The sequence below is a fragment of the Diabrotica virgifera genome, chromosome 3, assembly GCF_917563875.1.
Source record: "Diabrotica virgifera virgifera chromosome 3, PGI_DIABVI_V3a".
NCBI classification, from domain to species: domain Eukaryota; kingdom Metazoa; phylum Arthropoda; class Insecta; order Coleoptera; family Chrysomelidae; genus Diabrotica; species Diabrotica virgifera.
Genome location: NC_065445.1, coordinates 606,837 through 895,194, shown reverse-complemented (window position 1 = coordinate 895,194; position 288,358 = coordinate 606,837). Strand labels below are relative to the sequence as shown.

At 32.3% G+C, this 288,358-nt stretch overlaps 5 protein-coding genes, 2 long non-coding RNA genes and 1 other non-coding gene across 9 annotated transcripts; 3 read left to right on the top strand and 5 right to left on the bottom strand.

Annotated features, from left to right (window-relative positions):
• Positions 1-12,552: 12,552 nt before the first annotated feature.
• Trnas-gga (transfer RNA serine (anticodon GGA)) lies at positions 12,553-12,624 on the bottom strand. Its single transcript has one exon. It is a non-coding gene; the product is annotated as a tRNA-Ser (tRNA).
• A 1,875-nt stretch (positions 12,625-14,499) lies between these two features.
• Positions 14,500-18,650, top strand: LOC114324426 (peroxisomal biogenesis factor 19). Its single transcript, XM_028272267.2, has 5 exons — positions 14,500-14,828; positions 14,881-15,123; positions 16,854-17,054; positions 17,150-17,391; positions 18,293-18,650. The coding sequence occupies exons 1-5, from the start codon at positions 14,762-14,764 to the stop codon at positions 18,422-18,424; spliced, it is 885 nt and encodes a 294-aa protein (XP_028128068.2). The 5' UTR covers positions 14,500-14,761; the 3' UTR covers positions 18,425-18,650.
• A 2,778-nt stretch (positions 18,651-21,428) lies between these two features.
• LOC114324425 (ATPase family AAA domain-containing protein 3A homolog) lies at positions 21,429-55,952 on the bottom strand. Its single transcript, XM_028272266.2, has 9 exons — positions 55,626-55,952; positions 54,633-54,846; positions 52,080-52,340; positions 47,213-47,370; positions 42,326-42,576; positions 38,318-38,441; positions 31,993-32,284; positions 30,218-30,416; positions 21,429-27,419 (listed from the first exon to the last, which is right to left on the bottom strand). Exons 1-9 carry the CDS (start codon positions 55,843-55,845, stop codon positions 27,171-27,173), a joined length of 1,968 nt encoding a protein of 655 aa, XP_028128067.2. The 5' UTR covers positions 55,846-55,952; the 3' UTR covers positions 21,429-27,170.
• An 892-nt stretch (positions 55,953-56,844) lies between these two features.
• Positions 56,845-87,440, top strand: LOC114324424 (T-cell activation inhibitor, mitochondrial). 2 transcript variants are annotated; one of them, XM_028272263.2, is made up of 10 exons: positions 56,845-56,966; positions 57,024-57,147; positions 57,206-57,323; positions 60,710-61,046; positions 67,611-67,768; positions 75,769-75,863; positions 75,919-76,019; positions 77,872-78,015; positions 81,560-81,691; positions 87,142-87,440. In XM_028272263.2, the coding sequence occupies exons 1-10, from the start codon at positions 56,944-56,946 to the stop codon at positions 87,374-87,376; spliced, it is 1,467 nt and encodes a 488-aa protein (XP_028128064.2). In that variant the 5' UTR covers positions 56,845-56,943; the 3' UTR covers positions 87,377-87,440. The 2 variants fall into 2 exon arrangements, with proteins under 2 accessions (XP_028128064.2, XP_028128065.2); XM_028272264.2 differs by lacking the exon at positions 67,611-67,768 and having other exon boundaries at positions 75,773-75,863.
• A 13,637-nt stretch (positions 87,441-101,077) lies between these two features.
• LOC114324423 (elongation of very long chain fatty acids protein AAEL008004-like) lies at positions 101,078-118,021 on the bottom strand. Its single transcript, XM_050647764.1, has 6 exons — positions 117,742-118,021; positions 112,670-112,866; positions 106,756-106,890; positions 106,282-106,524; positions 102,994-103,171; positions 101,078-101,206 (listed from the first exon to the last, which is right to left on the bottom strand). Exons 1-5 carry the CDS (start codon positions 117,800-117,802, stop codon positions 103,004-103,006), a joined length of 804 nt encoding a protein of 267 aa, XP_050503721.1. The 5' UTR covers positions 117,803-118,021; the 3' UTR covers positions 101,078-101,206; positions 102,994-103,003.
• A 12,530-nt stretch (positions 118,022-130,551) lies between these two features.
• On the top strand, positions 130,552-134,808 carry LOC126882769 (uncharacterized). Its single transcript, XR_007697377.1, has 5 exons — positions 130,552-130,739; positions 131,344-131,645; positions 132,250-132,551; positions 133,156-133,457; positions 134,062-134,808. It is a non-coding gene; the product is annotated as an uncharacterized LOC126882769 (long non-coding RNA).
• Positions 134,809-137,509: 2,701 nt separating this feature from the next.
• LOC114324422 (elongation of very long chain fatty acids protein-like) lies at positions 137,510-248,705 on the bottom strand. Its single transcript, XM_028272261.2, has 7 exons — positions 248,488-248,705; positions 188,704-188,780; positions 154,308-154,498; positions 152,806-152,880; positions 149,587-149,749; positions 148,792-148,928; positions 137,510-145,008 (listed from the first exon to the last, which is right to left on the bottom strand). Exons 2-7 carry the CDS (start codon positions 188,759-188,761, stop codon positions 144,730-144,732), a joined length of 903 nt encoding a protein of 300 aa, XP_028128062.1. The 5' UTR covers positions 188,762-188,780; positions 248,488-248,705; the 3' UTR covers positions 137,510-144,729.
• Positions 248,706-278,079: 29,374 nt separating this feature from the next.
• Positions 278,080-279,996, bottom strand: LOC114324420 (uncharacterized). Its single transcript, XR_007697376.1, has 2 exons — positions 279,822-279,996; positions 278,080-278,266 (listed from the first exon to the last, which is right to left on the bottom strand). It is a non-coding gene; the product is annotated as an uncharacterized LOC114324420 (long non-coding RNA).
• Between the last annotated feature and the right edge of the window lie 8,362 nt (positions 279,997-288,358).

The following is a 288,358-nucleotide window of genomic DNA, read 5'->3' as shown; positions in this document are numbered from 1 at the left end:
AAATTGATTTTAAATTTTAACAAAAAATATTTATAGAGGTAATACAGGGTAGAGCGTAATAATTTATAGAATAGAATAGAAATAAATATGCTTTATTGTCGTTGAAAATTGTACGATTTTATAGACAAAGCTTACAAACAGTCAGTTTTGTAGAAACAAAACAATAACAAAATACAATTTAACTAAAAATTACATAAATTTCAATATAAATAAAAAAGTAATGAAGCAAAACAAAAACAATCTATTGCAAAATTTAAATAAATTGCAAATAATCAACCTTAGGAACTAATAAATTTAATATGTTAATGCTACATTATGATACCGAAATTTAGATAAAAATACTAAGTACTTGTACTCAAGGATTACTGTAATTTTTTAGTTAGTTATTAATATTCAATCAATAAAATACAAGTTATTAAAGTAGAGCAAAAACAAAAACAATATGTTGCAAAATTTATATAAATTGCAAATTGAACATAAAACAAAATAAAATACAAACATCTATCTATTTATCTATTGCCCTTCATTTGTCCAAAGTTGAACGTAGGCCTCCCCCTTATTTTTCCACTCTTCTTGGTTCAGTGCTAATCCTGTTCATCTGGTCCCTGCGCATCTTTTTAGGTCATCCGATCCGACCATCTCATCTGTTGTCTACCCTTTCCTCTTTATGGTCCCAAGGTCTCCAGTGGGTTATCGCTGCATTCCATCTTCCGTCCCTTTGTCTGCTGTTGTGTCCTGAAAATTTTGTTTTCACCCAATTTTGAAAAAATTTGAAAACTTAAAATTATCCACGTCTGTCTGTCCGTCTGTCTGTCTGTAAACACAACTCCTCCGTCATTATACCACGTAGAATGACAAATGAGGCGTCAGATGAAAGCTTATAATCCAAGGATGGTACTAAAAGTGATAAATTTGACCTAGGCTGTCTGTCCGTCCGACCACGAATATAGCTCCTCTGTCATTATACCAGGTAGAAAGACGAATGAAAGCTTATAATCCAAGAATGGTACTTAAGGTAAGTAATTTGACCTAGGACTTCTGGTTTTAGAAAAGCAACCAGAAGTACTGTTTTAAAGTCACCCGAATAGTATAAGCGATATATAATTCGACGTACTTTAGCAAGATGAGAAAAAATGTAAAATTTTGGTTTTAATATCATTGCCGGTTAAAAAGTTCTAACCAGAAGTTCCATTATAGTCAAAATAGTGCAAGTAACACATCAATCAAAGCGTATTGAAAAGTTAAGTTTGAGTCTTTAGTTCTGGTTTTGAAATCATTTCTAAACAATGATGACCCAAAGTTTAGTAAAAATGACTCAAAATTAGTAAAATCGTTTATCAATCGGCGCAAAGTTACACGAAGCGTTTAAATATCGACTTCCAGTTCTACTTTCGATTACCTACTTTGGGTGAAAACCTAGGATTTACGAAGTCCAATTACTTGTCCATTTAAGAGTAGCTGCATGTTTGTTTACGTCTTTCACTTTGGTTTTATTTACTTGCTTGTTATATATTTACTTCTCCTATTTATATGTTTATCTTTTCTTCTTCTTCATTTTCTCCCATTACCATAACTGTTTTATTTTTATAAATTGTCATTCCATATTTTTTAATATATCATTCCATATTTCTATATTTATTTGTTTCTCATTTTCGGCTAATATGACAAGGTCATCGACGAATGCTCCTTGTGAAATGTCTACTCTTCTTAATTTTCTATAAACCACATGCATTTGTTTCACGTTTACGTTACATTCTTTAATTATCTCATCCATGTAAATTATAAATAGTGTTGGGCTTAATCCTCCTCCTTGAATAGGTGTCATTTCACGAATTTCATTGGGGTGGCAAAAGCTACCGGGGGGTTTGGGGGGCCCAAATTTTGCACCAAAATTTTGTAAATTTTGATGCAAAATAGAAGAGTTTAACGAAATTTATACACTTTGTTTATAACTATACACACTGGCAGTCAGTGGCGGCTCGTATAACTTTAGGAAGGTAGTGCCAGAATCCGGGCAGCTGCCTAAATTTTTTGTGGCGGTTTTACGATATGGTCAAAAAGGATATAAAATATAAATAGAGTATCACGATAAGCTGAATTTAATTGGGTTTTTATATTTAACTTACCAAGCATTGAAAAGCTAAAAACGTTATTCATGTGCACTTTAGATTTTTCATGGGATTTCAATTTCTCCCATATATGTACAAGATCATCGGTGCCTTTGTTTGACCAAGTCTCGTCACCTCCAAACAAAACGCATACAAAACAGAAGAGTTTATTAGTTTGTTCGCAACCACACAACCAGCTATTTTTATCATAAATAATTTTATTAAACTTACGACAGCAAAGTTTTTGTCCATTTCCACTTTGTTTTTCAATTTTTAAATCGGGTAAAGGCCGACCGAGTTCTTTAATTTGTAGTTTTTTTTTTCTAACGAAAAACCACCAAAAGAGTTTTTTAATATACTAATTTGATTCATTGTCAATAAATAAATTAAACGTAGAAAATAATCAAAATATTATTTTTATACCTACGACACCCACGATCACAACGCACTAACTAATAATTACAAATTAAAAAATATAGTAGAGTATAAACACAAATATACAATACAGTAGTAGACAATAAACACAATAGCGTCAAGCGAACGCGTAAAGAAACTAGAAATATGTAGATCTAAAACATTGTATCTTAAGATCCACTAACTTCCTTTTCGAGATTTCGAGCCTGGCACGGAGACTCCAATTTAAACGTATGTTAAAAGTGCAATACCGCTCTCTCTCTGTCACTTACACAGGATGCTCATACAATCTTTCTCTTTTCTCACGAGCCACTATGCCGTTCGGCACTGGGATTTTTATGATTTTCATCCTTTATCCGGTCAGCTGTGGGTGGCCACAGTCGGTAGATTTGCATTGCGCTACACAGTTGCCAGATTTGATATAATTTATAAAAATAAAGAGAAATATTCACAAAAAAAATAAACAGGCATTAAAATGTTTTTAAGATAAAAAATATGTTTCTGCATAGTTAGCAAGGTAGTGCCATGGCTCTATGGCACTACCTCACGGGCCGCCACTGCTGGCAGTACACATCCTTGTGTTGCCACTGTTTCGGTACAATCGGGTATATATCACGTCAATATTGTCTAATGTTGATTCTTTTAAAAACACATTTTTTACGTTAATTTTTTGAATAGGTGGCTCCTTGTCTCAGGCCCTCGTTTGTAGTAAAGGGTTATGATGTTCTGTTTTTACTCATGACATAATTCACATTGTTGTAAATGTTCTTAATTACCCTTATCATTTTGTTACTAATACTTCTCTTCCCTAATATTTCCCATAATGTTTGCCTATGTACCAAAAGCTTTTTCAAGGCATATGTACGCCATATAGGTACATCTGTTTTTCTCATAATATGATTATTGTACAATCAGCTTAAAATATTTTAGTACATACATAATGTATAACTCAATAGATTCAAATTATTATGTAAGATACGTATTTGATAAATGAAATAACAGTACCTACTCATATAAAAGTTTTATATACGTGATATTTACTTAAGCACTCCGAAAGGCCGAAAAATAAAGACGTTTTTATTGCGTCTGGTAGTCCAGGCTGTATGCCCATTAGGTAAATCATTCCAATTCGATTTTTTTGTACAAACTTACTCAAAAATAGGTCCTTATAACAGGCGGTACCGTGGTCGATAAATCATTTAAACAATTTCTTTTAAACAAATTCAAAAAATCAATTTTTTCATTTCAAACAATTTTTTAGAATCCTTGGGCCATTCTGAGCAAAAATAGGTAAATATCTTGTCATTTTTCTCTAAAATTGACTGTGTTGTCTAGTTTTATGGGATTTAAAATTTGAAAAACGCGAAAATAGTAATTTTCAAGACTTAATAACTCGGTTCAAAATTATTATTATGAAACTCATAAAGTCACCAAATCAAAATTTAAAGCCCTCCTCCCCCTACAAGATTCCGAAGAAATTTTCATCATTATTTGATTACGAAGCTGTTATCTTTAATAATAATTATTAACAATGAGCGGTAAGCGCGTATTGAGGCGGCCGTCAGTGAGAGAGATACACCATACGCGCTTAGCGCTTATTGTTAATAATTTAATAACAGCTTTATAATAAAATATTGACAAAAGTTTCTTTAGTATCTTGTAGGTGGGGCTTTAAACTTTGATTTGGTCATTTTCTGACTTTCATAATAATAATTTTTAACCGAGTTATTACGCCTTGAAAATTGTCATTTTTGCGTTTTTCAAATTTTAAATCGCGTATAACTCGACAACAATCAATTTTACAGAAATATCACAAGAGACCTTTTTTGCTTAGAATAACTCAAAGAATCTAAAAAAATTATCCAAAATGAAAAAATTTATTTTTTGAATTTGTTTTAAAAAAATTGTTTAAACAAATTTTTTTCCCTGGTTGATTTGTTATAAGGACCTATTTTTGAATATGTTTATGCAAAAAAACACAAATCGGAATAATTTACCTAACCGGGGTGAGCCTACAGCCTGGACTATGATGGTAGTACATTCAATTACGAGGAGGATGTTTTCGGTCTCATTATACGAGTACTTTGGTACTGTTAGGTCGTGGACAACGCTAGCGTTTTTTCACAACACAACATTCTTTGTGCTTTTGATGAGAATTTCATTCCACGTACAAACATTGAGGTCTATGTCAACGACAAGACAATACTGGAATATGTATAATATAACAACAATACGAGATGAGGTCACATAAAATTACTAAAAAGAAACTACATACTACATACTGATATAATAAAAATATAACTATGAATAAAGTATAATATTATATTCATTTTGATATAAAATATAAATCAAATAGATTAATATTGGAATGTAAAAATGACATCAGCGATTCACAATTTGGATTCCGTAAAGGCCTAGAAACAAGGGACACACTATTCGCACTTAACGTACTGTCGCAAAGATGTTTAGATACGAATCATAACTGTACGTGTGTTTTATAAACTATAAAAAGGCTTTTTATAGAGTTAGACATGGCCAACTGATTGAAGCATCAGAAAAAATAAGATTATACCTCAGAGGTATAAAAATAATTTATTTCAAACTTATATTATGGCTAAATAGCCAAAAAGTAGGTAATGAGAATAGAAGACATAACATCAGAAGAAATAGAAATACAAAGAGGTGTTCGACAATGGTGTATACATACTTTCACCAAAATTATTTAATATATACTCGGAAGACATATTAAGTAAGGCAATGGATGAACCAAACATAGGCATTAGAATGAATGGCATGATCATAATAACCTCAGATGCGTTGATGATACAATCCTTTTAGCCGAATCACATGAAGACCTACAGATCTACATATTCTTAATAAAGTGACCTCAGTCAAATAAGTGAAGAATATGGACTATCGTTCAACATAAGCAAGACGAAATATGTGATAATAACAAAGAGAACTCAGGACATTCTTGAGATACTATATGTACAGAATCAGCTTATTGAAAGAGTAAGAGAATTACAATACCTAGGTACAACCTCTAATGAAAACAATGACAGTTCTCAAGTAATACGAATCAGAATCGAACAGTGAAGAGGTTTCTCTGCTGTCGGGACTTAAACCTTGAGTTAAAATTACGATTGCTGATGCGCTATGTGCTATCCGTATTATACTATGGGATGGAAGCATGGACACTGAAGAAAATTGACGTGAAGAGACTGGAGGCATTCGGGATGTGGATGTACCGAAGAATATTGAAGATCTCATGGGTAGATAGAATAACCAACGTAGAGGTGATGAGACGTATGAAAAAGAAAATAGAAGTACTTCTAACAATTAAGAGAAGTAAACTGGGATATATGGATCACGTGATGAGAGGAGATAAATATTTAATACTCTAAATATCTAATAATAAAATGAAGGCTGAAGAACCTTAGGGAATGGTTTGGATGTAGTAACAACGAATTATTTAGAGCCGCGGTCTCAAAAGTAAAAATCGCTATAATGATTGCCAACCTTCGAAGCAGAGACGGCACCTAGAGAAGAAGAAGTAAATGACTCATTTATTTGTTAATATTGATACAATATTTTTGTATTATCATCATGCTTGTATATGCATCATTAGCTTCTATTCGTGGGATCACGAAAAAAATCTGGATACTTTATTTTTTTATTTATTCACAAAAATCATTGGGTGTTTAATACTCATGTGTACGGTTTATGTTTAAAAAATAGGTGTGGTCTTCCAGGGTTAAATATCTAAATAAAATTATAGCATATTATAGTGTATGGCCAACTATAGAGCAGAAAAAGGCAATTTCTCGATCTCCTATTCAATATATTGTACTAATTTCTATGCACCCTTTGGATTTCGTTTTAATCTTCGCTAATCTTTGTTTGAGAAAGGGGACAACAGCGACAGAAACGTGTGGATAAGTTGAAGGGACGTATAGTGACAGGCACAATTTGACAAGCGGTGTCTAATAAAGTGGATAGAAATAATTTAATTAATTTTATACGGAGCCAGGGGGTGGCAGATTCGGCATGGGATAGTTTCTCAGATTATAAAATTATACGGTAAATCTTTCTAATGGCGGCCTCTGTTTTGGAGTTACACATACTTCTTTAGCCGCGATTGGAAAAAATGTTGAGAAAGAATTATACGATGCACGCGAATACCGACAGAAAAAAGACAGTCTGAAGTTAGTTACTAAATCTTCCATAAGATACGTATCAGTGTAAATAAACAGTGTGAATAAATAATAAAAAAATATATTGGTGTTTTTGTTAATTTAATTATATACAGTGCGGTGGAATAAGTGTTGCCCCCCTCCTTGTTAATTTGTTTATTTTAAGAAAAAAAGCAAAACGCTCGGACAGGTCGATTTTTAAACTAACCATAGTATATTATAGCATAAACGTTTCGAACTTTACGCTATCCTTCTTCAGGTGACAGGCATAACTTTGATTTTTTTAAATGGTAAAGTACATCATGTGACACCTCATTTAACAGCTTTTAAAATACTGATTTCAAATATGTATAATACTTTAATCCTTTTTGAGATCGCAGGCCCAAAATTTCGGTCGAACTCTTTTTAAACGCATTTATTTTTTTCGAATTCTGAGAAAACTAATAAGTATTTTTGAAAAATTTAAACGCAGAATGAAATATTAGATTATGGGCTGATAGACCCTTAGAATAAACAAAAAGTTTCTTTTGAATGATATATTTGAAATTAAAAATCACACTAAATTTTCTTTTTTTTCCACCATTGTAACTTATTAAAATAAACATTATAGGAGTTCTCAGGGACTTTGGACCATCGAGAATACTGTAATATTTCATTCTGCGTTTAAATTTTTCAAAAATATGTGTTGGTTTTTTCAGGATTCGAAAAAAATTATTGCATTTAGAAAGAATTCGACCGAAATTTTTCGCCTACGTTTTCAAACAGGATTAAAGTGTTATACATTTTTGAACTCAGTATTTTAAGAGCTTTTAAATGAGGTGTCACATGATGTACTTTTTCATTTAAAAAAAATCAAAATTATGGCTGTCACCTGAAGAGGGATCGCGTAAAGCTCGAAACGTTGATGCTATAATATACTATGGTTAGTTTAAAAATCGACCTATCCGAGCGTTTTGCTTATATTCTTAAAATAAACAAGTTAACAGGGGGGGGGGCAACACTTATTCCACCGCACTGTAGATACATGACGGTGATAAATATATTTACTGATAATTGGTTTGTAAATATATTTATTTTGAATATTAGAGGTAAAAGTTGTTTTAATACATTCTTATAAGTCTTCTTCTTCTTCTTCTTCTTCTTCTTCTTCTTCTTCTTCAGCCTGTTTTGCCACTCCTGGACAATGGCTTTCCCATGAGTTCTCCATTCTTCTCTGTTTTGTGCTATTTGGTGCCAGTTTGGTTTTTAGTCATCGTTTTTGTGGCCTTTCTCTGCTACGACTGTGCTCACGTGGTCTCCAATGTACAATGTTTCTCGTCTACCTTTCGATGTTTTGTCGTGCCACGTGTTCTACCCAGTTCCATTTGATTTGCGTAATTCTTCCAATTACATCTTTCACCTTCGTTCTGCTTCGCACGTCTTCATTTCGTATATGTTCCCTCAGAGATGTTTCTAACATCTTTCAATCGCCCTCTGTGTCGTTCTCTGAGTCGCCCATAGGTCATAAGGTAGAATACAAATGTTGAATACACTTTTTTTTCAGATTGTTTGGTATGGTGCTTCTCAGAGGCTTTTTTCAGTGCGCCATAAGTGACAGAAAAAAAGGTACATCTGTGAATATACACATTTATAGCATTTATTCTAATTGTTGATATATGGCGCTGTAGTCGAAAAAAATTATTTATTATAATATGATTGCAATTTGGTAAAAAATTAAATGAATCGTGTTTATTGCATTCATAAAAAGGTATGTTCTTTGATTTGTATAGTCGTATAAATTGTACAAATTATAGTCGTATAGATAATACGTAAATCATCAATAATTTTCTTATTATAGCGCCATCTATCAACATTTAGAATAAATGTTATGAATGAGAATAATCATCGACGTACCTTTTTTCTGTCACTTCCAACTTACTGCGTTAGAAAGAAATCGAAAAACTGTGACGCACTGAAAAAAGCATCTAAGAAGCACCATATCTTTTTGTTTTTCAACACATCACTGAGTCTTCCTACTAATTTTATATACCTACCTGTTTATATTAACCTTAAATGCTTGGTTTGTAATCTGTTGGATGGAATGGTTCCAATTTTTTCCCTTGTCATAGAAGTTGCTTTTGTTTTCTTACTCGTATTAAACTCATGTTTATATTTGTTTGCTCCAACGCTTATTTTGTGAGATACTGCCATAGGCCTTTGTTAAGTCTACACTCAATAAATGTACTTCCTGGTTAATGGCAATTTTCTTTTCAATACTCTTTCTGGATCCCGCTTGTTCTTCGGCTTCTATATCTTTGTATTCAATTTCTATTCTATTTTATCTTTAATAGCTTTTCGCTTTTCTACCTGATAGATGTGAATAGAGAAGAAGAATTCCATTCTTCTAAGATTTTGTCACCGGTAATGCAACTTGCTCAAAATATTTTTGAGAATTTTTTTTAAAACCTCGCCAAACTTGTTTTTAATCCAATTTCTATACCTAACTTTTTCTATTGATTGTATATGTATACGGTTTTATTTATTTGCTTGCTTTTTTGATTCTATCCCGTAAGTTACATCATTAAATCAGGTCTTTGTTAAAATTTAATGTTTGCCGTTCTAAAATCTAACCTATTTTATATCGAGTTATAACATTAAATTGATCGAAGGGTAACCGAATTATACGCCTGATTTAACTACTATCAAGATTGATGAAAGCCAAAATGCGATATGATTTAGATTGATTATCAAACGAAATAGTGAACTGCCTTTCGTAAAATATTACCTACTCCATGTTATTTGTAGAAATGAGAGATTGCACTAATAATTGATGTATACAGGAATCAGGAATGGAAAGGCACTAAACAAGATATATACACTTAGATTTAATGTATTTGGATACTTAGACGTGGCCGTCCTGTGCAATATTAATGGACTTTTTTGATCATTCTTTTGAAAAAAAGTGGAGTAGAGTATTATTAATACCCAAAAAACCAAACAAATGATAATTAGCAAGGAGAATATAAACTGGGCTCATCTATATATTAATGGAACGCAGATACAGCGTGTAAAACAGTATTGGTACCTAGGAACTATTATAAATAAGTAGTGGACCAATGAACAGGAACTAAAGTGCCGCGTAGGAAATGCAAGAACGGTCCTTAACAAAATGAGCGTCATCTTCAAAAGCCACAACATATCCCTAGATACAAAAATGAGACATTTGAGATGTTATGTTTTCTCTATATTATTGTACGGAGCGGAGGCATGGACGCTTACAGACACCACTATTAAAACACTTGAAGCATTTGAGATGTGGCTTTATAGAAGAATGCTGAGAATATCATGGACAGCAAGGATCACGAACAAGGAAGTTCTACGAACAATGAAGAATGAACCGGATATTGTGTTTACCATCAAACGCATAAAATTACAGTATCTGAGACACGTTATGAGAAATCAGCACCGTGACTACCTGCTGCAGACCATATTGCAAAAGTTAACGGTAAGCGAGGACCCGGTTGAGGGAGAATTATCATGGCTGCGGAATTTGAGAACATGGTCACAGCATAATAAACGAAACCAGCAAGGACACTCCCTGATGCCGCCTTTGAAGTTGAAAAGTACAGGGTCGCCATTTTTCGCGTAGTACATCTCAGTGGTGATGTGATGTGTTGGTTCATCAGTGTTGCCGATGTCACCAACTTTATTACCCGTAAGAGATTCTTTTTGAATAATTTCTGGAATTTATGCAAAAGATTAACAATACAATCGCCATTCATCGTCAATATTTTGTGTTATGTCCCAATTATTGACATAATTCCCACAGGCATACGTAGATATAAAATTATGTTAAAAAATATGAATGTCATAAAAGTTGAGTAAATCTGATAATTATGTACAAATCGGCAACACTGTCGATTTTCTACATTGTCTGGTACTACGCACAAAATGGCCGACGATCTGCGCAGTAATAGTGCGCGAACTTTTCCCGCCTACTAGTGTGTCACTGCTGTTGCGTTTTCTATGCTGTGACATGGTTTAAGAAAAACTCAACGGAACAGTTTCGAGCAGCAGCGAGCAAGGTTATGATTGCCAAATGTGATTTCCAACATCCGAAACGTATAGGAACCAGAAGAAGAAGAGTATTTATTAGTATCAATATAAAAAACATGTAATTCACGAATTTTCGCAAAGATCTCCTGAGGTAAGACAGTAACGTACACGAAAAGAAAAAACATATGTCTGTAAAGACGGTGCTAAAAAAAAATTAAAATAAAGAGTTTTTAGCAACCTATAATTAAAAAAAAAAGAACACGCTTCATTTGTTTTTTAGAAAAAACGTGGATTTTTGATAAAGGTGTAATAAAACGAATTTGGTAGGACGAGAGTATAAAATTTATAAAACACACCGATACTTAGGGAGAGACACATTATACTGCACTGCATGCGCGTGAACCTTACTATTTTGTGTTGGTAGGTTAGTTTAGGAACATGTAAGGGTCTTCTACGATACAAATTTACCGCATTTAGTCTGCGTGTTATTGTTTACCATGAAATATTCAGTATTTGAAGCCTAGTAATTTCTCTGGATATACCGCCTGTAGATTCCAGACGATCTCTTCGAGCTATCAATGTTATCTGCCGGTCTTGTGCTTCTGTTGTACATCGACTTCTACCACTTCTGGGACGATCCTTCAAGTTATTTGTATCTTGGATTTTTTTTTTAATTTTTGATACAGCACTCTGAGTACCATCAACAATATTCGCGATATCACTTTGAATAAAGCCCTGTTGTAACTGTAACCATAGGTTGTAACAAAGCAATTAGTCTAGATCTGTCAAAATGAGATATCACGTTTCTAGGCATTTTTAAACGGCTCAATTCAAATTTAAACAAAGACTGAAATAATGTACGCTAATCAGTTGAATGTGACCAAAATGATACAAAATGATTCAAATTTTTTATCATTTTCATTTAAAAACGCTCTAGAATAAATATCAACAATAGTTTTGAAACCACCGTATGCTATATTATTTGTACGTATTCCAAACGTTTGGACATGTGATTAGGATAGGTGTTTTCTTGTAACATTGAAATTATTAATATAACTCTTTTTGTCTAATTAAAAGTTACTAAACTGTTCTTATAATTTTATTTACCGACTATAATTCACTTATTAGTCTAACTCATAAATAAACAAGCTTTATACATAACTTATTATAAGTATGTACTTACTTATATACCATCTTTCTTTTGCGTCCTTTTCTTTGACAAAATTTATAAATTTTGCAATCTACAGTAGTTGCCTGTACCTTTTTAATTACTTATTTTTAACTTACTTTAATTTTCTAGAATGATAGATACCTACCCTTGGGTAACTGTCTGATTATAGTTAATTAAATTATTTCCTGATTAATATCTTAATTAAATTGAGAGTTAATCCAGACGTTAAATTAGTAACAAATTGCAGGTGCTGTAGAGGCTTCGTAGCTGTACATAAAAATAGTCAATATGAAATCCAAATACATGTTTTGTGATAACGAAACCAAAAATAAGTAGAAGTGATGAGAAAATACTACAAGCCGAAAGAAATGCTACTCCGATAAACGTGTATGATCAATAAAATATAACAAGTAAGTTAAAGAAAAGGCATATAAATTAAACAAGAAAAAAAAAAGAACGTGTGTGTGTGTAATTTGTACGCACGTAAGAAGTTATACTTCTATTATATGATTTCAACGAAATAAATATACTTTTAACAGGTTATTTGTATTTTATTTAAAGATTAAACTAATTTTTACTTACTACTTTTAAAAAATGTTTATTAAAACAATACCAAAAATAAAAAAAAAATTGAAAACACACGGATTCGAACCGGGGACCTCTCGATCTCCAGTCGAACGCTCTACCACTGAGCTATACTCCCTTTGTTTTTACCGATTACAAGATTTCCAGACATAGTGACAAATAGAGCAAGTGAAGTAAAAAATGCTTTAAATATAACTTACTACCTTATTCCCGAGGAAGACAAATCCAAAGACACAGAAATTACAATAAATATATTTACTAAAAACACTAATATATTCCTTCGATGCCCTTTTTGGACTGATACATACATAACTTAAAAGATTTAACAACGAACTCCATACTCCATACTGTATGTGTGCGCATACGCGCAGAATAATAAAAATTCACTCCCAATCGCGCCTAAAGAAGTATAACTTCAAAAATATAACAATAAGAAGACACATTGGAGAAGCGAAACCAAAAGAAACAACAAATTGAGACTCTACACTCTACATCCAAACTATGATAGTCACAATGTATACAAAGGAAAGTTAAAGAACTCAGGACTAAACAGAAACATAGTAAAATATGGACGTGGAAAGAATACATAGAGAAACTGTTTGAAGATCAAAGAGATAACAGCAACAGCTTTGAGCTAGAAGAAGAGGTAAATGATGCACTAGGAATATTAGAGCAGGAAGTTTATTCTGCAATAACACATCTAAAGAGTGGCAAAGCAGCAGACTGACTGCGATAATATACAAGCAGAACTACTCAAACTAATCGACAACAGATCAATAGCAATAATCACAAAGATACTGAACAACATCTACATCTACAACTCTGGAGAAATACCAACAGAATGGCTGAAGTCTGAGTTTATACCGTACGAAAAGCCTCATGAGTCATCTCCTAAAATTGTTCCTAAAGATAATTCATAAGAGAATTTACAAGCTATGTGAAAGTCAAATTTCCCCCAACCAGTTCGGGTTCATAAATCCTGTTGGTACGAGAGGGGCTTTGCTTCAGTATATAAGCAAGTATAAGCCTAATTCCAGAGATGGAGAGACGTAAATTGCGACATATACCTACTTAAGCATGTCTGGTTGTTTATGAAAAAGCTTATAAATACTAAAAGAAGCGGGAATTAGGGAATTAACAACCAAAATCTGAAAATAATTAGAAATAAGGCCAACTCTACGTCAACCAAACACCAGTAGAAAGAGTGACGCATTACAATTACTTCGGACCATAACATATAAAAAATGAACCAACAACCAGGAAATAAGAGCGCTTCATCAGAAAAGAGGTCAACTTTCAAACGGATAAGGGGCTTCTTCAAGAGCCACAACTTCGCTCTTGGTATAAAAGTAAGAATACTGCAATGCTACGTCATCTTTGTCCTTTTTATGGTATTGAATCGTGAAACTTGAACGTAGATATTAAGATATGCAAAAGATTGGAAGCATTTGAGATGTGACTGTATCGGAGAATACTTAAAATCCCGTGGACTGACCGAATCACAAATGTCGAGGTCCTCAGAAGAATGAAGAAAGAACCTAAAGGTACTGATACTGCATGACTACCATCAAATCTCGAAAGCTACAATACTTTGAGTGCATTATGCCAAATGAATCGATATATGCCCTCCTACAAGAAAAAATATTTGCAAAGTGAGATCCACGTAGGGGAGTAACATCCTGGTTGAAGATCCTCAGAATCTGCTTTAAAACAACATCATGCTGCTGCAGATAAGATAAAGATTGCCACGATGGTCGCCAACATTCGTCACGGATAGGCACATCAAGAAGAACAAATTAAGTAATAAGCATACTTATAACAGAAAGAAAAGACAGAAATTATATAAAATTAAAAATAGAAAGCATCTACAAGACAAGAAATGCCTGTAATATAATATGCCTGAAATACAAGACTTGTAAGTCTGTCTAAATAAATATTGAAAAGAAGAGGAAAAGAAAAAGAAGAACTTGACATTGATTGACTTTGACGTTTAGATGACAGTGACACATTATCAGGTGGAAATGTGATTCTGAGAGAAATTAATGTTTTTTAATACTCTAATTATATTTTTGTAACTAGTTAATTGCATTTTATTAAGTACAAATTGATTATTCACTTACACACAGCAATATACGTAGGTGTTTAAAATTATAAGGTTTAGAAAAACCACTTCATTAATATCACATTAATTGATAAGGATATAAATTATTAATATATTATTAAAGTAGTGTCACCCCATTTCCTACGTAATCACAATGACCGACAAAAAGGAGGATGTACCAAAAACTAACGTAGATGAAGAACTATCGAATCTCTTAGACAGTACAGTTATTACATAATCAAAATGATACTTTACTAATATTTTTCTATTCAGGTGCATTGGAAGACTTCACAAAGATCGAAGCTACTCAAAAGGATGCCAAGACTGACACCTCCAGTAAAGAGGTTAGTACTTCAAATCAAAGTGCCAACATTGAGGGTCAAGAGTGGTCTAACGATTTCATACAACAGGCGGCGAATCAGTTCGAAGAAAATTTTGCTAATTTCCTAGCTGGAGCTGATCCAAATGCACAGGTCACACCCGAATTTATTCAACAAAAGTTACAGCAAATGGCTGGTAAGTACATTACTACTTTATCTTCTCTCGTTTAACACTAGATACGGTCATCTGGGTCAGTATATGAGGAGCATTCCACCTATATGTTGGACTTAGCGGATAGATTCAGTGACTGTGAGTCCTGTATTTGTGGTGACTACAACCTAATTGAGGCATCCTGGTATAATCTTAATAATGGAGTAACAGTTAAGTGTCCGCAACGCTATCCAACAAATATTATGTGTACTTGCTACAATTTTCTTAATATGTCACAAGTAAATACTTTGCCTAACATTAATAATATTTTTTTAGATCTAGTTTTCTGTACCCAGAGGGCAGTGGCGTGCTGGCCATATAAATGAATCGGTGCAATCACCGAGAGGCCGCTGCCTCTTGAGGCCGGTCAGATAAGTTATTTTCACAAAAAATTTTAGATGTAACAATTTTTTTTTTAATTTCTAATCGAATTAACAAAACATTCTAAAAATATTTTATTTCCATACATAGTGTTTGAGCCATTTGAATAATATTACATTAATTCCAGTTGTATGTTTTATACACACCCTGTATTTCAAACATAACAAAAAACACATTTTTTTGCTAAATCTTGTAGACTTACTATAGTTTTCTTCGAAGCAATTAAGGAAAAAATAATACTTACTCTAGACTTAGTAACAGTAAATGACGTTATCTTTGGAAGAAGTATGTATGTCTTACAAATTTAAATTTCTGTTATATTATGTATAAAAGGTTTTAAGGGATTTGACAGATCAAGCATAACAAAAAAAAGATTTTTTGCTAAATTTTGTAGAGGTATTATAGTTTTCATTGAAACAGTTACCGAAAAAATACTTATTCTAGACTAGACTTACTAGTAACAGATTTATTGAAGCAAAACAGTACTATTTAAAAAATTGCAATAAAAAACATTTCTATAGTTAATTAGAACCTAAAATTAGAGTCTAACTAAAGAAAACTATATGCTTTTCTCATGAGCATTTTTCAGTGCGTCACAGTTTTTCGATTTTTTTCTAACGCATTAAATTGTATATGACAGAAAAAAAGGCACGTTGGTGATTACATTGGTAATTATTCTAGTTCGGTGATTATTCTAGTTGTCGATAGATGGTGCTATAATAGAAAAAAATTTATTTACTAATTATACAATATATCTATGTATATAATCTGTACAATTTATAAGACTATACAAATCAAAGAAAATAGATTTGTTTTTATGCCCAATTGCAAATAAAATTTGACAACTGTCAGATTTAACTAAAATGTCATGTTAGAATAAATGTTATAAATGTATATTATCACGGACTTACCTTTTTTTCTATCATTTGTGACGCACTGAAAAATCCTCATGAAAAGAACCATAGTAAGTCAAAAAACTCAAACTTTGAATACCTTCCACTGTTTCTTGCAACTTACTATGGTTTTTGCTTGCAGGAGTGTGGGTCAGTAAACTTACTATACACATGCAAATGCTTTACTGGTTGCCTTAAAATTCATACCTGATTTACCATACTTTTCCACCAAATAAAGCTTAAAAAGAGTAATAATATGTACCATAATAGTAAGTCAAATGTAACGTTTTTTGAGTTACGATAGTCTTCGTTGCATGGGTCGAATTGGTTTAAATCATTGAACTTTCTAGTTTGGTTTTCACGAACCATGTTGGTAGTTATTGACCTCATTTTGAATATTTTTCATTGAATTAATTTATTTTAGTTAATTTTATATTTCAGATGCAGCTCAACAAGTTCTCGAAAACCCTACTCAGGCAGCTGATAATTCCGTGGACTTTGCATCATCTATAACCCAAGCCATACAATCTTTAAATGCTGGAGCTGAAGGACTTCAGGCCCCATTGAACGAGGAAGAACTAATGAAGATGTTCACTGGGGATAAAACTGGCCAAGAAAATGATCTTTTACCGTTTATGCAAGGTACGAAAATACGACTACATCTGAAATAAGTAGTTAGAATTTTGTTACAATATGCTCATTCATTAAACTTGTAATATTTATCATTTGTTTTTCAGGTATGATGCAAGGCCTACTGTCCAAAGAAGTATTAGGACCAAGCCTAGAAGATTTTGTACAGAGATTACCAGAATATATCGAAAAAAATAAAGATACTTTAGATAAAAAAGATATCGAGCGATATGAGAACCAGAAGAGACTCATGGAGGAAGTATTACAAGAGTTGAATAAAGAAACAGAAGAAGATAGTACTGAGATTAAGACAGAGAGGTTTAGTAAAGTTTTGGGGCTTATGCAAAAGGTAAGGTAATGCTTGTATTATAATAATAATGCCCACAGAGCTCTACTAAGTAGCCTAGAGGTGGATTAGAGGTAGCCTCCCTATGATCTTATTAAGACTGAATTGAAACCAGCTCCTTCTTATTCTTAGCCTTCTACCTTCCTCGTTGAACACATATTTTTTGGGGTATTTTGCGGTTCTTAAGTATCTAAGTTTGCCAAATCCTGACCATGCTTCTCTTGCTCTCCTAGTAATTTCCACACATTGGTTCTCTTTGTCAAGTTTCAGAATTTGGCTTAGGTACTTTTCTGGACTTTTTCTATCTCACTGCCATTTATAATTATATGTCTGGGGTCATCTGTGTTTGCTATTATCTTTGTTTTTCTCATATTCATTTTTAGGCCGACAGATTGGGAGCTGCCTGCAAGTTCCTCCATCATAATTTGCAGTTCCTCGAATGAGCTTGCTATAATCACAATGTCATCAGCGAATCTGAACTGGTTTAGCTTGTTGCCATTAACGCTAATGTCATAGGTTGACCAATTTGTAGTTTTGAAGACGTCTTCGAGGGCTAGGTTGAAAAGCTTTAGCAATATTACATCTCCTTCTCTCACTCCTCTCTTAACAGGGATGGGATTTGTGTGTTCGTCTAGAAAGCAAAAATACATCTTTGAAACCGGCTAGAGGACGATATTTTTTGGCTGAAAAAAAGGGGGCAAGAATTTGAAAATTAAACTTATCTGAATATAAGAAAATTTTGAAAGATCTCGCTTGTTAGCTTTATTTATAATTATTATCATCGAATAATGAACTCTGGGACTTGCTTTATCAATTTGAACTTATTGTGGGAATAGACCATAAGATTATCTTTAACATCGGTTCTATAAAATGTCGAATTAATACAAATTTAATTTTATTACAGCTTCAAGATTATGGACAACCCCCTGCTGAACTAGTAGGAGATTTAGAAACCCCATTTAGTTTTGATCCGCAAGGAAATCCTATGAATTTCCCCAATCCGGCTCAAGCTAACTCAGAATGTAATTTAATGTAGATATATATGATAGATGTTTTGTTTTTATTGTGTTAAAAATGGGATAATGGAAGATTTGTACTGGTTACCAATATGTTACTGTTTTTAGGTAATATGTATTCAAGGAATCCAATAAACAATCATAATACTTTACTCAAATTTTGTAATAGGACATAATATGTGACATAATATATGTTTGTTACTTTTTGATTACTTTTTTTGTTGAAATATATCTTCGTTTCTTTTATATTGTTTTTTCTCACACAATCTCTCGCAGATATTGAACAGTTCTATAGATATCTACAAGTTATAATAACAATAACAATGGGAAATAACAATGGAAGATCTTAGTGCAAAAGTGGGAAAGTAGAGTTGAAAAAACATCATTGGTGAAAATGGACTAAGACAATGAAAAGAAAGAGGCGATAAACTACTTCAGTTCTGTCAAGAACATAAAATAATTGGACATAGTTAAGCAGAAAACTATATATGTCTTTAGAGAAGAACGATATAAGAAAAATACTATAACACCTGACAAAGAGGAAAAAATAGGATATGAAGGTGAATCCAACATACGACACAGAACTAGAAATCACAAAAGAAAAATAACGAATAACATACGTAAATTAAAAAACACAAAAGCCCCAGGACCCGATGGGATACCAAATGAACTCCTAAAATACGGAGGAGAAACGTTAATTGAAAACATAGATTCCCGTTCAAGAAATAAATGTAGCCAGTGTGTACTAGACCAGTGGAGGATGAGTATAACAATACCAATACACAAGAGAGAAAACAGCAAAGACCCTACCAACTACAGTACCATCACCTTGCTGAGCACAACTTTTAACAAAAATACGGTCGGAAAAATTAAAGATTACCCATGAACGATCACATCAATCACTTATTTTGTATTTACTGTTTTTTCTATAACAATCGGTTGTTATTTATAGAAAAAGACAGAAAATACAAAATAAGTGATTGATATGATCGTTCATGGGTAATCTTTCATTTTTCCGACTTTACTTGCAATAAAATAATTGAAGAATACACAATTAGTGAGGAATAAAAAGGTTTTCGGAAAAATAGGCCCACAATAAACGCCATATTCATAGCCAGACAAATTGCTGAGAAAGCTCTGGAATATAATAAAGCTGCATTTATATGCTTTATATATCTGACTAAAGCATTCGATTGTGTAAGATTAGAATATGTGCTAATATTGCTAAAGTAGAAAAACCAGCCCAACAAGATGATAAGGATAATTAAATACATTAATACGAAGAACAAAACCAGAATAAAAGTCGAGAATGATCTAACATCGGAAGTCGAAATCAACTTGGGAATCAGACAAGGGGATAGCTTGAACCCATTGCTTTTTAATTTAGTAACGGACAAAATCATAGAAGACATTAAAAGTACAGGAAAAGGATATAAGATTGCAGAAAAACAAATAAAAATCCTGTTACGCTGAAGACGCAATCTTAGTACCTTTTCAAACCAAAACACCGGTTTTCAATTGCAGCAAAGCATGAGCCACTAAAATCGGCCAGACACTCGAAAATGGCTCGTCTGTAGTCATTCGTTTAAAACAACGCATTGCTGCACGGTGGCGGACAACGGTGTCAGACACCAGTGTCCCAGTTGAAAGGGTACTTAATTTCCGATAACGAGGATAATCTACAGCGAATGGCACAGACTTTCAATACAGTGGCGAAGAATTAGCGCATGAAAATATCAACAGCTAAGACCAAATCCCTGTGTACAGGAATTATATTAGCATTCCAAAATAAGAGCAATTCATATCCATTTAATTTTAAAGGTCTAAAAACAAACATTACTATTTGTGTTAAATAACCAGGTGACACAGATTTCCCAATATAATGCACTTGTTTCGAGAACGCTTTTGTCAGCTATTTTGATATGAATATTTCATGGTCGAATCGTGTCAGCAATCAAAATAAAAACAATCACAAGTTTATTTATAGATACGGAGAAAGTATTACAGAATCATTCGTTAATCAATCTTTATTCATTTAATATTGAGACATCAAGTTAGAGAGAAGATAGACGTTGCCCACCAACTCGTTACCGATATATTTAATAGTGATCAAATAGTGTTTTCAAGTTAATCAACCCCATCACCAGGGTAGTCCCCACCTTATTTCTTTATACCTGGTAGTGTCAAGGCAACCCATAAGATGCAAAATATTAGTTAACAATGAACTAATTGAACTCGAATAGATTAATAGACTAATAGATAGATTAATAAACTAATTAATAGACTAATTGAGTCTCGAATATCTGGGAGTCGAAATATGTAGTTATGGATATGCTAAAGCATGTTAAAGTCCGAAAGCAAGCAAATAAAGCCAATTACGCGTCAGGATGTCTGAGGGATGTCATCCGGAGAAATAAAGATATGAGGCTGGAAGGGAAAGTACGCATATACAAATCATGTGTGAGACCGATGACGTACGCGATAGAAACAAGATGTGACACAGCAGAAAGCAAGAGGACACTGAGAACATCAGAAATGAGAACTTTTAAGGTCAATAACTGTGAAAACACTGAAAGACAGAATACCGAACGACAGAATAAGAGATCTCTGTAACATACTACAAGATATAGTACGGCGGGGAAGACAGAGAAGACGAGAGTGGAATCAGCATGTGACGACAACGGACAGCGAGAGAATAGCCCGTATATCTAGAGATTTAAAAGGTAACAGACAAGAGACCAATAAAAAGGCCCTTTAAAAGGTGGCGAGATAGCTGGCAGTCAACATCACAGCTACGAATGCAAGCTTAAAATCGGTTAAGAACAGGTCAAGAGGCTATTATAAGAAGAAGAAGAATTTACAGCTCCACAATATGTATTTATATTATGCTAAGTTCAAATTGTGGTCGCCAAGAATGTCAGGTGACGACGCTAGGTGTGGCGTCAGTCATGCACGGGGCGAATATCTAGGAATATCCTAGATTCTAGGTGTTAAAGGGTAGTAAACAGTAAAAAAATAGTAAACTTTTTATTTTTATAAAAATTCTCTATTTCAACAATAGATAACAAAATATCATAATTATTCGAATGCAGAGAAAATGGTAAAATTTCCCTGAGATGCATTCAAAATATCACAATTTTACAGTTTTTTTAATAATAAAATTTACGAAAATAAATACAAAAACGTTCGAGAGCAGTCAAAATAGTGAAAAATAAATGCAACTCTTCGATAGGTATCCAGTTTGAAGACAATAGTGACTTATATCTAAACATTACTCTACCACAAGATGCGCCAGAATGAACAAGTTACATGGCTGACTGACCGACAAATTCTCGTTAAAAAGACTGCCAACAAATTACATCGAGTATTACATTACGTCAACAGTATCTTTGCAGATACAGCGCCGGCAAAAAATCTTTGGAAAAGACTGTAGGACTTGTACACACTTCTAAGTAGGTCAAAACGGCAAACAAGTGCATGTTCTCAAAAAAATTGATAGTGTATAAAAAAGTTTTATTATCAGCTAAGTACTTTTTGTTTTTAAAAGAATTGTGATAACTTATATACACGTTAACATTTCACTTCAACATTAATAATAGTAATTTTTTTTTAAATTTAACTTTAAAATTTAGTATCTTAACTTAAAATTCGTTTAACCTATACATGGCGTTTTAGTCATTTTCAATTTTGATTAATTTTTAATTATTATTTACGAATATAGAGGTCGTATAAGATTATGGTTCCTTCTTTATCATTTTAATGAATGAAAGTCCTCCTCAGCTGTTCACGTGGGCTCAAAATGGTTTGACTCAGCCATGTTGTCGTTTTAAAATAAAAAAGAAATTAGATGTGAATTTATTCATTTTAAGGGGTTGTTATACCCGATATCTGTGGCTTTTGCCCAGAATCTATGTTTTTTATTGTGTCGTTTAGCAGCTCTCTATGAAGGTTTTATAAGAGGACATAAGTTTTTCAATCTTTCTTTTTATAAAAAATCTTATCTTAAATGTCCTTTTAGGAAGCTCTGATGATGGCACGTTATGTGTTAAAAGTACTTAGCTGATAATAAAACTTTTTTACACACTGTCGATTTTTTTAGAACATACACTTGTTTGCCGTTTTGATCCAAAAAAATCTTTACATTTCAAAATAAATCACTAATTTAGAAGAAAAATTGCATGCGTTCTGTCTGAGCCTGTTTAGCGTTTGAGGGGAGAGATGATGACGTACTTGTGTCGGCAGGTTCCTGTAGTTTGCTGACCGCTTATTTTCTTTAGTTTATTCTGTGCATTTGTACTGTACATACAGTTAGCTTTATACAAGTAGTCAATGTGAAACTTCTTGAAAAATTTAAGTAAAAACCATGGGGCGAAAGAAACTCAGAAATGAAGAGAAAGTTCGTGCTTCAACGTTACTTGTTGAGAAAGGGGGATCTGTAATTACCATATCACGTGATATTGGTGTTTCAAGAGATTAAATTCATCAATTGAAACGGTCGAATGCGTCGTAGCCTCTAGACTGTTCCGGAAAGAAAACCTGGTTCTGGAGCCCCTAAAAAACATCATCTAAGACTGACACCATCATCAGGCATGTAGTTATGTTGAACCCTTCCATAACTGCCACAGAACCCAAAGTTAAATATGGTCATAAAGTATTATTTTTTTAAAATCAAAATAATAATTATCCTGATTTTTATGCGTTTCATTCACTTTGTAAAGATTCTTTTTCTGTCGACACTGTAAAATTTTTACAGTACTGAACCAAGGGGTGGTCCTTTAACATTATGGTTTAAATAATAAAAAAATGAATGTAAGTAGATAAGTTACAATCTCTTCTGTAACGTAATCGTTTGGTTCAATATTATCTGATAAGTTACTTTTCTACATATCACGCCTATCTTCTTTCAATTTTAATGAAATAGTTGTATACATATGATGACGACACAGTGCAGTTACATTCAAATTTAATTAAAAAGCTAGTTAGACCAGGGCGCATCTCTAAAAATATTAGTACATTTAGGGGTTGAGAGGTGACTCATATTTTTTTGTAGAAATTGCTTAAAAATATCTCAAATAATAATGTTTGAGTTATCCTTCCTCTCAAAAAGGTCCGGAACATTGTTTAAATAATCAAAATGTCAAAAAATTAACGAAAAATTCGATTTTTTTCTTCGTTTTTTGATTATACCTTTAAAAGTATTCATTTCCGAGAAAAGGTGTATGGACATAAAAGTTGCGTAATTAAATTTTCTACAACAGAGGATTAGTTAAATATTTTAAAAATTGTTACCCTTGTTGCAAAATAGCAATAATTGCGAAAAAAAACCATAAAAAAAACAAGTAGTCCCATTTTACGTTTTTCATCGACTTATGCTACACTTAGACCTTCATATTTTAGCCAGAAAAACTTATATAGTCAAACAACACTGTGAATTTCATTAAGATCGATTCAATAAATTATGCAATCCAGCTTTCGCAAAAAAATCATTTTTTCAAAATGTTGCAGGACTGAAAATAAAGCAGACAGCAAGTTGAATTTCTTTTTTACATATAGCAGAATACTGCTCCTTTCATTTGCAATTTGAAAAATTAAAATCGGTTAACCACCACGCGGCGTCAGGAATTTTTTTAAATAAACATTAATTTATAATCAACTATTTTCAATGGAAAATAAGCCACAATTTTATCAAAAAAATTATCTTATTAACGTTTTTACTGATTTTCTCTCGTGATTTACTATGGAATCTCTAGCGCGAGAATTTTATTGCCACCGTTGCATTTGGTTGTCTTTTTAAAGACAGATCACATGCTATGATTTTTTGTGGCGGATATTCTTGAATTGAGGTTGATTTCATGTAATCGAATGAACTATCTTTTAGTAAAGTCGTCTCAGTAACGCAACTCATCAATATTGGCAATATCATTTTAAAGTCTTCTACTTTAAAATGTATAATACATGTCTGCAGGACAGCAGACAGTTTGCTCTGATTGGGCATTCCAATGACCTTTGATAATGATTGATAAATTTTAATTTTTAGTATGTACATTTCGGTATAAATAAATAAATTTGTTTATTGAAAAATAAAAACACATACTCTGTCCTTTGATATAACACATTTTTTAGCAAAAATTGTCTTTGTTCGTATATTTTAACTTATAGAATAAAAGTTTATTATTGTTAAACATATGCAATTGTTTAAACAATATTTCACAAACAATAATAAAATTAGTTTAATTTTTGTGGAATTAAAATATTAAAATACAACAAAATATAGAGTAAGAAAATAATATATTAGATGAAGATTGGAAGAAATTTTGGTGGAAATCAATTTCATGTGAATCGAACACCGCTCTGTCCTGCGCGTAGCACCAAAAATTAATGTGTATTTAAAAACATTCGTGGCGCCGTGGTAGTTAATCGATTTCAATTTTACAAATTGCAAATGAAAGGTACAGTATTCTTCTATATGTAAAAGTATAAAGCTATCTGCTTTATTTTCAGTCCTGCAACATTTTGAAAAAATGATTTTTTTTGCGAAAACTGGATTGCAAAATTTATTTTGCAAAATATTTTGAACTGACCTTTATCAAATTTACAATGGTGTTTGACTGTATCATAAAGTTTTTTTGTGTAAAATATGGAGGTCCTAAGTAAGTGTAGCATAAGTGGACGAAAAACGTAAAATGCGACTGCTTGTTTTTTATGTTTTTTTTTCGCAATTATTGCTATTTTTCACAAGGGTGACAATGTTTAAAATTGTTAGCCAATCCTATATTATAGGAAATTTAATTACGCAACTTTTATGTCAGTACAACTTTTCTCGGAAGTGAGTACTTTTAAAGTTATAGTCAAAAAACGAAGAAAAAAATCGAATTTTTCCTTCATTTTTTGACATTTTGATTATTTAAACAATGTTCCGGACCATTTTGAGTGGGAGGATAACTCAATTATTATTACATGAGTTAATTCCAAGCAATTTCTGCAAAAAATATGAGTCACCTCTCAACGTCCATCTCAAAACAGATCCGTCCTGGACTAAGTTACCTTCCAGTAGTCACACACTGAGAGCTGAAGGAAGAAAACCGGAAACCTGACGGAAAATCAAAATATTTGTAATAAGTAAACAGAATATAAAACAGTCTATATATTATGTAAATAGTACCAAACTTGAGCAAGTTGATCAAACTGTTTACCTTGAACTTTGGATATCAGTTAAAGTGTAACGCAGGGAGGCACGGTGAAATCAAATCCAGAATTAAACAGGCCAGAACCGTTTTTAGATAGATGTAGAATTGTAAATATTTTACCTTATATTTTTAAGTCTACTGTATATATTTTTTCTAAATTATTATTACGAGCACGAAAAAGGGGTCTCACGCATACGAACAAATATGCCACATGTGCGAATCGTTTGGAATCGGAGTTTAAGATAAACAGTAGCCGCCTTGACTAATTTTATTGATTTTCGTTTATTGGAAAAAGTCGGTACATACTTTGATCAAATTTTAATAGGTTGGTTCTCAGGGGAAAACGGAAAAGGGAGATTAGATGTAAGAGAATTTGTTTTAGCGTAAGGGGTGCAAGAGTGAGTCGATTTTTAGATTCGAATGAAAGAGGCTGTATTTGGCGATAATCGAAAGGACACGAAGTTTAAGACGTACTAATATATTGAGAAGCCGGTCATATATTAAGTAGATAAACGCGATTATTTCAAAGACATTTTCTTTTGTGAGAACTCGTAAAATTTTAGTCGCAATTACACAAACACTTTTACATTTCGTCAATTTAATAGTATCTATAATTTAGTTATCTATTTCATTAATTAAAACTGTTAACAACACACGGACTTTTATTACGATTGTCTTTAACGAATCCTACATATATGTCAAAGGTATTATATAACAGAGACCTAAAATTGGCATTACGGATTCGTCTACTTCGCTGCTAAGAGTTCTTGGTCTTACTTTATGGTGTCGAGTCCTGGACTGTGAATAAAATCGATCTAAATCGCCTTGAGGCTTTCGAAACATGGTGTTATAGAAGAATTTTAAAAGTTTCTTAGATAGAGAAGATTCGAAACTCCATAATACTACAACGCCTTATCAAGATTACTGAGATTAAAAAACATATCAAGAAGAGAAATCGGGAGTACTAGGCAAACGCAGTCCAGGACGAAGAAAGACTTCATGGTTGAAGGACCTTCGAGATTGGTATGGTATTGATCCAACCATGCTATTTAGGGTGGCAGTGAATAAAATTAAGATAGCTATGATGGTAACCAACGTTCTGAAAGGTCATGGTACATGAATAAGAATAATTGTCAATAAATATCCGCCTCTGGGACCGATATACACGACTATTTATGTCCTGAAAATTTACTCAACTGGAAGATTAAGAAGTTATTGCAATTTTTGTAATTTAATTCCAATTGCAGTAAAATTGCAACAATACCATTTGGATATTTAATCGTTCCAATTTGTAGTGTCATTTTAATCACTACAAATTTTTTAATGTACTTACCAAGTGTTTTTTCACACAACAACCCTACTTTTATGCCGATACTGTATAGATAATACAAAAAAATATGTAATGAAATGATTTACGCTAATTTTTGTGTCTTAACTGAGCAGTCAGCCATACCCATATAATTTTAATTAGGAAAACATTCGGCTTATGGTGTTTTAGGTCCCATCAAACGAATAAACAATAAAGACAATCGTTTGATATTAGCCTAATGCACCATACAACAACTACTTATACAGTAACCTATCGGTCTGACTTAGTATTTTTATCGATATCTAATTTACTGTCTTTGTTTTCACTGGATGCTTTTTGGTTTGTACTTTCAATCTTAACTTTAATTGGATTTGGATCTACAGATGGATTGATTGGTTTGGTATCCTTGGAAGTCTTGTTTTCTATAGCTTTCAATCCGGCTGGAATATATGAATCTTCTTTTTCTGAGTGATATATACTCTTCGATTCTCTTCTTTCTTGTTCGGATTGCCATTCCACCTTAAAACCAGAAAATATTTATTAGATTACATATGCAATTACTAATTCGTGGTTTAGAGGAGAAGTGAAGAAAAATGTAAAGAAAAGAAGAAAGTCTTTTTACAATACAGAACACAACAAGCATACAACCACTATAAACGAATCAGAAATGAAACGAATAATTAAGTCTCAGACAAATAAAAAGGGAACACTGGCAGAGCTGCTCAAAAAAAAAGATGGACCACTACTTCTACGGAACACAAAAATAAATATCGAGAATGATCAGAGAACAAAGAAAAGAGATGAACGAACTAATAAAAAACGAAACAACTTGTACAGGATTATTAGCATCCAAAATAAGAGCAAAACAATATTAATTTAATTTTTAAATGTCCTACAAAACAAACGTCACGTTTGTTGTTAAATAATTAGGTGACACCGATTACTCAACACAAGTGTTGTCAACTAGTTTTCAATAACGCTTTGCCAGCTATTCAATATTATTCTTAATTCACGGCCAGCCCGTGTCAGCATTAAAAACATCAACACTTTTCTAGTTTATTTATAGTTACATCAAAGCATCGCGGATCATTCTATTTCATTCTTTTATCAATTCGTATTCGTGATTCAGATACATAATTAGATAGTTATACCTCAAGCCCACCAACTCGTTACAGATATATTTAGAAGTGATCAAGAAATATAGTATGAACAAATAGTGTTTTACCAAATCAACCCTCTCCTCAGGGTAACTACGACGTAACTAATGGAGTTCTATTACAACCTTCAGAATGAAACATGGACAGACTATTGTGGAACCCTATTTGCTAAAGGTGACGATAATATTGCACCAACAAAGGAATTGGCTACAAACGAAGAAATAAACATTGAGGAGGGAGAGGTAAAGAAAGCATTCTTCTTCAATGTGCCTTGTCCGTTGCGGACGTTGGCTATCATCATAGCAATTTTAATATTGTTTGCAGCGTTTCTGAATAACTCTATCGATGTTAGTCCAAACCACTGGCGTAAGTTTTGAAGCCATGGATGTCTTCTTCTTTCGGGTCTGTGTTGGCTCTCTATTTTACCCTGTATTATCAGTTGGAGTATATGACATTTATCATGTCTCATAATATGTTTCTTAATTGTGAAAGAAATTTCTTTTTGTTTTCCCATTCGGCACAATACTTCTATGTTGGTGGTGTGAGTCGTCCAGGATATTTTGAGGATATGTTGGTACACCCACATTTACAACGGATGAATATATTTCTCATGTTGTTAAATGTTGTTTTGGCCTTTTCAATTCTAGATCGTATTTCGATTGTTTGATTTCATTTCGAGTTGACGACTGTCCCAAGGCACATAATATACGAGTCAATATGTTGAATTAATTGGTTTTTTATTTTCAATTGTCTGGCAGTTTTTTGAGTTTTGCTGACCAGCATCCATTTTGTTTTATTGTGTTATATCTGTCCATACGATTCTGAAGTTCGTTGATACTACTGGCAAGTATGACTGTGTCGTCCGCATATCATATCGGATATGATTTGTCAATTATCCATTAATTTTTATGCCTTCGTTTGCTTCATCAACTGGTTTTTTTTAATTTGTTCGGAGTATATATTAAAAAGGAAAGGGGAGAGAACACATCCCTGTCGTACACCTTTTCTGATATCAATAAAGGAAGCATTAAGGAAATTAAAAAATAGAAAATTACCAGAAGAGAACAGAATTCTGAATGAACTCCTAAAGTACTGAGGACCCGATCTGACCAAACAAATCTTAAGTCTAATCCAAAAATAAAACAAAACCGAATTACACAAGAGCATAGTCCAAGCATCCTAATATTTCTCTTCAAAAGGAAGACAAATCGGACCTGGAGACTTACAGAGGAATTATTAATATACTATTATGGAACGACCAAAAAAGCCGAATGACGGAAAATGCAGTAGTGAATTAAATCACTATGTTGTATTGCCCTCCTGGTCCAAATTAATTAAAACTCAGTTAACGTTTAGATAACATTATATTTACATCGAGACAGTCGGTGATTCAACCATAACTTGTTTACAATATTAGCACAGACCTATAGCAATACATTTCGACACCTTAAGTATCTAACAACAAAATACTAAATTCCCTTACGCTGCATTTGGTCAATATTTTATACCCAACATCAGGGTACAGTAAGGGAAAAAACTCCTTACTGTATAATATAATATGTATCAAAAGATGTATATAATTTTAAATAATTTCAGTTGTTACAAAACATATTGTTTCTAAATATGCAAACAAAACGAAGGTTGATTAATGCAGTTTTGTTTGTGTAACCTCGTAGAGACTCACGTATAATTTTACTTTTCAAAGTCCAAATTATAAGGAGATATAAATAGCCCACAGAGGGATTGATAGATTATTATTATAGTATTGTTATTATTCAGATCGTTACTATGCTAGTGAGCCGTCCTGCGAGAAGGGTGTCCTAAAGGACCACCCCGCGAAACAACATCTTAGTAACCTTATGTTGATTGACGTTGTAAATCGTAAATAAAGTTATAAAGTTAGAGTCAGTGTTTCAACTCGACATTTCAACCCCGCAATATTATCATGGCAATCTACCAACGTAACAATACAGAGTGTCCTAATATTACTACAGTAGTAAAGACGGCGAGAGACGATTCCCCAATAGGTAGACGATCAGAGGGAAGACACGAAAATGATGGAACGACAACTTACTACAGGAACATTGAAAAAACAGAAAAAGTTATGTCCACATAAAAATAAGAAGCTAACGTTATCTTTAAAATAATAATGAATATTACCTTTTGCCTATGTTGTTTAGCATGATCCTCAACTTTATCCAATACCATTTTTTCGGTAAGCACTCCATCTTCAGATGAATATGCAGCTGCCTGCCACGAGACACCAAGTTTTGCTATTTCTCTACCTGACATGCCTTCCGTCATTCTTGCCATTCTGCTACACAATGCACTATAGTCGAAATTATCTACTTTTAATCTCCTGAAAAAGAAAAGGATGTAATAAATTCATTTATAAAGGGTCATTACAAAGAAAAACTTAAAATTTATACAATCATAAAGGTTATTTAGTTATGAGACTTTAAGAATACAAAACAAAGCATAAAAAAAACAAAGTTGGAGTACCACTCTCACGAGTACAATATACTTAATGTCCCGAAGCGAAAACAAAGAGGCATGGTTTGAAAAATTTTACGTGACTTTTTAAATGAAAGTATGTACATAACTTCAAGAACACTCTCTGAAAATCTCAGATTGATTGGAGCAAAATTACCGAAAGTATAGCATGTTGAACATCCCTATCTTCGACTCACTTTGCAGCAACTTCGCGCCAGCTCGCAAAGAAACGTTCAACAACTGTTCCCCATCTCTTTTGTAAATTACTCCGCGATTCAAAAACATATTCCGATATGCATCACTTTACGATTTGACAGTCAAAAATAAATTGAAAATAAAAGTTGTCAAAATTTTAAAGGCGTTTTTCTAAAACTGCTTTTTCAAAGGCGGTGGACATTGTAAGTCAAAAACTACTTGAACGATCCACCTGAAATTTTGCATATATTTTCTTTAGACATTTCGTGAGGTTGCTTAGCTTTTGTTAAACAATAATAAATATGTTGATTTTCACCGTTATTTTTCAAAAAATTTCGTTATTTTGACTTCCGAGTCAAAAGTCAAAAATCGTTAAAACTAAAAAACACGACACCGTTACCTCGAGAAACTCATAGTTAATAAAATCTTTTTGAATTTTTTGTTTCACATAAGCCAATGATGAGTTCTGGAATCCACTGCAAAATCCATTTTTTTGAGGTCTAAAAATTGGCCACTGTTAGTTTATTTTTTAATATTTTGCCTTGAAGTTTTTTTGAACATTCTTTGAATTGTACTGAATATGTATATTTAATTGAAAAGTAAAATAATTCTACTATAGTTTCAAAAAAAGTCACAAAAATGTGCTTGAAATGTTGATTTCAAACCATACCCCCCTTAAGGGTGCCCTAATGTCCACTAAAAATGCTACTGCAGGTCCAGACGGTAAACATTAATTTTTTCTGTTCAGGTGGTAGGTGCAAAATCTTGGTCCAATGCTACTTAAATGCATTACTTTTTTTTCGAATCTTGAGAAAACTAATAAATATTTTTGAAAAATTTAAAAGCAGCATCAAAGATTACATTACTACCGAGGCCGAAAGTCCCTTAAAATAAACAAAAAGTTTCTTTTGAATGAAATATTTGCAATTAAAAATGACACTAAATTTTCGCTTTTATTTTCACCCCTGTAACTTATTAAAATAAACATTATAGAAGTTTTCAGGGACTTTTGGCTCTCAATGTAATCTTTCATTCTGCGTTTAAATTAAAAAAAAAATACTTATTAGTTTTCTTAGGATTCGAATAAAATTAATATATTTAAATAGAATTGGACCAATATTTTGCCTCTACACCCTTAAATCCTACAGAAAGTGGAATGTCTTGGCTATTAAAATTATACAATTGTATTTGGACAAATCAGAGTTTTAACGACAGAACAAAAATAGGATCGTAACCCAAAAAATTACCTTATTCCTTCCGTAGCTGGTTCCAATACAAATTTCTGGAAATATAACCTAATGAGACGTTCTCTCTCCTCCAAACCGGGCAAGTCAAACTCAACCATCTCATCAAGACGATCATTAACAGCCCAATCAAACTGTTCAGGGGTATTTGATGCTAAGACCAACATGAATTTGGAATTTTGTTCACCTGTACGGTAGAGAAACGCGTTCAAGGTGGCTCTGAGGTCTTCTGAGATATTTTCTGATGATCGTTTTCGTAGGAATGCATCTGCTTCATCCACAAATAAGATTAGACCTAAAAAATCGGTAAGTAAACAAGGGTTCCGTATGAAAAACCCTCTTAAGTTGTTTCTTAAGAGAATGGGTACGAACTTTCGGCTTCAATGTTATTTAAATGTGATTCATTTTTTTTTTCGAATCTTGAGAAAACTAATAAGTATTTTTGAAAAATTTAAACGCAGAATGAAAGATTACGTTATTACCGAGGGCCAAAAGTTCCTGAAAACTTCTATAATGTTTATTTTAATAAATTACAGGGGAGAAAATTTAGTGTGATTTTTAATTTCAAATATCTCATTCAAAAGAAACTTTTTATTCATTCTAAGGGACTTTCGGCGCTCGGTAATAAAGTAATCTTTCATTCTGCGTTTAAATTTTTCAAAAATACTTATTAGTTTTCTCAGAATTCGAAAAAAATGATTACATTTAAAATACATTGAAAATTTTGACATGCGTCAAAATGTTCCTTTCCTCTTAACTATAATTAGAATCTCACTAAGTACACACAGCGGCAAAATTAACGGAACATCTTACAAATTGAACATGTCAGATGTCTCAAATTTCCTAATCCTATTGTCCGATCTGAGTGACTTTTTAGTATGTTATCGCCTGATTATAAGAAAATCGATGAAATAATACTGTTGCTAGACAGGTAAATGTCATTTTATACCGGGTGTAACAACCATACTGTGTTTTTCCTTAAAGAACACCCTGTGGAATGTTCTAGTACATATAAAATATTGAAAGTAAGACTTAATTGTAGCCCTAGGCTTTATTAATATTTTCTTTTTGATTCATTTGCTTATGTTGGATAATAAAAAAGTTGGGTACGTTAACAACTAGCCATGTTTTTCATCAATAAATCCTCATTTTCTGCTTAGTTTAATAGACAAGCCTAAAGTAGGCTAGGAAAAATTACTAATTTAATAGATGTCAAATTGTTAACAGTCAAAAAGTGTCTGGTTTGTTATGAAGATTAGTAGATTTATTATTTAAAGTTTCAATTATCTAAGTCCGTATTTTCTTTTTATTGTTTGGTGGAAATGGAACGCGCTACAAGGAATTTGACCCGCGATGAGTGTGTTCAAGCAGTGATCTTACATAGCGAAGGACTTAGCTACCATGGTATCGGCTCCTTATAGTCGAGGAAATGAAGCTGAAAAAATGGCAAAACCTCGCAATTTTTTCGTCCAGCATCGATTTGTACAAAAATTTGGGTTTAGGCTCATTACACCCTCTAGTTCACTTTCTATATTGAGCCGTTGTACGCTTTTGGTTTTTTAAGGGTGAAAACTACCCCTAATTGTAAAAAATTATAAAATAATATTTTAAACTTTATTATTGTCAACATTTGGTTCTTATTAGTTACATAATGATTGTTTTATGCTTTAAGATATACTATCATAATATTTCAACTCTTAAAACCACCCTTGTTGGAGCTATATATAAAAAATTTACTTATCCTAAAAGAATAATTTCGGCTTGCATCGAATTACATAAAAATTTGGGATTAGGATCATCTCACCTTGTACTTCATATTCTATATCATGCTTTAGGGCGTTGATTATTTTCAGGGGTGTAAACGACCCCTTATTGTCAAAAATTATATAAAAACATTGTAAACTTCATATGGGTAAAATTTGGTTTTGATTAGTTAAATAATGATTGTTTTATACTTTAGGATATAATATCATAATATTTCAACCCTTAAAAACCACCCTTAATGACATTACAGTTTTTATAAGTAGATATTTTAATGGATCTATACAGAAAAAAAGTAGAAATAAAGAATTACAAAAACATTTATTTACACAAAAATACGAATTTACAAATATGTACAAATACAAATACAAAAAGTTTTTTAGTCATCTTCCAGTATACGAACCGGTTCTGTGGTATTATACATACATTGAAAATTATTCATAAGCGGACTTTCCGAATTTTTCGAAAAATAAAATTCGTTTTATAAACATAGCTCCTTCATTTTTGGCGATAAAAAGTTTTTTCAAAAATGACTTTGTAGGACTTTTGAAGAGGTATAAGACTGTGTAAACTAAATTTCTTAAGATCCCTTAGTTTTTAATTAGGGTGGGTTTAAAGGGCTCGAATAAGGGGGTGTTTGCTCGTAAATAGAGGTTTTAAACACTTATATCTCGCTAACTCTTCACTATTCGCGGTGTGCAAGTACTTTGAAAGGGAAACGAGAAACGACCCTGCGCGAGTCGCGGAGAAATATTGCAACTATCTTAAATAATTCATATTGTCAATTGAAATTGTCAAATTGACGTATATTTCATACCTTCTGTCAATGAAGCAGAAAAATTATATATTGCTCCACAATATTGATATGATATGCAATTATTATATAAAGGTAAATTTAATTAATTGTATTTTGCTTGCAGTACTGCATTTTAATAACTAATTTTATTTACTACATACAATTGTTGATGTTTTCATAACATAACCTGAATCTTATTTTTTCTTCTTATTATTTTTTTAGACTATGGCCTTGACAATTATCCAGTAACCAGGACTAATATAATTGGCCAATATAATTAAAAGTGCGAATTTTAGTATAGAGCGTAGCAATAGGGGTCGCTTTGCCGAACTTGCACGGTCCCAATAATGAAAATCTATTCACAAGGGAACTTTAGTTTTTAAAAAAGCTACAATTTAGTACTTCATAATTTTTTTCGTATCTCCAGTATTTTCGGAGATATTTTGAAGTAAAAAGTAAAAAATGGGAAATTCCAAAAAATTAATTTTTTTAAACTCCAATTTTTCTAAAATTAGGCCATTTAAATAGGTCAAACTTCTTGGGTGTATTGATAATACAAATATAAAAGGAATTACAGAAACGTGAAGACCAATTTTTAATTAGGAGGTTAGTTAGGGGGTTGTTTTCACTGATTTTTTCATAGAGAAAAGCAGGTACTGACTTTTTTTGATCATAAGTCGCTTAATTTTCACGCTAGAAACTTTTTATTATTATTTTTTGAAAGGGCTAACTGTATACTTGAAAAAAGATTATTTAAGTTTTACTCGAAATATGCAAAGTTTTTCCGTTATTTTACTTTGAATATTTCAAATTATGCATTTGACGAAAAAAGCTAACTTTTAACATGCCGTATCTCGGTTTGTATTGGTCTTAAAGATATTATAGAAAAATAATTTGGTTTGTGTTAATAAAAGATACAATTTTGATATCTACAGTTTTTTTGATTAAATGCATATTTTTCAAGGTATTCTCAAAAAACCCTCTAAAAAAGTCGATTTTTTCATCGAAAAACTGTTACTTTCAAGCGCGAATAACTCGAAAAATATTAGTTTTACGAAGAAAATGTAAAGAATATTTTTTTCTTAGAATCACCTTTTACATCGATTTACATGGTTAAAATGTAATAAAAAATTCCCGCCCCCGTGATGGGGTGGCAACCACCCCCAAGGTTTTAGCGTACAGCGGCATGATATAGAAAATAATCCTTGGACTATTCCCTACCGTCTGTAAAAATTTCAAATAAATCCATGCTGTACGAAAAAATTGCGAGCCAAAATGCTTCATTTCCTCGACTATTACATTGGTAACAATTTTTTTCTAATGCACGATATTGTAAGACCTCACGTTCACAAACTGTAATCAAATATTTACAACAGGTAAATCTTCGGACTTTGAATTGGCCATCGCATAGTCCGGATCTTAACCCGATCGAACATTTGTGGTACATAATTGGCAGAAGACTACGATAGCGTTTGCCTACTCCGAGAACCCTACAAGAGGTAGAAACAGTAGCTCTCGATATTTGGAATGATATTGATCAAGATCAAATAGCATGCCTCATTTGTAATATAAAAGTACATATCGATGGCGGAAAGGCAGGAACTCGTAACTGAAAAATTTGTATAAAATGAGTTACTTCGGTATTCGCTTTAGAATAAGTGTATCGGCACCTATTAAACAGCGGTTACAGCTGGGAAAGCCTTCTGGAAGCCTTCCGGAAATATTCTCAGCTGTAACGGCTGTTTAATAGCGATAAAGCGAATACCGAAGTAACTCATTTTATACAAATTTTTCAGTTACGAGGTCCTACCTTTCCGCCATTGATATCTGTTTTATTATCGAACATAAGCAAATGAATTAAAAAACAAAATGTTAAGAAAGCCTAAGGCTTCTTCTTCTTAACGTGTCCTATCAAGTCCCCTTGACGTTGGCGATTAACATGGCGAAACTGTCTCTGTCTCGAGCTATTCTAAATGGGTGTTCTGCTTTCTTTATTCCTGTCTACTCCCGGATATTCTTCAACCAAGAGGCCTGCTTTCTACCAATTCCTCTGCGTCCTTCGATTTTACCCATCATAATAAGTTGAAGAATATTCTACCGGCCTCCCCTTACTACATGTCCAAAATAATAATCTTTCTATATTTAATGTTATCAAGCAGCTCGCGGGCAGCATTTGCTCTCTAGGGACTGCCACATTTGTCAACATAGCCGTCCATGGTATTTTCAGTATACGTCTGTGCAGCCACATTTCAAAGGCCTCCAAACGGTTATAGGTGGATATTTTTAATGTCCATGCTTCGACACCATACAAGAGAACACCTAAGGCTACAATTGAGTCTTAATTTCAATATTTTATATAGGGTGTCCCAAAAGTAGTGGAACGGTCGAATATTTCGCGAACTAAACATCGGATCGAAAAACTGAAAAATACGTGTTCAATCATTTTCAAAAATCTATCCAATGACACCAAACACCAACCCCCACTACACCCCGTGGAGGTGGGGTGGGGGGTAACTTTAAAATTTCAAATGGAAACCCCTAGTTTTTCTTGCAGATTTGGATTCGTTACGTAAAAGTAAGCAACTTTTATTCAAGACATTTTTTCGAACTGTGGATAGATGGCGCTATAATTGGGAAAAACGATTTATCCTGATACCATAGGTAAATTATAGAAACGGTCTAATATCTCGAGAAATACACTTCCAAATGAGAAACCAAAAAACAGGTTTTTAATATTTTTCGAAAACCTATCGATAAACACCAAAAATGACCCTCCAACCCACCCCCTGGAGACGGAGTGGGGGGTAAATTTAAAATCTTAAATAGCAACCCCCACTTTTTATTGCAGATTCGAATTCGTCATGAAAAATTAAGCAACATTTATTCGAAACATTTTTTAAAATTGGTGATAGATGGCGCTAATAAATCGTATTTTTCCAATTAAAGCGCCATCTATCAACAATTCTAAAAAATGTTTCGAATAAATGTTGCTTAATTTTTCATGACAAATCCAAATCTGTAATAAAAAGTGGGGGTTGCTATTTAAGATTTTAAAGTTACCCCCCACTCCACCTTCAGGGGGTGGGTTGGAGGGTCATGTTTAGTGTTATTCGATAGGTTTTCGAAAAGTATTAAAAACCTTTTTTTTGGTTTCTCATTTGGAAGTGTATTTCTCGAGATATTAGACCGTTTCTATAATTTACCTATGGTATCAGGATAAATCGTTTTTCTCAATTATAGCGCCATCTATCCACAGTTCGAAAAAATGTCTTGAATAAAAGTTGCTTATTTTTACGTAACGAATCCAAATCTGCAAGAAAAACTAGGGGTTTCCATTTGAAATTTTAAAGTTACCCTCCACCCCACCTCCAGGGGGTGTAGTGTTTGGTGTCATTGGATAGATTTTTGAAAATTATTGAACACGTATTTTTCAGTTTTTCGATCCGATGTTTAGTTCGCGAAATATTAGACCGTTCCACTACTTTTGGGACACCCTGTATATAATGCTAGAATATTCCACAGGGTATTCCGAACTTTAAGGAAAAAATACAGTATGATTGTAACACCCGGTATAAAATGACACTTACCTGTCTAGCAACAATATCATTACGTCGATTTTCTTAAATAATAAGGCTATAACATATAAAAAATTACTTAAATCAGACGACAGGACAGGTTTAGTAAATTCGAGACATCTAAATATGTCCCATTTTTAACGTGTTCCGTTAATTTTGCCGTTGTGTGTAGTATGTTAATATTCAATTAAAATACCTTTTCTTGTACTATTTGCCCAATCGAATACTTTATGAATAGCTGTAACACCGTCCCTTCCCATCGGGGCAATGTCACCTCCTGTTAATATGGCATAATCCATTCCTGAGTGTTTGGCGAGTTTCTAAAAGTAATTACAATAATAATAAAATAATAAAAACAAGCAATTTGACTCCGTAAGTCGTAGGTTTCCAATCAACGTGACCGGAAGAGAACCGGAAGTCAATATTTGAACTCTTCGTATAACTTTGTGTCGATTGATATACAATTTCATTAATTTTGAGCCATTTTTACAAACTTCCGGTCATAACTTTTGAAAAATAAGAAATCTCTAGCTTTAGACCAGGGCGCATCTGTAAAAATATTAGTACATTTGGACGTTGAGAGGTGACTCAAATTTTTTTGCAGAAATTGCTTGAAAATAAATCAAATAATAATATTTGAGTTATCCTCCCTCTCAAAAAGGTCAGGAACATTGTTTAAATAATCAAAATGTCAAAAAATTAAGGAAAAATTCGATTTTTTTCTTCGTTTTTTGATTATAACTTTAAAAGTATTCATTTCCGAGAAAAGTTGTACTGACATAAAAGTTGCGTAATTAAATTTCCTACCATATAGAATTGGTTAAAAATTTAAAAAATAGTCACCCTTGTTGCAAAATAGCAATAATTGTGAAATAAACATACAAAAACAAGTATTCGCATTTTACCTTTTTCAACCATTTATGCTACACTTAGGACCTTCATATTTCACCCTGAAAAACTTTATGATACAGTAAAACAATACTGTAAATTTCATTAAGATCGGTTCAATAGATTTTTCAAAATAAATTTTGCAATCCAGCTTTCGTAAAAAAATAAATTTTTTAAAAATGTTACAGGACTGAAAATAAAGCAGATAGCAAGTTGATTGATTTTTTTGTGTATAGAAGTGTACTGTACTTTTCATTTTCAATTTTGCAAAATTAAAATCGATTAACACCACGGCGTCAGGAATTTTTTTAAATAAATATTAATTATTGGTGCTACGCGCAGGACAGCGGAGAGTTTGCTCTGATTGGGCATTCCAGTGACCTTTGATAATGATTGATACATTTTAATTCTTATTACATTTCGATCTAAATAAATAAATTTGGTTATTGCAAAATAAAAACACATGCTCTATCCTTTGAAATAACACTTTTATTAGCAAAAACTTTCTGTGTTCATATATTTTAACTTAAATAATAAAAGTTTATTATTTTTAAACATATGCAATTGTTTAAACAATATTTCACAAACAATAATAAAATTAGTTTGTGAAAAAAAAAAAAAAAAAAAAAAAAAATTTTGATCATTGAGTGTGTTTCAAAGATCTACATCTTTTGTTTTTTCATAAACATTATCTTACTTACTCTAAAGTAATTAGGGAATTAAAACTTGAGACTGTCATTTTCAGGTTGGGCGTAGATTTACGCTCCTGTTATGTCTATGTCTCGGATGTTGTTTTTTGATGGAATGTGTCTAAAGATATTCAACCTCTCATCTTTACCGATGAGCCCACGAAGGTTGAAGAGGGCGAAACACATTTCTAAGAACTGGTGTTTGGATCTTTGATTCTATTCGAAAAATTTTTCCCAGCCAGAAATAGTGGATGTGTGAGTTATTCGTAAGGGGATTTTTCCACATTCTCTATTTCATTTGTTTAAAATTAGTTTGATTTTTGTGGAATTAAAATATTAAAATACAACAAAACATAGAGTAAGAAAATAATATATTAGATAAAGATTGGAAGAAATTTTGGTGGAAATCAACTTGTGTGAATCGAACACCGCTGTCCTGCGCGTAGCACCAAAAATTATTGTTAATTAATCGATTTTAATTTTGAAAATTGCAAATGAAAGGTACAGTACACTTCTATAAGCAAAAAAAATTCAACTTGCTATCTGCTTTATTTTCAGTCCTGTAATATTTTGAAAAAATGAATTTTTTTTGCGAAAGCTGGATTGCAAAATTTATTTTGCAAAATCTATTGAACCGATCTTAATGAAATTTACAGTATTGTTTAACTGTATCATAAAGTTTTTCTGGGTGAAATATGAAGGTCCTAAGTGTAGCATAATTGGTTGAAAAACGTAAAATTCGAATACTTGTTTTTGTATGGTTTTTTCGCAATTATTGCTATTTTGCAACTAGGGTGACTATTTTTTAAATTTTTAACGAATTCTATATTGTAGGAAATTTAATTACACAACCTTTATGACAGTACAACTTTTCTCGGAAATGAATACTTTTAAAGTTATAATCCAAAAACGAAGAAAAAAATCGAATTTTTCCTTCAATTTTTGACATTTTGATTATTTAAACAATGTTCCGGACCTTTTTGAGAGGGAGGATAACTCAAATATTATTATTTGATTTATTTTCAAGCAATTTCTGCAAAAAAATTTGAGTCACCTCTCAACGTCCATCTCAAAACAGATGCGCCCTGGACTACTTCCTGAATAGGAGAAATACATGGTCTCATATTACTTTATAAAATTATTAAAGACATGCTGTTTGATGATATAGAAAAGTAAAAAATATTGGGTAAATTCAGTAAAAACCACCAATAATCCCTGAAAACCTAGTTTTTCGTGCTTCCTTGTGGCCTGAAACGATTGATTCAGATTGTATGGATGTCAAAATGTATGATTACTCCAGTAGCTGTTTCTAAATGCGGTTGTCGCGTCCCAATATAAGGGGAGAAGTTAGTTTTGTAAACAAATATTTTTAGAGGACAAATAATACATATATAATGAACTAACGTAATGATGACAATACGATTGCACAGTTGATAGGATTTTAATAGGATTTTTCCATTCAACAAAGAAAACGTGCTTATTCTCAAGATCATCAATACGGCCATTAAATGTGTTAATATTTTGTGAACCGTTTAATGCACCATAACGGTGTATTAAGCAAATCAGGAATTGATGAATTTAAAAGTGTTTTCATTTTAAATCAACTTTAAAACGAATACAGTTCTCAGTACTCGAAAAAGTTCTCAATTTTTAAAACATCTCGATTACTGAGTTCTCGATTTTGCCTATCACTACTTTAAATTTAAACTGCATGCTTCCCAAATAAATGAACGGAAAGAATTGATGGGGTCAGGCGTAAAAGGGTTTAAGTGCAAATGGTTCTGAGATAATCAGCTTCAAAGTTATTTGAGTTTTATAAATTCTAGGAGTTATTAAACTAAAATATGTCTAGTGCACAATGTTCTATAAAATGATAAAAATATAAGGGTATATTATATACTCATTCCTTTGTTTCAAATTATTAAAACCATGCACTTGAATCGGTACATGGTGTTGATAAATGTTACTGGTAAAACGGTTCAAGTGCAGATGTTTTACTAATGCAACTATTACTAATCATTTTTATCCCAGCTGTTATCCACAGTGTAACTACAACTGGCACGTTGCATAATACTTAATTAGTCTTCAAAATTAGGCACACATCTAATATATATATATATTTAGCTGAAACTAATCCTGTATTAACATGTGTTTTTACTTCTTCTTCTTTTTCTGCGGCACTACAGCCCAAATTGAGCCTTGGCCTCCTCTATTTTTTGCCTCCACCCTTGCTTGCCTGTGGCTGCTGTTCTCCATACTCGGGCTCTTAAAAGGGCTTGTGCGTCGCTGTTTACTGTGTCTTCTCAGCGCTTTCTTGGCTTTCCAACCGGTCTCTTTCCCTGATGTGTTTTTACAGAATACTAAAAATAGTTTTGTGGTAAAAAGGTTCAAGCGCACATAAACCCGTTTACTACTAATGCAAAGTGCAATTTTTTTTATTAAATAAAAAAATGTAATGGCTATAGATGGTGACTGTAGGGCGAGATATGCTTGAATCCTTTTACCACCAAGTTATAATACCATTTAAGTATGTAAATCTGTACTTCGAGCATATTTTTAGAAAAGTGCACTTAAACCCTTTTACTTCTAACCCCCTCAATTATAATTAGAATTAAGCTAATTTTTACCTTGGCAAACATAGTTTTTCCTGTACCTGGTGGCCCATGCATCAAAATGTTTCGGTACAGTCCTTTGTTTTGTTTGGTATTTTTTGTTGCTATCGCTACATCTCTTAATCTTTCTTCTAATTTTGGAGCTAAAACTATACCAGACAGCGCATCTTCACCTTTGTTTTTAAAACTCTTTATAGTTTCTATGGGGTGTTTAAGGGATTCTAGTACGGAAAACCTGGATGTTTCTCTTACTAAAGATGGTTTACCTAAAAAAGAGGAGAAACATTGTAATGAAAGTGTTTAATGGTAGTTTATGATTTAGTCCATATTTTTTTTTTAATTTTGTAAAAAAATATGGACTAAAAATAAATATAAAGACTAACTACATGATAATAACAAAGAAAACAAATATATTTTTTTTTCTCTGATTTTGGCTTTGGTTTAGAACCTTTAGCCACGTAATTGTATAACTTATCACTAAGTCAGGGGAGTAATGTGTAGTGTGTGTGTTGAGTAAGTGTCTTGTTACTTTGCAAAGTCGACGTCATTGTCTTTGCAAAGAGACGCTAATTGTTTCCGAACGTCTGCGGTCCCTCCGGTGAGTACCGATCCCACAAGGACAGAAACTATTTTTCATTCACTAATTTATAATAAATGAAAAATTTCTGCCCCTGATAGGATTCGAACTCCCGACCTTTCGTTTCAAAGGTAGGCACTCTTACCACTGCACCACAGAGGGGGTTGAGAAAACAAATATAAAAACAAACAAACTTGGGAGATGTACCAATAGAAAGGGTTGATAAATACAAATGCCTGGGAACCTGGTTACAGAAAATAATGATCAAACAACAGAAGTAAGGACCAGGATAGAAATAGCAAGAAATGCGTTTGTAAAAATAAAAACAACTATCTGCAATAAAGACCTTAGATTAGAAATAAGATTAAGAGTTCTAAGATGTTACATATCGTTAATACTAAAATATGGACTTGAATGCTGGACACTGAAGCAAAAATACATAAATAAGCTACAGTCATTTGAAATGTGGTATTACAGAAGCACGCTTAGAATAGCATGGACACAGAAGAAAGCGAACACAGAAGTATTGCGAGAAATGGGAAAAGAATATGAAATAATAAACACAATCAAAATAAGAATGTTACAAAATCTGGGACATGTAATGAGGGGACAGTGATATGAAAGGCTAAGATTGATAACGCAGGGAAAGATAAAAGGAGGAAGGAGTATTTGAAGAAGGAGAGTGTCTTGATTAAACAATTTAAAGGAGTGGTTTAAATGCAGTTCAATAGAACTCTTCAGAGCAGTGGTAGATAAATAATTACACTTTTATAAAAAAGAACTTTTTTATAATAAAACCTTTTTATTATTTATAGGAAAGAATATAAAATAATTTAACGATAAACGTTTTAACGATAAAATGCTTAAAATTCCAAAAATTACACTCTAATAAAAATAGTTATTTATGAAACAGTTCGTGAAGTATGCTTTTTGAGAACGCACGCAATTTTTAGAGCACGAGCGACAACGGAGCTAGTGCTATAAATCGCGTAAGTTCGCAAAAAGTCCTTCACGCACAGTTCCATACAATATTTTATCTACCATAAACAAACATAAAGACTGTAACTCTACGTCACTGGAATTCATTTCTATTCTACAATTTTTAGAACTTTGACATTTACTACAAACTACTTTCAAACCACAAAACTGCCAAAAATTTTGTTGTAAGTCATTGCTCATATTGTCATCCCCACGACAACGCGAAAGTTAAGGATATTTGATTATATGAAAGTGTGCCAAAAAAAATCCATTGAAAGTGTGCGAAAAAGTTAATCCCATTTAAAATACATTGTTACTTCACGCACACTTTAAACTCTTCACGCACTGCTATCTATAGTGACAGTTTTCACAAACTAAAAACTTATACATAATATGACAGACTAGATAATAGTTATTTATGAAACAGTTCGTGAAGTATACTTTTTGCGACCGCACGCGAATTTTAGAGCACGAGCGACAACGGAGCGAGTTCGCAAAAGTACTTCACGCACAACTTCATACAATATTTTATCTACGATAAATAAATCAAAAAGCTGTAACTCTTCGTCACTGGAATTCATTTAACTTTGACATTTAAAAATTCTAACTATTTTCAAACCACAAAACTGTCAAAACTTTTGTTGTAATTCATTGCTCATATTGTCATTACCATGACAATGACAACGCGAAAGTTAAAAACAGTGCGAAAAAGTAAATCCCATTTAAAATACATTGTTACTTCACGCACACTTTAAATCCTTCACGCACTGCTATCTATAATGACAGTTTTCACAAACTAAAAATTTATACATAATATGACAGAGTAGAAAAAGTACTTTTGATAATGTCACGGTTTTGTTATTGTACATGTACATATGTAGGACACAACATATTTGGAAAGAATAATTAACTTATTAAATATGAATTTTTGGTATATGTATTAACTGTTATTTATAATTATGATTCCAAAAATTACACTGGTATAAAATAGTATTTTTTAAAATACCACTGTTGTTTAAAATGGTATATATAATTTTAAGTATATAAAGTTTTAATTATTTATTAAAACAATTAAAAAAAGATACGCAAAAGCCGGGTTCCAACTGGGGACCTCTCGATCTGCAGTCTAATGCCACCGAGGCACCATCAATTTGTAGATATCGATTTATTAACGTAATTTAAAATATCATTGCATTAGTCACATTTTTAAAATAGTTTGAAATAAAAAAAAATATCGATTTATCCATACAATGTGATTGGTCAGTGGGGTAAAGCTTTGTAGATCCGTTATAAGTAATAGATAGTACTAAAAGTTAATAACAAAAATTGTTCCAACTCTGATTACAGATTGATAATCAGTAATCGTAATTTGTAAGTTTTAGACAATTATTCAGTAATGGCTTACTTAAAATTTGGATAGATTTAGACCCGTAATTATTAATAATTTTGCTCTGAAAAATGAAAATATCTCGAAAACTAATAAATTTACACATAGGGAATGTTATACAAAAATTATAGTATGGTAATGGTACTTTTCGATAATGATATAAAATACAGGGTGTTCTATTTAAAATTACTGAGAAAATAATGTACTTGCGTTTTGACTCACCCTGTATTCAATATAAAAAACAATAAATAAAGAACAATAGCAAAACAAACATTTACGAAAATTTTGACAATAATTAAAAAAATATGACGTCAATAAACCATTGACTTTTTGCTTGCTTTTATTTATACAGGTAGTTAAACTTGTTACGATTTTCATATAAAATTGGTTATAACTTTGTAAATACCCCGTATAATATACCAAAACTTTATATTTTTGTAATCGAAAAGTTACGAAGATTTCGAATATAAAATAAAATACAGGGTGTTCTATTTAAAAAAACATAAGTTTGGTCTGCCACTATGTTATCGAACACCCTGTAACATTCTAACTAATTTTGTAATATAAAGCTCAAAGTTCGCTACAATTTCTGTTATTAAGTTTTATCGCTATACATTACTATAACGGATCTACGGAGCTTCACCCCACTAATAATTAATCGCCCTGTATAATAGCAGTTAAGTATTGCATTGTTAGCTAGTTCTAAGCTATCCTGAAAATTTCAGGTGTCTAGGCAGCCTAGAACTATTTTTAAAATGGATTACAAAATTTGCGGAGTCCGTGACACCAACCAAGCCAAGTATATAAAAAGATTTTAAAATACAGTAAAACCTCCGTTAGCCGAAATAATTGGGGGGAGGCCGTTTCGGATAATAAGAATTTCGGTTAAAAATAACATTGATTTTTGTATTTTTCTTATATCAAATTACCTAGTATTTTTGGGCACAGTTGGTATTAAAAAATACTATGAGGTGAATTCGTAATGTGTTGTATATTTAATTGCGTTCTTTAATTGTATGAAAGCAATGTTGACGATGTTGACAAATTAACATCGAATTCTTTCCGTTTTGGGATAAAAATATACTTTCTATTGTTGTTCTGAAGCTATTTTCTTGTGGCATTTTTATAATAAATTACTTTCTATTGATGAAATGAGCCGTTTCGGTTACACGATGTTTCGGTTAAAATGGTTTCGGTTAACGGAGGTTTTACTGTAGTGATGATGATATATATTATGGTGATATTTAACCCCTGATTTGGATACATCACTTAAAGAGGAAGAAGTTTAAGATTGAAATATGTGGAATAACAACAATATGGACTCAATATAAACGTAAAGAAGACAAAGCTTATGATTGTAAGCAAGAAAAAGATAACAGAAGGTCAACTCTACATCAACCAAATCTCTTTAGAAAGAGTGAGGCACTACAACTACCTCGGCACCATAATAAATGAAGATGGATCAACAACCAAGAGATAAGAGCGCGCATCGGAAAAGCTAGATCAACCTTCAACCCTTTTTCAAGAGCCACAACCTTTCTTTTGGTATAAAAGTAACTTGAGATACTATGTCTTCTCTGTCCATTTTTATGGTGTTGGATCCTTGAACGAAGATATGTGCCGAAAATTGGAAGCATTTGAGATGTGGCTATATCGGAGAATTCTTAAAATCCCATGGACTGATCGAGTCACAAATGATGAAGTCCTTAGAAGAATGGGGAAGAACTGAGAGGTACTAACCACCATCAAATCTCGAAAGTTGGAATACTTTGGACACATTATGCGAAATGAATCCAGACATGCCCTCCTGCAAGGAAAAATATTGGGAAAGCGAGGTCCAGGAAGAAGAAAATCCTGCAGCTTTTCCGCGTTGCTAAAGTGAAGATTGTCATGATGATCGCCAACATTCGTCACGGATAGGCACATCAAGGAGAAGATGTACAAAATGAAATCTATTTACCTAATCTAGACTCAATGTATCTGGCAGTGATGCTGGTGGCTCCCTTAGCTGAATATATACCAAGAGCGAGTAACGATAATCCTCCTGCGGCTGTAAGTACTTTATTCCAGTCTGTTAAAAGAGTTTGAGCTCCTGTACCTAGTACTGAACCAGCTGTCCTAAAAACAAACAAAATTGTATTGTTTTCATATATTTTAATTTTACGGGTTAGGATACATTTAAAATCTAAAGGGTTTTCTGCTACTGGTTTTTTTCTATCAGATACAAAAAAGTTGAAGGAAGTTATTAAATCAGCTGTTGTTAAAAGTGTTCCTTAGAATCCAGTGGTGTACAGTTTTGTTTTTGAATAGGGGGTCGCTGTTGCAAAAATGCCAAGCAAAGGAAAATGTGCAACATGTGATGTTGCTTTCAGCGAAAAGGAAAATTAGTTGTCTGTGATAGCTGTTTTGAATCTGTTCATTCTACAGAAACCTGTACTAAATTGGCGGCTTCTGAATATCGTGCAGTCATTATTCAAAACAGATCCCTGGCCTATTACTGTATGGAGTGTCGAGAGGCGATTAAAAGGGTTCCTAAACTTTTGATAGAAATGAGTAAGTTGAAGCAAGATCTTGAAAAGCTTACTAATGATATGAAAAATTTGTCGTCTGAAGTTGAGTTAGTAAAACAGGAAAATGTTGAATTAAAAAAGGAAATTCAATCGTTTAAATCAATCCAAACAAACTTAGTAAATCCAGAAAAAGAAGAGGATGTTATTTATGAAGTGATGGATCGACAAAATAGGACATCTAATATTATTGTCTTTAACATAAATGAATCGAATAAACCGACTCAAGCAGATCGTACTAAAGAAGACAGTGAAACAATAACAAACATTTTGAAGGACTTCCCAGTGGACTCAAATGATTTAAAATTGTTTAGGTTGGGTAAGTTTGATAACAAAAAAACTCGTCCCATCAAAGTTATCCTCCAATCAAGTGAAGATGCCCTAAAGGTATTAAAAAATAAAGCATCAATAAACATTCCTGGAATCAAGATTTTTGCTGATCAAACCAAAAGACAAAGAGATTATTATTTTACTGTAAAGAATCAACTTGATGAATTGATTAGAGCAGGTGACTCAACAAAAACTATTAAATATATTAACAATAGGCCTACCATTGTCCCTAAATTTATAAATAATAAACCAAATACTGTTAGCAATTCAACTTCAATTGATGAAAAAAACTAAATGCAGACCCTAATTTACTTTTTAATACCGATATTATATATTTAAATGCACAAAGCGTTTTAAAAAATATTTATCAAATAAGAACAAGCATTGCAAACTATAACCCAAAATTAATTTTGTTAAGTAAAGCAAGAACCACGCAAGATATATATGATAAAGAGATCATGATAGAAAATTATAAATGTATTAGATGTGATTCAAATAGTAGGTACACTGGTGGTGTATTGTTATATATTCAGAATAATTATGAATTTTCTTATGTTAAGTCATTTGTCTTACATGGTAATTACTGGTGTAGATTTATAAGGATAAATTTAATTTCTACCACTTGGATTGTTGGATGTCTTTACCACTCGCCGTCAAGTTCAGATGCGAAATTTTTGGAAGATTTTGAAGAAATATGCGATAGTGTATTGTCTAGGAATAATAAGTGTGTATTAGTAGGTGATTTTAATCTTGATTTTCTTAGTGATAGTTTTTATACTATAAAGTTTAAAAATCTAGTTTCAATATATGGCTTAAATCAGCTTGTAACAAAACCAACTCGCATTACCGAAACCAGTAAAACATTAGTCGACTTTGTTTTAACAAACCAAAATAATATTTCAGTAAATGTGCATGATTGTCCAAAAGTAACTGACCATTCTATTATTTCTCTCAATTTATTTAATACAACAGTTACTGACAGTATCATAAAAAAATATAGAAATATAAATGAAAACAATTTAAACACTATTAAAACTAACTTAATGATGGTTAATTGGAACTTAAATACAACAAATATTGACACTATCTTTCATGAAATTATAACTAATTGCGAAAAAGAAATTAATAATACTGCGCCTATTCAATCGTGTAAATATAAATCAAATATACCATGGTTTGATAATGAGGTGTTTAATCAAATTAGAATTCGTGATAAAACATATAAGGAGTTCAAAAATTGCCGGGAAAATGAGAAACAAAATAAATGGTCATTGTTTAAAACTCATAGAAACCATGTCGTTAATTTATTAAAAGCTAAAAAAGATAAGTATTATCTGGAGAAAATTGATAGGTTTAAAAATGATCCAAACAAAATGTGGAAAACATTAAAAAATTTAATTAATGTTAAAAACTTTGATATTCCTAGCTGTATATGTTTTGATATAGATGCGGAGCATAATGTATTAAGAGAACGTTTGGAGATTGCAGAAAATTTTAACAAATATTTTGTCAGGAGTATAACAAATATTGTCGAAAATATTGATTCAATAAATTTCTGGACCAATACCAATAATAATTTATATTTAAATTTGAGTGAATTTAAACCACTGTCAATGTTAGACTTACGTAAAATAGTTTATAGTATGGACAACAAGTTCTCCATGCATGAAATATTAAATTCAAGGATGGTGAGGGAAATTTTTGAATCGATTGGTCACGTTATACTGAATTTTATAAACACTTCTCTAATGACAGGTAGAATTCCTACACTTTTGAAAGTGAGTACAATTGTTCCTATTCAGAAGATTTTGAATACAAATAAAAATAGTGAATTTAGGCCCATTAACACATTACCCCCAATTGAAAAAATATTAGAGATAGCAGTTTATGACCAACTACTAGAACACGTAGGAAAAAATTCAATTTTAATAAATAATCAGTCCGGTTTTCGACAGAAACATTCATGTGAGTCAGCTTTACAATTGACTCTCTGTAAACTTAAAAACGATATTGATAAAAACCGATACATAGTAGGTGTTTTTCTTGATTTTAAAAGAGCCTTTGAAACCATTGATCGCCAAATACTCCTAACAAAACTACAAAATTATGGGTTTGTAGGTAAAGTACATAAATGGCTAAGTGATTATCTTAGTGATAGGAAGCAGATAGTACGTTTTGATGGGGCATTATCCTCTGAACATTATATCAATGTTGGGGTACCACAAGGCAGCGTATTGGGACCTCTCTTATTTATATTGTATCTAAATGACATAGACCTATATGTAGAAAGTGAATTTATTAATCTTTTTGCGGATGATACTTTTGTAGCTTGTAGTGATACTAACCTTGAAGTAGCGATTCAAAAAATGAATAATACATTAGAAAAAATGGCTAAATACTTGGCATCAAATAAATTAAAATTAAATATTTCCAAAACTAAAGCAATGATCTTTACAACAAAATACAAATATAGCCAATTAAATACGGATAACATTCTGCTACAAGTAAAAAATGAAAAGATTGATATTGTAAGATGTGTTAAATATTTGGGGTTTCAAATTGACAGTTGTTTGAATTTTGATCATCATTTTGATTATATTGTCCGTAAAATAATGAAAAAACTATATTTTTTTAGCCGAATATCACAAAATATATCGACTCAAGCTAAAATTACAGTTTTTAATTCAATTATTCAGCCACATTTTGAGTACTGCGCAACTATATTGTATATGTTTAATTTAAATAAACTCAATCAACTACAAAAACTACAAAATCGTGCCATGAGAATTATATTGAAAACAAATCGACTTACACCTGTATCATATATGCTACAGGCTTTAAGTTGGTTCACAATTGAAGAGAAACTGTATTATTATACAATGATTTTGGTTTATAAAATACTTAATAATGTAGCTCCAGATTACTTTAAGCAGTTTATAGTGTACAATAAAAATGTGCATGATTATTCTACAAGGAATATGGGGAATATTTACATAGCAAAAACAAATTATAGAATGACGATGAATTCATTAGTATTCAGGGGTTTTAATGAGTTTAACGCTCTACCAGGTGAATTAAAAAATACAATGTCACTAAAATCTTTTAAAACCAAACTTAAGCTGTATATTAGAAACAAGTGATGTAATACTTTATTATGTTAATTTTATGGGTGGGTATTGTATGGTATTATATGTTGTAAATTTATTTAAAGTTTGTTTAATTTCATTTGATGTTGCTTAGTTATATTTGATTTTTGTAAATTATTTGTAATATCTATTCTCTACATTTATTGTATATTAGGGTAACCTATTTAAATGAATAAATATCTATCTATCTACAATCCACGAAAACAGAACAAATCACTGTCCACGTGAAAATAATAAAAGTATAGGTAAAAAGAAATGAGGTGAATACGTTGGCGAATCTTATAAATTTCGAAAAATCAAAAATTGATTAGTATGATGGATTTGTAGTAAAGGTTTGCAATAATGTCCTAAAAGGAAAAGAAAAACATGTAAGTTATGCAGCTGGATGTTATCTCACAATATAATCGTTATATGATTGGTATTGACTTGACACTATAATTTTGAGCAAAAATGGTGGTGGCCAATACTTGTGAAGTCTTTGGAGAGTATTATTGCTGGAAAATTTATCACGAAGTTAACAAATCTTGAATATTATAATGTCTAGATGTTAACAGAAGCTAATTTACTCTGTTTGAATCAACGAATTGTATATAACACATCTATTTTCATTTATGAGGATATAATAAATGGGCTAGCTCCACAACATTTATTAGAAAACTGTAAATGTGTCAAAAACACATTTTTGAAAATATTTTTCTAATTATTAGAGTTACAGGTTAAATATGAGCTAACATGTAAATTTTACCTGATCTGACATAACGTAATCTTTTTAAAAACCCCTTACTTTATACTTTCCAAAACAGTGATCCTGTTTTGCTCTGCCTTTAGCCGGATTTGCTCCAATGTAATATCTCTATTTTCTCTGTCTATCTTTGCTTTGGCTTTTAACTCAGCTTCTACTTTCTTCATTTCATTTTGGTGTCTAAGGTCCATTTCATGTTCTATAGTAGCCTTTCTCATAGCTTCCTGTTTCGCAACAGATTCTTCTTGTCTTCTTAAATTTTCATCGTTCATTCTTTGCTGTTGTAGTAACTGATCATCATACCTTAAAAATATAGTATAAAAAAATTAACAATAAATAACATGTACACTAATTCAAAATAGAATAAATATACAGATAACCAAAGTAATAATCATCTACGGAATCAGAAACATCCAAAGAGGGATAAGAAACATGGCAGGTTACGAAATGGTCAGACAATTTTATTAGTTAGTTCAATGTTTACTATTTTTACTCTCCATTATTACTAACAGTGGATGATACGAAGACGAGATCTGTATGTCATCACAATGGCCAGATCAGCAACAGCCAAACTCACACAAATATGGAAGAACACTGACATTACAAAAAACACAAAATTACGCCTTGTTTGAGCATTAATATTTCTTATCTCCACATACGCTTCAGAAATTTGGACCATCAAGAAATCCAATCCGGAGGGTATAATTGCATTTTAAATGTTTGTCTACTGTAGAATGTAGCACATTCCAAGGACTGCACATCCCACAAATAATGCAATACTAGTAGAACTTAATGTTGTTCTGAAGCTATTTCCTTGTGGCATTTTTGTAATCAACTATTCTAAATGAGAAATAAGCCACAATTAACCTAAAAAAATGATTTTATTAACATTTCGATGTCCAAGTCGGATGTCGTTGTCAAAATATAAAATATTACTGATAAATTGTGGCTTATTTCCCATTTAGAATAGTTGATTAGCATAACTTAACATAAAAACTAGACTCACCACAACTATCTACCAAAATATATTGAGATATTTTAGACATTTAACTAGAAGAAGAGAAGGCATGGAACTAATGATAGTTGAAGGTAATAACGTAGCGGGCTAAAGATCCAGAGGAAGATATCCAATACGATGGTCGGACTAAATAAAGGACATGACTATAGTTTATTTTTTAACCAGGAGGAGTAAACTAAAAAGACAGATTCACACCCAAGAAAGTCACTAGAATAATAACCAAATACATCTTCTTTTTTGGTTGATCTAGTCGACCCTCAACGGTAATCCATAAATATTATATTAAATTAATATGTCATTAAAGAATTCCAAAAACAACTGCTTTTTATATAAAAGCAGACTGAAAATCTAAAAATTAAAGGAATAACACAGAAAACACAAAAATCGTCGATATAACTTATAACCTATGAAATGTCACTAGTGTCAAAATTTGATAAAAATGTCATTAGTGTCAAAATTTTATAACAGTGGAGTAAACTTGACTGCGGTTGGGCCAATTACAAACAAGCAATACAGCGCAGTAAATTTGAATTACTCCTCTTGGTTAAAAAACAAACCATAGTTACTCATTCTCTGCCACTACATCATTACGAAAGAGAAAAGATAGAGGAGGAGGATACTAATTCAATAACTGCCGTGATGGACAAGTAGTCAACGCTGATAGGGTACATCCTATGGATATATAGGACAGGTATGAATAAGGTGGAGAGGAAATAAACACCCATGAATCAACTGAGAGCATGGAATAGAAGATGCAACTATCTCATTACTGTAGATTTGTGTACTCTAGATGTGTGAGGTTGAACAAATCCCTTCAATCAGGGAGAATCAACTGATGGAGGCATGTAATAATAAAACTCTGGGCCTAGAAGGAATTCCAAACATTGATTTACAAGCAGCCATCAAAGTATCACCAACAATGTTTCTGGAGGTTTACAACAAATTCGTTCTTTTACTTTTCTGCACATATGGAGGCAACAAAGAATAGTGCTTCTCTAAAAGAGAATGGAAGAAACCACCATTCTGCCAGAAAGTATTACACCAAATGGTTCATCAAAGAATTAAAGCAGCCATTGAATCACTGCTCATCAGCAATCAATAAGGTTTTCAAAAAGAACACTAGATATGATTACAGTGGCCTTCCTTAGCTAAGGAAGCGATCACAGGAACTAGATGAAGAGGGGTATGAAAAAGTACTGTCTGGTGGCCACATTGGATATGAAAAAGGCTTTCAATTCTGCCAATTGGGTGCCAGCATAATTAAGGAGGATAGTAACTATCTACTTCACTGTATGACATCAAAGTATGACACAAAGTCTGGTCTTAAGGAGTATAAAATCACTGGAGGAGTACCACAGGGTTCTGTGCTTGGCCCTTTCTCGTGGAATATTATGTATGATGGGTTGCTAAAGCTAGAATTACCAAGGAATGCTAGACTAGTGATATACACTACAGCTATAAGAAATCTGCTTGTCGCTGTGACCTGATAAATACAAACGCCCCATATAAAACTATACTACTCTGTCATACACACTAGAAACAATGTGTTAAAAATAATTATGACAATACATGCATACCTTTTCCTTGCTAACTGATCTTGGTATTGGGCTCTATTTTGATGTTGTTTTGTTTCTTCTTGTAACATTTTCCTTTTTTCTTCTGCTTCAGCTCTCTTAGCTTCAATCTGCATTTGTGCTATATGAAGTTCATATTCTTTTATTTTAGTCTGGTGTTCTACTTGACGAGTTGTTTCTTGCAATTTGGACAGTTCTAGTGCTTCCTTGGCATGTTCTAAATAATGAGAAATGAAGAGGGTTATATATAGTACATAATGACTGAAAATTGTAACTTATCAATTAAACAAAGCTTTGATATTTAGAAATGAAATAACGTAAACACGAAACATGTTTTAAAAATATATTTTACACTTTTGGGGAAACAAAGACGTAAGTGCAAATTTGTTAATTGTTGAGAAAACACATTTTAAGGTTTTGAAAGTTAGTTAAGGCCAAAAATGAGATGCAAATTACAAGACAAAGTAGAAATTTATTGTCCACGGTTTTAGTTATTACTGCATACTATAATATTATAAAAACTTTTTTAGGATTGTTCTTAAACATCCCTCCTAAAGCTGCCTGAAAGGGGAAAAATTAGCAAATATGTCTTTGTTTCTCCAAAAAATAGCGAACATATCATTTTTTTTGTCCAAAAATTGGCAAATAATATGTCATTGTTTCTTCAAAAATTTCTCAACTGACAATGTATCACGCACAACTTCACAACTGTATCATGCACAACTGACAATCTGACTTTGTTGCACTAAGAGAGCAGGTAAAAACAGAAATTCAACAACGACATACATATCATTCAGCGAAATAGGGAAGAGTTACAATTAGGACTTTGTTTCCCCAGACAAATATGAGTATTAGGAATATTTTGATAAAATTTGCACTTGCATCAGTGTTCCCCCAAAGGCGCGATTTGACATAGGAACATCAATCTGGTTTCAACCATTAGTGGAAGATTTTTGAACCCCATTACATAACCTTGATAAAGAACTTAATACTTACTAGACTTTTCTAGTTCTCTTGCAGCTTGAGCAGCTCGTTCTAAAGCCGTGGAGTCAAATCTATAGGCTTCCATGGCCCTTCTTTCTGCTTTAGTTAAATTAGGAGGTTCCGAGTTGTCACCACCACCTGAACCCCCTGCACCTGCGGGAGCTCCTAGACCCATTTGGGATAGATCAGGGACAGGGTCCTTATTCTTACCGTAACCAAATATCCACGACATTTTAAAAACTATTTACAGAAAAGAAGCTCTTCGTCCTAGTGAAAATGTAAATTAAATTAGAGGTTAGCTATAAAATTTTAAGACATGTGTCGTGTCGCTCTTCTTCTTATTTATTAAGACAAGACAAGTGATGTGTACCGACTATATAGTCTATGAGCAAGGGCAGTTTCGTAGCCGATCAAAGTCCACGTAATTTCAGAATATATTCCCACAATGTGTGGGAATTGTGAAATTGGAAAAAGGCAAAGGCAAAAAAATTAAAACTACCATCTTTAAAGCGAAACGTTAATTATAGTATAAATATAATATTATAACAAATATTGTGCTATAAATAATATTTGTCATAGGTAATTAAGGTTTCGTTTTAAAGTTGGTAGTTTTTTCTTTAATTTGAGCTATTATAAAGTCATTTTACGCAAAATGTAGCAGAGTTACAAGCAAAAATTGTCTAAATACCTTAATTTTGTTGAATGTTGTGTACTAATTTTGTAATATTTTCGGTATTAATCGTCAGATCAAGTTTACCAAACATCATTTTGTAGGTTTTTTATATGAACAAATTGTATTTTTTAATAATTATATAATAGTTATATTTGTTAGGCTACGAATTATAATCATTTAGTAACAAATTCCCGTTATTTCCGACGCAAAACTAAGATTTAAATTCGAATTACTGCGAGTCAAAGACATAGATGTATATATTAACATAGAGTGAGCCTACCCTCCGCGCTTCCTGACGATCATGGACTGGTTTGCGGCATCTCTTTCTAAGCTTTACTATGTGTAAGAGTGAAACAGCACTAATCCAAATAAAAAAGATGGTGTCGTCACTTCGCTCTGAATGATACTCTCTCTATGCTAATATGTAACTCTATGGTCAAAGAATGGCTCTTTGATCGGCCACAAAACAGCTCTGACGCCTGGACTAACGAAAGTAAATAAGTTTGCTGCATATGCTATTTAATTAAAGACTACTGTTAAGAAAAGAGAAGAATAGAACACATGTCTGTCATGTCATATGTAGAATAATCTCATTCAAAAGTCAAAAAGTCAAAACAGTGTGCGAATTTATTTAAAGGACGTTCAAAAAATGAAAGAATGCTGCGCAATTTTTCCAGTTTGTAATTAAATTCAACATTTAATACTCACGGTATATTTAATTATACTCTATGTTCCAGGTTAACTAACAGACCAATCATCCTACATAATCGAAATTTTACTTCCATAGAAGTTTCTACTGCTTTGAGGCCCTTTTATTTTGCTGTTCATCCCGATTTATTTGGAAAGTATCCTAGCGAAAGGGTAAGTACATCTATCTTATATTTTAATCTATATCTTTCATTGTTATCCTTGTTTTTAGGCTACAAATGAATCATCATTACAGCAGTTGAGCTCCATTTTAGAGAAAATTCAAAAATCGAAATCTGTTCCTCCTGTCAGCTTAAGTTTCTATGTTAAAGACAAAGCAAAGAAAACAGGTATATACCAGAAAAATGTGAGCCTTTGAATTCATCACCAAAGTCTATAGCGGGATAAGATGGTAAAATCTGTACAGAGTTGGATTCTTATTTGGGATTGGGCACTCAAAAGTGCATATTTAAAACACCCATTAGCCAAATTTTTAGCGCTTTAGGTGGCCCCAGTGGTCTCCTATCACAAAAATGTCATTTAAAAAAAAAGAATTTTCCATGAGCGATCATTTGCTTTAAAAAACTGAAAAAATTCATGAATATACATTTTCATGCCTAAAAACACTGATTTTTTTAGATCAAAGTTGAGCTCAGGAAAAATATTTGTACTTATTTCTCAAAAAATTTTGAAATGATGGGGGATTTGAATTTGAGGTGTTTTAATCTGCAAATAGCCAATACAACCCTGTTATTAGAAAAAAAGAATGTGTGTGTACTTTGTACGCACGTAAGAAGTTATACTTCTACTACATATTATGTGATTTTTAAGACAATACCAAAAATTTAAAAAAATAAAAGAATAAAACGCACACAAACACATTGAAAAATGCCACAAAGAAAAAATGATTTCTGAACGATAATAATTTTTGGCAAAAATTTTAAATACGCATTTTCTGAAAAAAAAAATTATATAACAAATATACTTACAATCATAAAATGCATAAAAAAATAAAAACTTGCATCAGGAATCGAACCCGTGAATTTCGGGACGCTTTGATTCGTAATCGAAGCGTAGACTCACTCGTCCAATTCCACATTATTTGTCATGTGGAAAAATAGGGTAACTGAACGTTTTACTGTTTGACAGTTGTTTTGAATATAATTAAATTATGTAGTTTAAATTTTGTGGAAGAAAATATTAAAATATAACAAAACAGTAAGAAAACAATATATTAGATGAAGATTGGTAGAACTTTTGTTGGTAATCAAATTAAGTATTTAAATCAACGCATTACATACCTACTAGATAAATAAATCTACTCCAAAAAATCATAATTTAAAAATAAAAATCGGACCTAATTTGGGATTTCTTTCTAAAATCCCCATTCTTGAGAAAATAAATGTACATATTTCAACCTAATCTAAATGTATAATTACAATATGATTATAATAAAAACTACTTACCAAATTAGAATGAGTTTTCCTTGTCCAAAAATATAGGTATATGAAAACTATTTAAAAAGGCAGTATAACTATTAACTAACTTTTGTTTGTTGTTTTTTCACACAAATTTTAAAACGCAACAACCATAAATAATCTAACTACAGCTGTGCCACAGCCGCCATATTGAATAATTTTTGACATGTCATTTGAACATCCAATCAGAACAAAGTTATAATGCGCATGCGCCGGGATCATAGGTTTTAACATATAAAAATTCACCCTCATATCTCCGGTAAAGAAGTATAACTTCAAAAACAGATGAAAATCGTACTTCATTTATATGCAGTGGGTTATGTGCTAGAGACTTGGGACATAGACATATTATAATACCTAGACTGTGAGCTGTAATCTAAAACAGTTCCCAGTGCGAAAGAGAAAAGTGTTTGTAAACAGGGTAGGCATCTCTTTCTAATCAGCGAAGTTGACCTAATCGGTAGCAGTGGGAAAGTCACTTAGTCGATAAACCAAAGTTGATTAGGAGATGTAGGTATACCCTGTTTACAAACATTTTTCTCTGTCACACTGGGGGATAGTATTAGATTGCAATGTGCATTCTAGGTATTATAATATGTCTATTCATGGGAAAAAATATCAAAGAAAGACATTCAGTTCAGTTTATGTGCTAAAAACATGAGGGAAACACCAAAAAATGTATTTTTTTTCTTCGAATTTTTAGGATGATTTAGAAAGAAAAGGCATATTTAACACCCGTGGAAAAAAGTGCAAGAAAAGTACTATTTATTTAGAAGTTTGTCAAAAATTACCTACATAACCTAAATTTTTTTTGACATGAATTTTTTCAGATTTTTTTGTAGCAAAGGATAGTTCAGGAAATTTTTTTTAAAAAACACATTTTTTGTGTTCGATAACCCCTGGGACCATCCAGGGATTTAAAAATTTGGGTGGGTAAAGGGATTTCTAAATATTAGAAAGTACTTTCGAGTGCCTAATCCCAAATAAGAATCCGCCAAGTGGAGATTTTACCATCTTATCCCGCTATAGCCTTTGTATATTTCTGTGGTGCTAAGGCAAAACCCGATATGTCAAAAAACGTGATTTTGCAGCAGATGAGTTTAAAAGTTTGCAGTGTTGTTATAATAGTGGACATGTGTTTAGTCATGTGGATGTCTTTAGCCATGTAGGGTTTTGTCATCATATTCTTCATCACCCAATGTATATATTGGCATTAAAAACGAAAAATTGATAATTTTTGACATATTGGGTTTTGCCTTATATGTACTATTAAGGTGATACAGTAGCGATCAACAGGTGGCAACAAACGCGGTCCAATATTGCGAAAGTTCTGCGAACTTTAAAAAGTGAGGCAACAGTGCGTCGGTAATTCGATACTGACAGTGACGTTTATACTGTCAAAAACAATAATTTCTATACACATAGGCGCGAAATGTTGCCAAGTCAGTGACATTCGATTTCTTGTTATAAAAAAATCGATTTTTAGTAGTTCCAAAATTACACAAAATCTAGGCATCGGATAAAAAAGTTTATTTGAAGAAAGTGTATTTTTTTGTCTTTCTTAATGGCGGTACGGGCTCCTTTTTTCAATATTTTATTTAGTTGTAGAGTAATTTCCACATATTAATATATTTTTCAAATTGGGCTCTGTACCGCCATTCTTTATTATATTACGAATACGTGTGCCAAATATCTCGAAAAAATGTTCAAAATTAGAGCCGCAATCTTGGAACGCGTTTGTTGCTACCTGTTGATCGCTACTGTTTCCTCTTAAGAGTAAACAGTAGCTCGTCATCAATATTTTTGTTTTCCAAAAGTTCTGGGAACTTTTGGGAATAAGACAGTGACAGTGACATACTATAAAAAAACAATAATTATTTAATACTCATAGGCGAGCTAAATGTTGCCAAATCAGTCAAGTTCGATTTCTTGTTATGGAAAATCGATTTTTAGTAGTTCCAATGTGATACAAAATCTAGGCAGGGGATAAAAAAGTTTATTTGAAGAAAGTGTATTTTTTTTCTTAATGGCGGTACAGGCTGCTTTTTGTAATATTTTATTTAGTTATAGAGTAATTTCCACATACTAACATATTTTTCAAATTGGGCTCTGTACCGCCATTCTTTATTATATTACAAATATGTGTGCCAAATATCTTGACAAAATATTCAAAATTACAGCCACATTCTTGGACCGCGTTTTCTGCGTGCTGCTGTTGCCTCTTAAAATAAATTTTTGATGTGATTTTTCTGTTGTAGACAAATTTCGTTTCATTAACATCGACATACAGGGTAACGATATTCGAACAACATTGTGCACAATTCTAAAAAGCTGTGATTTACCAACTGATTATGTAGATAGTATTATCCCTCCACCACCACCATCCGCAGATAATAATCCCAACAGCCCAAATTTTAAATTCAGATACAAAAATGAGATTGATCTTACGAAAGTCAACCAAAATCATCCCATTTATGCACATATCAAGATGCAGATGGACATGAAAAGGGCACAAGAACTGTTAAGACTCAGAAACTATTTAAAGAAATATGCTCCGGAAGCTTTGAAGAAGTCTAGAAAGGGAGATATCCATAGGTAAAGTATTATTTTAAGGGGGTATGTAAACGCCACAGTCAAAATCGTTGGTGATCATAGGAACTAAACGTTTAACAATTCTTTCAGTAGATGGCAGCACGTATATATATTCGAACATTTTAATAACCACAAATTTTAATTCTATTAACGACGGCGTTGTTGCCACGTACTAAATAGAACTTATGATCGTTATCGATCGGTAGATCGATCGATCGGTACTGTTCGTCTTCAATCGTAATTGTATTGTATTTACAGTGATGAGGGTGTTTAATTATTTACCTGGAAATGGTAAATTCTTACTATTAATAGATAGCATTGTATAACTAGACAAATTTTTATCATTTTTTAAACAATGCTAATAGATACAAAACGTTTCATTTGGAAATATTTTATCACTTATTGTATTTAGATTATATTTGTAATAATGTGATTTGTAATTTTGTGACAATTATTAATTCTTTACCGGGTCAAAAATTTTTATTTTAAACTGATAAAGAAATTTGCAATTGTTTGAAATACAAGTACATATGTAGTAAATATATACATTGAATCACACTTTTTGCTCTAAATTTTAAATAATCGCTTGGATTAACATGAAACTTGGCATACAGATAGGTAACATGTCAAACAAGAAAAGTGATAGTGTGCCGATGTAAGATTTTGCCCTGAGGGTGAGTTTTATTCCATCTCGGGGGTGAAAAAATATACGTTCAAAATAAGTCTGAAAATGGATAAACTGACTAATTCTAAGCAACTTTTGTTCTATAGGATTTTTTCACTAAATTAATATTCGAGTTATTTGCGAGTAAAAAACACGTTTTTAGGCGGCTTTTACAAATAACTCAAAAAATAAGTATTTTATCCTAAACATTCTTGTAGCTTCTAAAAAAGTATAAAAAAATGGTGTATTAGACCTGGATCCCGCTTACCAAAAAAACTTGATTAATAGCAAGCTGAAAATTTGTTAATAGCTTAACGGAGTCTAGTCGGACAAACTTTGATGTACGGGAGGGAACACTGGAACAGGGGAACTTCGTAACAGGGGGTTACGAAAACGTCCCAGGTATTTTGTCGGACAGAACATCCAATTGATTTGTTACCGTTTCATTAAACTCTCATGCAAACATCAGACTGCTAAACAACCGACTTGATTACTGTCATTTGACATGTTCTTCGTGTTCCACTCATTAAAATACACAGTTGGTGATAAACACGAGTCTGATTTTTACATGAAAGTTTAATGAAATGCTAACAAATCAGTTGGAAGTTCTATCCGACAAAATACATGGAACGTTTTCGTAGTCTGACGTTCCAAATTTTTAAGCTGTTCCACAAATAAAACTTCCCCTGTTCCAGTGTTACCATACATCAAAGTTTGTCCGACTAGACACCGTTAAGCTATTAACAAATTTTCAGCTTGCTATTAATCAACTTTTTTTAGGTACGCGGGATCTAGGTCTATATATTATGAACTCTATGGACCCAGTTGAAACATAGTTGTAGCTAATAAAAAATAGTTTCATATCCGCCAAATTTCAAAGTGAATATTTCAACGTGAAATAACCAAAAAATGATGCACTTTTTTGGGAAAAACTCATTACAACTTTTTTTAAAGTGTTTAAAAAATATTTATTTTTGTTTTTTTTTTAGTTTGTAGCATCAAAACTAAGCAAATGCTCAAAATATAGTTGGTCCCTTTTTTTTGTCAAAAACCTCGGGAAAATCACCCCCAATTATCATCTTAAATCAAATCAATCGTAACCACTTCACAAGTTACTTTCTATCTATCTTTGAGCCTTAGGACCAGTATTTTATGTCCTGGTTAGCTAATCGGGGTTTAATCGGGACAGAAAACTACCTCTTAGGGTCTCTTGCGTTGTCCTCCTCCTCCTAAGTGCCTTCTCTATTGAGGTTGGCGATCAATATGGCAAATTTCTCTCTGTTCTGGGCTTGATGAATTAAGTCATTCCCTGTTGTGTGGGTCCAATCTCTGATGTTTCGGAGCCAAGATTTTTCTTTCTTCCTATACCCTTTTTACCTTCGATTTTGCCTTCTAATATTACCTGAAGCTACTCAAATTCCCTATGGCGCATTATGTGTCCTAGATATGACGTCTTTCTAATTTTGATTGTATTGATCAGATGAGGACGTGTGTTCATTATTTACAGTACTTCTTCATTTGTAGTTTTGGTGGTCCAGCTTATTCTTAGCATTCGGCGCTACATCCACATTTCGAATGATTTCAGTTTACTGACATCATACTGTTTTAATGTCCAGGTCTCACAGCCATGTAGTAATAGAGACCACACATAACACTTCAGTGTTCTCAATCTTATTGTGACTGATAGCTTGGGGTTACAGAGCATTTTAAGCATGTTCATGAAGCCAGATCTTGCTATTTCAATGCGTCTTCTAATTTTTTTGAGTGATCTAGCTGACTGTTTAGCTCTGTGCCCAGGTATATGAAGCTGTGGGAGCTCTGAAGGGTGATACCATTGATTTGTATGTTGAAATGTCAACACGGAAAGTTTTTTTTCCTCGGAAAATTTTACATTTTCATCTCATTTCTAATTCTTGTTCTTCATGTGCCTTGTCCGTTGTGGAAGTTGGCTATCATCATAGCAATTTTAATTTTGTTTACAGCGTGTCTATAACTCGATCGATGTTAGTCCAAACCATTGGCGTAAGTTTTGAAGCCATGAGTGTCTTCTTCTTCGGGGTCCACGTTTATTCTCTATTTTACCCTATATTATCAGCTGCAGTATACGATATTTATCATGTGTCATAATATATGACCGAGGTGTTCACGTTTTCGTTTTTTAATTGTGAAATATATTTCTTTTTGTTTTCCCATTCGGCGCAATACCTATTCGTTGGTGGTGTGAGTCGTCCAGAATATTTTGAGGATACGTCGGTACACCCACATTTCGAATACATCTAGCCTTTTCGATAATGTTTCCGTTATTGTCCAGCTCTGCTCCATACAACAAGACTGGAAATACATAGCATTTTAGCAGCCATATTTTTAGTGATACAGATATGTCGCAATGATTGAATATATTTCTCATGTTAAATGTAGCTCTGGTTATACTCTGAATATATTTCGGTTTTTTGATCCCATTTTGAGTTGACGACTGTTCCAAGGTATACATATAATTCTACGTGTTGAATTGGTTTTTTATTTTCAATTGTCTGGCAGGTTTTTGAGTTTTGCTCACTAGTGTCTATTCTTGTTTTATTTATGTTGAAGGTTAAATTCTCTTTTTTCACTCGCTCTTTGTAGGTACCCTGTCCATAAGATGCTGAAGTTCATCAATACTGCTAGCAACCACAACTGTATCGTCTGCATATCGGTTTATCTAATTATTACTCCAGTAAATTTCAATATTTTTTTCACTTACGGAAATTTTTGACATAAATTAATCAATGATTATACAATATTGTTTTGTCTACAATTTTTTTATTAGGATAATGCCTCAACAAATACTAATGGCCATTGGCATGTGTAATGTGTGTAAAAATGTCGATGTCATCGTCTTTACAAAAAGCTAATTGTATCCGAACAATGCATTATTTGCGTTATTATAAAAATTAAATTTGCCAGAAAGTGAATAAAACTTAAATTGTTTTTAGATACGCCCCACATAACATGCTAGAGCTTAGGTTATCTATGTATTATGTCAAAACTAGTATAATCCCCCAGTAAACACTTTAAGACATTTTGAGCCTCGTTTAACTTTCAACCATTTGTATAACGTCACGGTTTCAAGCATAAAATATGTATATTTGTATTGTTAAGACACTGAGACACGTTATACAATCATGATTGAAAGTCAAACAAGGCCCAAAATGTGTACTGAGAGGGAGTGGGGCCACTTTTCTAAACAAAACCGCGTGATTCATCGTATTTCCGTGGTTACAAAACTCGTTTTCAATTGTTTGCAGATTTTCGTAAAATCCGGCAAACGCGCATCTGTCGCCATTTAATACATCACTGCTGCCATCTACTAAATGACACGTGAACTCATCTTCTCATCTATTAAGTGACAGCGGAACTAATTTATCACTAGAAAAACGCCAACTTAATGCTGTAATATGAACAAAATCCCCAGATTGCAGCTTTTAACAATAATTTTTACCTTTAGGTACAGTTAATTTAAAAATTATGGGAGTACGGACAATGAAATTTTGTTTAAAATAAAGCTTTTTGCGTAGTTAATCGTTTCTGATAGTTATTTTCTACCGAAGTTCAAAAATTATTATGCAAAACGAATTTTTACAACAAGTTACTAAGTAAGTTATGACATGGACTCCTTTAAGTACAGTTATAAAAATTATACTACTTTCTTTGGAAATTTTAACTAGATACTATTAAAATAGAAAGTCTACAGTTCACGTACATACCCCTAAGTTGAAGATTGGTTTTGAAATAGTGACGGTAACTGTACCTAAAAACTATATAAATTTTAACATTGTGTCATACCACCTTAAGAAGATATTTTTTGTAACTTCTTCCAATAGCACTACAGCCCCGATTGAACCTCAACCACCTGTGATTTTTACCTCTTACATTGCAGGTCCCTATCTCCTACCTCTCTCATCTTTGGCTTTCCTTTTGACTATCTGCCTTACATTTTACTGTTTACAAACTGATATTTTTTATTAAAAAAATGCATAGAATTTGTTAATAAGGTTTTTTTAGCTAGTAAAATTTTAGATTATAGCAAAAGAAGTCACATAGTAGTATTGTATGATCCAAGAAAGACGCAAAATTTTATGTACTTATTATATGTCTAAATATATTTTTAATGCCATAAAGCAGTTTTAAAGTGCTCATGTCGTTACTAGGGTTAGGATTTTTACAAAAGATGCAGGCGTTTCTTGATTACAGCTTGAATGGAAGTAAAAAAAAAAAGAATGTGTGTGTATTTTGTATGCACGTAAGAAGTTATACTTCTATTATATGATTTAAACGAAATTAATATACTTTTTATTTATATTTTGTTTAAATATTAAACTAATTTATACTTACTATTTCTCAAACATTTTTATTAGAACAGTGCCAAAAATTAAAATAATAAAAGAATAAAACACACACAAACACATTAAACAAGCCACAAATGATGTCTGAACATTAATTGTCGAACATTTTTTTAACTAAATACGTATTTTCTGAAAATACAATTATATAATAAATATACTTACAATCATAAAATGTATTAAAAAAACAAAAAAGAAAGTTTCTATTGGGACTCGAACCAGCGCTGATAAGAGCGGTTGGTATTGGAATTCATTCGCCTTCAACGCTTAGCCACGGACACTATGTGTCATTATTTACGAAGATCGACTAACTAAACGGATTAAACTTGTGATATTTTGATATTTTGAAAATTGATCAAATTATTTTAATTTTGAATTGAAATGATTTAGAATTGAAAAAATACAACAAAACATAGAGTAAAAAAACAATATATTAGGTGAATATTGATAGAAATTTTGATGGTAATCAAATTATATAAATAAAAGTATTACATACTATGTATTTTGGCAGATCAAATAGGTAGGTTTATACCCATGATACATTAACAATTATTACGTACCTGTTGCTTTTAAAAACTATTTAAAATCACTACAATATTATAAACTTTTTTGTTTCTGTCCTCACAACAATAAAACTAATATATTATACATTTGTTTACCTTTACCTTTACCTCCAAACCATAGCTGCCATATCGGATAATTTTTGACGTCATTTGAACATCCAATCAGAACAAAGTTATAATGCGCATGCGCCGGGCTGATAGGTTTTAACATATAAAAAAATCACCCTCTATCGCCGGTAAAGAAGTATAACTTCAAAAAGAAATGATTTTGCAGATACAGTCATGGGCAAGATACACTTTCTAAATAAAAGTAGCGTTAACAGTTGCCAAAATCTTTTACCACTAATATCAACATTGCCCTGAATTTGTAATCCTCAAGATTTACAAACGATGCAAAAGATCAATGACGAATGGACGAAACTTTTACAATACCAGGATATTCCAATAGAATTCGAAAATCTTGATGAATTCTATTTTAAATTGGGTCAAATAAGATATTTTGACGGTAATCCTCTATTTACTATTGAGTGTCTTTGTATTGTCTGTGTTAACTTTATTTTATTCAAATGCAAGTTGTGAAACATCTCAATCAGTTTATCTTCAAAAGGATTGTATCTATTTTACACAGTCAGATATAATGGTTACAATTATAAATGCAACCAATTTATACAATAAAGAAGCTGATGATGGGCTGCAAGAAGTTGAGTTGACATTAACTGAATCATGAATATTTTTGTACTTAAGTTTTTTTCTGTTAAATAATTTGTTTGTTTATTATATTCGTTTGTTTATATGTCTTATGTCGTATATATCTTTGAGTAGGTCCACAGACTATTGGATGGTTCAATGACTCCTTGTTCGCCTATATCTGCTTCCTCCCAAGTCTTCCTAGCTTTACGATTTCTTCTGATGGTTCCATATAAATACTAAAGTTTCATTTTTGTATTAAATATGATTTTAGGGAAGAAGTTAAAAGGCTTCAAGAAATAATTACAAATGAACTTCAGGTGGAAGAATTGCGTTGGGATTGTAGTTGGAATGAAGAACATCGTAAAGGATGTTTACTCAGTTTTATGTCTCTAGTAAACCAACATGCCAGCATTAAAGATGTCTTAAGAGGCGAGTGCTTGTTTTTTTGTTTTACTTAATTTTTGGTAAAGTTAGCGTATCCCTTTTATAAGGTCAAATTCAGACTAAGACTATAATTTATTGCGCTATAAATTGAAAATCACATAGAGCAAGGCAAAGCAAGGAGACGACTAACAAAGGACCCTACAATATGCAGTCGAATTCTGTCTATTCGTCTAGGAAAAAATTCCAACGAAAGTTGATTCTTAATCTCTGCCTTTTACAATTAAATGTAATAATTACAATTAAATGTAAATTACATTTTGCTCATATTTTGAGAAAACGGAATCAACTTTCGTTGATATTTTTTCCTAGACAGAATGTGACTGCATACTGTAGAGTCCCTTTCGTCTCCTTGCCTTCATCATCGACATCAATCAGCCCTTCGCATCCACTGCTGGACATAGGCATCCCCTATTTCTGTCCACTGTCTTCTGTTCTGGACGCGTAGAATCCAATTAAAGTGGTCGTTATTTTTATATCGTCCGTCCATCGCCATCGCGTGGGTGGTCTTCCTCTATTTCTTTTATCGGCTCTTGGTCTCCACTCGAGCAACCTCTTTGCTCATCTCCCATCTGTCAGATGGGTCACATGACCGGCCCAGTTCCATTTAAGTTGAGCCATTTGATATACAAAATCTGTGACTCTTCTTCTCAATCGTAGTTCTTCGTTTGTTATATGGTACCGCAATGACACACCAATCATCGACCTTTCCATCTTACGTTGAGCAATTCTTAGCTTCTTAGCTTCTATAGGTCATAACCGGCAAAACGCATTGGTTAAAGACTTTCCGTTTCAAGCAGTTTCCTTCTTCTCTTCTTCTTGTGCCACTCCTATCGGAGATTGGAAATCATCAAGGCTACCCTGACTTTGTTTACAGCTGACCTAAAAAGTTCATTAGTGGTGCAGCCAAACCACTCTCTCAAATTCCGCATCCACGACATTCTTCTACGGCCTGGATTCCGTTTTCCTTCTATTTTTCCTTGCATTATATTTTGAAGTAATGCGTATTTATGACCTCTCATCAGGTGACCCAAATACTCGAGTTTTCTTCGTTTTATCGTTAATAAAATTTCTGGGTCTCTTCCTATCCTTCGTATTACTTCAAGATTTGTGATTCTTTCAACCCAACTTATCTTCAGCATTCGACGGTAGCACCACATCTCGAAACTTTCAATATTTTTTATGTTGTTCTGTTTGAGAGTCCAGGCCTCTACACCGTATAATAGCGTGTTAAATACGTAGCCACTTAGCATTCTTAATCGTAGAGGGATGCTTATATCTCTGTTGCAGAAGAATTTTCTCATCTTTATGAAGGTGGCCCTGGCAATTTCGATACGTCTTTTTATTTCATTGTTTTGGTCTCCAGTTTCGTTTATTAAAGTTCCCAAGTATTTATAGCTTGATACTTTTTCAATTTGAATGCCGTTTATACTAATATGTGCTGGTTGTGTCATGATTTTACTGAAGACCATATACTTGGTTTTTTTGATATTAATGTTTATGCCATAATTGTTGCAAGCAATATTTATGTTTGTAAGTAATCGTTGTAATTCTTCTACTGTTCTTGCAACTAGTACAGTGTCGTCTGCGTATCGAATATTATTTACAACCTCTCCATTGATTACGATTCCTTCATTTGCTTGCAAAAGGGCTTCCTGACAGATGCTTTCACTATATACATTAAATAGCAGTGGTGACAAAATGCATCCCTGTCTTACTCCTCTACGTATTTCTATTGCTTTTGATATCTCGTTTTCTATTTTGATGTTAGCTTTCTGATTCCAATATAAGTTGAGAATTATTCGCAGATCTTTATTATCTATGTCTTTTCTTTCAAGAATGTCTCTTAGCCTATCGTGGCGTACTCTGTCAAACGCTTTTTCAAAATCGATAAAACATGCATGTACTTCTTGATTAACGTCTAGGCATCTTTGTGTAAGAACATTCAAACCGAAGAGAGCTTCTCGAGTACCTATTCCTTTTCTGAACCCCATCTGTGTATTACTAATATCTGACTCCAACTTTTGATAAACTCGGTTGTGGATGATTTTTAGAAATATCTTTAGTAGATGGCTCATTAAAGATATTGTTCGATGTTCTGAACATTCTTTTGCATTGGATTTCTTTGGCAGTGTAACGAATGTAGACAGCAGCCACTCTTGAGGTATAATACCAGTATTGTATACTGTGTTAAATAAGTGCAATATTATACCTATTGATTCATCATTCAAGAGCTTTAGTAATTCAGTAGGAACCTCATCGGGTCCATTTGCCTTTCCAGTTTTGGAATTTCTAAGTGCCATTTCTACTTCACATTTTAGGATTTCAGGTCCCGTTTCACCATTTACCTTGTCAATGTTATTTCTGTTGTCCTCAAACAATTCTCTTATGTATTGACTCCATCTATTAATTTTTTCTGTTAAGTCTACAATAATATTTCCGTCTTTGTCCTTAAACAAACTTATTTGATGTCTTCTTTGGGTTCCTGTAAGTTCTTTTACTTTTTTATGTATATTGAATGTGTCATACTTTCTTTCATAGTCTTCCATTTCTACACATTGTTCTTTAATCCTTGATTCTTTGGCCTTCTTTATTATTTGCTTTATGTTCTTATCAACCTCTCTGTATTTTTCTGAATTATTCTTCAATTTGTGTCTTTCATCCATTAGTTCTAGTATGTCTGGTGTCATCCACACCTTATGTTTCTTTGGAGATTTGGTTAGGTGTTTCTTTCCCGTAGTTCTTATTATAGTGTTTATATACTTCAGTTTTTCATCTATGTTGTCTGTTCTGCGGATTTGGTTTTCTGCTACACTGAGGTCGGTGTTGATTTCTTCGCGCACTGTTTGTCGTCGGTGTTCACTTTTAAGCTGACTTAAGTCTAACGTTGGGATGATGGTTTTTCTCATTTTCTTTGGTCTAGCTTCTAACACAGATACTACTGGATTATGATTCGAACCGATATCAGTTCCAGGGTAAGTTTTAGCAGATTTCACGGCATTACGGTATCTTTTTGTCACCATTATGTAATCTATTTGGTTTCTGATTACTTTTTCTTGTGTGTGTTGAGGTGACGTCCACGTATACAGTCTCCTTGGGGGTAATTTAAAGAATGTATTAGTTATTATTAAATCTTCGCTTTGACAAAACTGAACTAAACGATCACCCCTTTCATTTCTATTACCTAAGCCGTATTCACCGACATTTTCTCCAACTTTACCCTGACCTACCTTGGCGTTCAGATCGCCCATTACTATGTTAATGTGTTGTCTCTTTGTTGTTCTCATCACCTCTTCTAAGTTATTATAGAATTGTTCTATTTCCTCTTCGTCTTTGTCTGCTGTAGGAGCGTACACTTGTATGATGTTTATTATGTTCTTCTTATCTTTCAGTTGTATTAACATCACGCGCTCTGAGAATGGAGTAAAATTTGCTACAGCATCTTTCCATTTTTTTGAGATGATGACTCCAACTCCGTATCGATGGGTTGTGGTGTCACTTCCGGCATAATAAAACATACCATGATTAGTTGTGGGGCATTTGCCATTTCCTGGCCATTGTGTATCGCTTATGCCTAATATGTCTATACCCAAACGATCCATTTCCAACACGGCGTTATCTAATTTTCCCGAAGAGAATAAGCTCCTCACATTCCACGTAGCAATTTTTATGGTTGTCTTTTTCTTATTACAAGGGTTTCGCAGGTTTACGACCGAGGAAGCCTTGTATTTATCTATTTGTCTTCCTCTACCGGTTCTTGGTATCCGATGTCCATGATGAGTACTTCTCCTTTGCATGTCCACCATGATGATTACTACTAGGGGTACTCTATGAGTCCTTAATGCAGTGGTTCCCTGTTTCCTTTTGCATCCTTATGCCGTTGACCATTCTGTAGGGTTCATCCGCCTTCGAGACCGATTTCTCAGTCTCAGGACAAAAGAGTGCCCTAACACTTACTAGCTCATCCACCCGAAGCTGTTGGCTAGTAAGTGGAGATTGCTTATACCGGCAATCGCTCGGTGGTTACCCTCACTTAGTTTAGCCTACAGACCAATGCAGTTGCCCAGGGTGTGGCACGTGGAGCCATAAGTGACAGTTGGATGTCTTATGAGGACCAGTTACTTCGAACCATCTCCCGTATATTACGCTCGATGTGGCCGTTCTCATAAAAGGTACTACCTCTATAAAACACCCCAACACCCCAAAGCAGTTTCCAAGATCACTTAAATACGTTTCTGAGTTTACCGTATGCAGTCCAGGAGAGGATAATTCTTCGTTTCAATTCTCATGTTTGATTGTCTCTCGTGATTCGTATTTCATGATTAAGATATTTGTACTTTTCCGTAAACTCCATTTCGCAGTCGTTAATTACAATGTTTTTACTGTGGACCAGGTTTGTCATTAGTTTTGTCTTAGATATATGTTAATTTTTAATCCAACCTGAGAGCACACTTCTTGAAGGTCCTGCAACCATTTTTCTAATATCCTTTAAATTGTCTGCCAATAGAACTACATCGTCTGCGAAACTCCAGTTTGTTAGATTTTGTCCACCTATATTTAAACCTTTTCCCCTCCAATCAAGCATTTTAAAGGTATTCCAGACATAGATATAATAACTAATAGATTAGGCAAGGTATGGGCCGCTCTGTGCATCGAGGTGTAACGCCAATATTAAGGATTGACTGGTGTAGCCATCTTTGTCTGTCACATGAGCGGGATCGCTTGGTTAAAAGAGATAGATAGACCATCGATCGACTGCTTCCGCGTTACGCTTTTTTGCTCAGTGTGCCTTGTCTACCCTTAATATGTCTATGATTCCAGAACGGTGATAAACAGCTTAAGTGACTTAGTATCGCTCTGCCTTACTCCTCTGCCAATTCGTATAGGATTTGTATTCTCGTGTAGCTTCACTACCATTGTAGCATTCTTATAGATGTTGTATATTAGCTTAGTATATCGAAAATCTATACGGCATACATGTAAAGCACTCAAGACTGCGTCCATCCCAACGGTATCAAAGGCCTTATGGAAGTTCACAAAGGCACACAAAAGCACAAATGACCTATTGTACTCGAATCGATTTTTCATTTACCGTCTTAACACTTTGAGGATGGTCATTTGTTCCGAATCCACATTTTAGACCTTCTACCCTCTCGGGTGTAGGTATGACTTGTGCTCTGTTAACAGTGCACAAATCTCTTCCATTGCTTCCTGTCCTGTGCCATAGCCTTAGCGTCGTTCCATGATTTTCCCTTTTTTTGTCAAGAATCCTTTCCATCACTTCGTTCCATGTCTCTCTCGGTCTTCCTCTACTTCTTTTCCCCTGCACCTTCGTTTCCCATATCTTCTTAACTGGTATTTATGTCTGTAGTCATTGTAAATGCCCCCACCAACTTAATTGTCTTTTTTCAACATACTCCATCATTGTCTCGATTTTCAGTTCTTCTCTTATGTGGTTATTTCTTACCCTATCCCTTCTAGTGACTCCTTGAACTCTGCGTAGATACCTCATTTCTGCAGCCTGTATCTTACTTTTGTGTTGTCTATTTAGTACCCAGGATTCACATCCGTACGTAAGTACTGGTCTGTATATAGCCTTAAATACCGTTATTTTTGTATGTTTCGATACCTCTTTCTTATTAATAATTGTTTTTCCTATTGCGTGGTACAGTTTATTCACTTTATCAATTATTTTATTGATCTCAGCTCCCTGTCTACCTGTTTCTTCAATGGTTACTCCCATTCAAATGATTGTACCTGTCTAATCTCTGTATCATCTATCTGAACATGTATATCTTTAGTTGAAAGACTGATAAGTTTGTACACACTTGAATGAATAAGGGAAAATGAAAATGTAGTATGTCAAAGTGTGTAAATAATTTTATTTCCTTAGCTGAGCGCTTTCGACATAAACGTCATCATCGGAGCTAATGCTAAAATAAAAAAAAGAGATCTTGTAAGAACAAGAAGTACAAAACTCTTTTTTTACTTACGTCAAATACTAAAAAAGTACCGCTACATAGAGGTGTAAACAAGTGCATCTTAGGAATGTACATTTGATTTTTAAATTTTGAATGCTAACTTAGTCCTCCGTACAACAGCAAACAGCAAAAAAAACAGAAAGAAACGGCCACATACACGTTGCACAAAAACATATAAACTTTTTTCATGGTCCGGGTGTCGATATCACCCGTCCATCCTTGGCCTAGTAACAACAGCTGACTGACAAGGTCGGATATTCAAATCTGCTTTTATCTGTTCTGCGTTGACGTTGACAGCTGATCAAATGTACATTCCTAAGATGCACTTGTTTACACCTCTATGTAGCGGTACTTTTTTAGTATTTGACGTAAGTAAAAAAAGAGTTTTGTACTTCTTGTTCTTACAAGATCTCTTTTTTTATTTTAGCATTAGCTCCGATGATGACTTTTATGTCGAAAGCGCTCAGCTAAGGAAATAAAATTATTTACACACTTTGACATACTACATTTTCATTTTCCCTTATGTATATCTTTCTTTGGCTATTACCTTCGATTCAAATATTGCCTTATAAATTGTAAAATTGTAAAAGGCAGATATTAAGGATGTTACCAGAAAGTGGTTCCACGAAAATTTTCAGATTTATTTTTTCAGATTTAGTATGGTATAACTAGACCCAAACCCAGACATCCAAAGTGAAAGTTATCATCCAACTCCAAATTGTTCTATATAGTCAACATAATGTTCAGAAAAAAGTCACACCATTTTGAGCGTAGGGTTTGGGAGGGGGGGGGGGGAGAAATCGGTAAATTTGTAGTTTTTTACTTTTTTCAATATTTCTAAAACTATGCGGTTTAGCGTGAACATCTTTCTATACAAAAATGTTCTACATTAAATTTGAAGTAAAAAAAGGCCCTATGCATAATCCTTCTAAAATGAAGGGTTCCAAAGTTGCGGAGGTGGTATAGTATAATTGTTCCAAAAAAGGCCTAACTCAAACATCCAAAGTAAAAGTTTTCCTCCAACACCAAATTGTTCTATATGGTACACATATTTTTCAGTATAAAGTAACACTATTTTGAGCGTCGGGTTTGGGGGGAGATGGGGGAGAAGCCGGTAAATTAGTAGGTTTTTTACGTTCTTCGTAAATATTTCTAAAAATATGCTTTAGCGTAAACAATGTTCTATACAAAAATGTTCTACATAAAACTTAAAATAAAAAAGGTCCCATATATAAATGTTATAAAATCAACGGTTCCAGAGTTACGCAGGGTGAAAAGTGGAGGTTTTCGATACTTTTTATATTCGTTGGGCAATTTATAATATTATTATTGATGAAAGACATATTCTTTAACAGGCTTGTGTTTTGTAAATAAAATTTGCTATTTCAGTGGCCGATGGTATGTTAGTGATAAGCCCTAGAAGAAACGTTAACCTCACCACCCAAAAGCATCATCAATTACCCAAATAATATGAAAAATATCGAAAACCTCCACTTTTCACCCTGCGTAACTCTGGAACCGTTGATGTTATAACAATTATGTATAGAACCCTTTTTGTTTTAAATTTTATGTCGAACATTTCTGTATAGAACATTGTTTACGCTAAAGTATAGTTTTAGAAATATTGACAAAAAACGTAAAAAAACTACTAATTTACCGAATTCTCACCCCCCCCCCCCCCCCAACCCGGACGCTCAAAGTGGTGTAACTTTTTATAAAACATATAAGCTATTTCTAATTGAAAATAACATAGTTTTTAGTACACATGCGTATCGCATTGTTAACTTATTTCCGTGGTTTTATTAATTCATCCCCTTCCTAGAAACATTAAGTACTGTAGCTTCCGAGGAACATATTGTAGCTACAACACCCATTGGGAATATATTATGTATTAGGATACAATGGGTATTGTAGCTAATGTATGTCTGTGTGTAGTCTTGGTTTGAATTTGGCCTTATAAAATGGATACGCTAACTTTACCAACATAAAGACTACTTTACTTTTTAGGTAGAGTGCTGATATTTTCCTCATTTTTTACTGGTGTTAGTCTTGATGGACACATCATGCTGTACAGTGGAGAAGTTCGTCATAACTGGTTAGATGTAATTTACATTTCTGATTGACACTTTATTTTGTACTTACAGTGTTCCTTTTTAGTTTTTAAAGAACATTGACAGATATGATGCAGCTTTGAAGAGAATACCAGCTTTTGAAAAGTCTTTGTCCCATGTGTTGAGAAAAATTAAAATAGGCAGAAGGTGAGTGGACATTCACAAGAGTTCTGTATATCAATAATTTTCTTCTTTTTGTGACCATGTTTGATGTTAAAAGTTTCTTTAATCCTTAGTATGCTCTATTTGCTGGATATATAGGATATTAGGTTTAGGTCATTTCCTATTGGAATATGTTTTTGTAATGTTCATATAAACCACCCTTTAGGTTGTTATTTAAAATGTTTATAAAAAACAAGCTGAAAATGCGAGCATTATCATAACGAAAACTTTGATTATATACCTATTTAAATTCATAATATAGAAAATTGCTATTACGAAAAACTGTTTAGAATTAAAAATTATGTTTTAATGTGCAAGTACATCATTCTAATTTAAATGTTGTGAACTATAAAGATACTTTACTCGAAATTCATATTTTTTTACATACCTCGTATAAAATTAATAAAATTTGATTCATGATGGTTGCATCATAAATCTTAGACCAAGAAGAGATTTTTATGAAGAATAACTTTTCTTCGTCAAATTAAAAATACAAGAGTTATAAATGAAAATTGTGTTGGTATCCATAATTTGAGAAAATTCGTCAAATATTTTTTTCCATTAGAAGGATGTAATTTCATATACCAGAACATACTTTTTTATTCCAAACCACATTTTAAATAACAATTTTCCAATATTGTAAAATAAATAATACATACATGATAAAGATACTTTTTACTGATGAACTTTACTTGGATCTACAGACCTAGCGAGTCTCGTAAATTCCACGGCTTTGCGCCACGCTTCACGCAACCGTATTTGCGTACTTGTGTTTTGAGTTGTGTGCGCTGGTCGCTGGTCGAGTGGAGTTATAGATAATTTACCAAATTTAAATATAATTGTTTCTACTGATTCATTATTAATATAGTATAATATGTATTATTGCTTTCAAAATATACTCAAATTGTATTTTTATACATTTATTACACATATTATTATAATAATTAAATTCACTATAAAATGTCATTTATGTTTTATTAATAACTAAATAATTTAAAATTTAGTTTGACATTAACGAAGTGTCAAACTCAAATATAAATAATAACATTTGCTTTGCTTAACAAATTCAGATTAAAAAAAGTAGCCTACTTCCTAATCAAAGATTTCAGCTGACGTTTAGTGCCTGGTAGGAGATAACCGGATTGTGACGTCACATTTTAGATTTTGAGGTCGATTATCTCGAAGACGGTTTGAGATATCGAAATGCCGTTTTCAGATTTGGATTCAGAAGACAAAACTACATAAGAATCCATCGATACATCTGCTCTAAGTATTGCAGGAGCGGCGACGCAATAACACACAGACTTTTGCAAATTTATAAACGAAAAGTTTTCGTTGAAAATCAAGTAGGTTGTTGTTGATAAAAATGAAAGTTGTAGTTGAATAAATAAAAAGTAGTTTTTATGAAAAGTCAAATCTCTAGTTCTTTCTTAAATTTAAATATATAAAATCTAATATTTCCAGAATAGCTTTGTAGTGATTTCCAGTTGTTCATAAAATTCTTCTTTTTCTTTATCCTTAGTTGGTGCATGAGCATTTGTTATTGAATATCTAAATATAAATACCTCTGATTCTTATTTTGCAAAGTCTTTCGTTAATCGTTTGTAAGTCTATTATAAGGTGTTTCACTCTTTTATTGGCTATGAAACCCGTTCCTAATTTATGTTCTGTTAAGTGGTAAAACATTTTTGCTTTTGTACCAAAATCATTAGATAAGCTAACTTACTCAAACATGGTAAGAGGGAGCGATGATACTAAAATTAAAAATGTGAGATTTTTTAAATTAAAGGGAAATTAAAATGTATAGTAATGATGAAGTCAATTTATTATTTTGCAGAAAGTTTATGCCCAAAATCGTAGCAGGTCAATATGAAAACAATTTAAGACAAATTACCACATCGCTCAGTGATTACATAGGTCTAAAACCTTTTCCTGTGGAATGGCCATCTAGCTTAGAAAATTTCGAAATAGTCGTGGAGACGTAAGTATGTACATAGTTCTTTTGGTCTAAAACCTAATCCTCGTTTTTGTAATTGTTGAGAGGACTGTTAAAATAAAAACGAATGAAACACAATGAAAGCACTGTAACGACAGATCGCGCGACCACACACTACGACGAGTAATAGACGTAGTCTCATGTATGTTTCTTATTAAAATAAAGTAAAATAGAATAAATTAAATTAAAATCCATCACTTGGTACCTAGACAATAAAAAGCTGTACTTCTCCTCCACCGATGTCACTCCCAGCGTGCCACATCCTGTTTTTTGTTGTGTATACTTGTTTAATATCATCTATAACAATGGTTCTTATTGCATCGTGTAAAATATCGCTAATTTTCTCAAATATTATTATTGCATGTATTGCATGTGTAGCCTACATTTTATTTATCTGCCACATGTTGAGTTAAACTGTAACAATTCATTGTTTATTATACACTACTCCCAGAAATTAACGCATCACCTTAAAAATTGGTCATTTTGTCTAAAATTTACTAAACCTGTTATCCGATTTAAATGATTTTTTTAATATGTTATATCCTTATTCTTTAACAATATCGCTGTAATAATCTTGTTCTAGACAGGTAAATTTTATTGTATACCGAGTGCACCAATCAAACTGTGTTTTTTTCGCAACACCCTGTGGAATATTCTAGCAATAGGGAACTTGCACATTTTTTTATTACATAATAATGTTCAGTTTTGTATAAAAATGAGATTTTCAAAATTTCACGCTTCAAAAACTCATAATAACTTAGAAGTACAAATTTAAAGTCTTCTTTATCTTAAAATAGCTCAAACGACCCGTGACGTCACAGAGTTTAAGAGGATCGGTACGTATTTTCGGCTGCAATGCTATTCAAATGGGGATTCATTTTTTTCGAATCCTGAGAAAACTAATAAGTATTTTTGAAAAATGTAAATGCAGAATGAAAGATTACGTTTTTAGCGAGGGCCGAAAGTCCCTGAGAACTTCTATAATGTTTATTTTAATAAGTTACAGGGGTGAAAAACTAAGGGAAAATTTAGTGTGATTAAGGGACTTTCGGCCCTCGGTAATAATTTAGTCTTTCATTCTGCGTTTAAATTTTTCAAAAATATTTATTGGTTTTTTTAGGATTCGAAAAAAATGAACACAATGCCGTGGTAATATTTTCCAAATCTGTCTTTGTCTTACAACGCACTCAGCCGAATATAATATTGTCAGCATATATTGTCAGTCAGACACTGACAATCAGTGACAATTTTAAATATTTGACATTGCATCGGGAATTTTTTGAGAAATTGATTAAATATTATTGATATATAGTGTATTTGATAAATAATTGATTAAAGACGTGAACTTAATGAAAAGTTATTTATTGTGTATTATTTGTGGAAGATCCAAGCAGATAATACATCAGATATATCCTGTGATCCAAGTATTTTGTTGTTAGAGATGTTCAAAATTTTTCACTTTTCCTCTTTTCTCGATTGATTATTAGTTTTTGTTGTACAAATAAATTATTACAATCACTGAAAACATAGTTAGTGAAAAAATTATCACATTTATTAACTGAATTAATAATTTGCAATTATAAAAATAACAATTTTCCAAGAACATTCAAAAGCCATCTTTTTAAATTAATTATGACATTTTCAAGTAGAATGACATTCTAGTAATGTTTACATATCCATACCAGTGTGAATTTTACTACACGTAATTTGCCGTGTAAAGACAGAAAAAGTAGGGATACACGTAAAATATTTGGCTATTTAGCCAGAGCGTTGTCGGGGAATAAACGAAAAATATTTATATTTTAATGACATTTATTGTATGTCATTGTAATAAAAAATGCCAGTTTGTTTAGATTGCACTTTGATACAGTTTTTGAAGGAAAGGAAAGAAGGTTTACTATTGAAAATAAAACCGTTTTGTAAAAGTACAAATTTTCTATGAATAGTTCAAACGATCAAAAACATTTGTAACGTCACATAACTGTAGTTTTTACTGACGTTTATAATGTCTAATTTAAAATTATATATACAATTGGTGTAGAATGTAAACATACCACCCCGTGACAAACGACGCGTTTTGGGGTGGCTGGTATAAGTTGAATTTTTAGTCGCTTTTAGGGGCCAAACGAAAGACAAACAAAACTTTTTTATTTTTGATACAGGTTCTAAATTATGTTCTGTTGTGGTTTATACCATTTTTTCGAATTTAAAATTTTATGCAAGTTCCCTATTTATAAACTACTGAAATTAAAACCCAGGCCCAACTATAGCCTTAGGTTTTATTAACGTTTTGTTTTTTGATTCATTCGCTTATGTTGGACAATAAAAAAAGTTAGGTACTTTAGCAACTAACCATGTTTTTCATATATCCTCATTTTTTTAAAAATTGACAATTTGATAGTTATGTGTCTGGTTAGGTATGAAAATTAGTAGATTTATTATTTAAAGTTTCAATTAAGTCCGTAATTGTTTTTGTTGTTTGGTGAAAATGGAATGGAACACGCTACAAGGAATTTGACCCGCGACGAGTGTGTTCAAGCAGTGATCTTACATAGCGAAGGACTTAGCTACCATGGTATCGGCTCCTTATATTGGTAACAATTTTTTGCTAATGCACGATATTGTAAGACCTCACGTTCACAAACTGTAATCAAATATTTACAACAGGTAAATCTTCGGACTTTGAATTGGTCATCGCATAGTCCAGATCTTAACCCGATCTAACATTTGTGGTACATAATTGGTAGAAGACTACGATAGCGTTTGCCTACTCCTAGAACCCTACAAGAGGTAGAAACAGTAGCTCTCGATATTTGAAGTGATATTGTTGAAGACCAAATAGCAAACCTCATTTGTAATATAAAAGTACATATCTCTTGTATTATCGAACATAAGCGAATGAACCAAAAAACAAAATGTTTTTTAAAGCTTAAAGCTAGAATTGAGTTTTAGTTTCAATATTTTATAAATGCTAGAATATTTCACAGGGCGGTCCTAACTTTGAGAAATAAAAATATAATTGTTACACCCGGTATACAATCACATTTACCTGTCTAGCAACAGCTTTATTACAGCGATATTCTTAAAGAATAAGGCTATAACATATTAAAAAAATCACTCAAATTGGACAATAGTCTTAGGAAATTCTAGACATCAAAAATATTCCAATTTTAAGATAGTGCGTTAATTTCTTGGAGAAGTGTATTTGTAATAAGGCTTGAAGCTTGGAGCTTGGCCTCGTAATTCATTTATAACAGTATGTAAAAGATCAGAGAAATAGTCTGTAAAAACCAAGCCAGAAGTCCTAACGCTTCAAGTCATTTAAACCAGGTTAGTGTCCATAAAACGGTCAATATTGGGTTAGGTGGTTTTACTTACATTCAGAACTTTATCCCGTTCCTTTCCTGTATAACCAGAACTTCAAAATCGCTCCTGATTCTATTCATACTACGAAATAAGGCTGGTAAAAAAACGGTATTAATATTAGAACAACCTACGGAACGGTGGAGTAATTTTTTGTTTATTTTAGCGAGGCAGGACCATTAATGGTATCACCTACTGGACAATTTATAGTTCCTGCGACAATTCCTGGGTCTTTATTGGTGAATTTTATTACTACTAACTTGGAGGAAGCTAGTAAAAAAATTGTGGACTATAAAAGGTAAATCATCATTCGATCATATATCGTGGGCTTGGTGCAACAACTCACCAAGTCAAAATTTACATGTTTTGAGATCTTTACATATTTTACTAAGGCCTGGTCTTTTCACCTCCGGATAACTAGTTATCGGGAAGTTTATCTGGCAGATTAAAACATGTAAATTTTGACTTAGTGAGTTGTTGCACCAATCCCACGATATGTACAGTTTGATCACTGAATAGTTTATGTATACAATAGTTTTGTAATACTGTAAAATCTCAGTGTCGTACGGATGTACTAAATGTCAAATTACTTCTCAAAAATTTCGCGCGTATTGCAAATACATCAAGAAATTTACTACCAATGTTTATGTCACTGAATATATCACGAAGTACAGGACAACATATCTAAAACTTGTCAAATCAGCTAAAAAAGCCTATTATCAAATTCGTCTGGGAAGCTCTAAAAGTGTTGCAAAAGAAATTTGGTCTATAATAAACGATCTTCGAAATAAAACTCACACAGCTCAATAATTGTCCCTTCCAAATCCTGAAAGTCTAAACGACTACTTCGTTAATGTGAGTGAAAATATAACATCAACTATTTTGCCGCAACAAGATCCCATTTCCTATCTCCCTAACTCAAGAAAGGTCTCGAATTCATTATTTTTAAGACCAGTTGATAACACTGAACTGATCCAAACAATCAATAGTACTTATCAAAAGCAAATCATCTTGCAGTACTGATAGACTATCTATAAAAATGTTCTCTAATCTCACAGAAAATGTGTTGGAAATCCTCGTCTCTCTAATTAATGATTCCTTCGAAAAAGGTAAATTTCCAGAGTGTCTAAAGACAGCCATTATTATTCCTCTTTATAAGGGTGGTGAAAAATCTGATGCCTGCAACTATAGACATATTGCCTTACTACCGGTACTCTCCAAAATTATTGAGAGACTCATTAAAACTCGACTTATGTCCTTTATCGTTGATAACAACATTTTATCACAGAATCAGTTCGGCTTTTTAACAAATAATTGTACCACTGATGCCATGTTTTCTGTACTACACGAGGTTTACCAAACACTAAACAATAATCTTTATACTGCCACTGTTTTCTGCGACTATGCCAAAGCTTTTGATTGTGTAAATCACGACATCTTGATTACAAAACTAAATTTCTATGGAATTCGAGGTATTTCTTTAAATTGTTCCAGTCCTACTTGAATAATAGGAAACAACTAGTTAGAGCAAATGATACTGACTCTAGTCTCAAAAGCATTGTATGTGGAGTACCACAAGGTTCAGTATTGGGTACTCTTCTGTTCCTTATCTTTATAAATGACATCACTAATTTAAAAAACGCTGGGAATATTTTTCTTTTTGCTGATGATACCAGTATCACTTGGAGCAACTCAACTATTGCATCTCTTCATGAAACTATAAGTTCGGATCTACTGACGATAAAGACCTGATCTGACTCTAATTTACTCTCTTTTAACGTAAATAAAACGTAGCATTATCCTATAAAGGAGCTCTTCAACATTTGCCTCTTAGTAACAGCCAGATCAGTACCGTTGATTCTGTAAAATTTCTTGGTATTTTTGAAGATATTCTTCTTTAGCGGCGAATCGATTGAGGGTAAAATTGTACATTTACCGCGCGCCTGCGCACACTGACAGTATGTAGTTCATTGCTAATCTTTCACGATAGGTATGTATGTATCTGTAACCGTGCCAATAAGTCATTAAAAGAATATATTAGTGGTTTTAGGAAATGTATTATTTATTATAATTCTTGTGTTTTTGGATTAATAAAATATTATGTAAGCATAACATTTTTACACTATATGTCGCCGTGTTGTGTAATTATATCCGAAACTTACATATCTATTTCTAGAGCCTCGATGGAGTAGTTAGAAATGCGTTAGCACTGAGATTGGAAGGTTGCGGGTTCAATTCCCGGGTGATTCAATTTTTTTTTTATTTTTGGTTGTTTTAATAAAAATTTTTTGAAAGTGGTAGATAAGAAAGTTAGCTTGATTTTTAAATAAAATACAAATAACCTTTTAAGTATATTTACTTCGTTTAAATTACCTATTATATAATAGAAGAATATCTTCTTACGTGCGTACATAGTACACACACATTCTTTTTTTTTAGACAGCAACCTCAATGGTCCCTTCATATCGATTCGTTAAGTAAGAAACTTGCCTCAGCTTGCTATGCAATAATATCTGTCTCAAGGGAACTCAATTTAGCATCTTCTAAAATAACATATTTTTCGTTGTTCGAGTCTCATCTTCATGGTCTTCCTTTTTGGGGTTCTAGTACAGCTACTCAATTTGATGTTATTTTTAAATTGCAAAAAAGAGCAATAAGATATCTGTTTGGCCTCAGAAGATCTACACATTGCAGAAGTTACTTCAGAGATCACGAAATTTTAACACTTCCATCTTTATATATTCTAGAAACGGTTTGTTTAATTCGTAAACACCGTATGTCTTTCAAGCAAGGCCCAATCATCTTTACTCCACCAGAAATTCACTCTTTGACATTTATTTACCGATTCCATCCACTGAGTTAGTAAAGAAATCTATATTATATTCCGCAAAGAAACTGTACAACCATCTCCCCCCGTTACAACTTAAATCTGCAACATCTTTCCCAAAGTTCCGTAAAATTACAAAAGCCTATCTATCTAAAAGACCATACTATTCAATAGAAGAATTTCTTAATGAATAACTAAGAAAATTGGGTTTTTTATTTTATTTTTTGTAAGTATGTTCAATTTGCAGTTTATATAAATTTTGCAATAAATTGTTTTTGTCTTGACGATTTATCTAATTTTAGTAAATTGTAGTTGTTATTTGTTATTGATATTATGTTTTATATTAATGTAACCTTTGTCCATAAAATTGTAAAAATTTTCAGTGACAATAAAGCATATTTCTATTCTATTCTATTCTAAAATAAAATAAGCTATTAAACGCCTCCAAAATACCTATAAGCATTTTATTGACGTACAAAACCAAGAGCTTTTGCCAAACTCAATAATTTTAACTCAATTTTATTCAAAAAAACTTCTTTCTATAATTTCCATTTTGTTATACAGGGTGATTGATTAGTGGGGTAAAGCTCCGTAGATCCGTTATGGTAATAGATAGCGATAAAAGTAAATAACAAAAATTGTAGCCAACTTTGATTCACATTACAAAATTAATTAGAATGTTAGAGGGTGTTCGATAACATAGTGGCAGACCAGACGTATGTTTTTTTAAATGGAACACCCTGTATTTTATTTTATATTCGAAATCTTCTTAACTTCTCCATTACAAAAATATAAATGTTATACATGGTATTTACAAAGTTATAACCAATTTTAAATGAAAATAAGCACAAAAGCAATGGATTATTGATTCCATATTTTTTTATTTATTGTCAAAATTTTCATAAATGATTGATATTGCTAATTTTCTTTATATTGAATACAGGGTGAGTCAAAATACAAGTACATTATTTTCTCAGTAATTTTAAATGGAACACCCTGTATTTTATATCACTATCGAAAAGGACCATTACCGTACTTTATAATTTTTATATAACATTCTCTATGTATAATTTTATTAGTTTTCGAGATATGTATTTTCATTTTTCAGAGCAAATTATTAATTGCGTGTCTAAATCTTTCCAAATTTTAAGTAGGTATGTAAGTCATGACTGAATTGTCCAAAATTGATAATTTACGATTACTGATTATCAATACCTTTATATTTTTGTGATGGGGAAGTTAAGTGTATTTCGAATATAAACTACAGGGTGTTCCATTTAAAAAAACATAAGTTTGGTCTGCCACTATGTTATCGAACACCCTGTAACATTCTAACTAATTTTGTAATGTGAAGCGCAGAGTTAGCTACAGTTTTTTGTTATTTACTTTTATCGCTATATATTACTATAACTGATCTACGGAGCTTTACCCCACCAATCAATCACCCTGTATTTTGTAAAAAAGATATATTTTGAATTATATTAATTATATAGATATTTTTTAAATTTCAATCAACTTATTCTGGGTCTGCCACTGGTAATGTCACTTTGACATAAAAGGTGCGTTTAAACGAGGTAATAATTCAAACAATTTACCACTGAATATTCAACGGTGTAAATTGTAAACTATTCAATATTCACAAATGTACATTCATAATATGAAACTTGCGTAAAAAATTTTGTTTCTTTAACGCCCTGTATCTTAAAAACGGATGAAGTTACAAACATTTTTTACTAAACAAACTCCAATTATTCTTCAATTTTTTACCTACCCTAGAGACGGTGTTACCTTTTTTTGAAACACCCTATAGAAACTTATTTCGAATACTATGTAAGGGTTAAGATGTTTCATTTTTGTAGGAAATTAAAAAATAATTTTTAATTTTTAAAATTTCAGTGACGTATTATTATTTTTCTTTAAATAAATGTGACTCTTCGTATGCGCTCCAATGATGAATATAAAATTCTTAATTGTATGTCAAAAATGCTCAACAACTACCTCTTAAAACCCACCAAATCTCATTACAATATTGACAAGTAGTTCCGGCAAAATCGTAAAAAATGTTTAAAACTTTTGTTCTTCAACGCCCTGTATGTTGAAAACGGGATGGCGTTACAAAAATTTTTCACTCAGCAAACCCCAATTATTTTTCAGTTTTTGACCTATTCTAGAAACGGTGTTACCTTTTTCCTAACTACCCTGCATATTATAATATACCTACAGGCGACCCTTAGGCGATCTCAAAAATCCCATACTTAATGGGTCTTACTTCATAAATAACGAAGATACTGGGTGTTTTATCTAAATTGCTAACATCTTATTTGGTTCATAATTTGAAAAACAGTGTATATTTATTTATAATTGCAATTTATTTATAATTGTAAGAAATCCAGATTCAGATTTAAAAATATTGGAAAAATATTCCGATCCAAAAGCAACACCCTGTACAGAGATTGAAAAAATGGTTTTTGCATTTGAAGAGGATGAAAAACTAAATTTTTACTTTGAATTTTCGGCAAAATGTTTTTTTTAGCAACATTTTGAATTTGAATTCTGAAATTATGTGAATTACGAGATCTCGAAGTAGAAAAGAAAATTTAATGAGATTTAATATTAACTAATAAACTAAAGTAATTATTCAAAATGACCACCACCTTGTTAAAGGCAGTCTTCCTCTTTTTGTAATAAGTTTTTTTTTGATCTGTTAAAAGTGTCTTGAATCCTTTCAAGAAGTTCTTCCCTACTATGTATTTCATCGTTATAATCTTTGGATTTTAAATATCCCCATATCCTCAAACATAATACGATTAAAGTTACATGATTGTCAATGCCAGACATGAGGACTGCCATTACTGTTCCCTCTGTTGGTAACTTAATAAGTCTGTTAATAGGTTTTGTACTAATATAAAATTGTTTTTTAGTAACAAATATTTGGAACGAGCTTTAAATAAGAAGTGTATAGAAGACCTCCAGCTGGCTGTTTTATCCAAAGACGACAACATTACTCCAGACTTGATGATAAAATGTTGCGAACAATTGATCAAGAACAAATACGAATTGCAGTCTTATACGAAAGATCTTCGCTTGAATATAACTACGTACTATTCCGTTCTTTCTGATGGAGTAGTATGTATACCTTGGAATTTCGACTTATGATCAACGACACTATGTAAATAGAATATTTAATTTAGGTAGAAAAATAAATGTTTGTTAAATTTTAGATGTTTTATTCGTTAATTGTAACAAAAATAAGCTTTTTATTCTACGAATACGATGCTAACCACTGTATTTGTCAACCTCACCGCCTCAAATGTAAAAATTAATAGTGGTTTAATCCCATATAAAATAATATTTAATGTAAATAAAAATTTAATATTTCCAATAATATTTCAATTTCAATACCTATCTCAATTCTCATATATACAAATTTCGAAGAATTTTTCCTGTTTACTACAGATGCTAGTGCCTTCGCAATTGAAGGCGCTTTGTTCCTAAGGTCCCATAGTAAAAGAGAAATTCGAGTCGTATCATTATCTTAGAGAGCCACTTACATTGAAAAAATTAATTAAAATCCTTTATAAAAGGTATACCGGATGGTGAATTGGAAAACGGGCCATAGGAAATTCAATGTAACATTTTAAACTGTTGAAATAGAAAATATTTGTAGAGGATTGAAAACAACTTTTAAAATTGTTCTACGAATTAAACATATTCCAAAATTTTGTAAAAATATAATAAATTTTTCACAGAATCACGCCAAAGTTAGGCCACACACAGTGCCATAATGTGTATCGGTTGCGTTCGGTCACAATGAAGTTATTATAAAATATCAATATTTGAACTGCCAAATTTTTATTTTATCATTTCTTGTTTATAAAATAATAAAATTGATAAAACACCCTCTGTTGAGGAGAAAGTATTAATAATAAAGACGTTTAATTTAGTCAATAGTGTGCGCACTGCCAGTTAAATAATAACGTGGGCCTAACTTTTACACACATACCTGTGGCAAATGTAGGTATTTTTCAAAATTTTGGACTGTGTTTAAATTGTAGAACAATTTTAACTTTTGTTTTTAATACAGATTTTAATCCTCTACAAATATTCTCTCTTGACTTTTGATGTAAAATAATTAGGGAAGCAGGAATTTAACAGTTTAGAATTTCACATTGAGTTTCCTATGGCCCATTTTACGATTCACCACCCTATATAATTTATTAAAAATTTCCTTAAAAGGGGTATATCATAAATACAGAACGTTTTCGATCTGAATACAGATCATCATCAGTTCTGAACCTAAAATAAGTATAACCTATGAATTTATTGCAAAAATTTTGACTAAGATTGAAACAAGCTTAGGCTATACTTACAAGATGTTCATATGCTAAGCCATTAAAATTGAAAATATATGGGTAATGACCCTTTAAAAAGTCATGGATACATTGAAAAAATTGTTTTAAATAACATGGATGTTATAAATTATAAATAATACATGATTAAGCATAGGGCACCATTTGACCTTCACATGAGTTGGAACACGTCCTGAGGTTCAACTACCTCATATCTTGAACGTTGGATGGTAACGGAAATTCTTGAACGATGTCAGAACTAAACTGTCAGTGCAACCGGCAGTACCGGATTGTACTCTAGCATCACCAGATGGCTCTACTATTCTTCGTGAGCCTTAGCCTGCCTCAAAATATTCTTCCATCATTCCCTGACGGCATGTCTTCTCCAATATCTCTCGAATCTTGAAATACGAATAAACCTTATCAATGTTTTTGAAAGGAAGATATTGGGACCCATCTATGCGACAATGATATGTGGATAATAAAGTTCAACCACGAGTTGTATCAATATTAGAGAGCCCTCTGTAGTAAATTATATAAAAATATAAAGATTGCACTTGGCAGGTCACCTTATAAGCATGTATAATAACGGAACACCTATTAGAACACTTGGTGGAACTGCGGTGTGAGACTTTGACCACCAGTAGGTGGATAGACAAATTGAGAACTGATGCTAAAGAGATATTGAGGGTGGATAGTTGGAAGAGAACACCCAATGAAAGAGATGCTTAAAGGCGGATGCTGGGGGAGGCCAGGGCCGACTTGGGCTGTTGCGTCATCGAAGAGAGAAGTTTCTGATCTATTACAAGTGACAATCAGGTTTGAGGATAAGGCGTCACCACAGAAATAATCAAGTTAAACTGAATTCTACGATTACTACTTGTCTGTACCACACTATGTATCCAATAGGAGGCAGAAGGTATATGCCAGATATTAAATTTTAATGTTGTTCTGAAGCTATTTTCTTGTGGCATTTTTACAATTTTAACTATTTAGAATGGGAAATAAGCCACAATATTATTAAAAAATGATTTTTATTAACGTTTCGACGCCCAAATCGGGTGCCGTTGTCAAAATACAAAATACTATTAATATAAACAAAAATGTTGTTGCTTAGTAAAAAAGTTCTTCTAATAATTTATTTAATTTGACTCATTTATATCGGCAATTCAGATACATATGATACATTTTAAAGTAGAAGACTTTAAAATGATATTGCCAATATTTATGAGTTGCGTTCCTGGGACGACTTTACTGAAAGATAGTTCATTCGATTACATGAAATCAACCCCAACTCAAGAATATCCGTCACAAAAAAAAAATCATAGCATGTGATCTGTCTTTAAAAAGACAACCACATGCAACGGTGACATTAAAATTCTCGCGTTAGAGATCTCATAGTAAATCACGAGGGAAAACCAGGAAAAACCTCGTGATACTATCCCGACATCGTAAGTATTTGGTCTTACATTTAATTTACTCTCAAAATTAATACCAAATTCTGACTTTACTATAATTTTGTTTAAATTATAAATAATATCAATAATACATGGGTATATAAGTAATACTAAAATATAAAATATGTACTAACTCGACTATTGACTTACTAATTGTGGTATTTTCTTTCTATTGACTTCCTCTTTCAGTATGGGTATCCACATCCTACTGCATTCCACCGAGGAATTTGCGACACAATTGGTTTCGTTTAGCATAATTAGAGCCGCTTCTTTGATTTTTCTCTTTTTACTATCTGTTTCTTTCAGGACTATACTTGAATCTCTCCACTGAACTCTATGTTCATTATCCCATGCGTGTTGACATATTTGAGATCTATCAAATTCTCTATTTTTAATATAAGATTGATGTTCACTTATTCTAACGTTTAATGGTCTTGATGTTTCACCTATATAAAACTGTTCGCATTCACAAGGTATTTTATAAATACAATTCTTTGTCCTTTCTTGTTCATTGTTAGGTTTAGTTTTAGATAGAATAGATCTCAATGTGTTGGTTGTTTTGAATGTTGTTGAAATGTTGAATTTATTTCCTATTGTTTTAAGTTTCTCGGATAGTCCTTTTATGTATGGTATTGATATTTTCCTCGTATTATTTCTTGTGAATGTTGTAGGATCCCGTTCTATGTTGTTCTGTTCCATTCGATCCAATCTTGACAATTCCTTATTTATAAACGATAAAGGATAATCATTTTTTAATAAAACAGATGTTAAGAATTGTTTTTCTTCTAAAAAGGAATTTTCGTTAGAACAAGTAATCAATAAATAATAAATCACAACATCAACGTTAAAAAGGGAATCATAAAATCCTTATATGATAGAGCCAAAATTACTTGTTCTAACGAAAATTCCTTTTTAGAAGAAAAACAATTCTTAACATCTGTTTTATTAAAAAATGATTATCCTTTATCGTTTATAAATAAGGAATTGTCAAGATTGGATCGAATGGAACAGAACAACATAGAACGGGATCCTACAACATTCACAAGAAATAATACGAGAAAATATCAATACCATACATAAAAGGACTATCCGAGAAACTTAAAACAATAGGAAATAAATTCAACATTTCAACAACATTCAAAACAACCAACACATTGAGATCTATTCTATCTAAAACTAAACCTAACAATGAACAAGAAAGGACAAAGAATTGTATTGTAACAAAATAATTATTGACCTACCCTCGTATACCAGCTCCCGTCTCCGCACAGACAGAACACTATCGATGTTTCGAGATACGCCGATGCAGCGCCGATGACGTGCAAGCGGTCGAGTCACATGGACATAGCTGGAGATATATAGATATTTCTGGAATATCTGTATCGCATATATAAATAGGACATATTTGTAAATAGAGTTAGTCTTAAGCTAAAGTTTGTAAAGTAAACTTGTATAAATAAAAAAATAAAGTCGTATATAAATTACGAACCGCTGGTTTTATTGTAATTAGAAGTAATTACACTAATCACGCTACAGTTGGTGTCGGTGTTCGGTTAACTTAGTGCGATATAAATAAGTGAATTACAGAGAGACTTTAAAATACTTTTGAACTTTATTCGTCGGGAATAACCGAAGTGCGTTAATTGTTCGGTATTCGGAAAGACTTTAAAATACTTTTGGACTTTATTCGTCGGGAATAGTTAAAGTGCGTTGATTGTTCGGTATTCGGAAAGACTGTTAAAAGACATTTTGGAAAGTACGTGTGTGCCGACCAAAGATGTTGCTACAAGAACTTACAGTAAAACAGCTCCGTGAACAGCTCGAGGAACGGGATCTGGACAGCAGTGGGCTCAAGATAGTCCTACAAGCACGACTCGAGGATGTCCTCACGAAGAACGGAGAAGACCCAAAGACGTTCCACTTCCAGTCAGCAGAACAAGTAATCTTATCGAAATTAAAAACTGTTTCTGAAACGATCGATGAAACTTCTAGAAGAAGCGACGAGAAACTTGAAGAAGTTAGTAGAAGAAGCGACGAGAAACTTGAAGAAGTTAGTAGAAGAAGCGACGAGAAACTTGAAGAAGTTAGTAGAAAAAGCGACGAGAAATTCGAAAATGTTGCTAAAAGATTCGATGAGACTTCTCAAATAATTAAAGAGGTCTGTAGGCAAAACAACGAAAAACTAGAAGAAGTTTGTAAACAGAACAATGAGAAATTTGAAGAAGTTTCTAGAACATTCGATAAGATGCAGAAAAGTGTAGAGACCGTAGAAGAAAAGATCAAACAGCTAGAGAGCAGGATAACCGATACAAAAGTACAACCATCAGTTAATGCAGCAACGTTAGATCCTTTAGTGAAAGATGAACTACCGAGAGACGAAACGTCGCATAATATGAGATTCAAATTACCACCATTTGATGGAAAGTCCTCTTGGTCCATATATCTTAGACAGTTTGAAGCTATTGCGACCGCCAATCATTGGACCGAACAAGAAAAGGCTGTTTCCTTGACTGCTGCTTTACGAGGTGATGCTGCAGATATATTAAGGTCAATTCCCAAGGGTCAAGAAAATTGTTACCAGACCTTGTTCACTCGTCTAGAAAAACGCTATGGAGATGCCCATCTACAACAAGTATACAAAGCACAACTGCGAAGTAGAAGTCAACGAGCAAGTGAGAATCTGCAAGAATTTGAAGCAGATGTGGCTCGTGTGGTGCGGTTGGCTTATCCAGAGGTGCCAGACAGCGTTTTAGAAGAAATTGCAGTAGATACCTTCGTCAATGGGCTGAAAGATAATGAACTACAGAAAGCTTTACGACTAGCAAGACCGAAAGTTTTAGATGAAGCACTTGCTATTGCCTTGGAACACGAAGCAGCTAGCCAAGCTTCACGAAACAATCGAGTAATAACCGTGGAAAAAGGCGATAAGAGAAAAGATGAACGTTTGGTGGAAATGGTACGGAGGGTGACACGATGCCGAAGAGACGCATGAAGAGGGCTGGAAGAGTTGGTTCAAATACAGATGCTTCCTCGATACGGCCATGCAGTGAAAGTTGTAATCACCGTCTTAAAGTAGATGAACAGCTTTGCCCTGTGAGACGAACTACCGTCGTTAATGAGCAATGGCAGCCACAATAGTTACAAGAAGCCCAAGAAGACGATCCATGTATAAAAAGGGTATTGGATTGGATGCGTCGAGGTGAGAGACCTAGTTGGCAAAACATTAGTGCATGTAGTCCGGAAGTCAAGGCCTACTGGAGCCAATGGAATTGCCTGATACTAAAAGATGATCTTCTGTACAGAACCTTTGAGAACGATGATGGTACAGAATCTAAGCTTCAGTTGATTGTACCTAAAAGTAAAGTGTCAGAAGTATTGCGTCAGTTGCATGACGGTACATCAGGTGGACACTTTGGTATTACGAAGACTCTGCAAAAGGTTCGAGAACAGTTCTATTGGGTGAACTGTAAAGATGATGTAAGAAGATGGTGCCAGAAATGTGAACTTTGTGCATCCGGTAATGGTCCAGTTGGTAAAAAGAGAGCACCCATGAGACAGTACAATGTTGGCAGTCCTATGGAAAGAGTAGCAATCGACATTGCAGGTCCATTTCCAGAAACTGATGCTGGAAATAAATACATCCTGGTAGCCATGGATTATTTTACGAAATGGACCGAGGCCTATGCATTACCAAATCAAGAAGCTGCTACCGTTGCAGAGGTACTTGTTAAAGAATTCTTCAGCCGATTTGGTGTTCCCTTGGAGATCCACTCCGACCAAGGGCGAAACTTTGAGTCAGCTCTTTTCCAAAACGTTTGTAAATTGATTGGTGTCAATAAGACCAGAACAACACCCCTGCATCCTCAATCAGATGGGATGGTCGAGAGGATGAACCGAACGATGGGTAAACACTTGTCCAAAGTTGTATCTGAACATCAGCGAGATTGGGACCAACACATTCATTTATTCCTGATGGCCTACCGCTCGGCCGTAAATGAAACTACAGGTCAAACACCAACCTGCCTGATGTTGGGTCGTGAAGTTCGTTTGCCCTGCGACCTAGAGTTTGGCTGCAGACCTTCCGAGGAATATGTTGCAGGCGAAGAATACGTAGACCGCCTGAAGTTACGAATGAACAACATTCATGAACTTGCCCGACAACACATCCAGATAGCCAGTGACAGAATGAAAGATCAATATGATTCTCGCTGCAAGAATGAAAGCTTCGAAGTAGGTGATCTTGTCTGGCTTTATAATCCACAACGTCGTCGAGGCCTGTGTCCTAAACTGCAAAGACAATGGGAAGGTCCGTATGAAGTTAAGAAGAAAATAAATGACGTAATATACAGAATTAAGAAGTTACCAAACGGTAAACCAAAAGTTATTCACATAAATCGTCTTGCACCATATGCTGGCTCAAATGAAACAGAGGAAGCCCGAGTCCTCCAACAGGAGATGAAAGATGCACCACAGCCAAGTTTTAAGGAATTTATGTCAAATTACGCAGAAAGAAAGAGTGCTAGATTCGGCGTGACCACAGAAGTTCAGCAAGATCTGTTTGGTGTTCCAGAAAACGTCTCTCTAGCCCACTGTGTTGCCCAAGACCTCGAGATGACTAAAGGAATCTCGTCCGTATTCAATAGAAAGTTCGGCCGCCTGGACGAGTTAAGGAATCAACAACCTAAAATTGGAAGAGTATTGCGATTGGAAGATGGTCCTCGATCTTTGCTGTATATAGTGACCAGGAAGTCTTATACGGACACGCCAAGCTACGAGAACATATGGCGTGCTCTAACTAATTTGAAGAAAATGGTCTGTAATTATGACATCAAAGATTTGGCTTTACCAAAAATTGGCCATGCAGTAGAAAATCTGGATTGGAAGATTGTGAGAAGCATGCTGGAAGTGATCTTCAGAGAAACTGGCGTACGGATTACTGTGTGTTGCATGAACCCAAAGATGTCATACCCTTCAAAGACAGTAGACTGTTACTTCTTTTCTAGGGGTGTATGCAGAGCTGGAGAATCCTGTAGATTCCGCCATCCTGGGCCATCTAGAGTTGCTGATCGGGACGCTCAGATCTTAAGAGGGGAGCAGTGTAACAAAATAATTATTGACCTACCCTCGTATACCAGCTCCCGTCTCCGCACAGACAGAACACTATCGATGTTTCGAGATACGCCGATGCAGCGCCGATGACGTGCAAGCGGTCGAGTCACATGGACATAGCTGGAGATATATAGATATTTCTGGAATATCTGTATCGCATATATAAATAGGACATATTTGTAAATAGAGTTAGTCTTAAGCTAAAGTTTGTAAAGTAAACTTGTATAAATAAAAAAATAAAGTCGTATATAAATTACGAACCGCTGGTTTTATTGTAATTAGAAGTAATTACACTAATCACGCTACAGTATTTATAAAATACCTTGTGAATGCGAACAGTTTTATATAGGTGAAACATCAAGACCATTAAACGTTAGAATAAGTGAACATCAATCTTATATTAAAAATAGAGAATTTGATAGATCTCAAATATGTCAACACGCATGGGATAATGAACATAGAGTTCAGTGGAGAGATTCAAGTATAGTCCTGAAAGAAACAGATAGTAAAAAGAGAAAAATCAAAGAAGCGGCTCTAATTATGCTAAACGAAACCAATTGTGTCGCAAATTCCTCGGTGGAATGCAGTAGGATGTGGATACCCATACTGAAAGAGGAAGTCAATAGAAAGAAAATACCACAATTAGTAAGTCAATAGTCGAGTTAGTACATATTTTATATTTTAGTATTACTTATATACCCATGTATTATTGATATTATTTATAATTTAAACAAAATTATAGTAAAGTCAGAATTTGGTATTAATTTTGAGAGTAAATTAAATGTAAGACCAAATACTTACGATGTCGGGATAGTATCACGAGGTTTTTCCTGGTTTTCCCTCGTGATTTACTATGAGATCTCTAACGCGAGAATTTTAATGTCACCGTTGCATGTGGTTGTCTTTTTAAAGACAGATCACATGCTATGATTTTTTTTTGTGACGGATATTCTTGAGTTGGGGTTGATTTCATGTAATCGAATGAACTATCTTTCAGTAAAGTCGTCCCAGGAACGCAACTCATAAATATTGACAATATCATTTTAAAGTCTTCTACTTTAAAATGTATCATATGTATCTGAATTGCCGATATAAATGAGTCAAATTAAATAAATTATTAGAAGAATTTTTTTACTAAGCAACAACATTTTTGTTTATATTAATAGTATTTTGTATTTTGACAACGGCACCCGATTTGGGCGTCGAAACGTTAATAAAAATCATTTTTTAATAATATTGTGGCTTATTTCCCATTCTAAATAGTTAAGATATTAAATTGTTAAGTATTCCCTATAAAATTCACCCAGTTAATTTTACATTTAGATGATGTGAACATTTCGAAGGAAGAAGTCACATAAAAAACATTTAAAATTAAAACTCAATATAGCCAAACTCAATATTGCCGAACACAAGCTCAATCAATATTTTTAAGAACTTGAGAAAGTCATGGACCAACCATTCAGTGGTGAATATTTTAATCTCAGTTACTTGACTTTATTATTAGATATCATAAGTAGGTATCAGTTGGTGAACTACTGGATGGGTAAAATACTTATGAGAATGAAAATTTCCTTATAGATATAGAAGATGATGGAATAATATTAATATGGCATAATAATTGTCTAGTGAAGGAGAAATGAAAAGAATAATCAATGGGATCAAAAATGGCAAAAGACGGGGAGAAAACGAAATAGCTGCGGAAATGCTAAGGAATGGAGGGAAGAACTACAAAAAAGATATACAGGGTGGTGAATCGGAAAACGGGCCATAGGAAACTCAATGTAGAATTTTAAACTGTTGAATTCCTGCTTCCCTAATTATGTTACATCAAAAGTCATGAGAAGTTATTTGTAGAGGATTGAAATCTGTATTAAAAACAGAAGTTACAATTGTTGTACGATTTAAACACATTCCAAAATTTTGAAAAATATGTATTTACCGCAAATAGGTATGTGTGGGCATGTTAGGCTACACGTTACTATTTAACTGACAGTGAGCACACTATTGACTGAAGAAAATATCTTTATTATTAATACTTTCTCCTTAACTGAGGGTATCTGATCAACTTTATTGTGTTTTAAAGAAAAAATGATAAAATAAATAAATAAATTGACAGTTCAAATTGTTAATATAATAAATTCATTGTTAACCCCCTCTGTGGCGCAGTGGTAAGAGCGCCTACCTTTGAATCGAAAGGTCGGGAGTTCGAATCCTACCAGGGTCAGGGATTTTTTCATTTATTATAAATTAATGAATGAAAATAGTTTCTGTCCTTGTGAGATCGGTACTCACAGGAGGGACCGCAGACGTTCGGATACAATTAGCGTCTCTTTGCAAAGACAATGACGTCGACTTTGTAAAGTAACAAGACACTTACTCAACACACACACTACACATTACTCCCCTGACTTAGTGATTAGTTATCCAATTACGTGGCTAAAGGTTCTAGTTCTAAACCAAAGCCAGAATCAGAGAAAAAAAAGAATGTGTGTGTACTTTGTACGCACGTAAGAAGTTATACTTCTATTATATGATTTAAACGAAATTAATATACTTTTTATTTATATTTTGTTTAAATATTAAACTAATTTATACTTACCACTTCTCAAACATTTTTATTAGAACAGTGCCAAAAATTAAAATAATAAAAGAATAAAACACACACAAACACATTAAACAAGCCACAAATGATGTCTGAACATTAATTGTCGAAAATTTTTTTAACTAAATACGTATTTTCTGAAAATACAATTATATAATAAATATACTTACAATCATAAAATGTATTAAAAAAAAAAACAAAAAAGAAAGTTTCTATTGGGACTCGAACCAGCGCTGATAAGCGCGGTTGGTATTGGAATTCATTCGCCTTCAACGCTTAGCCACGGACACTATGTGTCATTATTTACGAAGATCGACTAACTAAACGGATTAAACTTGTGATATTTTGATATTTTGAAAATTTTGATCAAATTATTTTAATTTTGAATTGAAATGATATAGAATTGAAAAAATACAACAAAACATAGAGTAAGAAAACAATATATTAGGTGAATATTGATAGAAATTTTGATGGTAATCAAATTATATAAATAAAAGTATTACATACTATGTATTTTGGCAGATCAAATAGGTAGGTTTATACTCATGATACATTAACAATTATTACGTAACTGTTGCTTTTAAAAACTATTTAAAAGTCACTACAATATTATAAACTTTTTTGTTTCTGTCCTCACAACAATAAACCTAATATATTATACATTTGTTTACCTTTACCTTTACCTCCAAACCACAGCTGTCCTACAGCTGCCATATCGGATAATTTTTGACATGTCATTTGAACATCCAATCAGAACAAAGTTATAATGCGCATGCGCCGGGCTGATAGGTTTTAACGTATAAAAATTCACCCTCTATCGCCGGTAAATAAGTATAACTTCAAAAAAAAATTCATTGTCACCGAATGCAATCTTATACACATTATTGCACTGTGTGTGGCGTAACTTTGGAGTATTTCTCTGAAAATTGTATTATATTTTTGAATAATTATTATTTGTAGAACAATATTAACAGTCGTTTTCAATACAGATTTCAATCCTCTACAAATAGTTTCTAATGTCTTTTGATGTAAAATAATTAGGGAAGCAGGAATTCAACAGTTTATAATTTTACATTGAGTTTCCTATGGCCCGTGTTCCAATTCACCACCCGATATAGTCTTATCAAGAGGATATGGGAAGAGGATAATATGTCCAGAGATTGGACCAAAGCTTTATTATGCTCCATATGAAAAAGGGGATATATTGGCATGTGAAAATTATATAGGCGTAGCTCTGTTGTTGGATACTTGTTATAATAAGGAATTGGCCAGAATGCTAACACAGTACAGAGTCTCAACAGATTTGCTGAAGATATACTAGGTGAGTATCAGGCCGGTTTGAATAAGTTGATCAGAATTTTACACTAAAAAAATACAGACTATCTACTATAAACATAATATAACCCTTCATGCGTTATTCATCATTCCCTCTTTGCCTTATCCCTATGCGGGGTCGGCTTCCCTAATTTCATTTCTCCACACAATTCTATCTTGGGTCATATCAATGTTAATCCCCTTTACCAACATGTCCTGCCTTATCGTCTCCCCCCAGCTCTTCTTTGGTCTTCCTCTCCTACTCCTTCCAGGAATCTGCACTTCAGCTATTCTTCGTATTGGGTGATTAACGTCTCGACGTTGAACATGACCAAACCATCTTAACCTATGCTCTCTCATTTTGGCATCAATTGGTGCCACACCTAGACTTCCCCTAATATACTCATTTCTAATTTTATCCTTCTTTGTCACTCCACTCATCCATTTAAGCATTCTCATTTCCGCCACATGCATTCGTTGTTCCTCTTTCTTTTTCACTGCCCAACATTCAGTTCTGTGCATCATCGCCGGTCTTAAGGCTGTTTTATAGAATTTTCCCTTCAGTTTCATTGGAATTTTTCTGTCACACAACACACCACTCGCTTCTTTCCACTTCATCCATCCAGCCCTAATTCTACTGCATGCATCTTCATCTATTTCTCCATTACTCTGTAATACCGATCCTAGGTACTTAAAACTATTGCTTTTCACAATCATTTCACCGTCTAAAGATACCATTTTATTTGTAGTAACTCCATCTTTAAATGAACATTCCAAATACTCTGTTTTTGTCCTACTAAGTTTTAAACCTTTTTCCTCCAAAGCTTGTCTCCACTGTTCCAGTTTTTGTTCTAAGTCTCTTTCACTATTTCCTATCAACACTACATCATCAGCATACATTAGGCACCATGGAATACTACCCTGTAGTTTAGCTGTTATCTCGTCCAAAACTAATGAGAATAAATAAGGACTAAGCACCGATCCTTAGTGCAATCCTACTTTCACCTGAAATTTATCAGTCTCTCCCACACCTGTCCTAACACTAGTCGTTACTCCCTCATACATATCTCTCACAATCTTAACATATTCGCCAGGGACTCCTTTCTTATTGAGTGCCCACCACAGAATCTCTCGAGGAACTCTATCATATGCTTTCTCAAGATCAATGAATACCATATGAGCGTTGGTCTCTTTATTCCTGTATTTTTCCATCAGTTGCCTTACAATGAAAATTGCATCTGTTGTTGATCTGCCCTGCATAAAGCCAAATTGATTATCGGATATTTCGGTTTCTTCACGTATCCGTCTATCGATTACTCTCTCCCATATTTTCATGGTTTGGCTAAGTAGTTTTATAGCCCTGTAGTTTGTGCATTGTTGTATGTCTCCCTTGTTTTTGTAGACAGGTACTAATATACTGCTTCTCCATTCATCTGGCATTTGTCCAACTTCCATAATTCTATTAAATAGACCTGCTAGCCAACTTATTCCTGTCTCTCCCAATGCTCTCCATACTTCCCCAGGAATATCATCTGGTCCGACTGCGTTTCCTTTCTTTATTTTTTGGAGCGCTTGAGCCACTTCCTCGTTTATTATTCTGGTAACCATTGCTGTTACTGTCTCCGTTAACTCCACAGGCTGTCTGTCAAATTCTTCATTTAATAGACTGTCAAAATACTTTCTCCATCGCTTTTTGACATCCTTTTCGTGAATTAGTATTTTATTATTTTCATCTCGGATACATCTAATCTGATTAAAATCTCTTGCTTTCTTTGCTCTCTGTTTGGCTATTTTATATACCTTTGCTTCGCCTTCCCTGGTATCAAGTTGATCGTATAGGTTTGAATACGCTTCTGCTTTAGCTTTTGCTACTGCTACTTTCGCTTCTTTTTTGGCGACCATATAGTTTTGAAGATCTATGTCCGATCTGGTTTCTTGCCACTTTCAACCCTTCATGCGTTATTCATAGATTTTAAACAAGCGTATGATAGGATAAGAAGGAATATAATCATTTATAACGTAGATATTGTAGTTCATAACTAAAAGTATATATTTCATAATATCGTAACAATAATTATATGTACATTTAAATTTCCAACTTAAGGAAAATTTAAGAACTTCTAAAACAAAGCCTCTTCTGACGGCGTCATCTAATCTGTAACAAAAAAGGTAAATAAATTAAATATAGAGAATAAATTAAAAGCTAGTGTTAGGATGCAGGGAGAGAATTCTTTGGGATTATAGCAGTGTAGTCTGCTATCTCTAGGGCCTAGGGTATTCAAGGAAGGTAACAGGTCCAGTGCTACGCTTCAACCGCCTATTATTACCCCTGGTTTTACTTCAGGTAGGTACTCATTTTATTAAGACTGAGTCGACCTGCGGCCTATAGATATTTTTAAAAATGTTTAGATGTTCTCGCCGGCCTAGGATTCCGCCGACATTGATGATGATAATGAGAAAAATATGATAATATTTCTCGCGAAAATAACTTATTAACAATGTACCGTAAAATGGGGTGAGATTGATCTCCCGGGGTGACATTGATCATTTGTCGTTGTATCACATATATGTAGATACAACCGGCAACAATGTAAAATTGTTTCTGGGCGTGGCACTATTCATTTCTTGGATCTTGACTATGATCAGTTCACGTCGTTGTTAGTTTGCAATTGGCATTGGGAAGAAGTTCTGTGGCTTTGAAATTAACCATAATTTTTGTCCTATTTTTATAGTTTGTGTACTTTTGATGGTAGAGGAAGAACAGAGGTAAGTTCGCTATTTCTAGTGTTATAAAATTATTTTGTATGGTTCTGTAATAATAATTTTAAGTATCTAGCATTTTAACTAACGCCAGCTTTTTTAAGATGGCGGATAATATTGAATGGGGTGACATTGATCAAGTGATCAATCTAACCCCACGTTACGTACGTTTCAGAAATTAATTTATAATTTTTGTTACAGATTTAAGAATATCAATCAAAATGGGAAGAACGTACAAAAGACAATTAGGCAGTAGAACGTATGGCAATTTTAATGAAGAACAAGTTAATCAGGCGTTGCACGATGTATTGGAAAATGGATTATCGCTAAGAAAAGCCGCAAAAAAATACAAATTGTCCTACGGGACTTTAAATAACAAGTACTATGGAAGGAAGATTAAGAAAATAGGTGGACAATCTGTATTCATATATGAAGAAGAAGTAGCCATTATAAATAGCATTTTAACGTGTGCAGATTGGGGATATCCTCTAAGTGCAATGGATTTGAGAAGGTTCGTAAAAAGTTTTTTGGCCTTAAATTAGCAGGATCGAGGAAGATTTTCAAAATAATTGAAAATGACATATCCACTGTTCCCTTCAAGGAAGTAGTTGCCTTACTACCAGATCCGACACTCGAGACGATTTCTGATAGGATACAAAAATATCATTTTCGCGGAGAAATTAATATAAAAGAATGTTAAATCAAATTTTCTTTTTTTAATAATTGTTCTGAATTACATTTTTAGTTGTTAAAATATGTTTTTTTTTGTATAAATAAAGAATAGTACAATAAAAATAGTGTGATCATTCTCACCCCGCATGATCAATCTCACCCCTTTGTAAAAATTCGAAAAACTGTCTGACCGAATTAGTCAGGGTTAAGATTGATCATATTCTATTTAAAAGCACTACTGTTTCATGCTATAAAATCATCATGATCAATCTCACCCCAGTCACGGGTCTAAGATTGATCACCCTTTTTTTATGAGATAAGTGGATTTTCTTAATAATTAAAACAAAACTAGTGTTAAATCACTACTCTTTAGATATTAATATAACACGTGAAGTGTTTAAATATAGAACAGTCACAAAAACGTTTAAAATATAAATCAAATAAAGTTAAAATTGATCAATCTCACCCCATTTCACGGTAACTACATAATAAATAACTATTCTTACTTACCGTATTTTTCTTAGGCTACATGCTTAGGCTTTTTTAAATAGGCTCTTCTGTAGAAGTCGGAAAATAATATCATCATGAAAAAGTTTTGAGGCACAAAGAACATGCATAAAAGTTTTGGATATCCACATTCCACAAACAGCTGCCTTCCAAAGAGGATTACAAAAAATGTAAATTGTACCTAGATAGTAAAAAGTAGATGAGTTAAATATACGGGGTGTAACGCACTTATGGAAAATTACTATTTTATTGGGAAATAAGCCACAATTTAATTTGAAAATGAAAATTGACATTTCGACTTTCACTTCGGAAGTCGTTATCGAAATACAATATTTTTATTTCGATAACGATCTCCGAAGTGGAAGTCGAAACGTCAATAAATTTCATTTTTAAATTAAATTGTGGCTTATTTCCCAATAAAATAGTAAATTGTATAATATGCCACAAATAAACAGCTTCAGAACAATACCGGGAGTCCACTTATATTTTCCCCATTTTAACTGCCTATAACCTCTAAACGGCTCAAGATAGAAATATGCGGTTTTCTCTGAAATGTTTTATTTAGTAAAAGTTTTGTCTGAATGGATTGAGTTTTTTTTATATCTCTTTCAATTACGAACAAAAATGGCGGATTTAAAAAAAAACTTTGTTGACTTTTTTTTAATGGAACACCCAGTATATTTTTTGTAAATTGAAAGAACGGTCATTCACCTATTCAGCGATATAAAGTTTTTTAAAATCGGTTGCCAAATGACTGAGTAATTAATTTTTAAAATGAGATGTGCAACGTGTATATCACATAACTAGTAAGCAAATTGATATTATGATAAGTGATTTCCACATTGCATCTCTCATTTTAAAAATTAATTGCTCAGTCATTTGACAACCGATTTAAAAAAACTTTATAGTGCTGGATAGGCAAATGACCGTTCTTTCAATTTACAAAAAAATATACTGGGTGTTTCAATAAAAAAAGTCAACAAAGTTTTTTTTTAAATCCGCCATTTTTTTTTTCGTAATTGAAAGCGTTATAAAAAATTCAATCCATTCAAACAAAACTTTTACTAAAATAAAACATTTCACAGAAAACCGCATATTTCTATCTTGAGTCGTTTAGAAGTTATAGGCAGTTAAAATGGGGGAAAATATAAATGGACACCCGGTATTATGGAAAATTATGAAAGTTATTCCTGTCCTTATAGTATCCAAAAATTATAATAGATAGTTCGTGTAAACTTAGAAGCAGTTTTTCTTTCAAACATTTCACAAACATATTCGCATTCATGTTATCGTGATAATATAAGATTCTTGAACCCCTAACCATACAGTGAACCATACAGCTTCAGTGAAAACGCGCCATCGGGTTCTATTTTGCGCTACCTCATTCCAAGAAATTCCTTAACTTCTTATCTCGTCCATGATGGACCTTCTTCAAGTTTGTGTTGGGCGACCTATTTTTCTTTTGTCTTGGTGATTCCAGTCTAGAGCAGTCTTTGCAATACTGCAACTATTTTTTCGGAGTCTGTGACCGATCCAATCACACTTTCTGGACTTTTTTTCATTTTCTACCTTCTTTTGTTCGGTCAGGTGTAGTAGATCCTCGTTTCTGATGATGTTAGGCCAGAAAATAAATACGGACAATTCTGCGAAGACATTTGTCAACAAAGACCTGCAGTTTGTCTGTAAGGGTTTTGGTCACTTTCCAAGTTTGACATCCGTAGAGTAGAACAGACATGACATTTGACTGGAATATTCGGATTTTTGTCCTTGTAGTATACTCGCCAGACCTCCAAACAGGGTTAAGCATGCTGAATGCTTGTTAAGCTTTTCGTACCCTCATACTAATGTCGTCTTTTGTACCTCCTCTTTATTCTGTTGTAAAACTTAAAAGATACGTAAAATTTTACACATTTTCAATCTGCATGTTTTCGATACTAAATAGAGTGTTTTTCCTTGCATTTATTCTCATGGACTTGGTCTTAGTAATATTAATTTTCAAACCTATTTTATTGGACATTAAAGATGTATAAACATATTCAATTTAGTTGCAATGCGAAAATGCAGCCGTTTTATATTTTAATTCAATCAGAGAGTACAGCAAGTGTCTATACTAGTTTCGGGACTTTTTGCCCTCGTCAGTAGTCACATATAGGGCTTTTTATTCACAGTCATTTGTTTCGAGCTTCTGTCATGTGTCACATAATATTAATATATCTATGTCATACGTTATTCGTATATACCATGATACAAACCAAAGACGTATGACGTAGATATATTAATATTATGTGACACATGACAGAAGCTCGAAACAAATGACAATCGATGAAAAGCCCTATATGCTCTTCTCTCTGACTACGCTCTGCGTGCAGACACGGATTGCAACGAACGAAATGGCTGGGATGCCTCAGCGACATCTGCTAGAAAAAATACTAAGTTTTCAATCTAATAATACATAAAACAAGATTTAAAATATTATTTTACATCCCATCAGATTGAAAACAGTTGGAATCTTGTCTGGTGACACCTCCGAGGCTTTTAAAAAATGCAAGTCATGCCGATGTTGAGACTACAGGAAGATGAGAGATTTCTACAATTTGCAAATCACATCTCATCTGCTCAGCGTGGTAAAAGCTCTAACGAGAAGGTTTCCTACGTACTCCAAACCTTCTCGTTGGAGCTTTTACTACGTTGAGCAGATGGGATGTGATTTGCATAGTGTAGAAATCCCTCCTCTTCCTGTACTCTCGGTATCCGCATTGCTTCCATTTTTAGAAGCCTCGGAGGTGTCACCAGAAAAGGTTCCCATTGTTTTCAATCTGATGGGGTGTAAAATAATATTTTAAATGTTGTTTTATGTACTTTGAGATTGAAAACTAGTTTATTTTATTGGCTTTAGTGGAAAGTGCTTCCAATTGGTCAGCGACATCATGGAACCTTTGTCAAAATAGGCAGATATTGTCCACGTATTTTAGATATCGAGATATCGCGCGTTATCGTGATAATTAGAGAATTTTGTTTTGAACGAAAACACAAAATCCGCTTCATTAATAAAACCATTTTTTCCACTGGCATGAAATATAAGATGTCTCTTTCCCTCAGTATATGAATGTTAATTTAATTTAGCGATTTAAATATAGAGCGATAATAGAGCGATTTACTTTCGGACTTTATATACAGTAGAATGAACCATTGCCTGCCAAGTGTCTACCAATAATCCAATATAGTCACAAATTCATGAAACATACTATGCGTTCGTTATCAATAAAAGCTATACAAAAACATGTTACTTACCAACTGTATTTGGGTTATAAATTTTTTAAATGCTAGATTTTGCTTCCATTTTTCGTCCAAAGAGGATAAGAAGTAGTACGTATACATAACAGTATGTACTGCTGAATTAACCAATCCTACCCAAGTGTTATATCCACCAGCAACGAATCTGACAGTTATCCAGATTATGAGGAACATGCCGAAATGATGGTAGACGTGTAAAAATGTAATTTGTCTCTGTCGTTTACGCAGTACAAAGAATATCTGAGAAGAAAGTCAAATTATTAAACAAATACAGCATAGTTTTGGATTTATTGGTTAGTATAAATAAATTAAAAATAAATGAAAATAAATTAAAAATAAGTCTAAATAAATTAAAATAAAAACTAAATAAATTAAGTCTTAAAATCATTGCATATATTGTTTATATTTCTCAAAGCTTAAATAGAAGCGTGGTATAATCAAATATGTATTGACAAACAAAAAATGGCTTACCGTTTCCAACAAATCAGCAAGTTTAGTTAGAAAGAACAGATGATACATTTTTAAGATGTATATCGAATGAGGATCACGTCCATAGCTTATCTTTTCGCAATGCCAATTTATGTTAAACCATACTTCGTCAAAAGCCTAAAAGCATAAATTACTTTAATAAAACCGTTATTGTAACATATAGTTTATCGAGGTTTATCCTTTTAGTTTTGCATATAGCCACTTAGAGGGCGCTACCAAAAAACCTTTCGACACAAATATATTTTCAATCTTTTGATGACATAAATCCAGAGTTCTATTGCGATACAAGTCGTGTAGATACAATGAATTGTTGGAATTAGCAAGTCTGTCGAAAAATGGATCTTAACCGATAACATTTTCGAACAATACTTTTTTACAATTTCCGGAGAGGATTAGGTATCCCAATAGCAATGTATCGCTGAAATGGTTTCTGTGTTTGGGAATGAAGCATCACACTGGTCAACTAGTTCCTGTGAATTTCATCGTGGTAGCTCCAGTCCCAGTCTCAGCGACGAATCCAGGCCAGATCCACCGAAAACAGCAGTCACACAGCAAGATATTGATGCGGTTCGTCAGCTAATTAAGGGTGACCGCCGTGTAACATACCGGGAGATAGAAGCATCTTTGGGCATTTCAAATACCTCGATCCAAAAGATCCTACATGAAGAACTGGGTGTTACGAAGTTGGTTTTCCGTTGGATCCCTCATTTGTTCACAGAAGAGCAAAAAGCGGTTCGCGTCAATTGGTGTTAAAAAACATTGTAACGGTTCAACTAAGGAAGCTCAATAAACGTTTATAGTATTGTTAGTGGCGATGAATCTTGGATTTACTCCTAGGAACCGGAAAATAAACGCCAATCCGCTGTGTGGATGTTTCACGATGAGGAAAAACTAACAAAAGTGATCCGTTCTCGAAGTGTGTCAAAGAAAATGGTCACAACTTTCGTATCAAAATCTGGTTATGTGGCAACAATCACTTTGGAAGATCGAATAACGATTATTTTTGATTGGTATATAACCGTTTGTTTACCAGAAGTTATCGCAAAACTCCGATAAAGCAACACACGACGACGAATCGTCCTACACCAGGACAATGCAAGTACTCACACTGCCCAAAAGATAATAGAGTTTTTTGGAGCTTCAAAACATAGAATTGTTAAACCATCCACCGTATAGCCCCGACCTAAGTGGCAGTGACTTCTTCACGTTCCACTTGGGATGTAAGCTAAATGAACATTGGGACCGCAGCAAGTGTTTTCAATAAGATGAAAAGAGTATTATGCAATTGAAAACTGGGAATGTAGAAATTGAAACTAGAGTATCGAGATGACTTACTAGCTTTGAAGTGTGGTGTTATCAAAGAATGTGGAAAATATCATGGATACAACACGTAACAAACACGGAAACATTAAGAAAGATGAAAAAAGAAAAACAAATACATACTCAACACTATAAAGAAAAGAAAATGAGTTCAATAAATTTGTTAAATTTGAGTTGATGCGAAAAGATTTTAGTAAATGGCATGCCTATTAAACAAACCACCTCTTATAAGTACTTAGACCATGAGTAATCAAGAAAGTAAGAAATAAAATTTGTGTTACTCAAAGAGCCATATAATGCTCAATGTTAGGTATTTCTCATAGGGATTGAATTACGAACAAGGAAATAAGACGAAGAACAGGAGTGAGAGATACCATAGAAAGAATTATGACCCTAAAGTGGAACTGGGCTGAACACATAGCTAGAATATCGGATAACAGAAGGACACAGCAAATAATACACTGGAGACCAAGACAAGAACCATATTGAAGTAAAAGTCGTCCGCCAACAAGATGGTTTGATGACATAAAACGGATCGACAAAAATTGGATACAAACAGCACAAAACAGAAATACATGGAGAAAAGACTGAGGGAGACCTATATCCAGCAGTGGATATATCCAAGTTGAATGATGAGTTCATGCGATTGGTTGGACAAGCTAAAGTGGAAGGAAAAAGAAGACCGGGGACACCACGTATGTCTTATTGGTTGAAAATTTTAAAGCAGCGAAGAGGAAAACCAAAGGCGAATACATAAAGGCGAGTTTACACTTATTCACTTTAGATATACACTGCGGATGATAGATGAATAGTGAAAGTGTAGATTAAAAAGCTTAAGGCTAATTTAGATTATTCACTTTAGATGTACACTGTAGATGATTCATCCGCAATGGAAGGTATAAACATACTCTTCATCTACATTTCATCCAAGATGCACCCAAAGTGAACAGTGAACAAAGTAGAAGGTGTTCCTACTTTGGATGAACCGGTTGGATGATTCATCCACAGTGAACCACTAGTGTAAAGTGTAAATTTGTTTTTTTCGGATCCTATGAACATTCCATGCCATCAAAACGCAGTTGAATAATTTTTTTGATACGTAAAATGGCTTTTCTGTGGAAAGACGAACATATGCTTATATTTCTAGAAATATATCGTAATCATGAGTGCCTGTGGAATAATAAATCTGAGGACTACCATAAAATATACATCCGTGAAAATGCATACCGGTCTGTACTAAAAAGAGCAGCATTTATCTGGATTAAATATAGGCGACATAAAATTAAAAATCAAAACTATTCACATTCGCTATTGTTCAGAGTTAGCAAAAGTTAGGAAGTGAGAAAAGAGTGGATCAAGAAGCAATGATATTTATACTCTTCGTTTATTTTGGTTTTAAGGGCAAACTCCTTCTGATTTTTTTCTAATTTTCAACATTCTTCTAGTAACGCTTTATTTATTAACTCCACGTTGACCATACCCATACGTTGACACTTAAAATCGTATTCGCCATTTTGAAAAGACTATTAAACGAATTTCGCCAGTGAAAATGTAAATTGCCGACCTTCTCAATCTACACTTTCACTATTCATTCATCATCTAAATTCGTCTTTAGATAAAAAGGCGAATTGACTATTCACTTTAGATGTACACTGTGGATGATTCATCTGCAATGAAAGGTATAAACATACTCTTCATCTACATTTCATCCAAGATGCACATCCAAAATTAACAGTGAACAAAGTAGAAGGTGTTCCTACTTTTGATGAAATGGATGGATGATTCTTCCACAGTAAACCACTAGTGTAAAATGTAAACTTGTTTTTGCGGTATTTTTGTCATAAATTTATATTTTGATACCTACGTAATAGCTATTTGTATAACAAGGGAGGAAAGTGCTTCTTTTCCTCCCGAGAATGAAGTTTACTGGCAGTAATCATTCAAGGGAGGAAAAGGCACTTTACTCCCATGTTATACATATGGTTTTTCCACCTTCCTCAAATAACAAGTCATTTTATCATTTTTACTTAAGAGGAAACAGTAGCGATCAACAGGTAGCGAAAAGGCGTTCCAAGATTGCGGCGTTAATTTTGAATATTTTTTCGAGATATTTGGCACACGTATTCGTAATATAATAGAGAATGGCGGTACAGAGCCCAATTTGAAAAATATATTAATATGTGGAAATTACTCTGAAATTAAATACAATATTTAAAAAACGAGCCTGTACCGCCATTAAGAAGAACAAACAAATATACTCTCTTCAAATAAACTTTTTTATCCGATGCCTAGATTTTGTGTCATTTTGGAACTACTAATGAAATAAAAAATTTAAGTAGTTCCAAAATGACACAAAATCTAGGCATCGGATAAAAAAGTTTATTTGAAGAAAGTGTATTTTTTTGTTCTTGTTAATGGCGGTACAGGCTCGTTTTTTAAATATTGTATTTAATTTCAGAGTAATTTCCACATATTAATATATTTTTCAAATTGGGCTCTGTACCGCCATTCTTTATTATATTACGAATACGTGTGCCAAATATCTCAAAAAAATATTAAAAATTGCAGCCGCAATCTTGGAACGCGTTTTGGCTACCTGTTGATCGCTACTGTATCACCTTAATTTATTTATGTAACTAACCAACAAAATTTATTAGAACCAAAACTAGCAAGTAGGTACAATATAACTGTCAACTGTCAAATATAAGTCAAATTATTAATGTAAACATTGTTAAATCAGAATAAAAATTTACTGTTTTTTACCATTCTGCAAAATACAGAGTGTTTTTAAATAAACGTTAAAATGTATAGATACTTACGTAATAGAAAATAGATATTGTACAGGGCGTCAATAAGTTATATTTCATGAATGAAATACCATGACGTCACTTTTACTTTTCCTCCCTAGGGAGGAAAAATATTTTCCTCCCTAGGGAGGAAAAGTAAAACTTTGCTCCCTATAATCAGGTCCGGAAAAGTATACTTTCGGTAGAGCTAGGTGGAAAAATTACTTTTCAGTGGAAAAATGAACATATACCTATATTATATTTCTAGAAATATATCATAAACATGAGTAATCGTGGAATAATAAATCTGAGGACTACAATAAAATAAATTTTTTGTTAAAATGCATACCGGGAAAAACTATTCACACTCGCTATTATTGTTGAGTTAGCAAAAATTGGAAAGTCAGAAAAGAGTGGAATAAGAAGAGCTGATGTTTATACTCCTCGTTTATTGTGGTTGAAAGAGTCAAACTCCCTGATTTTTTTTTAATTTTCAACATTCTTCTAGTAATGCTTTACTTATTAACTCCACGCCAGGACTATTCGCCATTTTGAAAAGGCTGTGAAACGAATTCCGTCAGTGAAAATGTAAATTTCTGAGCTTTTCAATCTACACTTTCACTATTCGTCTATCATCCGCAGTGTACATCTAAAGTGAATAAGTGTAAATTCGCCTTTAACTCTTCACAACCGTTGCAGATAGAGTAAAATCGGCCGTGATGGTCGCCAATGTCGTTAAGAAGAAGAAAAATCGGCACACGAAGAAGAAGAAAACTTGAAAGCATGGCATCACACAACGTCACACTCTAATGAAATGTAAATTGTTATGTCACTAGAGAGTTATCAAGTAACTCGAGGAGAATACGGTAACGTTATTTTAGCAGTGGAGCATGCGCAGTATGAATATTGAATAACGGAAATGATTTTAACGTTAACGTGCTCCGTTACGGTAGGTCGGATAGCGGGCTTAAAATACGGTAACGTTAGCAGCGAATCGCACCAATTCGGCAGGACTCGGAGTGACTCGGCCATTTCAGTTCTGTCATGTTCATGTAATAAATAAATATGTTGTGTTATGAAATTTTATTTTGTATGTTAACAGGTGTTTTGTCTTTGTTTTCTTGGCTTGGTTTTGGTTGACTGTTTTGGTTTGAGTTTGGTTGAGTTTAAAGTTTTAGTTCCTCTCAGCATTACTTACCAGTACAGGTATGGCCAGTTTCTGTTACAATTATATCTGGTATCCCTAACAATTGTACAAGCCTTGGAATATCCTGTTTTTCAAACCGAAAATACTGTTTGGCTTGTTCAGGTTCTAAGGTATCGAAATTAAAGACAGGATGTACATTTTGATTTTGAACGTTATCATCATTTAAAACGAGATTTAGTATTAAGTACTCTATATCATCGTCATTGGCTTCAAGTAACATTGCCTGTTCTAAGATCTCTTCCAGTTTTTAGAAAAATTTGAAATCCAAATTGTACAAAACAAGTCAAAATTACAAAATATGTATCTTGGGTGAAAGAAAACAAAAACAGAAAAAAATTTAAACAAATTTAATTATTTTGCTGTCAAATACGAAATTTGACTGACAGCTGCCAACTATTAAAAAATAGCGTTTACGTGTCAAAATAACGGATGGATAGAATTTTACTTGATAACTCTCTAGTGACCCCGTATTAAAACCTTATTAATTCCAGCTTATAATACGACATCAAGTAAAACATGGTAGGTACCTATGTAACATTTGTTTTGTATTATCTTGAATGAATATTTTCCAATGTTTACTTACCACGTATACTATAAACGCGTTTACTGCTATTTGCGCCAAGTTGTACGCAAGTAATATGCGTTTGAGGTCAAAAGGTTCCCGATTTTGCATAAGTCGAGGACCTAAACGATAAATAAAATAAAAGTATGCCACGATCACTGCCAGGGCTTGAAATGGCGATGACATCAGAAACAAATTCTGCTCTAGAGGCCTCGAATCTGTAAAAAAAAATTATTTAAATTCTAGATTAGATATAGAAAGCTTTCTTTGGAACAGGTTCATATAAAATTAGTATTATATAAAAGAATATTTCAATCAACGATAAAAGAGAGAGGATCTTGATCTGAAGAGATTTCAAAATGTACATACACAGATGTTGGTGGTCTCTGAAACGAAATTAAAATTAACTGTCTTTATTTACCTTCGTTTTTACTCACGAATTAAGTACTAGGAATCAAAATTCGTTTGATCATTACATAGAAAAATTGATGTGTTGTGGAATGCATATTTTAGGTACCCCACGTCTATTCATTTATCGCCCTTTTCCCTTGCAAATTATAGAAGAATGTATGTATAGGTGAAGATTAGAATTTTTGTTTCTGACAAAAAAAAATATACTTCAGACAGAGTATCCACGAAAAGGGTAAAGATAGAACCATACAAATGGACGAATATGTAAAATATTGTTCAGAATTATTACAAGATAAGAGATATCTATATACTCCCTCAGCTTACGAAAAAAAAGATAAACACAAGTTGCAGATAAATCTAATATCACAAAACGAAATAAAAAAAATGCGCTAATAAGGATAAAAAATAACAGAGTGACTGGCCCTGGAGACATACTTACCTGCAGAACTGCTAAAACATAATAATTAAAACAAATTTTTAACAAATGCTTATTTTATGGAAAAATATCGAAAGAATGCAAAATGAACTATTTAAGCTTTGAGGCCTGCATCCCGCGTACCAAAAAAGTTGATTAAAAGCAATCTGAAAATTTGTAAATAGCTTAACGGTGTGTAGTCGGACAAACTTTGATGTATGCGAACACTGGAACAGCAACACTATTACCACATCGATATTCTTAAAACAAACGGCTATATCATACTAAAATCACCATCGGACAACAAGTTTAGAAAATTCGAGAGATCAAAAATGTCCCATTTTTAAGGTGGTGCATTCATTTTGCTGCTCAGTGTGTATCCATAGCCTTTCGTTTGACGATTATCAAATAATAGCAATGTAAGTTCCGTGTTAACGAGTGAAACGACGATTGTCGCATCAGCCAGTGGTCGGGAGCGTAACTATATGCCATATGGCGGTACATTCAAAAGACCTGTAAAATTAACTGGGATTGAGAACTCATTTTAATGTAAAGGATAATCAATATAACCTTAAAATAACAAAAGAAAACAAAATCCTTATCCTATACGATAATATTTATATCGTTGATTGATAAAAATATTATATATACCTGTATGTATTTAGATATCAATCAACGTTTATAATTCGTATAGTATACTACATATTTGGATTTTCTTGTGTTATTTTGAGGTTACATTTATTTTCCATTACATGTAAATGCCAAAGTGGTTAAAAAATTAAAGAATAAAACATAGAATACAATCTTTATTTATAAAAATGTTTATATGTATCTTCATAAAATATGTTTGTTATCAATAAGTAAAAACTTAATAACACAACTACCTTATTACACATAATATATATTTACACAATATTATTTATTCATCAGTTTAAACCACACCAAAATTGTATACATTTGGAATAAAACACAACTGCTGTAATTCACCTTACACTTTTTGTTGTTGGATGCACTATTTAAACGCTATTTATTAAAAAATAAAACAAATAAATATGGCGTCGTATTTTTCCTTTTTCTCAAGGAAATGAAAACACAACGAAACGAAAGTGACAGTGGTGACAGAACGAGCGAACGAACAACGTGCAGAAATCTGCAGAAATGAGACTAGTATCGCCATCCCGTGCCAGGGAGCGAACTAGCAAACGTGCGTTGACCTTGAATATCCCTGTTACATTTGTGGGGTTCTGCTGTGATCAAATACAGAAGCCAAAGACGACATCGTCTACATCTATAACCTCGTCCAATTTACTTACCGTTGCACGTCATCCGCGCCATAGCCTGTGACACGATACCAACACGAAATATCTAGGCGGTAGGTGTGTTCCCCTTTAGAATCATTTTGATTCTAAAAAAGAACACACCCACCGCCTAAATATTTCGTGTTGGTATCGTGTCACAGGCTATGGCGCGGATGACGTGCAACGGTAAGTAAATTGGACGAGGTATACGTGATGAAAAAGCTAGTAGAAGAATTAGCGAGCTGGGGCTTGGAAATTAATTATGATAAAACGCAATACTTACATGGTTATCGGTAATACCTTAGAAGACCTGCAGATAAATAACAACTCCATAAAACAAACAAATGAATATAAATACTTGGTGGTAACTTTAACAAATACAAGATCAGATGAAATGAATTCACAAGTGATAAGTAAAGGAATATAAAACAGAAATTATGTTTTGGAGAGACATCTGCAGAGTAACACTAAAGGCCGCGTCTCACCATCAAATAATTTGATCAAACAGTTTGAGCAAACTTGACGTACTTGAGGAAGTACGTCAAAGTGACGTCACAATTGCAGTTTTTTGGAAATTCTAAAAATCTGTGCTCTCACTATCAGTCTAGTTTGATCAAATTTTTTGTATTGAGTTGTCTAACTTGTTTGTACTTTATTTAAAATTAAAATTTTTCGTTATTATCCACAATGAACACTCAAGATGTGACGTCACTAACTGTCACTTTCAGTTTGCTCAAACCAGTTTGATCAAATTATTTGATGGTGGGACGCGGTCTTAATAGACCAAGTGAGACATAAACGAATTAGAGAACTAATGGATATTAGGAGACACTAAATGATGCAATAGAACAAGAAAAATTACTCGGTATGGACATACATGAAAAATGGACGGTACAAGAATATCGCTAAGAACTTGGAAACGCAAACCAAAGAGGAGGAAAACAGAACGTCCTAGATTACAGTGTAACGGAAAAATAAATTCTGTTCAAAATTTCTGTTCTTTTGTATGGTGTGGAGACATGGACTCTTAATAAACAATGTCTCAATAGATTGGAAACATTTGAAATGTGGACATATCGAAGAATGCTGAGAATCTCCTGGACACACAGAATAACCAATGAAGAAGTACTAAGAAGAATAGAGAACATTAGGGAGGTACTGGATTCCATGAAAATAAGAAAACTGTAATACTTGGGTCATATAACACGTGGTGACAGATATGAACTCCCAAAATTAATAATGCAGGGAAAGATTTTTTAAGGAAGGCGCAACATACATAGGTAGGAGAAAAATGTCCTGGCTGAGAAATCTCAGAGAATGGTTTGGATGCAGCTCTTTCGGGCTGTACTATCAAAAGTTAGAATAGCAATGATGATTGCCAACCTTCGTCGAGGAGATGACACGTAAAGAAGAAGGACAAATAAAAACTGCAATGGAAAATAGAGAACCTCACTGAAGAAGATATGCACAATAACAAAAAATGACGATTGGTATTTTGTAGAACAGAATATCGCTTGGTGTGATCACACTAAACGAAATCCAGGACGCGATGAAGAAGATGAAAAACAACAAAGCACCAAGAGAACATGGAGTCGTAATAGATGCGATAAAGATGGGCGGACGTGTCCTCCTCAACCAAATAAAAATTTTGTTTAACCTTTGTCTAACAGATTGGTGAATACCGGAAATATTGAACAATGCAGTAACAATTTTACTACACAAGAATGGAGACAAGGCGCACTTAGAAAACTATAGACCAATCAGCTTATTGAACCACATCTATAAAATGTTTACCCGAATAATTACAAGACTACAAAAAAAGCTGGATTTCTACCAGCCCCGAGAACAAGCAGTAAAAACCTTAATAAGAAAAATCGATAGAATATAACAGATCACTGGTACTGATCTTCGTATACTTTCACAAAGCCTTCTACACTGTGGAACTAGACAGCATTATAACTGCTTTGAACAACATTAGAATAGACTACCGCTTTACAAAGTTAGTACAAACATTGTACCAGAGTGCCACAATGCGTGTAAAACTACATGATAACACCAGAGAAATACACATCAAGCGAGGTCTGACCCTCTCTCACTGAACTTATTTATAAGGGTCGGTCCTCGAATACGCCTTTAAAATGCTAAAGTGGGAAAATAGAGGAATAAAAATAGATGGGGAAATGCTCAATCATCTGCATCTGCGTTATGCCAACGATATAGGCAGTATTCATTACCGAAGATCTGGGTAAAGCACAACAAATGCTACACGAATTAGAAAACGTAGTATGTTCAACAATAGATCTAAAAATGAAACTCCGTAAGACCAAAACTGTAAATTTCAACGACGAATAATACTTGGGCGACGTATGGTTCACTAAGAGACGTCTTTAAGAGAAACATCTCGATAGCTATGAAACGGAAGACATTTAACCAATGTGGTATTCCTATTATGACATACGGAGCAGAAACTCTCATTCTCACAACAACAACAACACTAAAAATGCGAGTGGCACAAAGGCGCATGGAAAGATCGGTTCTTAGCGTAACAAAAAAAAGATAAAATAAGGAACCAAGACCTGAGGAAAAGAACAGGTATCACTGATGTCGTCTAACGGATAGCCAAGTTGAAATGGAATTGGACAGGACACGTAGCGAGACTAAAAACTCAAGATGTACCAGAAAACTAATTGACTAGCGCCCAAGAGAAGACAAATGCAGCAGTGGACGACCACCAACGCGCTGGATGGACATTAAACGAATGTCCAAGAAATTACAACAAGACGCACATAGCCGTGGAAAGTGGCGAAAAAGAGGAGACCTATGTCCAGCAGTGGACGGAAGAGGTTGCTTAATGATGATGATGAAACAGAATATGCTGTGTAAAGGCACGAATAAGTAAGTACTCAGTTTTAAATTTAAGGGATTAATCACTAACACATGTGAAAAAATATTATGATTAGATTGCTTACCCCCTAATTCGTCAAAAAGCCATCGATATCCTAATATTGCTCTCTTTAAAACCAGGGCCATTTTCTTCGATCAGTTTATACACGAAACTATTGAAAGTTGGTTGTTACCAAAATCAAAGTGCTTGCTCACCATTTACATGCTACTAATAAGAGAACAATAGCTTATGGAATTAACGTACCTATTAACATAGCATATGATTTATTCATGAAATTGGTCGTGAACTTTACAGTGGTTTTAGGACATTCTTGGATAAAATGTGCATGGTTACCTTTAGAACACACTTTAATTGTCTGTGTAAATAGTTTTACTACCAGGGGAAACAAGGCTTGTTAACACGTAATTTTCATTATTATCCCCATCAACCATTAATGAGTAATACCGGAATGTTTATGCGTTTTAAGCTCAAGGAATGTTGCACTTTTGCAACATTGCAGAGATATTCTCAGTGATATTAGAAGTGGTATCTTCTTCTTCTTTAAGTGCCATCTCCGCGGTGGACGTCGGCAATCATAATAGCTATTCGTATTTTAGAGACGGCTGCTCTAAAAGTTCATTTGATGTACATCCGTACCACTCTCTCAGGTTACGCAGCCACGATATTCTGCGTCTCCATATGCTTATCTTTCCTTGAATCTTTCCCTGCATAATCAATTGGAGCAAGTTGTATCTCTCTCCACGTGTAATATGTCCGAGATATTCCAATTTTCTTGTTTTGATGGTATTTAGGATTTCCATTTCTTTATTCATCTTTCACAGAACGTCTTTGTTTGTGACGTGTTCTGTCCACGATATTTTCGGAATTCTTCTGTACACCCACAGCTCGAATGATTCTAGTTTTTTCATTGATGCAGCATTCAAGGTCCAAGCTTCCATTCCATAAAACAAAGTCGAGAAAACGTAGCACCTAGCCAACCTAACTCTTTGCTCCAACTTCAAATCTCTTGTGCAGAGCACTTTTCTCATTTTGTTAAAATTTGCTCTAGCCTTTTCTATTCTGATTTTGATTTCGTGTAAGTAATCTCCTGTGGTGATCATTGTTCCAAGGTATGCATATTGGTCGACTCGTTCGATATTGGATCTGTTTATAAAGAGATTTTCGTTATTTCTTTGAGTTTTCGATATTCTCATAAACTTTGTCTTCTTGACATTCATTGTTAGCCCGTATTCTTGTCCAAACTCTGCTATTCTGGTCACCTGCCTCTGAAGATCCCCAATATTTTCAGCTAAGATGACAGTGTCATCCGCATATCTAATGTTGTTAATGGGAACTCCATTTACCTTTATTCCAGCTGTTTCACCCTCAAGAGCTTTTTTCAAGATCTCTTCCGAGTAGGCATTAAAAAGAATTGGCGACAACACGCATCCCTGTCTCACTCCAAGTCTGATTTCAATTTCCTCTGACAGCTGGTCGTTAACACGTACTTTTGCTCGTTGTTTATAGTATAAATTCGATATAATCCTGAGGTCATTGTAGTCCAACTTCTTTGATTCCAGGATATGCATTAATTGTTCATGTCGTACTTTGTCGAATGCTTTATTATAGTCAATAAAACACGCATATGTATCTTGATTGACGTCCAGGCACCTTTGTATAATTATGTTAAGTGAAAAAAGAACTTCACGAGTTCCCAGACCTTTGCGAAACCCAAACTGCGTATCATTAATGTCTATGTCCAGTTTATGATATATTCGGTTATGGATGACTTTCAGTAGCAACTGTAGCACATGGGACATCAAACTAATGGTGCGGTAGTCACCGCATTCTCTTGTGTTTTTCTTTTTAGGGAGGCAAATAAAGATCGACGTCAACCATTCTTTGGGTAATGTGCCTGAGCTATAAATTTTGTTCAAGAGTACCACTAAAACATCAATATGCTGCTCATCTATAATTTTTATAAAAGGTCGATAGGAAGCATGTCAGGTCCTGGGCTTTTCCTGTTCTTCATTGTTTTTAACGCATGTATTATTTCTTCCTTTGTAATATCTGGACCTATTTCTCCTGAAGTAAGTTGTATGTGTTCCAGGTACCCTCTTTCATCATCGAACAGATCATCGATGTATTCTGCCCAACGTTATACTTTCTCATCGGTCTCTGTTATAGCAACCCCGTGTCTATCCAGAAGTGCACCAGTGAGATTTTGCTTTCTTAGTCTAGCCATTTCTTTGACTTTCTTATGTAAGTTAAATGGATCATATCTTTTTGGAGGTCCTCGATCTCTTTGCATTTTTCTTCAAAGTGTTTTTCTTTTGCCTGCTTTATCATCTTCCTTATCTCGTGGTTAATCTCCCTGTATTTATTGTCATCTCTATTCTTATATTGTCTCCGTTGTTCCATCATATTCAGTATCCCGTCGTTCATCCATTCCTCTTTTCTCCTTGTGGAAGTCTTTAGTATATCTTTACAAGGTTCTAGTATGCAATGTTTTAGTTGCTCGTCAATGTCATTGGTGTCTATGTTCAGCTCTCTACAGTTCGTATGCAGTTCGTACCAGTCAAAAGTAACTCAGTCAAACCTAAACTCAGTCAAACCTAAACTCAGTCAAACCTAAACTCTGTCAAACCTAAACTCAGTCAAACCTAAACTCAGTCAAACCTAAACTCACTCAAACCTAAAATCAGTCAAACCTAAACTCAGCCAAACCTAAATTCAGTCAAACCTAAACTCAGTCAAACCTAAACTCACTCAATGTTGTATTCTCCTATTGTTATATTTTGTGGCTGCCTTATTTCTGCGTTTTTACTTACCTGCTTATATTTTGTTTTGTTCTGGTTGTTTTTATGCCACTATTTTGTGCAGCTCGTTCTATTTGATTGAATGCCTCTATCATTTCTCTTCTTGATCATGCCATTATGTCAACATCATCTGCAAATGCTAGTATTTGCACGCTTTTATTAATGATTGTTCTTCGAGTATTGACTGTTGTGTCCCTCATTATTTTCTCGAGTACGATGTTGAACAAGATGCATGTTAGAGCGTCTCCCTGGCGTAGTCCCTTTTTCACATCTATTGTTTCCGTTAGTTCGTTTTGTCTCCGGATTTAACTTTCTACTTTTAGAGATTCTTTTATCAATTCTATTAGTTGTGTTGGTATATTAAATTCTTTCATTGCTTTTATTAAGAATTCTCGGTTTATATTGTCATATACGCTTTCGAAGTCTATGAAGAGATGATGTGTGTCGATGTAATGTTCACTTGTTTTTTCGAGGATCTGTCGCGGAACAAATATCTAGTCTATTGTTGACTTCTGTCTACAGAAGCCACTTTGGTATTTGCCAACTATTTTTTCAGCGTGTGGTCTAAGTCTTTCATGAATGACGTTGGACATTATTTTGTATGCTGCATTCAGCAGCGTGATTCCACGGTAGTTTCCACATTCTAACTGATTTCCTTTTTTATGTAATGGTACAATAATATCGCTATTATACTCCGCTGGTAGCTGTTCATTTGACCATATCTTTGTTATCAATTCATGCATTGTTATCTGTAGTGCGTCTCTTCCTTCCTTCAGTAATTCCGATGCTACTTGATCCGATCCCGGTGATTTATTGTTCTTTAATTTGTCTACTGCTGTTCTAATCTCGGCTATTGTTGGTGGAGTCTTTTCTCTGTTGTCTGCTTGGTCTAATGGTATATCAGGGTTCGTCTCACGCCCATCTCCTTCAAGCTTTTCCGTAAAATGTTCTGTCCATCTTCTTAGTATCTGTTGCTGTTCTGTCAATATATTACTTTCCTTATGTCTACACATCGTTGTTCTCGGTTTGAAGTCTTTTCTGCTTTTGTTCAGTTTCTGATAAAATTTTCTTGTCTCTGTTGATCTACTTAGTTCTTGCAGTTCTTGAAGTTCTTTGTTCATATATTCTCTCTTTTTTCTTCGGTGAGTTTTGAGTTTTCTTTTCTTCTTTGCGTAGTTGTTTATATTCTTCTCCTGCTTGTCGGGTTCTGTGCCCCTGTTGCATCAGTAAATATGCTCTGTTTTTTCTGTCTGTTATAATGTGACATTCTTCGTCAAACCAGTCATTCGTTCTTGTTCTTCTTTCTTTACCTTCTATGCCTAATACTTCTTTAGCTGTCTCTTTTATGATTTCTCTGCACTGTTCCCACTCCTTATTTGGGTTTTCATGTTTTAGTCTGTTTTCTAGTTTAATGCTTATCTTTTCTTTATACTCTTTATTTTTGTTTGTTTCTTTGAGTCCTTCTACCTTGTTTCGTTCCATTTCATTACCTACTAGAGCAATTTATTTTCGTACTTCTTATGCTGTATAGTAGAGTGTAACATTGGCTGTCAAGTGTCTAGAGATAATCCAAACTTATCGCAAATTTGTGAAATATACATTATACGTACACTTCGCGTCATATAAAACTGGTACACTTTTTTTCCCAATGTAAACCTTTCAGACTGACAATTATTGTTCGTGAATCACGTCGTTGTTGCCATCACAGATAACGGAATTGCACTAAATCTAAATACAAAAAAAAATAACCTTTACAATGTATATTTCGAATTGTAATACAAATATTTAAATTCCACACTTGTTCACTGTAAAAGTTATTCATTTTGTATTAATTTCAAATTTAATTTTTAATTTTTCCAGTGTGTTTTATTTATTCTACACAACTTAATGCAATTTTGTCCTACAATTTACGAGAAACCAATCACACCTCTCGATTTGACGTTAAACATAATAATTTAAAATCATGTCAAGATTCATTATCTATCAATATTTTTGAATTGCAATATTTTCATAAATTATAATAAAACACGAATCAATGTATGGACACTTAATTGAGATGACGGAAAATTACAATTATTGTTTTAGTTTTTAGTATATTAAAAAATGCGGTCTGTCGCACTGCCCCGTTTTTACCTAGTTTGATATAATATTTTCGTTGAACTGGCAACGTTGTCCTAGAAATTAGAATGACACTTGTGACAAGATCAACTTACACAACTTGAAAAACACGATTTTCAGTTATACGCTGTGAGCTCGTACGTAGAGGGGATATTTACAAATTCGCGAACGCCAGTAGTGACAAGTTTGTAAACGTTTACCGGAAATTTGACATAAATGTCAAAGTGATTAATTTAAAATTAAAATTAAAAACATTAATTATAAAAAATATTAGTTGGTCAAAGCTGTGGTATATATTTTTACCTTAAATATACTTACGTTTTAAATACTGAATTTAAGTTTTTTTAATGTTCCGTAATATCTAATTATAAATAATATATTATAATCTTAGCGCCATCTACACGATTATTGTCAAAGTATCCGAAGTAAGAAATTGATATTTTATCAATAGAACGTCAAAATGATTAGAAAAATCTTAAAAAAATCTATTACAATTTAATTATTTTTTTGCGTTGTAAATATTAAGCGATAACAATTAAATAATAAATTTAAAAATTACCGGTAAAAGTTGAATTAGTAACCGCTAGGAGCGACACCAGCGAAGCTCAGAGCGTATCCGCTGTGAGCTCGTACGTAGAGGGGATATTTACAAAGTCGCGAACGCCAGTAGTGACAAGTTTGTAAACGTTTACCGGAAATTTGACATAAATGTCAAAGTGATTAATTTAAAATTAAAATTAAAAACATTAATTATAAAAAATATTAGTTGGTCAAAGCTGTGGTATATATTTTTACCTTAAATATACTTACGTTTTAAATACTGAATTTAAGTTTTTTTAATGTTCCGTAATATGTAATTATAAATTAATCTTAGCGCCATCTACACGATAATTGTGAAAGTATCCGAACTAAGAAATTCATATTTTATCAATAGAACGTCAAAATGATTAGCAAAATCCTAAAAAAATCGATTACAATTTAATTACTTTTTTGCGTTGTAAATATTAAGCGATAACAATTAAATAATAAATTTAAAAATTACCGGTGAAAGTTGAATTAGTAACCGCTAGGAGCGACACCAGCGGAGCTCAGAGCGTATAAGAGTTGTACCAGTTTTTTTTGACGCGAAGTGTACATTTCAATAGAAAATTTTTGAAGATTTGCATATGTAATGAGTCGCCAATTGCAAACAAATAGACAACAATAATAAATGGGTAGAATATCTTTAATATCGGACTATGTAATTTCGTTTAACATATCGGGACACCAAAAAGTACCAAAATGGAATTATTTTAATTTTCGTATTCATTACGAATAAATTTACATTGTTTGACAGACAAACTAGTAAATAACAATTATTTTTTGTGAAGTGTCACGATTCTTATAGATTATGTCGCGCCGTTTGAAAATGGCGATCGTGAATTTGGAAAAATTATTTTAAATTGGCTCCCAGTGAAATAAGAAGTGTTCTTTGTAGAAGCATACTGAGTTGACTTTCTAATAATGTATCAAATGCCATCACCATCATCATTCAAACTTTTGTGTCCAAAGCTGAACATAATAGGCCTCCCTAATTACTTCCAGTTCTATCCTGGTTCTTGAGCTTCCTGTAATCAATTCCCAGGCTATCCAAATCTCTTGGAAACGCCCCAACTATCTTTCAGGCAAAAATACATGCCATAGACATTAATGCTTAAGACTGTCTCAACCGAGATAATCGTAGGGCAAAACTATTTTTTATTTTATCAGACGGCCAAGCTGCCTTAAAGGCTCTAAAGTCTTTTACCTGTGAGTCAAAGTTGATTTGGGACTGGAAACAATTCCTCAAGATGCTGGCGGAATGCAACAAAGTAACTTTGATGTGGGTGCCAGGTTACAAGGGAATTGCCTTACATGAGGAAGCTGATAAACTCACGAAAGAAGGGGCTAATACCCCATTCCAAGGTTCTGAACACTTCTGTGGATTATCAAAAAGCTACATCAGAAAGAAACTCCGGACCTGGGAACTCAATCAACTAGATTGACCTAACACACCAGGACAAAGGCAAGCAAAAAGGCTCATAAAAGTATCTTTTCGAAACGAGTAAAAATATATAAAAATGGTCAGCCTTCTCACTGGTCGCTGCAGTCTGAGATATCGCCTCAAAAAAATGGGTAAATTGTCATTTCTGTGACAACGATAAAGAAATGGCAAAACATATACTATGCAACTGGGAAGCACTGTTCTGCAAACGACTAAACTTCCTAGAAGAGGTCACCTTAGCGCCCTCTGACATGGGACACAAGTCACCTAGGATACTAATTAACTTTATTAGAAGTATTGGCATCCTAGAGTTTAACTAGATTAAGGTATGCACAAAAGATCTCTATAGGTCGAAGTGCGGAGAGGCTGCGTAGCCTTAACGACCTCACATAATCTAATCAATTGCCAATAAGGTTTACCTTTGATTCTTCTATCTGCTCGTGGTCTTCAAAATGTAATTTTTTTGGGTCTATCACCTGTCATTCACTCTAGCCATATGACCTGCCCAGTTCTAATTCTGATTTATTTTAAATAAGAGACCTTTATGCAAAACTTTATCAAATGCCTGGCTGATGTCCAGGAATACTGAGCATTACCTATTATTTTCAGTCTTTATTGATTCTCTCTACAACTCTATGTATCTGCTGTATTGTTAAATATTATTTTAGAAACCCAAATTGGTGTGATGATATTAGTTTTTTTGTTTTTTAGTATAGGCATTAGCCTAGTAAGTGTCAGCTTTTCAAAAACTTTGGAAACCACTCGAAGAAGACTAATAGGATGGTAGGACTGTACATTTTGTGGTTCTCTTCCTGGCTTTAGTATCATTGTTCTTTTTCTTATTGTACCGTCTACTTTCAAAGGTTGGCGATCCAAATGGCAGCTGTAGCTTTGGAAACTGCTGCACGAAACATTTCTACGGATAATCGGTCAAACCATCTTCTCAGGTCCCTCAGCCACGAGTCCTGGCGTCTTCCTACTGATCTTTTGCCCTGAACTTCACCTTCCAATATGATTTGAAGTAGTTCATATCTTTCCCCTCTCAACACATGGCCAAGTATTGTATTTTCCTTTCTTGGATTATTCTTAGTAATTCTTTTTGTTTGTTCATGCGCCGAAGTAGCTCATTGTTAGAAACTTTTTGTACCCATGGAATTCTCAACATCCGTTTATACATATACATCTCAAAGGCATCTATTCTCTTTTTTGTTTCAGAGTCCATTGTCCAACTTTCACAGCCATACAGCAGGATAGAGAAAACGCATAACATCTGATCATTCGGATTCTGCTCCAGACTAAGGTCAGATTTTATAAAAAATGTTCATGAGTGTTTTTTCTCGCTTGTATCATTCTATCATTGTTATCTGTGCCAATTTCCAATCTGATCGGAAATGAGCTAATCTCATTATAGAGTTAAATAACTGTGTCAGAAATTGGAAGCCTCTCTCTGGGAGTTGCTAAAGAGTTTTTCCAGTAATAAGGTCGTATCTTGGGGCCTTTTTTAAATCGATGTTTTGTTGTATAGTATTTTTTAATTCATTTTGGAAGTTATACTTCTTTAGGCACGAGGGTGAATTTTTACATTTCCTGGCGCATGCGCACACCGACAGTAGGCTATTAGTCGCTACATCTTTATGTACCGCAAATAAGGTGTGCGTGAAAAGAATATATTATTAGTGTTTTTAGTAAATATATTGATTATAATTTTTGTGCCTTTTGATTTGTCTTCCTCGGGAATAAGATATTTTATAATAATAGTAAGTATACTTAAAGTATTTTTGTATACTTCACTTGTTTTATAAAAATTTGTCGGTATGTATGAGAAATCTTGTAACCTGTCAAAGCAAAGGGAATATAGCTCAGTAGTAGAGAGTGTGATCGGAGATCGAGAGGTCCCCGGTTCGAATCCGTGTGTTTTCAATTTTTTTGAAGTTATACTTCTTTACGATCGAGAGTGAAATTTTATAATACCGGGCGCATGCGCACACAGACAGTATGTAGTTCGTTGCTAATCTTTCAAGATATGTATGTATCAGCGCTGTCAGCGCAAATAAGTCATTAAAAGGATATATTAATGTTTTTAGTAAATGTATTATTTATTATAATTTTTGTGTCTTTGGATTTGTCTTCCTCGGGAAGAAGATATTTTATAATAATAGTAAGTATATTTAAAGTATTTTTGTATACTTCACTTTTAGTTTATTAAATTTGTCAGTATGGATGAGAAATCTTGTAACCTGTCAAAGCAAAGTTAATATAGCTCAGTGGTCGAGCTTGTGACCGGAGATCGAGAGGTCCCGGGTTCAAATCCCGGACGATTCATATTCTTTTTTTTTTATTATTATTATTTTTTAATTTTTGGTATCGTTTTAATATAAAAATTTTAAAAGTGGTAGGTACAGAAAGTTAGTTTAATATTTAAATAAAATACAAATAACCTGTTAAGTATATTTATTTCTTTGAAATTATATAATAGAATTATAACTTCTTACGTGCGTACAAAGTACATATACATTCTTTTTTTTTATTTTTCGTATTGTTTTAATAAAAATTTTTGGAAAGTAGTAAGTAAAAATTAGTTTAATCTCTAAATACAAATAACCTGTTGAAAGTTTATTTATTTCGTTGAAATCATATAATTAAAGTATAACTTCTTACGTGCGTACAAAGTACATATACATTCTTTTTTTTGTGAATCTTTTTTCAGGAAGATCTAGATGACAAGGTTTTGTGAGTATTGAAACAATTTCTTCTTCAATTAAATTTTTTTAAGGTGTGTCGCAACGTTTAGGCCTTTTCTGCTGGACTTTTCGCCCATTTTCATGTTTCTGTTCTTATTGGTGGGATTGTATAGTTCTGCTTTCATGAGATCCTTATAGCCTTCCATAACGAGTAGTCAGTGGCTTGGGTTGCATCTAGATCAGAGGTTCTCAATCTTTTTAAGTCATGTACCACCAAATAAATTTTGTTATTTTTGGTACCACCTAACTGAAATATCTATCTAGCTAGGTAATCTAATTATGTAACTGCATGATACAATAACCCAAGATATGATATGTAGCGTTCCTAATTTCTTTCAGGTCGCGCATGACGTCACGTTGTGAGTAGATCCTTTAAATTTCGAATGCATTGCCATTATAATTTGGAGATTTTAGCTTTTAATATCAGTTGTGAAACTTTCTAGAAGTGCTGTTTTCTTTAGTATGATTAAATATAATTATTGAGAACATATTCTAATAATAAAAATCAATCAGAAACATGATTTTTTTATTATTAGGCAACATACGTCTAATTATACAGTGTGGAAGGCACTTGAAGAATAAAATGATTTCTGTCCTTGTTTCGAAAAATTATAAAAAAAACGCTGATATTCGTCGATTTTTAAATAAATATCTGCACTTTTTAAACACAAATTTAAATTTACACGGTGATTCATAAAAGTCAAACAGAGTTCATAAGCTTTATTTTTAATAGAACACCCTGTATATTTTTATATTTTTAAAAGCTGCTTAACAACCTGATTTCAACTAACTATATCATGTAGGGTGAATTATGAACAATACAGGATGAAATTTTGAAATTATTAACTATGGAATCCACATATGGAATAAAATTGTTTGTGTCCTTATTTTAAAAATTATAAAAAATGCCGGAACTTTTAAATTTAAGTGGGCGCTTTACAAAGATAGATTTAAATTTACAGCGTGATTTACGCAAGTACAGCATAGTCCATGATCTCTAGATTTAATGGATCACCCTGTATATTCTTAGGTGCTTAGAAGCTACTTTATAACTTCATCTCAAAAAAATGTATTATTCGGGTCCATTATGAATAATACAAGGTGAAATTTTGAAAAGGTGAAATTTTTAAATTATTCATAATTTCGTTCAAGACATTAAAAATACAAAACTAAAAAAAAATAAATATTATTTATAATTAGTTTAGAAAATATATGTCTTTATTTAGCTAATTTTTAAAAATACCATTATTATATACATACTTTACTATTATTTAAAATATGATAAATTATTAGATAATTTCAAAATTTTATGTAGGTACCTATTTAATATCTTGACGAAAATTTAACCTATATAATTTTAAAATTTCATCTTGTATTATTCATAAATAGGCCCTATACAATACACTTTTTTGTGATGAAGTTATTTAGCAAATTTGAAAAACATAAAAATATACAGGGTGTTTCATTACAATTAAAGATCATGGACTATGATAGACTTGTGTGGATCACCCCATATATTTTAATTAATGTCAAAAGAGAGCATATCTAAATTTAAAAGTTGACGTATCCTAGCGTTTTTTTATAATTTTCTAAAATAAGGACACAAACAATTTTATTCCATAAGTGGTTTCCATACACTGTAATTTCAAAAGTTCACCCTGTATTATTCATAATACACCATACCTGATATGGGTCGTTGAAATCAGGCCGTTAAGTAGCTTTTAATAATATAAAAATATATAGGGTGTTCCATTAAAAATAAAGCTTATGAACTATACCAGGCTTGCGTGAATCACCCTGTTTAAATTTAAATTTAGGTTTAAAAAGCCCACATTTATATATAAAAATGAATGGGTTTCAGCGTTTTTTAAAGTTTTTTAAAACAAGGACAGAAATAATTTTATTCCATAAGTGCCTTCCACCCTATATATAATACATGTATTATACACCCTGTATAATATATGTACTGACGATGAAATAAAGGTAACAATAAAGTTGTGATGTGTTAAATGATAAAAAAAAGTTAAAGCTGCGATTGTCATGAAGCCCATCAGTTATATTTTTTTATTACTTAAATTCTCTTATTCATTAATTATATTTATGATCACACCCCCTAAGGACTATTCAAATCTAACTATGAATATAATATCTATATATATAAAAGAAAGTCGAGGTTGTGTTAGTTACACCATTTATAGCTCGAGAACGACTGAACAGATTTTTATGAAATTTTACATGTATATTCTAGCGGTCTGGGAATAGGATAATATGGAGTTTCATACCCGTACGTCATAAGGGGTGTTGCCCCCCCTGATATATTTTTTTAATTTTTGGAAAAAACCGTTTTTTACTATTTTTATGAGATGTAGAAGCAAAAGATACATACAATCCTAAATTTTCAATTTTTTATCTCAGACCGTTATTTTTTAATAGCCATTTAAATATTTTACATCTATATATATAAAAGAAAGTCGAGGTTGTGTTAGTTACACCATTTATAACTCGAGAACGACTGAACAGATTTTTATGAAATTTTACATGTATATTCTAGCGGTCTGGGAATAGGATAATATGGAGTTTCATACCCGTACGTCATAAGGGGTGTTGCCCCCCCTGATATATTTTTTTAATTTTTGGAAAAACCGTTTTTTACTATTTTTATGAGATGTAGAAGCAAAAGATACATACAATCCTAAATTTTCAATTTTTTATCTCAGACCGTTATTTTTTAATAGCCATTTAAATATTTTACATCTATATATATAAAAGAAAGTCGATGTTGTGTTAGTTACACCATTTATAACTCGAGAACGACTGAACAGATTTTTATGAAATTTTACATGTATATTCTAGCGGTCTGGGAATAGGATAATATGGAGTTTCATACCCGTACGTCATAAGGGGTGTTGCCCCCCTTGATATATTTTTTTAATTTTTGGAAAAACCGTTTTTTACTATTTTTATGAGATGTAGAAGCAAAAGATACATACAATCCTAAATTTTCAATTTTTTATCTCAGACTGTTATTTTTTAATAGCCATTTAAATATTTTACATCTATATATATAAAAGAAAGTCGAGGTTGTGTTAGTTACACCATTTATAGCTCGAGAACGACTGAACAGATTTTTATGAAATTTTACATGTATATTCTAGCGGTCTGGGAATAGGATAATATGGAGTTTCATACCCGTACGTCATAAGGGGTGTTGCCCCCCCTGATATATTTTTTTAATTTTTGGAAAAACCGTTTTTTACTATTTTTATGAGATGTAGAAGCAAAAGATACATACAATCCTAAATTTTCAATTTTTTATCTCAGACCGTTATTTTTTAATAGCCATTTAAATATTTTACATCTATATATATAAAAGAAAGTCGAGGTTGTGTTAGTTACACCATTTATAACTCGAGAACGACTGAACAGATTTTTATGAAATTTTACATGTATATTCTAGCGGTCTGGGAATAGGATAATATGGAGTTTCATACCCGTACGTCATAAGGGGTGTTGCCCCCCCTGATATATTTTTTTAATTTTTGGAAAAACCGTTTTTTACTATTTTTATGAGATGTAGAAGCAAAAGATACATACAATCCTAAATTTTCAATTTTTTATCTCAGACCGTTATTTTTTAATAGCCATTTAAATATTTTACATCTATATATATAAAAGAAAGTCGATGTTGTGTTAGTTACACCATTTATAACTCGAGAACGACTGAACAGATTTTTATGAAATTTTACATGTATATTCTAGCGGTCTGGGAATAGGATAATATGGAGTTTCATACCCGTACGTCATAAGGGGTGTTGCCCCCCTTGATATATTTTTTTAATTTTTGGAAAAACCGTTTTTTACTATTTTTATGAGATGTAGAAGCAAAAGATACATACAATCCTAAATTTTCAATTTTTTATCTCAGACTGTTATTTTTTAATAGCCATTTAAATATTTTACATCTATATATATAAAAGAAAGTCGAGGTTGTGTTAGTTACACCATTTATAGCTCGAGAACGACTGAACAGATTTTTATGAAATTTTACATGTATATTCTAGCGGTCTGGGAATAGGATAATATGGAGTTTCATACCCGTACGTCATAAGGGGTGTTGCCCCCCCTGATATATTTTTTTAATTTTTGGAAAAACCGTTTTTTACTATTTTTATGAGATGTAGAAGCAAAAGATACATACAATCCTAAATTTTCAATTTTTTATCTCAGACCGTTATTTTTTAATAGCCATTTAAATATTTTACATCTATATATATAAAAGAAAGTCGAGGTTGTGTTAGTTACACCATTTATAACTCGAGAACGACTGAACAGATTTTTATGAAATTTTACATGTATATTCTAGCGGTCTGGGAATAGGATAATATGGAGTTTCATACCCGTACGTCATAAGGGGTGTTGCCCCCCCTGATATATTTTTTTAATTTTTGGAAAAACCGTTTTTTACTATTTTTATGAGATGTAGAAGCAAAAGATACATACAATCCTAAATTTTCAATTTTTTATCTCAGACCGTTATTTTTTAATAGCCATTTAAATATTTTACATCTATATATATAAAAGAAAGTCGATGTTGTGTTAGTTACACCATTTATAACTCGAGAACGACTGAACAGATTTTTATGAAATTTTACATGTATATTCTAGCGGTCTGGGAATAGGATAATATGGAGTTTCATACCCGTACGTCATAAGGGGTGTTGCCCCCCTTGATATATTTTTTTAATTTTTGGAAAAACCGTTTTTTACTATTTTTATGAGATGTAGAAGCAAAAGATACATACAATCCTAAATTTTCAATTTTTTATCTCAGACTGTTATTTTTTAATAGCCATTTAAATATTTTACATCTATATATATAAAAGAAAGTCGAGGTTGTGTTAGTTACACCATTTATAGCTCGAGAACGACTGAACAGATTTTTATGAAATTTTACATGTATATTCTAGCGGTCTGGGAATAGGATAATATGGAGTTTCATACCCGTACGTCATAAGGGGTGTTGCCCCCCCTGATATATTTTTTTAATTTTTGGAAAAACCGTTTTTTACTATTTTTATGAGATGTAGAAGCAAAAGATACATACAATCCTAAATTTTCAATTTTTTATCTCAGACCGTTATTTTTTAATAGCCATTTAAATATTTTACATCTATATATATAAAAGAAAGTCGAGGTTGTGTTAGTTACACCATTTATAACTCGAGAACGACTGAACAGATTTTTATGAAATTTTACATGTATATTCTAGCGGTCTGGGAATAGGATAATATGGAGTTTCATACCCGTACGTCATAAGGGGTGTTGCCCCCCCTGATATATTTTTTTAATTTTTGGAAAAACCGTTTTTTACTATTTTTATGAGATGTAGAAGCAAAAGATACATACAATCCTAAATTTTCAATTTTTTATCTCAGACCGTTATTTTTTAATAGCCATTTAAATATTTTACATCTATATATATAAAAGAAAGTCGATGTTGTGTTAGTTACACCATTTATAACTCGAGAACGACTGAACAGATTTTTATGAAATTTTACATGTATATTCTAGCGGTCTGGGAATAGGATAATATGGAGTTTCATACCCGTACGTCATAAGGGGTGTTGCCCCCCTTGATATATTTTTTTAATTTTTGGAAAAACCGTTTTTTACTATTTTTATGAGATGTAGAAGCAAAAGATACATACAATCCTAAATTTTCAATTTTTTATCTCAGACTGTTATTTTTTAATAGCCATTTAAATATTTTACATCTATATATATAAAAGAAAGTCGAGGTTGTGTTAGTTACACCATTTATAGCTCGAGAACGACTGAACAGATTTTTATGAAATTTTACATGTATATTCTAGCGGTCTGGGAATAGGATAATATGGAGTTTCATACCCGTACGTCATAAGGGGTGTTGCCCCCCCTGATATATTTTTTTAATTTTTGGAAAAACCGTTTTTTACTATTTTTATGAGATGTAGAAGCAAAAGATACATACAATCCTAAATTTTCAATTTTTTATCTCAGACCGTTATTTTTTAATAGCCATTTAAATATTTTACATCTATATATATAAAAGAAAGTCGAGGTTGTGTTAGTTACACCATTTATAACTCGAGAACGACTGAACAGATTTTTATGAAATTTTACATGTATATTCTAGCGGTCTGGGAATAGGATAATATGGAGTTTCATACCCGTACGTCATAAGGGGTGTTGCCCCCCCTGATATATTTTTTTAATTTTTGGAAAAACCGTTTTTTACTATTTTTATGAGATGTAGAAGCAAAAGATACATACAATCCTAAATTTTCAATTTTTTATCTCAGACCGTTATTTTTTAATAGCCATTTAAATATTTTACATCTATATATATAAAAGAAAGTCGATGTTGTGTTAGTTACACCATTTATAACTCGAGAACGACTGAACAGATTTTTATGAAATTTTACATGTATATTCTAGCGGTCTGGGAATAGGATAATATGGAGTTTCATACCCGTACGTCATAAGGGGTGTTGCCCCCCTTGATATATTTTTTTAATTTTTGGAAAAACCGTTTTTTACTATTTTTATGAGATGTAGAAGCAAAAGATACATACAATCCTAAATTTTCAATTTTTTATCTCAGACTGTTATTTTTTAATAGCCATTTAAATATTTTACATCTATATATATAAAAGAAAGTCGAGGTTGTGTTAGTTACACCATTTATAGCTCGAGAACGACTGAACAGATTTTTATGAAATTTTACATGTATATTCTAGCGGTCTGGGAATAGGATAATATGGAGTTTCATACCCGTACGTCATAAGGGGTGTTGCCCCCCCTGATATATTTTTTTAATTTTTGGAAAAACCGTTTTTTACTATTTTTATGAGATGTAGAAGCAAAAGATACATACAATCCTAAATTTTCAATTTTTTATCTCAGACCGTTATTTTTTAATAGCCATTTAAATATTTTACATCTATATAAAAATTCGCCGGTCGCAGTGTTTGTTACCATACTCCTCCGAAACGACTTAACCGATTTTTATGAAATTTTGCAGGTATATTGGACTGTACTGGGAGTAGGTTGCTGTCTATATTTCATACCCGTATGTCATTAGGGGGTTGCCCATGACGCCGTAACTCTCACAATAATGACGTGAAAAATATGAAATTAAGTAGGTAGACTCCTTGCTGAATTCCGAGCAGAACCGTACTAAAATTTTTTGTCTAGCACAATCGGTGTCCGAAATACAATATCTCAAGCCGTAGGAATATTCTGAGGACAGAAGAAGAACGAGCGACAAATTTCATAGAAGAGAAGTGGCACAGTTTACCTTTGGGACTCAAATTGGGCAAAATATGAATTTTTTAATTTTGCGAAATTTTCAAAAAATATCTCTAAACGGAACCGTAAGCAGGAGAAAAATTCTGAGCACACGAAAAGAACAAGCAGCAAATTATAAAATTTTATTTAATTTTAATTCATTTTGTTTAATTTTATTTAGTTTAAGTATTTTATTTATTTTTGTTTATTTTATAAAATTTTATTTAATTTTAATTCATTTTGTTTAATTTTATTTAGTTTAAGTATTTTATTTATTTTTGTTTATTTTACTTTATTTCATTTTATTAAATTTTATTTATTTTTATTAGACTATATTTTCTTTTATTTAATTTTATTATTATTTTTTAATTTATTTATTATTTTTATTTAATTCTTTTTTAACTTTATTTAATTGTATTTAAGTTAATATGATTTTATTTATTTGTATTTAATTTTATTCAGTTTTTTTTATTTTTATTTACGTTTATTCAATTTCATTTAATTTTAATTTACTTCATTTACTTTTTATTTAATTTTAATTGAATTTAATTTTATTTAATCAACACCTATAGACTTGGAATCTCCCCGAACCTAATAATAAATAGATGGTTGTTTTGAATGTAGATATAATAAAGCTGTTATATTCATTATAAGATAAACAAATTTAAGATTGTAACTGTTGCACTACAAACTTTATTTTGTTACTTCTAACTAAACTTTATTATTTCAAACATCATGTGTAATTAATTAAAAATAATAATAAAACCTCATTCACATCGAGCATTTTTGTTTATTAATTACGAATTCCTTTTGTTAATTTTAAGTTTATTGTATACAACAGTTTGTTTTTATCTATTGAGGCAGTACGAAGTCTGCCGGGTCAGCTAGTTTTTGATAAAAGTGTAACAAATTATAAGTAAAATTCACCTTAAACACAAAAATAAACAGTGTTTACTATACGACAACACTGAATATAATGCTGATCTACTCACAGAGTGACGTAGCTACGTTGGCCCCGCCTACCTGCTCCATGTCATATCTTCTGTTATTGTATCATGATGTAACTATAACAGTGGTGCTGATTTTGGCTGTTTTTGCGTTTTGTGTACCACCTCAAATATTGATATGTACCACCAGTGGTACATGTACCACAGATTGAGAACCGCTGATCTAGATTTTGTAAGTATTCCTGAAAAATTGCATTTCTTTCTGCCGTTATCAATTTTTTAGTTTTTTTGTGCTTTATTGAGGTCTGTTGTATTGTGCTACTCTGAGGTGATCTTGTTAATTGTCATTGTTTTCTGAACCTTCTTTTCTCAATTATTTTTTCATGTATTGTATTGGAACAGTTTTTATTCGTATGATGGTTTGTAGGTACAGTGGAATCCCGTTAACTCGGATTAATTGGGACCGCGGCCGATCCGGGTTATCGAAAATCCGGGTTAGCCGGAGAAAATGGTAAAAATTAATAAAATATGGTATGCTTACAGATAAACTCCGTTATAATTGTCACACAGACACTGGTAAACCACGTTCGCATTCTACACAAAACCACACATACAAAGCGTCGTCAAATGTCTCATTCTTAGCTTTATTAGCTTTGCACCGATTGTCCAAACTGTCTTTTGTTATCATTTTGAAAAAAAATTCTTCGATTTTAGTTCTATTTTTCTTCCAATCCGATACTGTAGATGTACCGACACCATAATTTAATGCTGCAAGATTCACCTTTATCAATTCTACTTAATGCTTCTAGTTTCTTTTCCATTGTCACTACAACATTTTTACGTTTTGTTGCCATTATAGACAAAAGACACGCAAACACAAAATCTGAATAAATTTACGAACGATTACAAAACCGAAGCGAACAATACGACTTTACTACACACAATACCGTCTCTGATGTTATGTTATTTAATAACAATGATAACTAAGAGCATTGTTAAAAAAAGAATTTTAATAGTCTTTTCTAAACAATGCTAAGAAAGTTTCAAATAAATAAAGGATAATACAGGTGTCTGTTTTCGATAACACCACAATGAATGTGGTGTGCCATGAGTCATTTTTACTATGGTAAATGTAGTTCAATCCGGTTCCATTATCTCTCAAATATTATATTACATAGAGTTGGTACAAAACCTCGTGAACCTTAAAAATGCGTATGTATAACCGAAATAAAATGAAGCAAAAAACATACGACTATTTTATTTGCTGCGAATTGCGCGACAGGGTCCCATCTGCACCCTGATATTTTCAGTAATGTCGGATTGAATCGTTTCGTTCGTAAATTGACGTCACCAAGTGAATGAATTAGGTTCACGAGATTTTGTAACAGCAATACATTTTTATTGTTGAAATGTTTGTCTGATAAAAATCAGTCCGGGTTAGCCGGAGTTCCGGGTTATCGGGGGCCGACTTATCGGTGTTCCACTGTAATAGGAAATTGTAGGTACACAGGTACCTTACTACAGGTATATTATGGTGTACACAGCCATAATATTCTCCTTCTACCCAGTCCTCGCTTACCTTTGACTTTACCTTGCAATATGGACTGCAGCAGGGAGTAACAGTGCTGATTTCTCATAACGTGTCCCAGATACTGTAATTTTATGCGTTTGATGGTAAACATAATATCTGTTTCATTCTTTATTCTTCCTAGAACTTCCTTGGTTGTGATCCTTGCTGTCCATGATATTCTCAGCATGCTTCTATAGATATAGAAGAATGATGTAAGTTAGGATATATAATATTAGAATATACCTACCGTCGTATACCTACTGCCAAATATATTGGAAATTAATGCGTGTAATAAAACTAAATAAGTTTGGCAAATTGGTTTGTTTATTATTACTACAATTATATGTACAACCATGTAACTCTTATAAAATAACTGTAACTACAAACAAAATAATGTAGCATTAAAAAAATACAATGACATGTGCACATATTCAAATTCAACTGAATACTAAAATGCTGCACATTTTGATAACGAGTACCAGTGTCCTATTTATGGATCAGTAACATAAAACTTTCAATGACGATTTAATAGTTTATATTTCCAAAATTTATTAATGAATATAGGTAATAATAAACAATACAACAAATTTTGAGGGTTGAAAGAAATTAAAATTTTCAATTATCTATAAATAGAACACTGGCCTATAAAGGGTTAAATCTAATTCAACTATAGTCTGTTTTTAAACCAGGAGGAGTAATTCAAATTTATCGGGCCGTAATGCTTATTTGTAATTTGCAGGCAAGTTTAATCCACTGTTATAAAATTTTGACACTAATGACATTTATAAAATTTTGACACTATTGGCATTTCATAGGTTAATTAAGTTATATCGGCGATTTTTTGTGTTTTCTGGGTTATTCCTTTAATATTTAGATTGTTAGTCTGCTTTTATAAAAAACCTAGAACTCTTGAGCGACATATATTACTATAATATAATATTTATGAATTACCATCAAAGGCTGACATGATCAGAAAAAAAAGAAGATGTATTTGGTGATTTTTCTAGTGACTTTCTTGGGTGTGAATCTGTCTTTTTAGTTTACTCCTCTTGGTTTAAAAACAAAGCACAGTGTAATCAGCCAATAGTCCATTGAAAAGTTACATTTAGGGTTGTATTTTTCAGAGAACGATGTTTATTTTTTTAATGTGTAGGAGGGATTAGAATAAGCTTAAGTTCATGTCTGTGGGGTAGCTACCCTTGTCCCCCTGGCGCCATTTTTTTTATTTTCCATTTTATTATAAAAAGTAATAAGAAAAAAGTTCTTGCACTCTCTTTTCCAAGATGACGCGCTGAGGACAGAGATGGCGACTCCACAAACTAGAGCTTAAGGTTTTACTTACCATCAAACACATAAAAGAAATTAAATTATCTCCTCTGAAAAATGAACGCTAATGCATAAAAATACACTGCGCGTCAGAGAAAACGGACACCCTAAAAATGGGTCATATTTGATGTCTCGTATCTTCTAAACCTGTTGTCCAATTTAAGTATTTTTTTAAATATGTTATAGCCTTATTCTTTCACAATATCGCTGTAATAATATTGTTGCCAAACAGGTAGGTAAATTTTCATTGTATACCGGGTGTACGAATCAAACTATGTTATTTTCTCAAAGTTCGCAACACCTTGTGGAATATTCTATCATTGATAAATAATACTGAAATTAAAACCAAACTGTTGATTCAGGTTTACTTAACATTCTGTTTTTTTATGCATTCTCTTCTGTTGGATAATACAAAAGTTGGGTACTTTAACAACTAGCCATATTCTTCATCAGTACAGGGAGTTTCTAAATAAGTGCGACAAACTTTAAGGAGTAATTCTGCATTAAAAAATAATGACAGTTTGCTTTATAATCGTATGTCCGCAAATGCTTCGTTTGATACGGGATGTTGAATTTTTTCTTACAAACGGACGATTTATTTATTGTTTTAAAACTGGTTGAGATATGCAAATGAAATTTGGTGGGTTTTAAGAGGTAGTTATTGCCCATTTTTGACATGCCACTAAAAATTTTATATTCACCATTGGCGTGCATACGGGTAATGTGATCGGTCATATTACCCGTATGCGCGCCAATGGTGAATAATATGGCAATAACTATCTTTTAATACCTACCAAATTTCATTTGCATATCTCGACCGGTTTTAAGGCAATAAATAAATCGTCAGTTTGTGAGAAGAAATTCAACATCCCGTATCTCGGAAACGAAGCATTTGCAGACATATGTTTATAAATCAATCGGTATTATTTTTTCATGCAGAATTACCCCTTAAAGTTTGTCGCACTAAACTCCCTGTACTGATGAAGAACATGGCTAGTTGTTAAAGTATCTAACTTTTGTATTATCCAACATAAGCGAATGAATCAAAAAAGAGAATGTTAAGAAAACCTGAGGCTATAGTTGGCTTTTAATTTCAGTATTTTTAAATGCTAGAATATTCCACAGGGTGTTGCGAACTTTGAGAAAATAACACAGTTTGATTCGTACACCCGGTATATAATGAAAATTTACCTGTTTAGCAACAATATTATTATAGCGATATTGTGAAAGAATAAGGCTATAACATATTGAAAAAATTACTTAAACGGGCCAACAAGCTTATAGAATATACGAGACATCACAAATAAGCCATTTTTTAGGGTGCCCGTTTTCTACCTTGAATGAGCTATAACTACATTGATTCGTGAGGACACACCCTGACCAGTAAATCCAAGTTTTAAGAGAACATGGCTGTTTTATGCTTATAATATAATGAAATGGTAGGTTGTATTACATCGCTGACAGTTCGTTAACAAAACATTGGGGAATTAAAAAAAAATCATTTTAAAAGGAACATTTTCTTAGCAAACTCATGAAATTATAATATTCATAAACAAAAAACTCTTTTTTTGCCTCGACAACTAATGGCCATTGGCATGGTAGGTACGGTGAATTTTTGCAGTTAGGTACCTAGTGTCATGTGTAGTGTGTGTGATGAGTAAGTGTCTTGTTACTTTGCAAAGTCGACGTCATTGTCTTTGCAAAGAGACGCTAATTGTATCCGAACGTCTGCGATCCCTCCGGTAAGTACCGATCCCACAAGAAACTTATTTTATCACTATATAATTATTTTAAGCATACTAGTTGTACTATATTGAACTGTCAGTGATCCGCAAAATGGGTTGCTGAACCCCTGAATTTTTCATAAAATCACAGACAACAAAACTTACACAGTAAATACCAATAAATGTTACACTCAAATATTTTAGTATAAATAAATTACTGATAAACAATGAACCTAATTAGCCCAGTAAATGAACGGGAAATACGGCGATACCGTGTAATTTTCAGGGGCAACTCCGAATTGCATGAAAATTTGGATATAGGTTCTACTTACCCTCCACTTCAAAGTTGAAATTGCGCCGTTGGTTGCTTTTGCTTGAGAAGTGACAGTCACCCCTTCTCGGGGGTGAAAAAACATATTCAAGATAAGACCGGAAATGGATAAATTGACTGATTTTAAGCAAATTTTGTCCTATAGAGTTTTTTTATGTAAGTCAATACTTTTAGAGTTATTTTCGATTGAAAATGTTTATTTTTCGACAAAAAAGCTACGTTTTCGGACCGTTTTTCGCAAATAACTCAAAAAATAAATACTTGATCAAAAAAATATCCTTAGCAAAATTGTAGCTTATAAAAAACTGAAAAAAATGTGTATCAGTAAAGTCTATCAATCGAGTAAAAACAAAGTTGTAGCTCATGAAAAATACTTTCTTGTGCGTCTAATTCCAAATCGAATATTTCAAGGTGAAATCACCGAAGCACTTTTCGGAAAAAACCTATTTAAACTTTTTTAAAGTGTTTATAAAAAGCTTTATTAGAATTATTCATAAAAGTTTCTAGCATTAAAAATAAGCGAGTTACGCTCAAAATAAAGTTGGCCCTCTTTTCTTATGTAAAAAAATCATGCAAATCTCCCCGTGTTTAGCTCCTCAAATGAAATTAATCGCTACAGCTTTACAAACAATTTACTTACTTATCTATTTTTTATATGATCTGTCAGTCTCACCGATTTAAAGTGCTTATTTTTGAAAGGGATATAGTTAAAAAGCTTGAACGGGTCACTAGTCACGAGTGTATGCAAATTTTGAACAGCCATATCTTAACCAATTTTTGTCTTGCGGGAAAACAAGATGAAACTAGCATATTTATAATAAGAAAACCTATATTTTTTTACTCTTTAAGATTTTTCTTATCATTAATACTTTTTAAGTTATTTTGAAAAAAGGTAATTTTTCAAACATTTTTAGAAAATTTTGTTTTACTATAAAACCAAATTTTTTCAAAAATAAGCACTTCAAGCCAATCAAACTTACAGATCATATAAACAATAATATTAATTATACATACAGTTGAAATAAATGGTAAAGCGTTAACGATTAATTTTATTTAGGGTGCTAAATAGAGGGAGGTTTTCACAATTTTTTTTACCAAAAAAAGGGGCCAACTTTTTTTTTCAGTGTAACTCGTTTATTTTTGGTGCTAGAAACTTTTGTAAAAAACAAATATAAATATTTTTTTAGGTACTTTAAAAGTGTTAACAAGCTTTTCCCGAAAAGTGCTCAATTTTTCGGTGATTTCGCGTTGACTTATTCGATTTGGAATTAGACGAATAAGAACGTATTTTTCATGAGTTACAACTTTGCTTTTTCTCAATTTATATACTTTACTGATACACCAATTTTTTTTGTTTTTTTATAAGCTACAGTTTTGTTTAAAATATTTTTTTCGATAAAATATTTATTTTTGGAGTTATTTGCGAAAAACGGTCTGAAAACGTAGTTTTTTTGTCGAAAAATCAACATTTTCAATTGCGAATAACGCGAAAAGTATTGACTTATGTAAAAAACTTTATAGAACTAAAGTTGCTTATAATCGGTCAATTTATCCATTTCCGGGCTTATTTTTAAACACGCGTTTTTCACCCCCTGAGAAGGGGTGACTGTCAACCCCAAGTAAAAGCAAAATGGGACAAATTCAACTTTGAAGTGGAGGGTAAGTAGAACCTAAATCCAAATTTTCATGCAATTCGGAGTTGCCCCTGAAAATTACACTCCAAAACGATCATTTATTGGGCTATATGTTTAATTAGGGAATCTATTAGGTTAGGTAATATCATTGACTGTTCCGTCTTTCCACACATAGTTCCCTCTTATTTCTTATTAAGTATTTTATTATTATTCAATCTTAAATTTAGTTTAAAAGTTCGAATTTATAAAACTTGCATCAGACCTGTTATGACCTATGGTATTGAATGAAGAGAAAACACCGATAAAACCAAAAGCATGCTACGAACAGCTAAAATGAAAACACAAGTGTAATAGCGGGGAAGACAAGAAGGGATAGAATACGAAACAACATCATCAGGGAACAATGTGGCGTGCAAGATGTAGTAAGATGAGGTAGGTAAAGAGGAAGAGAATGATTCAATCATGTAAAACGAACAGTAAGAAGATCATGTAAGAAGTATATACTATACCAAGAATTGCGCTAGAACGAAAACCAGCTGGCAGTCTACCTCTCAAGACATACTTCAACGTCGGAATTAACAGACCGATAGATCTGCAACAAGTACAAGAAGAAGAAGAAGAAGAAGATATTTAGTTTAACTTTGTGCGTGTGCGTCTTCGTTGCGTTACTAAAACGATTCTGTAGGTACTGCCCCCTAACACACTTAAGGGAGGCAAGCGTCCTCAACATAGCCACACAGGCAAAGTCATGTAGTAACCCGCATTAGTGGTTCACAGGTCACAGGTCACACCATCCGACAAGCAGATAAAAGATGGACCAAGCAGATGATCTACTGGCGACCATGGGAACACAAGAGAGGCAGAGGAAGGCCTCAGATTGAAGGCCTACAAAATGAGACAAAACAATAAAAAAATATGGAGATAAAATCGCCACTTGTCAAATCAACCACATATACATATAAACTGAGTCAGTCTATAGTAACTAATGCACAACAAATTATTACAGGATACCGTCTCTTAACAGCAGTTATAATAATTAAACGTACAATAGATTAATAGTTATTACTTTCTACCTGTGCCAGAAACTTAACCACACCACACAAATTCAAATGACTTTGTAATTAGCTTAAGGTTAAGGGCCTGCAATAATTTGATGGCAACTATACTCACTAAGTTATAATTTCTGCACCATTTGATGTAGTCAATCACTTTCAAAAATTATTATTATTCTACACTCACCGGCACAAAATTCCGCTACTAAAAAATTTTTGATTAAGTTTGACAACTTATAACTTTATTCTTTGTACTCCGATTTTCAAGATCCTTGCATTAGTTTGTAGGTACATGTATTAGTGTCGTTTGTTATTATTCCGGTAATAAAAAAACTTTGCTTAGATGGTATTATACGGGGCTAAATGGAAGCGTTGCATTTTCTCCTAATTTTAAAAAACTCTGTGGAAAAATTGAACAGCTGATTTTGTTTCGTAGTCCTTTCGTATTATTCCAGATTGTTTTTGGATTTATCCAAATATCTCTTTTCTTGTAAGAACTGCGCAATATTTTGTAAATAAAATCACTGATTGACTCATAAACATAAATATTTTAAATAGAAAATTGATTTATAAGATTAGAATGATCCGCATGCAACCCAGATCTCAATATTATCAAGCATTTATGGTATGAATTGAAAATAGCTATTCGCCATCATTCTAGACCTCCATAAAATCTGGTATAGTTATGTAGACGAATATCAGGCTATTCCCCAGGCAAGGATAACATATCACTTATTCGATGCTACACAGATTGCGGGCAGTCGTTGCTGCGATAGGTGGACATACCCGCTATTGAATTGTTTGATTTTGTTGTTCATTTTGTTTTGTGTTGTTAATTTTAGTGCATTTGATATTTTTAATTAAATAAACCTTCAAAGCAGTATTTTTTGCTTACAGCTTTTACAAGAGAATAGATATTCGGATAATACAAAAAACAAAATCTTAGGGATGCCTTCAACATAATACAAAGGAGTACAAAATCAGCCTTAAATTAAATTTTTCCACGGAATTTTTTAAAGTTATGAGAAAATACAACGCTTCCAGTCACCCCCGTATACTGCCATCTAAGCAAAAAATTTTTATTAAGTACCGGAATAATAACAAACGATATCACCTAACAAACGATATGTACCTACAAACCAGTGCAAGAATGTTGAAAATCGGAGTACAAAGAATAAAGTTATAATTTGTTAAACTTAATAAAAAATTTTTAGTGGCGGAATTTTGTGCAGGGGAGTGTGTATAAATCAAAATTTTAATGTGAACTAATTAACAATTAGCGACGCTTTGTAAATATGTATGTTTATGGATATTTTTTTCTTTAATCACACAGATATCCGAATTTTTTTATACTAGATGTTCATCAATATATTAAGTAGTACCCTGTAGTTTCTTCCTATATAAAATAAAATACCTATATCTAAATAATTTTAAGTTATAAAAATTAAAAATTATTAGCCTAGTTAGCCTTAACTTTCCCGTTTTCTCGAGAAGAACACGCGTTTTCCACGTGCCCATTTTTTAATCCGTTTTTGATAACTCCATTTGCTACTTTTCCGTTTTGAGCCTTGTCAGTTTTGGGTCTTTTGTTTTTCATGTAACTATTTACGTAGAAGCACCCAAACAAATATAGAAAGTATGCCGCCTGGGAAGCCAGAAGGGCATTCAAAAACTTTGGGTAATCGCATGGTCTAAAGAGCACTTGGAAGTTATGCCAGAATACTATGCAGAATTGGATCTGAAAAGAAGAAAAAATTATATTAGTTATCAATGCACAAGATATTGAGATATCTCAATATATTATTTAAAGTAGATTTGAGCAATCTTCATTGCTTAATTCTAAACGAGCCATTTCAGTTTGCAAAAGTGTTAATAACCACAAATAATAATAATTATGGCATCTTCATAAACGGTCTGCAAGTATAAAACAATAAATAGCTTATCTTAGTTCTGAGAGATAAGGAAAAAAATCATGTTGATGACACAACCCCCTCCAGGCCGAAACCAAATTTTTTGAGTAGTATGGACATCTATATTAATAACCTATATGTTTCCTGCAGCCGATTTTGATGATATACATAGTTATAAACAAATGAAAATCAAAAAACGGTAAATTTTCGATTTTTTCGCCTATTACTAAAAAGTTAAGTATTTTAAACAAATTTGAGGGTGAGAAACTGATAAATCGTATAAAAAACTTCAATATGGCGTTCGCTGAATATGTCTATCCTTATTGGTTGCTTAGAAAAATTGCAAAATAAATCATAAATTTAGAGTTTTTGTAAATATTTATAACTTATGTAAAAATTTACTTAGAACGTTCTTATTACACGCAATGCTGAGACTTCTGGTGCTTAAATCATACCCTAAATTTCAAAGCAATTGGTCAAATAATTTAAAAGGTATTTAATTTGTTTATCTCAAATTAATTTTTTTTGCAACGCTATAAGTCAAAAAATGATGAAGTTACACTAATACTTTGGATAGTTTATGAAAGAAGAAAATTTATACTATTAACTTAATTAAAAAAAAGACAAAAAATAATTCTAAATACTGCAAAATTATTTTGCAAAAACATGTGAATTAAAAAATGGGGGGGGGGCTAACTTCGTCCCTAATTGTCCTAGGACAATTGTTTTTCTTTCTAAATGTGTATAAAAATTCATTCTGTCCAAATATGAAAAAATAATTTTTCTACGGATAACGGTTAAAAAGTTATTCTAATTGTTTATAAGTAAGCAAAAAATCTACGTGTTTTTGCAAAATAATTTTACACTGATTAAAATTACTTTTTGTATTTTTTTTAATTAAGTCAATAGTATAAACGTTCTTCTTTCTTAAACTGTCAGAAGTCTTACTGTAATCTCATAATTTTCTGACTTATAGTGTTGCAAAAAAAATGAATTTGGGATAAACAAATTAAATAACTTTTAAACTATTTGACCAATTGCTTTGAAATTTAAAATATAATTTAAGCACCAGAAGTCTTAGCAATTCGTGTAATAAGAAGGTTTTAAGTTAATTTTTACATAAGTTATGAATATTTATAAAAACTCAAAATTTATGATTTATTTTGCAATTTTCTAAGCAACCAATAAGGATATATATATTCAGCGAACGCCATATTGAAATTTTTTAGACGATTTATGAGATTCTTACTTTCAAATTTCATTAAAATGCTTAACTTTTTGGTTATAGACCAAAAAAGCGAAAATTTACCGTTTTTTGATCTTCATTTGTTTATAACTATGTATATCATCAAAATCGGCTGCAGGAAACATAAAGGTTATTAATATAGATGTCTATACTACTCAAAAAATTTGGTTTCGGCCTGAAGGGGGATGTGTCACGAGAAAAAATCTTATTTCTCTGGACTATCTTTAACTTCCCCTTCTTTAAGTGTAAGTCGTCTCCCAATCGAGGGTTGGATATCATCATCATTATCTTTACTCTATCTACCACTGCTCTGAAGAGTACTATTGAACTGCATTTAAACAAGTCCCTTACATTTTTTAATCAAGACACTCTACTTCTTTCTATACTCCTTCCTCCTATTATCTTTCCTGTTTTATCAATCTTAGCATTTCATATCGCTGTAATCTCATTACGTGTCCCAGATACTGTAACTTCCTTATTTTTATTTCTTTCTGTTCAGCATTTGACAAGGGGTAGTTTAGACCCCTAAAAATAATCAACGCCCTTGAGCATGATATAGATTTTATTTATTTTTTATTTATTTATTTATCGTATGGCATAGATACAACAAGAACACATAATTTTAAAAAAAGTATATAAAACACTACATGAAGTATCACAAACGAACATCTAATGTATTAATATACTGTAAAACATTTTCGGTCGCATTCAGGAACATCTAATGTATTAATATACTGTAAAACATTTTCGGTCGCATTCAGGAACTCATCGAAAACTCCAGGGTATCGCCTTCGGGGGCATTCCTCAATAATGTGGCGGATAGTCTGCCGTTGCGCACCACAATCACACTCAGGAGTAAGGGCCTTTCCCCATCTATGCAAGCTGTCAGCACATCTACCGGTCCCTGTCCTTATTCTGTTCAGCGCCGTCCATGTATTGCGGGGCAGTTCAAAGCCTGGCGGTTTCTGATCGATACAGGCCATTTGGTGTGATTCCTGTGGTGAGTCGCTCTCCCATTGTCTTCTCCAAGCGTTGGTGAGGTCGAAATGTTCCTGATGTAGGGAGGTGGCCCTTAACAATGGGGGATATCTGGAGCGCAGTCTTTTCATTTCGATATCAAGCTTATCATGGTGGATGGGTAGTTGATGGTTAGCCTCGATTTTTCGATATTCTCTGAGAAGAGAATGACTTCTTCTTAGTTTAGGCGGTGGAATGTGACTCAGAATGGGAAGCCAATAGTTCGGTGTTGGTCGAATTGTACCTGAGATCATTCGCGTTGTCTGGTTTAATTGGGTGTCAATGATCTTCGTGTGTTTGCTATTGAGCCATACCGGCGAAGCATATTCAGCCGCCGAGTATACGAGTCCGAGAGCGGATGATCTGAGTACGGAGGCTGAGGACCCCCATGTGGTGCCACATAGCTTTTGGATTATATTATTTCGCGTCTTCAGTTTTTCTGCCGTTCTTTGTAGGTGTTCCTTAAAACTTAAGGTTCTGTCAAGAGTCACTCCAAGATATTTTGGTGTTGAGTTATGAGCGAGTAGTCTGTTTTCAAAGTGAACGGAGAGTTTTTTGTTGGCTTGGGCATTATTCAGATGGAAACAGCACACTTCAGTTTTCCTTGCATTGGGCCGTAGCCTCCATTTGCGAAAATATTCACCCATAACAGCAAGGTCATCCGTCAGTATTGTCTTGTCAGACAATACTGACATGATATAGAATATGAAGTACAGGGTGAAATTTTCCCAATTTTTATGCAAATTGATGCTGGACGAAAAAATTGCGAGGTTTTGCCATTTTGTCAGCTTCATTTCCTGGCCTATATGTTTCAGTCATGTTAAGTAGTTGAAACGGTCAAAACAAAGAGACGCACAGTCATCAAAAAAGCAGGTGAGATTATGCTCGTATAATAAACATTTACTGAATCGATCCAGGAATAGTCAATTCAAACTAGTAAAAGTTGAATTAAATTTTTCAAATCAACTTTTACTGCTCGTTTTAGTTAGAGTTGACTCGAACTAGAAATAGTCAACTCTAACTGAGAATCAACTTGAACTGTAACATATAGGTAATACATTGAGTAGTAATAGAGACATAATACATCCCTGTCTAACTCCTCTCCTGATTTCAGTTTCTGAACTGGGTTCGTTATCTATTAAAATTTGTGCTCTTTGATTCCAGTAAAGGTATGTTATTTATTAAGTCCTTTTTTTGTCACTTTTGCAGTAGTGCAGTGTCTGGGGGTCAGGAGACTCAGACCCCGGAAGCCCTGAGGAAGACACAAAAGAGGATGTCGAAGGCTAGGCACAGTGACAATCTTAGTTTTAGGTTTAATATATTGTATGTTTACTTTATGGACACTTACCATTTGGAGACTAGTAACGTATTTTTTCCACCACAAATATTTCTGGAACTGTGGTCCTAACGAAGACAGGAAATAATAAGCGTACATAATAATATGTATAAAACAATTAATTAGACCTAAAAGGGTTCCATGACCACCTAAAAACACAATTAATTTTATTTAAACTATACTACAATCACAATAAAGATACACTAGACTAGAAATAAACAAACCAAGACACGTTGAATGTTATGAGGAGCACTCCCAAATCATAATTTACAATGTACATAAAATATATACATTGTAAATCCAAAATCATGATTTACTAATTTATACATTGTAAATCATGATTTGGGAGTGCTCCTCGTAACATTCAACGTGTCTTGGTTTGTTTAATTCTAGTGCATCTTCATTGTGATTTTAGTATAATTAATTAACACATAATATAATTATAGTTATATTGGTTCTGTCTATGGGAATGTTCGTATTGTGTTGTAGGTATAGACAACCTCACAAAGTTCATAGAAATAATACAGAAACTCAAACAATAATCAGAATTTGATGTACTATTGGGCATAAAACATTCACCATAAGCTTTCTTCGGCCAAAGCATGGCTGTTGCTTAAACACCATGGCTAAGGTGTATAAACCTCAATTTTGAGAACACATAACCGCCTCTACAATTTGGCTGTTATACATAATTTAAACACAATTTTTTCTTGTTAATAAACATAATATGAATATAATATTTAACTTAGACATACCCCAAGAAAACAGTTTCTGAACCTTATTAATAAACTTGTTAAAGACCCTCACCTGGCAAGAATGTGACTCCAATCCATGCACATATAGGCATAAGCGTATGATGATATAGATGTAGATACGTCACCTGGTTATATTTCTTTCTTAAAATGAAAAACACTGTATCTAATAATTCTATTAACTTGCATATGAAGTAAAGCCAAACTCCTGTCGCTATCTAAAATTTATATTGGAAATTATTAATTGTAAAAAAATATATTATTTATGTTAGTGAATGGTAAAAATAAGGTAAAAAATATCGGCATATCTCGCATAACAAGAGTATTAATTGTATATAAACTCTAATAGACTAAGAGCCGCTATAGGTGAAATTTCTTAATCATTTTAGGCACGACGGGACCCTATAACTTAAATAGTAGAACCTAAAAGAAAACGTTTGAGCACTGTGCCGTCACTTTTCAGTGGCACATGCGTCTACAGTGGCGCATCAAACTTTCCACTTATGGACGGGATACATAAATTAAAAAGTACCCTCACTCATTACCAGAATTTAATTTTTTTCATTTTTTTAAGTTCTATGTGATTAAGACATAAGATTCATAGTAATTTTAACCCACCACCCCCCTTCTCCCTGCCCCCACCATCAAAAACTTTATTTTTCGATTTTATTTTTTTTGGTAGGATGCAATCAATTTTATAATTTCAAAAAATTCACACGCATAGTTAAGACTTTTATAAAACACGTCTATTTTTTATAGACCTGTAGGTTGAGTGTACATAACCTCAAAGAATTAAAAAAATTTCTTTTTTTGGAAAAAAGCATGTAACTTTTTTTTGGGGATATCTGCAGATCTAATTTTTTCTGTCTTGTGTATTTTATCAAACACTATATTTCTGATTTTTTTCAGATTTTTCTGTAACGCTGGTCACCTTCAAAAATCCAAAAAACTGTTTTTTAAGGGGTTTTGGGGGGTTTGAACGTGTTTTTCTGATTTTTAAATATTCTAAAGCACTCAGTTACTTCAAGTTACATATAACCTATAAAAACAAAATTGATTTGATATATTATGAAGTTTATAAAATAGGGAAAATCCCCCAAAACCCCCCAAAAAACAGTTTTTCGGATTTTTGAAGGTGGGGAGACTTACAGAAAAATCTGAAAAAAATTAAAAATATAGTGTTTGATAAAACACACAAGATTAAGAAAAAAATTAGACCTGCAGCTATTCCTAAAAAAAAGGTATACGCTTTTTTGAAAAAAAAAATTTCTTTTAATTTTTTGAGGTTATGTACACTCTACCTATGGGTCTATAAAAAATAGGCATGTTTTATAAAAGCCTCAGCTATGCGTGTGAATTTTTTGAAATTTTAAAATTGATTGCATCCCACCAAAAAAGAATAAAAACGAAAAATGAAGTTTTTGATGGTGGGGGCAGGGGGAAGGGGGTGGTGGGTTAAAATCACGCTGAATCCTATGTGTTAATCACATAGAACTAAAAAAATAAAAAAAATTTAATTCTGTTAGTAAGTTCTGTTAACTTTTAATTTATTTATCCCGTCCATAAGTGGAAACTTTGATGCGCCACTGTCGACGCATGTGCCACTGAAAAGTGACGGCACAGTGTTCAAACGTTTTCTTTTAGGTTCTACTATTTAAGTTATAGGGTCCCATCGTGCCTAAAATGATTAAGAAATTTCACCTATAGCGGCTCTTAGTCTATAACATCGAAGTAAAACAACTTCTACGTAATAGGTATAATTTAATAAAATCCTAAAAAATCCCAATGGATTGTATAAAATATATTCATAACGAACGTTTTCGGACATATCAGTTCATCATCAGTGAACCTAAAATAGAATAAGTAATCCCACTATTAAAATTGAAAAGATGGTTGAAATTTTGCATGTTAAAAATTGTGGTTATGAGTACTTACTCATATACTTGCTAATTAGCCCAGAACCAAACAGTGGTTGTAATTATAATTCAATCTACAAAAACGTTCACCAACCTCTTGGGCCACGAATGTCTGCCAAGTGTCAAAAGTTCATAAGGAAATACTTGAAGTGACAGTGGCAGTACAGGAATAAGGTACATAGTCGATTTTCAAAAGTTATAACACAATGGTTATGAGCAAAATAATGATATGATAAAAAATGTTTATATCTGAAAATGTCTGTCGTTTAAATCTATTGTAATTAAAAAGAAAGAGACAAATTTGTTTTACAAAAATTTTAAAATTTAAAATTTTATTAACTGTTGAATAAAAATTGACTATAAAATTACACTGATCAAATTAGTTCAAAAAGAAGAAATGTGAATGAATTAGTAATAGTGATAAACATGAGGATAAATCAGATCGTAATGAGAGAAAAGAAATTAAAGTTAAATTTTGAATTGTTATACTATTATAGAGAAAATAACAAAATGACAACAAACATGTGAACATTGTGTTGTTGGTTGTATATTTATATTAAGGAGAAAATTTATATATAGTCGGTTCGCTAAACTCAGACGCAACTGGCAAGATATTTTAGTCGATAATTTTTTTGTTTTTTGCCAATTTTGCAAAAATTGGCAAAATTACTAACTATTTAGTGATTATTAATTATTTAGTAATTATTTTTTTGCCAATTTTACTAAAATTGGCAAAATTACCGACTAAAATATCTAGAAAGTTGCGTCTGAGTCTAGCGAACAGACTATATACATGAATAGAACATTGTTAAAAGAAAGTAAATTGGAGTGATATAGTCAATCTTATAGTAGGAAATGTATATGACTGAAATAATTACAATGATGAAAATTTTAACATTTAAGGAAAATTCTTGTGACAGTGTGATGGGTATGTAAAATTAAAGTTGAAGATTGCAAGATTATAGGTGAGCCCAGTTGATACAAGAATAAAATTAAATTAATGTTGAAACAGGTGTAATAAAAATTAATAAAAACAAAATTAAGAGAAAAGGATATTGATATAATTTTACTGCATTAATGACCGAGTTTAAATGTGAGAACTGAAATTGAATGATGAAATTCTAAGAGAAAAATACAGATATATTCGGAAATAATCAAAGATAAACAGTATAAACGACTATAATGTAAAGGCAAAGGACAAGTGTAATAAGGGCAAAGGATGGAGTGACAGAAAAGGGGGATGTGAGGGTTGAACTGAACGAAGTAAAGGGATGAAAGAAAAGTGAAAAAATGGTAGGGTGAATTAATTGGGTTTGATTAATAGGGGAACTATCCCTTTTTAGTATTAATTGTCTTACCCTCATTCCTTTCTCACCGGGTACCACTGGTTGACAAAGATAGTTGTAGTCTGTTGCCCAACCCCCTTGTAACCCCTAAAATATAAAACACCGTGTGAATAAATTAATTCTAACATTTACCAATAAATGGGAAAATAAAACAAACACAACTAATCCCACAGCAATCCGTAGAGGCGTAAGACAAGGAGATGTAATATCCCCAAAACTCTTCACTTTAGCTCTGGAATACGTCTTTAAAGAACTGGAATGGGGAGACATAAGTATCAACACAAACAGAAAGAAACTCAATCATCTCAGATATTGCAATGGTGTTGTTCTTATTACAACCAACCAAGAAAAACTAGCCACGATGCCGATGCTGACTCAACTAGCACAATCATCAGAGAAGATAGGATTAAATATGAATATGAGTAAAACAAAAATCATGACAAATACAAATGAAAGGATAAATATAAATATAAATAACGTAAATATTGAGGTTATTGACAAATATATATTGGCGCGGGCAGCGTTTGGAAAGTTAAGATGGATACTAAAAAGCACAAAGATAGAACAGTACCTAAAAACCCGTGTATTTGATCAGTGCATCCTTCCTGTTCTGACGCATGGCTCAGAAACAAAGGCCAACATAAACAAAATAGACATAACTCGAAGAAAAATATAAAGATCCATGTTGGGAATAAAACTGGAAGACAAATGGCTAAACGCCATGTATTTTGTTTTTGACCAGTTTATGTTGAAAACTCTCTTCCTGCTGTATCAATGACATTTAAAAGGCATTGTAATCCATTCATGCCATCGCTTAAAATAACTGTATCGTCTGTTTATCAAAATTCCATTGATTGTCACGTTCCATTCCAAATTATACAGCGTTTCTTTAAATATTCTATTCAAATGAATTGAACAACAGTGGGGACAGTATACAACCCTGTCTGACACGTCTTTGTATTTTACATATTTCTGTTTATTTTCCATTTATGCAAGCTGTCGCTGTTTGACGCCAGTATAATTTTTCAAAGATTCGTCCGTCTTGACTATCAACTCGTTTATCCTTTAATATTTTTATTAATTTGTGATGGTGTACTCGATCAAAGGCCTTCTCATAGCCAATAAATACAGCAAGGACGTCTTTCCTTTGATTTCGGCATTTCTGCAATAATACATTTAGTGCAAAGAGTGCGTCCCGGGTTCCCAGTCCATTTCTGAATCCAAATTATTGTGCTCCATCCTGGTCTTCTTCACATTTATCTCTGATTCTACTGTGGATGATACATAGAAATATTGTCAAAGTGTGGCTCATAAGGCTTATCATTCTATAATCGCTACAGTTTTTCGGACGTTGTTTTTTTTGCTAGGGTTATGAATTCAGATTTTAACTAATCTTCACGGATATCACCAGTCGAATAAACATCATTGAAAAGTTAATAAGTCAATCAGTAATATGTCAATAAGTAAAAATACTCTAGCAAAATTACCGATTTCTGAAATGAATTGATACTGACCTCGTTAAATATATATGCACTGGCAAACACTTGTAACAAATTATATACTTGAATTGTTTTCTTCAGTTCGTATGGTTTTTTGTCTTTCATATACCTGGGGCCAGCCTTCGTGCAGAAATATACATATGTGACTAAAATGACTATGAGGTGGCCAAGTTTTCCTACAAGAAACCAATCTTTCGTTCTAGGATCTGAAAAAAAACAATAAAATATACTATAAAAAATATAGTACAAACTTAAGGAGGCAGGGGCAAAACTTGGTCCAACGCTATTCAAATGCATTAATTTTTTTAGAATCCTAAGAAAACTAATAAATATTTTTGAAAAATATAAACGCAGAATGAAAGATTACATTGTCACAGAGGGCCGAAAGTCCGTTAGAATAACCAAAAAGTTTCTTTTGAAACATCATCAATCAACAGCTATTCCATCCCTTAGGTGTGTCCAGAAGAAGGGAAGACAACCGTTGGACAGAGCGAATTCTCTAATGGCGACCAAGGGCAAGCAAAAGAAGTAGAGGCAGACCTCAAACAAGATGGACTGATGGCATCAAGCCAATGGCTGGCCACAAATGTATGCAAAAAACAGAAAACAGATATGAATGGACACTGTCCCACTTCTTTTGCTTGCCCTTAGTCGCTACTCGAGAATTCGTTTTGTCCAACGGTTGTCTTCCATTCTCCCTATGTGTCCTGCCCAGTTCCATTTTAACATGGCAACCTTCTGGATCACATAATCTGTTACTTCTGATCGTCTTCTTATCTCTTCAGAGGACTTGCGATCACTGAGCTTAATGTTGAGCGTTCCACAGCTCTCTGAGTCACTTGAAGTTTGTGGACTACGCTGTTGTTAAAAGCCCAAGTTCGGTTCCGTATGTCAGAACTGGCAACACGTACTGATCGAACGTTTTTGCTTTTAAAGTGTTTGGAAAGTTTGATTTAAATACTATTTGTAAGCGATCAAATGCTGGCCATGCTAAGTAACATCTTCTATTTAGATCAGCCTTTAGATTAAGCTTTGACAGTTCTATTTTTTGTCCTAAGTATATATACGACTCAACATTTTCCATATTATTGTTGTCCAGAGTTATATTCCCATAATTTATACTAGTCCGTTCTTTAACGGTAAAATATTGCAAAACCTCTAAATTTTAAAGAACCGTTTGGATTGACATGAAATTTAGCGTACACATAGCAAGTCAAAGAAAAAAAGTGATATTGTGCCGATATGTGCTTTTGCCCTAGGGGTGGTTTTCACCCCCTGTTGGGGGTGAAAAAATATTCGTCCAAAGAAAGTCAGGAAATGGATAAACTGGCTAATTTTAAGTAACTTTTGTTCTATAGAGTTTTTTCTCTAAGTCAATACTTTTCGAGTTATTTGGCAGTGAATATGTTCATTTTTTCAACAAAATAACCACGCTTTTAGACGGTTTTTCGCAAATAACTCAAATTGTAAGTATTTTGTCGAAAAAACATTCTTAGTAAAAATATAGCCTGTAAAAAATTTAATAAAATGGTGTATATATCACGTCTCTACACCGAGTAGAAGCAGAGTTATAGCTAATGAAAAATAGGTTCATATTCGTCAAATTCCAAATGGAATACTTTAACGTGAAATAACCAAAAATTAAGCACATTTCGGGGAACACTCATTACAACTTGTTTAAAGTGTTTAAAAAAAGCTTCATTTTTGTTTTATAAAAAAATTTCTAGCATCAAAATTAAACAAGTTACGCTCAAAATAAAGTTAGTCCCTTTTGGTTTTGGTAAAAAAATCGAGAAAATCACTCCCTAATTAGTATCTTAAATGAACTTAATCGTTACGACTTCACAAGTTTCTTGACTCGTGTATATATTGTTTGTATGATCTGTAAGTTTCATCTGTTCAAAGTCCTTATTATTGAAAGGGCTGTAGTTAAAAGGGGTTGAACGAGTCACTGATCACGAATGTATGCAAATTTAGAAACACCAAATCTTAATCAATTTTTGTCTAACAGAAAAACAAAAAAATACATGATATTCAGAAAAGTAAATCTGACTTTTTTGTTTTTCGAGATTTTTGGTATGTCTAACAATTTTAAAGTTATTTTGAAAAAAAGCATCTTTTTCAAAATTTTAATTTTTAAAAATTTTATTTTGAAACCAAATTTTTTCAAAAATAAGCACTTTGAATCGATGAAACTTACAGATCATATAAACACAACATAAGTAAAATAATTTGTGGAGCGGTAACGATTAATTTCATTTAAGTTGCTAATTAGGGGGTGGTCTTCCCGATTGTTTTTTTGCAAAAACAAAAGGGACCAACTTTATTTTGAGCGTAACTTACTTAAATTTAATGCTAGAAACTTTTTGTAAAAACAGAAATAAAGCTTTTTTTAAACACTTTAAAAAAGCTGTAATGGGTTTTCCCCAAAAAGTGCCTAATTTTTTGGATATTTCACGTCGAAATATTCTATTTGAAATTTGGTGAATATGAATCTATTTTTCATTGGCTATAACTCTGGTTCTACGAGATCCAGAGACCTAACGCGTACATCATTTTTTTATACTTACTTTTTGAGTTATTTGCGAAAAACCGTCTAAAAATGTGGTTATTTTGTTGAAAAACGAACATATTCACTCGCAAATAACTCGAAAAGTGTTGACTTGGCGAAAAAGCTCTATAGAACAAAAGTTACCTAAAATTAGTCAGTTTACCCATTTCCGGACTTATTTTGGACATATATTTTTTCACCCCCAGGGCAAAAGCACACATCGGCACAATATCACTTTTTTCTTTGACATGTAAGCTATACGTATGCCAAATTTCATGTCAATCCAAGCGGTTCTTTAAAATTTAGAGCAAAAACCGTGAAAGAATGGACTATAGAGATTAGTTTATTAGATGTTTAGTTTTTGCTCGATTTATTTTTAATCCTATTTCTTTTGATTTGGTATGTATTCTTCCCTGTCTTTTGCTATTAGCGTAACATCATCGGCAAATCTCAGATGGTTTAGGTTTTCGCCGTCTGCCATCATCTTTTATTCGCCCATTCTAAAGTTCCAATCATATCTTCTAGAGCTAAGGTAAATAGTTTGGGTGAGATTGTGAGAATCTCCTTGTCAATCCCCTCTTTGCAGTTTTATCTTTTCTTTCTGTATTTCTTTCTGTTTTTATTTGCGAGGTTGCATTGTCATACTTATATTATATGGTACATTCCATGGCAAATCACTCAGACAAAAACTTTTGGATCTCCGATTTTTCTGAAACTTGGTGTATAGCTTCTGCGGGACGTAAAAATAAGATATTTAAGGTCAAAAGTCTTCTTCTTCTATTTTTCTCAAAATGTTATTTTATGTGATTCTACAGTGATTTGGTGTTTATTTAAACAAATTAGCATTTTCTACCGCAAAGTATCAATGAAAAAAATAATATTTTAATAGAAGGTCCTTAAAATTATCATTATGTGGCATTATAACAAGTTATTTTGATTCAAAACAAGTTTTTGATCAAATTTTATAGTGTAGAAAACGTTAAAATACCGTTTTTTACATTTTCCTCCATTCCCAAAATACATCATAATCGATTTGACTGAAAACTTGCCCACAGATAGCCAAAACATAGGAGTTTATGTGGTTAGGAGGATTTGAATTTATTAATAATTATGTTACAATACCAAAAAAGTTACATGCAATAATATCAGACTCAAAAGTATATTAGTCCAGTCAGGATAGCATTTGATCCTGCATGCCGAGCTGCCCAAAATTTTATTTTTCTAATCTTTAAGGAGGTCATAGCCTAAATTTAAAATCGTGAATGAATTCCTCCGTTGCGTTTAGTCGCCATCTTAATTTTAAAGGAGACCCGTTTTGCTTAATATCTCCGCCATTTTTAACTTTTCGACAAAAATGGAAGGAACTGAAATTGTTCCAAATAAATCGTATTTACAATTATTACAATTTATTTTTAACAATTTTTGTCGTGAGGTCAACATTTTCCGAGTTAATTGTACTTACAGTAGACGCCTATATTTTTGACTATGATATTGCATGTAACTTTTTCGGTATTGTAATGTATTTCAAATTCTTCTAGCCACTTAGAGTTTTATATTTTGACTATCTGTGGGCAACTTTTCAGCCAAATCGATTATGATGTATTTTGGGAATGGAGGAAAATGTAAAAAACGGTATTTTAACGTTTTCTACGCTATATAATTTGATCAAAAACTTGTTTTGAATCGAAATAACTTGTTATTATTCTATATAATGACATTTTTGCGTCCCTTCTATTAAAAAATTATGTTTTCCATTGATACTTTACGATATAAAATGCAAATTTGTTTAAATAAATACCAAATCACTGTAAAATCGCTTAAAGTAACATTTTAATAAAAAAAAAATAAGAAGAAGAAAAAGACAATTCGACCTTAAATGTTTTATTTCTGCATCCTGCAGAAGCTATATACCAAATTTCAGACAAATCGGAGATCCAAAAGTTTTTTTGATCCAAAATTGAGTGATTTGAAATGGAATCACCCATATACTAAATAATTTTTGAATATCGGTCATCAACTCTATTGTTGCTTAAGGCTGTCCAATAATGATTGTCCAAATTTCTATTGAGTCAAATTCCTTCTCGTAATCTACCATAGCAATCCAGAGTGCTATGTTGTATTCGTTTGATTTTTCGATTAGTGTTCTTATTACATACTTGTAAATGGTCTATGGTGCTATAACCTTTTCTGAATTCTGCCTGTTCCCGAGGCTGATTCTTTTGAATGAGATATTTGAAATTAAAAATCACACTAAATTTTCTTTTTTTTTGCCCCTGTAACTTATTAAAATAAACATTATAGAAGTTCTCAGGGACTTTCGACCGTCGGTAATACTGTATTTCATACTGCCTTTCAATTTTTCAAAAATACGTATTAGTTTTCCCAGTATTCGAAAAAAAATGAATCTCGCTGTCGCAGCACAACATGCGTTTCAAACGCCTGTGATTGTTCACCCTGTATTTCGACTTTGCCAAACAACTTTAGGCATTGTAGTCTTAACCAATATTATCAGTTTATCCGGGATGTGGAATTCATAATTCATCCATGGCTTCATACAATTTATTTCTTAATTCTTAGGACACTATCATAGGCCGATTTAAAAATACGAAAAGACAGTATCTATGTGAGAGATAGTATCAGATAAAAATCGATAATTTATTCATTTTAAATATAAATTTAAATAATTATAATATATTAATATATATTAATAATAATTTAAATTATTAACTTGATATACTTATAAGCATTTAAATAATTAGTAATCATTAATAAGATCTTTGCTTTAATTAGCAACCATAAAATAATGATATTTTTCTAGAAAAACAAAAATAAATTTCCATCATTATTTCAATAAATAACCATAATAAAGATCTAAATCAATACCTATAGACTGTAATGATCAACTAATGCCATTCGATGAAAAACTTTGAACTTGGTAATTGCAGACGGAAGGTAAGACTTCGTTAAAAAAATTAAACAGGAAACAGGTTCATCAAGGTCCATTGTCAACGATTTACTAGTCTGTATACACATCTATCATTTGCCTGTCATATACTATCCATAATCAGTATTTATTATCGAGAATATTATGAAGTATGGTAGTCCAGTAAAGAAGAAAAATCGCTGAAAAAATCTTATATACAGGTTTTTAAAGGTTCTGAAAGGTATAATATGAGGGATATATCATGATGAAAAATCCTTGAAGACCTACAGTTGATTTTACTTTGTCTATTAAACAATCATAAAAAGTGAATAAAAAATTTTTTACCCATGTAACGTTTTTTTACATTTTAGAAAAAATGGTTTAAATTAAAGTTGTACCTATCTAGATCTTAAAATCATATCAGATCAATAAGTCACCCAACAGCATAAAAGATAGCGATGGAAATCTTATCTCAGAGCCATCAAGGATTTTAGAAACGTGGAAATCCTACATAGAAAAATTATTTGCATCAGACAGGATTGATGATCACCTACAGGGTGAGTCATGAGGAACTGTACATACTCCTACCTCGTATAGAGGTTCCTATGGGGAATAACAAATGACCATTAAAAAGTATCTGCTCCCATTGTTTAATAATATACAGGGCGAGTTTCGCATTTTGACAGAAATTTGTATTCGTCATAATTTTTAAACTGTCAGATCGATGTGTCTCTTATTTTGGTCAATCGTTACACTATTACCACCTAATCAATTGATTTATTCAAACTAGAAAAAAATCAGGTCCGGCTTTAAAAAATTAGTTCGTTTTGGTTTTAGAAAAAATTTCACCCTGTATACGCTTTTTGAAAACTCTAAAATGAATTTTACAAATTAGACAAATAGGCCATTAAAATGGCATATTTATTTTTTCCCCACACGATTACTTAATTTTTTATAAAAAAATCAAATTTGACTACGAATTAAAAGTTTGGTAAAGTGAACCATAGATTTAAAAAAATTAACTTTTATTACAAAAATGATTTTTTTTTTAATATTTAATTTATGTTACCACCCAATCAACTGATTTATTCAAACTAAAAAAAAATCAGGTCCGGCTTTAAAAAATTAGTTCGTTTGGGTCTTAGAAAAAATTTCACCTTGTATATGCTTTTTGAAAACTCTAATATGAATTTTACAAATTAGACAAATAGGCAATTAAAATGGCATATTTATTTTTTCCCCACACGATTACTTAATTTTTTATTAAAAAATCAAATTTCTCAAAATCGCAATTTTACCATAAAAATAAAAAAAATTAAACAACGTTTTTCTTAATATTAAAAGTTTCACCATTTTTTTTTCTATAACACGTCTAGATCTAAAACTCCCCACACATTTTTCTTTGACTCTATAGTTTAACCTAGACGTGATCAAATAGGCAAATTTTAAATTTTTTCACTTAATTTTTGCGATTTAACTTTGCAATTCACGAATCTGCACCGTTTATTTTTAAACATTCATAACTTTTACGAGAAGAAGACTGAAAGTCTACAACAATTTTTATAGTCTTCACAATGGTAAGAGATATGTGCTGTAAAAATTTCAGAAAAAAAAATATTAAAATGGAACAAAGTTGTAGCGAGTTACCGTGATTTCATTTTTTTTTTTTTTTCATTTTTAGGTTAAAAATTCCGATTTTGACAAATTTGATTTTTTAATAAAAAATTAAGTAATCGTGCGAGGGAAAAATAAATATGCCATTTTAATTGCCTATTTGTCTAATTTGTAAAATTCATATTAGAGTTTTCAAAAAGCGTATACAGGGTGAAATTTTTTCTAAGACCAAAACGAACTAATTTTTAAATCCGGGCCTGATTTTTTTCTAGTTTGAATAAATCAGTTGATTGGGTGGTAACATAAATTAAATATTTGTTAAAAAAAATTAATTCTTGTAATAAAAAATAATTTTTGTAAATCTATGGTCCATTTTACCAAACTTTTAATAATTATTCATAGTCAAATTTGATTTTTTATAAAAAATTAAGTCATTGTGTGGGGAAAAAATAAATATGCCATTTTAATTGCCCGTTTGTTTCATTTGTAAAATTCATATTAGACTTTTCAAAAAGCGTATACAGGGGGAAATTTTTTCTAAGACCCAAACGAACTAATTTTTTAAAGTCGGACCTGATTTTTTCTAGTTTAAATAAATTAGTTGATTGGGTGGTAACATAAATTAAATATTTGTTTAAAAAAATTAATTTTTGTAATAAAAGTTAATTTTTTTAAATCTATGGTTCACTTTACCAAATTTTTAATTCATAGTTAAATTTGATTTTTTTATAAAACATTAAGTAATCGTGTGGGGAAAAAATAAATATGCCATTTTAATTGCCTATTTGTCTAATTTGTAAAATTTATATTAGAGTTTTCAAAAAGCGTATACAGGGTGAAATTTTTTTGGGAAAGACCCAAACGAACTAATTTCTTTAAAGCTGGACCTGATTTTTTTCTAGTTTGACTAAATCAGTTGATTGGGTGGTAATAGTGTAACGATTGACCAAAATAAGAGATACATCGATCTGACCGTTCAAAAATTATGACGAATACAAATTTCTGTCAAAATCCGAAACTCGCCCTGTATATTATTAAACAATGGGAGCAGACACTTTTTAATGGTCATTTGTTATTCCCCATAGGAGCCTCTATACGAGGTAGGAGTATGTACAGTTCCTCATGACTCACCCTGTATATGGAGAAGGAGAAACAGGACCTTCTATCCTTAAATCAAGGTAGAAGATACCACTGCAACACTAAAAAACAATAAGACAGTAGGTCCGGACAATATACACTTCGAAATATTAAAGATCCTATGTAAATCAGACAAACAATTTATTGATAATCTAATTAGTTGTACTTTTTAACATCTACATTATAATAGCGGTAAAATCCCGGAGAACGGGCTGCAGTCGACATTTATTATATTACAATTCCGAAGAAACCAAATGCCCAGCTCTCTGATGACTACCGACTTATAAGTTTGATCAATCATATCACTAAAGCGTTCACCAAGATCATTCATAGAAGAATAATATGATAAATGTGAGTCAAATATTGATAGATGGCAGTTTGGCTTTCGGAAAGCACTTAGAACTGGAGCTAAAGAGGCAGTTTTCGCTCCCCAGGTGTAGAGCGGTGTAGAAACGTTGATAAGGATGTGTATTTGTGCTTTTTAGATTTTAGAAAAGCCTTTGACCATATAAATCATGAACAATTAAGAGATATTCTGCGAAAGACAAGTATTGCCGACAAGGATATTCGGATTGTGGCAAACCTATACTGGGGTCAAACAGCAAGAGCAAAAATTTCAAAACATTTACTGAAAAGATGGAGATCAAAAGAGGTGTCCGGCAGAGGTGTCTCTTATCCCCACTCCTATTCAATATTTATCCGGAGAAAATATTTTAAAAAATGTATGGAAATGCAAATGGTGGCATAAAAATAAACGGTGAGTTAACGACCAATATAAGACATGCCGATGACACGGTGATTCTTGCCAGTAGTATAGATGAATTACAAGAGGCAATGGAAAGGGTTAATTCAGTTAGTGACGAATACGGCCTCAAGAAAAACTTCAAGAAAACAAAATTCAATAATCTGCTCGACAGTTACGGATAAACAACATACTAATTGACCATGTAGAATCTTATGTATACCTTGGCACCAAAGTAAATGCAAAATGGGAACAGGGCACAGAAATTAAGGCGAGAATAGAACGAGCTAGGTCAGCATTTAACAGTATGATAGAGCTTCTCACAAGCAAGGATTTGTCTTCTTCTTCTTCTTTACGTGCCATCTCCGCGACGAAGGTTGGCAATCATCATTGCTATTCTCACTTTCGACACTACAGCCCGAAAGAGTTCAGTTGAGCTGCATCCAAACCATTCTCTCAGCCAGGACATTTTTCTCCTACCTATGCTGCGTCTTCCTTGAATCTTTCCCTGCATAATTAATTTTAGGAGTTCATATCTGTCACCACGTGTTATATGACCCAAGTATTGAAGTTTTCTTATTTTGATGGAATCCAGTATCTCCCTGCTGTTCTGTATTCTCCTTAGTACTTCCTCATTGGTTATTCTGTCTGTCCAGGAGATTCTCAGCATTTCTTCGATACGTCCACATCTCAAATGCTTCCAATCTATTGAGGCATTGTTTATTGAGAGTCCATGTCTCCACACCATACAAAAGAACAGAAAATACATAACATTTTAGTACTCGCTTTCTAAGATCTAGGCTGAGGTCTCTACTACACAATATTTGTTTCATATTAGTAAATGCACTTCTAGCCTTTTCTATTATAATTAGGATTTCTTTGGTATAATCGTTTGTTTCACTAATGTTCGTCCCTAAATAGTAATAATTCTGAACTCGTTCTATTTGAGTCAAGGATTTGTCTCTTTCCCTAAAATTACGTCTAGTTAAATGTTACATTTTCCCGATCTTACTATTTGGTGTGGAGGCCTGGACGCTGACAGAGACGCTAACGAAAAAACTAGAAGCATTGGAAATGTGTAAATTTTCAAAATTTATAAATCATACAGGATGCCGAGGAAATTAAGATGAGAGAATTTTAAATAATTCACAACTCATCTGCTCAGCGTGGTAAAAGCTCCAACAAGAAAGATTCCTTAATACTCAAACAAAAGAGTAAATGAATTAAAATGTATAAACATTTTCAATTTCTTTGCAACACGAAAATGTAGCAGCTGCATAATACTCTGGTTAAATCGGAGAGTGCAGGAAGAGTCTATACCGGTTTCGGGGGTTGTTTGCCCCTTATCAGTAGTCCCATATCAAATGGGACAAAAAAACAACCCCCGAAACCGGTATAGACTCTTCCTGCACTCTCAGATTTGACCATAGTATTATGCACCTGCTGCATTTTCGTGTTGCAAAGAAATTGAGATGGTTTATACATTTTTAAATAAAAAAACTTTAATATCTAGGCCACATATTGAGACACGTCTGCTCGTAAGCGAGGGCCAGGCAGGAGAAAACACTCGTGGCTCCAAAATCTGCGGAAATGGTTCGGGCTCACATCAGTCGAACTATTAAAAAGTGCCGCAAGCAAGATTAGAATTACCATGTTAATAGCCAACTTTCGCAACGAACAGGGCACTTGAATGAGAAGAAGATTTTAAAAAGTTCTTTAATTTGCGAATTTCTAAATTAAAATACATTAACAATTGACCGAGATAAAAATTTTGGGACGCTCTTTAGTTATCTCTTCGTAGCTATTATTTTCTATCGGATTTTATTATTTCTTAACTCACTTTCTTACGTTACGCCCTGTATATTTTAAACTTAAACTTGACACCAAAACAACTGTTATGCTGCTAAATCCTTTTATTTATATAAATCACTACATGGAAAATCCATTTTACAATATTTGTTATCACAATATCATTACCTAAGCTAAAAGTACCTAATTATTTACATGATATATGTATTTCACGTTAATCTCAATAAATTAGCCAAATTAATAGATTAAATCTTTTGTGAACTTTTCCACTTTTTTCAACAAATAATTTTCTAAACTACTGTAATCAAGCATCCGTAATTTTTACGCAAAATGTAATTTGTGCAGGAAATACAATTCCGCAATTAAAAACAACAGAAGTCGATTTCTTTTACGCTATCTACAGTAAAATATATTAAGTTGGTAACAGAATAAAAATAATAATTGAACTTTATAGAAAGTATAAGCATGGTAGAAATGTATAAATAACATAAAGGGCATATAGACTCAAAGGCGTTTTTCTTTTTGAACCGTTGAAAAAGTATTTCTTTTATTGTTCAATCTATAAAAAAAAACAAGAATTACAAAACTGTTTGTTCTTTAGAAGAACTTGTTAAACTATTTTTATTAATTGGATGAATTGTCAAAATCTTTTCTCAATAGAGCTGTCACCGTATACAACCTTTGGGGTTGTATGCCAACCTTTATCGAAGGCTTGTGCAACGAAGAAAGCTTTAAAAATAGAGAAATTAGAAACATATCAAGGAATCATCATCATCATCAACCCGTACGCGTCTACTGCTGGACATAGGTCTTCCTCAGCTCTTTCCATCTGTCTCTATTTTGTGCGGCGTGCATCCAGTTACCGATATCATAGGTTACCGTTGTGGATAGCTTTGCTGAGATGGTGTCTCCTTGCAGTACTCCTCGCTGTATACAGAATTTATTTGCTTGTTGTTCATACAGTCTTACGGTAGCCGTTGCCTTTTGGTAGATATAAACTTGATCATGTTAATGTAGCGATGGTCTGTTCGACATTTTGTCAATGCTTTTAACATTTTCTGCTGGCTTATGGTATCGATTGCTTTCTCGTAATTCATGAATATCCGTGCCAATGGTTTGTTGTATTCCGCAGACTTCTCTATCAGGTTTTTTATTACCAGTAAATGGTCGTTAGTGCTCTATCCAGTATAAATCCAGCTTGTTCTCTCGGCTGATAGAAGTCTAGGCTGGTATATCAAGGGGTAAAAATGAGAAAAAGGATTACCAAAGAAAAACATGTAGTAAGTTACAAGGAAATACTAAACATATCGAAAGAATACTTCGAAGAGCTTTTAAATAAAATAGCCACAACACAATAGAAGAAGAAGAAGAAGAAGAAAAAGAACTGATAGAAAATACCGATCAAGGAAAGACCGCCTAATGAAAAAGAAATAAAAGAAGAATGTGGATTTAGAAGAGATTGATGCAGATCAAATTTTCCTGCTGCGCGAAATATAAACAGAAAGCTAAGAATATAGGAAACCTGCAGTGACCCTATTCATTAACTTTAATCAAGCCTTGGATCGAGTAAAACGAAGGAAAAAATATACCAAGTACTACGTGAAATCGGAATTAGTGAAATATTAGTAAGAACGATAAAAGCGACACTCAGAAAAACTAAGAATATGGTTGAAAAATAAATGGAAAAGAAAAATATAAGAAGTCAGTCAGGGGGAGCGACAAGTGGACCCACTCTCATCACTGTTGTTCAGTATCATTCTTGAAATTGTCGTCAAAGAAGCCGAAACCGATAGAATAAGACTTGCATATCAACGAAAACAAAAACACCAATGTCTTGCATTCGCAAATGACATAATAGTGCAGACTGCCAGAAGTAAACAAAAATTAAAATAAATATTGAAAAGACTGCAGGCGAAACCGAGAAATAAAGGAATATACATATACGCAGAAAAAACCAAATATATGGGAAAAACACAAAGAAAATACATTCAAGGACAATAGATTCGAGTACCTAGGAGCGACATTCACCAGGAGTCCAAATATCTTCTTCTTCTTCCTCTTTATAAGCAATTCTGCTTGTTCATTGGCGGATTGATACCTCCATGGAAGGCTTTTATTCCATCTATTGCGGGGTCAACCGATACTTCTTCTACCGATTGGTCTCGGTTTTTAAAGAGATTGGTATCTTTTGTTATTTTGACCACACGTGTCTCCCCCATTCTATTTATTTGGTTATTCCATTTTTTTTTCCATTAGTGACCATTCGTTTATACACTACGTTACTTTGTTTTCTAATGTCTTCACTCTTCTTTAATTGACGTTTTTGATGATTTCATCCATGATAAAATTCAAGAGCATAGGACTCAATGAGTCTCCCTGTCTTATTCCGCTGCCTATATCTATAGGTTCTGTAAGTTGTCCATCTATTCTGACTTTAATTTTGTTGTTTTGGTAGTTTCAATAGTTTTTATGATATCTAGGCTTGCAGTTTTGTTTGGGGGATCGAGTAACTCGACAGACCGAGTAATTGTTGCCGGTCCCAAGCCTGGATAAAGGAGGAGGGCTACTGATAGATTTTAAAACCATACAGCTCATAGAAACAGGATTATGTCTCGGAACAGGAGTCCAAATATGAAGGACGAAATCCAAGCAAGGATTCTGGCTGGATAAGACCTATAGCATTTTATGCCAGTGAAACATGGACGTCGAACAAATCCGAACAAGTCATGCTACAAGTGTGGGGAAGAAAAATACTCAGGAAAATATTTAGAGGAAAGCTATGGATAATGAAATGAGGATAAAAGGAAGAAATATAGAACTAGATAATATACTGGGATTTTCCCATTGATTTTTTAGATAATATGTATGTTCTTTTCACATTATCATCTCCCAAAAACATCTACTTAGACAAATAAGAGAAATACCTAAAAGAATAGTTAATAAAAAAGGAAGTGTCTGTGTCCTAGTCCTAAATTATATTTTTGTTTGGTCTTGTTTTTAAGATCTAATTAATATATTTTTATTTGTATCACAAAAACAACTGATACTACTTTATTGTACCGGAAATTCAAAATAGAGCAAACTAATAATTTATTAATATATTCATACAATTTAGTACATACGGAAATAGGTAAAAGAAGTAATATACTCGTATTAACCAATGACCAGTTTTTACAGATGCCATACTCTCAAGTTCAGTTCGCAAGGCCGCTGAGTATGTACCTACTCGTATACATATAGGTAGGTACCATTATCTTGTATAACTTAAGACAGTTATTTTGAAAGTGAATAAGATCTTTACCGGTTTATACAGGGTGTCCCGGAAAATAGTGCGTTCCTTAAAGGTATAGGTAGAAGGCACCATGTAGAACAAAAAACTCTTATAACATTTTTTTCTAAATGCAACCGTTTGACCAAAAAATTAAAATGTATTTTGGTAGGCAAATTTAAATCTGACAACTATGTGCGGTACGCAAATTTAAGCATAGACAGTCCCATGTAAATAAATAGAGATAGAAGATAGATAGTAAACAGATAGTTTTAAAGAATCCTGTTTAGTGTCAATGGCGAAAATGTTTTCGAATAGTGAGTGTATTACCTATTATGTTATTACCTATGAATGGTGTTTGTGAAAGGTTACTTGAAACATCTATTCGGTATAATAATTATTTTCAAGTAAGTACAACTTAGTTATTTCAGTTCACAAGTAAACAAATTACTGAGACATTATCTGGTGTATTTAAGTTCCACTGTAAACTATTAAAACTATGTAATTCAGTTAAAGCCCTTAGCAATACTCAGCATTCAACCCATTTAAACCTTACTAAATACATAATACTAGTTCAGTTAAAAGATGTGTTTTTATGTTAAAAGATGTGTAATTCGTTTAAAATTATGCAATAGGTATTTCAATACATTTCAAAAGAAAATAATTTTAGTAAACAAATCGTAAATACATAAGTATTACCTACTATTAGGTTGGATTATTTTAAATACTGTTAATCACAATCACAAACGAGTTTTTATTATGTTATTATTCCGTAGTGCGTTCGATGTTGCCAGTTTATTAAAATTTCCAAACATTAAAATACAGGTATATGGAAAACAATGTTAACTTTTTTTTGGAAACGGTTAACTTTAGAAAAAAATGGTATAGGACTTTTTTGTTCCAAATTGTGTATTCTCTCCATACCTTAAAGGAACGCACTATTTTCCGGGACACCCTGTATAATTAAGTAGTTTAAGTTGACATGTGTTCAATTCTAATATAAATTACATAAATTTTTTATGAAAGAACTGTTGTAGACTTCACCTGTATAAACAGTTTATTTAAAGAAGAATTTATACAAATATATTTTCATATGTAACATTTTTCTTCTTCTTGCAATACCGTCTCGTGTCGGAGGTTGGCTATCATCACAGCAATCTTAACCATGTTGGCTGCAGCTCTGAACAATTGTATTGAACTGCACCCGTACCACTCCCTTAAATTTCGCAACCAGGAAATCCTCCTACGTTCCACATTTCTCTTTCCCGAGATTTTTCCTTGGATTATAAGTCTTAGCAAGGAGTACTTTTCCTCTCTTTATGGGGCCTAGATATACCAGTTTTCTCGTTTGTATGGTTTTTATGACTTCGCATTCCTTCCCCATCTTCTTTCAAAACATCTTGATTTGTTACTCACTCTCTCCATGGTATTTTCCACATTCTCCTGTAGCACCACATCTCGAATGCCTCAATGTTTTTGATGTTTATCTTTTTCAGTGTCCAAGCTTCTCAAATTCCCAAATTTCTCTTGTCTGGTCATTAGTATCAGTAAACCAAACCCCTAAATATTTGTAGGACGTAACTCTTTTAAGTTATATATTGTTATAATATTGCTAACAACAGGATTGAGGTCATCACAAATATACAGCCTCTGCAGCGTCCTGCATTACAACAATCTCCACCTTTTTGGTCGGTTCTTCCTCGTATTTACGGCTATGTCTCTCATTATTTCTCTGATTCCTTCTTTCCATTATAATACTGGTCTTCCACTCCTTTTTCTAATCCCTGGAATATCGTGTAAGGCCTGTTTTTGCCATCGTTCGTCTTCCATTCGTTGTTCGTTAAGTTGTTTGAATTCTATTGTATCTACGGTATTGTAAATCCTTCGTGTTCTTCTTTTTATTTCTTCATTGGAGACGTGATCAAGTCTGGATATCCGACACGCTTTTCTTAGATAGTCTATTTCTACCACTTCCCGTTTTTTCTTCTCTTTCATCGTTATTTGCCAACATTCAGATCCGTACATCAAAATTGGTTCTACAATCGATTTGTAGATCGTCATTTTTGTTCGTAAAATAATTTTAGGAGACCTATTATGTAGGATATTTGTATGATAGAGCTTACACATGAATGAATAATAAGTTAAACTCAAACAGAAGTTGACTTTTTTACTTTCTATTATAGGGGAGTGCATATAGATTTTCAATTCGGAAAAAATCAAACAAGATAAAACTTTTTGTAATTTTATTAAGAAATGTTTAATAAACAACATATCAAAATCAAAAAGTTCTATACGAGAAGTGGGTGCTTCATTTTTTATTAAACAAATGAACTGCGAAATTAGATGTTTTTTTTTTAAATAACTCCGAAGATATGAATTTAAAAAAACTGACTTAACCATTGAAAAATTCAGAAAATTTTACAAAAAAAACCTTATATAAAGAATTTTCTAAAATTAAATCTGTATCTTCTATAATTTTTAATTTATAACGCTATAATGCTATAAGTCACCCTTCTCACAAACATTGGCGCACTGAAAACTAACGTACGGCGAAGTGCATGGTTGAGTTATTTTAATGTAATTCTTTAACTAGTGGATCAAATAAAATTTTACAAATTGAACATGAAAGAAGAATAATTAAGCTATCTTATGGTTATAATAGAGAGAAATAAAATGTATGGGTATAAGTACGGTGTGGGCGGAAAGTGAGCCTTACATGAATTTTTCATTCAAAAAAATCTCAAAAATTTAATTCAAATGATATGACGTCTCAAAAAATGTAATTTTTGAAATCCTCGTAGTTTTATAGAATGACCACCACTTTAAGACGGTATTACTCATATTTGAACAGATCTATTACAGTTTTATAAGTGCTTTTTTAAAGCTTAGGATGTAATCTTTAAAATGCACTAAATTATTTTACTTTAGAAATGAAATAAGTTATTTATTTTTAAGAAAATTAAGAAAGATAACCAAAAAGCAATACAAAAACCGAAAATTACCAACTAAAAAAATGTTTATACAAAGTGATCAAAACTTTTTTCTGTAAAACTTACCCCAAATACATTTAATAATAAGCTTCAACAATAATAAATGTTCAGCAAAAAAATTTTTTTTAGCTCTTTATACAGTATGTCTGCATAACTTGGAACCTATTGATAACTTTCTTATTATCATTTTTACGAAAAAAAAGTTATTCTTTATAAAATACTCTGCATCGTATATAATCTAAGATGCAATCATCAAATATCAAATTTAATTAATGTTATACGAGGTATATCAAAAAATATTAATTTCACTCAAGAGTAAAGTACCTTTACATTTCACAATATCGAAAATTGTTATTAAGAGTTAGTGTTCAATTACATCCTTCTAATTAAAATATTGTGAATAATAAAGGCACTTAACTCTTAAGAAAAATTCATATTTTTTACATACCTCGTATAAAATTAAAAATGTTTGATATCTGATGGTTGTATCTTACGATTTTAAACCAGGAAGAGCATTTTATGAAGAATAACTTTTTTCGTAAGTAAAAGTGATAATAAAATAGTAATCATAATTGTAATAAAATGATGAGTATCCGTAATTTGAGAAAAAAAAGAAATTTTTTTTTCGGTTAGATTGATGTAATTGTATATTTAGACATAGTTTCTAATTTCAAACAATTTTTCATAATAGCATTTTTTGATATTCTGGAATATAAAGGTACTTTACTCTTTAACGAAATTCATATTTTTGACATAACTCGTATAAAATTGATAAAATTTGATATCTGATGGTTGAGTTTTAGATTTTTGACTATCCAGAGCATTTTATTAAGAATAACTTTTTTTCGTAAAATTGATAATAAAAAAGTTTTCCATGTGGTTCCTAGCTACGCAGACATGCTATATAAGAGCTTCTGTATAAGAATTTTCAAATTGCAGTGCGATATTCGGATTCAGCATAATCAAAAACAAAATAGAAACATATTTGATCAAAGTAAAATGATGAATTTAACGATATTTTTAAAATTATTTATACAAAACAATTGTTATTGTTTAAACAATTAATAAACAATTAGCGGCCAAATCTGCGAGTAGAACGTTTTACTTTAACATGTATATAAACTAACAAAAAAAGTTTTAGAAAAATATAAGCTTGTTTAAATTTTTCCGAAACAATGCATGTTTTCGTTCTAATTGCACTCCCACTATTAGGTAGTATAAAAAAATAACTTAATATCTACACATTGAAGCTGTCGAATCATTTCATATGTACTCAATTACCTTTTTTTTTAACATTTTTTAATTTTTATTTCGGTCAGTAGTAATAAAAACAACGGCACACACATTTAGAAAGAAGAAAGTAGGTGAAATATATCATAATTAAAATCAAATCTAAATCAGAGAACAACGACCACATGTCTGTCTAAATCTTCTCTCTTGTAATATGAATTTAAATATGTATGTACATTTTATTTTAATTTGAATTGAGGGTATTAATTTCAAATATATTTCTCATAATAGGTCATGTGGTTATTCATCCAAGAATTTTTTTTGCATATTATCATTTAAAAAATAGCACAACTTTGGACATCACCTCTACATGATTTTCAAAGGTTTCCTTATTTTTCTATAAAAGGGATTTAAAGTTGGAAAAAATATATTCATTTATGAAAATAATGGATTAATTATTAATGAAACTATTTTAATTGTTCCTCTAATTTATTTGTTTGCATCCCACCTTGTTGATGTACTTTTTAGTTCACACATAAGGTTAGTTGTACACTTTTGTAGCTCGGGACTAATGTTGATTTTATATGTTTGAGACAGCCCTCCAAACAATAAACTAAAAAAAAAACACAAAAAATGGTTTCGGCCACCAAAAAACTTAACAAAACCCTAACAAAGTAATTAGCAAGCCACAAAAAATACTAACGTATATCCCTAAAGTTATCGAACAATTTTAGATTTAAAAGTATTATTGGTAGGAAGCATTGGATCAAGTTGCCATTGGAAACAAAAGTTAGTAAACAACTTGAACGATATAAACAATGTCAGTTTTGACAAATACGGTTCGTTAAGATGTCGTACAAACTTAATATTCTTCAAAGTATTTATCGTTTAGTTGGGCATGTACCAAAACGCGATATTGTAAGAATTTTCAGTGCTCAAAATATGTCTATGTCAACGATTTACCAGACAATTAAAGAGTGCGAAAATGGTATACCATGCGTTAATTTGCCCAAACGTAGAAGACTAACAATTTTAATTCCTGCTCGGGAACAGAGATTAATTCAGAGTATGGAGATAGACCAGGGCCCATCTGTAAAAATATAAGTACATTTGGACGTTGAGAGGTGACTCAAATTTTTTTGCAGAAATTGCTTGAAAATAAATCAAATAATAATATTTGAGTTATCCTACCTCTCAAAAAGGTCCGGAACATTGTTTAAATAATCAAAATGTCAAAAAATTAAGGAAAAATTCGATTTTTTCTTGGTTTTTTGATTATAACTTTAAGACTATTCATTTCCGAGAAAAGTTGTACTAACATAAAAGTTGCGTAATTAAATTTCCTACAATATAGAATTGGTTAAAAATTTAAAAAATAGTCACCCTTGTTGCAAAATAGCAATAATTGTGAAAAAAACATACAAAAACAAGTATTCGTATTTTACGTTTGTCAACCATTTATGCTACACTTAGGACCTTCATATTTCATCCTGAAAAACTTTATGATACAGTAAAACAATACTGTAAATTTCATTAAGATCAGTTCAATAGATTTTGCAAAATAAATTTTGCAATCCGGCTTTCGTAAAAAAAATTCATTTTTTCAAAATGTTACAGGACTGAAAATAAAGCAGATAGCAAGTTGAAATTTTTTTTACATATAGAAGTGCACTGTACCTTTCATTTGCAATTTTGAAAAATTAAAATCGATTAACACCACGGCGTCAGGAATTTTTTTAAATAAACATTAATTATTGGTGCTACGCGCAGGACAGCGGATAGTTTGCTCTGATTGGGCATTCCAATGACCTTTGATAATGATTGATACATTTTAATTTTTATTACATTTCGATATAAATAAATAAATTTGTTTATTGCAAAATAAAAACACCTACTCTATCCTTTGAAATAACACTTTTATTAGCAAAAACTTTCTTTGTTCATATATTTTAACTTAAATAATAAAAGTTTATTATTTTTAAACATATGCAATTGTTTAAACAATATTTCACAAACAATAATAAAATATGTTGATTTTTGTGGAATTAAAATATTAAAATACAACAAAATATAGAGTAAGAAAATAATATATTATATAAAGATTGGAAGAAATTTTGGTGGAAATCAACTTGTGTGAATCGAACACCGCTGTCCTGCGCGTAGCACCAAAAATTATTTTTTATTTCAAAAATTTTCTGACGCCGTGATAATTAATCGATTTTAATTTTGAAAATTGCAAATGAAAGGTACAGTAAACTTCTATAAGCAAAAAAAAATTCAACTTGCTATCTGCTTTATTTTCAGTCCTGTAACATTTTGAAAAAATGAATTTTTTTTGCGAAAGCTGGATTGCAAAATTTATTTTGCAAAATCTATTAAACCGATCTTAAAGAAAACAGTATTGTTTTACTGTATCATAAAGTTTTTCTGGGTGAAATATGAAGGTCCTAAGTGTAGCATAAATGGTTGAAAAACGTAAAATGCGAATACTTGTTTTTGTATGTTTTTTCCGCAAATATTGCTATTTTGCAACTAGGGTGACTATTTTTTAAATTTTTAACCAATTCTATATTGTAGGAAATTTAATTACACAACTTTTATGTTAGTACAACTTTTCTCGGAAATGAATACTTTTAAAGTTATAATCAAAAAACGAAGAAAAAAATCGAATTTTTCCTTAAATTTTTTGCATTTTGATTATTTAAACAATGTTCCGGACCTTTTTGAGAGGGAGGATAACTCAAATATTATTATTTGATTTATTTTGAAGCAATTTCTGCAAAAAAATTTGAGTCACCTCTCAACGTCCATCTGAAAACAGATGCGTCCTGGACTAAGAAGCAATTAGGAAAGTCTTTGAGAAATGTTGGCCGAAGATATAATGTTTCACGAATAACTGTAAGTAGAACAATTTCTAGAAATAATTTAAAACGATATAAAAGAAAAGAAGTTCCTAAGAACACACCAGCCCAGTTAGAAAAAATTCCTAGATGTTGCCGTGCATTGAGACGTATTCATTTTCCTGGTAAAATTCTCATTATGGATAATGAAAAATATTTTACTTTATTCAATTCTGAAATGAAGGGCAACGACGAATTTTAAACAACAACATTTTTACAAGATGCACCAGACGATAGGTTTAAGGGAAAAATGAAATTTGCCGATAAAATTTTGGTATGGTATGCCATCTCAGAATCTGGTGTTTCACAGCCGTTTGTTGGGCGTCTTCGCGGTGAAGCTCTCAATGCTAACATTTACGTTGACAGGTGTCTTACAAAGCTTGTTTAATTAAAAAGTAGAAGAATAATATTGTGTAATGGCCGGCAGTTGCCCCTGAGAGCAAAAGTTTGTGTCTTTGTTGAATTTGTCACATGCCAACTCAAAATTGCCAGTAAACTAAAAAAGAAGTAGAAGAATAAGATTGTGTAGTAGTCGGCAGTTGCCCCCGAGAGGAAAAGTTTAATGTCGTTGAAAAAAAAAAGTTAAGTTGTTGTATTTGTCCCATGCCAACTTAAAATTTCTACTAAATCAAAGAAGAAAAAGAAGATTGTGTATTGATAGACAGTTGCCCCCTTAGACGAGGAAAGAGAGGTTGCCCCTAGCGTGAAATTTTTATATCTTGTCATGTTTGTCCCACACCAACCAAAATTGCTAGATAACTAAAGAAGAAGAAAATGAAGAAGAAGAAGCAAATTGTACAATGTACTAACTCCAAATTGTAAGTGAATAAGGGATTTTCCCTTGTTCCGAGACGATGAGCTGGCCAAATACCCAAGTAGGTGGAGGCCAATAAACTGAAGAAAAAGAAGAAGAAGAAGCTTGTTTAATTTATAAATACTCATCACCCCAATGATGAACTCATATTTTGGCCCGATCTAGCGTCATGTCATTATGCCAGGAGTACGACAGATTGGTTAACTACTCAAAATATAATTTTGTTCCCAAGTGCGACAACCCTCCACATGTGCCTCAGGTGAGGCCTATAGAAGAGTTTTGAGCTGTTTTGAGTCGAATGGTGTATAATAATAGTTGGGAGGTCCAAAATGAAGATCCGCTATGGCGAAGAATTTTGCAAAAATTACGTGAGATCGATTTAGAAACAGTCCAAAGGCTTATTGCACATACAAAACCAAATTTACGTGCCATCGAAGATCACGGACCGCTTTCTATTCTTTAAAAATATATTATAAACCTTAAATATGTAGACTTAATTTCCGGTATTTCGTTAATAAAATAAACTTAATTTGCAACTAGAAAATACACATTTATTTTTTCCGAGAACTTTAGGGACATACGTTATTTATTTATTATCTATCTATAAGCGAAATTCCTACAGCCTCTGCCGCTTCTCGCATTTCGACCACCATCGTTCTTTGTACATCCATTGGTCTTCTTTGGTGGCTCTATCTCTCATTATATGCCGGACATTTTCTTCTCAGACAATGGAGTGCCTTCCCCTTCTTTGTCTGGTTGTAATTTTTTTGTGGTATGTAATTTAAATCTTTCTTTGGCCATCTATCTTCATTCATTCGTTTCACGTTACCATACCACACTAGTTGTCTCGTTTAAATACTATCTACACGGGAATATATAGCATTTGTCCTCCATCTAATATCTTCATTCCTGATGTGACCTTTTTTGGATATATGTACTACACGCTCTCCTTAGATAATCCATTGCTACTACTTCCATTGTTTTTCTATCTTTTTTCGTGATCTGCCAAACTGCTGCATGATAAATAATTATAATAGCCTCTACCAAGGTTCGACAGGTTGTCAATTTCGTTTTTTGTCTAATATGTTTAGACCATAGTAGAGAGCTTAGAATATTTACCGCTTTTTTGCCCAGCTGTGTTTTGTTTTCGATGTCTCTTTTGGTAGCGCCTTCTTTAGAAATTATAGATCCGAGATACTTATGTTCTTTACACGTTTTTGTAAAGGCAATATTAGTCAGAAAAGAATGCCAATGCGGTAATTCTACGCATACCAAATGAAAGTTTAAGAGTTAAGCTATTAATATGTGTCAATATCAATATCTTGTCTTAAGTTCAACCACCACACCATATAGTTTATTGTACAGTTCACTGCAAAAATCAGACTGCCAACCTTCGATATTTTTACGTAATTTATGACATATTAGATCTATCTTCCATACCGTTTTTGTTTTTATATTATTAAATATCTTATGGTAGATGAGCCCAAGCGGGGATTTTTGCAATTACTCGAGCGCGTCAGAAAATCACATGGAAAGAAACGTTGTACCCTGTAAATGTACCCCTACCATATATGAACTCTTAACACAGGAGAGTTCGTTAAAGGGGGCCCGAAAAAAAAACTATATTTAGAAAAACTCGAAATTGCCAGATTAAGATGAGGTAGGTTAAGTACATGCAGAACAGTGTATACATATTTCAAAAATCTGACGATTTGATCGGGACGTAAGGAAATGGACGAGTCACAAAGTTTCATAAAAAATGTCAGATCGAAAACCTGAAAAATACGTGTTCAATATTTTTCAAAAATCTATCGAATGATACTAAACACGACCCCCACGGAGAAGGGTGGGGGTAACTTTAAAAATTTAAATAGGAACCAGGCGATATTTCGCGAAATGAACATCACAACAAAAAACTCAAATATACGTATTAAATATTTTTTAAAACTTATCGAATGACCCACCCCACGGAGGTGAGGTGGGTGGTCAAACAAACTGAACGCTAGTAATCAACAGACCTAGAGGAAGAACGAAAATAAGATGGGAACATCAAATCGAGAGGATATATCCAATATGGAAATTACAGGCTGGAGGGAAAAAATACAGAATAGGAAAGAATGGAAACAGATCACAGAGAAAGCAAAAAAACACGAAAATCTATAAAGGATAATGAAGAGGAGTTATGCGAATCAATCCACCGTCAAATGGATTAAAAGAGCTTATGAACCTGAACGACCTATACTCTACTAGAGTGACCGGTCTATATTATAATATAACTACAAATGTAGCATACTTGCCTTCCCTACTATTAGTTTATTGTCACTGCCATAATCCGACAGCCTTCAATATTTTTACTTCTTAATGTATGACATTATTTTTGTTTTTGTATTATAAAATATTAGACCTGGATCCCGCGTAACAAAAAAAGTTGATTAATAGCAAGCTGAAAATTTGTTAATAGGTTAACGGTGTCTAGTCGGACAAACCTTGATGTATGGGAACACTGGAACATGAAAAGCTTCAATTGTGGAACAGGTTAAAAATTTGGAACGTCAGACTACGAAAACGTTCCATGTATTTTGTCGGACAGAACTTCCAATTGATTTGTTACCATTGCATTAAACTCTCATGCAAAAATCAGACTGGTGTTTATCACCAACTGGGCATTTTAATGAGTGGAACACGAAGAATATGTCAAATAACAGGAATTATATTGGTGATAAATAGCAGTCGTGATTTTTGTATGAGAATTTTAACAAAACAATTGGAAGTTCTGTCCGACAAATACATGGGATGTTTTCGTAATCTGACGTTCCAAATTTTTAACATGTTCCAGAATTAAAACTTCCCCTGTTCCAGTGTTCCTGTACATCAAAGTTTGTCCGACTAGACACCGTTAAGCTATTGACAAATTTTCAGCTTGCTATTAATCAACTTTTTTTGGTACGCGTGATCAATGCCTATGATATCCTATAGTTTTCACTATTTCTTTTACTAAATATATGGATTGGAAAATATAATGGATTTATTATCTAAATTTTATAGCAAAGGTCGTCGAATTAATTAATAAATTTCATAAGAAATATTTTCTAAAATGTGGAAGGACAAGATTGTATATTTCAACCATCTTCACCTAAAAACTGATGATAACTTTGTAATAAGCGTTCGTTGTGCAATTGATGTTGAAGTTGAAGTGCGGCAGATATTGCAATCCTGCTGCATTATTATTAGCCTAATTGATTTGCGCAATGAATAGTTTAAATATTTACAAACTGTGTGTATCGTGTTTTCATTAATATTGTTCTGAAGCTATTTTTTGTTGCACCTTAATACAATTTACTATGTTTATTAGGAATAATTCAAATTTAATTTTTTATGTTGATTATTTACGTTGATTTTATGCTACCAATCATTAACTTTTTCATAAACCCTAACTTACTATCTTCTTCTTCTTCTTTAAGTGTCATCTCCCAATCGGAGGTTGGATATCATCATCACTATCTTTACTCTATCTACCGCTGCTCTGAAGAGTTCTATAGAACTTCATTTAAACCAGTTCCTTAAACTCTTCAACTATTACACTCTTCTTCTTCCAATACTCCTTCCGCCTCTTATCTTTCCGTGTATTGTCGCAAATCATACATAAAAATTAAGAAAAATCTCAGGGTGCCTTTTTGTCATACAAAAAAAATAACTAAATTATCTTAGGTTATACTTATCCTTTCTCGTGGCTTCAGTATCTCTTAGTTGATTCTTATCGGGATAAAATAGGAAAAGGAAATAGATAGAAATACCATAAATAAGCACACACAAATATCTTTTATTATCAAAATGTAATACTCTGAAAATTTATCAATAAAATCCTGTGGGCATAACTGTCCCAATGAAAATTTTACCACATAAATTAATTTTAATTCAACAAATATTTATCGGTTTGTTCTTGATAACATTGATAAAACAAGCTAAACAAACAAATTAAGGTATTCCCAAAACTACTTATACTTCCTATTAAATTTTTGAAATATTGGAATCTTAGTTCATATGCTTTTACTAAAAAAAATTAACTTCTGAACATAAAGAAAATCTATCACATAAATTATTGACTGACCTTTTGATTCACACACAATGATGTCTCCTCTTGACCCAAACAGCTCTTCCTTGTTGATTATGTTAGGCTACCCATCAAAGCCCTCTCCGTTCTCAGCATCAATCCAGCAGCATACCAGCAACTAATTCTCCAAAAACACGAGCCAGGCCTCTTTTAACCAGTACTCGTTCAAAAAAACTCCAAAATTCTCTCCTCTCTTTCTCACAATAATATTCTCTCTCTTGGACTTTACAGAATCAAAGAGGTATTTCTTCTCAATTTGATCTGTCCCTCGTTCAGCTACACTCTTCACTATCAAACAACCACTGGTACTTGCTTCTGAACTATTCACGAAAACTTTGACTGCTCTTCTCGGATGCCGGTCACATAATAATCTCCTTTTCCAAACTATCTGAACATTCAACCTTCTCTCATCCCCATTCCAAATTTTTTCACTCGAAAATCCCATGCATCCTTCCAAACAATTACTTCTACTCATGATAATTACTTTTCGGGAATTCTACAAATTTACTTGGGGCTTAAACAAAGAGACCTAAAATTCCAACTTTCTCTACATTACTTTTCTAAATATAATAATTACCTGTGGCTTTTGGCCGCGCCCGTAACAAAGCCACCGTTTTAAAATTATAATCCCGAACAAATTGTCTATTCACATCACTTTATTTACTAATGTCTTTAATTCTTCAGGGAAAAACTCATTAAGGATAAACCCACTGCTTAAAAACTAACTTATAATAAATAGTTACAAATCAATGTACAGGGTGTATCAAATTTATGTGCCCGCGTTATATTAAAAAAAATAAAGTTTTTATTCTATCTTTGATTGACAAAATGATACACAATAATATATTCGTCAACAACCTCAATATTGACATTATTTATATTTTTATATTTATTCTGTCATTTGTATTTGTCATAGAGATGAAAATATTGATAGAGAAGGCAAACGAATACAACCTAGATTTATTTTTAGCCTTTGTAGATTATGAAAAAGCGTTCGATAGTGTCGATATATGGACGATAGAAAAAGCTCTAAATAACAGCAGAATAGACTCCAGGTACAGGCAACTCTTACATAACATCTATAAAACAGCAACTATGACAGTCGAATGGGAAAATAAAACAAACAAAACTAATCCCATAGAAATATGTAGAGGCGTTAGACAAGGCGATGTAATATCCCCAAAACTCTTCATCTTAGCTCTGGAAGACGTTTTTAAATAAGTGGAATTGGAAGACATGGGTATCAACATAAACGGGAAGAATCTCAATCACCTTAGATATTGCGATGATGTTGTCCTTATTACAACCAACCAAGAAGAACTAGCCACAATGGTGACTACTTATTACTACTTACTACAAACTTACTATCTAATTTAATCTAAAAATCACCCAGTGGTATATTCTTAGCTTGTTCTAATTTTTAATGCACTTTTTTCTTGTGCGACAATCACAATAGTTTTTTCACTTAACTTGCACTATGCACTACACTAACTCATATATGGCTTTGTCCTCTTGAATATTCTCTTCTGATATCCAGAAGCTGAATGGCCCCGACGTTTTGGTGCTGTGAAAGCGAAAGCCTTTCTTCGTGCCTTCAGGTTATTTTGTATTTCTTCATAAGCATATCTCATCCCTAGGTCTAGGTCTCTGTGGATATCTTGGTTGCGGATGTACCAAGGTGCGTCAACAATACCTCTCAATACTTTATTTTGGAAAGTCTGAATTATTTTAATATTCATTTTTTTGCCCCACGCGCCCATTTAGATTTTAGAATCTGCTTGTAGAGTAAAAACTTGTTATGAATTGGCAGGTCCGAGTGTCTTCCTAGGAGCCGATGCCTCTTTTTGAATCTGATACGATACCCAATTCTTCCCGTTTTTTCTTCTTTCCGATATAATTAATAGATATTGTAAAGGAAAGGAACGCTACCGATTTCTTGAAGAAAAAAATTTACAGCCAGTGCATACTGCCGGTAATAACATTTAGTCCCGAAACCATAACTTTGACTAAACATTCTGCAAATAAATTGAGAATAACCCAAACAAAAATGGAAAGAGCAATGTTGGGAATAACAAGAAGATATATGGTACCAAATAGGATAGTGAGAAAGAGAGGACCAAAATGACAGATGTCATAGAAATAATTGCCCAAACCAAATGGAGATGGGCTGGACATGTAGCAAGTTTAAGTGATAACAGTTGGACTAAAAGACTCATAGAATGGAGCCCTAGAGAAGATAGAAGACACCGAGGTAGACAACCAAAAAGATGGATGGATGACTTATGACTTGTGAAAAAAAGTAGGAAATTGGATAGAGAAGGCACAAGATAGAGAACAATGGGAGAATATGTGGGAGACCTACATCCACCAGTGGATGCAAGAGGTTGAAGAATGATGATGATGATGTATTTTATTATTTGTTTATTATGATGTTCTTATAATTTGAAAAAATTAAGTGTTGCATTATTAAAAAAATAATGGGTTGTAAAATAGTATATTGGATTCAAAATTTATTATGTAAGATTAATAAAAAAAATAATTACACGATTTTATCGATCGTTAAAAATGAACAAAAACTAATTTTATATATTATGATTTAGCAATAACAATATCAATATTAAGTATAATTAATGAAATGATTTAATATTCTGTGGATTATTCGCTTATTATATTTTATTACAGTACAATAATTGTATTACCTATCTACAGTACAATTATTGTATTATCAATAATTAAATAATGTGTCAAAGTTCAATAACAAAAATTAACAGAAAACCAAAAAAATGCTCAAAAATATTATGTTTTGTAATATTTTGTAGTTAGAACTAACTTGCTTATTGATCAATTGATCATTGATTGATCAGATAGCAATAAACATAGATTCCTGTTGGAGTTTTATTAAATAATAAAAAATAAAAAAATATTATGTACGAAAAAGTTGAATCAATTTAATTATGTCATATAAACAGTGACAATCAGACTATCAAATAACCGAAGTATCCAGAAGGATAATACAAGGATGGGCAGCATACGGAGCTCTTAGGAACGTTTTTAAGAGTGACATTCTAGCTAATATGAAGAAAAAAGTTTTCGACCAATACGTGCTACCGGTAATGACCTATGGTGCAGAAACATTATCACTCACAAAGAAAAACGCACAAAAACTAAGAGTAGCGCAGAGAAGAATGGAGCGATCAATGATAGGGGGCACTCTGCGAGACAGCATTGGAAACGAAGATCTACGAGCTAAGATTAAAGTCATAGACGTCATTGAAAGGAGCTGTAACTTAAAATGGGCTGAACGCGTTGACAGAATGAACGACGGAACATGGACTCGCAAACTAGTTGAATAGAGACCAAGAGCCGATAAACGTAGCAGAGGAAGACTACCAACACGATAGCAAGACGACTTACGAAGGACAAAAACACTGGATTCAGAAAGCATAGGCTAAACACTTTGAAGACAAACAGGGGAGTCCTATGTCCAGCAGTGGATCGAGAGAGGCTGATGATATAAACAATATTTTTTGCGGTGCGTAAATATACAACGATGGTGATTTTCCAACACGCGAATAAGTTTCCATGCCCAATACATGGAAACTCTAAGTTAATTCTGAAATCTTCCATTGGTTAGCCTTACGATTTGTTTATAGTCATTTCAAGAGTCATTGGCACGGGAAATTGTAGACGCTTATAATCAAATGATAAGTCCGTCGGAATCGTCTACGGTCAAAAATCGGTCAAGTCGTCCCGGACGAGTATGGCAACTAACAATGTGACAGGAGAATTTTATATACATACAGTATTGGAAATCTTTTTTCGGAACATAGGAACTTTCAATGCAATAATTTAAACCCTTGATTTGCAATTCACCAGTGTTAATTTCAATACAACGTCGCGATGTTTCATATTTAATTCATTTGTTCGACTGCACCGAACTGAGATCTCTGATTTGTAACAGCTCCTTTAGGAAGCTTTTTCGGACCAGGTGAATTGGGTTAAATTGTCTTAAAATTATTACTAGTAAATAGTAATAGTAAAAAAGAAAATCCAAAGAAAAATCTCGGGAAAGAGAAATGTGGGACGTAGGAGAATTTCCTGGTTGCGAAATTTAAGGAAGTGGTGCGGATGCAGTTCAATGCAATTGTTCAGAGCTGCAGCCAATAAAGTTAAGATTGCTGCGATGGCAGCCAACCTCTGATAGGAGACGGTACTGCAAGAAGAAGAAATCTTAAAATTATCCGAAGAATATCCGGTCTTCGTTTGTCGGAAAAGTTTCTGGACACCCTGTATATTATAGGCATATAAAAATTTAAAAAATTCAGATACCTGGATTTGTCATAGTTCCTCTCAGGGTCTTCTTTTTGCACATTTCCTGTACTATATATACTTTATATATTACATTTAGCATTAGACATTAGAAGAAGAGTATACCTACACTAAAGAATTTCTACCAAATTATTTATTTCCAATTTCCAAAATGAAGATACTGAAGATTCAATGTTTTTTACATTTTTTTCTATGTTACTTGTGATAGGAGTATGAATGTAGGATGTAGGTTCATTCTATTATAATTGAATTTATGTCCGGTATAAGGTTCTTCTTAGATTACATATTTAGATCTTAACATGTCTTCAAAAATACTAATATTTATTGGCAATACCGTTAGGTGTGATGAATAATTTTAAGATATATTTAATTATAAAGAAAGGTGTTTTACCATGTTTAGATTTTTAATAACATATAGGTATGTATGCCGAAATGCATAAATCACATTTAACATCAGGAGGCAAATTTCAAACATAAAGAATAATGTTAAAGGATGAAACTTTTTTGTCCCCAATATTTTTACAATTGTAACGAAAACTGTTCGTAATTAATACAGATATGAATAGTTTAGGGGGACCTACTGCCTCTGCCGCATCCCGAATTTTGATCTCCACCTTTTTAGGTCAATCCATTCGTCCTTAGTTATGACTCTATCCCTCATTCACTCCGTCCCTCTGATTCCTTCTAATCGATTCTAATGCTGGTCTTCCTCTCCTTCTGCTGTTCCATGAAACATACTTTAAGTCATTTTGTGGTCATCGTTCTTCTTTCATTCGCATTGCATACCCGTACCATAAAAGTTGTTTGGATTCTATTGCCTCTACGGTATTTTAAATTCTTCATGTTTTTGTTCTTTCCCAGTTCATCCCAGTCGCACTGCAGCTTTTTGGCTTATCGTGCTTTCTTCATTTTGTTCTCATGACACCCAGTTCGACTCCATGGCACCGGTTTATGATTCATAATGTATACCACTCAATGGACTCATGACACCCAATCCAATATGCTAGTGCCCTTCACTAGCCTGTAAAGGTCCATTGGTTTAGTGCCATATGCTTTCGGACTTTCTGCAGTCTCCTTATATTGCTTGTCTCTTGCGATCCAGTGCCTCGCAGTTGCACAATTAATACACGTCTGACTGTTTCGGTCTCTCTCTTGCATAGTCTGTAACTGAGATCTTCATTGTATAGTCCTATCATGTCTAGGTGTCCTTTTACTGGAGCATGTCCAGTTAGGAAACCTGTAGTGATTTTGAGCTGATTCCTGTTCATTTTGAGCAGATATTTAGCTTTTTTCACACATGTCTCAGATATAAATCTCTTCCCATGCCTTTGTGTGGGAATTTTTTCCCAGTATGCTTTGTGTTGTCTTCGTATCCAGCCTCTTAATCTCTGATTGTGCTTTTGGGCACGCCCAATTTCGGTTCTGGACCAAAGTATCTTTTTGTTGATCCTCTTCTAGCAAGTTCGTCAGTTTTCTCATTGCCAGCGATCCCTTGATGTCCAAGCACCTATACTTAAGAGTTTTACCTCGTTATGTTCCGCGCCAGGATTTTGGCCCTTATACTGTAGTGCAAAAATTATCAATTCTTTTTTTTTTCTTACAATTTATTTACTAAATTGTGTTGTAAAATTAATTTTAAAAAGTTACTTGCTAACAAGAAACAGTACTGTCGTGGTATGTCTGGAGAAAATAAATAAAGAAGAAGAAGAAAAATAGAGAAAAAAAGTTCCTAAAAGTCATTCAACCTGTGCAATATTTTTCCTGCGGGATAGGTATCTTTTTTGTAATTGTTTTGACATAAAATGATCGTTTTGCTTGCTTATAAGTTAAAGTTCATAAAGGAAGTCCCAAATTTCATTATTGCTGATTATTATTAATGATCAAAATCATAAATAAACCTAACATAAATCAGATCTTATTTTTAAATGTTCTTATATTCAATCAAGTTAAATTTTCAAATTCTTGCCCTCTTATTTTTTTCTGCAGAAAAATAGCGCCTTCTAGAAAATTTCAATTCTGTCTTATGGCCGGTTTCACCAACGACAAATAGTAGTTTATTTTATGAATAAAGTTATTCGACCAATAAACTGACATTTCTCCATTTTACTAACGCCACATAAGACTTATTTTAGTTATTCATCAAATAAATACTTACTCTTCGAATAAATTGGTAAGATATAATAATCTCGCTATAAATAGTTTTAAGAAAGTAAATTCGCCATTTTTTCTTTAAATGATCAAAATTATGTTGAAACAAAACATAAAATATAAACGTTGTTCTGAAGCTATTTTCTTGTGGCATTTTTACAATTTTAACTATTTAGAATGGGAAATAAGCCACAATATTATAAAAAAATGATTTTTATTAATTTTATATACAGTGAGCACGTAAAGGTTGGAATAAATTAATTTTCTCGAAAATGGACAATTTTGGAAAAAAATCCCAAAACAGGTCAATTTCTATTTTTAAATTACGACTTATGGGCATCTATATCATACTAGTGACGTCACCCATCTGGGCGTGATGACATCATCGATGATTTTTTTAAATAAGAATAGGGGTCGTGTGATAGCTCATTTGAAAGGTAATTCAATTCTCTATTCAGTAATATAAACATTAACATAATTATTTATACAGAGTGCCCAAAAAATTTTTCTGAATTAAATTTATTGACACAAAAAGAAGAATGTGTGTAATTTATTTAATTCAAAATACATTTTACTGCTATCAGAAAACAGTAAAAAATGTTTATTTGGCAAATAAATATTGTTTTTTTGCTTAAATTCAATATTTAAGCCGCCACCCACCAGCCTCGTGACAGTTTGAACATCCAATTTAAGCGAAAAGCAATGATTATTTTTCAAATAAACATTTTTTTCAGTTTTTTGAGGGCAGTAAAATGTATTTTGAATTAAATAAATTACATACATTCTTCTATTTATGTCAATAAATTTAATCCAAAAAATTGTTTTTTTGATACCCTGTATAAATAATTATGTTAGTATATAGTTTATATTACTGAATAGAATTACCTTCCAAATAAGCTATCACAGGACCCCTATTCTCATTTAAAAAATAATCTATGACGTCATCACGCCCACATGGGTGACGTCACTAGTATGATGTATATGCCAAAAAGTCGTAATTTAAAAATAGAAATTGACCTATTTCGGGGTTTTTTTCCAAAATTATCCATTCTCGAGAAAATGAATTTATTCCAACCTTTACGTGCTCACTGTATATAAAATCAATAGTATTTTGTATTTTGACAACGGCACCCGACTTGGGCGTCGAAACGTTAACAAAAATCATTTTTTAATAATATTGTGGCTTATTTCCCATTCTAAATAGTTAAAATAAAATATAAACGTCTAATAAATTTTAATCGACGAATAGTTTTATTCATTGATTTATTTGTTGTTATTGAAACCGGACCTTAATAGTCTAACGTCCGGTTTCACCAACAACAAATAAATCAATGAAAGCTATTCGTCAATTAAAATTTATTAGACGTTTATATTTATATTTTGTTTCAATATAATTTTGATAATTTAAAGTTGAACTGGCGAATTTTGTTTCTCATAAATATTTACAGCGAGATTAACTTACCAATTCGTTCGAAGAGTAAGTATTAATTTAATAAATAATTAAAGTAAGTCTTATTTGACGTTAGTAAAATGGGGAAATGTCAGTTTATTGGTAGAATAACTTTATTCATAGAATAAACTACTAATTGTCGATTGTCGTTGGTGAAATCAGCCCTAATAAGATAATAGAGAGTTCGACCTTTAGGTTACAAGAATAGAACTCTGTGGTTACTATCGATTAGCTGACTAGTTATAAATGAATAATGTTATTAGGTTACTTATTTGACATGTACAAAAAAGGTTATTTAAGATAATTTGTTAAGAGAAAAATTAAAATTCTCATTAACTTTCACACAAATTAGGTAGATCCTATTTGGTTTTCGTAATTTTTTAAATAATACTAACCTTGATGTGTTTTCATAAAATGATTATAACCTTCCATAATGTTAAACAGCCCTGACATTTTGGTGGAGATAAAAGAACTGAAACAAAAATATAATTTTAGAATAATTGCAGTCACTACATAGAAAATCCAAAAAACGTCAAATAATTGTCAAAGTGTGGACACGAATTTTTATTCTCCGCATTTTAATAGTTTGATTTTAACGATACAAACGAGCAGTTCTCGGTGTATTGTGTGTTATTGTGTTAATTAGTGTTCCTTTTGTTAATTTTCTATATTGTTTATAATAGGTAGGTTAGGTAAGTAATTAAAAAAATATATAATGGATGAGACCTCGGGTGGCACTTCGCCACCCGAAAAGAAGGATGCAGAGGAGGATAGGTATGTAAATAATTTTATAGATTTAAATAATAGATATAGAACTGAGGATAAAGGTCCATATTTTGTATATATTGAGAGTACTGATAAGCATTTGGGAAGAATTTTCCCAATCCGGATTGGTCACGTTTTGTTGACTGACAATTATATAAAATCCGATGTCCTTGATATCAAATCGGTTGGTCTTAATCGCGTTAAAGTTATTTTTAAGTCGTATGAAAAAGCTAATTATCTAGTTGATAATAAAATTATGTCAAATAATAACTTAGTAGCGTATATACCCAAATTTTTTACACACAAGAAGGGTGTGTTGAGGAATATTGACACATACTTTTCTGAGGAATATTTAAAAAATGCCATAATATCTAATAAAGAGGTGGTTCAAGTTCAACGCATGAAACGAAAGGTAACAGATAAAGACGGTAATATTTCATATGTAAACAGACAAATGGTTATTGTGCAATTTGTAGGAAATGAACTTCCTCAAAATATACAAATTAATTTATGCAATTTCTCTGTAGAACCATATATATTCCCCGTTGTTCAATGTTTTAATTGCTTGCGATATGGACATTCTGCCAAGCAATGTAAAACCAAATCTTCTCACTGTCGAAACTGTTCTAGCCTAAATCATACGTCAGACTCTTCTTGCGAAAAATTCTGCATTTATTGCCAAAATAATGAACACTGCTCTACATCCAGAGATTGTCCAGTATATAAGAAACAAAAAAATATCAAACAACTCATGGCCAGGGAAAATATTACATTTAAAGAAGCTGAAAGAGTGCATGATAATCCATCTTATGCCAAGATTTCTACAAATAATAGATTTTCAGTTCTTAATAATTCCACTAATTTTCCCTCTCTGCCACTCCCTAGTACGTCCCAAACTCCAAATTCTAGCTTTTTGCTACGTAAACCCAATGTTCGAAATACTTCACCCAAAAGACAAGTGAAAAAACGTAAACCATCTGCTCCGGAGTCTCCACCTATTTCTCAGTCTCTGCCTACTTCTTCCCATTTTCAAACAAAAAAAACCAAATCTTCACATAATCCCATCATACCAAATCCTCACAGAGATGACTTTATCCAATATAAGGAAAAACTAACAAGTCAGATAATAACCGTAGTTAAACAAGTAGTTAATTCAGATTCATCCGCAACAAATTACAATTTAGAAGAAAATATTAGAAATATGATCTCCTCTATATTAAGTTCTTCAAATCTAATTCCAGAAATGGATATTGAATCTTGTTCTGATGATTCAATCCACTAATAAGATAAGTACACTCAATAGTAAAAACATTAAAGTTATCCAATGGAATATTCGTTCTTTCTCTAAAAACCATCCAAGTTTATTAAATTTTTTACACAATAATCCTGTAGATATTATAGCTTTATCAGAAACCTTTAAAAAACCAAACCATTATTTTAAACTAAAAGGGTATAAGATTATCCGACAGGATCGTGCAAATGGCTTTGGCGGGGTTGCCATTGCAGTTCGCCAAGACATTAAATTTATCAATTTTCCTATTACTTTTGCATATAAAAAAGATTTAGAACTTTGCGCAGTTAAATTTCCGTCCTTAAATATCATACTAGTATCGGTGTATAAACCACCTAAATTAAATGTTTCTAAATCAGATTGGTCAAATATCTTTCGGCAATTTAATTCTCCTGTTATTTTCTGTGGCGATTTTAACAGCCATCATACACTTTGGGGATCTCATATTAATAAAGCTTGTGGTAATCAATTAGTAGAAGCCTTAGATGATAATAACTATGTTGTTCTCAATAATGGTAAACCAACTAGAATTTCTCGTCCAGAAGAGCTACCTTCGGCGGTAGACATTACATTTTGCTCTGCTAGTTTGGCTAGTGATTGTTGTGTATGGGATGTCGTACCAGATGCGTTAGGTTCAGATCATTGTTTAATCAAATTTGAAATTATTAGGGATAGAGTTATAATAAATAAAAATCCAGCATCTAAATGGAATGATAAATTAGCTGATTGGTCTGCATACTCCACTATACTGGAAAATTCGTTAATTAGTACAAACCAAAATCTAAACTCCAATCTACTAAGCTTCTCTATTTTTATGGAAAAGGTCTCAGAAGCAGCATCCGCAACTATTCCCCTAAAAAGAGCAAGACAACAAGTAACTCAACGTCCAATATGGTGGGATACCGAATGCTATGATATGTTTCGTCGCAGAAAAGAAGCCCTGAACCAGTATAAACGTGTCTCAAACTATACAAACTATTGTCAATACCAAAATGTAGCTAGTCAAACTAAATTACTATTTTCTAAAAAAGCTCGAGACAGCTGGATATCTTTCATAAGCAGTATTAATAAAAACACGCACCCTACTAAAATTTGGCAATTTATAAAAAAAATATCAAACAAAGACTCAACGGGATCGGGTAGTATATCAGCTGATATGGTGGACGATTTTTTTGAGTTTTTTATTCCCAAATTTGCATCAAATAAAATCGACTTCAGTAAATTCAATAGTAATGTAGCATGCAATGAATCATTTTATATGCCTATCAGTTTGGAGGAATTACGATTAGCAATCAAACAATCTAAAAGTACAGCACCGGGTTTTGATAGCATTACATATAAAATGATTGAATACTTGCCTGCAATTGCTAAAGACATTCTTTTAAATATTTTTAATAGTTGGTGGTTGCAAGGTTTATATGACCAAAGTTTAAAAAAAACTGTAATTTGCTTACTTGCTAAACCCAACAAAAATTTAAGTCTACCTAACTCTTACAGACCCATTTCATTAATATCATGCATTACAAAAACATTTGAGAGAATTATCAAATTAAGAATGGAATTGCATTTTGAAAGTAATTGTTTATTACCTATTAATCAGTTTGGATATCGCAGAGGCAAAGGCACCTCTGAAGCATTAGCTCACTTAGTTTCCGACATTCAGAATGCACTTTCCGTTAATCTTATAACGGTATGCTTGTTTTTAGATATTAAAGGGGCTTATGATACTCTGGATATTGATATTCTAACTGTACAGCTCATAAAATACGGTCTAAATTATAAATTCGCACAAAGAATCGCAGATTTGTATAGGGACAGAGAAGTTTTCATTCGAGATTCAGAAAATCACATTTACGGCCCTCGATTATTATCAGTCGGAATTCCGCAAGGTTCAGTCCTAAGTCCAGTACTTTTTAATATCTATACTGCAGAATTGCATGACATGTTAAATGAAACAAATAATACAATTAAAATCATTCAGTATGCAGACGATTTCTGTATATACAGCAGCCGTAAATCATATAATGAGTGTTTATGCGATTTGGAACTGATAATGCAATGCGTAAAAAGATGGTCTATGGCTTTTAATTTCACGTTATCCCCTGAGAAATCTAGCATCACCTTTTTCACTAGACATAGGTTAAGTTCCCCTACCAGTATAAATTTAAGTAATGTTGATATTAATGTATCCTCTCACCATAAGTATCTGGGCGTGGTTTTGGACAAAAAACTAACCTGGACACTCCATGTGAATCACATTATCAACAAATGCGAAAAAGGTTTAAACATGCTTCGTTGCATATGTAAAGCTAGATGGGGTGCCGACCCAAAGATAGCATTAATGTTCTATAAATCGTATATTCGGTCAATCATTGATTATGGATGCTTTTTATATGGTTCATCGTCAAAATCTAATTTATCAAAAATCGATCATATTCAGTATAAGGCAATACGTATATGTATTAGTGCGTTTAAGTCAACGCCATGTGCTGCAATTCTAGCAGAAGCGCAGGAACCTCCTCTAAACCTTAGAAGAGAATTCTTGTCTAATAAGTTTCTATTAAAGACCAGGACTTTAGACTCACATAAATTATTAAGTAAAATTAACAGTCTCACTGAATATAACTTAACAAATTCTTATTGGAGAATTAAAACTTCTCCCCCTCTTACAGATGCTTATCTAGAAACTAACAACTTTAGCATTAACACTAAACAAATATTACCCATATATAACCTTTCTATTGAGGAAATCGCAATCCTTCCAAAGATCATAAAACCTACATACAGAAACTTACCATGCCAAAACAATAAAATTGTAAAATTAATCTTATCTGAATTTTCTAATTATAAATACATCTATACAGATGGTTCAAAAACATGTAATAGTGTAGGTAGCGCTTATTATGTTTCTAATATAAAAAGTGGTAATTCTTTTAGACTACCTAAATGTACATCTATCTTCACTGCCGAACTTTATGCTATTGAAAGAGCCCTAACTTACGCGGTTGAACAGAACTTTGGAGACACGGTTATACTATCAGATTCTTTATCTGCTCTTGAGGCAATATCGCAACCAATAACCAAAAAACACAACAATGAGTTGTTATGCCATATTAGAAAGACAATCGCTCGATTTAAAAATAATAGCAGTGACTTGGTCTTTATCTGGGTAAAAGGACATGCTGGAATCAAAGAAAATGAGATAGTGGATGAAATGGCAAAGAATTCGGCAACTTTAAATGAAATAGTAGATTTAACAATCTCCAGCGATTACATTCCAGAATTGCATAAAAAATTAAGAAAGAAATGGGAAACTATTTGGCTTAAGTTTGTACAAACTTCGAGGAATCCATACACTTACATATACCCACAACTTCCGCAAAATATCCCACACATATTTGATTATCACGTTACTCGGTTTTATTCCACATCCCTAAGTCGCTTAAGATTAAACCATGGCAATTTTCCTGCACATTTAGCTAAAATAGGAATGCGTATCAACTCTCTCTGTTCATGTGATAACTACTCTACTGCAGATTTAAATCATATAATCTTTAATTGTGAACTTAATAAAAACCATACGAAAGCACTAATTGCTAGACTTCAGGAGCGGAATGTAAGTTTACCGCTGAATATTTCACATCTACTAAGCTTCAATACCAAAACTATTAATGATATTATCATACAATTTCTTAAAGATTCTAAAATAAAAATTTAATATGACATCTTCAATCTTCAACTTTCAAATATCTGTGGCAAAAAGTTTATCTAATGCCATCCCCTCTTTGTGAACACACACACACACATAGAAAATCAATACAATCAATTTCTACATTATAGTCAGCCTATCATGTCTCAGTAACATCAGCTTCATCGGAACGCATGTCAAATTTTCAAATGTGAAACGCATTTTGACGCATGTCAAAATTTTCAATGTGTTTTAAGTGTGTTAATTTTTTTCGAATCCTGAGAAAACTTTTGAAAAATTGAAACGCAGAATGAAAGATTACATTATTACCGATTGCCGAAAGTCCCTGAAAACTTCTATGTTTATTTTAATACGTTACAGGTGAAAATAAAATAGAAAATTTAGTGTGATTTTTAATTGCAGATATTTCATTCAAAAGAAACTTTTTATTTATTCAAAGGGACTTTCGGCCCTCGGTAATAAAGTAGTCTTTCATTCTACGTTTAAATTTTATTTTTCAAAAATACTTATTAGTTTTCTCAGGATTCGAAAAAAATTAATACGTTTAAAACACATTGAAAATTTTGACATGCGTCACAATTTTGCATTTAGCTCGTTCTCCTTAATATCTTTGATTCTTTAATTTACTTATCAGGAAGTCTCCAAAAATGTCAAAATTGGAGAACAATACTTTTTCACTTTAGTATTACGTACTAATGTGTTTTCCAATACATTGCTGCGTTTGTATTTTTCCCCAGCATTATTTCTACATAGTTGGTTATCTTTTATATTGATAATTGCAACATTGCTATTACACAATAAATTTCACATATGCATTATAATTACAATATTTTTAGAGAAAACTAATAGAAACATGCAATATTCCATATAAATCACTAAAATGTAACACTTTCCTTAAAAAAATCGCGATTTAATCTCAAAGCTTTATTAAACGTAACACTCCTCACCTAGAACTAACTGACTGAGACCAATGAATCATATTTTAGACGTACATATTTGCAATAAGTGTAATGTAACCATCATTCATTATTACACAAATTACTTTCCTCTTGATATTACAAGATGATATTGATGTTTATTAGATAGTGTAAAAGTAATTGTATCTTTACGCAAAAAGCGTGTATACGGAAAAAAATGTCATCGTAAAGAAATCTCATGTTCCCGGAGGAGAGCTATCCTTGTTCATCGGCTTCAAGTCGTATTATTTTTACAGAGGACCCCGCAACACTCCTTATGGAAAAGTGGTCCCGGTCAAATTTTACGAAACTTTGGTCAATTATAGTTCTCAGTGAGTACTTTTCGTACGATTATTCGTCAAGTACACGAGTCGTTTGAGCCCGGCTTAATTCATGGTCAAGTGAATGAAAATATCTATTATTGAAAGAAGAGAGACTCATTTTCTTCATGTATATTTGCGTGTTGCATATGAATTCGTGGTTAAAAATAGATGCATCGTATTTTAGTCTTCAAAAAGCCACCGAAAAGTAATCAGAAAACTGAAGAAGTCAGATAGAAAATGTGTTGCTACAGTGACATAAGAATTATCATGTTTTCAAGAATGGTGCAGACTTATCCAGTACCAGCATAACTGCAGTTCCGCCTTATATTTTAGAAAACTACTGAAACAGCGGCGGATCTAGTCTAGGGGGAATAGGGTAATTCCCCGTAACACGGTCCAGAATTAAAGAAAAAATTGTTGAAACAAAAAAAATATAATTAGCTGACATGAAACTTACTACCGACAGACAAATTAACCCAATTCACTCTACAGTTAGTAAGTAAGTAACATTTATTTGAGACATTTTTTAGATTTGTTGATAGATGGCGCTAATAAATCATATTTTACCAATTACAGCGCTATCTATAAACAATTCTAAAAATGTCTCGAATAAATATTCCTTACTTTTTCATGAGCAATCCATATCTGCAATTAAAAACGGTCCTACTTCCTACTTAAGATTTTAAAGTTACTCCCGCCCCCACCTCCAGGAGGTGGTGTGGGGGGGCCGTGTTTGATACCATTCGATAGACCTGTATAATAATATATAATATATAAATATAAATAATACGACTGATGAAGCGCAGTAAAAGATCGCAGTAGATGGAACTCACTATCTCACTCGTTCGTATACTCTAGAGCAGCGGTTCTCAATCTTTTTGAGTCATGTACCACCAAATACTTTTTATTATGTCTGGTACCACCTAACTGAAATGCCTATCTAGCTAGGTGATCCAATTAAGTATAATAATGGTACTGATTTTAGTTGTTTTTGCGTTTTGTGTACCACCTCAAATAATGATATGTACCACCAGTGGTACATGTACCACTGGTGGTACATTTCATTTTTTGAGGTGGTACACAAAACACAAAAACAGCCAAAATCAGCACCACTATTATAGTTAATTAGATCACTTAGTTAGATATGTATTTCAGTTAGGTGGTACCAAAAATAATAAAAAGTATTTGGTGGTACATGACACAAAAAGATTGAGAACCGCTGCTCTAGAGTCCATAATATATTGTCTAGCGCTTGTACCTACAGTAGACTTTCAATGCGGCCGGCCAGGTGAAGAAACCATTGAAACTGTCCGGCTACTGAGATATTTATCTTTTGATAGTAGTCCAAGTAACATACCTATATAAAATTTAGCTTTTATACTTTAAGGGAATTAATATAATATTTTACACACCTTTGCTACCCTGTATCTACTCAAGTTATCACAATCCAAAGTCCATACTCGCTGATCGTTTTTATCTCTGTTGGGGACATGTGCAAAGAAACTTTCAGCTTTTATTAAATATGGAATGCCTGGCGGCCACGGGCTCTTGCTCTAGTATACCAGCTGTTGACTATGAAGGTTGTAGCTGCAGAATATTGTTAAATTTGTGAACATAGAAGGATTCCCATATCAAAAATTCAGTAAATGACTTGGGAGGTTTCCATATTTTTTATTGCGTTTGAACATAAAAGGTTTCCACAGCAGTATTTTAGCAAATGACATAGGAGATGTTTATAGTTTTCACTTTACAACTGTTATTTGTTTTTGTATTGCCATAAGTGGTTTGTCAAGCACGCACACCGATATTTTGTAGAGATATTCAACAAAAATCCAAATTCAATATTTTTTGACATATGTACAAGGTTTCCATCCTGCACCATCGACATGTTACTCCTAAAAGCCCAAGTTGTTTTTCACTATTAAAGAAGTATCATATTTTTCCAAAAACAATGTCTAATAACCGGTCTATTGGACCGGCGCGCGGCGTAACTATACATTTCCTGAAAATCTACGCGATTGCTGGAAGGTTAAGTAAACTTATTAAGTTCTCCACGCTTTATAGATGCATTGTATTTGTTATGAATAGTTGTATTTATCAGATTTATCTCAGTAAAGAATTTTAATAGCGCTTTACTTTTACAACTTATTTATTGGCGCTTAATAACTTTAACCTTTAAACAGCTGGGATTATAATAGCTGCTCTTACATGTTTTGTTCTTTTTAACGTTTTAAAATTTATTAAATATTTATTGCTGATGGCCATGTGTGACATTAGAACCCTTGTCTTCTTTAATCCTGCAGCAGGTAAAAATATTTAAAACTCTTTGTTATCTTGAGGCTAAAGAACTGTCCTTGTATAAAGTCACTCTCTGCAATCGATTTTACCTTGAAACGAGGCAAAAAAAAACACACATTTTAGACAACACGTGAAATACCACATAATAACAATTTTGTTTTTTATTCGGCAGTCAAATTATGATTGAATATTAAGATCTATAATTAAACAATTCAATGTACAATAAAGAGGTTCATCTTGCATACTACATCATAATATTATGATACATCCATTCAAATATAAATTATTTTTTAAAGTATTTTTTACATAATGATGTATTAAACAAGGGAGATATACAACAACGTACAAACTATAGAGCTATAAAACTACTTAGTGACACCATGAAAATATGGGAGAGAGTAATTATTATTGATAGACGGATACGTGAAGAAACCGAAATATCCGATAATCAATTTGACTTTATGCAGGGCAGATCAAAAACAGATGCAATTTTCATTAAGGTAGTTGATGGAAAAATACAGGAATAAAGAAACAAAAGCTCATACTCATATTATGGTATTCATTGATCTTGTCTTTTGTGGTGGGCAATCAATAAGAAGGGAGTCCCTGGTGAATATGTAAAGATTGTGAGAGATATGTATGAGGGAGTAACGACTAGTGTTAGGACACATGTAGCAGAGACTGATAAATTTCATGTGAAAGTAGAATTGCACCAAGAGTTTAAGTGAGGAAAACAAACACATGGATAAGACAGAAAACCAAAGTCGCCGCGCCGATGTGGTATAAAAATCATTAAAATTGAAATGGGAATACGCTGGACATGTAGGTGGGAGCGATCTAAACAAATGGCACAGAACAATTCTAATCTGGGGACCATACCAACACAAAAGACACGGAGGCAGACCTCCCATGAGATGGACACATGATCTGAAACGGACTGCCGGGAAAAATTAGCTACAAGTAGCGTACAATCAAAAACAATGGAAATGAAGACTTGAAGAGGCTTATATTCGGATGTGGACGTGAATGGCTAGACGAAGAAGAAGAAGATATAATATAGCCTAACAACCTAACAACTCATAGGTGGGATGGAGTTGCCATCCATCGTACGTAATATAAAGACATATCCTTCTCATTAGCAACCTACGTGTTGTGTGGAGAGTCATACCATACCTAAGGGTCATATATGTGACAATTTTATACTTCTTCTTCTTAACGTGCCCTATCACGTCCCCTTGACGTTGGCGATTAACATGGCGAAACTGTCTCTGTCTCGAGCTATTCTAAATAGGTGTTCTGCTTTCTTTATTCCTGTCCACTCCCGGATATTCTTCAACCAAGAGGCCTGCTTTCTACCAATTCCTCTGCGTCCTTCGATTTTACCCATCATAATAAGTTGAAGAATATTATACCGGTCTCCCCTTACTACGTGTCCAAAATAGGCCATCCGTCCATGGTATTTTCAGAATACGTCTGTGCAGCCACATTTCAAAGGCCTCCAAACGGTTAATGGTGGATATTTTTAATGTCCATGCTTCGACACCATACAAGAGGACTGATCAAATGTAGCATTTAATCATGCGCTTTCGAACTTGAAGTTGCAAGGTATCATTACAGAAGAATGACCTCATTTTTTAAAATGTCGTGCGGGCAATCTCGATTCTACATTTTATCTCTTTATCTGGATCTAGTTGTTCAGTAATATGGCAACCAAGATATTTAAAACTGGGTACTCTTTGAATTATATGACCATCAACATATTATAACCGTGAATCTTGATGGGCCAAACGGCTAAATGTATTTTGTTTTTGAACAGTTTATATTTAGGCCAAACTCTCTTCCCACTGTGTCAATGGCATTTAAAAGGTGTTGTAATTCATTCATATCATCACTTAAAATAACTGTATCGTCTGCATATCTGATTGCATTTTTCAGAATTCCATTAACCTTCACACCCCATTCCAAATTATGCAGCGCTTCCTTAAATATTCTAGCTGAATACAAATTGAACAACAGTGGGGACAGTATAGAACCCTGTCTGACACCTCTTTGTATTTTGCATATTTCTGTTGATTTTCCATTTATGCAAGCTGTCGCTGTTTGACGTTAGCATAATTTTTCTATGATTCGTACATCTTGACTATCAACTCCTTTATCCTTTAATATATTAATTAATTTGTGATGTTGTACTCGATAAAAGGCCTTCTCATAGTCAATAAATACAAGAAAGACGTCTTTCCTTTGATCTCGGCATTTCTGCAATAACACATTTAGTGCAAAGAGTGCGTCCCGGGTTCCCAGTCCATTTCTGAAGCCAAATTGTGTTTCATCCTGGTCTTTTTCACATTTATCTCTGATTCTACTGTGGATGATACGTAGAAAGATTTTCAAGGTGTGGCTCATAAGGCTTTTTAGCCTTAATCAATTTTATACATCGTTTGGAATTTATAAATAATAATGTTTTAACATAAATATTTTCATAACATTTAAAGGGTTTATACCCAACCCATATATTTTTGGTGGCTCAGCATGTGATTAACCTGTATCGGCACTGATAGTGATATTTTATATCGAAAACGTCGTGTGATTTGATTCCCTTGAAGGATTTTCAATAAAAAATTTTGTGATTAATGGTATACAGCCAGCTACAAGAAAATTATTTCCTTGTGGAATTTTTAAATATTTGTGTAAATATAAAGGTCTTGGAATAAATGAATTATGAAATACTCGTATAATAGTTCTAAATGAGTAACGTCATTACCTACCTATCTGCAAGATTATTTTTTCAATATACGTTTAACTATCATAACATGTCAGTTTACTCGATGCCACCTATTAAATATTGTCATTATAATTATTATTTTATTTTCTTCAAGGTTTTAAAATTATTTCAGATAGCCGATTTTTTATCTTATTTATAGTTATTTGTTTATTTCAAGCATAAAAAGTTTCACTTTCTGTAGTATATGTATTTTGAGAATGTATGAAAACAAAAATAATGAAAAGAAAGCTTGTCAAAAATTAAGTCTAATATCTTAGCGTCAGTAAAGGACGTTCTTGATGATACAAATATAAATAAAAATAAATCGTTCCCAAGGTGAAAAACTTATGCCTGGTTGCATCAACAAATTTTAAGCTCCAGCTTAGCCCAGCTCAACATATATATAGGGCCGCCTTAAGTCGCACTTACGTTGCACCACTAAGTCGCACTTACGTTGCTATTAGGGAACTTGCATAAATTTTTAAATATTAAAATGATATTAAAAAACATAAGGTAACATGATCTTAAAACGCTTGCATGCGAAAAAAACAAATATTTTTAACTCGCACGCTAATTACGACGCTTTGAAAATACTATAAAATTCAAATATCTTAGGAGGCTCTTGAACGTCCTTCTATTGGTCCGACGTCACGGGCCACGGTCAACCGGGCTTAGCAGTCGGAAACAACGCGATTAGGGTAGGTATCACGGGTATATTACATTTTAATCGTCTTTAATGGAAAATTCCAAGGTATTATTTATGTTCATCTTAATTATAATAAGTAGTTCCCCAATAAGCTTAGTTTTAAACTGAAATTGATAAAGTTGAGTGCTACTTTGTAAAGAGTTTAAAACGCATAATATGACGGACGAGGGTAAGTTTGACAAATTACCTACCGTCGATGTCTTCATGGTGGCAACTTTTATAAAAAGTAGTGAAAGCTATTCTATTGGAGAAATGCCAGTTGTTAAGGCAAATAAGTAAGAGTTATTAATAAGCATGTTTAAACCGTTTATAACAATAGTTTGGTACCATTATATTATAGTATACGGTTTACCCCGTGGGTTTGATCTACCTACCTCTAATCGAAGGATTTCGTATATCCTGGAAAAGATTACGGTGTAATTTGCATTATAATAAAGATTATATTTTATTGTAATGTTTATTAGTACCTACTGTAGCCTTTCATCATTGTGTTCAAAGCCTTCTGAGGAAAGATTATGGTGATTAGCAGACGTACCGATAAAACGTGTACATAGCCAACAAAATCCTTCTTTACAAAGTTAATAATACGCATAAATAAGAAGAACCATTATTGTAATTTTACAAGTTAATATCTTTATCATCTCAGCTTATACTTACACCGCATCCCTCGGTAGACCGCAAGCTATAGTAGAAACCCGACTGTAGACCGCATACTATAGTAGCACCAATACTTTTTAGTTACATACTCTTACTTTTATTACTAAAAGTTTTGTTTATTTTTAAGTTACTTGTTTCTTCTTTGTTCTTCAACACAAGAAACGACAAAAGTAATTTCATAAAAAATAACTTTTTGATACATGTCAACAGAGATAAAATGTTAATATTTTGCCTGTCACAGAAAAAAATCATTTTTGCCACAGAGTAAAACAAGATATTTCAACTATATTATTTATCTATGTGCAAACTGCATTAAATGCAATAGCCCACCGAGAACGGGCAAACGATACGAGTGGCCTATGACGTCAGACCCCAGCTCTCGCTTTTGAAGTTGTTTGAAACGGAAATTTTAGGCGCGGAACTTTGATCAGATGTTGTACGTACACTATTCAATGTTAAGACGTAATATTTTGAATATAACATTTTAAAACACAAATTAACAATTTTATGCAAAAAAATTTTTTAGTGCAAGTTCCCTATTTTCGATTCTTATCTAAGCAATCCACGTGGCAATCCACTGTGGCAAGCTGAAAATTGATCTAAGACTCAAATGTGCAACGCATATGTTTCGTAAGCTGAGCTTAAAGCACGTCTTAAGCTTAAGATCTGTTGGTGCAACCAGGTATAAATAAAATTGATGTACGCATTACTAATATCGAGACCCATATTGTTATTACTATTGGGAACTACTTCTTCTTCTTTTTCGTCTTTAAGTGCCATCTCTGCGACGGAGGTCGGCAATCATCATAGCTATTCGGATTTTAGAGACGGCTGCTCTGAGCAGCCAGCAAAGTTCATTTGATATATATCCGTCTCATTCTCTCAGGTTGCGCAGCCACGATATTCTGCGCCTCCCTATGCTTATTGTTCCTTAAATCTTTCCCTGCATAATCAATTGGATCAAGTTGTATCTATCTCCACGTGCAATATATCCGAGATATTCCAATTTTCTTGTTTTGATGGTATTTAAGATTTCCATTTCTTTGTTTATCTTTCTTAGAACCTCTTTGTTTGTGACGTTTTCTGTCCATGATATTTTCAGAATTCTTCTACACCCACAGCTCGAATGATTCTTCAAGGTCCAAGCTTCCATTCCATAAAACAAAGTCGACAAAACCTAGCACCTAGCCAACCTAACTCGTAATTCGAACTTTAAATCTTTTGTGAAGAGCACTTTTCTCATTTTGTTAAAATTTGCTCTAGCCTTTTCTATTCTGATTTTGATTTCCTGTAAGTAAACTCCTGTGGAGTTGATCATTGTTCCGAGGTTTGCATATTGGTCGACTCGTTCAATATTGGATCCGTTTATGAAGAGATTCTCTTTATTTCTTTGAGTTTTCGATATTCTCATACACTTTGTCTTCTTGACGTTCATTGTTAGACCGTATTCTTGTCCAAACTTCGCTATTCTGATCACCAGCCTCTGAAGATCCCCAATATTTTCAGTTAAGATGACAGTGTCATCCACATATCTAATGTTGTTAATGGGAACTCATTTACCTTTATTCCAGCTGTTCTGTTTCACCCTCAAGAGCTTTTTTCAAGATCTCTTCCGAGTCGGCATTAAAAAGAATTGACTACAACACGCATCCCTGTCTCACCCCACGTCTGATTTAAATTTCCTATGTCAGCTGATCGTTAACACGTACTTTTGCTCGTTGCTTATAGTAACTAGTCATTGTAGTGTATCTTCTTTGATTCCAGGACATGCATTAATTGTTCATGTCGTACTTTGTCGAATGCTTTAATATAGTTAATAAAACACGAATATATATCTTGATTGACGTCCAGGCACCTTTGTATAAGTATGTTTAGTGAAAAAAGAGCTTCACGAGTACTTTGCGAAACCCAAATTGCGTATCATTAATGTCTATGTATGTCCAGTTTATGGATATATTCGGTTATGGATGACTCTCAGTAGCAACTTTAGCACATGGGACATCAAGCTAATGGTGCGTAGGTCGCCGCATTCTCTTGCGTTTTTCTTTTTAGGGAGCGAATAAAGATCGACATTAACCATCTTTGGGTAATGTGCCTGAGCTATAAATTTTGTTCAAGAGTATCACTATACTGGGAACTACTAAGTACTGATAATATCCAAAAATATTTAAAAATAATTGAATTATAATCACCGATTCTTTACAATAAATCATTAATACATAAAATCTTTATTGCGTCTTAATGTAGCAAGTTAAATCAAAACAACTGCTCCATCCAACTAATTCATTCTTAATTATTGTGACCGAATATTAACGATTATTTAAATAGACGTCTTTATGAAATACACTGATGGCCAAAAAAATGCAACACTTAAAACGACATATTTTATTCATTGATCTATACATTATACTATTAGTCCAGAAAGCCACTGCGCATCCGCTAGGAAAAATATTCCGATTCGGATTTTTTGCACAATCTTACTCAAAAAGGACCCCTTTTAACAAATTTGCATGTTGCCAGGACCAAACGTTGGTCAAAAATTTTTTAAACGTTTTTTTTTTTGTTTTTTTCCTAAAATTATTTTTTTTACATCGAACAAAGTTTTTTTAGATTTTTTAGATCATTTCAAACAGAAAAGGTCTTTAGTGACTTTTCTCTAAAGTTGATAGTTTTTGACATATAAGCGATTAAAAATTTAAAAATTGCGAAATCGGCCATTTTTAACCCTCAAAAACTAGGTGAAAAACTGAAAATTTCAATGTTGCCAAGGTAAGAAGATATCCTTTGAACATCGATTGATCAAATCCCGAAGAGTTTTTTGCAATACAATATCAAAAACCCCTTTATTTTTTAATTGCCAATCAAGCGGGCGCTTGCATTTACATATTATGTAACATGCGTAAATATATCTGCAGAAAAATATTTCGATTCAATTTTTTTTTCACCACATTGCTTGAAAATATCCCGTCTTAACAAATCTGTATGTTGCCAGGATCAAAAAGTCAAAAAAGTTTTCACCGTTTGTTTTTGTTTTTCCTAAAACTATTTTTTTGCATCAGACAATTTTTTTAGGTTTTGTGGATCATTCCAAATAGAAAAGACCTTAAGCGAATGAAAATTTAAAAATTGCAAAATCGGCCATTTTAACCCTCAAAAACGATGTGAAATACTGAAAATTTCAATGACACCAAGGTACGTAGATATTCTAAGAATATCGATTGATGAAATCCCGAAGAGCTTTTTGAAATGCAATATTGAAAACCCCTATGTTTTTTAATTGCTAATCAAGCGGGAGCGACACTATTTTCAACCGTTGCATGTGTATAATATACATATGTATTATGTAATCGGAGAACAAATTTAAGTTTAAAAAAATTGTTTAAAATTTTTTGACACAATATTGACCCTGGTAACATGCAAATTTGTTAATAGGGAACCTTTTTAAGCAAGATGGTGAAAAAAAATTGAATCAGTATTCAGTGAATTGAATATTACATACAATGTTGTATACATGCAACGGTTGAAAATAGTGTAGCGACAGCTTGACTAACAATTAAAAAACAAAGGGGTTTTCGATATTGCAAAAAGCTCTTTGGGATTTCATCAATCGATATTCTTAGAATATCTACGTACCTTGGTATCATTGAAATTTTCGTTGTTTCACATAGTTTTTGAGGGTTAAAAATGGCCGATTTTGCAATTTTTAAAGTTTCAATTGCTTATACAGTCGAACCCGCTTATTAGAATACCTTTTATAGGAATATCCCGGTTTAAGGAATATAAATTTGTGGTCCCGAAACGTTTCTACTAGCAACCAATGATCCGTTATTAGAATAACTCGGTTATAGGAATACTTTAGCTTGGCACCAAGGCTATTCCAATAAGCGGGTATCTCGAAAACTATCACATTTACAGAAAAGTCACTTAAGATCTTTTCTATTTGGAATGATACAAAAAACCTAAAAAAAATTGTCCGATGCACAAAAATTAGTTTAAGGAAAAAACAAAAAACAAACGTTAAAAAAAATTTTGACTTTTTGATCTTGGCAACATACATATTTGTTAAGAGGGGATATTTTCAAGCAAGATGGTAAAAAAAAATTTAATCGAAATATTTTTCCGCAGATATATTTACGCATGTTCTACATATACATGCAACGGTTGCCAATCAAGCGCCCCCTTGATGGGCAATTAAAAAACAAAGGGGTTTTCGATATTATATTGCAAAAAACTCTTTGGGATTTGATCAATCGATTTCAAAGGATACCTTCTTACCTTGGTAACATCGAAATTTTCAGTTTTTCACATAGTTTTTGAGGGTTAAAATGACCGATTTCGCAATTTTTAAATTTTTAATCGCTTATATGTCAAAAACTATCAACTTTAGAGAAAAGCCATTAAAAACATTTTCTGTTTGAAATGATCCGAAAAATCTAAAAAAACTTTGTTCCATGTAAAAAAATTATTTTAGGAAAAAAAACAAAAAAACACGTTTAAAAAAATTTTGACCCACTTTTGGACCTGGCAACATGTAAATTTATTAAAAGGGGTCCTTTTTGAGTAAGACTGTGCAAAAAATCCGAATCGGAATATTTTTCCTAGCGAATGCGCAGTGGCTTTCTGGACTATTCTTATTATTTAATAACATTATAACCAAATTTGCAACGTTATTTTCGTCAACAAATTCATAATGAATGGCTCCTTTTTGATTTTCTATACACTCAGTTACTCTATGGGGCATTGATCGAATTAAGTGGCCTATATCATATTGCGGAATACTCATCCATATTCTTCTTATGGCATGCCAGAGTTTTTCTAAGTTTGTAGGAGGACGTGGTGATCGATTTAGGTTTCGACCTACCAGAGATCCCACACATGTTCGATGGGTGACAAATCAGCTGATCTTGATGGCCATTGCAAAGTCTCTATACCAGATTCTTGTATGAACTCCATGGTTTCACGGAGAATATGAGATCTTGCGTTGTCCTGTTGAAAGATCGCATTTGGAATTGTTTGTAGGTAGATATGTAAAACCGGTTGCAATACTTCACCAATATATCATTAAACTGTCAAAGTGCCGTTAATAAAATTTAGAGATGATTTGCTTCCCAAACATAAAGCACCATATATCACAATACTCGGTTGTTTTGCTGTATGACGTTTAACAGCCAAGTCTGTATTTCGTCTCTCGCCTCGAAAACGTCTTACCCTTACACGCCCATCAGAGCCACCCAAACAAAACTAGATTCATTATCATTAAACATGCAGACAAATTTCCGTTGGCCATTCCAGTTTTGTCGAGCTTTCTAATATTCTAAGGGTCGAGCCTTATGCTGTGGTGTCAAAGGTAACACTAAAAGCGGACTATACGCTCTCAGTCCCATTCCAAGTAATCTTTGATTGACTGTTTTTCGTGAGACTACCTGTAGCTGCAACTAAATAATCTATTACTTGATGTACACTGCCCTGTCTATTTCAGTGCAAGAAGCAAGAGAGCAAGAAGTCTATTATGGCATAAATCACGGTCTTGCAATATTCTAGGACGTCCAGACCCTTCACGACGCCCTTAAGTCCCATCAATGGACTACTTCCTTCATACTCTTAATACCGTTGATAGATTAGCTTCAACTCTTCATGAAATTCCCGGTAAACGAATACCTGCCTGCCTCTTTTATGCCTACAATGCGTCCTTTTTCCTTAGCTTAAATGACGAAATTGCCGACCATCGCGAACTCTTGACATATTCAATTTTTTGGGTAAATCAAAAATAATCCAAAATCACTAAAAATTGCAAATAAACTAAATTTAAACACACAAAAATAAACTTTCTTGATATTTTTGATTTTTCCAAAGAAAAAAAGAAGAAAACTTTAGTTAAAGAAAGAGGTAAAAACATTATCACATAATATATTATATTTTTAGATAATAGTGCGGGATCCGAATATAGGTCGATCTGTATCCATCTGCTTGTCAGATGAAACATTTTTTTATTAAATTTTATACATAGACAAATATTTCTAGCATGGATTGCCTATCAATATCGTGTCATAGCTTAACCCTTATCCGGGCAACACATTTTACTTACGCAACCGGGCAACTCGGGTCCGTTGGGCCCACCACTGTTCCTGAATGTACCATTCATATTTACCCATATGTTTCTAATATTCTTTTTTTTTAAGTTAAATTTAAATTGTCTAGATTAAAAAAAAGTGCTACTATTATAGTATGCAGTCTACCTCGAGGGTGGGATCTACCTGAAGGATTTGCACAAAATAAAGAAATGCAATAAAACTTTTGTAGAAAGAATATTTATTCACAAGTAATAAACATTTGGAGTAATAAACAACGGAACAAGTCATCTACCGTTATGTTTTTTACTGATAAATAGTATTTTTGAAAGTTTTGGTTGACTTGATTCCACACATCGCGTATTGCTGCTACTTTGTCGTTCCTTCTTCGTTCAGACCTCGTCTCCTTATCGTCAAATCGAACAAATCTTAGCATATTTTTGGATCGTTTTAACCCCATGGGAGCTTTAAACATAGTAGGTCCATAAAACTTACTCCAAATTATGTATATCCACATTATGGATGTTGGCACTCAGGTGCCCTGCAGTTAGTAGTGCCTAGTCCAATAAAGGCATATATAGTTCTCTAGAGTCGCAATATTTCCAATTCTCTATTCCCAAGACTTATTCGGCTTCTTTATTTGTACACTTTACAATTTCGTTCACAATTTTTTCGTTCACAAACAAACAAAAGGAATCAACAGGATCATCTACACTTTGACTAGGGGCTAACATTACTTTGTGCACTTTGCTTTTTATTATGTCACAGGATCGCATACGTCCTGTCCGTTGTGGTTGATTCGTCCAGTTAATTCCATCCTTAGTTTCAACAATTACATACTCTGAAATTTGGGAACTTGTAGCTACACATTCTTCTTCATTATCACTCAATACTACTTGCTGATCATCCTCTTCACTTGCTTCCGAAAGATAATCTTCAATTTCAGAGTCACTTTCAATGCTACTTACTTCAGGATATTTTTCATCATCGGAATCCGATAAATTATAAAAAATATCTTGCAGTTCTGCAGCTGATAATGGTTTTCGGGACATTTTATTCGCACTATCTACTTTCACTGTAATTCAATATAATTTTAGGAGCTTAGTTGTCGACACTAACATCGATGTCAAACGACTGATAGCAGATGCATTATTTGATTCAAAATATGTATAAGTACCTACCTAACAATATTATTGCATTCCAACAATAATTAACAGTTTTTAAAATTCATTTAGAATAGATATAACACCTATTGTAAGAATCTCTTTGATGTTCACATCAAAGAGACGTTTACGTTGTTTGTTACAGTTAAAGTCTAATTTTATTATTGGATTTCTGGATTCATAAAAGTCGTTTAGATAATCCACAAAAATACTACCTGACTGCCAGATTAACTTCTGTAGCAAAGATTTAGACTTTATGTATAAATACAAATAGGGTCCGACGAGCCCGTGTTGCCTCTTTACGTGACAAAATTCTTTCGACGCAATAATTTCAAAAAGGATAATGAATATTTTGAATAGCTCATGACTATGTTGAAGGAAACATACTTCTAAACAAATTCAGTGATGCATAAAATTCAACAAAAATTTTTCTATCAGTTTATGATAAAAGAAATGGCGTCTCGGGCCCGTTGGACCCACCTTGCCCGGATAAGGGTTAAGGGGGGGCCGTAGGGGTTGAAATCAATATTGCAAGCACATTTTTCAAGTATTGTAGAATTATTTTATTTTTAAAATAAATCGGCATATTCAGTACAATTATTTATAGATTATTCAAGAAAAAATTCAAGGAAAAATATTGAAAAATAAGCCAACGGTGGCAAATTTTTAAAGACACCTCAAAAAACAATGAGTTTTGCGGTGGACATCAGAACTCATCATTGGATCATGGTAAACAAAAAATTCAAAAATATTTTTTTAGCTTATGAGTTTTTCGAGGTAACGCTGTCGAGTTTTTTAGTTTTATCGAATTTTGACTTTTTGATATCACTAAAAAATCAAAACAACGAATTTTTTTTGCAAAAAAGGGTGAAAATCAACATATTTATTTATTATTGTTAAACAAAAAATATCTCGACGGCGTTACCTCAAGGAATGTCTAAAGAAAATATATACAAAATTCCAGGTGGGTTGGTCAAGTAGATTTGATTTACAATGTCTACAGCCTTTGAAAAAAAAGCAGTTTTGAGAAAAACGCGTTTAAAGTATTGTCAACTTTTATTTTCAATTTTTTTTTTGTCTGTCAAATCGTAAAGTGATGCACACCGGAATATGTTCTTGAATCGCTGAGTAATTTACAAACAAAAATTAGAACAGCTGTTTTCTTTCAACGATTTTTCCTTAAGCTTTTTGAGTAGACATTGTCACTCAAAAACTACTTGACCGACCCACCTGGAATTTTGTATATATTTTCTTTAGGCATTCCTTGAGATAACGCTATCGAGATATTTTTGGTTTTATGCTTATTTTTTGTTTAACAATAATAAATATGTTGTTTTCCACCTTTTTTGCAAAAACATTCGTTGTTTTGACTTCTGAGTGATATCAAAAAGCCAAAATGCGATCAAACTAAAAACTCGACAGCGTTACATCGAAAAACTCATAAGCTAATAAAATATTTTAGAATTTTTTGTTTACCATGAGTTAATGATGAAATCTAATGTCCACCTCAAAATTCATTATATTTAGAGGTGTCTTCAAAAATTTGCCACCGTTGCGTTGGCTTATTATTCAATATCTTTCTTTGAATTTGTTTTTGAATAATCTCTGAATATGCCTATTTATTTTAAAAATAAAATATTTCTACCATACTTTAAAAAAAATGTACTTTAAATATTGATTTCAACCCCTACGGCCCCACCCCTTAAGGATAGCTATGACACGATTTTGATAGGCAACCCATGCTAGAAATATGTGTCTATGTATGCAATTTAATAAAAACAATGTTTCATCCGGCAAGCAGATGAGTACAGATCGACCTATATTCGGATCTTAACGGGGCATTAGACTTACAAAGAAATACTTTTGGTCCACGTAAATAAACCGAATACAAAGTGTTGCATTTTTTTGACCATAAGTAATATTAAAAAAAAAGGAATAATTTGAAAAACAAAAATAAGGATTTCTAAAATTGTACGGAGTGTATATAGGGTGAGGCAGATAAAGGGCCTATTAGAAATATCTCGAGAACTAAAGGCAACAGAATCATGAAAATTTGAATGAAGGGGTTTTGAAGAGTGATCTATTTAATGAAAATATTTTCATCTATTTTCTACTTCCGGTTATACCGGAAGTTGCTTATAACTTCGATTTTTTAAATGGGACATCCTGTATATTTTTACATTTTTGGATTCTCTTCGATGTCTTCTTTTTAAAATATAAGATTTTGTAATATTATACAGTGTATTTTAAAGATAATAACGTTTTTTTATTAATTTCGTAGCAACTTTCACACCCTGTAGAATTATAGTAGGTACTTTGACATCAAAAACTCTATTTACGTTCAGATGATTTCTAATATAGTCTACTATTGTTAAACATTATTAGTATAGCTATATATTGAATTTTAGTATACAGGGTTGGTCAAAACACGGAATGAATATTTTCTGAGTTTTCTTAAATGGAACACCCTGTATTTTAGTATTGTAATGAAATAATATTTTATGGTACTTTTTTATTTTATAAGCATTCCCTATATCTAACTGCTTTAATTTGTGAGTTATTGGTGATTCAAGCCGAACATTAATTGCAACAAAAAATACGTGAAATTTTATTAGGTTGGCCTTGAAAATATTCAGTCACAAATAATTTTTCGGAAATAAATACATATTAATCTAGACTGATCGTTAAAATTCCCAGTAATGGTTGAGCTATCAAAATACTTACGTAGTTAAGATTGTTGGTGCGATTAACAATTAAGCACAAATTAAATCAGTTAGGTATACTGAATGCTTAAGAAATAAAAAAAGTAACATAAATATCATTTCATTACAATACTAAAATACAGGGTGTTCCATTTAAAAAAAACTCAGAAAATACTCATTCCGAGTTTCGACCAACCCTGTATACTAAAATTCAACAATTAGCTATACTAATAATTTCTGACAATAGTAGACTATATTAAAAATCATTTGAACATAAATAAAGTTCTTGATGTCAAACTACTCCAATTCTACAGGGTGTGAAAGTTGCTACGAAATTAATAAAAAAAAACCTTTAAACTACACCTGTATAACAATACAAAACTTCATATTTTAAGAAATATGACTTCGAATAGAATCCAAAAATGTAAAAATATACAGGGTGTCCCATTTAAAAAAACGAAGTTATAAGCAACTTCCAGTATAACCGGAAGTAGCAAATAGATGAAAATATTTTCAATAAATAGCTCACTCTTCAAAAGTGTGTCAATTTTCATGAGTCTGCCGCCTTTAGTTCTCGAGATATTTCTAATAGGCCCTTTATCTGCCTCACCCTGTATACCTGGAAAGATGTATGAATAACTACGATAAAACTGCGATTAAGAAAAAATTGAAAAAAGTTTTACAAAACTTCATATTTTAAGAAATAAGACTTCGAATAGAATCCAAAAATGTAAAAATATACAGGGTGTCCCATTTAAAAAACGAAGTTATAAGCAACTTCCGGTATAACCGGAAGTAGCAAATAGATGAAAATATTTTCAATAAATAGCTCACTCTTCAAAACCCCTTCATGTCAATTTTCATGAGTCTGCCGCCTTTAGTTCTCGAGATATTTCTAATAGGCCCTTTATCTGCCTCACCCTGTATACCTGGAAAGATGTATGAATAACTACGATAAAACTGCGATTAAGAAAAAATTTAAAAAGTTTTAAAATAAATAAACGATAGTTTATTTTGACGTTTCTATTTCTATTTCGGAAATCGTTCCCAAAATACAAAAAAGTGTTCTTTTCCGCAAATAGCCAGGAAATTTTGACATTCCTGTCAAAATTTCTTGAAGAAAAAGTCAGGACTTCCTTACTGTAAGGAAATGATATTTCCGTACAGTTGTTAGTGTTCTACATAAATGATAGAAAACACATTGCTATTAAAACCTTGTAAATTACCTTAATCATTAAATTTTCTTTATCTGGAGCTTCCTAGATAAATTTTTCAATTTCTTCCTTCGTTAAAATCTTAGATTTCTTTGCCCTATAACCTTGAGCTTGCCGTTTCAATAAAGAACTTTGAGTATGTAGATATATCTACATTGTGTTTAAGTGCAAGGGTTGACTTCAGCATTGAATAATTGGCCCATAATGTTGAAGATTTCATCTTTAAACAAAGGTCTAGGAAGTATGCCATTACAACATTTTCTGAGAAAGAACTCGTATTTTTACTCATGCGATAATCCATAAAACGTCTGTATGCATTTTCGTACTTTTCTCTTGATTTCTTTGGCAATAATTCTAATGAAGCAGTATTCACTGCCTCAACCAGCTCTGGAGGAGTCCCAGGAATGGAAATTTCATCATCACTTATCATTTTACTTTCGAGAACACCAGCAATTAAATTTATAAGCGTCAAGTTTGACAATTCAACCTCAATACGTTTCCATAGTAACCCAAGTAATTTTATTAGGAATTTCAAAGCACCATTTATTTGGGAATAAAATTATCGCGTTTTTTTTAAATCAATCAATATCTGTCGAATTTTAAACGATTTCCGGAAAAATAGTATGTTTACCTCGTAGGAAAAGCCACATTCCTGGACTCTGTGTTGCTAAGTCTCGGCTTGCGCCTCGACTTAGCAATCTTCACAGTCGTCCAGGAATGTTAAGCTTTTCCTACCCGGTAAACAATGTACTATTACTTTATTCCAATATTGACTATACAGTGTGGGCTAAAGAAAACAGTTCACCTCGATATTTGACAGTAGTTACTAGATTTTAAGGAAATACCGAAACAGGTCGATTCTTGATCTAAGGGGGACACATTTTTACGGTACATATACATCTGTCATTTGTCAACCCCCTCCCTTCCACTTCCCCTACCCCTTATTTTTAAATAGGGAATAGGTGTCGTATGCCAGCTCATTTGAAAGGTTATTCAATTCTCTATTCAGTAATATTAACATTGACGTAATTATTTATACAGGGTGTCCAAGAAAAATATTTTGAATTAAATTAATTGACAAAAAGAAGAATGTATGTAATTTATTTAACTCAAAATACATTCTACTGCTAACAGAAAACAGAAAACATTGTTTATTTGATAAATAAACATTGTTTGTTGCTCAAATTCAATATTCAACCTACCAAGAGACAAATGAGTGGTAGCTTGGACACTGAAATCAAGCGAAAAGCAATGTTTATTTATCAAAAAACATGTTTTTCTATTTTCTATCAGCAGTAGAATGTATTTTAAATTAAATAAATTACATACATTCTTCTTTTTGTGTCAATTAATTGAATTAAAACATTTTATTCTTGGACACCCTGTATAAATAATTATGTTAATGTTTATATTACTGAATAGAGAATTGAATAACCTTTCAAATGAGCTAGCACACGACCCCTATTCCCTATTTAAAATTAAGGGGTGGGGGAAATGGAATGGAGGGGGTTGACAAATGACATATGTATGTACCGTAAAAATGTGTCCCCCTTAGATCAAAAACCAAACTGATTCGGCATTTCCTTAAAATCTAATAACTACTGCCAAATATCGAGGTGGACTGTTTTCTTTGGCCCACACTGTATATTAATCAACTTATTTTTCGTTTCACTATTTGCATATCGCTTACTGGAGATAGTTGACAATGAGGTCAGTGTCATCGGCAAACCATATGTGATTCACTTATAGCAATGTATTCTTTTAACCTTATACAACAAGATAAACAAACAACTTTAAAAAAATCATCGATTCGCGATATTCATAAAGAGTGATATATAATAGGTCCAAGCATATTATATAGATATCATTTATGAATAGTATAGAATATAGAATATAGAAACATTGTTCAAGATATTGATGGTTCTGATGTGTTGTAATTTTCCAAGGTTAGCACTTCCTCTTTGGACGTAAATCGTTCGGAACGTTTTATTTGATTCAACATAAAAAAGAAGGCAAATGTTATGGGTAATTTACTTGTTTATCCATACCATCTCTAATATTCCAACATAATTAAAGAAAAAAGCAGATGATTTTTGTCTGACTTCTTGTTGTAAACCAGTACAAAGTCTATTTCCTATTAAGAATGCGAGTTAAGGTCATAATGTAGGTACGACATACAGGATCGGCTTTAATATATTTTTAGAGTAATCGATAAAATAAAGCTGTTTTCGTATACCGGGTGGTGAATTGGAAAACGGGCCATAGGAAACTCAATGTAAAATTCTAAATTGTTGAATTCCTGCTTCCCTAATTATTTTACATCAAAAGTCATGAGAAACTATTTGTAGAGGATTAAAATCTGTATTAAAAACAAAAGTTAAAATTGTTCTACGATTTAAACAGAGTCCAAAATTTTGAAAAATAGAATACATTTGCCATACCTAAGTAAGTGCGTAAAAGTAAGGCCACACTTTATTATTTCTGACAGTACGCAAACTATTGACTGAATAAAACATCTTTATTATTACTACTTTCTCCTCAACTGAGGACATCTTTTCGACTTTATTGTTTTTTAAACAATAAAAACGATAAAATAAAAATACTGACAGTTCAAAATATTATTAATATAATAACTTCATTGTGACCGAAGGCAACCTTATACACATTCTTGCACTGTGTGTGGCCTAAATTTATTATATTTTACAAAATTTTGGAATGTGTTTAAGGTGAAACAGTAGCGATCAACAGGTAGCGAAAACGCGTTCCAAGATTGCGGCTGTAATTTTGAATATTTTTTCGAGATATTTGGTACACGTATTCGTAATATAATAAAAAATGGCGGTACAGAGCCCAATTTGAAAAATATATTAATATGTGGAAATTACTCTGTAATTAAATACGATATTAAAAAAACGAGCCTGTACCGCCATTAAGAAGAACAAAAAAATGCACTTTGTTCAAATAAACTTTTTTATCCGATGCCTAGATTTTGTGTCATTTTGGAACTACCAATGAAATAAAAAATTTAAGTAGTCCAATAGAAAAAATTTAGTAATAGAAAAAATTCTTCATAAAATGGTCTGTACGTCCTAAACGTAATCGGTGAATTCGTAACTATTTTAATCCCCCATCCTAATTACAGGCCAACTCGTAACTCTGGCGCGCAGGTAATTCTTCGATAACCCACTAACTACCGGGGAATTAGTAACTTTCATTTTTAAGTAATGTTGATAATTTAATACCGGTATTCCAGGTATGTACTTGTAAAAATTACTCTCTTTGAAGGTGGTGTAAAAGGTATTCATCATTTATGTATTGTCTCTTGGAAGAGTTACTAGAGAAAATCCAAATAAATTTTGTGAAAATTACTGAAATTCTTGTAACAGATAACAGATTTCGTAATGAGTACACGTGGGTGTAAGTTATTGGTGGTAAATAATTTTAAATTTCAATTAAAGAAAGTGCTAAAAAGTGGAAAACATTTATGGTACTGTTCTGCATCTGGTTGCAAGGCAACCTGTTATAACGACGGAATCATACGGCCTGCTATCATACGGCCCCTATTCTCATTTAAAAAAAATCATCGATTGCGTCATCACGCCCAGATGGATGACGTCACTAGTATGATATGTATACCAAAAAATTAGAATTTAAAAATAAAAATCGACCTATTTCGGGATTTATCTCCAGAGACGCCCATTCTCGAGAAAATGAATTTATTCCAACTCAAACGTCCTCACTGTATTTGTTTATAAGCCAAAAAATTGTTTTTCTACGAGCGTGCAAAAATGTCTACTTACGCGAACGCATTTTAGTTTAGAAAGTTTCACTTTTCCGCACGTGTGTTACTTTTCCGCACGCGGTTTTTACTTTTACGCACGCGTGTTAATTTAGATATGTTAATATAGCCTTAAAGTAATTATAATACATGCAATAAACTAATATTTAGATATTATTTACTAATTTATTTCAAATATATCTTATTGTGTTCCTGTTTTAAGAGGAAACAGTAGCGATCAACAGGTAGCGAAAACGCGTTCCAAGATTGCGGCTGTAATTTTGAATATTTTTTCGAGATATTTGGCACACGCATTCGTAATATAATAAAGAATGGCGGTACAGAGCCCAATTTGAAAAATATATTAATGTGTGGAAATTACTCTTTAATTAAATACAATATTAAAAAAACGAGCCTGTACCGCCATTAAGAAGAACAAAAAAATACACTTTCTTCAAATAAACTTTTTTATCCGATGCCTAGATTTTGTGTCATTTTGGAACTACTAAAATTTTTTATTTCAGTAGTAGTTCCAAAATGACAGAAAATCTAGGCATCGGATAAAAAAGTTTATTTGAAGAAAGTGTATTTTTTTGTTCTTCTTAATGGCGGTACAGGCTCGTTTTTTTAATATTATATTAAATTACAAAGTAATTTCCACATATTAATATATTTTTCAAATTGGGCTCTGTACCGCCATTCTTTATTATATTACGAATAAGTGTGCCAAATATCTCGAAAAAATATTCAAAATTACAGCCACAATCTTGGAACGCGTTTTGGCTACCTGTTGATCGCTACTGTATCACCGCGACAATTCGATGAAATAAAATTATTTTGACATAATATTCGAAAGTCAAATCGGTAGACAATAACAGTCACAATAAGAGTTTTGAATCATCGTCATGGAAACCACGATCATCGTCATGCTAACTAATTATATTGAAAGTTTGGTTTTGACAACCTTGTCAAAGAATTAATTTGTGTATGTATTTTCATATTAAATAAATTAATTAATTAAGATTTGGTAATTTTTTAAAGACTCTTAGAAAAAATATTGTTCCTAACTCTTGCAGAAAGTCTCTTTTCCTCAACTCGACTGCTTGCCGAACTCCCGCTTCGCGTCGTTCGGCAAACTGCAGTCGCGTGCGGAAAATAATGACTTTCTGCACTTATTAGGAAAATAACTATTATAACTTTAAAAACAGTGCTGAGGCCGCTTAGATAATCCGATTTTAATTCTGTAAAGTGTATTAGATCGGTAGGGAGCCTTTTTATACGTCAAAAAATTAGCAAACTTCTAAATGGTCTACTTTCTGTTCAGAAAGTTTTTAAAAAATTTGAACTTTTTTAAAAAAATTTAGATTGCAAAATTATTATACAAAATCTATCAGGTCGATTTTAATGAAATTTGGTGGAAGATTTAAGTATGTTATAAGGATTTTCTATGCGAATTACGAAGGTTCTAAATGCATCCAAAGTTGTTGAAAAACACTGAATAAAAAGAGGCTTATTTTGCCCCCTTATTTTGTATTTATTGGTATTTTGCAGAAAGGGTAATAATTTAAGACATTTTTAACTAGTCGTATATCATAAAAAATTCAATTATCTTTATTTTAATTCCCTACGACCTTGTTCCAAAATGAATCGTTTTAAAGTTATAAGCAAAGAATGTAGAAAAAAATTAATGTTTTTCGAAATTTTTAAATATTTTAATTTTTTTATTAATGTTCCGGGCATATTTGAGAAGGAGCATAAGTCAATTATTATTATTGAAGTTGTCACCTAACTGTATCTGCAAAAATCCGAACGCCACCTCGCACATCCACAAATAGACGTTTTATACAGATCCGCCCTGGTCTATACATATAATATTGTTTCAATCAAAAGAGATTTCAATTTTTGTTATATCAACGTTGTTTTTATAAGTACATATAATACACAACATGTTTTTAAGCAAACCAAGAACCATTCGCTTACATAATAATATGCTATATGCCCCGTGTTGGCTTAATCCGTTACTGTTCAAATTTATTTCTTAAGTTGGATTTATAGTTTGACGTAGCGTAGACGTAGACGCAACGGAGACGTAAGAAACGGACTGGAAACGTAAGAAAATATCATGTCAATTTATAGTTCGACGTAGCGGAATTTTTGCGCATGAGTAGAAAGAGTAAACAATGACTTAATTCTAATTCAACAACATAGCATATAAATTATGCGAACAGTAATAAACAAACTTTGTGTTTATTTATTTATACTTATACTACTATTTGTACAGAAGGACGCAGAGGAATTGGTAGAAAGCAGGCCTCTTGGTTGAAGAATATCCGGGAGTGGACAGGAATAAAGAAAGCAGAACACCTATTTAGAATAGCTCGAGACAGAGACAGTTTCGCCATGTTAATCGCCAACGTCAAGGGGACTTGATAGGGCACGTTAAGAAGAAGACTACTATTTATTATAATATTTATCTGTTTTGTGTGTTACATGGATTAGGAAATAAACGAAGATATGCTCCTTGGTGCCGCATGCCGTGGGATTTCCAACTAGTTTGTTTCATTTCTGGTCTTTAAAATGTTTATTGGATTTACCTATCGTATAATATGTGTATATAACCCCGAATTAGGCTAATAAACAACTCATATTTATCTGAAATATTGAAATGACTATGATATATTTTTATTAAATTAATAACTTAACATCCATTGTATTCAAATAATTAAATTCGAATATGTTGATAAACAACTTTATCTTTACAAAATTGATGAGGGAGTGTCCACTTTGGGTGACAGAACAAAATTCTTAATTTTGATTGGCCAGACGTAAGAAACGCACTGTAAAAGATGAAAGTTGGTCATCTCTTCCGTTACGCTACGTTTCTCTTATGTTCCGTCAGGCGCTTGCGTTCATTTATAAACACGAGTACACAAAATTCAGTGTTGATCTTTTCCACTGCGTCTCCGTTACGTCTACGTCTACGCTACGTCAAACTATAAATCCGACTTTACCTTTTAACCTAACAACTACGTGGGGTATTAGAATTAAACAATGGTTTCGAATTCAGCTGTATAAAGTTGAGAGTTGTTCAGGTAGTAGAAAAGTTACGAATTGGCCGGTATACATTTTGATTTAAAAAAGTTTGTCATTAAGAGTTACGAGTTGGCGCGTGTCCGTCCTAAAATCTAAGATGGAACCATCAGATGTCAAATTATATCCATTTTATACGAGGTATATCAATAAATATGAATTTCGACAAAAGTAAAGTACCTTTATATTTCACAATATCGAAAATTGTTATTATAAAATATCAAAAATTTTTATTATGAAATAAAAAGTTGTTTAGAATTCAAAACTATGTTTTAATAATATACAACTACATCCTTCTGATTGAAAAAAAATTGCAATTTTTTTACCCATCATCATTTTATTATTTTTATTATAAAAGAAGTGAAAATCAGAATTTACAAAACAGTAATCAGACCAATTATTATGACATACACACGACCTGACACAGGCAGGACAAAAAGCATGCTAGAAGCAGCAGAGATGAACACCCATCGAAAAATCGATGGTAAGACACTATGGGACAGAGCTAGAAGTACAGATATACGACGGAGATGCAAGATGGAGAACATTAATAAATGGTTAAGACACAGAGGAGTAGAATAGAACAACCACATAAACTGAATGACAACAAATAGAGCAGTAATCGATGATTTTTTCAGTCGATCTGAAACGTAAAAAAATGAAACAGATTGAATTTTGGCAGTGATGGCATTTTGCCTATCAGGGGGCCCTTTGTATAAAAAATCAATGACGTAAATTCAGTTAAAATAATAAATGCCAGTACTATTTGAATATATTTTATGTTCTCTTATACACTGACCGGCAAAAAAAGTAGCCACCGTATAAATTTCGGAAAATAAAAATTCATTGGAAGTTTAATATTAGATCTCAATTTATATATTTATCGCGATTATGCATGCTTGATTTTGGCAGTTTGTGACTTAGTTTTGACGTTTATATTGTTGCTTTCTGTAGTCGCTGTTTATCTTTTAAGTTGAAAAAATTTAATTGAAAAGTAATTTAGCTTTTCAAACGTGCATTTCGGGAAAATATTTAGTAATAATTAATAAATAATAATTCTGTTCTAAAAGGGCCAATGTCAATATTTCACTTTTTTGTACAGCTTTATTTAAAATTTAATATTGACAAAACAAAAGGCAAAAAATTGACTTTAGCCATTTTAACACCAAGCTACAGTATGTAACTTTGTGTTAAAATGGCCAGTGTCAATTTTTTGCGCTTTGTTTTGTCAATATTAAATTTTAAATAAAGCTGTACAAAAAAGTGAAATATTGACATTGGCCCTTTTAGAACCAAGCCACAGAATTATGGTATGGTGTTATCTACAGTAAATGTTGCTCAAATTATTGCACCGCTACAAGACGGAAGAAGTCAAGTTTGTGTATTCGAATTCGAAACTTTAGGTTTTCCGAGAACTACAGTGCGGAGAGCATTCCGTCGCTTTATAGAGACTGATAGACCTGGTTCCGGTCGTAGAAGAGTTATCTCGCAAAAAAGTGATCATTTTATTGTGATAGAACTTTTAAGAAATCGTCATTCCACGGCAATTGCTGCAAGAAACTGTCTGCAGGAGGTTCGAAATGTGAATGTAAATGAGAGAACGGTTAAAACACGCCTCATTTAAAGAGGACTAATGGCAAGAAGGTCGGCTATTATTCCCGAATTATAACCCAGTAGTTCAGGACGCATCTGTTTTGAGATGGACGTTGAGAGGTGACTCAAATTTTTTTGCAGAAATTGCTTGAAAATAACTCAAATAATAATATTTAAGTTATCCTCCCACTCAAAATGGTCCGGAATATTGTTTAAATAATCAAAATGTCAAAATATGAAGGAAAAATTCGATTTTTTTATTGGTTTTTGGATTAAAACTTTAAAACTATTCATTTCTGAGAAAAGTTGTACTGACATAAAAGTTGCGTAATTAAATTTCCTACAATATAGAATTGGTTAAAAATTTAAAAAATAGTCACTCTTGTTGCAAAATAGGAATAATTGCGAAAAAAACTATACAAAAACAAGTATTCGCATTTTACGTTTTTCAACCATTTATGCTTCACTTAGGACCTTCATATTTTACCCAGAAAAACTTTATGATATAGTAAAACAACACTGTAAATTTCATTAAGATCAGTTTAATAAATTTTGCAAAATAAATTTTGCAATCCAGCTTTCGCAAAAAAATATTAATTTTTTTAAACTGTTGCAGGACTGAAAATAAAGCAGATAGCAAGTTGAATTTTTTTTGCTTATAGAAGTGTACTGTACCTTTCATTTGAAATTTGCAAAATTAAAATCGATTAATTACCACGGCGTCAGGAAATTTTTTAAATAAACATTAATTTTTGATGCTACGCGCAGGACAGCGGTGTTCGATTCACACAAGTTGATTTCCACCAAAATTTCTTCCAATCTTTATCTAATATATTATTTTCTTACTCTATATTTTGTTGTATTTTAATATTTTAATTCCACAAAAATCAAACTAATTTTATTATTGTTTGTGAAATATTGTTTAAACAATTGCATATGTTTAAAAATAATAAACTTTTATTCTCTAAGTTAAAATATATGAACAAAGAAAGTTTTTGCTAATAAAAGTGTTATTTCAAAGGATAGAGTATGTGTTTTTATTTTGCAATAAACAAATTTATTTATTTATATCGAAATGTAATAAAAATTAAAATGTATTAATCATTATCAAAGGTCATTGGAATGCCCAATAAGAGCAAACTATCCGCTGTCCTGAGCGTAGCACCAATAATTAATGTTTATTTAAAAAAATTCCTGACGCCGTTGTAGTTAACCAATTTTAATTTTGCAAATTGCAAATGAGAGGTACACTACACTTCTATAAGCAAAAAAAAATTCAACTTGCTATCTGCTTTATTTTCAGTCCTGTAAAATTTTGAAAAAATGAATTTTTTTTGCGAAAGCTGGATTGCAAAATTTATTTTGCAAAATCTGTTGAACCGATCTTAATGAAATTTACAGTATTGTTTTACTGTATCATAAAGTTTTTCTGGGTGAAATATAAAGGTCCTAAAAGGAGCATAAATGGTTGAAAAACGTAAAATGCGAATACTTGCTTTTGTATGTTTTTTTCGCAATTATTGCTATTTTCAACAAGGGTGACTATTTTTTAAATTCTCAACCAATTCTATATTGTAGAAAATTTAATTATACAACTTTTATGTTAGTACAACTTTTCTCGGAAATGAACACTTTTAAAGTTATAATCAAAAAATGAAGAAAAAAATCGAATTTTTCCTTCATTTTTTGACATTTTGATTATTTAAACAATGTTCTGGACCTTTTTGAGAGGGAGGATAACTCAAATATTATTATTTGATTTATTTTCAATCAATTTCTGCAAAAAAATTTGAGTCACATCTCAACGTCCAAATGTACTAATATTTTTACAGATGCGCCCTGGTCTACAGACACTGTAGGTATCGATTAATTTTTGCTTGACAAGATAAACACTGAGATATATAGGATTGGAGCTGAATTCTCTTTACTGATGAATCGCAGTTCAGTTTGAAATCTGGCGATGGCCGAGAGAGAATTTGAAGATGGAGAAATGAAAGATATTCCCAAGCTTGTATGTACTAGAGAAGAAAATTTGGGTGGTGTCATGGTTTGGGCTGGAATCTCATTTAAAGCTCGAAATTAAGTTATTTTCATCAACGGCCCCCTGAATGCTCACCGGTATATAGAGGATATTTTGGCAGAAGCAATAGTTTCATTTGATCCATTTATTGGGGATAATTTCGTCTTTATGCATGATAATGCACGGCCGCATGCTGCCAGAATCGTGACAAATTACTTAAAGGAAATAATAATTAATACTCTAGAATGGCCAGCTTGCAGCCCTGATCTGAATATCATCGAACTTCTTTGGAATAAACTTCATCGTAGGGTTAGAAGTCAACCGGACCAGCCAGAAAGTCTTGCAGAACTTCAAAACATGTTTCGTGAAGAATATGAACATATTCCTCGTTCAAAATTTGTTCAATATTTTTATTCAAAATTTGTTCCTTTCTCTTCCAAATCGTATCCAAACAGGTACAAAATATTGATGTTTTAGGGCATGATACCCGATATTAGACAATTTTGTTCAAGTTCAGTCGTAATTTTTATTGTTGTGTAATTCGTTGAGATATTACACTATTTTCTTTTGTAACCTTCTACTTAAATAAATTATGATAAGGAATCAAGCAGTAATGGCAATTTTTTGTTTTAAAAATGAAATATGTGTAGTATACAATATGAAACAGTGTATAAAAATTCCACGGAATTTTTATTTTCAGAAATTTATAAGGTGGCCACTTTTTTTGACGCTCAGTGTACATATAATTTAGATTTAGACAACACTTGTCAGTTTTGATCTTGAAATATATGCAATAAAAAATCATAGATTGGGCGTTGAAGACCAATTTTTATAGACGATTAACAACTTGTTTTTTATACCTGATGCTGTTTTTGTTTATGCATTAAAAATAAGTTTGAAGGTTATATTTATATAATAAAAATACCAAATGTCTCCCATTATTATAACCGTGAATGAATATTATGAGTTTTTGAATAATATAGGATGAATAAAGTAAAATGAATTTTCATTTTGATAGACTAGACGTGTCTAGAGAGAAACAACCAAAATTAAATCTAAATAAATAGAATACTGAAATATCTACAAAGTCTAGTAAAACTTTTTAATGTAATATACAGGGTGGGCCAAAGAAAACAGTCCACCTCGATATTTGGCAGTAGTTATTAGATTTTAAGGAAATGCCGAAACAGTTTTATTTATGAAACTGGTCGAGTTTTATTTTTATATTGCAATTTTTTGGCATATGTTTCATATTAGTGACGTAATCCATCTGAGCGTGATGACGTAATCGATGCGTGATGTTTTTAAATGGGAATAGGGGTCGTGTGGTAGCTCATTCGAAAGGGTGTTTAATTCTCTATTCAGCAATAAAAACATTAATATAATTTTTTGTACAGGGTGACCAAAAAAATAATTTTTCAATTAAATTAATTGACGCAAAAAGAAGAATGTATGTAATTTATTTAACTCAAAATCCATTTTACCGCTGTCAGAAAATAGAAAAAATGTTTATTTCACTAACAAACATTTCTTTTCGCTCAAATTAAATCACAAACAGCCTCCTACCTACCTCATGGCAGTTTGAACATTTAATTTAAGCGAAATACAGCAATATAATGTATTTTTAGTTAAATAAATTACATACATTCTTCTTTTTGCGTCAATTAATTTAATTCAAAAAAAAATTTTTTGGCAACCCTGTATAAATAATGATATTAATGTTTATATTAATGAATAGAGAATTGAACACCCTTTCAAATGAGCTACCACACGACCCCTATTCCCATTTAAAAAATCATCGATTACGTCATCACGCCTAGATGTATGACGTCACTAGTATGAAATATATATCAAAAAATTGTAATTTAAAAATAAAAATCGCCATGTTTCGGCATTTACTTAAAATCTAATAACTACTGCCAAATATCGAGGTGGACTGTTTTCTTTGACCCACTCTGTATAACTCTGGTGCGATTTCCACAGACTGGCTCAAGTCCGTCTTTATCGCAATACCTAAAAAACACAATGCTAGAAAATGCTCAGTATATCGATTAATTAGCCTAATGAGCCTCACCCTTAAGATTGTCATAACAATACATACTTCACAACAGAATTAGACGCAAATGCGAAGAAGATCTCAATACTCAATTTGGTTTTATAAAAGCTCTGGGGACCAAGGAGGCACTTTTGCGCTAAATATCCTTTTACAAGAAAAGATGTACTTTCATGCTTCGTGGACTTCAAAAGGGCATTTAATAAAGTACAGCATCTAAAATTAATGTAGATGCTAAAAAATATAGGAATAGATGACAAAGATATTCGTGTCATTGGTCAAACTACTATCGTAAAAATTGCTACACCGACGAAATCTCCCTACAACGAGGAGTCAGACAAGGTTGCATTTCGTCTCCAACATTATTCAATGCTTACTCCAGTTATTATTAGTTATTAAAAAGATTGAGAGAGGATATGGAATAAGAATTAAAGCAAGCAAAACTACTTAATGTAATTAGATGTGTAAACGATACAGTCAATCTGTCCAAAAATATTGAAGGTCTCCAAATTCTGCTTGATCATATTCACGAATTAGGAGAGCAAATAAGCATTAAAATAAATTTAAACAAAATCAAATTATAAGTCTTTAGTCGTAACCCACATCTTCAATTAAATGTAGTCCAAGTGAGTTCACAAGATTACATATTTGGGAACTGTCACAACGAAGCAACTAGATCCAGACATATACCCCAGGCTGTGGGTAAAAAATAGGTCGATTTCAGGATATAATTCAGGAATTTTTGAAACCTATCAGGTGTTGTAAAGGACGATGCCAGGAATACCTTCTACTAAAATGTAACCAAAAATATTGTGCGCTTTTTTTTATTGCGATTTCCATTTGTTAAATTTGCAATTTTTAATGATTTTTAATTTTGCAGCTTAGGATATTGATTTTAGAGAAAAACTTTTTAATACAAAGTTGTAGTAAATTAAAAACCTACAAATTGAGGTATGGTATGTTTAATTTTGTTAATTAGTTATTGCAAAACAGCCTGAGAAATGTCCAAAATGGCCTTTTTTTACAATTGCATTATTTATTGTACAAATAATTTTTTTTATTTTTTAAAGCTTTAAAATGAAGATCTTTCAATTCCAAACATAAAAAAAATTGTAAACCCAGATTAATGAATTTGTTGCTTAGATACTATAAATTGTTTATCCCAAGAGGTTAAATGTCGAAGGCTATAACTTTTTGAAAAAAAAAATCGTAGAAAGTTGGTGAAACATCTAATCTCCTTTTAAAGAGTTATATTTTCATATTCTAATGTAAATAAATGCTTAAAAGACTTTTATACCTCTAATTTTTGGGTTTGAAAATAAGGGGACAAATTTTGTTATAAACATTTAGAGCTGAAGCGGCCCTGTACATCCTATGAGTTTCTAACTTCGGATTATTGTTGCTGAAGATGAAACGAAGATTTATAAAAAAATAAAAAATTTCTACGACCAACTGAAGCCGAGATAATTTTTGGGTTTGAAAATAAGGGGGCAAATTTCGTTATAAACATTTAGAGCTGAAGCGGCCCTGTACATCCTATGAGCTTCTAACTTACAGATTATAAGATTTATAAAAAAATAAAAATTTTCTACAACCCACTGAAGCCGAGATAATTGTTTTTTTTTTTTTTTTTCTTAAATCGTAGTGCCTTTATTTATAACAATTAAGAAATAATTTTACAGTCATTGACTAAAGAAAGACTTATATTATCTTAAAATAAAAATTATTATAAAATATAATTACATTTAATTATTAAAAATTATTTTTAAAATCGGTGCTTTTGCGATCGGCCGAATTTTGCAAATCGCCCGGCTCGCTTCAAATCCGCGCGCTCGGAAAATTTTTACGTAACTTGTATTCAATTTTGTCAGAAAACAATTTAATAATATTACCATTATAATATACAGTCTATTTACCACTGTATTTGTTTTTCTTGATAATCTTTTATATGTGAAATTTCATTTCGGAAGAAATAATATTACAAACTTGATACATATATATGAAATATATAACTATATTTTTAATTTTTTCATTGTTATATAAATATAATAATAATAATGTTACTTCTTACTATAATATACAATATAAAACTTTTTCTTCTTGTAGTGCCTATTCGTTTTGGATTTCACATATAAAAGTTTATCAAGAAAAACAAATACAGTGGTAAATAGACTGTATATTATAATGGTAATATTATTAAATTGTTTTCTGTCAAAATTTAATATAAGTTACGTAAAAATTTTCCGAGCGATTTGAAAAATTCGGCCGCTTGCAAAAGCACCGATTTTAAAAATAATTTTTAATAATTAAATGTAATTATATTTTATAATAATTTTTATTTTAAGATAATATAGTCCTTCTTTAGTCAATGACTGTAAAATAATTTCTTAATTGTTATAAATAAAGGCACTACGATTTAAGAAAAAAAAAACAATTATCTCGGCTTCAGTTGGTTGTAGAAAATTTTAATTTTTTTTATAAATCTTCGTTTCGTCTTCAGCAACAATAATCTGTAAGTTAGAAACTCATAGGATGTACAGGGCCGCTTCAGCTCTAAATGTTTATAACGAAATTTGCCCCCTTATTTTCAAACCCAAAAATTATCTCGGCTGCAGTTGGTCGTAGAAATTTTTATTTTTTTATAAATCTTTTTTTCATCTTCAGCAACAATAATCTGTAAGTTAAAAACTCAGTAGGATGTACAGGGCCGCTTTAGCTCTAAATGTTTATAACGAAATTTTCCCCTTTATTTTCAAACCCAAAAATTAGAGGTTTAAAAATGTTTTACGCATTTATTTACATCAGAATATAAAAATATAACTCTCTAGAAGAAGATTGGATGTTTCACCAACTCTCTACGATTTTTTTTCAAAAAGTTAGAGCCTTCGACATTTGACCTCTTGGGATAAACAATTTATAATTTTTAAGCAACAAATTCGTTAATCTGGCTTTACAATTTTTTTTATGTTTGGAATTGAAAGATCTTCATTTTAAAGCTTTAAAAAGTAAAAAAAAAATTATTTGTACAATAAATAATGCAATTGAAAAAAACGGCCAATTTGGACCTTTCGCAGGCTGTTTTGCAATAACCAATTAACAAAGTTAAACATACCATACCTCAAATTGTAGGTTTTTTAATTTACTACAACTTTGTTTTAAAAAGTTTTTCTCTAAAATCAATATCCTAAGCTGCAAAATTAAAAATCATTAAAAATTGCAAATTTAACAAATGAAAATCGCAATAAAAAAAAAGCGCACAATATTTTTGGTTACATTTTAGTAGAAGTTATTCCTGGCATCGTCCTTTACAACACCTGATAGGTTTCAAAAATTCCTGAATTATATCACGTTTTTTCACCCACAGCCCAGTGGTTCCAAATGCCGAAAACGTGGTCATGAACCTTTAAAAGCGTATAGTTTATACATTTTGGAATTACTTTCGTTCTCAAGGGTTTTTGGCATGGCTGATTACGAATCTGACATTATTTTTTCTGAAAAACAAAATGGCGGATCCAACATGGCGGAAAGAAATTGAAAATATCAATGAAAAAGGAAAATTTTTTGTCAGATTTGGTAGGTTAAGGTCGCTGATTACAAATCTAACTTTACTTTTTTTAAACACAATGGCGGATCCAATATGGACGAAAGAAATTCGAAAATTTTATTTTAGCCGCATTTTTGTTTAAAATTTTATATTGTAAGGGACTTTTGAATTGGCTAATTACAAATACATTTTCTTTAGGAAATACAATATTTAGAACCTATTACTTATGTACAACCGCCCATACATACTCAACAATGGCCAGAATCAGGTAATATGCGTCATTTCCCACTTTTTCATTCAAACAACAGCTAGAAACGCATAGGCACTTATAGGCAGCTAAACCAAAGTGGTTCTGTATCTCCTTACTATATATTTTATAATAATATAATAATAATTTATCTGCGACTAATAAACATTAGTCGCAGAATTACGCAGAATTTTGTACTTTTTGAAGGCATCTTTACAAAATTTTGATTATTTCAAGTACATTTTCACTATTTATGCATTAACAAATTTAAGGCATTTATTGTTACTAAATCTTAAGTAAACTTACATCTTACATTACTACATACTTAAAAAAGAAGAATCTGCTTTACAGCGATAAAATTGATAAACTACAAAACGTTTTACAGCGTTTCCAATATACGCGTTCTTTTTCACTTTCTCTGCCGACCAAAATAACCCCGGACATGGCCCACTTGTTCCTGAGTTGTGAACCAGAATACATCCAGTCTGATCCTCATACCTGCGTATTAGGACTCTACGATAGTATGAGAAAACAACTGTAAACATGAAAATCCATAAATAGGGACTCCTTTTTTCGCCCCATGACCACGTTTTCAGCATTTGGAACCACTGTGGCCTGGGGTAATAGAAATAAAACTCAGAATAGCAATGACTAAAACTACTTTTATGAAAATGAAGCAATTTCTTTGCAAAAATCATCTCAGTTTATTACTAACAAAGAATGGTTAAATGCTATGTTGGATCTGTACTGTGCGAAGTGTGGACACTGAAAGTTTCAAGCATGAATAGAATTGAAGCATTGGAAATGTGGATTCATAGAGGGATGCTGAAGATACCTCTAACGGCAAGAAAAACTAATGAGAAAGTACTAAGGAGGGTCAACAAAGATAGAGAACTACTAAAGATTGTTAAATACAAGAAAATGTCTTATCTGGGACACATAGTGAGGGGAAATCATTATAGAATACTATAACTTGATCCTTAAAGGCAAATGAAGGGTTGGAGAAGTGTAGGAAGAAAACAAGTTTCTTCGTTAAAAAACATTCGTGAATGAACTCAGATATCTAATGCAGGACAAATTATTACATGTTGCAGAAGATCGAGAAGCCTATTCCGATATTGCAAGTAAAGAAGTTTTAATGATAAACAATATGATATAATATATTGTATATTATAATATATATTATAGTCTTTTAAGTCCCTTTTACTTTTCAGTGTCGGGACTAATGTCAATTCACGTGTGCACAAACTTTGACCATTGTTTTCTATGTTTTATGTTACAATGTTTATAATGTTTTCAACATTAAATTTGTATCAAAAAATCGATATCGTAAATTCAGTTAAAACTATCAATGCCTGTACTTTACCTATCCCTATTATGTTCTCGTATATAATTTACACAAGACTGATCAGTTTTGATCTTGGAGCTCACATATGCAATAAATCATACATTGGAATTTGAAGACTTTTAAGAGGATCTCCAACCTGTTTGATTTATTTATACCTGATGCAATTTTTGTTTATGCATTAAATAAGTTTGAAGGTTATATTTATGTAATAGAAATCCCATAATGTCTCCGTATGACTATAAGATTTGTTAATATTCAAAATTTAAATTGATGCAAAATATGAATAAATAAAATGGTAGGGAAACCCAAGCGGGGATTTTTGCAGTTACTCGAGCGCGTCATATTATGACATGGAGAGAAACCTTGTACCCTGTAAATATGTAAAAAATATATAAAAAAAAACATAAATATATTGGATCTTAATACAGGGGAGTTCGTTAAGGTGGTCCAAAAAAAAATATCTTTAGAAAAACTCGAAATCGTCAGATTAAGATAAGGTAATAGGCCAGGGTAATAACACAAAAATATACCGTGTTCGTGACACTCGAGCAGCCAGGGTACTGAAGCGTTTTTCGACAGGTAATACCTATAAGAGCAAATTGTAACTATTTCCTACGTAGGATCTGGCGACCATTTTTATTTATAAACAATTAACTGTCAAAAAATGGCAGTTTCCCTTTTTTTCAAATCAACGGAAAACAGTGAAACTTATGATTTTTTTAGTACAAATATCTTCGAGATTATGGAAAAAGCTTTAAAATGACGTATTACAAAGTTTAATATACTCATCTATTGTTAATATAATTGCGAAAAAAGGTCGGAATTGCAAAAAAAATATATTTTCTCAATAACATTGTAACATTGTAAAAATTAGTGTACCGCTTTGAAATTTTTTTCAAATGAGGGTTCTTTGGTGCTTAATATGTGATAAAAATTTCAAAGCGGTTCATTTAATTGTTTAAATTTTATTCAAATTGTTTATCCCAAAGAGCATTTTTTTGCAATAACATGTCAGAAAAAATGACCTTAGAACCATTCCACAGGTGTCAAATGAAAGAGCATGAGCTACATTTGCAACATGGTTTAAAAAAGTGAATAAAAATGCATTTATTAGTAATAAATAATTATGCAAAAGTATCGTCAATTTTTCTTTATAAACTTTTTGAATAACTTTTTCCAAAAAAATTAACTTTTTTACCCTGTTTTAAGTGCACAACTACCAAGTAATGTTATCTATATCATAATTGATAAAAAATTGTACTAAATATGTATAATTTCTTATATAACAAAATAAAAAGTTTATAAGGAAAGATTTACGGTACTTTTGCATAATTATGTATTACTAATAAATGCATTTTTTATTCACTTTTTTTAAACCAAGTTGAAAATATAGCTCATGCTCTTTCATTTGACACCTGTGGAATGGTTCTAACGTCATTTTCTTCTGACTTATGTTATTGCAAAAAAATGCTCTCTGGGATAAACAATTTGAATAAAATTTAAACAATTGAATGAATCACTTTGAAATTTTTATCACATATTAAGCACCAAAGAACCCTTATTTGACAAAAATTTCAAAGCTGTGCACTATTTTTTACAATAGATATTGCGAAAATAATTTTCTTTGCAATTCCGACCTTTTTTAGCAATTATATTAACAATAAATGAGTATATCAAACTTTGTAATACGTCATTTTAAATCTTTTTCCATAATCTCGAAGATATTTGTACTAAAAAAACCATAAGCTTCCCTGTTTTCCATTGATTTGAAGAAAAAGTGAAAAATGCCATTTTTTGACACTTAATTGTTTATAAATAAAAATGGCCACCAGATCCTACGCAGCAAGTAGTTACAACTTGCTCTTATAGGTATTACCTGTCGAAAAAACGCTTCAGTACCCTGGCTGTTGAAGTGTCATGGAAAAAACCTTATTACCCTGGACTATAAGTTCACATGCAAAACACTGTATATTTGAAAAATATGACGATTTTAGCGGGGTGTAAGGAAATGGACGAGTCACAAAGTTTCGTAAAAAAACGAATATTTCGCTAAATGAACGTCAGATCGAAAAACTAAAAAATACGTGTTCAATATTTTTCAAAAATCTATCGAATGATATCAAACACTACCCCCCCCCCCCCACGGAGAAGGGTTTAATTTAAGGGTAATTTAAAATTTTAAATGCGAACCCTGCGAGATTTCGCGAAATGAACATCAACACCCACGGCAATGGGGTGGGGGGTTACTTTAAAATCTCAAATGGAAGCCCCCATTTTTTTATTGCAGATTTGGATTCCTTATGTAAAAATAAGTAACTTTTATTCAAGACACTTTTTTAGAATTGTGGATAGGTGGCGCTATAATCGGAAAAAACGATTGTTGGAAATGGAAAATTAAATTAAAAAATGGAAAGTCCCCCACTTTATGGAAAACTTAACTTAACTTTTTTTGGTTTTAGTACCTACTCTTCACAACCCAATAGGTTTCCATAACGCTCGAGTAACTGCAAATTTAGCATACTTTCCTCCCCTACTGTTATATTTTATTGTAACTTTTATCGATGATTGGCATGCTCTGATAGAGGGTTTTAAGGTATGTTTTAGAAAGAAAATGCGTACGAAATAGCTATTTGTATAACAAGGGAGGAAAGTGCTACTTTTCCTCCCGAGAATGAAGTTTACTGCCCGACGCGTAGCGGAGGGCAGTAATCATTCAAGGGAGGAAAAGGCACTTTACTCCCATGTTATACGTATGGTTTTTCCACCTTCCTCTAAATTAATAACAAGTCATTTTTCATTTTTACTTAATTTATATATGTAACTAACCAACAAAATTTATTAAAACTAAAACTAACAAGTAGGTACAATATAACTGTCACCTGTCAAATATAAGTCAAATTATTAATGTAAACATTGTTAAATCAAAATAACAATTTACTGTTTTTTACCATTCTGCAAAATACTGGGTGTTTTATAAATAATCGTTAAAATGTATAGATACTTACGTAATAGAAAATAGATATTGTACAGGGCGACAATAAGTTATATTTCATGAATGACGTCACTTTCACTTTTCCTCCCTAGGGAGGAAAAATATTTTATAATACTGATAAAATACAGTATTTTATTACGGTATTATAATACACACTTTCGGTATACCTAGGTAGGTGTAAAAACTTTTATTTAAAGAAGCCTATACAAACTTACAAATTAATACAAAAAAACTAATAAAATAACAAAGCACTATACCCTGTTTTTCAACTAGGAGGAGTAATTCAAATTTATTGCGCCGTAATGCGGGTCTGCAATTGGTCCAACCTCAGGCAAGTTTACTCCACTGCCACTGTTATGAAATTTAAACACTATTGGCATTTCATTGGTTCATTAAGTTATATCGGCGATTTTTTGTGTTTTCTGCGTTATTTCTTTAATTTTTAGGTTTTTAGTCTGGTTTTATATAAAAAAAACAGTTGCTTTTAGAACTCTTTAGCGCCGCATTAGTATAATATAATATTTATGGATTACCGTCGAAGTCTAAGGCATTATCAACCAAAAAGGAAGATGAATGTGGTTATTTTTCTAGTGACATTATCGAGTGTGAATCTGTCTTTTTTTTGAGTTTACTCCTCTTGGTTAAAAAACAGCGTATAGAAATTGACTTTGTACCTGGTTTGGTATGGACACGTAAAACGCATGAACAATGAACGACGGCCAAGAAAGATTTTAGATTATACTCCAACAACTAGACGAAGACGAGGCAGACCACGTAAATCTTGGAAACAAAGAATAATGGATTCCATGCGAAACAGAGAAATAAAAGAAGAGGATTGGCCGGATACACAAAATTGGAGATTGAAGTGCGGGAAGCATTTACTATTGCCTTCCATGTTTGTCGGTCCTGTGCCACTGATTCCCATTGTCCCACTCCCATTTTCTCCAGATCTTCTTTGACTGCATCTTTCCATCTTTTCTAGACCGCCCTACAGACCTTCTTCCATCTGGCCTTTCCCAGAACGCATTGTTTATAAGGCGATAGTCGTTACTGCGTATCACATGCGCTGTCTATCTGAGTCTATTGGCCTTTCTGCCTAGATTAACGTTTCCGAATAGAGGCTTTAACTCGATATTGTATATCTGTGCCTCTATTCGTTTGTGATGCTGCACACCACTTCCCACACCAGCAATTTATTTACTTCTCTTTTTGTTAGCGTCCATATTTCGCTTCCATACGCGACTGCTGGTCGTATTATGGTCTTATATATATCTGGATTTTTGCACCTAGTGAAAGAATTTTTGACTTCATTAGATGTTGCATTGCAAAGAAAGATGACATGTGTTTCCTGCCATTATTCGAGTTTCAACTTCTCAATCTATTTTGTTGTCATTTGCGATTGTTGCTCCTATATTTAAATTATTTAACCACTTCGAAGTTATGATCGTTTATAGTAATGTTTTGCCTTATTCGCCGTCGTTCTCGTTTTGAGACGACCATATCTTTTGTTTTGTCTTCATTTATATTTTTAGATTTAGGTTTAATGCAGCTCCTTTAAAGCTCGGGAAAATATCCTTAACTTCTAATGTTGATTGTGCCACTGCATCTACGTCATCGGCAAAGGCGAGTACGATTTTTGCTACCCGATCACTTATGTCTGGTTTGATTTTTGGATAAATGTTTCGCATGGCATATTCTAAGGCCAGGATAAGCAACAATGGGACAACGGATCTCCCTGTCTCAGTCCAGAATTTACGCAGAAAGCCTTCGATATTTTTGCCCTATTCTAATTTGTGCAAATGAGTTACTTACACACATTTGTGTTACCGTAGTTATGCCTAGTTGCACCAACAAATCTTAAGCTCCAGCTTAGCCCAGCTCAGCTTATAGATAGGGCCGCTTTGTGGCAATCCATTTTGGCAAGTTGAAAATTGATCTACAACTCAATAGTGCAACGCGTACGTTTCGTAAGCTCAGCTTAACCCACGTCTTAAGCTTAAGATCTGCTGGTGCAACCAGGCATTAGTTTCCTGGATACGCCGAGCTCAATCATGGCCTTCCATAGTGTTGCACGAGTAATTGAATCATAAGCCTGTTTGAAATACATCAACAGCTTTCATCCATAATCCAAAATAGTCGCGAATTCGTGAAATATACTATAAGATGTGAAACGGAAACACATTATAATCTGACAACGATCTTAAAGATCAAAGGCAAATTTATAATCCATGAAATAAAGTTTTAGGAAATCCTAATTATTTCCGATAAAATTCAAAAATATATTGGTGTCCCTGAAAAAATGTAAATAACTGTAAACTAACCATCTCCCAATACATCCACAGTATCTCTTTAATTTGACCCTGTATTCGAATTAGTATTAGAATGTCAAAAAAATATAATGAATTATTTAACAATTTTAAGTTTCCTTAAAGAAGAATATATCTACGTATTTGTTTATCTAATTAGTTCGTTAACGGCTTCATCTAATATACCTAGCGATGATTTTTAAATAAATAAGAAGAAGGACATTACTAAAGAGATTCGTCATAGTAGTACGAAATACATATTTATGAATTTAGTCCAGGGCCCATCTGTTTTGAGATGGACGTTGAGAGGTGACTCAAATTTTTTTGCAGAAATTGCTTGAAAATAAATCAAATAATAATATTTGAGTTATCTTCCCTCTCAAAAAGGTCCGGAACATTGTTTAAATAATCAAAATGTCAAAAATTGAAGGAAAAATTCGATTTTTTTCTTCGTTTTTTAATTATAACTTTAAAAGTATTGATTTCCGAGAAAAGTTGTACTGACATAAAAGTTGCGTAATTAAATTTCCTACACTATAGAATTGTTTAAAATTTAAAAAAAATAGTCACCCTAGTTGCAAAATAGCAATAATTGCGAAAAAACCATACAAAAACAAGTATTCGCATTTTACGTTTTTCAACCATTTATGCTGCACTTAGGACCTTCATGTTTCAGCCAGAAAAACTTTATGATATATTAACACAATACTGTAAATTTCATTAAGATCGGTTCAATAGATTTTGCAAAATAAATTTTGCAATCCAGCTTTCGCAAAAAAAATTCATTTTTTCAAAATGTTACAGGACTGAAAATAAAGCAGATAGCAAGTTGAAATTTGTTTTGCTTATAGAAGTGTACTGTACCTTTCATTTTCAATTTTCAATATTAAAATCGATTAATTACCACGGCGTCAGAAAATTTTTGAAATAAACAATAACTTTGGTGCTACGCGCAGGACAGCGGTGTTCGATTCACACAAGTTGATTTCCACCAAAATTTCTTTCAAACTTTATCTAATATATTATTTTCTTACTCTATATTTTGTTGTATTTTAATATTTTAATTCCACAAAAATCAAACTAATTTTATTATTGTTTGTGAAATATTGTTTAAACAATTGCATATGTTTAAAAATAATAAACTTTTATTATTTTAGTTAAAATATATGAACCAAGAAAGTTTTTGCTAATAAAAGTGTTATTTCAAAGGATAGAGTATGTGTTTTTATTTTGCAATAAACAAATTTATTTATTTATATCGAAATGTAATAAAAATTAAAATTTATCAATCATTATCAAAGGTCATTGGAATGCCCAATTCGTAGAGCAAACTATCCGCTGTCCTGCGAGTAGCACCAATAATTAATGTTTATTTAAAAAAAATCCTGACGCCGTGGTGTTAAACGATTTTAATTTTGAAAAATTGCAAATGAAAGGTTCAGTACACTTCTATAGGCAAAAAAATTTTCAACTTGTTATCTGCTTTATTTTCAGTCCTGTAACATTTTGAAAAAATTAATTTTTCTTACGAAAGCTGGATTGCAAAATTTATTTTGCAAAATCTACTAAACCGATCTTAATGAAATTTACAGTATTGTTTTATTGTATCATAAAGTTTTTCAGGGTGAAATAATGAAGGTCCTGAGTGTAGCATAAATGGTTGAAAAATGTAAAATGCGAATACTTGTTTTTGTATGTTTTTTTCACAATTATTGCTATTTTTCAACGAGGGTGACTATTTTTTTAATTTTTAACCAATTCTATATTATAGGAAATTTAATAACTCAACTTTTATGTCAGTACAACTTTTCTCGGAAATGAATACTTTTAAAGTTATAATAAAAAACCAAGAAAAAAATCGAATTTTTCCTTAATTTTTTGACATTTTGATTATTTAAACAATGTTCCGGACCTTTTTGAGAGGGAGGATAACTCAAATATTATTATTTGATTTATTTTCAAGCAATTTCTGCAAAAAAATTTGAGTCACCTCTCAACGTCCAAGTGTACTAATATTTTTACAGATGCGCCCTGCTCTAATTAATAACCGCAATACATATTCGAATCTTCTGCAAATAACAGCTAAAGCAGTGGTTCCCAAAATGTGCGTGGCAACCCCAAACGAAACATAAAAAGACATTTTTTAACAAGGTTGTGAAGCGGTCAACTAAGGCATAAGAGTTTTTTCCTATGTTGCAGACAGATTTGTGTTGAGTGACACGTTGCTTAAGCCACTGTTAACACCAGATTTGTCTCCCTGGATTTTTTGTAGGGACACCTAAAAAGTGCAATCTATAGAAGAGCGTAATAACTTGGCAAGAAGAACAAATGCCAAAAAGATGAAAAAATGCAACGATAATTCCAATTTTAAAGAGTGGCGATAGTACGGAATGTAACAACTATCGAAGGATTTCGATATTAGACGTAACATACAAAATTATAGCTTATCTAATAAAAAATGGGATAGAGAAACTAGTTGAACCACAATTTGGAGAATACCAGGCAGGTTTCAGGAAGGGTAGAGGAACAACAGACAAAATCTTCACAATAAAAAAACCTAAAAAAAACGACCTGTTATGAATATAACATTCCAACTACTGTTCTCTTCATTGATTTCAGCAAAGCATACGACTCCCTAAAAAGACATAAGACAAGTATTTTAGAAGAATTTAATATCTTAAAGAAATGAAATAACCTATTAAAGATGACAATGACAGGAACAACGAGTAATGTGAGAGTTAAAGACCATGTATCTGAAGACTTCTCTATCAAATCCGGATTGAGGTAAAGAGACCCCCTATCAACTTTACTGTTCAATAATATAATGCTTGAGAAAATAGTGAGAGACAGTAAATGTGATATAATGTACCTATAAAGGACATCAATTTATGACATATGCGGATGATCTAGCAATTACAGCAACCAGTGAAAAAGAACTACACGACTTAATGAGTAGAATGGTGGAAAATGCCTTTAAAATGGATTGCAGCTAAATCAAAAGAAATGCAAAGTTTTGAGTAGAGGTCGGATTTAAAAGCATAAAGAAATGCAAAAAAAGCGCTTAAAAAGCATAACGATTTTATGAAAAAAAAGCATTTTAATATACAAAAAAAGCATGAAAATAAGCATATAAATTTTGAAAACCCATTTTTTTTTTAATTAATATAATTATCTCTAGGCTTAGCTTAAGAACTAGTAAATAATAATTATAATTGATGATTTATTGTGATTTATTGTGATTTATTGTGATTATTGTGATTTATTGTGATTTATTGTGAGATAATAATTATAAATTTAAAAATAAAATAGAATAAACAAAAAAAAATGATAACGGAGACAAAAATGTTTTAACCTAATTTTTATCCACACGCTTTAGATGAAGGAAAATATATCATTTTATTTATTAATTTTGAAAACCCATTTTTTTAATTAATATAATTATCTCTAGGCTTAGCTTAAGAACTAGTAAATAATAATTATAATTGATGATTTATTGTGATTTATTGTGATTATTGTGATTTATTGTGATTTATTGTGAGATAATAATTATAAATTTAAAAATAAAATAGAATAAACAAAAAAAAATGATAACCGAGACAAAAATGTTTTATCCTAATTTTTATCCACGCGTTTTAGATGAAGGAAAATATATCATTTTTGTTTAAAGCATGAAATAACTAAATACTCATTTAAACGTTCCATCGCCGTCAAGTTTCGGCGCCTGTTACTCAAAACATTTTTGTATATCGAAAAGCTTCTTTCAACGTCAACACTGGTTATCAATGAATATTTATATTTTGCCACTACTGCCGGATCCATATTTATATCTTCAACGTGTTCTCCATTTAAAACTGAAAATATTTTCTTTATCTTTTGAAATCCTTCGTTTTTTGTTAATACATCTTTGACTTTTGTTAATACTATCTGATCAATTTTTCCAGGGATATCTTCCATCTATTTTTTAAAACTGTTTTTCTGGATCGACTCAACTAATGACATTTGCTACTTCTCCAAATATTTTATTATTTTACTCACAAAACAAAAGTTACTTTTGATAAAAGCAAGATTGTTTTGTAATTCTATTTCACCTAAAACATCCTGACAATCTTTTATCGATTTGTTAGCGGTATCTTTATAATACGAAGCTTCTAAAATTTTCGAAATATTCGGCGTAGTATAAAGCTGCATCTAACCATTTACCCCACAGAGTTAACACTGGTTCCGGTAGTAATGGAGTGTTAGGGAATCTGTATCTAAAAAGCTGCACCCCTAAACGATTTTTAATGAAAATTTTTTCCCATTTTTTATCAATTCATTAACAAGTGGAAATTGCAGCCGTATAGTCTCAGCAACGCGATTCAGGCCATGTGCTAGACACGTACAGTGAATTAGATTTGGATAAAACACTTTAAGATTTGATGCTGTTTTGTTGGTGGGCACAGCCTCGGGAAGATAAAAAATTGTTAAAGCTTCATTTATGAATCTTGGAACTGCATTGTTATTTTCTGCTTCTAGTTCTTTTGAGCACACTAAATAACCCTTCGTCAAGATTTCTTCATTAAGTACGCCTAGGATTAAATTAGCGACGTACCTTCCACAAATATCCGTAGTCTCGTCCACAGCAAACCAGGTGTAATTGTTCCCCACCAGTGTTTTTACTTTTTGTCAGGTTTCCTTGTAAACGCATTAACATATTTTTTCTTAGAGCACTTTTATCCAGCACATTATGTATATGATAGTACTTACCAAAAATTATTTAAAACTTTCATTTTGCAATTTATTTAATGGGAGATCAGAGTCCACAATTGCACTGCATAGATCAAAATTAAATTTCTGCTGTTCACAAATGCAAAAATAATAATAGTATATAAAAAAGAACCAAATAAGCACAAAAATTCAAAAAGGCATAAAGATTTAAAAAAAAAAGCAAAAAAGACATAAAAGAGTGGTGTCAAAATGACATATTTCTGCATATTTCGTTCATATTTAAAAAGAAAATAGTCCTGCTTGTATTATTTACCATAAGCATTATGCTTAGAAATCCGGACTCTAGTTATGAGCGTAGGAGGAATACGACAACCCTAGCAGTTCAAACTAAACACTTTAAGGGGACAAATGCAATTAGAGGCAGTAGAAGAATTTGTATATTTAGGAGCTAGAATAACTGAGAAGTGCAACGAAGAAAGAGAAATTGACACAAGACTTATACAAGCAAATAAGACTGCAGGAGGTATGAACAGTATCCTAAGAGCGAAACAGTTGTCGCAAAACTTCATAAAACTAGGCTAAGATCAACAGTATATAGGTAGATGCGAGACATGGGTCTTAAACCAAAAGTCTAAAGAAAATTGTTAAGATGGGAACGCAAAATTTTGAGGAGAATACTCCGAGGAAAGAAAACAGAAGATGGTTATATTAGGCAAACAATCATAGTAATTAAGGTATCAAGGGTATTATAAGGATAATACCGAGGGCCTTTGGCTCGAGGGATATACGTTTACCGAAAGCGTTATTATCTATATTTATTTATTTATGTATTGACGGGCTAAACCCTTTTTCAGTTTTTGTACAATATGTATAAAATACAGTAAGATACATGAGCTAGCTACAACAGTTTTTTAACATGTTTTGTAAATGATGCAGTTGAAGTATTAAATAATTCTAAATCTGTTTGGTAATTGTTCGCCGTACGTAACATCCTAGAAATAACTTCATTAGGTCCATAATTAGTAGAATGGAAATATACAAAAAACAGGTCAGAATTACGAGTTCTTCGCATAGGTATATTAAACGAGATTAAACCCAAAATTTCAGGGCAATTAATAAATCCATTTAGAAGCTTATGTAAAAAATATAATTCGAATTCAGCTCTTCTTGTCTCTAATTTGTTCATTTTAAGTTGATTAAGAATATAACTGTAATTATAATCTCCACATCTTAAACTCATTTTATAACCACATATCCTTAAAAATCTATTTTGAACTTTTTCTAATTGAGTTTTTTGGGTATTATAAAAAGGACACCATATAATACAGCAGTATTCTATAATTGATCGCACTAGCGAACAGTATAATATTTTAAACGTAAAAACTGAAAAGTCCTTTGAATTTCTCTGGATAAATCCTAACATTTTAAGGGCACGTGAAATTATGTCATTAATACGAACATTAAAGTTCAGTTTTCTATTCAGTGTTATACACAAATCCCGTACCTGATGTATCTCTTGCAGAACAGTACCATTAAGTGTCTAATTATTATTAAAAGAAGCCTGCGTTTTACTAAACGTGATTTTAAAACATTTTTTTAGATTTAAGTTTAAAACATTTACTTCACACAAACGTGAAAAATTATTTAAGGACAACTGCAAACATTCACAATCAGAGAGGCAAGCAATAGATCTAAAGATTTTTATGTCATCAGCGAATAAGAGAAATTGGTCAGAGTTAATAGAGAGTTATTGCCACCGGCAAATAAAGGATCCTTTATTACAGGATACTTTAATAAAGGACAAATACAGGACGGGTGTAAAAGAGTGGTATTGCAAACGCAGTTAAAGAATCTTTTATTTTGACAAATGACATGAAATATTTTTGTAAATATAAAAATAACCTATAAAATTCCATTTGTCGATATAAATTAAAATAAGATAATTGAAGAGTAAAACGTTAAATTTAATTATTTTGTCATTTAAAGATGTTTAGAGAACAACATAATATATCCCATAATACTCATCGTTCAATAAAATGGAAGTGCAATAAATTGGAAATACTATTTTAGGAGTTTTTAAATACTTTTGCATTATGGGTATATGTAATGGGGAATTTCTGGAGAATATATTATTAGGGAATAGTGGATATCCATTCCTCAACTACAACTACCGAATGACACCATTCCAGAATTTTCACACAGAAGTTGTGTTTTTATAATCCATCACAAATTCCTTCAAGAATTGTTATTGAAAGAACATTTGGTATTGTGAAGAGATTTCCCATTTTACCATATGTAATGAGATGCAAGTTACCTTTTATTCAAAGAATAATATCAGCTTGTTCAGTTTTACATATTGCAGTAGTACATAATAGAGAAAACGTTGAAATACTGGCAAATGAGTGTGCTGTTGATATTGATATAGAAGCTGTGGCAGTACATTTTCAACCAGGAGCTAATCTAATGCCACTAAATTGTGTGTGTGTGTTTGTTTAAAATTATTGTTCGACATTTAAAGCTAGCGCTTAAACTAATTTTATTTTTATTGGACTGCAGTTTGTTAATAAATTTATAAATAAATATAAATATTATATTGGTGACTGATTTTAAGTATTTTATGATCATTAGCAGGTTTTAAATAATAAATTTATAAATATATACATACATGCTATTGGCGTTTGATCTTTTATCCATTATGGCCCTCTCTTTCTTTCTTTTCACCTCTGGATAACTAGTTATCAGGAAGTTTATCTGACAGATTAGATACTAATAGATATCTGACAGAGAAAAACTTCCCGTTAACTAGTTATCCGGAGCTGAAAAGACAGATACTAAGGATACTGTTATATAAACTTCCCAATAATTAGTTATCTGAAAATGAAAAGACCTCTAATCTGTCAGATAAACTTCCCGATATACAAAAAGATAATAGAAGAATTAGGCTTTATGCTGGTTTTTATTAATTTTTTTGGCAATGTTTAAATAAACAAATACTGATGGCATGAAATGGATCACGAACAAGGAGGAATGAAGAAGGAATTGGAGATTGTGTTTACCATTAAACGCATAAAACTGCAGTATCTGGGACACATATGATAAATCAGCACCGTTACTCCCTGCTGCAGTACATATTGCAAGGTACAGTCAAAGGTAAGCGAAGACCTGGTAGAGGGAGAATATCAATGGAACTGTTTCGAATCGCAGCTAACAAGGTTACGATTGCTATATGATTTCCAACATTCGAAACGGATAAGAACCAAAAGAAGAAGATGGCATGAAAATGAAAGTGTATTAATACTTTTGATTAAAAACTTTATAGATTCCAATCTATAAAAGATTAAATTTTCAAAAATAAATACTTCAACCTTTGTTTTATTTTGTTAACCTGTTGTTATATATCTGCTGAATAGAACTCTATTTTGAATCTAGAATTTTAACAAATCCTAACTTTCATTAAAATTTATTGATCTTATATCTTCAATCTCTTATATCTTCAATAAATATTTATTTCTATAGAAAAATGTAAAATATATTGAGTTTAATAAATGAGTTACTGATATTTTAAGTCTGATCATTGTAATTAGTAACAATTTAAAATTATTTACATAATATTCCTTTTTACAACTTCTTGTAATAACTCAAGCTTCAATAAAATGTTCTTTTCTATATTCGTTTGGGTCAAAACATCAATAATCTATATCTCAGAATATTACTTAGAGTTGTTTTTAATAAATAAAACCCAACATACAACTTTAATGATGAAAGTTTAATCAAATATCAATCCCACAATACATAAATTATCAATCCAAAGAAGCGACAAGATAAATTCAAAATACAAGTGAAGTTAGACCTTTCTTCACATTTTTGACACGTTATGTCAAAATAAAGGAACTTTTATTAAAATAAAGGTGTCCTCTAATTTTCCTTAAATACAGGCGGCCTGTATTTTATTAAAAGACAAAAATTAAAGACGCAATACTGCGCATGCTTATATGTCAAAATAAAGGATCTTTTATTACAGGTCGACTTAAAAGACGTTGGCAATAACTCTCTAATTACTGTTTGTAAATCGTTAACAAATATATTAAAAAGCAGTGGTCCCAAATGAGAACCTTGTGAAACACCTGATGTTATACAAATTGGTTTTAACAAAAAACTACCATATTTAACCATTTGAGAACGATTAGACAAATAATGTTTAATCCAATTTGAGATGTTATCGCTAATGCCATAGCCACAAAGTTTGGCAATCAATATCTCATGATTGACTCTATCGAAAGCTTTTGAAAAATCAGCATAGATTGAATCGACCTGAGAACCAAACTTCAACGAGTTAATGATAAAATTTGTATAATACAGGAGATTTGTAACTGTGGATTTACCTTGGCTAAAACCATGGTGTTCACCAATTATTATGTTTTTACAAATACAATCAAACATTCTATTCTATTTTCAAACATTCTATTTACAAAAAAATCTAATAGTTTTGGTAACTCTGACTGTATACAAACTACACGGTAATTTTTAGCTTTATCTTTCTGACCAAACTTGAAAATTGGTTTTAAAAAACTAGATTTCCAAAAATCGGGAATTATCTCTGATGTTAGTGATAGGTTAAATAAATGGTGTATTGGTTCTGCCAAAGTGTATACACATTTTTTTTTAAATACTGAAACTTCGTCAGGTCCTTTGGTAAGTTTCCATGGGCTACTCAGAGTCTTATCAACTATCTCTTAATGTCAACAACATAATTGCTTACATTCGCAGATTTTTCAAATTTAAAAATAGGAATTTGATTAACTACAACATCATTGTAGACAGTTGAAAAAAAGTTCGCAAAAATATCAACGATTTCTTGACTATTTTCCCCAGTATAATCATCATACTTAATAACTGATGGTAACATAATATGTAAGTTTCTGTTACTATTTATAAATTTCCAGAATGATCTAGGGCCTAGGGCCTAGGGTTTTCAGATATATTGTTTTCAGTTTCCTGAACATGTCGTTTATATAGTGAATTCGTAAGTTCTTTACAATGAGTTCTAATACTTGAAAATATATTATAATCTTCTTCCCTACCTGTCTGTTTGAATGTTTTATGAGTAGTTTTCTTTTTTAATATTAACGATTTTAGATCACAGTTATACCAATTAGGATATGTGGATGTTTTATATTTTTTAAAACGCCGTCCACACTCTCGCCGAAGTCGATCGAGGTTCAACAAGTACGAGAGTGTAGACGGCCACTTTGTGTAACTTTGTCTAACTTCGTTCTACTTCCGAAATCTGTCGGTCTGGCGCGTCCGAGTCAAAGGGATCTTTGTCGGTATCGCACCGCTTGAATGTGTTTCTCGCGAAGTAGAACGAGTGTGTAGAGAGGCACTTCGGACTTCAGCCAACTTTGGCGAAGTAACTTCGCCGAGAGTGTGGAGCCCGTTTAATGGGTACAAAATTATGTATTAAATTGTATAGAATTTCATAGAAGGTCTCAATAGCCTCGTTGATATTTTTGCTGATGCAAACTAATTTTCAATCAATCTCAGCCAAAAGATAATTTATGCTAAAGTAATCACCATTTCTGAAATCTAAAAAGTATTCTTCATAATTTAAAGTTGATGAGTTAGCATTAACAAACAATTCCAAAGAAACTGGAGTATGATGGACACTTTTGTCAAACAAGGGATCAGATGGTTCCGACACAATTATATTAGACAAACTAGAAAAAATTAAGTCGAGAAAAGTATTTCTGCTATTAGGTATCACATTAATTTGAGATAAATTACAATAACTGGCAGTATTACACAAATCATTAGCAGGAGAATTGGGAATACATTGAACTCTAATTCTAAATTCATCATTTATCCATTTAACATTGGGTAAGTTATAATCACCGCATATATTCATATCACTATCTGGAAAGTTTTCAAATATAAACTCAACACTGCTACAATGCTCGATGTAACACTGCTGTTCAGACGCAGGAGGGATGTACACAGAACCCAAAATAAGCATTTGATTGTGACACTTAAGTGACACAAAAACTTGTGGTTGTAATACCCGTGGTGCCTTCGACGTTTAATGTCCGACTAAATTATTCTTTATGTGCAAAAAATTTTAACGAATTTTGAATTAATTAGTTTTCAAATAAGTACATTTATCAGCAATAGTCGTAACGTAATTGTGATAACCATAGTTTTACTTAAGTTGTTATTTGTCAACTTGACAGTATTTAACTAGTTATTTAAATTTATTGCCCTAAGGCGTTATTTTTCAAAATAACGCCCTAGGGCATTATATCATACTTAACTGACTTCGAAATCATGTCATTATTTGTCAAATAATATACCAGTCGGAAATTAAAAAAATTGATGAGATCTACACAGAACCAACCATAGATATAATCATAAAAAGAAGATTGCAGTGGCTGGGTCATATTGAAAGAATGCCATAAGGAAGAACACCAAAGTCTATCGCTTGGAAGACACCATACTATAAGAAAAGGAAGGGAAGACCTAGAAGACGATGGCGACAAGTGGTTATAGAGGATTTGGAAGAAAATGATGTCCAGAATTGGAGAACTATATCACTCAACAGAAAAAAATGGAAAGAAATAACCGAGCTCTAGGCCTAAATGACCTGTTTCAAAGGTCTCTCTAAATATATATACGTCAACTAATACATATTAATTATTAGTTTATCTTACACATCATTATCTTATACATGATTCTTGTCTTCAGATTATTTTCTAAAATCTCTAGCTGCGGAGATATAGCAACGAAAAGGAGAAAAAAATTTTCTAATTATTTCGGAGATTAAGGTAGGTAGTAGGCGCAAAATCTTGGTCCAATGCTATTTAAATGCATTCACTATTTTTTCAAATAATGAGAAAGCTAATAAATATTTTTGAAAAATTTAAATTCAGAATGAAATATTACATTATTACCGAAGGCCGAAAGTCCCTTAGAATAAACAAAGAGTTTCTTTTGAATGAAATATTCGAAATTAATAGTCACGCTAAATTTTCTTGGAATCGAAAAAAAAAATAATGCATTAAAATAGCATTTTACCAATATTTTGCGCCTACCCCCTTTTTGCCCAAGCAAAAATTTGATCATATATGATTTATCCAATTTAATGGCAATTTTCTAAAATCTCTAGCTGCGGAGATATACAACGGAAAGGAGAAAAAAATTGAGTTTTTCTAATTTTTTCACAAATTGTTTAATTAATAAGTTCTAATAATATTTCGGAGATTAAGGGGGTAGGCGCAAAATCTTAGTACAGTGCTATTTAAATGCATTCATTGTTTTCGAATCCTGGGAAAACTAGGAAGAATTTTTGAAAAAAAGTTAAACGCAGAATGAAAGCTTTTATTATTATTATCGAGGGTAGAAAGTCCCTTAGAATAAACAAAGAGTTTCTTTTGAATGAAATATTTGAAATTAAAAGTCACGCTAAATTTTCTCTCTTTTTTCACCCCTGTAACTTATTAAAATAAACATTATAGAAGTTTTCAGGGACTTTCGGCCCTCTGCAATAATGTAATCTTTCATTCTGCGTTTAAATTTTTCAAAAATATTTTGCGTTTAAATTTTTTCAGGATTCTAAAATTGCATTTAAATAATCTTGGACCAATATTTTGCGCCTACCCCCTTCAAGCAAAAGTTGATAGAGTGTTTCAGAACAAATAACGCATGGACTATAATGCTGATTTTAAATTATTTTAGCCATAACTGAATCTAAAATTCACTATGTAAATAAAGTCAATTTCTTAAGAAAATTTTGTAATGTTTGTTATTGATTAAAATTAAATGAAATATGAGTTGACTTAAGTTGTGTCGAATATTTTTTAAATATTTGTTTCTTCCAGATTAAAAAAAAGCTTACCTTCACTACAAAGAAAAATCCAACGCAGAAATGTATGCGATCACTTTTACGAAACCTAATAGACAAGTACCATTCCTTGGTACCAACACGCCGGAATAAAAAACAGAGATTGATCAATAACTAACGAGCGTAGCACGATAGTATCACCACCAAAGACTTGTCTCACTAGATGTAGTACCGGCAAGTAGTACTCGGCTCAGCACCTCTCCGACATTAAACTTGCTGGAAAACGCAAAATAATTGAAAGTTAATTAGTGGAAGAAAATGGTATAAGGAGAGGGATGTGAGTGGGGAGAAACAACTTTGTACAAAAATTATTATTATTTATTCGATTTTAAACAGAATAGTCAATTTTTGAAATATTTACAGGGTGAATATTTATTTATTTATTTATCCGCACAACAAGCCGTTAAAGACCCAGGGCATTTTTATAAACCATAATCATAATATTCACTAATTACAATTATTTTAAACAAAAATCAGTTATTTTTAATGAGTCACACGCTTAAAACATTTTTGAAAATAATACACAGCAGAATTGTTAAAACTCTTGAATGTGGAATTGGTGACACAAAATCGGGCTTTAGAAATGGTATGAGCACAAGAGATGCTTTGTTCGGCTTGAATGTGCTGGCCCAGAGATGGCATGGACATGATGAATCAGGATATGTACTGCTGTTTTGTAGACTTTGAAAAGGCATTTGATAAAGTTCAACATAAAAAGCTTGTAGATATATTAAAAAGCAAAAATATTGACAGTCGTGATATGAAAATTATATCTAATATATATTGAAATCAAACTGCCAAGGTAAGAGTTGACAACCAGGACACCCAAGATATCAAAATACAGAGAGGAGTCCGTCAGGGTCGCGTGTTGTCCCCACTACTCTTCAATGTCTACAGTGAAGCGGTATTTCAAAAAGCGCTCTCAGATTCAACAGAAGGTATATCTATCAATGGAGAAGTTTTAAACAACTTACGTTTTGCAGAAGACACCGTAATAATAACGGATAACAACAATGATTTACAGAACGTAATGTAACGCCTTAATGAACGCTGTCATGAGTACGGACTGAAGATGAATTTAAAGAAAACTAAATGCATGATCATGACTAAATCAGCAGACGCAAACATCCAATTGACTATTGAAGATACTGTAATTGAGAGTGAATAACTACAAATACTTAGGAACATGTAGAAATGGAGACCAAACCAAAGAAATTAAGACACGTATTGAAATAGCACGTGCATCATTCATTAAACTTAAGAAGTTTCTTTTTTGTCGGCATATAAGGTTAGAACTACGCCTAAGGATACTTCGGTGTTACATGTTCTCTACTCTTCTTTATGGCTTGGAAGCGTGGACGTTGAAACAAGTCCATTTGAATAAGTTGGCCGCCTTTGAATTTTGGTGTTACAGAAGAATCCTACGAATATCATGGATTCAAAGAATGTCGAACGTGGAAGTAACTAGAAGGATAGGAAATAAACCGGAAATAATACTAACTATCAACAAACGAAAACTTGAGTACTTGGGACATGTGATAAGAGGGAAAAATACTCATTATTGCAACTTATTATGCAAGGCAAAATCCGAGAAAAGCGAAATGTGGGAAGACGAAGAATATCCTGGCTTAAGAATTTAAGGAAATGGTTCGAATGCAGTAATGCACAGCTGTTTAGAGCGGCAGTCAACAGGGTCCGCATTGGCATGATGATTTCCAACCTTCGATAGAAGATGGAACTTAAAGAAGAAGAAAAAAATCCACAAACAAAACATTCGGGGGAACTTTACCTTCATAACAAGTTATCTGTATCTCCTTTAAGGAGAAGATTTGGTCTATAACAGTTATTATAGACTGATCTTGACCGAATAAATACTAACGAGCGTAGCACGATAGTATCACCACCACCAAGACTTGTCTCACTAGATGTAGTACCGGTAAGTAGTACCTCAGCTCAGCACCTCTCCGACATTTAACTTGGCTGGAAAACGCAAAATTGAAAGTTAATTAGTGGAAGAAAATGGTATAAAGTGATAGACTAAGAGCCGCTATAGGTGAAATTTCTTAATCATTTTAGGCACGATGGGACCCTATAACTTAAATAGTAGAACCTAAAAGAAAACGTTTGAACACTGTGCCGTCACTTTACAGTGGCACATGCGTCGACAGTGGCGCATCAAACTTTCCACTTATGGACGGGATAAATAAATTAAAAGTTACCCTCCCTTACTAACAGAATTAATTTTTTTTTATTTTTTTAAGTTCTATGTGATTAACACATAGGATTCAGCGTAATTTTAACCCACCACCCCTTCCCCCTGCCCCACCATCAAAAACTTCATTTCTCGTTTTTATTTTTTTTTTTGGTGGGATGCAATCAATTTTAAAATTTCAAAAAATTCACACGCATAGCTGAGGCCTTTATAAAACATGCCTATTTTTTATAGACCCATAGGTAGAGTGTACATAACCTCAAAAAATTAAAAGAATTTTTTTTTTTTCAAAAAAGCCTATAACTTTTTTTGAAGAATAGCTGCAGGTCTAATTTTTTCTTAATCTTGTGTGTTTTATCAAACACTATATTTTTAATTTTTTTCAGATTTTTCCGTAAGGCTCACCATCTTCAAAAATCCGAGAAACTGTTTTTTGGGGGGTTTTGGGGGATTTTTCCTATTTTATAGACTTCATAATATATCAAATCAATTTTGTTTTTATAGGTTATCTGTAACTTGAAGTAACTGAGTCCTTTAGAATATTTAAAAATCAGAAAAACACGTTCAAACCCCCCAAAACCCCATTAAAAACAGTTTTTTTGGATTTTTGAAGGTGACCAGCATTACAGAAAAATCTGAAAAAAATTAGAAATATAGTGTTTGATAAAATACACAAGACTAAGAAAAAATTAGATCTGCAGCTATCCCCAAAAAAAAAGTTATATACCTTTTTCCAAAAAAATTTTTTTTTAACTTTTTGAGGTTATGTACACTCAACCTACAGGTCTATAAAAAATAGACGTGTTTTACAAAAGCCTTAACCATGCGTGTGAATTTTTTGAAATTTTAAAATTGATTGCATTCCACCAAAAAAAAAATAAAATCGAAAAATAAAGTTTTTGATGGTGGGGGCAAGGAGAAGGGGGTGGTGGGTTAAAATTACGATGAATCTTATATCTTAATCACATATAACTTAAAAATATGAAAAAAATTAAATTCTGGTAATGAGGGAGGGTATTTTTGAATTTATGTATCCCGTCCAAAAGTGGAAAGTTTGATGCGCCACTGTAGTCGCATGTGCCACTGAAAAGTGACGGCACAGTGCGTTTTCTTTTAGGTTCTACTATTTAAGTTATAGGGTCCCGTTGTGCCTAAAATGATTAAGAATTTTCACCTATAGCGGCTCTTAGTCTAGGAGGGATGCGAGTGGGGAGAAACAACTTTGTACAAAAATGATTATTATTGTTTATTCGATTGTTAACAGAATACTCATTTTTTGAAATATTTACAGGGTGAATAAGGTTCTGAAACTGTTTTCTTATGGCATGTCTAAATTAAACATTGTGTTTATATATGAGATTAAGCCACACTTGATTCTAAGACAATTACATTTTTAACTAACTAATGTTTAACATTTCGACTGCCACTCCGGAAATCGTTTTCAAAAAAAGATTGTTTAAGAATTGTATTAAAAAGATTATATAACTTCCTAAGTTGTTGAAGAGGTTATTATCTTTTTAAAATTGAAGGTTGACTTCAAGGCGTCAAACAGGGATGCGTGTTGAGTCCGTGCTATTCTCAGTGGTACTGGATGAAGCAATAAAGAAAGCCAAGAGAAGAATGAGAAAAGTAACATTAAGATACTGGCAAATGGAACAGAGTCAACTATCGGAACTACTATTAGTAGATGACATGATATTTATCGCAGAAAACAGAGAAGACTTACAGAACAATCGTGAAATCCTAGAAGAAGAACTATCAAACATAAATATAAAAATTAATACAAAGAAAACAAAAATAATGATAATTTCAAATACGAGGAAGACACACGCAATATAATTGGACGGAAAACAACTAGAGCGAGTGGAATATTTTAAATATCTAGAAGTAATAATTGAATCAAATGGTAAACAAGACATGGAAATAACCGAGAGAATGGGACGAACAGAAAGATTATTTTTTAATACATACTATGAAAACAACATTTTTGGGTAAAAAAGAGATACCGTAGAAAGTAAAAACGGCAGTCGTTAGATCAGTAGTTAGACCAACAATCATGTATAGCAGCGAGACATGGAGATTGACGGGGAGACAAAAATCCAGAGTCAATGCTATGGAAATGAGGTTTCTAAGGAAAATAGCAAACAGAAAGAGATCAGACAAAATACGAAACGAAACAATTAGATAAAACCTAAAACTAGAACTAATCAATGAAAAAATAGTAGAGAGACAACTTAGATGGTTCGGACACGTGTGTAGAATGTCGAACGAGAGACTAACAAAGCGAGTGTTCGAAACGGGAGTGCAGGGGAAAAACAAAGGAGGAAGACCAAGAGTTGGTCTTCCTCAAGTTGGTTGTGGGTAGATGAAATCAGGAAAGAAGTCGAGAAGACAGGATTGACATTGGAAAGTGTAAGAAACCTAACGAAAGATCGGAAAGCATGTAGACTACAATTCCATACTCAACTCCATCAGCCTAACAACTAAAGGTAGAAAGGCTTAGGACTAAGTAAAATTTCTGATAATAATGAATAAGTACAAATTTGAACTTTGAAAAAAAATTGGTCGTTAATGGGTTAATGGGTTCACATAAACAACACTTTATTAATTCAATTAATAAATAGTTTAGGGAATCCTGGTATAGTTTACATTTTTATTTATTTTTTATGATTTCCATTGAGTTTTTTTTTGTAAAGTAATTTGTTATTTATTACTTGCGTGTTTTTCACGCCTGCAATTAAATGGCATTATCTTACTAATATTTAATTTTTAATTGGACAATTATATAACATTAAAATTTAATTTATAAATAACGGACAAAATCGTTACAATAAATTACTCCTCGTAAAAATAAATATGTAATTAACATAAAAATCAATTACACGACTAGAAAAGTAGGTAGGTATAAATATGTGAACATTAACAATTTTTGGAAAATTTTCAAAATAAAATTATCAGAGAACGGAAAGTTCTCGCTAGTGGCGCAAAACCCCCCTACATATGCAACACTATAAACAGCCCGTTCACATGAGAGGCGATTAACGCGCGTTTTGATAACGCGCGATTACAACTACATACATACATTTTACTTGAGACCGTTCAGAGGCTAGCGCGCGTTTTAGGTCATTAAAAGGCGCCTTTGCATGTGAACGACCTCAAGTAAAATGTATGTAGTTAATCGCCTGCCATGTGAACGGGATCTTATTAACAAATTTCCAGCTTGATATTAACAAAAAATTTTTTGGTACGCGGGAACCAGGTCTATAAACACATACAGTTGAGTCCGCGAATCTTTACCCGTGTGTCATCATTTAAAGCATACGAAATAAGTCGATGATAAGTCGGAAATTGAAATTTACTAAACGCAACAGCAAGTCACTTACTGTCACTTGCTGTTGCGTTTAGTAAATTTCAATTTACGACTTATCATCGACTTATTTCGTATGCTTTAAATGATGACGCACGGGCAGCGCCGGATAAAGGGGCGGCAACCGCCCGGGGCGCCAAATTTTGACGGACGCCGATATAAAAATAAAATATTTTTTACATTCAATGTTTTTCCAAATTTTATATAAACTTTGAACATTTTTCCTAAGACGTTGATTGAATAATCGTACTATTTTACCTTTAAAAAACTTACTAATAAGAATAAAGCAACCTAAAAAATGTTATGGCTTTTAACACCAATTCAACATTAATGCAGACAAATGCTTTTTACGATCTAGTTTGTTCATTTTTTTTTAAACATCATTTGTCACATATTATAACGTACCGATGTCAACAATAGACTTAAAAATATAGACGAATATCAAATTTATAAATTCTGAACGAATTCTGAGCAAAGGAATAATTTTGTTCTGTAAACTTTGCAGCATTTATAACAAAAATGCGTGGCGTGCATGCGTGTGTTCTAAAGTAAAACAAAAAGAGTTTTGTTACATTATATTGGTTGTGACATTGATTAATTTTTATTTTTACCTTAAATAAATATGGGTAAGTAGGTATCCATATAATAAATAATATACATACATATATGTATATAGTCTTTTGAGTCCCTAATACTTTTCAATATCGAAACTGACACGTTGTTGACCATTGTTTCTTGTTATATGCTAATCTGCTTGTTTTTGCTATTGTTTTTGCCTTCCTTTGAATGATTTTCCCGACTGCTGTATTTCATCATTCTCTAGATCTTCCTGTATTTATTGTCTTTTGTATTCTGGCTTCTTATATTTTCTTCATTGGTATCTACTCGTATGTTGTCCTTCATTCTTTTCAGGTATCCCCACCAATTCTGCTGATTTTCTTTAATATACAGATCAAGTACCGATTTCGTCTTAAGGTTTGTCCGTATATCTGTGTTTCTAATTTTGTCTCTCATTATCACTCCTCTAACTCTTCGTAAAAGAGTGATTTTCAAAAAAAAATAATTTAATTATAACTATATTATTATTGCATTTTTGACAAATGGCATGACAAAAATTAATAAATATAAAAAATAATTAAGAAATACACTACTTCGATGTTTTGAAAAAGCCTCAACTATGCGTGTGAATTTTTTAAATTTTTAAATTGATTGCATCCCACCTAAAAAAAACGAAAAAATGACGCTTTTGGCGTTGGTAGGAGGAGGAATGGGATGGGGGGTTTAAATTGAGCTAAGCCGTATTTTTTAATCATATAGAACGCAAAACAATGAAAAAATTGAATCCTGGAAATAAGGTCATTTTGCCTATCTTAACGAGAGACACCTTTTGTATATTCTTGTATAAAAGGGCGCCAAATTTTGTTTTGCCCGGGGCGCTCAAAACCCTAGAACCGGCCCTACGCACGGGTAAAGATTCGCGGACTCAACTGTATGTAGTCGCTTTTAAGAAAAGCAGAAGATGGGGACGAATTTGCAATGCTTTGCTTATAGTCAAGTCAACCTTCATTGGTTGAGTCGGCAGTAGAAGAACAAGGTGATTAAATTGCTTTAAAATAAAAAATATTGTTTGACTTCGTGTACGTTGCTTCTCTTAAATTCGCTTGAAACAATAAGAAAAAAAATATGAAAAAAACAAATTTTTAAGAAACGCTTTTCTTTAGTTAAAAGTGACTAAAATTAAAATATCATAAAAAAATCAACTAAAAAGCAAAAAATAAAAAAAATTCAAATTCGAAGGATTATTCGAAAAAAACTGTTAGACACATTAAATATAAAAAAGTCACACACATTCGTTAAAAAATTGAAAAAATCTAACACATTCGTTAAGAGGAAACAGTAGCGATCAACAGGTAGCGAAAACGCGTTCCAAGATTGCGGCTGTAATTTTGAAATTTTTTTCGAGATATTTGGCACACGTATTCGTAATATAATAAAGAATGGCGGTACAGAGCCCAATTTGAAAGATATATTAATATGTGGAAATTACTCTGTAATTAAATACAATATTAAAAAAACGAGCCTGTACCGCCATTAAGAAGAACAAAAAAATACACTTTCTTCAAATAAACTTTTTTATCGGATGCCTAGATTTTGTGTCATTTTGGAACTACTAAAATTTTTTATTTCATTAGCAGGTCCAAAATGACACAAAATCTAGGCATCGGATAAAAAAGTTTATTTGAAGAAAGTGTATTTTTTTGTTCTTCTTAATAGCGGTACAGGCTCGTTTTTTTAATATTGTATTTAATTATATATTAACTTCCACATATTAGTATATTTTTCAAATTGGGCTCTGTACCGCCATTCTTTATTATATTACGAATACGTGTGCCAAATATCTCGAAAAAATATTAAAAATTACAGCCGCAATCTTGGAACGCGTTTTCGCTACCTGTTGATCGCTACTGTATCACCTTAAAGAAAAGCGTGGGACGAAAACAGTTTATTCGATAAAGACGCGCCCCACGCTTTTCTTTAACGAATGTGTGTGTTAGATTTTTTCAATTTTTTAACGAATTGTGAGATTTTTGTACATATATTTAATGTGTCTAACAGTTTTTTTTTGAATAATCCTTCAAGTTTGATTTTTTTTATTTTTGCTTTTTAGTTGATTTTTTTATAATATTTTTAGTTTTAGTCACTCGTAACTAAAGAAAAGCGTTTCTTAAAAAATTGTTTTTTCTTTTTTTTATTTTTTACTTTTTAGTCTTACACTTTTCAAACATTAAAATATATCGTCATGTTTATTAAAATATATGTACCTATAAAACATATGATGTACTAACATGAAAAGTAGTCGGAATCGCAAAAAATTGGAAACTTTATTATTTATTTATGAAGCATAACGTAAACAATTAACGTAAAAAGTGCAATTATTTATAGTTCATATAATTAGCTACAATCTGTAAGTTTTTTCATTGTAAAAAAACATGATAATTTAAGCATTTTCCATTAAAATCGTTTTTTTTTTCATTTAAACAATTAATAAACATAAAAAAAATTATTGACTATTTGTGTATTGTTCCCGCAAATGCATATGTCTGCAAATTTTCATTCATTTGCATTGAAGAAAAGGCAGTCAAATTAACGTCTAAAGATTTGATGCAAACTATTGAACTAAAGAAATAAAAGCGTTTAATAAAAAGCAGAAGATTCCATATAAGTGTGGTTGTATGTAATTATACCTACAATTCCACCATCAGAAATGGTAAACCTTATTATTGTTGATTGTTCTTAAATTCATTTGAGTGAAAATAATGATAGTTGTTAACAAATGTAGGTAAGCCACAATATATATAACTTTTGTTAAGTGTGAGTTTAATGAAAAATATTTATGGGTTGACGATGATTTAATGATACTGGTATTTTATTGCTTTCTTTTTATATATTTAACAATTAGTTGTTATTTTATTAAGAATCTCCTAAAATTTATTGGCCCTCTAATTTTCAACCATATAATCGAAGACCGCAGTAATTGGCTCTTTATATAGAATAGATATAGGCCAGTAAATGAACATCAAATACGGCGATGCCGTATAATTTTCAGGGTCAACTCCGAATTGCATGAAAATTTGGATTTAGATTCTTTTTGCATGAAAAGCCACCCCTCCTCGGACATAAAAATCATACGTTTAAGAAAGTCCGGAAATGGATAAATCGACTAATTCTAAGCAACTTTTGTTCTATACAGTTTTTTTACTAAGTCAATACTTTTTGAGTTATTTTCGAGTAAAAATGTTCATTTTTCAGCAAAAAAACACGTTTTCAGACGGTTTTTCGCAAATAACTCAAAATTAAGTCATTATCATCATCAATGGTGCTACAGCCCCATAAAAGAGCCTCGACCTTCCCAAGTCCCATTTTCACAGATGCCACCGAAATGGATAAATCGACTAATTCTAAGCAACTTTTGTTCTATAGGTAGAGTGTTTTCACTAAATTAATACTTTTTGAGTTATTTCCGAGTGAAAATGTTCATTTCTCAAAAATCACGTTTTCAGACGGTTTTTCGCAAATAACTCAAAAAGTAAGTACTTTGTCGAAAAATATATACTTAGCAAAAATGTATATTATTAACAAACAAAACAAATGGTGTATTGATGAAGTTTGTAGACCCAGTAGAAGCAGAGTTGTAACTCTGTTCTATAGCACATTATGTTACTGGTTTTTTACTCATATCTTAGTTAGTTTTTAAGCCATGAAATGCTTAAAAACCATTAGGTTTGATTTTAAGCGCAATAAGATCATTTAAATTATTTTTTTAAACCCTGATTTTTAAAAGGATTGTAGTTGAAAGGGCTTGAACGAGTCACTAACCAAGAGTGTATGCAAACTTTGAACAGCCATATCTTAAAAATTTTTAGTCTTACAGGAAAACAAAGCATCTAAATATTCAATAGAACAAAACCTACATTTTCTTACTCTTTGAGATTTTTCTAATCACTAATACTTTTTAAATTATTTTTAAAAAAAGACATCTGTTTCAAAATTAAAAAAAATTGTACTATGAAACTAAATGTTTTGAAAAATAAACAATACATCTATAAAGTAAATTGTAAAGCTGTAACGATTAATTTCATTTGGGGCGCTAATTAGGAGTAGATTTTCACATTGTTTTGGCAAAAAATGGGATCAACTTTATTTTGAGCGTAACTCACTGAGTTTTGATGCTAAAAACTTTCATAAAAAAATAAAAATAAATCTTTTTTTTAAACACTTTTAAAAAGCTTTGATGAGTTTTCATCGAAAAGTGCTTAATTTTTTGGTAATTTCACGTTGAAATATTCGATTTGTTATTTGACGAATAAGAACCTATTTTCATGAGCTACAACTTTGCGTCTAATGGATGTATAGTTATCATAAATACACCATTTATTTGTTTTTTTTAGGCTACATTTTTACTAAGAATTTTTTTTTCGATGAAATCCTCACTTTTTGAGTTATTTGCGAAAAACCGTTTGAAAACGTGATTTTTGTGTTAAAAAATAAACATTTTCACTCGCAAAAAGCTCGAAAAATATCTATTGACTTTGTGAAAAAATTCTATTGAACGAAAGTTGCTTAAAATTGTCGATTTATGCATTTCTAGACTTATTTTGAACGTATGTCTTTTCACCCCCGAGAAGGGGGTCTACCACTCCCCAAGTAAAAGCAACCCTAGACTCAAATCCAATAATGAAGTAGAGGGTAACAGGAACCCTTAAATCTAAATTTTCAAGCAAATCCATCGTGACTAGCAAAATTACACTACAAAACGGTCATTTACTGGGCTAATACGGCAATTTTTTTTATTACAGATCAATAACCCAAAAGTATAAAAAACGAATTTGGTTAATTTTTAGTTAATTATTCTAGCGGGTGACCCTTTGATGTAGTACATTATTTGGTACTATTTCTTGTGATGTTTTTTGGCCATGACCTCAATATGGGTACCTATCTGAAAATATTTATTAATTACATCTACTCATCATCAACACCTATTTGATATAAGCTATCATTTTTTGCTCAGTAAGTTTTTTCAGCAAATATTCGGGATATTTTTGATATTTGATACGTGAAAAAACCGAAATATCCGATAATCAATTGGGCTAATAATATCAAAAATATTTTAACAAATGTATATTGTTTATTTAAATTTGTTAAATGTATTTGTTAAATGTATTTGTTAAATGTAATTAATAGATTATGGCAAATTAGTTAATAAATTGTAAAAATAGATTTAGTAGTTTAGTAAAAAATGTAAAAATATAAAAAAATATCTGTAATCCCATCAGGAAAAAACGACCTGGATTAGTCACTAGAGGCCAGGTCATATGTATAAACAATAAATAAATAAATAAATAAATAAATAAATAAATAAATAAAAAATCAATTGGGCTTTATAGTCCAAGTAATGAAGCTTAAAATAGGACAAAACCTCGCAATTTTTACAGAATAGATCGATTTGCTTGAAAATTTGAGAATAAATAGTAGATAGTCCAAGGATCAAAATCTATATGATGCCGAAAGGCGCTTTTACCATGGGGGTGGTTGCCACCCCATCTCGTGGGTGGAAATTTTTTTATTATATTTTGACCGCAAAAGTTGGTAAAAACATTCATTCTAAGCAAAAAACATTCTATACATTTTTTTGATAAAATTAATAGTTTTCGATTTATTCGCTATCGAAAGTCTTAGTTTTATATCGAAAAAATTAATGTTTTAAATCAGTTTTCTGCTAATAACTCAAAAAGTTTTCGTTTTGTCAAAAGAACTTCGCTTAACAAAAATGTACCTTTTAAAAAAATAAACAAAACCGTTTTTTTTTTAATTTTTTTAAAGTCAATAGTAATCGAGCTATACTTTATTATATGTTAGCTCTTCTTCGTCAAATGCTAAATATTGTAGTTTCAAAGTCAAAAGACGGGAAAACTATGCATTTTTCGAGGATAACTTGTTCAAACTAATTTAAAGTATTTAAAAATATCTATTCCTGAAATAAAAAAGTAGTCTCTAGCTCAAAAATTAAGTGGCACAATAAAAATAATGTCAGTCCTTATTTTTTTTTTCAGGGAAAAGTGATCGGAAACTTCTCCTTATTCGCCACCCTAATTAAAATTAGTCATTGACGTTATTTGGTCTTCTTTATTTATGTATTACATATTAATAGGTTCTAAAGGTTTGACCGTTTCTTAAAAAATGCCCTTTTCTTTATAATAGAAAGATTAGCATCAGATATACTAAAAAATATTTAAATATAAAATTGTAGGTTATATACTTCCCAAGAACATGGTTTGAAAAAAAATTTTTACGGCAAAAATTTAGTGAGCTATTGAGAATTAAAACTTGTAATAACATGCAAAAACCACCTTTAACAACCCTTTCAAAGTCATCTCTTTTTGCGACTGAGGATTTTTAAAGGATTTAATATTAATAGCCTTATAGATCTTTTAAAAACCTACAAAATTATTTTTAACAAACTTTCTAGGATAAAAAATAAAAAGTGACGGTCAAAAAATCAATATATATATATATATATATATATATATATATATATATTGTTATATTTCTATTTGATATAAAAATTAAAATTTGATAATTATAAACAAAATTCACTTTAATATAAAATATTTTTAATTTTCTCAACCTCGGGCATATAAATTTAGAACAACCTGTATACAACAAATTGTTATATTTAATTTTAAGAAGTGATTAGAATAAGCGTACGAAACTCGGAACAATGTGCTTAGATAAACAAAGTGAATGACGCGTACCATTATCGTTCTTCTCGGAAGGTCGATCATTAGCCTATGCTAAATAAAACTCAGTGAAATAGATGATAGTTCATTATCGTTTTTCGCGGAAGGTTTCGATCATTAGCCTATGCTAAATAAGACTCATTTGAAAGAGAGAATAGGTCATTAAAATTTGTAAATAGTTAGAAAGTATTTTAGAATGGGAATTAAATATTTTCTTTTGAAATCCATTAAGCATATTTAGAAAGATTAAAAATTGGTTTTGAGGAATATTACGAATGAGAGTTGGTGGTGGAAGATTGATTTGTGAATCTGGAAGGGATATTTAGAAAGTAGGGGAATGGATGACAAAGTGAGATCAGAATGTTTTTGAGCTGTCGAGAAGTGAAGTCGAGTAGTAGACGGTAGTGTACGGAGAGTGAGAAAGCCGATGTAGTTCCGTGAGTGTGGAGTATCTATCGTGGAACGAGAAGTAGGCCAGGTCGAGAGTAAAAGAACCTCCTTGAGCCAAGAGTGTCCCGGTAGCTGATAGCAGTTTCGAGAAAGGTAGAACACAGCATCACGACAGACGCAGGAACGAGAGCTATACGAGCTAGTTTTTCAAAGGAGAACATTACTGGAAGCCAGGACGAGGTTTGATCGCAGCCAAGGATAGCAGGAAACGGGTCTTGTGTGAGGACATTTTCAGTTCACCAGGAAAAGGTCAGTCTCATTTGTTTGGACATGAATGTATGGGTTTTTCGTATTAAATTCCACATAAAAAATTGAATAACATAATCAATAATATCAGAAAAGCTTCATCAAACTTAAATAGAGTTGTTCCTAATAACTCCTAATAGTTAAATGTTAATAAAAACTTTCAATTGAAAACCAAAAGGAAATAAGATTCCCATTTGTAAATGTTATGTTTAAGAATAATAGGAAATAGCAAATATTAAGCATTGATTGCTTTTTAAATAAAATAAAAAATATTTTGATTATAATTGTAACCCATATGTGTATTTTTTTTACTCTTTTCTTTTCTATCCCGATTAGGAACCATTAAGAAATATTTAGAAGCCACGAAAGTAAGTAATTAATTTATAATTCGCCCTGAGATTGAAAACATATTGATATGTGATCTGGTTAATTAATTAGATTAGTATTAATACATTGATTAAATTAAGTGACATATAAGAATATTATCTCATATCAATAATCAAGATCACATCAACTGTCGTCCAACGTGGAAAGCATTGTAAAGTATTTCTAGTGGCAAATTTGAAGGATAGAAAGAGTAAAGCCGGTATTTGAAAATTTATATGCCTGTGGTAAAAAGTGAGATACTTACATTTGATAACATAAAATTTTAGATCTCTTTAGGTACAAATTTTACATAACTGATTTAATATTTTATTTTTACGATATTTACATTTGATATATTTATTGACAATTTATAATATTTGGGTAAAAAAAAAAGTCGTCTTGGTAACATACTAGTAAAATTTCATATTTGGCGGGGATAGTACTTCTTGAAAACAAATGTCTGTGACAAGAAGCCAAAGCAAAGACAACAAAAAACAAAAAGAACATTCAAATCAAGAAGATATTTTAGACACGACAATCATGGCATCAGAACAGCAAGAATTATCAGGAATAGATAAATTATTACAAATGATGCAACTCCAGTCACAAAGAATGGAACAGAAAATGGATGAAACACAACAAAAACTGGATGACAATCAAAGAGAAACAAAACAAGCAATGAATGAAGCATCAAAGAAAATGGATAAAGTGGATCAAAAAATGGATGAAACACAACAAAAAATGGATGAAACACAACAAAAATTGGATCAAAAAATGGATGAAATACAACAAAAAATGAAACAAGCAATAGAAGAGAACAACAAGAAAATGGAGGAACGCACAGGAAAGTATGAAAAGGAAGTAAAAGGATGTTTGACAATGATCAAGAACGATATGGGACAACAAGAGACAGAGATTAAAGAAATCAAAAGCAAAATAAAGGAAATAACGAATTGCCAGAAAAAGGAAATAGAAAATTTGGAAAATAAGTTGGAAAATGCTATTCAAGTAGACAGAGAAGAAGTGGAAAAAAGAATCACAGAAATAGAAAAACAAGTCAACGAAAACCGGACACAACAAAATGTAGGAGAAAGAAGAGAAATGGTTATACATAGCACAGATGACGTGAAGATAAGGTTTGGCGGGGACGTAAGAAGATTACACCCAGTGCCGTTCATAAATAGCCTGAAAAAGAAAATACAGCACATCGGAAATTTCGAAACAGCAAAAGAAACTATCAGAAACCATCTCAAATATGAAGCAAGCCTATGGTTCGACAGTAAAGAAGAAGAATTCGGCAATTGGCAACAATTTGAACAAAAATTTTTGAATTATTTCTGGGGAAAAGTCCAACAATTGGAAATTAACAAGGAATTGCAAAATGGGAAATACAATGATAGGATGGGTGTATCAGAAAGGACATATGCTTTGCAAATTTACAATAATGCAAAACATTTACCATATAATTACTCATCGGAACAATTAGTCGAACTGATTGCAAGACATTTCGAGGAAACGCTGGAAGACCATATCACATTGCAAAATTACAAAGACATAGATAGTTTATGCCAATTCCTACAAATAAGAGAATCACGTCTAAGAGAAAGAAAATCAAGAAGGTCGCGAGAAGATTACAGGCCCCGAGAAACACAAGATTACAGAGGTAGAAATCAAAATAGCAGGGACTATACAAGACGAGATTTTAATCCCAGAAGGGAAAACTAAAATAGAGACAACGGAAGAGGAAATTATGAACAAAGAAATAGGCAATGGAATGAGGACAGAAATCGAGAATACCAGAATAGAAACACCACACGCTCAAATCAAGAAAACAGAAATAATGGTAGACAAAATGAACAGGGATATCGAGAAAACCGAAACAGATCCGACAGACCAAGAGAAAATAGAAGAGAAGTAAATAATACCCAGACAGATGAATATGACGGAGAGAGACATTTTGACGAAAATATAAACAACGATGAGCAACCGGCGTCTTTTCACGACGGCGCTCACTAAAAACCAAAAATCAAACAGGAATCTTTTGTCACCCCAAGGAGTTTATTAAATTGGCAGGAAACAACGAAAAGAAAAATGGAGTTAATTTAAAATTTGTGGATGGATTTATCAACGAGAAACCAATTAAAATTATGATAGACACTGGATCTGAAATAACATTGGTCAACAGAAAACTAATAGAAGAAGTTAACTTAACAAATTTAATTTATAAAATACCTAGGGTAAATTTAGTGGACGCAAACAAACGGACATTGGCAACTATAAATGAAGGCATACGAGTAATGGTACGACTGGGCAAGAATATGTATGCACTACAATGTGTAATAATGCCAAACATGTCACATGACATGATAGTAGGAGTGGACGAATTGGCAGAAAAACATGTAGTGATCGATTTTAAAAATAATACGATGAAACTAACAGAAGAAAAAGAAAAAGAACAGGACAAGGAACATGAGAAACAAAATACGGACGAATCAGGTAAAGAACAAACAGTGGAAATGAATTTGGCAGCGAAGCAAGGACAAAGAAAAAAAAGGAGAAAAGGTCAGAAAAAGATAAAAGAAAATGAAACCTGTGGCTCCTCAAAAGAAGAGTTGAGCCCAGAAGAAGAAAATTTGAGAGTATCAGAAACAAAGGAAACCTGGGATTCCTCAAAAGAAGAGACGGGCTCAGGAGAAGAAGAAATAAAGCAAAAAAATGAAAGTGAAAAGAATATGATTGAAACAGTGGTATTTGAAGAGGAGGTATATGCAAACGAGGATGCAGAATGCACGGTAAACATGTGTGAAGAATCTGAGAAAAAAGACAGAAAATTGATATGTGGAGAAGGGAAAGAAAAAGAATTGCGGTTGATGTTAAGAAACTACGAAAATTTGATCAATGAGGAAAACAGAGTGGCTAAAAAGTACGAACATTCATTTGAGGTGAAAAACTTGGGAAATTTTCGATCAAAGACTTACCCGATTCCATACAAGTATCGACAAGAGGTGAAAGAAGAAATAAATAAAATGTTGGAAGATCAAATCATCGAAAGATGTGATTCACCGTATGTTAACCCGATTGTGATAGTAAAGAAAAGCAGTGGAGAATTGAGATTATGTTTAGATGCCAGGAATATCAACCAGCACACTGTATCACAATATGAATCACCTCTAAACATCGAGGCCATTTTTGGAAGAATCACGGGGTCACACATATTTTCGAAAATTGACTTAAAACACAGTTTTTGGTTGATACCGTTAGCTGAAAAGTGTAGAAACTACACCGCTTTTTCTATTGATGGTATTGTCTACCGGTTTAAGGTAGTGCCGTTTGGATTGCAGAGTGCTTGTGCTGCACTCGTCCGAGCTCTACATACCATTTTGAATCGCCACGAAGATTTCATAGTTCATTATATCGATGATTTATTAATTTTTTCACAAGATACTCAGAGTCATCTGAAACACATAGAAATAATTCTGGAAGAATTGGACACAGCGGGATTGAAATTAAACATTGAAAAATGTCAATTTTTTCAAAAAGAAGTCATTTATTTGGGTTTTCAATTGGACACCAAAACAGTAAGATTAGCCGAAGACAGAGTCAAGCTCATAGATGAATACCCAAGACCAACGAATTTGAAAACATTGAGAGGTTTTCTTGGCACGATTAATTATTTTAAAAAACTGATTCCCGATTTGAGCCAAAAGGAAATCCCTCTGATAAAGTTGCTTAAAAAAGGAATAAAATGGAATTGGAAAGAAGAACAGGAGGAAGCTTTCGAAACATTAAAACGAGAATTCGCAAAAGGAACGAAAATATACCACCCCATTTACAATTTACCTTTTATACTCCGAACTGATGCGTCCATACAAAAATTTGCAGGAGTTCTGTCTCAAATACAAAACGACCAAGAAGTGCCGATATGTTTTATATCGCGAGTGACTAAAACACATGAGAGAAAATATAGTGTTACAGAATTGGAGTTTGCCAGTGTACTATATTGCGTAAACAAATTGAGGTTTTACTTATTGGGAGCAAAATTCACAATCGAAACAGACCATGCAGCTTTAGTACATATCATGAAGAATAGATTAGTAAATAATAGAATACATAGAGGCATTCTATTATTACAGGAGTATGATTTTGAGTTCCGATATATAAAAGGAAAAGACAACATAATAGCCGACGCTCTAACACGGGATGAGGACACGGGAAAAAAGGAAACAATTACTCTACAGGTGGGACTAAATAGATTAATACAAGAAGAAGGGATATATTCGTTAAATGAGATAAGGTCAAACCAAGAAGACCTAGAGGAAAGAGAGAAAAGAAGAGCGGAAGTAGAAAATGACATATATTTTAAGAGAATAGACGGAAAGGAACTATATTTAGTGACACAGACATTGGCCGAAAAGATAATAAAGAAATTACATGAGGACAATGGGCATATCGGTAGCAGAAAAGTTTGGCTCGTTTTTAGGGAAAATTACATCAGCCGACAGGATTACCGCATTGCAAAGGAAATTACCCAGAAGTGCGATGTATGTCAAAAATATAAGAGTCGGAATTTCAAAAACGAAAATGTTGCCAAAAATATTGAAGCCCGAAACAAACTAGACATTGTAGCAATAGATATGTTAAGCGATCTAATTATGACCACTAAAAGGAACAAACATATTCTGGTAATGGTGGATGTGTTGTCAAAATACGTAAAATTATATAGTTGCCGCACCACAAAGGGGGAGGAAATATTAAGAAAAATCGACAATTTTATAGCCATAGTAGGAACACCAAAAAAGATCCTACTGGACAATGCAACGTATTTCCGAAATGATCGTTTCAAAGGACAACTTCGAGAACGAGGAATAGAGACAAATTTTGTCAGCATCAGGCATCCACAGAGTAATCCTTCGGAACGATTCATACAGGAAGTGACGAAATTTCTTCGCATTGCAACAGATGGTCAACATCGCCACTGGGACAGGAAAATGGCGGAAATAGAAAGGTATCTAAATACAATTCCGAGCACAGTAACAAAAGAGACCCCAGAATACATCATGAAGGGTGTACTGCCGATAAGGCCATGGGAAGACCAAGAGCCAAAAGAATATCAACAGGTGATTGAAACCGTACAGAGAAGATTACGGCGAAGCAACGAAAAATATATCCAAAGACAGGAACAAAATAGAAAAAGAAGACCAGTGACTTTCCAAAAGGGTGAAAAAGTACTCGTGAGGGCATTACGAGTATCAAATCTTCCTGGTGGCATTTGCGCAAAGTTGATGCCTGTTTTCGAAGGCCCGTACATCGTGAATAATGAAAATGGGATAAATAGTTATGAGTTGAGGCACAGGAACTCGGAAAAGATCCGAGGAATTTATAATATTCACGATGTATACAAATATCACGAATAAAAGACAGAATTACATGAAGTAGATAGTAAGTTAGGGTATAAGACATAGATTAAAGTAATGAAATATACAGGGAGTTGGTTTTGCCTCGAGAAAATTTATTTAAAAATGCAGATAAATTTTATCGAATACAAGGCGGGGATTTGTTATATTTCTATTTGATATAAAAATTAAAATTTGATAATTATAAACAAAATTCACTTTAATATAAAATATTTTTAATTTTCTCAACCTCGGGCATATAAATTTAGAACAACCTGTATACAACAAATTGTTATATTTAATTTTAAGAAGTGATTAGAATAAGCGTACGAAACTCGGAACAATGTGCTTAGATAAACAAAGTGAATGACGCGTACCATTATCGTTCTTCTCGGAAGGTCGATCATTAGCCTATGCTAAATAAAACTCAGTGAAATAGATGATAGTTCATTATCGTTTTTCGCGGAAGGTTTCGATCATTAGCCTATGCTAAATAAGACTCATTTGAAAGAGAGAATAGGTCATTAAAATTTGTAAATAGTTAGAAAGTATTTTAGAATGGGAATTAAATATTTTCTTTTGAAATCCATTAAGCATATTTAGAAAGATTAAAAATTGGTTTTGAGGAATATTACGAATGAGAGTTGGTGGTGGAAGATTGATTTGTGAATCTGGAAGGGATATTTAGAAAGTAGGGGAATGGATGACAAAGTGAGATCAGAATGTCTTTGAGCTGTCGAGAAGTGAAGTCGAGTAGTAGACGGTAGTGTACGGAGAGTGAGAAAGCCGATGTAGTTCCGTGAGTGTGGAGTATCTATCGTGGAACGAGAAGTAGGCCAGGTCGAGAGTAAAAGAACCTCCTTGAGCCAAGAGTGTCCCGGTAGCTGATAGCAGTTTCGAGAAAGGTAGAACACAGCATCACGACAGACGCAGGAACGAGAGCTATACGAGCTAGTTTTTCAAAGGAGAACATTACTGGAAGCCAGGACGAGGTTTGATCGCAGCCAAGGATAGCAGGAAACGGGTCTTGTGTGAGGACATTTTCAGTTCACCAGGAAAAGGTCAGTCTCATTTGTTTGGACATGAATGTATGGGTTTTTCGTATTAAATTCCACATAAAAAATTGAATAACATAATCAATAATATCAGAAAAGCTTCATCAAACTTAAATAGAGTTGTTCCTAATAACTCCTAATAGTTAAATATTAATAAAAACTTTCAATTGAAAACCAAAAGGAAATAAGATTCCCATTTGTAAATGTTATGTTTAAGAATAATAGGAAATAGCAAATATTAAGCATTGATTGCCTTTTAAATAAAATAAAAAATATTTTGATTATAATTGTAACCCATATGTGTATTTTTTTTACTCTTTTCTTTTCTTTCCCGATTAGGAACCATTAAGAAATATTTAGAAGCCACGAAAGTAAGTAATTAATTTATAATTCGCCCTGAGATTGAAAACATATTGATATGTGATCTGGTTAATTAATTAGATTAGTATTAATACATTGATTAAATTAAGTGACATATAAGAATATTATCTCATATCAATAATCAAGATCACATCAACATATATATATATATATATATATATATATATATATATATATATATATATATATATATATATATATATATATATATATATATATATATATATATTTTAAGAACGAATACAATTGGAAGCATAATAATGTAAGTTAGCGGTGATTTTAGTCATTGGCCTTATTTATTCTTCTTTATTTATGCATTATTAAGAGATTTCAGAAGTTTGACTGGCATAGATAGTCCAGAAAGCCACTGCGCATCCGCTAGGAAAAATATTCTGATTCCGATTTTTTGCACAATCTTACTCAAAAAGGACTCCTTTTAACAAATTTGCATGTTGCCAGGACCAAAAGCTGGTCAAAAATTTTTTAAACGTTTTTTTTTTTGTTTTTTTTCCTAAAATTATTTTTTTTTCATGGAAAAAAGTTTTTTTAGGTTTTTTGGATCATTCCAAACAGAAAAGGTCTTTAGTGACTTTTCTCTAAAAATGATAGTTTTTGACATAAAGGCGATTAAAAATTGAACAATCGCGAAATCGGCCATTTTTAACCCTCAAAAACTATGTGAAAAACTGGAAATTTGAATGTTGCCAAGGTAGGTGGATATTCTTTAAACATCGATTGATGAAATCCCGAAGAGTTTTTTGCAATACAATATTCAAAACTCCTTTGTTTTTAAATTTCTAATCAAGCGTGCGCGACACTATTTTCCACCGACAGTATGGTGCAAATGAAAGGAATAAATTCGTCATTTCGTAAACCGGCTACTCTAAGAAAAAATCCCGAAACAGGTCGATTTTTATTTTTAAGTTATGATATTGTGGCATATATGGTATACTAGTGACGTCATCCATCTGGACGTGATGACGTAATCGATGATTTTTTAAATGAGAATAGGGGTCGTGTGCTAACTCATTTGAAATGTTTTTCAATTCTCTATTCAGTAATATAAACATTTACATATTTGTTTATACAGGGTGTCCAAAAAAATTTTATTAAATTAAATTATTTGACACAAAAAGAAGTAGAAAGAAGTAGAGAATTAAAGAACCTTTCAAATGAGCTACCACACGGTCCCTATTCTCATTTAAAAAAATCATCGATTGCGTCATCACGCCCAGACGGATGACGTCACTAGTATACCATATATGCCACAATATCATAACTTAAAAATAAAAATCGACCAGTTTCGGGATTTTTCCTTAAAGTCGCCGGTTTACGAAATAACGAATCTATTCCTTTCATTTGCACCATACTGTCGGTGGAAAATAGTGTCGCGCACGCTTGATTAGCAATTAAAAAACAAAGGAATTGCAATACAATTTTCAAAAAACTCTTCGGGATTTCATCAATCGTAGTTTAAAGAATATCTACCTACCTTGGCAACATTCAAAGTTTTAGCTTTTCACATAGTTTTTGGGGGTTAAAAATGGCCGATTTCGCAATTTTTCAATTTTTAATGGCTTATATGTCAAAAACTATCATTTTTAGAGAAAAGTCTCTAAAGACCTTTTCTGTTTGGAATGATCCAAAAAAACTAAAAAAACTTTTTTCCATGCAAAAAATTAATTTTAGGAAAAAAACAAAAAAAAAACGTTTAAAAAATTTTTGACCACCTTTTGGTCCTGGCAACATGCAAATTTGTTAATTTGAGTAAGATTGTGCAAAAAATCCGAATCAGAATATTTTTTCTAGCGGATGCGCAGTGGCTTTCTGGACTAAGAATGATTAGTTTTTAAAAAACTGAAGTTAAAAACGAATAACGAATTTTTGTAGTTTGGTAAAAAATCCCATTTTCTTCAGAATAGAAAGATTAGCATCAGAGATACGAAAAAATGTTTTCCACCTACCTCTATCGAAAGTATACTTTTCCGGACCTGATTGTAGGGAGCAAAGTTGTACTTTTCCTCCCTAGGGAGGAAAAGTAAAAGTGACGTCATGGTATTTCATTCATGAAATATAACTTATTGACACCCTGTACAATATCTATTTTCTATTACGAAGTATCTATACATTTTAACGTTTATTTATAAAACATCCTGTATTTTGCAGAATGGTAAAAAACAGTAAATTGTTATTTTGATTTAACAATGTTTACATTAATAATTTTACTTATATTTGACAGTTGACAGTTATATTGTAACTACTTGTTAGTTTTAGTTCTAATAAATTTTGTTGGTTACATAAATAAATTAAGTAAAAATGAAAAAAGACTTGTTATTTGAGGAAGGTGGAAAAACCATATGTATAACATGGGAGTAAAGTGCCTTTTCCTCCCTTGAATGATTACTGCCCTCCGCTACGCGTCGGGCAGTAAACTTCATTCGCGGGAGGAAAAGTAACACTTTCCTCCCTTGTTATACAAATAGCTATTAAATATAAAATTATAGGTTACTTAATTTCCAAGAACTTGGTTTGAAAAAATTTTTTCCACGGCAAAAATTGAGTGAATCGTATAGAAAAACATTGATTTCGATATAAAACTAACATTTTCGATAGCGAATAAATCAAAAACTATTAATTTTATCTAAAAAATGTATATAACATATTTTGCTTAAAATGAATATTTTTATCAACTTTTACGGTCAAAATATAATAAAAAATTTACACCCCCTACATGGGGTGGCAACCACCCCCATGGTAAAAGCGCCTTTCGGCATCATATAGATTTTGATCCTTGGACTATCCACTAGTTATTCTCAAATTTTCAAGCAAATCGATCCATTCTGTAAATATTGCGAGTTGAAAAGCTTCGGTTCCTGGACTATTATACAGAGCAGATCAACCACAGATGTAATTTTCATTATAAGGCAGTTGAAGAGCATCCATAAACTACGTCGTTGAAAAGAGGGTGGGGGACTTTGCTGATTACGACGGTATACGACAGGGGGGAGGAGGCCATAAGTACACATCCGACGCCGTTTGAAGTTCACGAATATAAAAAATATACCCTATTTTAGAATGAAAAAAATTTGTATATTACGTTTATTGTACACTTTTCATTTCGTTTTTATTACTCACAGCCTTAATAATACTGCTAGCAGTTTTATACAGAATAACAAACAATAAAACATTGGCCTATGTCTTTAAACAAACGCTTCTTTTCAGAACAACGTCTGGAAGCAATAAATATTAAACTGTTCACTTGTTTACTAAATACTTTGTGTGAAAAAATTCTAAAAGAATGAATAGAAATAAAATATTCTATTCTATTTAGTAAGTACATTGTATCTATTTATACTTAATAAAAGAAATGGCATTGAAATCAAAACAAAATAAGTATCAAGATTTATATTATAATGCAGTTAAGAAAGCATAGGAACTCTGATAAAAGTGTTGTCTTTTGTCCCTATAAAGGTTATTATTAGTTTTACAGTGAATTTAGAGAGTACGCGGATATTAATGAGCTACATAGTAATACTGATTTGGATACATTCGTAAATAGACTTTGAGAGCTAACTTTTAAAAATCTAGGAATAACATGGAATTTAAAAAAAAAATCACTAAAAAGGGGGGTCATGAGTTGCACTTGCGACGTCGGTATGAGGGGGGGTCAACTGCAAACGACGCTTTACGACGGAAGGGAAGGGAGGGTATTAAAAACTCCAAAATTTTTACGACGTAGTTCATGGATGTTCCCTTGATGGCAAAATACAGGAATAAAGAAACAGACGCTCATATGGTATTCATTGATCTTGAGAAAGCATATAATAGAGTTCCTCGAGAAATCCTCTGATGGGCACTAAATAAGAAAGGAACCGTGAACATGTTTAGATTGTGAGAGATGTGTATGAGGGAGCAACAACTAGTGTTAGGGCAGATATAGGAGAGACTGATAAATTTCATGTGAAAGTAGAATTGCACCAAGGCTCGGTTTTTATTCTTTATGTATTCTCATTAATGTTGACTTTGAAATAGCTAGGATCAGTATTACAACGGTATTACATATGGAGACATGGAGAAATAAATGAAGATGCATGCAATAGAATTAGTGTTAGATGGATGAAATAAAAGGAAGCGAGTGGTGTGTTGTGTGATAGTAAAAGTCCAATGAAGCTGAAGGGTAAAGCAAGGCTATAAAACAGCCATAAGACCGGCTATGATGTACGGAACTGAATGTTGGTCAGTTAAAAAGAAAGAGGAAAAACGAATGCTTGTGGCAGAAATGAGAATGATTATATGGGTTAGTCGAATAACAAAAATAGTATAAAATTAGGAATGAGTATATTAGGGGAAGTCTAGATGTGGTATCTTCTTCTTCTTGTTGTGCCACTCTCATCGAAGATTGGAATCATCAAGACTATTCTGACCTTGTTTATATCTGACCTAAAGAGTTCATTAGTGGTGCAGCAAAACCACTCTCTCAAATTCCGCAATAATGACATTCTTCTACGCTAGTGGGTTCTACGGGGTGGTACCAATTGAGGCCAAAATGAGGGAGCATGGGTTAAGATGGTTTGGTCCTATCAATGTCGAGATGTTAATCACCTAGTACGAGAAATTGTTGAATTACTGGTTCCTGGAAGAAACAGGAGAGGAAGACCAAAGAAGACCAGGGGGAGACACTTGATGATGACCAGGTGGATCTAGAAATTTGCCTTGTGCGGGGGGAACTTCCAATGAAAAACATTATTAAAAATAAGGGGGGGGGGGTAAAAATAAGACATGAAGGTCGAGCAGTTTTCTTCTTTTTTTTTCTCAAAATATCATTTTAAGCGATATTACAGTAATTTATTGTTTATTTAAACAAATTTGCATTTTTTTATTGTAAAGTATCAATGGAAAAAATAATGTTTAATAAAAGAGACTCAAAAATATCATTATTAGGCAATTTAAGTTTTTTTATTGAAAACAAGTTTTTGTGTAGAAAACGTTAAAAAGCCGTTTTTACATTTTCTTCCATTCCCAAAATACATATGTCCTTCGCTTTGGCTGAAAATTTGCCCACAGGTAGCCAACACACAGGACTTTTCAACAACAAATAAAATGGTTAAAAGAGTTTGTATAGTTTTACAAATATTTAGTAATGTTTGTTGCCTATATTAAATACCTACTTGTGAAGAAAACTATAAAATTTCTGCTCTGTCTGTTTTATTAGCTCTATTCACTACGAGATGGCAGAGATAGTTTTATTAACACAAAGAATATCTATAAAAATAATAAGCAAGCAAAATAAAAGAAACCATGAAAATCATATTTTCTGTTTGAATATATCAACAACTCTCACTATACTTTAAAGAGTTGGAAACCATTTAATGTTATGGAAATAAATATGGACAGATTTAGCTCATCATAATTTCAACGTATTTAATAAAAATTTTTTATATTAGGAGTTAGTTTTTCATAAGACAGTCAATTTTGTCTTTTAGGTTAGCGCTTTGAAGAAAACTGTTTAGCATAGATAAATAATTTAGTGACTGTTTAGTGCGCCTTTTGTCCGCTAGATGGATGACACGCACACAACGCAAAACAAGAATAAGGTAAGCAAAATAATCTAAATATTACTTGAAATTTATTTTAAAATTATTGTAAAAATTACTGTACAGCTTTAAGTTTTTTGTCAAATGAGGGTTCTTTGGTGCTTAATATGTGACAAAAATTTCAAAGCGTTAATATGTGTCAAATTTAATTGTTTAAATTTTATTCAAATTGTTTATCTCAGAGAGCTGTATGAAGTTACACTTCTTTAGGCGAGATTGGGAGTGAATTTTTATTATTCTGCGCGCATGCGCACACATACAGTATGGAGTTCGTTGATAAATCTTTTAAATTATGTATGTATCAGTCCAAAAAGGGCGTGGAGAGAACATATTAGTATAGAAAGGAAAGAATCCCTCTCATTGGCTGTATACCATAATTAAAAATTACTAAAGTAAAAATCTTCCTTTGTAGATGGTGTATAACTCATTAAATTTTTTTTTTCCTATTTGGATCTTTTTTAGGAAAAAAATTTTTAACTAAATTATATACGATCTACAAAGGAAGATTTTCACTTCTTTAGTAATGAACATATTAGTGTTTTTAGTAAATATATTTATTATAATTTTTGTGTCTTTATATTTGTCTTCCTCAGGAATAAGATAGTAAGTAAGGGACCGTTCAAGTATTACGTAACGCAGGTTGGGGGGTCAAAAATCTTCAAAAATTGCGTTACGCAATAGTTAAACTCCCATAAGAGTGCGCTACGTATGGGGGGGGGGTGTTAAAAATCTTCAAAAATCGCGTTGCGTAATACTTGAACGCTCCCTAATATTTATAGCTATTTGTATAACAAGAGAGGAAAGTGCTACTTTTCCTCCCGAGAATGAAGTTTACTGTAATCATTCAAGGGAGGAAAAGGAACTTTACTCCCATGTTATACATATGGTTTTTCCACCTTCCTCAAATTAATAACAAGTCATTTTTCATTTTTACTTAATTTATTTATGTAACTAACCAACAAAATATATTAAAACTAAAACTAACAAGTAGGTACAATATAACTGTCAACTGTCAAATATAAGTCAAATTATTAATGTAAACATTGTTAAATCAAAATAACAATTTACTGTTTTTTACCATTCTGCAAAATACAGGGTGTTTTATAAATAAACGTTAAAATGTATAGATACTTACGTAATAGAAAATAGATATTGTACAGGGCGTCAATAGGTTATATTTCATGAATGAAATACCATGACGTCACTTTTACTTTTCCTCCCTAGGGAGGAAAAGTACAACTTTGCTCCCTACAATCAGGTCCGGAAAAGTATACTTTCGGTAGAGGTAGGTGGAAAAAGTATTTTCCACCTACCTCTACCGAAAGTATACTTTTCCGGACCTGATTGTAGGGAGCAAAGTTGTACTTTTCCTCCCTAGGGAGGAAAAGTAAAAGTGACGTCATGTTATTTCATTCATGAAATATAACTTATTGACGCTCTGTACAATATCTATTTTCTATTACGTAAGTATCTATACGTTTTAACGTTTATTTAAAAACACTCTGTATTTTGCAGAATGGTAAAAAACAGTAAATTGTTATTCTAATTTAACAATGTTTACATTAATAATTTGACTTATATTTGACAGTTGACAGTTATATTGTACCTACTTCTTAGTTTTAGTTCTAATAAATTTTGTTGGTTAGTTACCTAAACAAATTAAGTAAAAATGAAAAAATGACTTGTTATTTGAGGAAGGTGGAAAAACCATATGTATAACATGGGAGTAAAGTGCCTTTTCCTCCCTTGAATGATTACTGCCCTCCGCTACGCGTCGGGCAGTAAACTTCATTCTCGGGAGGAAAAGTAGCACTTTCCTCCCTTGTTATACAAATAGCTATTTTATACTTCATTTGATCTATTTGTCACTATGTCTGGAAATCTTTTAATCCGTAAAAACAAGGGGAGTATAGCTCAGTAGTAGAGCGTTCGACTGGAGATCGAGAGGTCCCCGGTTCGAATCCGTGTGTTTTTTAATTTTTTTTAATTTTGGTATTGTTTTAATAAACTTTTTGGGAAAGTAGTAAGCAAAAATTAGTTTATTTTTTAAATAAAATACAAATAACTTGTTGAAAGTATATTTATTTCGTTGAAATCATATAATAGAAGTATAACTTCTTACGTGCGTACAAAGTATACACAAATTCTTTTTTTGTAATAAGATAAGTCAGAAAAAAATGTTAGAACCATTTTACTGGTGTCAAATGAAAGAGCGTGAGCTTAATTTTCAAATTGTTTTAAAAAAGTGAATAAAAATGCATTTATTAGTAATAAATAATTATGCAAAAGTATCGGTTATTTTCCTTATAAATTTTTAAACAATTTTTTTCAAAAAAATCTATTTTTTACCGTATTTCAGGTGAACAACTACTACAGTACGACAAATGAAGGAATACCCATGAACGAAATAAAACACGCTGTATTTTCCTGTCACCGTGTCACACAAAAAATTGGCCAGCGCAAGTAGGTACATGTAATAATTATTGTTACATGTACTTAAACTGGACAATTTTCTTTGTGACCCGGTGACAGAAAAATACAGCGTGTTTTATATGTTCGTTCATGGGTATTCTTTCATTTTTCCGACTGTAAGTAGTGTTGTGTGTATAATAATTGTTGATAAAAAATTGTAAAAATTTATATAATTTATTATATAAAAAAATAAATAGTTTATAAGGAAAAATTAACGATATCTTTGCATAATTATTTATTACCAACAAATGCACTCTTTATTCACTTTTTTAAACCAGTTTGAATATTTAGCTCATACTCTTTCATTTGACACCAGTAGAATGGTTCTAACATAATTTTTTTCTGACTTCTGTTACTGCAAAAAAAAGCTCTCTGGAATAAACAATTTGAATAAAATTTAAATAATTGAATGAATCGCTTTGAAATTTTTCTCACATGTTAAGCACCAAAGAACCCTCATTTGACAAAAATTTCAAAGCTTAACACTAATTTTTACAATAGTTATTGCAAAATTAATATTTTTGCAATTTCGACCTTTTTTCGCAATGATATTAACAGATAAATGAGTATAAATATCCAACTTTGTAATACGCCATTTTAAAGCAGTGTGTACTAAAAACACCATAAGTTTCACTGTTTTCCATTTATTTGAAAAAAAAAGGAAAAATGGCTGCCAGATCCTACTCAGGAAAAATATTACCCTGGACTATAAATTGTGGTTCTAGGGTGAAAAATAATTTGAACAAAATATATACTTATACACTTATTTATTTAACATATACGTACATATAAAAAATAACAATTGGCAATAGAAAAGATTTACAAATAATATAAGAATAACAACTAAAGCTACCTATTTAATTTACTGAATAATCGGTTAGAGATTAGATAATATTTGCACTTGGTACTTGGTCCCAAAATGATTTTGACTGGTTTAACCTGAAACAAACAAAACAAAAGCATTAACAAACGTTATAACATGCAGCTCTTAGCAGCATAATCAAAATAATAGACCTGGATCCCGCGTACCAAAAAAAGTTTATTAATTAATAGCAAGCTGAAAATTTGTTAATAGCTTAACGGTTTCTAATCGGACAAACTTATGTTTGGGAACACTGGAACAGGGGAAGTTTTGATTGTGGAACAGGTTAAAAATTTGGAACGTCAAACTGCGAAAACGTCCCATGTATTCTGTCGGACAGAACTTTCAATTGATTTGTTATCCTTTCGTTAAAGCCTCATGCAAAAATCAGACTGCTATTTATCACCAACATAATTCCTGTCATTTGACATGTTCTTCGTGTTCCACTCATTAAAATGCCCAGTTGGTGATAAACACCAGTCTGATTTTTACATGAGATTTTAATGAAATGGTAACAAATCAATTGTAAGTTTTGTCCGACAAAATATATGAAACCTTTTCGTAGTCTGACGTTCCAAATTTTTAATCTGTTCCACAATTAAAACTTCCCCTGTTCCAGTGTTCCCATACATCAAAATTTGTCCGACTAGACACCGTTAAGCTATTAACAAATTTTCAGCTTGCTATTAATCAACTTTTTTTTGGTACGCGGGATCCAGGTCTATTAGCAGCTTAAACAAAATAAAATGAAAACATGATATATGTATAACTAAACAAACATGAGATATATTATATTAAGCAATTAATTTAGACTTCATGTGATAACTACAAATAGGGGCCAAATGGGGTAGTGATGCCCGAAATATGACTCTGTCTCTGTGTTCATATTCTGCGCATCACTACCCTCTACTTAGTTTTTTTTAATCAGTTTTTTGACTATAAAACGTTTCTTGTGCATTTTAGAGAAAAATGTTTCAAATAAATGTTATAGATCTTAAAAAGCTATTTATTTTGCAATTTTAACATTCTCAACATTAATATCACAAGAGAGTGAGAATAAATTGACACCATTGAATAAACTGAAACCAAACGTTGTTTTGCGACAAACTAAAGATCCGACATACGTTCCACTATTCAACGTATTTTACTCTTATTTCAATTTAAGCAGCTTTTTATTGTATTCCATCCATGCAATCATGAGATAAGCTTATTTACTTTTATAATAAATATATTTCAATAGTTATCTCGGAGTTAGTCAACCTAAAAACTCGTAAATAAAATTATAGGATTTCAATTTGACCCTTATGTTCAGTAACAATAAGGACAGCCATAATTTGTGCTTGGAAACATAGTCAAATTTCCCGCCTGAAAATTACGTCACAACTTTTTCGGTCCATTGGTCAGAAACACTATGAATGAAATAATCATAAGGTTCAGTGGCGCACTCGGGGGGGGAGGGGGTTAGGGGTTAAAATCCCTCCCAGGGCATATAAAAAAACAGTAGGAAAATTTAACTTGTTTTCACAAACAATACAACAAAATTTCTGTGCCCAAGCCAAACCCCCCAAAGAAGATAATTCTAGGCGCGCCACTGATATCTAAGGTTTATAAAATAAACATAAACACAAATACCTTTTAATAGCCTTGTTAAACTGCTATAGGCTATAGAGAATATGCTGGAATTTTGTTGTCTTCGAGGCTGCTGATCACATTTCCGAGAACAAGGGGCCCTTTATTGTTATTCGTGAAGTGTTTTTCCGGTGGCTCCCACAATCCTCCCAGAAGCCGCTCGGTACCTGCCAAGTCAACTAAAATGATTTTGACTGTTAGTTTTCATTCCTAAAAGGTTATATATAACAGGGGTCACCAATTAGCGGACCGCGGTCCGCATTTGGATCGTGAGCTACTTTTGTGCGGACCGTCATTTTGTGCGGACCGTCATGCCAACATTAAATTCAGAATATAGCGTTTGGCAATTTTGAAAATTTTTGGTCATGAAATTAATTGTACATATTATTGTGTTTGCATTTTATCAATCAAAAGCAAAATAAAAATTAAATTAAATTTTTTTTAAAATAACGCGGGCACATAAATGTGATACACCCTGTATATTGAGCTGTTTTAAAATTTATTAGAATTTAGTTTGGATGTATTTAGATTTAAAATGGAAAAAGATTGTTTAGGGTAGAGGTAATTATCAATTTCTCGAAATTGATAATTTAAAAGAAAGTTGGAATTTTAATATCTTTGTTTCAACACGAGTATATTTTGTAGAGTTTCTCCGAAAGTAATTAGGATTGTCGGAATAATTTTGAAAATGACTGTTTTGTTTGTCGAATGGAAAAGTCGAGGTTTCTGATGCTTGGCAATGTGGAAGGGGAAAAGTAGTTAGAATGATTGAAAGAGTTTGAAAAAGAAGTCATTATGTTTTTGGCATCGTTGAGGAGCAGTTCGACGTGTTGGTGGATAAGTAGTTAGCAAATACCAGTGGTTGTTTGATAGTGGAGAATAGTGTTGAAAAGTGGAACGAGAGACAGATCAAATTGAGACGAAATACCTCTTTGATTCTGTATTATTGTGAGAAGGAGAGCAGAGAATTTTTGGAGTTTTGTTTGAATCGAGTACGTGCCAAAAGAGGCCCGGCTTGTTGGAGAATTGGTGCTGGTATGCTGATAGTTTTGAAGCTGGAGAACGGAGAGGGCTTTGATGAGTAGTCTTTAACATAGTCAACGAGGGAGAGCTGTTTTGGGTCACGAGAAGACATCAGAGTGAGTGAAGCAAAAGGTCAGTCAATTTATGTGAAAGAGATTTTTATGTTCGGAAACTAAATTTTTGAGTAAAAAGCATATGAATTAAAATTCCAATATTTCAAAAAGTAAATAGTAAATATAGGTAATCTTGCGAATACATAAATTTGTTTTGTTTAGTTTGTTTTACCAAAATCATCGGGAACAGACCGATAAATTGTTTTTTTTTAACTATAATAAATTTAAGTGGTAAAAATTTCATTCGGACATCTGTGTCCACAGGTTTTTAGATTCGATAGATTTCAGAGTATTGATTTTGATAAATAAAAGACAATTCTGTATTTTTATTTTAATATTTTGCTTTATTTCTTTTCCCTATTTTATCCCGATTAGGATCAACTAAGAGATACTGAATCCACGAGAGAAGATAAGTATAACGTGAGATAATTTGGATCTTTTTTTAATAGTATAAAAAGGCACCCTGAGATTTTTTATTCAATTTTTATGTATGATTTGCGACAATTAAATAATTAATCAAATAAATAATAATTAATATAAAATTAATAAGAAGCAGATCATAACAATATATTATGTTTAACTTATGTGTGCGAAGCCGCTTTATCAAGGAATGAACTTTATTATAAAAATCGGTATACATCTCAGCTAACAGATGAATATTTCAACTCCCCAATGAGAAGCAGTTGAACCAAACTCACTCCAAACCTCAGACAGGTTGTACATAATAAAAAATGTCATTTTTCTCACTGATAATTTAATTTTGTAAAGAGTTTTCCCTTTATTGTTATATTTATTATAATCATTAATTTTGAATTTAAGTAAACTGTAATATAAAATAGTCATGTGCGTTTTTTTATATTCATTTTCTCTCTACTATAAGTAGATTTAAGTTATAGTTTTCAGATTTAATAAGTTTGCAACAAACAGCTTGCATTGAAATTAATGTAGAAAAGATAACAAATTATTGGCCATTTCGTACTAAGTATGATGATTTATTTTAAATTTCTGTTTTAATAACTGGATTTCAAGAAAGTTAATAACTATGTACAAAACTGAAGATGTCTAAAAACTTGAGAAAGACGTTATTAACATCCGAATTATAAATTTTTAACTTTTCAAATATTCTCAATAACAATTTACAATACTTGTGTGTTACTGATAATAGCATCAAAACAATACACAATGAATTTATATTTCGTTTATTGTACCAGGAAAGTTTTCAACTCTACGGTGGCCAAAAAACAATCGGATATTATTAGGTTTCCTTTCAATATTACCCCATGTTGTAAGGCCGCTTCCAAATGACAAATTTTCTGATTCGGTTTTTTTTGTGGATTCCTGTTCAAAAATGTCACCTTAAACAAATCAGAAGGGCAAGGGATGCCGGGCAAAACATCTTTTTATACAAATTCAAAATTACCTTTTAGCCCCGAAAATTGTATTTAAAAAAAGTCTCCTGTCATTTTTTTCAAAAGTTGATAGTTCTCGAGTTGTAAGCGATTTAAAATCTGAATAATGTGAAAATACCTACGCATTTTTGAGGTTTGAAAACTCGTATGTAAATTATTATTTTTCAGGTTGCCAAGTGCCTAAATTGAAGTTTATAAGTTCGATTTCAAGATTCTAACGAGTAATGGGGGATTACTTCAATATAGACCGTTGTTTTTTAATTGTTAATTATGCGAGTCCACTCGACTTTTACGCCGCCGCACATTGCAATTTATGGTGCGTCTCTGTCGCACTTATTATACATATTATACGTACTTATGCGAAAAATTTCCAACAAATACTTCACATTTATTAAAATTTTATAATTTATTATTAATATATTTTTTTCTTAATGATTTTTTTATTGATTCAATTAATTATTGGCAATGTGCTAATTAAATACGCCAATAAAAACAAAGAGTCGATATTGAAATAAACCCCGATAACTCATCAGAATCTTGAAATTGAATGTTTAAACTTCAAATTAGGCGCTTGACAACCGCAAAAATAATAATGTACCTACCTACACATGAATTTGCAAGCTTCGAAAATGCTTATTTTCGCATTTGTCAGATTATAAATCGCTTAAAATTTGAAATCTATCAAGTTTTGAGAAAAATCACACAAAATCTTTTTTGTTTTCGATGACCCAAAAATTCTAAAAACATATTTTCGGGAGCAAAAAAGGTGATGTTTTGGATTTATTCAAAAATTGTTAAAAGCAATTTCTGCCTAAAACTTTCGCACTGCACCCTTCTGATTTGTCTACCGAATTGGAATAACTATTAGATGATGTTTGATTCCAGCACAGATTGCTGATAATCCTTAAGAGGAAACAGTAGCGATCAACAGGTAGCAACAAACGCGTTCCAAGATTGCGGCTCTAATTTTGAATATTTTGTCGAGATATTTAGCACACATATTAGTAATATAATAGACAATGGCGGTACAGAGCCAAATTTCAGAAATATGTTAATATGTGGAAATTACTCTATAACTAAATAAAATATTGCAAAAAGGAGCCTGTACCGCCATTAAGAAAGACAAAAAAATACACTTTCTTCAAATAAACATTTTTATCCCGTGCCTAGATGTTGTGTCATATTGGAGCTACTAAAAATCCATTTTTTTTTAACATGAAATCGAACGTCACTGACTTGGCAACATTTCGCGCCTATGTGTATAAAAAATTTTGTTTTTGATAGTATAAACGTCACTGTCAGTGTCGAATTACCGACGCACTGTTGCCTCACTTTTGAAAGTTCGCGGAACTTTCGCAATCTTGGACCGCGTTTGTTGCTACCTGTTGATCGTTACTGAATCACCTTAAATCGTAGGTGTTTATTTCAATATTGTTTAATATCACCATTAGCTTGTCGTGCTTTACTGTATCGAACGCTTTATGGTAATCAATGAAACATGCATAAGTATCGCAATTTACGCCTTTGCATCGTTGAAATAGCACTTGTATACTAAATAGAGCCTCTCTTGTACCCACTGCATTCCGAAAACCAAACTGTGTACGTCTGATTTTTTTCTTCGCACAGTCTATATTATATCCTGTGATGTATAATGTTTAGAAATAATTTTAAAATATGGCTCATCAAGCTGATGGTTCGGATATCACTGCAAAATACGGATTTTGTTTTCTTTGGTAAGGCAATAAACGTCGACTTCAGCCATGTTCTTGGTAGGTATTAGGTACTCCGCTTAAATACATATATGTCATTAAATATTTTGGTTAGGCGTTGAGTACCGTCGGTGTTACATAGTTTTATGAATTCAGCATATTATTATGCATTGTCAGGTCCAGGAGCTTTGCCATCTTTTAGCTGTGATATTGCTGTTTCCACTTCATCTGATGTGATTGGTAAGTGGTCACATAATGTAGGATGGTGGTTGTTCGGATCTTAGTATCATCAAAGAGTTCCTGTATGTATTTTGTCCATATGCAGATTTCTTGATTTCTGTCTGTGATGATATTGCTCTGTTGGTCTCGCAATTTGCTAGATGTGTCGGATTTCTGAAGGCCAGCTGCTTGTTTCACTTTTTTATGCATGTTATACGTTTCATGTTTTTGTTCTAACAACTCTATCTCTTCACACTGTGATTTTAACCAATTTCCTTTGGCCTTTCGTATTTCAGCTCTTATTTGTCTCTGAATCGTGTTGTACATTATTGTGCTGTTCTTTGATTTTCTTCTTTCTTCCATAAGTTGCAGTATATTGTCATTCATCCAACTTTTTGTCATCTCTTTCTTTTTTATTAGATGTTCTTCTAAAGGTTTCACATATAATAAATAATGGAATTATTAATGGAAATAACCGACAAATATTCCTATTAGGCGATTTTAATGAAAGAACGGGAAACAAGCGCCACAACAAAGTATATAGAACAAGAGAACACGTCGTAAATGATAACGGAGAAATACTTTGACAATATTGGCATTTCATAGGTTGAAGAAGTTATATCGGCGAATCTGTGTTTTCTACGTTATTCCTTTAATTTTTAGTTTGGTCTGCTTTTATATAAGAAAACAGTTGTTTTTAGAACTCTTTAGCAATGTATTAGTATAATATACCTAATATTTTATGATTTACCTTCGTAGGCCGACATGATCAACCAAAAAAGAAAATGTATTTGGTGATTTTTCTAATGACTTATTATGTGTGAATCTGTCTCTTTAGTTTACTCCTCCTGGTTTAAAAAAAAGCATAGATAGACTAAATAAATAGGACTTTCAACGCTTCTCATTTGTTTCGAGCTTCTGTCATTTATCGTATAATCCGTATGCAATATTAATATACGACATATCGCACCTTGAAAACCATATGGCAATATCTGCAATTTTTTCATGAAATGACCTTTAAATGCAGTCTAATAGGAAAAAAAATCTATTTTTTAATGCTATATAGCTGCATCTGAAAAAAAAATTTAAATTCGGCACCAGAAAGATACGTCCCTATGGCTTTTTTTTTAAATCGATTCTTCTTTTTATAACATCAGGCATTATCTGCAGTTGATGCTCTACGGTTCTAAAATTGAAACAAAAACTCAGATCTATATGGCAATATGTGCAAAATGTGACCCACGCTCGTAAAATAAAAGCAAGATGTGCTAAGGAAAAATCCTTTGAATGCAACAAAACAGAGTGCTGCATAGAGATTTCATTGCACCACTGGAAATAAGCGACAAGACAAGACTATAACAAGTTAATATACAGCGTCGTACTGCAGATGGGTTTATCCCAAAAGAAAAGCGAGAAACTCATAAGAATGGAAAAAGAATCAACGAAGTCGTGAAACAAAACATAATGATTTACATCGAGTCCATTCCTAGAGTGGAATCTCACTACCTAAGGAAACAAACTACCAGATAATTCGTCAGCGATGACAAAACTCTTGCTGATATTCATGGCGATTATATAAAATTTTGCAAAGAAAAAGGTTCGGTGTTCGGAAATTACGCTACGATGATGACCATATTTCACACGGAATTTAATATAGACTTCTTTAAGCCCTAAAATACCTTTGCTTGCTGTGAGAAAGTTACAGAAATGAATTAGATAAATCGACATTAGAAAGCCTATAATACTCACCGTCAGGAAGTGGAACTCAATAGGAAAGAGAAATAAATGACTTAAAATCTGCAAAATCCAACAATTGCATCACTTCTTGTTTTGATTTACAATCATTACTACCAACGCGTTCAGGCGAAGTTTCTTTATTTTATTACAAAAGGAGATTATCAACATTATTTAATTTCACAATTTTTTACCTGACCACAAATGCAGGACACTTCTGTCTTTGGTTCGAGCGAATTGCTAATCGTGATTCAAATGAAATAGCGTCGTTCATGTTACAATTTCTGAGGAACCATAACAGGGAAAAAAACTCTCTCTCTTCAATCCTGACCCCCCGGAGGGAGTGTAGTGGTCGACGTAATGTCGTGTATTGTCCGTCTCCAAAGATCTCTGTCTCTGGTCATTTCTTTTAACTCATGCATGGGTCTTTTGCATATTCCCGTACTCAGATAACTACTGTGGGCAAAATAAGAACAAGTACAATATGCAGTACACAAATCGAACATACATAAATTTTTGATAACGGGTCACTCCCAAAATACGGTAGATAACGCGCATTCTTTGATTGAGAAACCAAAAAGAAGGCTTTAAAAGATGACCAATTTACGTGGCTGCGCAATGGTTCACAGTAGTTCAAACAGCGAAAAAACCAGGTGAACCTTATAAAATTAATGAAACGTGTACATCGGATATACTGGACTTAAAAAAACGATGTAAGGAAATGGGGAATAATTATAACATTGACCAAGAAGGAAATCAGGTCGTCTGGAATGGCATAAGATGAGCTAGGTGGAGAAGACATTTAAAAATAAGTTTCAGGTTAAGGCAAGCTTCAACGATACAGAGTTCAGAACCATTAATATAAGGCAAAGACAACGAGGGATGGTGGCTAATATGGAACTAAGTAAAGCATATTCGCATCCACCAGGAATATGCAATCTCAAAAAACAAGATGTAGACTCTCACTATGTAAGGCTAATCTTATTCAAGAGCACTATCATAGGTTTTAAGCAGATTTACACGTGACCAATGCAACAATAGAAACCGAACAGACAGATTATAATATGCAAGACTTTGATTGAGTGTTAACACTAAAAATTTGTAATAAATAAGTGCAATCTTAAATAAAAAAACTGTTATTTGATATGCATTTTTACTGCGTCATTTGCGAAAATTGATATATTTTTTAAAACCATATGGCCGTATGTGCTAAAATACCTATTTCCTGGAGGAAATTTTATGTACTTCTTAATTCATATAAAAATATGCAAAATTAAAGACAAATATACCAAATATCAGGTTTGTAGCTTAATTTTTGGAACTACAGGAAATAAAATGAACTTTACAAAAACTTAAAATGCTCATAACTCGATATTATGATTTTTGCAGTTACTGCCCTATGGTTTTCAAGGTGCGATATGACAGAAGCTCGAAACAAATGAGAAGCGTTGAAAAGTCCTATTCGGTTATCTTATTTTCTGGTCTCCTTCATCTAAATCTACTCTGGACTCTGTACTGGCCACACACTGTGTCTCCATTTCGGCGTTGCCAAACCAGTGAAAATTTATTAATTTTTGTTTCTTTTGCTATAATTAGATAATAATATTTTTGACAAACGTAAGTTTTCAGGCCCGGCCCCAGGGGTGGGCGAACTGGGCGGCTCCCCAGGGAGGAAATTTTAGGGGCGGCAAATTTTAGATGACAGCCAACTTTTTAAATTGAAGAAATAATAAATAATATTTTTAATGTTATAAAAAATCAACATTATGAGCAAGAGCGACAAAAATGCAACTGTAATAACGAGAATTAAATAAGTGAAACAATCACAATTGCAAGGTTCATTCGATGGTAAATCGACAACACCGCCTTCTTCTTTATCGTACAAGAATAGTGGGGTGGTTTATCTATCGTGGCTCAATGGATCAAGCAATTCAAAACCAATAAAAGAACAAAAAAAAGAATAGTGGGATCAGAACTTATTCGTTGCAGATACTGTTTTGCGCGAAAGATAATTCAGATAGTAGATTTATAACTAACTACTACAGTTACAAAATGTGCAATGGTGAAATTGTTTAGAGAAAGGGGTTAATTTAATCTAAGACAAACAATTTTGTGTATTGTTTTTTTTGTAAAATATTTTCCAATGCCAATATTAAATTTACTGAAAATGGATATAATAATTAGAAACATATGGTTGAAGCTTTATGCAGCTCCAGCTCATCTACAGTCACAGCTACAGTCTGTCAGAACTAGCAATTAAACTAGAATCGGGCAAAACCATAGACGAAGAAACACAAAAAGTTCTAAATTCAGAGACTCATCATTGGAAAAAT

Excerpts from the sequence above, each read along its gene's own strand:
- LOC114324426 (XM_028272267.2), top strand. The coding sequence starts at position 14,762 with ATGACCGACAAAAAGGAGGATGTACCAAAAACTAACGTAGATGAAGAA. Across the intron at positions 15,124-16,853 it reads AAAGTTACAGCAAATGGCTG|ATGCAGCTCAACAAGTTCTC; the intron begins GTAAGTACATTA and ends TTTATATTTCAG. Across the intron at positions 17,392-18,292 it reads TTTTGGGGCTTATGCAAAAG|CTTCAAGATTATGGACAACC; the intron begins GTAAGGTAATGC and ends ATTTTATTACAG.
- LOC114324425 (XM_028272266.2), bottom strand. The coding sequence starts at position 55,845 with ATGTCGTGGATATTTGGTTACGGTAAGAATAAGGACCCTGTCCCTGAT. Across the intron at positions 42,577-47,212 it reads ATACATTGAGTCTAGATTAG|GTAAACCATCTTTAGTAAGA; the intron begins GTAAATAGATTT and ends CCTCTTTTTTAG. Across the intron at positions 30,417-31,992 it reads CCAGCTACGGAAGGAATAAG|GAGATTAAAAGTAGATAATT; the intron begins GTAATTTTTTGG and ends TTTCTTTTTCAG.
- LOC114324424 (XM_028272263.2), top strand. The coding sequence starts at position 56,944 with ATGCTGCGCAATTTTTCCAGTTT. Across the intron at positions 61,047-67,610 it reads AGAAAGGGAGATATCCATAG|GGAAGAAGTTAAAAGGCTTC; the intron begins GTAAAGTATTAT and ends ATATGATTTTAG. Across the intron at positions 76,020-77,871 it reads AAAATTAAAATAGGCAGAAG|AAAGTTTATGCCCAAAATCG; the intron begins GTGAGTGGACAT and ends ATTATTTTGCAG.
- LOC114324423 (XM_050647764.1), bottom strand. The coding sequence starts at position 117,802 with ATGGCCCTGGTTTTAAAGAGAGCAATATTAGGATATCGATGGCTTTTT. Across the intron at positions 112,867-117,741 it reads GCTTTTTGACGAATTAGGGG|ATTCGAGGCCTCTAGAGCAG; the intron begins GTAAGCAATCTA and ends TTTTTTTTACAG. Across the intron at positions 106,525-106,755 it reads TTGCTGATTTGTTGGAAACG|ATATTCTTTGTACTGCGTAA; the intron begins GTAAGCCATTTT and ends CTTTCTTCTCAG.
- LOC114324422 (XM_028272261.2), bottom strand. The coding sequence starts at position 188,761 with ATGTCAGGGCTGTTTAACATTATGGAAGGTTATAATCATTTTATGAAA. Across the intron at positions 154,499-188,703 it reads TTTTATGAAAACACATCAAG|ATCCTAGAACGAAAGATTGG; the intron begins GTTAGTATTATT and ends GTTTTTTTTCAG. Across the intron at positions 148,929-149,586 it reads TGGAGTCACATTCTTGCCAG|GTGGTCATGGAACCCTTTTA; the intron begins GTGAGGGTCTTT and ends TTGTGTTTTTAG.